General features: G+C 46.5%; 3 protein-coding genes across 4 annotated transcripts; 2 read left to right on the top strand and 1 right to left on the bottom strand.

Moving 5' to 3' along the window:
• The first annotated feature begins 67,184 nt into the window (after positions 1–67,184).
• Positions 67,185–107,690, top strand: SOX10 (SRY-box transcription factor 10). The gene is made up of 4 exons (XM_085601321.1): positions 67,185–67,820; positions 93,613–94,077; positions 97,392–97,636; positions 105,094–107,690. The coding sequence occupies exons 2-4, from the start codon at positions 93,674–93,676 to the stop codon at positions 105,789–105,791; spliced, it is 1,347 nt and encodes a 448-aa protein (XP_085457447.1). The 5' UTR covers positions 67,185–67,820; positions 93,613–93,673; the 3' UTR covers positions 105,792–107,690.
• A 12,358-nt stretch (positions 107,691–120,048) lies between these two features.
• Positions 120,049–173,386, bottom strand: POLR2F (RNA polymerase II, I and III subunit F). Its single transcript, XM_085601325.1, has 5 exons — positions 173,231–173,386; positions 138,817–138,886; positions 137,682–137,812; positions 130,031–130,102; positions 120,049–120,567 (listed from the first exon to the last, which is right to left on the bottom strand). The coding sequence occupies exons 1-5, from the start codon at positions 173,248–173,250 to the stop codon at positions 120,477–120,479; spliced, it is 384 nt and encodes a 127-aa protein (XP_085457451.1). The 5' UTR covers positions 173,251–173,386; the 3' UTR covers positions 120,049–120,476.
• Positions 173,387–173,418: 32 nt separating this feature from the next.
• Positions 173,419–242,045, top strand: C4_2H22orf23 (chromosome 4_2 C22orf23 homolog). 2 transcript variants are annotated; one of them, XM_085601322.1, is made up of 7 exons: positions 173,419–173,545; positions 203,588–203,742; positions 209,805–209,867; positions 209,965–210,144; positions 211,297–211,434; positions 227,712–227,812; positions 238,229–242,045. In XM_085601322.1, exons 2-7 carry the CDS (start codon positions 203,649–203,651, stop codon positions 238,322–238,324), a joined length of 672 nt encoding a protein of 223 aa, XP_085457448.1. In that variant the 5' UTR covers positions 173,419–173,545; positions 203,588–203,648; the 3' UTR covers positions 238,325–242,045. The 2 variants fall into 2 exon arrangements, with proteins under 2 accessions (XP_085457448.1, XP_085457449.1); XM_085601323.1 differs by lacking the exon at positions 203,588–203,742 and having other exon boundaries at positions 173,476–173,545.
• The last annotated feature ends 1,748 nt before the right edge of the window (positions 242,046–243,793 follow it).

The raw sequence follows: 243,793 nt of genomic DNA on the forward strand, positions 1-243,793 counted from the left end.
GCTGAATTCACCGAAAACAATTCTTCTATGAAAAAATTCTAAACAGATACGACTACATTCAACTCAGTCCACAACAGTTCAGACAGATCCTTTCTCGTTTTGGTATCACCACCTCTGTAAGATTCATCCATCCAAAGCTAGAACACTGTATTATTATTATTATTATTATTTTTCTCTTAATGTCTGGCCTGGTGAGAACAGTTCTGTTTATGGGCAGAGTCTCTCTGATGTTTTCCACCTTGTATTGTAAGAAATGTTGTGTTTGTGCAGTGAGACCCCTCAGTGCTTTGATCTATGGTGTGCAGCAGTATATCAAGGAATGGAACTGTGAATAAAATAGGCAGCAGTCAATCATGGCTGATAAAGAACTGTCTCTATAGGTTTATGCTATGGCGGGAATGGATACCTATGTGTGTGGACTTTTTCAAGATTTCAAGGGAAGGCGGGAGCCACTGGGCTCAGATTGTGCCAAGGGCAGGCAGCCACTGGGCTCAGATTGCCAAGGGCAAGCAGCCACTGGGCTCAGATTGTGCCAAGGGCAGGCAGCCACTGGGCTCAGATTGTGCCAAGGGCAGGCAGCCACTGGGCTCAGATTGTACCAATCAGAGATGGTTACCACTAGTGCCTGGGGCATAACTTTACCACTGGACCGAAAACTGAGCACCAAGTACATGCCTTAGCATTTAACTCGCCGGGCAGCGAAGTCAAGTAGTCCAATGCTTAGTCTGTGAGCTGGTGTGGGGTTAGAAACTCAGAACTCAACCGACCATCTGACAACAATCAATAAACCAACGTCCAGCCAGTGCTTTTGCTTACAATAAAGGAAAGGTACTTTACTTTTACAATACTGTGTATAAAATTCAGAGGGCGCTTCCCGTTACACCGTTACCTTCTATTTTACAGTGTAAAGTGGGGACAGCATCTAATAGTCCATTAAGACAGAGTTTAATTAAAAATTTACAACTAGACCTTTAGCCCTCTTGCGGGAAATGAGGGGAACTGTTCTTGTGGTATCGCTTCTCTTGCGATCTGGCTGACCCGCTGCTCAGGAGGTCGATAGGTTTCAGCTCAATGGCTTCCCTTCTTCCGGAATCGCAGGTGCACAATACCTTTTCATGTCCATGGTGATGTTTGTGATATGCAGGCTAGGCCTATATTTCTCAGTGACTGACAGGGCAGTGCTGTTCCTGGTGGTCTGCTCCTTGCACTGCCCACCGAGCGGGGCCAGGTGCTCTCTACTCTGGCAGAGCCAAATGGCATCACAGGGCGTGACGGGTGTCCTGAGCAGGCCCAATTAGGCGAGAGTCTGCAAAGTCAGCAGCATTAGTGAGGTGGCTGTGGTGACCTCACAGTCCATGGGTCTTGGATGCTGGATTTCCTTTGACCCTTCCCAAGAAAAGGTACTGCACCACTCAGGACTACAGTGGTGATAATTCGACACTGACTTATGTCCTGTCAGATGATAAGGGACACCAACCTTCTTGGCACTAAAAGAAGCTAGAGCCAGTGAGCACAGGTTCTACCTGCTTTTTGTGGGTTAGCCCGCAAAGCATGCTGGTAACCTTCAGGAAGGCCCCATGCTCTAAGGCATGTCCACGGTACACCATGCGCTGGAGGGTCACTCGGGTAGATTAGATTCAAATGATCCCAAAAGGCATCTCTCTTTCATGAGGCCAACCAGTGATTTTGAGCCCTACCATATATTTATACAATGTTCAGCCACCAGTGAAGTATGTGGGTGGATTACATTTTAACAACAACAACTTCAACCAGTGAACATTTGTTCCTTAGTTAAGTAATGGTTGAAAATGTAGGCATTCGGATAATTCAACAACATATACACTGGCAACTGTTGATGGAAGATAGAGGCATTTGAAGACATACTGGAAGGTGGGAATTCTGCAAGCCTACATGTAGCCTTTTTTGGCTACCTCTCAATATCCCAGAGTTTTGTACCTCCAGGAGCTAATGGGGGCAGAAGCTACACCTGCGAATGCGTGTTTGGCCCTCAAATTCCCCTATATATGCCTGGGTTGGCTACGCTAAATCTTCAGCTCGTCTTTGAGAGAGTAAAAAGGCCCCGGTGCAAACTACCCCAAATATCAACCTGGGAAGTTTACAGCTGCAGTGGACTCCTCCATAAGTCACAGACACAAGCACTGATTAAGCTCCACGGAAACATTACGTTTTCCTTGCACAAGCACAGTAGCACCCACTTCATCTGTGACTCCTGCTTTCCTCTAAATTACAAGAGTGCATGATAGCACGATGTGAATGGTAGCATGACTGAGGAAATCAGGTGCTGCCTTTTTTAGGATGTGCCTTTACATAGCACATGCTGGGGAGTCTGCATGAAGTTCTCTGCTAGTTTTGCCTTAGACGAAACGCGCTCTCTTCCTTTACTTTACCTCCAGGTGCCACAAGTATCTGTGAACTCTGCTACCTGGAATGGAAAGGCAGCTGCTCATTGTTGCCCACTAGATGAGAAGAATTTCTGATCCTTTGGAACAATGTCCCCTGGGAGCTGCAGAAACCTTACTGTGGGGTCCCAAGTGTGTTCTTATAGCCAGGTAAGAGCTTTGCAGAAACTGGATGGGCAGCCAACATTGAGTACCACCTGCAGACATTATGCCATCAATCACATGCATTTAGATCCTCCAAACAGTGGCGTAGGAAGGGGGGGTGCGGGCCGCCCTGGGTGTCATCACTGAGGGATGTGACAAAATGGCAAAAATATGTGTTTTTAAAAGAAAAAAAATTGGGGGGAGGGGCTCACAACACTTTAAAAAAATGATATTATTTAAAACAAGTTTAATAACTTCCTCTGACAATTAACCTCAACAAGTCAACATAATACGTATTGAAACTTTTTAATTCAGTCAACAAATGCAACGAAACGTGGCTGATCTCAACGCTGTGTAGTGGAGAGCGTATGGATAAGGAAGGGGAGTGGGTGTTTTGTTCCGCCAAAGTCTGTCTCTGCAGTTTGTACTCGAGCGAGACGTAAACAACCGGTGACTCATCATTACTCAACCCGCAACCAATCCTATCCGCTGCCGGTCAGTCACCCCACGTCATTCTGTTGAGTTAGTTGTACATTATTATTGAAGCTTATAAGTGCCGTGCTGAATTTATTATTGTTACATGTTTTAGTTCATTGATTCATTGTGATCATTCTCTCCTCTATGATATTTATTTTGGTAAGTATAGTAAAAGTTATGATGCATGCTATTTGTTTGTATTTGTACGTTAAGCCAGGGGTGACGAGAAATTTTCCGCACCGGATACAACCTGACCTTGCTATGCCACTGCCTCCGAATTAAGGAGATGTCCATAGGCAACCGTTGTTCCTGGCGTTTGCACCCATGAGAAGTAAACCGCAAGTAGCCGTGTTGTCCATTGTAAACCACATGTATTCCCCTGCCTTAAGCCAGACCGGAAATATCAGTGCGGTGAGGCTCCTTGAAGAAGTAGTGTTTCCAAAAATGGACCGTTTTAGTGTCATCCCCAGTCGGTCTCAGACCAGAGGTCAAAGGCTGGTGATCACCATGAAATGGAGTATATGCAGGGAGTGCTTTAAGCGCTTACACCAGCAAGGTCATGTGAAAGATTCTTGACCACCTGCACCATCTGGCAATGGCCAGAACTGACCACATCCCACAAAAGCTAGGTGGCCAGGAATGTCCAACTGTGATAAGGTTGCTCACAGGGAATGGATGTATTCAAGTTGACATCAGTAATAAACATGAGGATATGGGAACACCCGACGTATTGAGAAGGGACTTGGCTCACCGACATCATCAAAGATTTATCATTGTTCCTTTGATAAGCTAGAAGAGTAAATGAATAAATACATGACCGCTCACTGTGCCCCAGAGAAGCTGCTGGCCCATCTCTGTTTGGATTTGGCCATCAGCTACAATCTTCAATAACTTTTTCAAGTTGGATCCACTATGAATCAGATCCTTTGTACTGGCATGGTTGACTCTCTCATAACCCCTGTATCACAGTATAACATGCTGGTTGGTGAAGAGAAAGAGTGAAGTAAGATATTGTGCCACCATGACCCAAAACATGGCTACGCAGGCTACTGTTTGCAGTAGCCTCTTGTAATTCCTGACGCCTACTGAGATTTCCAAGGGGCTCTGTGTTGATTTGTGTGCAGGGCCAGGATCATCCTTCTTTCTATAGTTACCTACCCTAAAGTGCTCCTGACCCTAAAACAGGCATTACCACTTTTCCAGGAGGAAAACAAAAAGGCAAGCTGTGTAAAGGTTTAATTAATTTCAGCCACTTGTGATTGCTCAGGACCACATTTCAATCCTTCATTTCCTGCCTTCTATTCTAGCCAGAACTACCAAGTTAGTCTCCCTTCAGATGGGAACACAAGCAACTCCACACTGGTTTCAATCTATCAAGGCCTAATCCGTGATGGAAACCTTGATTTCTATGGCACAGGAAACACGTCTGAGCATACAAGTCATACTTACAATATTGCACTAAGAAAAGCAAACATGTGATGGGTGGAAAGTTTCTATTACTAGTAATTACTTTGGGCTGCATTCCAGCCCATCTTTGTTTTTGCCTGCTATTCTACTCTACACAGAGATCAGCCATATGCAAGTAGCCCTGAGCCTGCTACTGTAGGAACAGTCCAGCTCAAACAGTAAAGCCGAGAATGGAACACAACAGATTGGTTTCTGCCTATTTAGGCCTGTTAGAGCTTGAGTTCCATGGCACAGTGAACACAGGACACACTTCTGGTTATACCTGCTACACGTCTGCCATGTCCTACAACAAGCCAAAAGCAACAAAGCGATGTAGGGGATGCTTGAATTAATCTTCGTGATACCCACATATGATACCCTGAATAGCAGGACAAATTTATGTGGCATGGGAGGATAACACTGAAAGAGCGCGGGAGAGGAATGGATTAAGGGAGGAGGGAGAGAGCCTGGAATAGGATATCGAGGGGAGAAAAGGCACTGGTGACCAGAATGGACTGGATAAAATAAGCAGTGAAAGTGTTTTTTTTTTAAATAATAATCTTTTTATTAAGTTCAATAATTAAATCACATACATGTTTCATAAAGTACCTTAAATTCGTCTCTGATCTCATTACATTTGTCTTGGAGGAAAGTGTTACAATCATGATGTTACCATATCTCTTTCTCTATTACGCTGCATTTCCAGTCCCACCGATGGGGAGATACATAGGTCGCCAAGGTATTCATTCCATTTACCCCATTTCCTATCCCATTTCCTTGGACACCCTCGTGACTTAAAAACTTCAGTCTCTGCAACCTTGCACCTATCAAATCCTTTCATCCACACTTGGGGAGAGGGCATGTCCGTCACCCCCACCCTCTCGCAATCTTTTGCTTGACAAGGTTGTAACCCAACATGGTCATTTGCTGCTTCACCTCTGTAAGGTCAGTTGGGGCCCAGATATTAAGGAGTCCCAACCGCGGATTAAGGTGTTACTCCTTCCCCAGGGCATTCTGGATGTGCGCTGTGGCTCTCTCCCACAGTTGCCTGAGTAAGGGGCACTCCCAGATCATGTGATAGAAGGCAGCCGGTTGTAAGCAGCCCTTAAGACAAAGCGCTTCTGGTCTCGCCCCTATCTTTACCAAAGTAGTGCATGTCATGTATGATCTATGTAAGATTCGGAGTTGTATCAATCTGAATCTAGAGTTAATTGCTGCTTCTTTGGGGGACATTAGTGCCGATTGCCAGTCTTCATCTTCAATTGGCCCCACATCTCCCTGCCACTGTTCTCTCAGCCTGTGAAACGGGTCTGGTAGATTGTTGCAAAGCTTTCTATATGTTAGCGATATTGCTTTTGAGTCGAGTGGCCCATCTAACAGTCTATCTTCTAGCGGTGACGATTCTGGTATGGTTGTGAGATCTGGTAAAGCCGAGGGGAGTGCATGTCTAACCTGTAAATATCTGAAGATTTCCCTTTGGTTCATATTGTATTTTTCCCGCAGCTCGGTGAATCCGATGATCGACCCTTTTCTAATTAAATCCCGACTGTGGATAGCCCCATAATGTCCCACTTGTCAAAACCAGGTTGGTGACATAACATTCCCAGTTTCTGGGTATACCATAGGGGCGTGGCTTTCGTTATTTTAGTAGCCCAACCCAGTCGGGAGTTCGCCTGATGCCATATTTTGACCGTATGCGAGGTGGGCCCAAAATAACTTTTCCTACTGACTTTAGAGTATAGTGCCCCCATATATCCCGATCGTCCCATCTGATATTTGTCCAGTAAATACGCCGGGTCTACCTGGGAATGATACATCCAGTGGTTTATTGTTACTAGTTGTGATGCCCAATAATACAATTTAAGGTCTGGGAGGGCAATACCTCCATAATACCACCCCTTTGTCAATTTTTTCATTGCCATACGAGGAGCTCCCCCGTCCCATAACAGCATCCGGATTTCGCTCTCCACTCCAGAGAAATAGATGTCCGGGACCCTCTGTGGGCAGTTTTGCAGGACGTACAGAAATCGTGGAAGAGCTAACATTTTAAAAAGAGCCGCTCGACCAACTAAGGAAAGAGGCAGAGATCTCTAGTGTTTTACGTCAGCTCGCAATCTAGTCAGTGGTGGTGCCAGGTTCCGTTCATAGAAAAGGTTGGGATCTGAGGTAACATAGATTCCCAGATATCGGAATCCGTCCGTGGCTATCTCCACATTGCACCCTCTGGGAAGCCTCTGGACTGGTCCTCCGAGTACAAACAACACTGACTTACTCCAACTAATGGCGTATCCGGAATATTTTCCGAAATTTGTAAAGATGTTTAACACCCCATGGATAGACTTGTATGGAGAGGCAAGGAAAAGCAGGATATCATCCGCATAAAGCGGTACGCGGTCTTCGTGGTATTCAGCCCATTTTAGGCCCCTTATCATCCCGTCTCTCCACACCCACGTGGCCAGCGGTTCCAGCATAAGTGCAAATATCAGCGGCGATAGGGGGCATTCCTGTCGAGTGCCCCTTCTAAGTGTGAATATTCGCGATGTACAGTTATTCACTCTCACTTGGCCCTTTATGTCATTATAAAGCAATTGTACCCACCCCCTAAATTTCGGGCCAAAGCCCATCCTTTTTAGGACTTCAAACAGGTATGGTCACTCAATTGAATCAAACGCCATTGTAGTGTCAAAGGACACTACTACTGCATCTTCCTCCATGTAATCTCGCCTTGCCAGAACGTTGTGGAGACATCTAATGCTAAGTGCCGTATTCCTCCCTGGCATGAAGCCAGACTGGTCTGGGTGTACCAGGGAGGAGATAACCCCCACTAATTGCTAGGCCAATACTTTTGCTAAAACCTTGGCCTCAATGTTTACTAACGATATTGGTCTATAATATGAACTGCAGGCCTCGGCGGGTTTCCCTGGCTTTCAGAGTACAACAATGGACGCCAGTCTTTGGTCCTCAGGCAGGACCCCCTGCTCATAGCTTTCATTATACATCGCTCGTAGATGTGGTGCTACCTGGGTGGCCACCAAGTGCAGAAACTCAACAGGCATCCCATTGGGTCCCATGGCCTTCCCGGATTGGATGCTGCTAATGGCCATTTGGATCTACTCATCCGACAGGTCTTCCTCCAGGACGTCTCTGTCCGTCCTAGAGAGCGACGGGGTGTCACTATCAGAGAGGAGCTGGCGAGAGTCCGCTGCCGTGTACGTAGAGGAGGAGGAGTACATTTGTTCTAAATGATTGCAAAGGCTTCTGCTACATCATGAGGGTGTGTGATGTGAGTACCATCGTTCAAAATATTTCTAGGCACCCACCGCTCACTTTGGTCGCGTTTCTCTAGCCACGCTAGTGTCTTTCCTGCCCTGTCACCCAGTTCGTATACTCTGTGGCGGGTACGCTGAATTTTAGCCATCGTCTGTTCCCTTGATTTTATTTTGTATTCCTCGCTTTTATGGGCGAGGCGGTGGAAGACCGCATCAGTGGGTATGGTGACACTATCGTGTTCCAATTGCTGGAGCTCACTTTCTAACTGTATTATGAGTTGGTTTTTATTTTTAGAGTATCCAGCCTGCAGCGATCGAGCATGTCCTTTCAGAACTACCTTGAATGCCTCCCATAAAGTCACTTGCGAATCCACCGAGCCTTCATTCTCTTTAAAGTATTTGACTCTCTGGGTGTGAATGTCTTTTTTTTATATCCGGGATTTTTAAAATCCATGGATTGATGGTGAGTGTGGTTCGAGGCTGATGCTCCCCATGGGTAAAGTCAATGCAAACTGGGGAGTGGTTAGAGATGTCCCTCGGAAGGGCATGGGGATTACGAAACTTGCCAACATGAGTTGTGTAAGTTAGAAAGTAGTCAATCCGGGATGAACTTTTGTGTGCATTGGAGAAATATGTGTATTGAACTCCATCCGGTTGCAATGTGCGCCATACGTCCGTCAAACCCATTGCTAAAGTGAAGTCAGCCATATTCGGTCTAGCCCCTTCACGTCTTGGGTGTTTGTCTGTCAGGTCATTCATTATCATGTTGTAATCTCCTCCCAGAATCAGTGGGCCCAACAGTAGGTCTATTAGTATCTTGCCCAGGTCTGCTAGAGCTTCCCTGCCCAACGCTGGTGGTAGGTAAGCCAAAATAACATTGAGTCTGCCCCTCCCGTTGTGCCTCCAGGACTGAAAACCTACCTCCCAGATCTGCCCACTTACTCTTCACTACGAGTGCTAGGTTCTTTCTTACAAGGACACACGTTCCCTTAGAACCGGAAGTGTAATCTGCATGTACCAGGAGTTTATATCCCCACCTTGTTGGGCCTTGCTCTTATTTCCCACCATGTGCGTCTCCTGTAATACCACCACATCTGGAGCATGGCGTTTCAGATATTGTTGGACTATGCCACGTTTGATTTGGTCTCCCATCCCATTTACATTCCAGGTTAGCACTGAGAGCGATTTTTCTCTTCTATCCCCCATCATCGGTATGTAGGACTGGCATGTAACCACTTGTCAGGATGACTACGTAGTCTGTGTCAACAACCCGCAGAACTAGCTGACTATGAGCCTGTATCGTCCGGCTCACCATCACCCTCCGCACACTCCTAGGTACTCGTGACTCATCCATAGCACTGCTATCAACTATTGAACATGCATGCAACTGCATGTGTTTAGTGTTTTGAAAATACAACCAACTGTGACTCTCCCAACTCCCCCTCCCCACCTGATCTCCCACCCTGCCTCCCTGCCCGGCGGACCCCAAACTACCCGCCTCCCCAACTGAGCAGAGTGCTTTATCCCCATTACTCGTACTTGTGTGAGGGGTGAGAGTTCAACCGCGTTCTCCGGATAAATATAACATCAGTATCAGCAACTAACCCCACTGGGGGCACAATTTGCTCGGTCAAAACAGGTCCCTCTGTCCCGTTTGTTGTATTCTGTATGGCCCCTGCATCCCCGGTCAGATCGTGCCCAGGGAACTTCCTCAGCTGTTCCAATCAAAGTTTACACGATCGTGAAGTGTTAGTAGAGCATGGGGCCTTCCTGAAGGTTACCAGCATGCTTTGCGGGCTAACCCACGAAAAACAGGTAGAACCTGTGCTCACAGGCTCTAGCTTCTTTTAGTGCCAAGAAGGTTGGTGTCCCTTATCATCTGACAGGACATCAGTCAGTGTCGAATTATCACCACTGTAGTCCTGAGTGGCGCAGTACCTTTGCTTGGGAAGGGTCAAAGGAAATCCAGCATCCAAGACCCATGGACTGTGAGGTCACCACAGCCACCTCACTGATGCTGCTGACTTTGCAGACTCTCGCCTAATTGGGCCCGCTCAGGATACCCGTCACGCCCTGTGATGCCATTGGCTCTGCTAGAGTAGAGAGCACCTGGCCCCGCTCGGTGGGCAGTGCAAGGAGCAGACAACCAGGAACAGCACTGCCCTGTCAGTCACTGAGAAATATAGGCCTAGCCTGCATATCACAAACATCACCATGGACATGAAAAGGGATTGTGCACCTGCGATTCCGGAAGAAGGGAAGCCATTATTCCACTGAGTTGAAACCTATCAACCTCCTGAGCAGCGGGTCAGCCAGAACGCAAGAGAAGCGATACCACAAGAACAGTTCCCCTCATTTCCCGCAAGAGAGCTAAAGGTCTAGTTGTACATTTTTAATTAAACTCTGTCTTAATGGAATATTAGATGCTGTCCCCACTTTACACAGTAAAATAGAAGGTAACGGTGTAACGTGAAGCGTCCTCTGAATTTTATACACAGTATTGTAAAAGTAAAGTACCTTTCCTTTATTGTAAGCAAAAGCACTGGCTGGACGTTGGTTTATTGATTGTTGTCAGATGGTCTGTTGAGTTCTAACCCCACACCAGCTCACAGACTAAGCTTTGGACTACTTGACTTCGCTGCCCGGCGAGTTAAATGCTAAGGCATGTACTTGGTGCTCAGTTTTCGGTCCAGTGGTAAAGTTATGCCCCAGGCACTAGTGGTAACCATCTCTGATTGGTACAATCTGAGCCCAGTGGCTGCCTGCCCTTGGCACAATCTGAGCCCAGTGGCTGCCAGCCCTTGGCACAATCTGAGCCCAGTGGCTGTTTGCCCTTGGCACAATCTGAGCCCAGTGACTGCCTGCCCTTGGCACAATCTGAGCCCAGTGGCTGCCTGCCCTTGGCACAATCAGAGCCCAGTGGCTCCTGCCTTCCCTTGAAATCTTGAAAAAGTCCACACACACAGGTATCCATTCCCGCCATAGCATAAACCACAGTTAGTTTGTGTCTAATCAGTCCCCATTTTTGCTGGGATCAGGTGATCGTAGCGTGTGCTTATCTTGCAGTCGGTGTTGTTGCTGGGTTCTCGGTTTGCCTGACCTTGCTGCAGGTTGGCCTCCCTCCAATCATGCACTTCCTCCGATGTAGTAAAGAACCAGGTCTTGCCTTCCGCTTCTACTCTAAGTTCTCTGGCCCATAGCTCTTTTTTGACTTCTAAGAAGCTGCGTCTCTGTTTAGTAATTGCCGCCGTATAGTCTGGATATAGTGTAAATGTCTAGTTGTCTTGAGGGATCGGTGGGGCTATTCTGGCTGCCTGCAAAATGGCGTCTCGATCTCTGAAATTGAAGAGGCGGGCCAGGATCGGTCTGTGGGGAGCTCCCGGTCTTGGCCTCCCCCCCGTACACGGTGAGCTTGTTCTACAGAGAACAAGCTAGATAGCCCACGTGGTTGTAGTTCGTTCTTTATAAGGTCCTCCAAATTGAGCTCGAGAGCAGGCCCCCCTACCTTTTCTGGTACACCAATGATACGGATGTTATTGCGATTTGAGCGTCCTTCCTGATCGTCCAGTTTGGCCAGAATGAGCTTATTGTCCGCTTCCAGTCTTCGTACTTGGCTTTGTAGAGTTGTCGTATCTGCGGACAGTGTCTTTGTTCTGGATTCCACTTCTGTTATTCTCTGCGACAGTTCTGAGAAATCTGCTCGAATGAGGGATATGTCCGTGGAGATCGAGCCAATTGTGGACTGGACGTGTTGCAGGGTGGCCATAACGTCCAGTAGCGTGACTGTGTCGGAGTCCTGGGGTGGGGGACCTTCCGCCTGGGCCCCTTTTGTTTTTGCAGAGTTTTATATAGCGTGAACTTGACCCAAATCCAATCAGGTATCAGAGCGCTTTACATAGAATCAGTTACGTTACATGAGGACACACATTCATTTTTTGTTAGGCACGAGGAGATTAAGTGATTTGCCAAGCATCACAGGATGTTCAGCGTCATTACCGAGACTCGAACCCAGTTCCCCAGGTCCGAGGCCGAGCGCCCTAGCCGTTAGGCCAACTCCACTCCCTCATTTGTTTGTGGTTTGTCCACTGTCTCCTTTGTGTATGCGTATTTATCCAGTTTGCCAGATAGTCCGCCCCTCTGGCCTCTTCCTCCCATCATGGATTGTTGGTGCACAGTTCCGTTAGTCTCACGGGGGTGGGGGGAGGGTAGTAGACGCGTTTTACTGTGTCACGTGCGGCCTTTCGGTTTTCTCACCCTCACCCAGTTTGTCGCAGGGCCAATGCGGCTGTGATGTATCACGGGGGTCAGACTAGGCGCTCAGTATTTCCAGGGCATCAGGTACTCCCTCCACTTCACAGCACTATGTAATATTTATGTTGATCAGCTTACCGACAAGGTATGTGCTGATGCGTCCCGACACGTGTCTCAGGACCTTCCAATACAGGTGCCGCGGCCGACCTCAGAGTTGTGTTACTTAAGAGGCACTGGTTAGGCACATGCCATTGATGGAGCCGTTTATTACTGTGTGAGATTGCGCAATTTACTTCCCCTTGCTGCAAGCCAAAGGGAGTATTTCCCTTGTTTCCCCTACTGGCATCTCTACTCAGTGTTCCGCCGGCCCTCCTTCAGGCACTGTTTCAGGCCTTCGGTGCCCCCGTCCTCCGCTGTGGGGATCCCGGGTATGGCGCCGGAGGGCTACCAGCACTCCCGCCTTGAGGCGCTGGGCTTCTCATCCTGTTGATTCCCTGTTTAGTCTGTGCGCTAGTTGGCTGCCCCTTGGCGTATTGCAGTTGCTGTGAGGTGTTATGTCCCCGGTGCGCTAGCACAGCTGGTTCTCTTGCCGCCGATCTCCCCGTGCCCGGTGCTGAGGCACCAGGTCCTGGCCCTTGGATTCCTCAATATTTCCTCGATCTTTGCCCGGCATACATCTTAAGAGATATTTTCTCCCGTTGTCCGGCCCCTCCTATTACCCTTCTTAATACCTCCATCACTCTCGGTATTGTACCTGATTCGTTCAAATCTGCCACTGTTATTCCCATCCTCAAAAAGCCCGGTGCCGATCCTGCTGTACCTTCAAACTTCAGACCCATCTCACTGTTGCCACTCTTAAGCAAAATTTTGGAGAGCCACATCACCACTTCACTCTCCAACCACATTGAAGTTCATCACCTCCTAGCAACTAATCAGGCTGGCTTACGGCCGGCTCATTCTACGGAATCTGTTGTCCTCTCTGTAGTAGATGAGCTCAGGCGCAGCGCCGATACCAACTCCCCCCAGGCCCTAGTCCTCCTCGATCTCTCTGCCGCCTTCGACACGGTCGATCATACCATCCTTCTCGACCGTGTCGGGGGCGCCGGCCTGCGGGGTGCGGCCCTGGCCTGGCTCGCCTCTTTCTTAACCGACCGCACTCAGGCTGTTCGCCTGGAGGGCTTTCTTGCTCCCATCAACTCCGTCATCTGCGGAGTACCCCAGGGCTCTTCACTATCTCTCCTTTTGTTTAATCTCTACATTCACCCCCTCATTGTTGCTTTACAGGATATGGAGGTCACGGCGTTTGATTACGCCGATGACCTCCAGCTCATTTTCAATCTTTCTCCCTCCCCTGATTCCATCTTTAAGGTGCACTCCACTCTTACGTTCATATTCAACTGGATGAATTTCAACCAATTGAAATTGAACCCCGATAAGACCGAGTTGGTCCTTTTCGGTGGTCCCTCCAACCCCTGGTTTTCTGCTTTCTGGCCCCCCATCCTTGGTTCTCCTCCATTACCCTCAGCCTCTGTGAAAACCCTGGGCATTAAAGTCAGTCAAGACCTCTCCATGCGCCCTCAGATTAGCTCCGTAGTCTCCTCGTGTTTCTTGGACCTTAGAACCATTCGCAAAATCTCACGTTACTTCTCCGTTGAAGCTCTTAAACTCATCATTTTAGCACTCATCTCGTCCCGCCTGGATTACGGCAATGCCCTTTACGTCGGCATTCCCGCATATGAATGTCGTCGTCTGCAGCTCATCCAGAACCAAGCGGCCCGCCTTATCTACAGGCTTCCTAAATCTAGTCACATTACTCCTGTATTACGGACTCTACACTGGCTTCCCATCAGGGAACGCTCACTCTTCAAGATAGGCTGCTTGACATTCATGTCCCTTACTGGCTCTGCCCCTGCTTTTGTTAGATCTAAAATAATTGCATATGTCCCCTGCAGAGACCTTCGTTCTTCCACTCAGTCTCTTCTGAAGGTCCCCTGTTTTCGCAAGAAGAAATCTGGCGGCACCAGATTTTCTACTCTTGCCCCTCTCTTTTGGAACTCGCTCCCTCTCGTGATCCGATCCACCCCCTCTTACTTGGACTTTCGAGCCAAACTCAAAACTCACTTGTTCTCCCTGGCCTACCCCTCCTAAATTTTTCTCTTCCCTTCCTATCTCAGGTTCAGTCTCCTGCCTACAGTGCCAGAAACCGTTTGGTGATAGAGCGCTAAATAAATTCTTTTCAACTTCAACTTCCTCACGCCTCACTTTGTTGGATGTGGCTGACTTTCGGCCCGTAAGCTGGTCTGTCCAGTGGGGCGCCTCTGGTTTTTGGGCCCAGCTTCCTCCCACGTGTCCTCGCGCTCGGCACCGCCTATATCTCCGTGGCCGCCGGCTGGGAGTGTACCCAACTCCCCGGCTTCAATCAGAGGCGTAGGCCTACGTGCGCAGTCTCGCACTGCGTGGATATCGACGGTCGCACGGATGTCCGGAGCGCTGCAATTCACTCCTCCGGCGTTTCGGTTACTGCTCAGCCTTTTTTTACGTTGGTTGTTGCAGGATTTTTGAACGGATTTGCGAGGATGGCTCCCTCAGTCACGGAGCTCTCCTAGGCTGCGGCCATCTTGTTTGGCTGCTAGCCACGCCTCCCTCGAAAGTGTTTTTTAAAGTGCAGTATCTTTACGTATTTCTTAACCTGTTGGAGTTCAGATGTCAGTTTCATCTCAAGTGGTTAAGTCTCCAGAAGGACCCGGACTCTCTAGCAAACTGCACCACCCTCATAGAACTAGGCATAGGTGAATCTCCCTGGAACGACGTATGCATATTCCCTCACCTTCCTCAGGAGATTTGAGGTGTCTTATAAATACTCCTAGATCACTTAAAAACGGTCAGAAAAAAATCAAACAAGTTGTCCAAACAGAACAGAGAAAAGAAATAATAAGAACCAGGGCTATTCATGGAAAACAATTTACCTAAATTTAATTATGTTAAACTTTAGGGAGCTCCTGAACAAGAAGCAGGAAGTATCCCGAAACAGCTGGAGTTCTGTTTCTCAGAAAGCATGTGCCACCCTAGAGCACCTGCCTAGGGCACAGAGAGTCACAAAAGAGAGACCCACTGGGCCCTGTAAAGCTGATTGAAAAGAAAGGCTCCTGCAGAGTGAAGATAAAGACCTTCACTCTGCAGCAACAAGTTCTGCAGGGCCTCTATTCAACTGAGTAACATAGCACAGGAGCTGTCCTCTAGACCTCTATGAAAATGGGTCTACATATATTAATATTCACAGAAAAACCAAAGACTACGGGAACGTTATAGTTAGACTCAGCTAACTATATCTTACGCCCTCACAGTGCACTGCTTATGACCTCATGTATTACATCACTCATGACATTGTCAGTGACATCACTGATCACATCTCAAATGACATCGCTGATGACATAATCCAGTTAGTGTAAGTGTTTTTCTAAGAGTTCATGAGTGTTAAAGATATATACTAATCTACTACAAAAGTTAGATTTGTATACTAGGTGCACTATTAATGAGTGAAACTACTCTAATATATTGAGTGGCTGTGTGACTATGTGAATATGTGCATGAGTGGGTGTCTGAGTGGCTGTATGGGTGTGTGTGAGTGGGTGAGTGTATGAGTGGCTGTATGGGTGTATACGTGGGTGTGTGAGTGGTTGTGTGGGTGTATATGTGGGTGTTTAAGTGGCTATGTGGGTGTGTGAATGGCTTTGTGGGTGAGTGAGTGGCTGTGTGAGGGGCTGTATTGATGAGTGAATGGGTGTGCGAGTGGTTGTATTGATGAGTGAGTGGCTGTATGGGTGGGTAAGTGGATAAGTAAGTGGCTGTATGGGTGAGTTAGTGACTTTTTGAGTGGGTGTTTGGTTAAGTGAGTTGGTGTGTGAGTGGCTGTATTTGATAGTGTATTTGATAGTGAGTGTCTGTGTGAATGGCTGTACCGGAGAGTGAGCGGATGTGAGTGCTTGTATGGATCCGTGAAGGGGTATGGAAGTGGTTGTGTGACTGCTTGTATGGGTGAGTGAGTGGCTGTGTTGAGACTGTATGGGTGAGTGAGTGGCTGTGTGAGAGGCTGTATGGGTGAATAAGTGGGTGTGTGAGAAGCTGTATGGGTGAGTTTGTGGTTGTGTGAGTGGCTGTATGAGTAAGTGACTGGTTGTGTGAGTAGCCATATGAGTGAATTAGTGGTTGTGTGAATGGCTGTATGAGTGAATGTGTGTGTGAGTGGCTCCATGGATAAGTGAGTGGTTGTGCGGGCATTTAAGTATGAGAGGTCATATAGGGGTGTGAGTGGGTATGTGCATGCTTCTGTGGATGATGTAATCAGTTAGTCATCAGTGATGTCATTTGAGATGTTATCAGCGATGTCACTGACCATGTCCAGATTGAAGTAATATGGGAGGTCATAGGCAGTGGATTGCAGGGGCATAAGTCATAGTTAGGTCAGCTAACTATAACTGCTGAATTCCACTGTTTTTGTACAAGTGAAATCTGAGCCTAACTATAACATACCTGTAACCTTTGGGTTTTCCAGTGAATGTTTACATTTGTTTTAATTCTATTCCCTACTATAACGTCCCTGCAACATTTATTTTTTTCAGCGAATTTCTAAGTTTTCTTTAATGTTGTTTCTGAACTATAAGGTCCCTGTAACCTTTGTTTTTTTAAGTGAATTTTTAAGTTTTTTAAAATTGTATTTCCTAAATGTAATCACTAACCTTTGATAATGAGTGATTGCATGAGTGTCTTAGTGAGTCTGAGAGTAGATATTAGAGTGCTTATGTGAGTCGGTCAGTGGGTGTGTGAATGTCTGAGTAGGTCTGTGAGTGGGTGCATGAGTGTCTAAGTGAGTCTGTGAGTGGGTGCGTGAGGGGGTCTGTGAGTGAGTACATGGCTCTGTGAATGAGTGCATAAGTCTCTGAGTGGGTCCGTGAGTGGGTGTCTGAGTGGTCTGTGAGTTGGTGCATGAGTCTCTGATTGGGTTTGTGATTGGGTGAATGTGTGTTTTTAAAGGTCAGTGAGTGTGTATTTGAGTCTCTGAGTGGGTGAGTAAGCGGGTGCATGAAGGTCTGAGTGTGTCTGTGAGTGGTTGGGTGAGAGTCTGAGCGGGTCTGTGAATGGGTGGATGAGTGTCTTAGTGTGTCTGTGAGAGCATGTGAGGGTCTTTTTGAGTGGGTCTGTGAGTGGGTGCCTGAGTCTCTGAGTAGGTCTGTGAGTGGGATGCATGAGCGTGTGAGTGGGTCTGTGTGTGCGAGTCTCTCTGTGGATCTGTGAGGGGGTGAATGAGTGCCTGAATAGATCTGCGAGTGGGAGCATGAGTGCCAGAGCATGTCTGTCAGTGGGTGTGTGATTCTCTGTGTGGGTCTGTGAGAGGTACATGAGTGTATGAGTGGGTCTGTCAATGGGTGCGCAGTAAAAAAGTAGGGGGGCACACAGGAGCAGGTCCTCATGCCAGCTCCCCCTGTGACAGTCCTCCTGTCCAGCTTGCTTGCAATTCGCTACCTTCTGACCTATTTTGCCTCTTTCTGCTCGTTTCTCACCTTTATTTTGCCTCTTTCTGCTCTTTTCTCACTTTTATTTTTGCATTGCTTGATGCGGACCTTTATTTTGACTCTTTCTGCTTATTTCTCACCTTCATTTTGCCTCTTTCTGCTCATTGGTGATCATTATCTTGCCTCTTTCTGATCTTTTCTCACCTTTATCTTGCCTCTTTCCGCTCGCTGCCGACCTTCATTCTGCCTCTTTCTGCTTGTTTCTCACCTTTATTTTGCCTCTTTCTGCTCGTTGCAGATCTTTATTCTGCCTCTTACTGCTAGTTTCTGACCTTTATTCTGGCTCTTTCTGCTAGTTTCTGACCTTTATTTTGCCTCTTTCTGCTCTTTTCCCCGGTATCGCAGGGGGAGCCCTAAGGCCCTTGTGGACTCATCCAGCTCCCTGCCTCCTATGGGAGCTGGCATTGCTGCTGCATGGATGGAGCTGCTGGAAACGCATCTCACTCAGTACAGGAGCAATCGTTTTATCTCTTTCCCTACCCGCAAGAGTTGAAACCTCCGCTTCTAGCAGGCAGGAGCACTTTGGACAGCTCCTGTCCGCTGTAACCCGAATGTTTGCTTTTGCTTGGCAGGAGCTGTCCAAGTTCCCGCAAGCAAAAGCAAACAGCTATCTTGCCCTGGGGGTGGCGGTACCCAGGTCCATGTATGGCTTAAGGCAGGGGACCGCGCAGCCCCCCTTCTTACGTTTACACGGGTTGCCCTCGTGAGGTGGTGGTCCCCAGGGCCAAGAACAGCCTGGGGGGGGGGGGGGTGCCATGTAGCCCCCTCCTTTAAAAAGAAAATGCCCTGGGTGGTGGTAGTCCCCAGGGTTTGGGGGGTCCATGCAGCCCCCCATGTCAATTTATTTATAGCCCTGGGAGGTAGTGGTTCCCAGGGCTCCGGGTGGTCCGCAAGGCCCCCCATTTCTCTGCATTTAGTCCCAGGGAGGTGGTGGTCCACGGGGCTTGAGGGGGGTCCGTGTGGGCCCCCAGTCAATTTATTATTAACCCTGGGGAGGTAGTGCTCCCCGGGGCTCAGGGGTCTGAGCGCCCCCTCCCCCCACCGGCATTATTAAAATTAAGCCCCGGGGAGGTGTAGGTCCCTGGGGCAAAATTAAGCCCAAAGAGGAGGGCCCCATGCGTCGTCCTCCTTTTTTGTTATTAAAGAGCCCACATGCCCCTTGAACCTGGCCCACCCGGGGGCTATTATGTAAATAAGTGTTTTCTTTTTTCATTTCACCATGGATTTGCCGCTCCAACTGCAATTTTTCTTAAAGAGTGCTTTTGGGCCTATGGGGGGTCTGAGGGGGATCCCAGGACCACAGTTAGGTGGTTAGGGTATTCCTACCCTGCCGTCTTTTTTTATTTTTTACTTTTTTGAGGGACTCAGCTGAAGCAGAGTCCCAAGATGGCTGGCAACACTTCCTCTGTGAAGTGTTGGCAGCCAATCAGATTTCAGCATTGGGACTGTCAGATCCTCAGAGAATCCGCTTCCCTATATATAAACATAAAAAATTCTCCAAATCTACTGAATGGATTTACACCAAATAACAAAAAAAATTGTTCTTTCTGGACCAAGAGCTACCTTTCTGTCGAATTTTGGTGTAGGTCCATCTATCGATTCAGGCTGTAGTCGTGTCTAAAAATCTCTCTGGAAATTAACTTTTTTTGACCCCCTCCACTTTTTCTCGGCCCTCGCTTGACGGATCGGCCCGTAACTTTCCATGCACAACAAGAGTTGCTGGCACACTTTTTGGGGTAAATTTTGTGCCGATTTGTGAAACGGCGCCTAAGATATAGGGTAGTCAAAAGACGCTTTTCCTATGGGAATATGGTCCTAACTATAACTATCTACCGGCGACCACCAGTTGGTAATCAACGGTGTTTCAAAGGGGAATTTGCTTGTATGAAGACTTTCAATTGCGACAATTTTGGTCTAGTTAGTCGACCTTTAAATCACTTACTGAACAGAAAACGAATACATGGCACTGAGAATATGTATGTATGTTTGTATGTATATATTCACTTAAAAAATCAAAGGTTACAGGGACGTTATAGTTAGGAACTGGAATAAAAAGTTTCTTATGGAAAAAGGCCAAAGGTTACAGAGACGTTATGGTTATGCTAAGATTTCACTCATACAAAACCAGTGGCATTCAGCTGTTATAGTTACCTGAGCTAACTATAATATATGCCCCCGCAATGCATGACTTATGACCTCAGGCATTACATCAGTCATGACATGGTGACTTCATCCCCCAACCAGCAGTGCGTCAGGAGGTGTCTTTGCAGAGTGGTGGAGAAAGGGGGCGGGCACCGATCACCTCTCAGCAAACCCCCTATGCAGGACTTACTGGGGATAACATGAGGGGTTATTGGCCCTCAAAGACCCCATGCAGACATGGGGGACTTCATCCGCCAACCAGTTGTGTGCTAGGAGGGCTCATTCAGGGGCTGATATGTAACCAAGCGTGGGAGCCATGCTTATTTTTAAAAAAACATTTCTGGTGGATCCCCGAATCCTGCTGAAATTGAAACAAATTGTTTTTTTTGCCCCTGTGGGACCCCGACCGCCCCCTAGAGGCCTAGGGGGTTAGGGTATTTATACCCTACTGAGTCCCAAGATGGCTACCAACACATAATGGTTTGTGGCAGCCAATCAGACCTCAGCACGAGACCTGGACCTACAACTACCTTTCTGCCAAATTTGGTGTATTTCCGTTCAGCAGTTCGGGCTGTAGTAGTGTCTAAAGTTTCCTATGGAAATTAATACAGGGAAAACACGTTTTGGGAAACCCTTTTTTTTTCGGGGCCCTGCTTGACAGATCACCACAAAACAAGACAGCAGCTGAAGCGAGTGGCAAACTAGTTTTGAAATTTTCACGGGGATTCATCAAACAACGTCAAAGTTATAGGCAAATGAAAAAAAACACTCCTCCTATGAAAACTACATCCTAACTATAACTACCTACTGGCAACCTCTGAAAAAACGAAGTTTTAAGGGATGTTATAAGTCAGGGCACCGTGAATTATGTGATTGTGCAGCTGTGGCGATTTTAGTTATAGATTTGCTGCATTTGCCACAATCTATTATCTGCGGCTTAATGTGCAGATTTTAACAAAAAAAATGTAGTTCAAAAGTTACTCAAAATATAGCAACAAGTGGAAGGCCCTTTGCAAAACCAAACTGGTCACCTTTCTGTTGCTTATTGCTATATTTGAGCGTTAAACTGGTACTAATGAGGTGCAACCAATGCCCAGACAGTGTTACCAAGTTTAAAAAAGTTTAAGTAATACTATTACAGAATATGCCGCATTATGCTGCATAATTTGCCTTTTCTTGCTGCATAATTTATTCAACCCTGCTGCATAATTTGGTCCTCTCCTTCATAATCCCATTGGCCTTGGTTTTATTTAGGTGAAAATGTCAGTTAAAGCATACCTTTTCAAACAAACAAAACCTCTGAAATTCACCATTTACAGTTATCTCAAGTAATGTTAACTCAAGCCCTAAAGTGACTATATCTTATGCCCCTGTCATGCACAGTCTTGTCATCAATGATGTTATTCCAGATGTTGCATTCATGTTATCAATGATGTCATAGAATATATCATGGGTGATGAAATATGGGAATTAATTTGTAGCGCACGGTGTGGACGCAAGTTCAGGATATCAACATACATAAAGTACATGTAATTTCTTTCTTAAAAATGTCCAATAAATACAATTAAATGTATATTTCAACAATTCACACAGTGCAATGTTTAATTAAAGTGGTTGTCATAAAAAGTGGAATATAGTTCAATTAAAAAAAAAAAACACCAACATCTCTTCGAGTCTTTTTAAACATTTTTGAAGCTGCAAAATGCAGCCAAATAACCCACCAGAAGTGGGTTCTGCGCTCCAGCTAGGAGGGTTTTAAAATACAAATGGCAAGTTCTCCCTGGGTAATGGATTTATTGACCTAGGAGACTTCCTGTTTTTATTTATTTATTTGTTTATTATTAATGTTGCTGTGGGGTACTGCACTCCCTGCAGCATACCACAACATAATAAAAGATGCTTGGTTGTGACCCTGCCCCTTCTAGGGACATCACCAAGCTCCAAAAGAAATAAAAAGTTTAAAGAGCCTCGCAGGGCATTATGGGGTGCTCCTTCAACAAGCAGTGAATAATAAATGTGCGGTTCCTGCTGCTCATTTATTATTCATATTTTTTTATTTTGGGTGTTTCTGGTGCCCACCCAGAACACCTATGTCTGTATGTTTTGTTGGGGGCTGCCCCAAGGCAGGCACGAGCCGTCAATTCTTAATTTCTTTGCTTAAATTATTGGGAAGGAGGCCATGTGGCCACCTCCATGAGCCTTTACAGGCCTCGGGACCACATCCTTCTGGGATAGTATTATTTTTCAAGGGGTGGGTGCTTCCCCACACCCTGAGCCAATACTCTCCCTGGCAACCCCATCCCCTGGGGCCTTAGATGGATGCCCCTGTGCCCTCCTGGGGCACCCACATAACAGAACGTTGGCTCCCTGTATGCACCAATTCTAGGTGCAGTGGGAAACGGCTTTGGGCCTACCCGACGGGAGCAGGTTTGCATCTCCCACTGGATGGGAACATGGTTTTATCCCTGCCCACGCTCTTGTGAGCAGGGAAACTGTATCCCAGTGGTAAGCTCCTAGGGATAAAACAATGGAGCTGGCCCCGGAGATGAGGTTCCCGGGGCCTTTCAAGGCTTGGGGAGGGGGGAGCTGTATGCCTTTTTCCCCTTTTTAAAACAGCAGTCACAGGGGAGGAGGTCCCTAGGGGCTTACTTGACTTGGGCAGGGGGGCCATGCTCCACTCTTTTAAATAAGTTTGGCCCTGAATGATGGGGTCCCGAGGTCTTTGGAGGCTCGGGGAGAAGATCTGCGTGCTCCCCTTTAATCTTTAATCTGCCTCAGGGGATGAGGTCCTTGGGCCTTCTAGTGTCTCGGAGACAGGGGCCAGAGTGCCCCCTCCCCAAAATGTGCCCCCTCCCCAAAATATGCACCAACCCCTGGGCCCTGGCTCACACCAGAAGTGCTGCTTTTAAAGCGCAAGAGCCTGCGCTTTAAAAAAAAATGCTGCAGATTTGCAGATCTAGCATGAATTTGCTGCCATTTGTTTTTTTTATATTTTTGGCCCAGGAGAGGAGGACTGAGCAGAGGGACCCCCGTCCACAAGGATTAGGGGGGCAGGGTATCCCCGCCCTGCCCCATTATATCTTTTTTAAAATGTTTTTCTTGGACTGGAGACTGAGTCAAGAGCCCTAAGATGGCATTCTCCACATCTTCGTTGATGCAGACGCAGCCAATAAGATCTCATCTTGAGATCTGTCAGTTCCGCAAATCCGCCAGGCTGTGATGTATATAAAGTTTTTGAGACTTAATTTCTCAAACACTATCAAACAGATTTTTACCAGATCACAAAACGCATGCTTTCTGGACCAAGATCTAGCTTTCTTCTAAATTTGGTGAAAATTGGTTCAGCTATTTGGGCTGTAGCTGTGTCTAAATTCCCAATGGAAAAATTGATAGGGAAAGGGCATTTTAAGCTGCCCTCTCCCTTTCTCAGCCACCACTGGACGGATCACACTGAAACTTTACAGGATGGAGCGGAGGTGGATGAGACTTTTATTTTTGGGAACGTTCTATGGAGATTTGTCAAACTTATAAGGAAACCCAAAAATGCTTTTCGTATGGATACGTGGTCCTAACTACAACTACCCAGCGACTGCCACAGGGTAATAATAAATAAAAAAAAATAAAAAAAAAAAATTTATATATATATATATATATATATATATATATATATATATATATATAATCTACTGGCGGTCGCCAGTAGATAGTTATAGTTACAACCTAGTTTCCATAGGAAATCTCAAAATTCTATTTTGAATAACTTTGGCGCCGGTTGACGAATCCTCGCGAAATTTTCAAAACAAATGGGGCGCTCCGTTCAGCTCCTACCTAAAAAATCTCGGGGTGATTGGTCAAGCGGGGGCAGAGAAAAAGGGGGGGTCCCAAAACGCGTTTTCCCCATGTATTTTTCCATAGGACCTTTAGTCGAAGCTACAGCCCGAACGGCTGAACAGAATTACGTGAAAATTGGCAGAGAGGTAGCCATAAGGTCAAGGAAGTGCCTTTTGCAGGTCTGGTGTAAATCTGTTCAGTATTTCCTGAGAAAATAGCATTTAAAAGCATATCAATATCTATACGCATGCACCGTGCGCGTACTGTGCGCGCACCCTGCCATGCGCGAGCGCAGTTCTGATTGGTTGTTAGATGTCGGTAAACATTAGAATCGGTCGAAACCAGGAAGTGTCGGCCGTCATTTTGTCTCTCGCAGTCTGAGGGGGTGAAAAAAAAAGGTGGAGAATGTGAAAAGGGGGCAGAGTGGACAGTTCCTGACCCCCTAGCCTTGGTCAGGGGGTCACAGAAGGACCCCCAAGGGAGAAAAAAACAATTTTTTATTTTTTTTAAATCGCGAGGTGCGCGCACTGCGCGCGCACGGCACGCACTGCGAACCGTGAGTGCTCGGTGCGCGAAGCGCACCGAGCGCCCATAGCGCGCGCACGGGGTGCGAAGCGCACCGTGCGCGCACGGTGAAAAACCTGAAAAAATAAAAAATTTATAAATACATAACTTAGCATTTAAAAAAACCTACAAATTCACTGAAAAAACCATAGGATTCACACACGTTATAGTTACGAATTAGCATTTAAAAAACCTTGCAAATTCACTTAAAAAAACCATAGGTTTCACACATGTTATAGTTAGCTGGACTTTTCACTCGTAAAAAACCAATAAAATTCCCCCGTTATAGTTAGTGCAGGCAACTATAACTCACGCGACCGCAATCCTCTGCTGATGACGTCAGATATTACATCACTGATGACATATGTGTCTTTATGAAAAATAAATATTTGTAATATATGTATAGCTAAAGATTAATGGAAGAAGACATGGGTAAATAAGTGTATAAATACAGTGATGTAATATCTGACGTCATCAGCAGAGGATTGCGGTCGCGTGAGTTATAGTTGCCTGCACTAACTATAACGGGGGAATTTCATTGGTTTTTTACGAGTGAAATGTCCAGCTAACTATAACATGTGTGAAACCTATGGTTTTTTAAGTGAATTTGCAAGGTTTTTTAAATGCTAATTCGTAACTATAACGTGTGTGAAACCTATGGTTTTTTCAGTGAATATATATATATATATATATATATATATATATATATATATATATATATATATATATATATATATATATCTCATTTGTATTGGCCTTATTATGAAAGTGATGTATTCAAGCCACAGGAAAAAAACAAAGGAATCATCAAACAACAAATACGGAAAAGGTGCTTACTGTTTTTTGTGAACACACATGTATCAGATCAAGGAACAATGGAGTTACAGTTCTTTGTGTGTCAAGAATCCTGCATCAGTATTTACAGATTTTTAGAGAGTGTTGAAGCAATATTAAAGGGGAAGGAAAGAGTGACAATGTTGAACAGCAGGAAGTTATTTGGAAGGACAGAAGAACATGACATACCGAGAGAGAGTGGCGAGGGAATGTTTAGCTATTGCCTGGGCTCTAAAAACATGTAAGACATTTAGGGCCTGATTATGATGGCGGTGGGACTGCCACCATCAGCCGCGGTCCCACCGCCATTGGACCGTGGAGGACCACCCACCACATTACAGTGGCGGGCGGATGGTTGGCATCCGACGGGCTCAAGGATCTGTCGGTGTGTCGGAAGGGCTTGAATCCCTACAACAGGGGCGGTGCAAGGTCAGGCACCGCCGTAGGGATTACAATGTCTCTTTCCACCTGCCGTTTCAAAGCGGTTAAACCGCCATGAAAAGGCAGGTGGAAAGGCACTTTGGGGGCCCCTAGTGGGCCCACATATCCCCCTTGCTCTCAGGCTTATCCCTGCACCATGAGGTAAGCACTGCATGGTGCCTGCCACATAGTGCAGGGATATGCAAAATGTGTATTTTTTGTACTTCGGTATGTGCTTGCAGCCCGCCTCACATGCTGCAATACAAAACATACATATTGCGACCTCCTTGAAGGCGGTTGCATTGTAATCCCTATGGCGGGACCACCGACAGCTAGTCGGGCGGTCCCATTCCCGACAGGATGGCGGTCCGACGAAAGTCCGACTGCCATCATAATCAGGCCCTTAGTTCTGGATTGGCCATGGTATATTCTATTTGTGGGTACACTCAAAGTGACAATACTCTCTAGACTGCCTCAGACTCATAACGGTCCCAAGCATGAGAAGGAACATGGGGTTTTAGACAGGATGATAGTAGCTGATCTGCATTTGACCTAATCCGATTTCACGCTGTCATCCTGGACTGAGTGATTGAGGGTTTACTTAGACACCATTAGTGCACATGTCCGAAAGGGTCCTACTATATGTCCGCATGTTGAATGGTTGACGTACTAATACCTGAAGGACTATAGGACTAGGAAGTACCATACTGTTGGCGAATGAGCAATATTTTGTGGAATCAGATGGGGGAGTCAACTTTAAGGCTCAATTAAGATGAGAGGAGAGAACAAATGGATACTAAGAGTACCTAAATATATCACTTTTGTGCTATGAAGAAACTCTTTTTTGATTTCAACCAATTTTATTGAAATTTTAGGCAAGTACACATAGAATGTAAAATGCACGGTAACAATATGGGGCGATAGCACTGTACCAAGGTAGACCACAATAATGGCAATGCTACTGAATGACAGGCTCAGATAAAGGGTTAAATACTCATCTTAAATACTCATCATCCTAAGAGAATGCACAGTGATGCAGAGCAGTCTCAACCTCTAAGGATACAGCTATTGAGCACCCCAGATGAATAGTGATCATAATGTTCCCAGGAGTGGGCACTGTGCAAGTAGGAAATAAAGAAATGGAGGAAAGGTCGCTTAGTGCGAAAACGATGGATAGAAAGAAAGACGAAAAGGGAGGAGGATGGAATCAGTGCAAGCTACAAGCCAGGCAGGTCCATTAGACATATAATTGCGATGTACACTTATCCGAGTGAGGAGACATGAATCAGTCCAAAAAGTTCAGTGACTGTGTACTATCATGGTGGATCGACTTTTTGCAGGTGTTCGTCAAGTGCCTTCCAGAGGCTACGTGTGTTGGATATGTTATATAATTTCCTAAACATTATGTTATCTGCACTTCTGATAGACATAGTATATTCTACTGTTCACCGAAGGGTATCTCTGTAGAGGACTTGCAATCTGACAGAATCGTTTCATCACTCAGACCCAACATCAGGTCTAACAGTAGTAGATAGTTTGCTGAAAGATCAATGGTGTGTGGGACTGCTGCAAAAGGATGGCGTGAACGGAATCCTGAAGATATCTTTCATCGTCTGTTGCATTTTGGACCAGAGGGGCTGAACCATTTTGCAGGAAAGAGCCAAAATGCATTGGCTGCAAGCTATCATATCAACGCAAGCAAATGCACACAAAATTAATAATGGATGGTTTATAATAATAGATTTGGACTGGACTTGTGTGTATTGCCTCCTATTAAATGGACTGCATCTATGGACTAATAAATCACTATGAAGTGTGATAGATAGATAGATAGATAGATAGATAGATAGATAGATAGATAGATAGATAGATAGATAGATAGATAGATAGATAGATAGATAGATAGATAGATAGATAGATAGATAGATAGATAGATAGATAGATAGATAGATAGATAGATAGATAGATAGATAGATAGATAGATAGATAGATAGATTTATTAGACATGATGATAGTAGCTAATTTGCAACCAGGCTAAGCCAATTTCACATTGTCATCCTAGACTGAGTAATTTAGTGCTTTTTGGTAGGATACTACAACAAAAGTGAATTTAACAAAAATGATCTTTGTAGGTAAATGCTGGTTTGCTGCAACAGGCATATATAGTTGTTGTTGTCAATGCGCTGGAATGACTTAGCAGGGCCAACTGCATGGCGTTTAAAACAGCATACAGTCAGGGTCAGTTATCTCATTTTCAGAAAACAGCACCAGAGTCTCCATCTAACTCAGATATGAAAATGTAAATGCGAACCGGAAGTTATTTAACGAAAGACATTCATAGAGGTTATTCCTATCCCTCACTTCCACTCCACTGACAATTAAATGATAGGCCTTGTTAACTGGAAAATTATTTTATTTCAGAAGGATTTTTGTATTAAAAATGTTGACAATATTTTCATTTGTTAAAATTAATCACATGAAAATGAATGTAACATGCTGAAGCAATAAAGTAGATGAAAGCCAACAGAACCACACAATCTACTTCCAGATTAGCGGTTATGGTATAAGATGTTTTTTAATGTATTACATTTATAGAAATAATATAGTATTTCTACAAAAATGCTGAACAAATGCTAGAAAACACAGTACAATCACTTACATGTAAAGCACTGAAACACAACTGACAGATGATTGTGAAATATAAGGACATTGAGATCAACAAGTGATCTTTGAGAATTTTGCTGAAAGAATTGTCTGAAAAGAGTAAACATGGATGGATCAAATCGACACAGTGAAAATAAAGGGAAAGAAACAGACCCAGGATGGAGCATAAGGAGGCAAAGAAATAGTCAAAGGAAAATGAGACTTTAAGGGATTGCCCATCATCCATCTGCACAGGAAGTGACCTCACTGGTTTCCAGCCAAAACTGTCTTTAAAAGAAGAAGCCAAGCAAGAGGAGACTTTTTCCATCATCCACGGAATTGACATCACTGCATTTCCGATCATTCAGCTACAAAGGAAGTTACATCACTCCTTTCTCCTCCCAGGACTTATTTAATAGCTGCCACAGCGTGGACATGGTCAGCGGACTGCGGGCTAAAGACAAGCCTGTCTGCGCCTGGACAGCGCTCAACGACAGGAACCCTGCCCTGCCGCCGCTAACATGCTGTGACCCTCGCACCCATACCCCAGCCACTGTTATACTCACTGCTGCCTTGCCGCAACACACTTCACAGAGAAATAATTCTTCTGCGTTTCCTGAAAGTTTTCATGCATTTATCCACACCCAACACTCACTGCACCAACAGCACCCAACACCGACACTCACAAAGTCCTGTAATCACCCCCACAACACAACACAACAAAGCCCCGGACCTACTTTTTCTCACGGAAACCTTACTGAACACTGCATTGCCACCTGACATTGCCACAGCCATCCCGTCTGGCTACAAGATTGACAGGCAAGACTGACTTCACAGCCCATAGGTGGATCACGATCATCCACAACAACAACGGTAGCTGCACCGCATCCACGAACACGTCGTCCTCCAATGAAGAACACCTGTCATTCAAGTTCCATGTCACAGCCAACTTCACCCTAAGCGACACTCTCATGTACAGACCACAGAGGGCTGTGCATCAACTTCACCTACACCATAGTGGACTTCGTCGCACCACTCGCCGTCAATGCTAGCAATTACATCCTACTTGGAGATCTGAACATCCACTTGGAAGACTATGCTGACCCAAACTCCAGGACACTCATTGAGGACCTTGGAAGCAAGGGCCTCACCCACCGACTACAGGGACCTACCGCATTGCCTGTTTTCACCAACTTCGGAAACATCTGAGTCAACAGTCCCACACCAGATCCTTGGACAGACTACTCTCTTGTCAAGTTCCGCATCCTAGTGCTGGTCCAACACACACACACCACCAGACCAGCCCTTCGAAACAGGAACAGCTTCACTGACAACGGCTGGAACATCGCTCTCAACACCCGCTGACCTGATCACAGCAACAGCCTCCCCAAAGCCATCAATAAATTCAACAATTGGATCACCTCCTGTCCCAACTCCCTGGCCCTCCTCAAACACAACAATACAACAAGATCCAGACACCTGGCCAGTTAGTACATTGAGGAACTCCGACTGATGAAACATCACTGCAAACAACTGGAGCACAAATAGAAAAGGCCAGGACAATGTAGACAGGAGCACATTTTAATCTGCCCTGAGACGCAACCACCAAATGATCCGGACCACCAAAAGTGCTGCTCTGGTGGACTGCATCAATGCTAGCACCAGCAGAAGGCGAGAAATCTTTGCCTTTATGAAAGATTTCACCTCACCATTGGCTGCCTCCTACTCAATCACTCCCTCGCAGGACATCTGCAACAATCCCTCTCAATTCCTTAGTTACAAAATCACCGCCATTAACAGCGACTTTAGCCCACTACTGGACCAGACACATCTCGCCAAATGCCTCCAATTTTATCCTAAAAAACAATACTAACCACATGGCCCGTCATCCCCAGAAAAAACACCCACCATCATGAACTCCATGCACTCAGTGGCCCATCGTACACCTGCCCCCATCATGCCTTCTGCAGAGAAATGCAACCCATCAGTGCCATGCTCACACCCATTTTGAATGCCTCCATCTCTTCTGTGATATTCCCAGATTCTTGGAAACATGCAATAATCCTCCCATTGCTGAAGAAACCCTCAGCGGACCCTTCAATGGTCGCCAATTACAGACCGATCTTCCTGCTACCATTCCCCGCCAAGGACTTTGAGAAAATCATCAACAGGCACCTCACTGAATACCTTAATGACTACGAACTCCTCGAAACCACTCAGTCTGGTTTCAGACCCCACTCAGTCTGGTTTCAGGCCCCACTCAGTCTGGTTTCAGGCCCCACTCAGTCTGGTTGCAGTACTAACTATAGCATGGAAATTGCTGCATTGCTGCCATAGATGACATCCGCATGACTGGACAGAGGAGACACAGATGCCCTCATCCTCCTGGACCTCTCCGCAGCATTTGATACAGTCTCTCACCCAAGCCTCATCCAACGCCTACTTGACATCGGAACCCAAGAGCACGCAGTCCAATGGATCTGCTGCTTCCTGACTGGAAGGACCCAGTCAGTCAGCCTGGCACCGTATACCTCAGATGCCCGTGACCTCATCTGTGGAGTTTCGCAAAGATCCTCCCTGAGCTCGACCCTCTTCAATGCTCATGTGATCCCTCTAGCCAGCATCATCCACTCTCACAATATAAATGTCCTCTCCTATGCCGACGACATGCAACTCATTCTCTCCCTCATGGACAAGACGCTAAGTACACAGAACACGTTCAATGCCTGCATGACTGAAATCACCCCCTGGATGAAGACAAACTGTCTAAAGCTGAACACCGAAAAGCCTGAAATCGTGATCTTCTGTAAGAGCACATCACCTTGGGACTCACCTGGTGGCTAACAGAGCTAGGACTGGCACCTACCCATACCTCCGACCCTCAGAACCTCAGGATCATAACTGACTGCAAACTCAACATGACAGCCCTAATCAATGCTGTCACCGCCTCATTATTCCATACCATAAGGATGCTGAGGAATTCTTTTTAATGGCTCCCAATCAATACCCAGAAACTGACACGCACGCCCTGGTCACAAGCAGGCTGAACTGGGTGGAATCAACAAAAATCACTCTCAACCTCCCACACTGTACTCGCATCACACCACACTTGAAGGAGCTGCGCTCCACAGACTCCCTATTCACAAACAAGCATAATTCAAACTCTTCACCCACACTTTCAAGGCACTACATAACACTGGCCCAGCATAGCTCAACAATCGCACCTTCTTCCACTAAACTTCCAGATACAACTACTCATACGGACTCTTGCACGAATCCCATGCATATGGAAAACCAGATCCAGCGGTCGAGTCTTCTCCTACATCGCTCCTAAAGCATGGAATGACCTGCACCTACACATAAGAGCCTCCTCCTCACTTCTTGAATTCCACAAGAAGCTGAAGTTTTGGCCTTTTCGAGCAGTCCCACTAGGCCCTAGGTGTGCCTAGACTCAAACCTGCTCGGCATCAGGATACCCTCTCGGGTGAAAGTGCGCTCTACAAATCTGCATAAGATAACAAATATCTTTTCGTGCCTTCCTGTTGTACTAACGTTATGTCTATATCCACATCCAGCTGTTTGTGCTGTCACTGACCCCTGTAAAACACGGTCTCCTTTGTGGGGTTCAGCTGCACTGAATCAAATAATATTAAATACAATTACGAATACATAGAAATGCAGGAGACATTGAATGATGAAAGAAAGGAGGACAGTGTAAACAGAAAACAAGGGCATAAACTTGAGGGACTGCAAACGAAAGAGGGAAGAGAAAGAAAGAGTGTATGCGGTGGATGCAATGTGGAAAAAACCCTGTAAAAGCAGTAGCCAAAACACGAGGAAAGAAAAACAAGCCAGACTGATTGACCATTCTGTAAGAGACAGAAAGATAACAGCGGACAAGATAAAAGGATTTAGTGTCAGGAAGATGAGAGAGAATCTGTGGCAGAAAGAAGGACGTTTTCAGGAGACAGCGTAGCACAAAAGTCAGAGCGGGAAAATGACAGAAATGTAAACAAGTGAGGAAAACAGAAAAAGTGATGGGGGATTGCTTGAATTAATCTCAGCAGCTGGTAACTACTCTGGGCTGCAATCGAGGCCTTCCTTTTTTTTTCCCATCGTGCCACTTTTGACAGGAACCAACCATATGCAAATTGGCCTTGGTCCTGGTCCAATAAGAACAGTCCAGTTGAATCTGCCAGGCCAGGTCTCTGGGAACAGGAATACAAGCAACCCAAAACTGGTTTTGGCTTATTTCTCCCTCATCAAAAGAATGCAGTTTGAATCCTATGGCACAGTGAGCACATGACGCTTATCAGGGCATATATGCTGCAATGAGGAAATAAAATAATTATGGGTGGATTCTTTGAATCTCAGCTACTGGCATTTATACTGTGTCGCAATCCAGTCCATCGTTATGTGACCACCCTGCCACCTCAGACAGGAACCCGTCGTGGAAGAAGACACAATCAAAATTAGTAGGGGAGGAAGGATTGAGAAAAAATTATCTGTGCATAGGAAGAGCGGCAGTGGGCATAAAATAATGTTTTTTAAAAACAGTAAAGGGTATAATGAAAACTGCCTTGAGCTAGAGCGCTAATCAGGAACATACTAAAGGCATGAGTCAGGAAGGAAGGAAATCAGTTGGAGGACCTACAATGTTGGCACGATGGAGGTAATGGTGAAGTTTAGAGTCAGGAACAAGATTAAATCCATCAAATGAAGATGGGGAATAAGGACGGAAAGAATCAAATTATATAAACTTTGCTCTTTTTTTATATATTATAGAAAAGGCAAACTCTGTAACTGTAAAGTAGAGGACCAGAAACCCATGGGGAAAATGATGATTGAGTGAGAACTATGAGGGTTGAGTAGAAAGAAGTTATGAGACTGTGACAGTTTTGCTGTATTAGACTTAACACTATCAACAGGAGAGAAGAACTTGGATAGACACTTATCTCCTATACTAACACATGTATAACAAGTGTCAGTCTGGGAAGCTATGTACTTCATTTAGTCAGCACTACATTTCTTGCTCAGATGTACATCATATACTGTGTGCTAAAAGTCACACATAGCTTAGTAATCTCACCCACTTAGGTCCCACTTACACGTTGGTTGCAATTCCATGTAGAATTACTGTTACCGGCCAGTATCTCCACATGGAACTCCACCTAATAGGAGTTCGAGTCTTTACTCCCCCGAATGGGTAATTACTGCATGGGCACAGAATGACCATGTATGGCATTAATTATTCTGAGGGGTTTAGCAGCTCCCATTTACCACTTGGTTAGAGCAGGTGGTCCATGGGAGCAGGGGCTTTGCGGGGATGGAGGGAGGAGGATTAGGATGGTAGAGGAGGGACGGTGGAAAGGTACCCTGGTTTGGGGGAGGATTTTATGCTCCCCCTCGCTGTAGAAAGGGGTCAGAGCAGGAATGAGTACAGAGGCTTGGCTGCTGTGCAGCTAAAGTCTCGAGCGTTTACAGCTGGTAAAACCACTCGGTACCCAGAAAAACTGCATGCGAAAACGCCGGCTCTTTTATGAGTGGGTAAGGCAGAACTCCACACAGGAATTCCACCGCACACTTAACTTGTATTCAGGCCCATAGTGAGGGGGGGGGGGCTTCAACACAGGGTTCATCCAGCTAACACTAGGGTGCAACCTGTGTTTTATTCTGCTACCCTAATAGTCCAGTTGTCCATAAGCTTTGCCTACTGGGGAAGTATGCCAGTAGTTTCATTCCCCTAGTGTCCCTGAAGGAGGCTATCCAGGAAGCTACTTTCCTCCTTTGTACCCCTGAAAGACCTGCACATAAACCTGTGTGTAAAGGATGAGGGGACTCAGCAAACACCCTGGCCACAAGATTTAAAACATGAGCGTCTCCTCATAAATATGATCAACAAAAAGGGGAGAAAAGGCGATGCAGAGGAGGGCTCGCACTCCAATACTGAAACTGTAATAAGACTGAAGAGCCCTACCCTATCAAGTGGACTAACCAGAATTTGTTGCTGGAAAAGCAACAATGCTTGCAAGAAAAACTCACACTTTTCAGGGTTACCGCTTGGTGGCATGCTTCATGACTGGGTTCTTCCCGCTCTGCTACGGACAGGGTGTGCTGCTATCTGTGAATAGAAAACAGTCAGAGCAACACGGGCAGAGCCACGCGTGTTCCAACTAGGCAAGCCCTACCATGCTTACCTTAACCACGCATATGCATGGTAGTCTCTATGGGTTGTGGGGTTGTTTTCAGGGCTGCGGGGTTGGGGTCATTTTCAGGGCTGGGGAGGGGGGTACTTTTCAGGGCTGAGGAGGGGGGCCAGGGGTCGTTTTCAGGACTGGGGAGTGGGGTCGGGTAGTTTTCAAGGCTGGAGAGGGTCAGGGTAGTTTTTTAAATTTGGGATTAAAGTATTAGGCTTAAGGGCAGTGGAAGGGGATGGGGTAGTTTTAGGGACAGCATGGGGGTGGGAGGGGGTCATGGGACAGGATTTTTGGCCTCAGGGCAGGGTGAGGGGAATGGGTTGTGGGGTCGTTTTTATGGCTTAGGGGAGGGTGGGGTCGTTTTTTTAGGACTTAGGATGGGGGTCGTGTAGATTTTTAAAATAGGGGTTAGGGTTTTAGGCCTAAGTGGAGTGGAAGGGGTTGGGGTAGTTTTAGGGACAGTGTGGGGGTGTGAGGGGGCCGTGCGGGATAGTGTATATTAAGGGTTAGGGACAACATGTGGGGGTGGGAGGGGGTCGGGGTAGTTGGACCACGGGGCAGGTAGTTTGGGGAGGGGGGTCGTGACTTTAGCCACATATACCCCTTTACCATTTATGCCTTTACTACGAAATCTCGGGGTAAAGGCATGAGTGGTAAAGGAATGTGTGGTTAAGATGCATTCTTAGTTCGGGCTGCATGGTAGGGGCACGTGTGGCTTAGCCATGCGTGCCTCTATCATACAGATACAACCCCTGTAAATTACACCGGTGCACTGAATGGTACCCAACCGATGTTACAAGTGAATAAGCGATGGAGAGGTTTTGTTTGTGAGTTAAAAATACCTCTCTGGTGGCCTGTTATTACTTTAATATGTGCCCCAGTCAGTATGGTTAAAATCTGGGAAATAAAATGGGAAGTCTGTAAGGAATTCAATGGTTTTTCCTTCCTTCCTGTATCTGGTCTACATGTTTCTGCCACGCTTCCCTGTGGCGTTGTCAGGACCATCAATCTCACTCCCTGGGACCACTCCTTGCATAAGTGCAAAGTGCAAACCAATCACATAATCTGTATGCCAAATTAAGTTTATACACCTACTTGGTGTTAGTTCCACAGCATCTGTAAAGACGTGGAGATTTAGCCTGGCAAGTCCTGGGACACTGAAACATTTGTGCCCATTTGTTGTGTAAATAGAAATGCCGCATTCAGAATCTTAAGCTTAATTGTGAGCCTTATTATCATGCTGTGAAGGCACCCTAACAGTCTAGTAGTCAATGGTGGAAAAACTGTCCAGGAAGTGTAATATCTAGTCAAAAGAGTGAACACTTCTAATACATATATAGAATGTTTTCCTTAGTGCACAGTTGCTCTCACACATCACACTCCACACATATAATGCTTAATACATACATATAGGAACACTCGATAGTGCCCCATAGGTCCACAGATGTGAGGCAAGCCTGGAGTCATACACTGTATAAGTGTAAATGAGGGTAGCATATTAGGCACGATAATTGCTCTTTTAGCTGCCCTTTAATAAGGACTCAAAACAGCTATGCCATACTTGCATCGACCAGATCCCCGCATTGCCCATTCACCTATTATCCGTCATCCGTGCCGGATTGTTATAGAAGACTCGATTCCCCAAGCTTTAAACCCCTGCCTCAGGGATTCTTGAAGGGCGTGCTCAACGTGCATAGCACAATATATGCTGAGTATTGGTCAACTAGACCGTTTACCCTATTCAAAATAGCGGAAGCACATGGAGCCATTTTCTGGTTCCATTGGCATACTGAACTTCTGCAGAAAGGTAGTGTGTTCAACAGCGAAGGGCAAAGTAGAAAAGTGGCTATGTATATTCAAAGGATAAGCATTAAGCCAGATCTAAAGAATGGATACCAGAGATAATGAAAAGGTCATTATGTAAATGCAACAATGGCAATCGTGGCAATGGTAATTAGAGAATTTAAAACCAGGGAATGGTAGATATTGTGTCAGGTATGCAGGTCAATTACCAAAGATAATAGTAAACAATGAAAGACTAAAAAAAAAACACATCTAACCAAAGCAAAAAGAAAATTGGTTCCCAGATAGTTGGTCATGAACTCTGCAATGCAAAAATGAAAGGGGAGGATCATATGATCCAACCTGTGATGGCGCCTAGCTAAGTTTTGAACTGTCCCCACGGGATATTGACATTCAGGCCAACCTCAAGTGTTTAGTTTGAAAACCCAACACTGTTCTCTTTAGAGATGTTTTTGCTCGCAACAAGAGGTTTCTGGTATTTGTTCATGGACCAATTACTGGTATATAAATAACACTTATAGAAACCAAGGCACCGTTAGGAATCACCAAGTAAAACTCCAGCGCGCTCCAGCAAGGAGCCCATGCCATTTCATGGCTTATAACTTAACCCACAGCTGATGATTAGAGTGACGCTACCTCATGTCATGCTCTGGTGATTATTTAACTAAGAAACATCATTTTATTTTCAAAAGCCCCTTAGTTAGGTACCAAGTAGAATTTTTCAAAAACATAGGTAAGTAGAACAAATGCAAAAGAATGGTCACTGAGTGTAAGCGCTGGTATTTTTTTTTATTTGCACCAACTCCCTGCATGGTTTTATTACTTTTACAGACACCGTTTTGTCTACAACGCTCATGGGTAAATTGCATGCATTTTTAGCATCTTTTCGGTATTGCAAAACACGCTCCCTGTATGGGAAAATAATATTTTGACAAAGAAGAGATTTTAATTAAGTAACTTGCTTTTATTATGAGAATTAATTGAAATAAATATGTTTATTTCTGAAATAAGAGACAGGCACCTTTGGTGAGATATAAGACAGTTGTATACTAAATACAATGAGCACTGAGCATGCATACACTGCTATATGCAAGTACTTTCTTCCCTCTGATGTTGCTGGCACTGGCTTGTTACTCTTAATGCTTTATTGAATCAAAATTGTGTCTCTTCGTTAGCCCTGCCTATTTGCCCTGAAGATGACCCCACCACATTCCAGACACAGGGGGTCGAAACATCATTAAATTAATACCAGCGGATTGTAGAGACAACATTGCTAAACTATTTGTTACTCAACTGCTGGTCATATGTTTGATGAAACATCTGAGTTAATTTACCACCAAAAATGCTGCACTATCCATATTAAAAACCGACCTTTGTGCCGCCTGTACCATTTTGTTCTATTCATTCTAAGTCACCAGCCTTTTACATATCTATTGCTATTCTATATTTTCAAACAACTGGGCTTGGCTCAGAACGAATACACTTTTGAAAATAAAGGGGCAGTGTCTCACATTAATAGGCCATCTCTGTTCTCAATAAAAGGATCATTATTGATGGCAACGCATGGTAATAGCAAATCACAAACAAATGTATTGAAATGTTCCCAGTAGGAATGTTATCTTTATCCAACACATATCCAGTTCCGTCTTGGAATACATGTTGCCCGTCACGTACCGGGGGTTAGAAGGGAGTTCATTTAGTTGCGTTACTTACGTACGGACTTGATGCTTCTATTCAATTCACTGCATCGGGAAACCTACAATTTAGGATCTACCAAGTGATCCAGTCTGATAAGACCCGAAATGAAAGTAGGCACCTAGAAGGCCTGCCATCCCAGACCTTCAGTTCATGGTCTGACCCTAAGGGTGACACGTGGAGAGCCCAGCTCCTTTCTATATGGGGTGGTCCCGTTGCAGTCTTGGTTTGAGGAAAATAACTCCTTAAAATGTAATTCTTCAGAGAATTTGCAAGACATCAGAGTGTTTGGATTCCTCAACTGTCCAAGGCATTTCGGCTGTGAGTTCCCTGCAGGTTAATTGTTGTGCCCCTTAAGTTTGACCTTTGAAGCCAATTTTGTAATCAGTCTCACTGAGCTAAATCTCTGGCAGGACTGTACATAGGAACCATGGTTTTGGGCCCATCTTGTCCCTGCAAAGTCTTTGTGCATTGTGGTCACTGCTTTAAAGCAATTCCTAGTGCTGCGGAAGTCCAAACTGAGGATTTCCAGCCTTGGAGTGTTGAGAACAGCTTTGTAAACCCCCAAATGCCTCTCCTAATGGAGTCAAGAGTCTGAATGATGGGAGGAGGTATGCCATTCAGCCATGGTTCAGACACAGGTAGGACATCCATGTCATTGACAAAAACTGGATCATGACTAAAGGAGGAGTTCTTAATGACTCTATTAACAACTTTAATGGGCAGAGCATTACCACCAGAGGGAAACCACTAACAGGAAATTTTCATTTCAGGGAGTTCTTTCGACTACGCCCTGTTCAGAGGGTGAGAGATAGTAATGCGGAACAGTCTTGGAGAACCACTATAAATTCCAAGGAGAAAGTCAGCAGAGGTCGAGTGGCTGCCCGAAGCCCAGGGTGGCATGTTTGGTTGACACATGGGAGAAATTTAGAAATGTTGTTAATGTGACTACCTTGACCAATGATAGTAGACTAAAGAATATGTCCTATATTGTAAGAGATAATAAAAACAATTACAAATTAAAAATACAAACATTGAGAAAGAGAGTAAAATAAAGCTATTGACAAGAAGATTTCCAGAAAAAGATGGTGCCAAGGCTATGGCTTCCTTTGCCAGGTACAGTAGAGCAACATAGCCAAACAGTGCTGATGTTTGCTTGAAACAGAAACATATGAGTGATACTTTGCCATTACACAAATGGTCTGTTACAGATGAACGCGATCGTATGGATGCTGAAACCAGCATCATACTTATGTCTACTTCACCCAAACTTTCATAGCCTATACTAAATGCAATCCTTCTTCTGACTCAGTTGCAAGCAAGACAATAAGGCAAGCAAGCCATTAAGGCTTGCGAAGTACTGCAGAGTGGCGGGCCATCCATTGTAGACTTCTTTGATGCATCATAGGTACGGAAGCCACAGCTCAGGGCAGGGCAATGTTGTTGGTCAGACTGAGGATGTAATATCTGATATTGAGGCGTTGAATCTCAGTTGAAAACTCCACCTTTGAGGTACAAAGTGTTCTCTCTGACCTTGTCAGCTGCCAAGGCCTACCTTTGTAAGTGAACCAGTCGCAATTCTATAATATTTTAATGTAATGGTGAAGTCCTTATAACTGTGGGGCTTGCTTTAACTTTCTAAATAAACCAACATGGATGAAGCAGCCATCTTTGTCAATACGCACTCTGACCACATCTCCCAGCAGCACACCGCGTGCCCTTCGCTTCCCCTTGGTGGTTCCCTTCCCCCATCCTCCTCATCGGTGGCATCTCAAAACTCCTCCGCCTTATCAGTAAATTGCAGCAAAATATGTTGTCTTCCTCTTACTTTCCCTCATATTATGGCGGCGCAGCCCAGAGGCAGTATCTGTTCACAATGCACCATTGTTGCCCGCCAGTGCATGCCAACACATTTCCCAACCCCGCCTCGCGATAGTCCGGAACAGCTGCCAACTCAAGCCCTCTCTCTGCAAACAAGAGGAACCAGACGAACCGGAGGGTGGTTGGTTGAGAGTGGGAGGAGGAGTGGAAGAGATGACTTGGGGAAGGAGGGCCTATGAACATAATAGCGTTATTTATCAGATTCTGTGGTGGGAACAATGTCAACGTCAAATGCAGCTGAGGCCAGCAACTCCCCCCCCCATTCACCCCACCCACTCGTCAAATGATTTATGAAAGGTTGGAGGTCAGGGGTAGGGACAGCACCTAACTCCTTGCGTCACTTTCGTCAAGTCCGAACAATGGTTCCATTATTCCACTGCTCTATTGATCACATGGTGGGCTGCATAGTGATGCCACTGCAATGCATGGGATGGAGAAGCAACCAACTGAGAGGGAAAATATCCACTGCTGTGACTTTGTCCATCTATAATTTAGACATTTAAGAGGCAAAGCCTTGTAGCTTCAGGTCCCTGGAGACAGACCAAGGAGACAGTAGTCTAAGTCAATACAGATGAACGGTTCCACTGTTCTAATATAAAAATTAACAGAGTGCTAACCAAACAGTTCCAGAGGGAAACCTCAAGCAAGGCCAGAAATAACACCTCTCATACCTGCCGACTCCTGCATGACATCCAAAAGTAACCCCATTTTAGACTCGTTAACACACAACCATGCACGTAAGGCAAATAAAACGGACCAAGAACTAATCATTTCATGGCAGAGGCCCATCAACCTTGAAATCAACCTTGAAACCTAATCCAAAGCCCATATTCCAAAATGAAGAACAACTCAGTTCCAAAACCATTCACTTCAGTGTAATTCCATACAAAATCAGAATTAAATCCAATCACAGCATGATCATACGAAACTTGACTTGTGCAAAATAACTCAAACCCAACACACAGCCCTACATAAACTTGTGAAAAACAATTTTCAACAACCCAGATTAGTTCTTTGAGCACCACACAGACAGAACTTGATAACCCTAGCTAATCATATTTTACTCCATTTAATCTAAATGCGTACTATTCTCATCCACAGGTTTGAAACATATAAACTCAATCAAAACATTCTCATATATCCCACTCTAAAGCAATGCCATTATACTCAAATTTAAAGAACTCCATTTTAATCATCTCGATACAAAACCACCCTCGCCAAATATACACAATTAATTCGAATTGACCCAACATAATCTCATTCAACTCCATGACAACAAATGCATATTTAACTCAACCTGGCACAGTTGCAACCAAATGAACCAGAAACAATTTAATTCAGCGTGACTTTACATAATGTAATTCAATTTACCTCCAAAACATGCCCTCCAGCGTATACATCTAATTTAACCAAACACAATCACATCCAACACAACCCCTCCCAACTCCCAACAAAAGGATCCCAATACACACCAATAAAATTCAGCCCCAACACAGCCAATCAAACTAAGCAAACGCCAATCGCATCTAATGCAGTCAGACACAATCACGTCCACATCAACCAGACACAGCTGCATGAAAATTAGCCCTAACTCCAACACAATCCTATTCACCCTAACACAGTCCCATCCACCTCAGCCAAACACAACCACATCCAATTCAAACCAACGCAATCTCATCTATCATAACTCCCCAACATGCACATACAACTCAAACAGACACAAATGCATGCAACATAATGGCATCCTACTTAATAAGGCTCAGTCCTATCCAGAATAACCCCAAGACATGCCATCCAAGTTAACCCAACATAATCCAACTCAAAACGACATGATTACATTTCAATCAACCAAACACAAAAATACCCCAACTCAAACACCGACAATCCTATTTTATCCAGTGCTGTCTAACTCAAGCGTATGTAATACCATTAAACTCCACCCAACAGTTATATCTAAATAAACACAACAAAATCCCTTTTATTATTGCCAAGCACAAGTCACATGTAACACAATCCACCATACCCCTATCTTTTGCAATTAAATATAAAACCATTTTATTCAGCACAACATAGCCCTTCCCAACTCAACACAATTTAACCCAACGAATATCACTGACCCAAATCACCTATGCAACTTCACTCAGTACAGTCGCATTCAACGTTGTTGTACACAATTTCTCTTTGGTTTCCCACAACACAATTTTATCAGAGCTGCAACCAGTCTCAATACGCACCAATGCAACAAAAACATACACACTTTCAGTCCAACTCAGACCTACACAATGCCCTGGCACCGACTTTTACCCATGTAATTCTGTCAATTACATTTTTTCACAAGGTAATTCTAGACAGTACCAATAACTCAAAGTTACACAATCTGAACCAAACAAATTAATAATCTCAAATTTAAATCACACATAAACAATTTAACAAAGCCACTAAACTTAATGCAGTTGCATTCAAATCAATGTGACACAATAGTACTAAAGCCACCAAAATCACATCCAATTTAGCAAGTGCGGCAAAACCATCCGTTCACAATACTATTTAACTCAGTTTGACACAACCCCCCTCACGTCGGGACAATACAATTAAATATAACTGAACACAACTCCTTCCAATTAAACCAAATGAATCTTCATTCAACGAAAACAACAAAGAAATAAAAATCAGAACAAAGAAATTTAGCTTAACTCAACCCATCAAAGTCAATCCCATCCAACTCTACCTAAGATTATGTCATCCACCTCAATCCAGTCAACAAAATTGCATTCAGGTATGTAGCGTAAATATTTACAAACCAACACAACCTCATCCAAGTCAGTCCAACCAATTCAGACTAACAATACCATCCACCTCATACATACACTATGCCATCCAACTTGATTTGACACTGTGCAATTCAACTCAACATGACACGAAACATTTCAACTCATCTGCACAAAAACACAATATCCATATATGCCATTGACCTCATCCTGACATAATAACATCCATATCTATCCTGCACAACTAAACTTCCTCTGGTACTTTATTCATCCAGTTCACCAAGGTATAAAGCCGTCCACTGAAACAAATACACCTTTTATCAATGTCACTGCTGACCCAGTGGGAGAAGTCCTGAAAATGTAAACTTTTTACATTAAATGGACTGGGATATAATTTGCCATTTTGATCACAGGCCAGTGCTATAAAAATCAACAAAACAAAAGTAAAATACATAACGTTTATGCAAAATTAGAGGCACTTAAATACATGTTTAAATGATATATAAATAGCCCATAGAAAGTCTCCAATAAACAATTTATGGTCGTAGATGAATTGTTATTGTATTTTTTCTCTACAAAACTTCCATTCAGTTGATTTAACTTCTTCAGTAAGACTTGCTTCAGTCCAAACCTTAATCTGCTTACTCACAAGCATAACTCAAAAATCAATCAGCTGGTATTCACATATAAATGTCCATCACCATTATTCATTCTTCTAATCTTTAAGATTATTTTTTAAGCGTCTTCATTTTTGTTTAACGATTGCACCACTATAGTAACATATGTGGAGAGCATTCAGGGCCTGGCTATTTTTCTTCCTATACCTTGAATGAATAATAAATAAAGTAACCTGACAAAATGCCATCCAATTTACTTTGAAACTATTATATTCAACTAAATATGATAGTAACATACAACTCAACCAGACATAACTCAACCAACCGCACCCTCGCCAATTGTTGTCCTACAACACCAAACACACACTATGCTATCCAGTTACACCCAGCACAAAGCTCATCCAATTAAACCAAAAGGAATCACACACAAATCTACCAAATGCAACATCATCTGATTCAACCGAACACAAACACAATCACAACTCAGCCTGGCACAATACTTTGAGTCCACCATGATCTTCTGCAACTAAACCATCCAGCATAATCTCCTCCACCTTTAACCAAATGAGTGCTATAGCAGTCAACCAAATCCAGTGCCTTCTAACTCATTGTGACACAATGTGTGAAATATAATTAAATATATTTAAGCCAACATAACTAAGCCTGGGCAGAGTTTGCAGAGTGACAAAAAACTCCGACAAGCTACGTGGAGTTTCACGAGCGCCATAGTAGGTTACCTCTTGCCGTTCACACTGATTTTTAGCGCTGGATGTTTGCCCCGTGCTGTAAAATCAGCATGAACAGCATTCTGCACAGTGCAAGAGGGCGCTGCTTCTTTGTGCCGCTCAAGTAGAAGTTCTACATGAGCAGCAGCTTCATCAATGTGAACGGAAGGTTTCTCAACGCGTGCGGTAGCGACCATACACGACCGCCGGTGTTGAGAAATCTCGCTGGGGGGTGATCTAGTGTCGGATTTTCCTTGCTCGCGCTTGCCAACGTACCATTGGTGACTGAGGAAAAAACTCTGCCCCGCGTAGGTGTGAAAAACTCTGCAAACTCTGCGAACGAAGCGGAGTTCACCGCCCAGGACCACACATAGCCCCATCTAATGAAAAGGAAACTCGACTACTGTGTGGATAGTAGTATGCTTACTTTGTATTTGACTGGCTAGTATACTACGAGGAAAAGGTCACCTCATAGTTATACTTGCTGGTTCTTATGTTTATTTTTGTACTTGCAGGTACAGCTGGTGGTGTTGTGATACAGCTGCCAATGACTGAAAGTACCAAAGGCGGAGGTCTGAAAAAGCAAGTTTGAGAAAGTTGTAAGTTGATGAGTTGATGCAGCAGACTTCTTCAGAGGCACTAGGTACATTAGCGGAATAGCACACAGCTAGGAAGAATGAATGCTGGTGTGCAGTGGCGTATATAGCATAAAAAGGTTGCCAATATCTGGAAGGCTGGATATGGGTGGGAAATGGTATTTTGAGTGAAATTCTGCTAAACAGGTGACTTGAGAGCCTGAAGTCCTGGAGGGAAAGGTAAGTAGTAACTTCCTGAATGCGCAGAGGGAGGCAGTCACAAAGATGGGACAGGGAATTTGTGGCAGATTCCCTGAACTGAGGACCACCGGAACAGCCATGGCTCTCTGTAGAACTGGCCAGTATTGTTGGTGTGTTAGTTTTGGTTGGTCGAGAGGTGTAGGGTTGTTTTATAGAATGCTGTTTTGAATGTGTGGTATCCCTACACTGTGCAGCATAAAACAGCACAAGTACATCAGATAAATATGCTTTTCAGCTTTTGCACAGTGTGAACTGAATCACTTGTATGCACATAGGTTGCAAAGCATTTAAAAGCTGAATGGGTAAAGGTTTCCGGGGCCTAAGTCCTTCATATCAGCAGTGCTTAATTTGAACCAGTGGTTTCTGGTGCTCGGCACCAGCACCTGATTGCCAACACAGGCTTATGAGTGTCTGCCACTTGGTGGCACTGTCTGTCTAATTTAGAGATGAGCACAACAAGCCATTCTTATAGCTTTAGCAGTGTGGAATGGTCTAAATTGTCATACTTGCAGGAGCGTGCTTGTCAGTAGGTGTGGTGGTGCTGTTACTGGCAGCACTGGCAGGGGCAATGGCGTGGTGCAGGCTGCAGTGGCCTCTTAACAAGAGCCCTGGCATTACATTTTTTACAAATTAAGTACTGCATAACAGTGTCTATCCGGCTGACACAAACTCCTTATGCTGTTTTTTCATGTGCCTCATGTGCCTCAAACTCCTCACACTCCTGCCACGTGTCCCAAACTCCTCTGTTCGACAACTCCACTGGCTCCCAGTCAACAAGAGAATCACTTTCAAGCTCCTCACTCATGCCTACAAAGCTCTACACGATGAAGGACCAGCATACCTTAACCACTGCCTCACATTCTACGTACCCGCCAGACAACTCCGATCCTCCCAACTCGCCCTTGCCTCGGTCCTCAGGATCCACAAGACCAGACCCGGAGAAAGGTCATTCTCCCACCGCGCTGCCAAGACCTGGAACACCATGGCCCTTCACCTCAGGCAATCCGCGTCGCTGACCCAATTCAGGAAGGAGCTCATGACCTGGCTCTTCGAATAATCCTCCACCCAGTCCGACCAGCAGCCCCCCTCCCCGAGTGACTTGGGACCCTCTCTGGTGAATAGTCGCGCTATATGATTGATTGATCCATCTATGTGACCCAAGTTGCACGAACAGTCTCTCCAGATGTGCCTGCTCCTCACACCGTTCACGTCATAAAAGTTTGTTTCTATCCATGTGCCGAGGGCACCTCATACCAGGAATGTGCATCACGTGTCCCGTGATCATCACATTGTCTGCCCATGTGTCTCCAAATGAGCCATAAATATTTCACAGTTCCTATTTGTGCCCCAAGCTGCTCACATTAAGCGCCCCAAGCTGCTTGTGCAATTTCTCACACTGCATACCTGCGCGCGTTTAGCTAGCCAGGGCTTGAGTGGCCGCTTCGGGATGTGTTGGCGGACCTGAAGGCTGAGCCAATATTCTAAGCAGTATCTGAGTGTGACTGTAGTAATCATTTTTTATTAAAATTCACGTCAAGAAAAAAAATTAAACATGCTCTTGAAGATAGAAATAAAAAATCTTAACAAAGGAGAAAGAAGTAATAAATCAAAAGTTATACGGTTAGCCTGAAATGCTCAATACTGTAAGCAGCCTACTTCAACTTTTTGTGAGCAGTTGAGTGCAAATAGCATGCATTCAAACAACAAACATATAATTTCTCAAGTATGCAATGAAATATGAAATTAAATTTGACCTAATTTGCAATGCTTCCAATTTGGATAAACGGGGCAAACGGTTCTTATTGAGATTTTCTACATTTCATATTGAAAAGGAAGTTGGAGGCTGAAGAAAGGATGAAAGTGATTAACCACATTACAAGGAGCGAGTTAAAAAACAAAAAGGAGGAACTAGAATTACACAGTATTTAGGAACCGTGCATAGAAATGGGCACTGTAAGAATTTGGTAGCTGATGGAATTTACCCTGAACTTCTGTGGAACTATGTGGAGAAATCAAAATGGAGATAAGGCGTTAAATGACCTCTCCTTTTCAAGAGGCCAACTTTTCTTCAAGACAGCTAGCTCTATTCACTACCCACCCCAGAGGTCTAATGGATGCATTTGGCCTTGTTGCTAGTGACAAACATAGGCATCAGAGAGTCTGCAGGCTCTGGTTAGCTATCTATGGTGTGTGAGCTCCCATTAAATTGGGCCATGGAGAAGCCTGCGCGAGACTCGTTGTTCCGACTTGTGGAGTAATGGTACGCGTTGTTACAACGCGGTCGTTGTAACGACCACGTTGTAATTCCCTGCGGGGAAAGGGATTCATGGTAAACAATGTTTACCATGCAGCCTCCATGTTCCTTTCTTGAGCAAGATGGAGGTGCTGTGTTTTAATGCCTGCTAGGTAATCTATGAGGCAATAAGGCAAAAAAGTTGGGTGCAAGTTTTTTTTTTTATTCCTAGAGCAGAATATGGTTGCAGTGGTGTCCATAAATTGCACAGACCACTTTCCCCATGAAGCTGGTGACTAAGGATTTTAATGCATGAGAAACAACCTTCAGATTGAGAAGGCAGGTGTGCAATTCCTTGACATTCTCCGCCCAAATTCAGAATACTACGAGGGTGATGCTAACCCCCCTCCCTTTAGTCTTTTTGTGTGGCAGAGGAAACACCCTTCTACAACAACACTGGATAGATCACACAAAGCAGAGCTTACTCCTCTACACTCATCGCAATAGGGCTCTGGCTTGCATGGGAGGGGGCATTCAGCTTGGGAAAAATGTCCTGGTGGAATGTCCTCCAACCTAGACAAACTAACTAACCTAGGAAAGCACACAGGAACTACTGTCACAATTATGTGTTCTGAAAATGTACCACCAAAACAAGCATACAATTCCTCTAGCTTTATTTAAAATGCGGCAGACAAGTGAGGATTTCCCTTGCGTGGTTGTCACAATATTTTGAGATAATAAAATCCATGGTATAAAGCGAAGATTTGCACAAGGTCGTAACTGCAGACCAGCCACTTTAAATTAGGTAGCCAAGTCAACACCATTTCCAAAAGCAACAAAGCCGCCCGATGCTCCTCCGGATGGCATTCACGGCTTTTCCCCCATGCAGGAGAATGCAGAGAAGGGGCGGGGGGAGGCATCCGCCATTTTTAGTGGATAGACAATTAGCATCTACCTCTAAATGAGGCAATCATTTCTTTTGCCACAGAGTGGAGAGTTGGACCAGGACCTCTGTCATTCTCATCCTGGTTTACGTTCCACACATGATCATATACCAGACATAGGACTCCATGAAACCGTCACACCAAATATAGTTCTCATGATGGAAAATGGGCTACTGCATCTTTGATGGAATGGACCTCTTCAGCTGGAAGCGAAGCCCATGCCCGTGGGGTTAACCAATACTTGACTGGCACAGCAATCTTTGTGTAAGGCACAGTGGTGACTCCCAGTGCTGGTTAACATATAAGCTTGAAGAAAGAACAGCTACTGAAGGCTACATGTGGCCAAAACTGAGGCTATAGCTCCAGTAAACTGATCGTACCCTTACAAGCATGGCTGGCGTTTTGTGGTTAAGATGGGCTGCTACTGAAGCCAGGACCTTGGCAAACGTTCACGCTAAAATGGGGATTCTTTTACTGGCAGCGTAGCACACCTGTTCCAAATCTGAGGTACTCCTGAGGGTATACCGTGCCTTCTAGTGCGTTCCTCACAGATTAAAACAGTTTACCGGTCACATCTCCTGCACAGTCACTATTGTGAAGCTTTTGAACGTGGATGACCTTGTTGAGTTAGTGTAAATTTAGAATGGGCTGCGGCCTCAAGTCTTTTCATCTACTCTAATATAAGAGGATTAAACATTTTGGAGCTTCACAGGTACCACCTCTAGCACCAAGGTGAAGGAATCTTAGAAATGTTGCCAAACTATATAAATAGCCCCTTTTATGCTAGCCTAAGGATAACACTCCTGCTTATAAGTCCATTTCTCATCAGTGACTTCACCAAGAGGAAGGGTGAGCCACCATCAATGTCAAGAAGTCCACTTGACCCATTGGTATCATGGCAGGAGACCTGGGGCTCCAGCAAGTGATATTGTGTTCATGGTGGGCTTCCGCCACGCATCAGAAAAATCTCCTCTACACCTCTCTTCAAAAAGGAAGCAAAATCATTCTTGATGAGCAAATTCGTACCTTAAATCTGCACAATCACGACCCCAGCTATACAACCTCCTAAATACCTCTACTTTCGAGTCAATGAGACTGCGAAGCTAAGACCTACACGAACTCGAACTTGTTTTTATTGCTCCGAACAATGCTCAATGCTGCTATCCACCCGCACCCTTTTACTATATGCTGTTACTTTTATGCTTTGTTTTGGTATACGTGTTTTCACTAATTGTTTTCACCTTGCTCTGTATGTAAAGCACTCTGATACCCTACCCTGTGTCTGGTTCGCGCTATAGAAAACTCTAAAAATAAAATATTAAAAATAAATAACCGGAAGCTGAGATGAGTACTAAACTGTTACAACTATCTTCAGAACTGAATAATGACGGGCTGCGCAGGCAGATAGTATTCCTGTTAATGGGAGCGAGTCCTCCACAGTACTCAAAGCTCTTGTGGTTGCCACTAGGGACAGCAGAGATTTCCTGAGGTTGACAGTTGAGGAGTAAAATGTGACAGTAGAGAAGGGAAGTCAATGGACTTAACTCCCCTGGTTGTGGCTTTAGGAGAGGTTTGGTATCAAGCTCAGACCTGGATTAGGAAGCATAATCTTCTGTCAAAACCCTTCCCCTTCTTTCATGTGCTAGGAATGCTATGGCCTCACAGGGAGGGAGACATTTTTAGGGATTTGCAAGTAGTCTGATCAAGCTCACAAATAATGGATGTTGGTTTAGAAGGACTCGGATAACAGAGAAGCCACCATTGTAATCTGGCCAGACACGTATCACCCCCCCTTGGGGGAGATCCAGATCAATTTGTGTGGATGGCTATGCCAAAGAGTGATTAACCTCAATGTGGAATTTGTCAGAATCTTCAACAACCTCTTAGAATGATTGGGCTGAATCACCCTTCAGATTGAGTGGGTTTGGCTGGATCAAAATCAGTTTCTGCAGAGTATTCATCCTCCTCCCAACTCTACCGCCGTTGGGGACTTGGCCAAAGGCTGACCAGCATACTTGGGTGATTAGGCAAAATCACTGCCAACCTTAGCGGGGGATTTGGCTGATACCCAGTCAGTTTCTATGAGGAATTCAAGTACCTCCTAAATACTCATCAGTCTCTTTGGGTAAAAAATGATCACCTTATATGGGGGTATACGGCCAAACCCCAGTCGAATTCTGTGGCAAATTTAGTTAACTCCAAACTTGTTGGATGAGTTGCCTAACTCTCAATCAGTCACTATGTGGAGTTAGGCCACTTTCCAACCAACCTCCATGAGAGATTTGGCTACAATCTTACTAACATCTGCTGAGAATTAGGGTGAAAACTGAACAACGCTGTAAGCAAGCTAGAAGACGACTAATCAACTTGCACAGGCAAGTCAGCTGAATCCCAATCAACACTAGCACTGGGGCTTTGGACGAATCCTGCTCATCCTCCATAGGAGATTCACCAGAATATTGATCAATCAAGTAGGAGATCTGGCTGGATTCTGAATGCCTCCAGGCTGGCCAAAAATGCACTTTTGTGGATTCATTCTTGTGACAAAATTGTTTAGACCCCACAGGATGCACTTTCACCCTTATAGGCCTGGCTGAAGGACCACTTAAGCAGTCAGAGGAGGACCCACAAATGTGGGAGTTTACCTTTTGCATCAGTATGGATGTCCAATGTCAACAAACAAAGTCTACCAAAGACTGGCCACCTAATATAAATCAACAATTTAGCACTTTATGATACAGTATGACATGACTGGTCATGTGCTTCCCCCTAATCAGGTAATATAGACCCTTCTGGACTACTACTGAAAACTGTCTACCACAAATGACAACTAGAGAGAGACGTCAAATGGCAGAGGGATGCAGAGCCTGCCACCTTTAGGACTGACTAGGGTAAATAAAGTGCTATAGCAATGGACATTTAATCTCCTCTAGGACTCTGTGGGATCAGAGAATTGGTACACTCATGAACATCCGGTCCTCTCTAGGGTGGGATGGACTAGGGTTAATGCAACAGAGCCTGTCCCTTGGAATGTTACAGGGGATCTGAGCCGTCACCACTAAGGCTGGACATCTAAGGGGATAGGCAGCTGTAGGTCTGCTCGGCTCAGTGAATTGGCCCAGGTAGCAAGAGTTCTATCACCTTTAAGGAGGGTGGGAACAGTGGTACAGAGACTATCCGATCCATACTCTGTCACTTCTAAGGCCAGATGTGTCAGGGAGGCTCCGGGGTTAGCTCGCTGAAGTGATTGGCATTTGAATGCATACAGAGCCATCACCTCTAGCGCTGAATTTTCTCAGTGTATGGATACAGAGCTTGCCACCTTCATGGCTGGACTAGCATAGGGACGCAGACACTGAACTCTAGAGATGAGCAGATCGAGAGAATAGCACAATGATGCATAGAGCTGAATGGCTGACGGGATAAGCGCCGGATGGAAGTAAGCTATCAACTTTATGGCTTGACATTGGCAGAGTACAAAGCCTGTCACCCCTACAGCTAGATGGGTCAGGGCATTGGCTCAGGGAGACCGCATGTCACCTTTCCAACTGGACAGGCTTGGGTCAATGGCAAAGGGATTCCGAATAGGTCACCTCTAGAGCTGATCCTTCAAGCCACAGTCTGTTGCCTGTATGGCTCAAGAGGTTGGAACTGGCACATTAAGCCTGTTCCTTTTAGGGTTGCGTGGGCTCAGTGGATTGGTACAAAGGTACAGAGTCTTTCACTTCTGGGAGCACATAGTTCAGGGATACAATACCTGTCACCTCTAGGACTAACTTTGTTCAAGGAACTGGAAGCGGTGTACACAAAATGCCACCACAAGGACTAGGATAAGACACGCTGGTACAGAGCCTGCCATCTAGGACTCAGAGGGTTTGCGACACTGGAGCACAGTTACAGGGTGTGCCATATCTAGGGGTTGATGGGTTCTTTCACTACCGCGAATGCCACGGAGATCCACAGCTGGCGATCTCTGTGACTAGGCAAATCTCTGGGGATTAGCCCAGGCAAATGAAGTTGGTTACTTCGCCCTCTGACTTCACCCTCTGAGTAGGTTTATGTGATTAACAATTGGATACAGAGCCAGTCACTTTTAGGTCTGGAAGGACTACAGCGAATGGCAAAGCGGTATGGATTTCCTCCCCTCCAGGCCTGAGGTAGTTCAAAGATACAGAGCATGAAAAGACTGAATGGGTGAGGGGTTTAATACAAGGACGGAGATCCGTTCAGGTTTAGAGTGGGTTTGATTAGGGAACTGGCACCACTATACAGTGCCTGTCGCCTTAGAGGCTTGAATGGTTTGAGGTGTGAGAGGCTCAGGTACTCATAAACAGTCTCTTATGTTTGAAAACACTTAGGCAATCGGTGCTGGATACAAAGCCTGTTTTCCACCAGCTCTGGTAAATTCAGGGGACCAGCAGAAGGTTTAGAGCCTGGCATATCAAGTGCCAGATGGCACAGGGCATGGGCTTGAGGATTCAGGGCCTATTGCTTTTAGGATTGGATAGTCAAGGGGTTTGGCACAGAGGGTAACAGCCAGTCACCAATGTGGTTGGATGCTGAGGAGACCGACACCAAGATTTAGAGCTCGTGTCTCTCGGGCTGCATAGCTCAGGGAATTGGGGACTGGCCATGATGGAGGACCTGTTGATCGTAGGTGTTATTGGCATAGAAGATTGGCACAGGGATACAGAACCTATTATCTTTAGGGCCTGTTGGCTGAGAGAACTGGCACAGAGATATAAAACTGGCACGAAAAGGTTCAATTGGCACCAAAAAAAGATTGTCTGTCCCCCTCAAGAGTGATTTGCTTGGTTGATTGGCAGTGGCACGCACAACCTATCATCGCTAGGAATGGATGGCTGTGGAGAGTGGCACCTCAATGGATAGATGGGGCTTTGAGTATTTGCATAGATGTGCAATGCCCGTCTCTGCCAGGGCGCAACAGCTCAGCGGATTGTCAGAGGGATACAGAGCATGCCACCCTCAGGGGAGACTGTTCCTGGTATTGAGCCACATTTTTTAGCACTGACTGTACCTGGCTTGTATACACTGTGCCCTGAGGAATGGCAGGAATTAGGCCTGCCGTCTCTCGCTGTGGGACGGATGGAGTGGGTTTCATGACGATAATATGTCTGGTAAAGTGCATGTGCCTCTTGCAAGCTGTTTTCCTCCTTGGGGTTAGCCCTTCTCTCGACAGTCTTGTGTTAGAAGTTGTTCCCTTGCTGATTGGTCCCAGTTTTTAAATGACACTTTACTTAATGGATTCTTGTCTGGAATTCAGAATTCACTCGGTCGTTTCGAAGTTTACTCTGCCCCCATGACTGCCGGTTTCGGACTGCCCTCATGCCTGGTGACTGCCAGTTTAGAGTTGCCACCACGCCTGGTTTAGAGTTGCCCCCTTGCCCAGTCTCCACTATGGAGTTACCACCTTGTCTGGTTCGTAGTTGGGAATTGCCACATTGTTTGGTCTCCAGTTTGGAGTTGCCATGTTGCATGATCTCTGATTTGGACCTCATGCTTGGCCTCCAGGTTGGAGTTTGTAACTTTCTTGGTGGCTCTAGTTTGGAGTTGCTCCCTTGGTAGTTACTGCGATATCCAGTTATTCAGTAAGTTCCAGTTCGAGGTTGCTGTTCTGCTTGAAGGTCATCAGTTTTGGGTTTGTCCCTTCGCTCACTCTACCGTTTGGAGTAGGCCTTATGTTCAGTGGTTTTTAGTCTGGAGTTGCCCCCTTGATGGTCAATGCTAATCGCCAATTTTGTATTGTTCCTTGCTCAGTACTTTCAGTTTGGTGTGTGCAAGCTGGCTAGGTGGTTTCCTGTCCAGTTTTACAGACTGTCACTCCTTTCATGTCTCCAATTTGGATTTGTGCCTTTTCTCAGATGTTTCACGACATGGAGTTGCTCTCTCGCTTGGTAAACTCTATTTTGGAGTTACTTGCTCCACTTGTCATTTCCAGTTTAGATCTGCCTTGTAATAAGAAGGCTCCAGCATAGAATTCCACCCTCACTCTTTGACCTGCAATCTGCAGTAAAACCTCTTGTTCGGAGGTTCTTTGGTGGGTGTGGTTCACTTTGCACATTGGTCTTCAAAGTGGAATTGCTCAAGTTTGGAGTTAGCCTCGTGGTCGTGGTCTCCATTTGGAGTGGCCTCTTTATTTACTCGGTGGTTTCAAGTTTGGATTTGCCTTCTTGCTTGGTGGTTTTCAGTTTGAAATTGCTCACTTATGTGATTTCAGTTTGGAACTGCACTGTTTGAAGTTGCCGTCCTGCTCGCTAGTCTCCAGTGTGGAACTGGTGCCTTTGTGCGGTGCTCTCCAGTTTATACTTAGACTCTTGCCCAGTGTGGAGTTGGCACCTTTGCTTGGTGGTCTCCAGCCTATTTCATGGTTTCCAATTTGGAGCAAGTTCTGAGTTGCCCTTCTGCACATGGGATCCTGTTAGGAGATGTTTTTCAACCTTTGTCGATGTTTCGCTGTTATGAGTTGCCACCCTTTCCTTAGTTTCCAGTTTTGAATTTGTATCCCTGCCTAATTATCTTCAGTGTGCCCAGCTGCTGATGGTCTCCAATTTGAATGGCTTCCCTGTTTGGTGGTCTCCAGTTTGGAATTATTCTTTTGCTCTGCAGTCTCCAGGTTGAAGTTGCTTACTTATTATTTGATCTTCAGTGTGTAGCTCAACACCTGTTCTTTGTTTTCCAATGTTAAGTTATGCGCTTGACTCAGGATCTCAGTTTGAGCTTCCTCTTGCTCAGTGGTCTCCAGTTTGGATGTGTCCCCTTGCTTGTGGTCTTTAAAGTTACCCTCTCGCTTGGTGATCTCACACTTGGGAGTTTCACTGCTCAGTGTTGGAGCCTAGGACTTAACCTTTTTGCTAAACTATCTCAAGTCTGGAGAAGTCCCCTTACATTTCGGTTGTAGAAAAGGGCTTTCCCTTGCTTGGCGGCCTCAGGCTTAGAGTTGCCCCCATGTACCTTGCTCTAGAATTTGGAGTGGGACTCTTATTCAGTGATCTTCAATCAGGGTTCCCTCCTAGCTTAACAACCTTCATTTTGTAGTTCTCGTTCTTTTGATGGTCTTGCGTTTGAAGTTTTCTTCTCGTTTGATGTCTAGTTTAGAAATGTCTTAAATTTGCACTCTAACTTGCTGATCTCCACATTGGAGCGGTCACTTTGCTCAGATGTTCCCAGATTGGTGATGTTTCCTTGATCAGTGGTTTCCAGTGTATAACTGCCCAATGGCTCAGTGGCCTATAGTTTATTCTTGGTGTCTTGTTCGATAGACCCAAATTCTGTGTTTCCCTTTGCTTGGGGGTCTCTAAAGCAGAGTCAACCCCCCACTGAGTGGTTTCCAATTTGAAGTCGCTCCCTTGAACTGTGACTCCAAGTTCAGATTCACTCACTTGATCTGTGATCTTCCGTTCAGCGCCGCCCCTTTGCCCGGCTGCCTCCTTCGCCCTCCTTGCCTCGAGCATTCCTGGGACAGAGGATCAGGAGTTGAACGACACACAGTGATGACTCTGCCATGAATTCTGCTGGACAGAAAGGGCTCCTTGTTCTCACTTCCTACACTGAAGTCGCAATTACAAGGCCCTGCGGCGGCTGAGGCCAGAAGACTTTTTCTGGTTAACCCATCCTTACCCGTCTCGCGCCAGCGGCTCAGGCACATGGAACCAGGCGAAGAGTGTCTCCAGGACTCGTGGGGGTGCCAGACACCCCACCTCTGGGACCACCATTCAATAGCTTAACTGGGGATCAAACAGGCCAAACCCCTACATAGGAGTGACCACGCTGGTGTCTCCATTACTGAGACCAACAATACTACCAGATTGGCAAGTCGTACAGTTTACAACACGGAAAGAAGGGGTACAACACCCTACTTCACAGTCAAGCGGCCACCAAGATTGACGACAGCAGCTTGAACAGAGAAGACACCCCGAGACTGCAAAATAAAACGCATGGAGAAGGTTTCAGGCAGAGTCCTACAGTAATTTAAAACCATATCCTGCAGTCGGGGGGCCACAGTCAGCAAATCCATCTGATGGGACAAGTCAAGAGAGACACAGAAGAGGTTTAACAGACAGGGTCCCTACGACTCTCTGAAACCCTACCCAATAGTCAACAGCTTAACTGGGTATCCGACAGATGAACACGTGTTTGCCGCGACCAGTAGCTTCAACCGACCAGCACATGAGAACTTTACAAGACACAAAGAAGGGGTTTACACCCTGCGAACACCCAAGGCCCTGCTACACAGCAGTACCGACCTGCAGTGAATCCACGCCAGTATCGAAGTCAGCAGCTCCCACAGATGGAACACCCCAAGACATCAACGAATTGCACAGAAGGGGCTTCACACACAGCCAGCATCACAAAACTCTAAGGCTAAACCCAACAGTCAAGGTGCCACTACTGCTGAAGCCAACTCAACGGATGGGACCCTACGAGGTCTCAGTGACACTGAACATGGGCTGTGTCATGATGGGCTTTGCAGGAGCAGCAGTGAGCTCACGGAGCACGGCCCCTCTTTCCAGCGCCTGCATGGCGTCATGTGTATTCAGTAAACGGATACTTCTTGGACTTAGTGTTTTATTTCCAGATCAGCTACCTGGTTAGATTAATTCACTTTTCACCCTGTAGGGGCAAGGAACAGGTGCTCGGCTTTGCGTTGCGTCACAAAAGCCCATCAAGCTACGGGTCATGAGGGGATTTCACACACAGAGCCCAACAGTCAACAGCTTAATTGGGGTTCCCCATCCTGAGTGCCCAACGACCCCACATGACCCTACCCCACAGTCATGGCACCACTGTGGAAGTCAGCAACGCCAACATAGGGAACACGCACCCGAGCCTTCAACGGCACTGCATGGTAGGGGTTCAACTGACTTATGACACCCTGTGATCATACCAAAGAGTACCCTTCTAGGGGGGAGGCAGGCTGCTCCCCCAGACGGGACAGAGAACAACTGTACAACACGCCACACAGGTGCACACCCAAGAGCAGTTCAATCTTTCCTTAAGCCATTTTAACTGTCCCATGTCAAACTAGCCTCCCTCTTCTTTTTTGGGGGCGCGGGGGTATTATGTCAGTGATCTTTGGTGTGAGCTAAGAAATAAATGCGCCAAGAGGTAAAATAGTCCCTCTACAGAAACAGGTCAGTCAGCAATGTTCAACAGGGGCGACTGCCGCCCCCCCCCCCCCCAGTTGCCGTCCGTGATATAGATGTGTGGGTGTCCTGTGTCACCCTGAGAGCTGGGGGCGAGGGGTTGTCGTGTAAGAAGGAGAGAGGAATGCGGAAAAGTGAGGCGGAGAAGGTGAAGGAAAGACCCGTCAGGTGTTTGTGAGAGAGTGAGAGGGGAAGAAAGAAAGTGAGGAAGGGGGGGGAAGAAAGAAAGTGAGGAAGGAGGAAAAACAAAATACAGAGGGCACAGAAGAACTGGAAGGAAACGTAGTTGCGTAGTTACGGTCACCGAGAGTGCGATGGGCGCGAGAAATGTGGCGAGAAGAAGTCATGTGCGTGAGACTGTGTAATTGGTAAACGCAATTGGTAAACAGGGGGCGAAAGGAGGCCAGGACAGAGGGTTTGGTGTGTGAGGTGTAATAGAGGATCAAAAATGCAATCTAGTAGCCAGGTCTAAAAAAAAACCAGTGTTACAAATAAAACCAGGTACTGAGCGCAGCGTGCGTGGGGGAGGGAGGGGATGAGAGGAAGCAAGGGGCCTGGAATCCTAAACCACAGCAATGCATTCCATGGTGAATGTCACCCCGCCAGAACTCTCCCTCCTGGCCAGGTGACATTGAGAATGGAGCACCCCCCCCCCTCCCCCTCCCCCCCCACCACCACACACAAGCTCTAAATGTTGGCAGCTTGACCAGGGATCTACTTTCCATACATAGACCCCCAGGACGCGGTAATGGGGATGCCTAAGAGAGGACTGGTGGGGTGACCCCATCCTCGTTCTGAACACACATATCTGTGATGCGGCTGCTTCATAAAGAGCTCTCCGACAGGCGCTTGAACCCGCCGAGCTGTCCCCTGGGCACTGCGACCCACGGATCCCACACAGACCTCTTTGACACGACTTCCATTGTCCTGCCGAACTTTAGCACAAACCGAGTTTGCAGCGTCTCAAGACAAAATAAAGCCGCCACAGCTGGATTAATCATATCCACTCACTCTCACCCCAAAAATAATTTTAAAAATATTACCGCCTACATTACAACAATCATGTAGAGCAAAGTGTGGGGCGTTGTTGAGGCCAGGGGCTGGCTACGTTGTGCCTCCTTCTCGTTTGACCAGGAATAGGGGCTCTATGTTAAATCCACCCTAAACATTCAGGGCGCCAGGTGCGCGCCGTGGGCAACGAGCCAGGTTCCACCCATGAGTCTGTGGGTACCCGAAGTGTCCGTTCCGCCAGCTGGATTAAATGAAGTTCCTGTTTTTACACACGTGTGCAATGTTTTTAACTTTCTGGCCAATTGCGCCTCGATATTTCTTCTCGCAAAATCTTTTGCGTAAATATTCTTTAGCAAAAAGTAGATTTGCTAGCCTTACTTCTTTCCTAGAAAATAGGTTTTAATAAAACATCCGCCGCTGTGGCTGAAAGACTCGAAAAATGGTCATTCGTTGTGCTTTTTGTTCTGCTTTAGATTACGTCTGTGTTTTTTCTTGAAATGTTGTTTAAAATAATAGTATTCCTCAGTATGGTTCGCAAAGAGCGCGGAAGCGAAGTTCCGAACTAAAAACTCCCGCGAAAGTTCCTCTTGGGTGCGGTGTAAAATGCCTAGATATCCGGTCCGAAGGGGTTGCCCTCCGCGCCCCTAAAAGAGGCGTTCGGGGACTTTGACGACCTCGACGACACATCTGGTTATATCACGAGACCCTCCCTACCCCAGGCATCAATGTATGGGGGGCCGACAGCGAGAGGGTCTGCTGCTTGGTACCCCAAATCTACTCGGATACTGCCCCCAAAAATATAAGGAGCCGAACCCACTTTACCTCCCCAGCCAACCTCAAAACTTTGCCCACATCATGTAATCCTCGGTCTATCGGGATCAAATGGTCAGGGTGTGGGCACTACACTTGCATCACTGTGGGGGGAAACTGACCCCATTAATAGAGCCCCGACACCCCGGATCTAGCAAACGCCTTTTCAGGGTAAATACCCTGGCACACGGGCTGCACCTCGTGCCACTGGGGGCTGGGGCTAAGTCAGGCAGATAGTCACGTGCCAAGCCTCTTCGCTCCTGTGACGGCCGGCAAGGGTCACGTGGGTGTTAGGCCCCCGGCCTGCCATGCCACGGTGCCAAGAAGGCGGCAATGCATTGAAGCAAATGCCATCTCTCATAAATGCAATTACAGTCTGTTGGGTGGTGTGGGTATCCGACCAGGCTGCAAGTACGACCAGGATTACGCACTCACCAATCGCAGAATAAACACCCACCCTGCTACAAAAGACGCGTTCTGCAAAAAGATATGGTCTCAGACCAGAAAGAATCACTTTCCAATGAACGCGCAGCCCTGAACCATAAATAATTCAGCTCCCACAGATTGGGGACGGTACCCTACAAACACTTGCTTTTTACAGACTACATCGACTCCATTCCACAAATAACATGGTCTCCGGTCCCACATGACAGTCCTAGGCCATTCAGGACTCATCCGCGGATTGCATGGTGTCCTGCTAAGATAACGATGGACACTTACCCAAAAGATTAGAACAAGGTGCTAGGGAACGTTATTCTGCTGCACATTACAGGATTTCCTGCGATAAAGGACTCATCTTCCTCGGATGACATGCTTTTCTTTCACACATGACAGTCTGAATCCATAAGGGCTCATCCCCCCTCCCCCCTGCTTTCATGGACTACTGCTTCAAATAACTCTTGACTAACTTAGTACAAAGCGTTATCTCACCGAAGATGCCATCGTTTCTGCAATAAAGGACTCATCTTCCTCAGACAAGATGCTTTTCTTTCATACATGACAGTCTGAAGCCATTAGGGCTCATCCCCAGCTGCTTACCTAGTCTCCTGCTTCAAATGAATCTTGCCTAACTAATTAGTACACAGAGTTATTTATATTCCCGAAGCTGACATGGTTTCTGCTATATAGGACTCATCTTCCTCAGATAAAATGCTTTTCTTTCACACATGCCAGTCTGAACCATTGAGCTCCCCCCCACCCCCCGCAGTTTAGATAGTCTCTTGCTTCAAATGACTCTTGCCTAACTAATTAGTACAAAGAGTTATCTCCCCGAAGATAAAACATGGTTTCTGCAATATAGGACTCATCTTCCTCAGATAAAATGCTTTTCTTTCACACATGCCAGTCTGAACCATAGGGCTCCGCCTCCCCCGTTCCCCCCGCAGCTTAGATAGTCTCTTGCTTCAAATGACTCTTGCCTAACTAATTAGTACACAGAGTTATCTCCCCGAAGATGACATGGTTTCTACAATTAAGGACTCATCTTCCTCAGATAAAACTTTTCCTTTCTTTCACACATGACAGTCTGAAGCCATTAGGGCTCATCCGCAGCTGCTTACCTAGTCTACAGCTTCATATGACTCTTGCCTAACTAATTAGTACAAAGTTATCTCCCCGAAGATGAAATGGTTTTTGCAATAAAGGACCCATCTTCCACAAAAACATGGTCTGTTTACCAGACAACACGATCTAAAACAAGAGCGAACCAATCACAGGTCCCTTGCCTCATACCACCCCACCCCATCTCCCACAGGACGGGATGTCCCATTTCTCCCAGACTGCACCCGCTCATCGTGCAAAGGACACACCTCACACAGATGACTTCTCTCGCATAAAGGATGAATATACCAAAGGTGACATGGGGCCCACAGTAAAGGCCTGCATACTACGTCACATAGCGCTAACCAATAAAGGACTCATCCCCCGCCGACAGTAAGGTCACGGCGATAAATGGCTCACCTCCAAATGCGTAAAAGAATCAAAAACTATTTCCCCCCAGGTTACTTGACACCCCTCGCCGCCCACAGATAACATGGCCTCCTATTAATGCTCTTCCAACGACGACCGCCTGCCCTCAAAGCACAAAGGACTCATTTACCCTGGGTGACACGAATTCCATCCTACAAAGGACGAAGCTTTCGTGGGATATTTCCCCCCCATAGAATACTCAACTCTCACAGAATGCAAGGCCACGGACCCTAAAAGAAACCTCTCCCATAAATTAAAAGATTTCAGATCCTAACAGAATCAAACCTCGTACCACATGGCACTGCGCCAAAAGGGCCCCATAGCCCCCAGACGGATTGGTGGTCCCCTATTAATAGTTAATGCACGGCAAATCACGCCGTCCCCTGTCGAAAAAGGATCCATCATCCATAGAGTAAAGGGTCTCGTGCAAAAAAGGACCCACTTTCAGGGATTTGGCATCTCATTCCAATAAAATAAAAATAACATAAAAACATATCTCCCAGAAATTAAATCACAAACTATCCATCTGCCCACACATGAGCGGGCCTTCATGGCATTGTGGATACATTTCCCCACATATTCCATATCTTCATGGCTCCTGCCATTAAACCTTCACTGGCCAATCAGGTCTGTGGTGTAAAGGACTCACTCCACTCGGATTAGTCCTCAGCTCTAAAGGACCCATCTTCCGCGTCAAAAAGGATTCATGTACCACAGATTACATCATCCCATCTCCCACTGACTACACTTTGGCCCACAAAGCATCACCATAGAACAGTTACCATGTGAACCGATATCTGGGGGGTGTGTGCCAAATGGAATGACCTCCCCATTATAAGGGACTCATCTTCCACTGGTAACACGGGTTCTTTCTAAAAAGGGAGTCAAATGATTCACATCCCAGAGGTTTCATTATCTCCAGTCTTAAGGACTCATCTCCAACAGCTACCACGGTTCCTTTCTAAAATGAGCCCTCCCGCGGATTGTATGGTAACAGCGCCAAGACACCCTCGGGAATACGAGGCTCTATATAAAAAATGTTAACATAACATATAGCTTCACCTCAACAGGCTACAAAGTCCAGCATTCCAGCGGATTCATTATCTCCAGTCTTAAGGACTCATCTCCCACAGCTACCACGGTTCCTTTCTAAAATGAGCCCTCCCGCGGATTGTATGGTAACAGCGCCAAGGCACCCTCGGGAATACGCGGCTCTATATACATTTTTTTAACATAACATATAGCTTCACCTCAACAGGCTACAAAGTCCAGCATTCCAGCGGATTCATTATCTCCAGCTTTAAGGACTCATCTCCCACAGCTATCGCGATTTCTTTCTAAAACGGGCTATTGCACGGGTTGTTGTATGCGCCCCCCTCCCCTTACCCTACAAAGTTCCTTCTACAAGGTCCCGCATTCCAGAGGTTTCACGGTCTCCAGCCCTCGAGGACTCATCTACCCTAGGCCGCACGTCCTCTCACCGAACCCCAAATATAATGCCATAAATAACTCATGTTGCCAATAACAGTCTCCGGCTGCAACGGACTCATCTCCTCCAGATCCCGTGTTCTCCTCCATAAACAACTCACATACCAGAGCTCACATGGTCCCATGACACAAGGAGCTCATATACCCGGGATAACACAGCCCCCTCCCCTCCCCCATCTCACACGGGCTCCATCTCTTAATGACTCTAGACATACAGTACACATCCTACATTCACCACGTGCTTCCCACAGAATGAATGGTTTCCTACAGAGGGGTTCATCTCCCATACATTAGATCCTCTGGAGTCACGAGGACTCATCGAAAACAGGCGACGCCGTCTTCTGCTTAAAATAAAGTGTTTACTTCCCACAACTGACACTGTACCCTGCAATAAGGGAACGGCTTCCCAGATCTGACATGGCGCTCTACGATAAAGGATAAAATCTGCTAATAAGTACAGTTATAAAGGACTCATCTTCCATATAAAGCATGCAGTCCTACTATGTGACAAATGACACGGTGACATTTAATGCTTACATAGTCCACGGCCTCCCGCAATAAAGGTACCCCCCCCCCCCCCGGACTCCCCTCTCACAAACAACATGGCGTGCATTCATGCAGGACATGGGTATGACGGGCCACGTGGCCACAAATAGCTTAATTTACCCGAACTGATACCACAATGGATTCATCTTCTCGGAATACCTGGCCGCGTGACTCGAGGAACTCCAATACCAGAGCCTGTGTGCTTTTGTGTTTAAATAAAAAGACTCAACTTCTTCGGAGTACAGATTCATACTATAAATGGCACATCCCTCAGCTTAGAATCACCCACTTCAAACCACTCCCTACACATGGCACTATTTTCTTTTGGAAAGGACTCATCTTCCATGGATTATTGTCCCAGTATAAGAAAGACTAGTCTCCTACAGACTCTACTGCCATAAGGGACTCATCTTCCATGGATTATTGTTCCAGTATATGAAAGACTAATCTCCTACAGACTCTACTGCCATTAGGGACTAATCTTCCATGGCGTATTGTCCCAGTATATGAAAGACTAGTCTCCTACAGACTCAACTGCCATACAGGACTCGTCTTCCATAAATGGTGCATCTCCCACACACCATCAACTCAGCTGCCATGAAGGAATCATTTACCAAAAGACAACATGGTATTCTGCTATAAACGACTCCGAAGACAAACTCTCCAGCTAAAAGGACTCATCTTCCACACATTAAACGGTGGCGCTTAAAAAATAAATAAAAGCTTTATGGGTTTTGCAGGGATAAAAGGACTCATCTCCCACGAGGTTAAACAGAGCATACAGAAATACAAGACGATTCGCCTCACAAAATCAAGGACTGCATTGACAGTGCAATAAAGGATGAATCTGTAGGGAATCTGTAGGGAATATGTCCTGTTTCCACAAGTAAAGGACTCATCTTCCAGATCCCGGAAGAAAATAAAGTGTATGTTGATGGCAGGAAGAGCTCGTCACCCGTCCGATCGCCCACTTTTAGGGTCTGGGCTCCTCGACAACCACTTGTGGGGGGGTGCACTCTCCGCTCATCACCTGTGTAGGTCCGCACCCTTCTAGCAATGGTTATGGGGGACGACTTTGGAGCGGAACGCGGATGGTCACCTCGAGGGGGCTGAGGGGGGCAAGTGGGGTCCTCGGAGCAGCAGGTGTGCAGTCCACGCCACCTAATCCCTGCATGTTTGTGGGAGGCTCGCTTTCCTCTGGGGGTTCTGTAAACTCTGATCTGATCATTGGAGGGTCCTCACTGTGGGGGTCCAGGGCCTCCGACTCTTACACGTAGGGGTCAGCGTCATGCGTCAGCTCCTGTGATGGTTCGCGATCTCCGATCAAATCCTGTGAGCGGCCTCGCCCTCTGACCGGCTCCTGTCCTGTGTGTACCTGTGCGCTCTGCTCGGCGTCTATAAGGGCCGCGCCCTCCGGTCGGATCTTCTGGGGTCTGTGCCTTGCCGAGCTCCTGTGAGAGGTGGTCCTCCAGTCCGACGCTGTGGGGTCCGTGCCCTGGGATGAGCACCTGCGAGGAACAGTCTCTGGGGTTGTCCTGTGGGGCGGCCCAGGCTCTCTGGTCAGCTCCTTCTCCAGGGGTTCGCGCGCCCTGGGTGGACGGCGCCCTCCCAATGCACAGTATGAGGGTACGTGCAAGGGTGGAGACCCCTCAGTAAGAGGCACCCCCAGGACAAGGGAGCCCTCGCCCCGTCCGGACTCTTCTGCACTCTGAGCGAAGACAAGAGCCTTATTGCTGCTTTTTATAAAGATTTTTCCCCTTTTGGGTCACATGATGGATTCACCTGGACTCGGAACAAAGAGGGCACAGAGGAGGCCCAAAAACAAGAAAGAGAAGAGGGAGAGGCCGCAGGGGGGGGGACAGCGGGGGGGCCGCACTTATCAAACTCCCGATTCATAACTCCTTTCCCTTAATACACAAGGCGTATTGTGGCTCGGTGCGGCGGGCCGGGCCCGGGCGAGGCCCTCATGTGAGGGCCCATTGTGGGCACCACAGTCGTGCCCGGACAATGGTGGATCTATGCGATGTGCGGACCAGGCCAAGGCACTCTGTCAAGGGGGGGCCAGGTGTGTGGGGGAATAGGTGCCCGAGCTGTGTGAGGGGGGCGGCCTGAGGGGCACAGGGCTCAAGCGAGGCCCACATGTAAGGAGGGCCCCCTAGGTGTGCCCTGCCCATCAATGAAGGGTTTACAAGGGAGCCAGGCCGAAGGACTCTGACAGGGGCCCAGGTATGTGAGGGTCGGGCCTGGAAGGGTAAATGGTTTGGCCTGGGGGAATGTAGGGACGAGCTAGGGAAAGGCCTGTATGTGAGGGGCCCCTGTAGTTAGCAGAGCCAGACCTAGGCATGTGCATCCTTGTGAGGGGCTCAGGTGTGTGAGAATCTAGGCTGCAGGAAGGGCTAGACCCAGATTTCAGAGTGCAGGGCCCAGGCGAGGTGTGCATGTAAGGGCACAACTTGGGCACGAAATTCAGGCCCGGGCAACGGCCGCTGAATGTGAAGGTCAGGTCTACTTGCTCTTTTCGAGGGGGGTGGGGTCTCAGGTGTCAGGTGTGTGAGGGGCACGGATTGGACCCATGGCTGAGCGGGGCAAAGAACAGCACGAGTCGCACCCAGAGCTGGGAGTTCTGGGGTGAAGGGTCCAGGCGAAGTGTACATGTTAGGGTCTGGTGTGGGTACCAGAGCCTGGTCCGGGAAATGTATGTCAGGTTCAGTCGAAACCAATCTGGGGGGGGGGGGGGAGGAAGGGGCTCAAGGCTGCGGATTTAGAGAGCCTGCATATGGCTTATTTATGTGGGGTCATGACAGCCATACAGTGGTGTTCCTAAGCCAATGACAGGACTCAGGGATACGGGTTCTGATTTGTGTCCCTGGGGGGGAGGAGGTGGTGGTGGGCTGTGAGTCTGGGCTGACACTCGCTGCCCTCTCCTTTCTCCAGCAGGTAGAAGGACAAGCTCCCCCCCTCCCCCCAATCTCTCTCCCTCCTAGCGCTGTGCAGGTTACCCCGCTCTCTGCTCCCTGTAGGCCTGCTTCGGCAGGAGACCGTCTGCCATCCCACCGTGACAGTCAGAGACCCACCCAGGCAGCCTTCCATCCAAAGGAAATTTGTTGTTTAGCTTTCCCACCGTGCCAGAGAGACTCCGCCCGAGCAAGAGACGGTCGCAGGTAGACTTTACTACCTGCCAAAGACACAGCCTCCGTGGCGCACAGACCCCACAATGCCAGAGAGACCCCACCCTGCCGGGGAAGACCTCCTCCCCTTTAATGATATCACCTCAAAGAGTTTGCTGTCAGAAGGCCATCTTTTCCAATGACGCTGCGGGCCGGGACTGGCGCGCACAGGCAGAGCTGTATATGGGCCCCACTAAAGGAATGCAAGAGTGCTGCAGGTCAGGATTGGGGTGCACTGCCGAAGCTTCCGGTACCCCTTTCTACACTGTTCTTCCTCATGCCCTCGGCCTAGTACAGGGAGAGAGGTGCGCGCTGCGGGTCAGGGCTGAGAAGAGCGGTTCGCGCTGCGGGTCAAGGCTGAGACGAGCGGTGCGCGCTGCGGGTCAGGCTGAGACTAGCGGTGCGCGCTGCGGGTCAGGCTGAGACTAGCGGTGCGCGCTGCGGGTCAGGGCTGAGACGAGCGGTGCGCGCTGCGGGTCAGGGCTGAGACGAGCGGTGCGCGCTGCGGGTCAGGGCTGAGACGCACGAGCGGCGCTGCAGATCCGTGGCCGGTTCCATTCCGGAAACAACAGGGGGCTCCTGCAGGTAAGACATGAGGTGCGTTGACCGAACGGTGTGGGGGCGTTTCTGCAATAGCAGCGGTGCTTAGGTGACAGCAGAGGTGCGTCGGTGGAGTAGCACATGCAAGGGCGTAAATCAGGTACCTGCGCCCCGGGGTGGTGGGGACTCTTCATGGGGCCCCCAATACTTCAGGGGGTCCCAATTCAGCCCAAGACCAATGCACATCTGTGAGGTATGAGAGACCTGGTAGCCCCTCATCCCAGTACGCGGGAGGGACCCATTTTGTGATGCGTCACTGAGCGCCTGGGATTCAGTTTGGAATAGAAGGGGAGATGTGAGTCAGAACTGAGGTGCATTGGCAGAGTAGAGTTTGGTTTGCAGAGCTTTGTGTGGACCTCAATGCTGGAACAGCTGGGGTTGCAAGTTAAGACTGTGGTGCAGTGGGACAGCAGTGCATGGGCCGGGGCACTGGAATAGCAGGCGTCTTGCACGTTAGGAATGGGGTGCACAGCTCGAGCCGCGCGTGCGCAGAGACGAGGCGCATCGACGGAGCATCTACTTGTAGGTGACCTTTAAAACTTCACAGCCATAATTCAACGCATAGGACAGATAGTTCCAAGACTCGCCACTCCTCTCAGCCCCTCCCAGCGCGCAGCCCGTGAGGGTCCCTTGCTCCGCCCACGAGCTCCGGAACCAGCCAATGGCAGCGGGGGGAGCCAGGCGGAGAGGGTTTAGCAGGGAAGCTGGTTAAAGTCTGGCACTTGGGAAAGGGACGTCAGAGGTCCAACACCAGTGCCCAACCACAGGAAGAGTCTATGAGGCTGCTGGGGGCTAACCGAGCCAGGCCTAGCTAAAGGGGCGCTGTGCCACCCTGGGTAAATCCCAGAAACCCACCCACGGGCCCTGTGCCAACGCAAGGATTATCTGATTTAGACAGGTTAACTGTCTGCCAACCCCATCAGAACCACCGAGCGACATCTGACAAAAAACGACCCAGTGCCACATCAAAGAAAACTGGGGCCACTGTGCCAACCCTCCGTTGATCGCTGCCTAAAGAGAACTGGCGGTTTCCATGGACCAATGACGGAGACCTCGGAAGAGAACTGAGCGGAGAGGCCCCAGTGCAAAACACCAGCATTATCTGAGGAGGGCCAACACAAGGGGTCCCTGTGCCAACACCAGCGATATCTCACGACTGCCAATAAAGGAGTGGACCCCGTGCCAACGCCAGAGCGACCTGACGAGTGCCAAGACCGGAGGGTACCCTGTGCCAACACCAGAGCCTTCTATCGGCTGCTGGCGTAGGAGCCCCCTCCCCCTGCCAGACCGAGGGCTGTCCGACACCTTCCAGCCAGGAGGCGCCCGAGTGCCAGCACTAGCCGCCGGGATCTGCAGGTACGCCCTGAACCCAGCTAACAGACCCTTTCCCCGTGCCACTGAACCCAGCTAACAGACCCTTTCCCCGTGCCACTGAACCCAGCTAACAGACCCTTTTCCCGTGCCACTGAACCCAGCTAACAGACCCTTGGCATTGGAGGTCCTTCAACTTCTGTTGCCTCAACACCTCACCCTGCCCTTCAGTTCTTTGATGCAGGCTCGGTTCCCTACAGTCCTTCGGTCACCCCGCCTCACCTTGATTTGTTTCTCCTAGTTCTGTTTTCTAACTCGTTTCCTTCCGTGAGCTCTTGTTTTTGTTCATCCCCTTTTTTTTTCTTTTTCAGCATTAAGCCCTCCGCTCTTTTCTTCCGGCGCTTCCTTTCCTGTGTCCCTTGCCTCTCCTTTCGATTATATCAAGCTGTCTGTTTCAGTTGTAAATAGTTCAAGCCCATTTCCGGGCATCAAGGCACTAGACACCCCGCCCCCACCCCAGCACTATAAGCTTAACTGCATCGATTCAATTTTGCTATTGGTTCCGTAACTGGTTCTGATTCACTTCCATCACTCAACTCTGCTTTCATTCACATTCTCATCCCCCTTTCCCTCATTCTTCCTCGTCGTTTCCACAGTTGTACCTCCCCAATCTACCCTCATCTCCTCGAATTCCATTGAGCTCCTCTTTCCCGTATTCTCTCCTTCTACGAAGGTCTCCTTTCTCTCACCTTCTTTCATTCCTCAATTTCTTTTTCTCTGAAAACTTCCTTCCACCACCCTCTGTTCTCCGCGCCCTTCATTAATCTCTTAACCCCCCCTCGCTTTCTCGCTGACCTTTCACCCGTCCTTATTGCCCTTCTCCCCACTCTACTCAACCCCCTTCCTTCTCTCATGCTTGGGTTGTTTCCTTATTTCTAGATTATTCTCTCACTCGTTGTCTTGTCGCCTCGTTCTCTTTTCTCACCTCCCTAGGTTGACTCCGCCTTTCGCCGTTTCCTTCCCTACCTGTGCATTTCCTCACCTCCTTCCGTCTCTGTCGTTCACCTTTTATCCAAAGTCCTCGAGGTTTTTTTCCCTTCCCTCCTACATGTACTCTTTCGCTCTCCTTGCTTCCTTCCCCTTTGTTACTTTTTTCATCTCCCCCTTGCATTTTCTTTTCCCTTCTACTTTTCCTCCTTTCCCACAAACCTGTTTTTCAAGTTCCGTGTTATTATTGGGCGCAACAGTCGGGCTCTGTCCGTTATCTTGCCTCTCTCCTCTCAGGTTGTCTCCTGCCCCCGCCCCCCCTCCTCCAAATAACTCCCTTGCTCAGAACATATCACCACGGCTCGGCCTAAACTGGTTATTGAATGTATGCACCGCATCACTACAAACAGTATTAGAACTATTCATGTGAATATTGTGAGTGACCGCGTTATTCCTGTTGTCACTGTTACTATCAAAGTTACAATTGTGTTATATGTTGAGATGTGTACAGCGCCGTGCCGCCATTAGTGTATCGCAGAACTGTGGTGTGTACTGATTTATTATTGTCATTATTCGTATTACTAATTCCATTACTGTTCCCCTGTTCATGTGGTATTACCATTATAATTAGTATTCTATAATATACGGAGTATTCCTTAAATATATCTGTTATGTTTTTGTTGCCAGCACGAGTCCTAGAATATTTCTGGGGAATTATGTGTCCCAAAGTCCGCTGAACTTGCCCTAATGATACATGTGGGCTAAAAGCAAGGCTACTGGAATTATCCGATTGTGCGGTCGCGTGATTTTGGCATGATTTGCCGCATTTGCCACATAAACCATTTTTTGCAGCATTATCTGCAGATTTTAACAAAAATATTTTTGTTTCGAGTTTAAACGGTTCCAACAACACTAAGGGTGCAACAGGTGGTGGAAGGCCCTTTCAAAATTTGACTGGTCCGTTTTCTGTTGCTTATTGCTATATTTGGGTGATGAATGGATATTAATGAGGAGCAACCAGAGTTAACAAGTTTAAAAATGACGAAATAATGAACTAATAAAATGTCAAAATGTGCTGCATTATACCACATAATTTGCCATTTCTTGCCCCATAATCAGTGGCGTAATATAAGGCCCCCACGGTTGAGGTGGGGGCTCAGCACTGTACCTTGGCCGGAGAGCTCCTGATTGATTCTGGAGGGGGGGGGGGGGGGGGCTCAACTTGTTTTACGTCACTGCGCATAATTTGGCCTTCTCCTGCCGCATAATTCCAATGGCCCTGCTTAAAAGATGTCATCAGTCGCTTCTTTCGACAAACCCGGTTTACCCGGTGCTATAATCACAGTGATCCGCGCACAGGTGTTGCTGCTCGAAGGTCTTTTTAAGTTTATCTAAAATAGGTAAAAGACGCGGCACGCAGGCGGATGCAGCAGGACGGGGAGGGCGCGTCGGCGACTGAGGCCCGTTCAGCCAGGAATTAGCGGGTTCACGGCTCAAGACGGGGCTTTACTTCTATCAGGGGCTAATTCAGCGCAAAACACTACCTGGGCTCAACTGTACCGTGAGCCGAACCCTCCTCTCACACACACTCCTTCACTGTCTCACTCTTTCCTTCTTTTACGGACTCCTTCCTCCTCTAACTCATTACTTCTTTTACAGATTCATTCCTTCTAGCATGGATCCCTCTGTTATTGATTCCATCTTCCTCTCGCTCATTCCTTCTTTTTCTGATTCCTTCCTCTTATCACGGATGTCTTTTTCATTTCACTGATTCCTTCCTCTTCTCACACGTTCCGTCTATTGCTCATGTATTATTCCTCTCGCTCCTTCCTCCTTCTACTTGTGTACTCCTCTCGCTAATTCCTTTCATAAATTTCTCCGTTCTCACGGATTCCTTTCCCCTGACAAATTCCTTCAGTCTCTCACTCATTCCTATACCGAGACATTCCTTCTTCCAATGATCCGTTCTCGCTCTCTCGCCGATTTGTACCTTCAAGCTCATTCCTTATTTTACCCATTCAGTCCTCTCCTCTCACCAATGCCTTCCTTCTCACACTCATTCCTTTTACCGATGCATTCCTTATTGCTCATGCTTCCTTTTACCAATCCATTCTTTCATTGATTCATACCTTGATTCTGAGTTTCTTCCCGTCTCCAGCAGATGTTCTTTCTCTCGTTCCTTTCCTTCTCTCACTCACTCACTCCTTTCTTCTCTTTTTATTTGAGTTTCCTTTTCGCTCCTTTTCTTCTGCATCTGTCCTTTTCCCCCTCGGTCGCATTCCACCGTTCTTCTCTCCTCCTCCTTCACTATTTCAATTTCTTATTTCAATGTTTCATCACCTCCCTCCTTCTCGGACTGGTCCCGCCTCCTTTCACCGCTTCTATGTACCTGCTCCTTTCACTCTTTCCTTGGTGCCCCCTTTTCTCATGGTCTCTTGCCTTCATACCTCTTTCACTTGTTTGCGGTTTCCATCTTTCTTTCACCCTTACATTGTTTCCTTTTCTCTAGTCTCTGTCTTTAATCTCATATGTCCTCCCGCCTTCGAAGCTCACTCTATTATCTCTCATCGTCTCAGTTTTATCTTTTCTCCCACCATTGAACTCCCTCGTCTTGCCAAATTTTATGTTTTCTTCTTTCCTTCCTCGCTTCACTGCTTCCTCCCTAGTATATTTATTTTCTTGTTTCACTGACTTCTCTTTTTTCTTCCGTTCGATCCTCGCATCACTGCTTCCTTCTTTCGCGCTCCTCCCTCCACTGCTTCCTCTTCTCTCCCCTCCCGTTACTATTTCATTCCTTATTTTACCGACTCAATGTTTTATTCCTTTTTTCTCTTCCTTTCACGGCTTCCTCCCATTTTCTAGTTTTTTTCCCACATTTCCTTCCCTCACTTCTTTTTATCTGTTCCCTTTCTCCAAATCTCAAACGTCCTTTCTGCTTTCAGAGGTCACTCGCCTCGTTGTCTAACTTTCACAGTTCTTCTCCCCCTTCAAAGCTTACTTCTTCTCTCCCTGTTCTCCACAGTTTCCTTTTCTCAATGCTTCATTCTTTTTCTTTCTTCCCTCCACTGTGGCCTTTCTTTATTATTTCGCCCTGTGTTACTGCTTCCTTCCTTTCCATTTCTTTTCACAGTTTTTCATTCTCCTATCTCTCACTTTTTAATTATTGCTCTGTTTACTTCGTTCTCTTTCCTTATTTTAATATTTCCCTTTAAATGTCATTTATTCTCTCAGCTCCTCATTGTAAACTCCATTCGCTCTGTGTCGTCCATTTCTCTTATCTTTTTCTTTCTCTCACTTTTTTTCCCTTCTACCCACACTGTTTCCTTTCTTCTCCATGTTATGTCTTGCCCTCCCTTATCACACACCGTCCTTCGTCAGCATCTTTCTTTCACTATTTGATTCCTTCACTTTCCCCTCTCTCTTTAAAGTCCACACACCCATCTTCCTATCTGACATTCGTTTTTTTACCATTTCCTTCAATCGCTGCAAACAACAGAACTCACTCCTGAGGAAGCGTCGAGTCTCTGACACAATGCACAAGAAACAGTCGCACGTCCAACTTCACTGCAAGAAGTCTTCAATCCGATTCTAAAAAAAAAACACGAAAGACCCAAAACAGTAGCAAATGCGGACCTACGGAATCCGTGTGCTAAACTCACCAACAAACAACGCCATGCGTATAAGATAATACAATACAACACTCAAGGATTAAAGCAGAAATGTAATCCACACTAACAATAACTCCGAGAACTGGAATAATGATAACTAAATGCGAGATAGGGGCTATAGCAGTGTATATTGAACTAAATGCAGAAAAACTGTCTACGCTTTAAGCGTAAATACAATACCAAGGACACAGCCTCATTCGCTTTACATATGCGCTTAAACTGAGCTGCTACTAACGTGCTCCTCATTTTATTGACCACAGAAACATGAAAGGATGAGTCGGCCCTAAGGGGCTCTAGCGTGCCAACTGCATATCACAGGTAGATCGGCCGTCAGCACGTTAACCCCCTGAGCTATCTACTAGTAAAACACAAAGGCTGGCACGCGATCCAGGGTGTAACTTCACATTACTGTAAACTCGTGTAAGTGATGTTTGAAGACGGGTGTTACACGAAAGAAAGAGAAACTATTTACAGAGTAAACAGACGGGCCTGGACGCGGCATTACAGGTGTAGGAGCAGATCCATCCATGCACGTCTAGCGCGCGCTGAGCGGATACAACCGAGGACCGGAGGCCGCTGCGGCCCGGGATAGACCCCTCATTGTTCCATCCGAGAGGGCGGGGGAGTGGGAAAGGTGGGAAGAGGAAGCGCGGCTTTCCTGAGTCTGAGGGGGCGCGGAGGTGGGCTCTGCCAACCACTCCGGGCGATGAACCTGCCCCAACGGCAGGAAGGAGAGCCGAGGACACAGCAGAGGTGGGCGCTGCTGCTGTGCCCTGTGGGCACGGTCTGCACCCACCCCCCTCCCCAAGTCTGGCAGCTAGGGCATCCCTGTATCCGCGGAAGAGATGTGCGACCGGCTCCACCCCGGTACCTGCAGAGTGTGAGGAGCATTCAAACCACGGGTTCTACTATCTGCGAGACAGCTTGCGGGGTGACTGTACCTGCTGTAGGCAGGGATCTGTGCGTGACATGCAGGTCACGAACTCCACACCTCAGGAGAGAGCTGACGGGGTCACTGTACCTGCTGTAGGGATCTGTTGTGCGTGATATGCAGGTCATGAACTCCACACCACACGAGACAGCTGACGGGGCTGCTGTACCTGCTGCAGAGATCTGTGCCTGACATGCAGGTCATGAACTCCACAGCCCATGAGATAGCGTACGAGGTTGTTGCGCCGGCTGCAGAGATGTATGTAACACGCAGATAATGGACTCCCCATGAGACAGCTCACAGGGTTACCGTACCTGGTGCAGAGATCAGTGTGTATGTGTAACGTGATCACACACTCCACTCCCCATGAGACAGCTTGCACCCAGGGTTACTGGAGCCGCTGCGTAGATCTGAGCAGACCACGGGCTGCACCCCACACCAGCCATCTGACGGGTAACCGTTATTGTACCTGCTGCACAGGTACCTCTGTGCAAAATGCGGCCCGAGGCTTCACGGACTCCTCGCGAGACAGTTTAAGGGTTACTGCACACGAAACAGCGATGCTACAAACGACGGACTGCGCCCTCCAAGCACAGCAGATCAGGGTGAACAAATCTGTGTTCAACGCAACAGGGAGATTAAAGGCTTCATTCCCCGTGAGGCAGCTTAAGGGGTTACTGTAAACGCTGCAGAGGGGCGTTAGCAACCTGCGGGCAGCCGGCGGAGGCACCAAGAAGGCCACACCGGCATCGCACATACATCTGGATGTAACACGCAGATCGCCTGTTCGCATTCGACTAAAAAAAAGCTCTTGCGTGCGTGCACCCTACAGGCCCCGCACAGCACGCAAACGCACCTGCCAAATGGATGTGTGTGTAACCGGCAGGTCACACCTCGCTAAGATAGCTCAGCGGGTTAACACGGCTGGTTCAGAGGCACGAGCCCGCCCTGAAAGCTCACCGCCCTTGGCCTTTGCCTTGAAAGGATACGAAGGAATTTATATCCGTTTCCTATCCGATTATTTCAAGCCCGCACAGGACTTAACCCGAGACCGTAACAGGCACAAAAACACGGGTAACAAGAATGTCTCAGGCGGGCAGGAGTGATGGTGGGGTGGGTGAGGTGGTGAATGTTACCATGGGTGAGAGCGAATACTACTTCGGGTGAAAAAGATAGTGTGAGATGAAGCATGTTATTACAGGTAATCTGCCAACCAGCAACTGTTGTAAAGCCAGTAGGGTTTGCACGAGGGCATTTTAGCGTTATCCATATGTCGTCTGTTGCCCGCCCTTTAATGACCCCCCGAAACAGTGCCGGAGTCTTTCCTCATACACGAAACATCTGAGACATGCATGAGAGCGCCCACAGCACGACCGAGCCCACTCCTGGTGCAACAATGCCACCTGACTAAGGAGGGCCCCAGGGTGAAGCATGCCACCGGTGGGTGGGTGAGGGCCCAGCGCCTTAAACTGAAACTAGTGGGTGATCTGGTGGGAATTATCTGGACAGTACACGTCAGCAGAATGGACTCATGAGAGCAATGGTTGTCTGTTGTCCCTAACGTACGCTTACTCAGTACAGTTAAGAAGGTGGGGGGGGGGGGGGGGGGGGTCTGTAGATGCCGTTCACTCTTGCCTCCCCAAAGAAAGAATATGTTACTTCAGGTGGGAATGAATATCACAGTGGGTGAGGCGGAAAATGTTACAGAATGTGAGATGGCAACTGACTGGTTGGGCCGCAACTGTCACAGGGAGTGAGAGCGTGACTGTCGGAGTGAGAGTGACTGTTGTAGTGGGTGAGACGGTGACTGTCACAGGAAGGGAGTGTGACTGTCGCAGTGGGAGAGACGGTGACTGTCACAGGGAGTGAGAGTGTGACTGTTGTAGTGGGTGAGACGGTGACTGTCACAGGGAGTGAGTGTGGCTGTCGGAGTGAGAGTGACTGCTGTGGTGGGTGAGACGGTGACTGTTACAGGACGTGAGTGTGACTGTTGTAGTGGGTGAGACGGTGACTGTCACAGGGAGTGAGTGTGACTGTCGTAGAGGGTGAGACGGTGACTGTCACAGGGAGTGAGTGTGGCTGTCGTAGTGGGTGAGACGGTGACTGTCACAGGGAGTGAGTGTGACTGTCGTAGAGGGTGAGACGGTGACTGTCACAGGGAGTGAGTGTGGCTGTCGTAGTGGGTGAGACGGTGACTGTCACAGGGTGTGAGAGTGTGAGTGCTGTAGTGGGCGAGACGGTGACTGTCGTGGTGGGTGAGACGGTGACTGTCACAGGGAGTGAGAGTGTGACTGTTGTAGTGGGTGAGACGGTGACTGTCACAGGGAGTGAGTGTGACTGTCGTAGAGGGTGAGACGGTGACTGTCACAGGACGTGAGTGTGACTGTTGTAGTGGGTGAGACGGTGACTGTCACAGGGAGTGAGAGTGTGACTGTCGGAGTGAGTGTGACTGCTGTAGTGCGTGAGACGGTGACTGTCACAGGGAGTGAGTGTGGCTGTCGTAGTGGGTGAGACGGTGACTGTCACAGGGTGTGAGAGTGTGAGTGCTGTAGTGGGCGAGACGGTGACTGTCGTGGTGGGTGAGACGGTGACTGTCACAGGGAGTGAGAGTGTGACTGTCGGAGTGAGTGTGACTGCTGTAGTGCGTGAGACGGTGACTGTCACAGGGTGGGAGTGTAGCTGTCGTAGTGGGTGAGACGGTGACTGTCACAGGGAGTGAGAGGGTGACTGTCGGGGTGAGAGTGACTGCTGTAGTGGGCGAGGCGGTGACTGTCACAGGGAGTGAGTGTGACTGTCGTAGTGGATGAGACAGTGACTGTCACACCGGGTCAGATGGCAACTGTCGCTGCTTGTGACGTGGTGACTGTCACAGTAGATGAGGTGCTTTTACAGCGAGTCAGATGGAGACTGTCACCGATGGGATGATGGCAACTGTCAGAGTGGGTGAGGTGTTGGCAGCGACTGAGAGTGACAGGACTGTCACAATGGGTGATTTGGTGACTGTCACAGCTGATATGATGGTGACTGTCCTATGGGATAGGCGGGGGCTGTTGTGGCAGGTGAACGTTGGATGTTACAACAAGAGAGACAGTGACTGCCACAGCGGGTGAGACTGAATCCTAGAGAAGAAATATTTTGGTGAGAGGGCAGCTCAGCGGTCTCGGATGCAGTTGGAAATGGATAGCCCTCGCTGTGGCAGGAATCAACTACTCTCTCCCATGTATATATCTGCCACCAGGAAGACAACAGAAACCATGGGTACTTCCTAGTGAAATGTCCCCTCCTGCGACAACGGGGTTCAGCTCTTTCAGGGATTAGGGCCCATGGGGTGCTTCCTCCACAGAAGGGGCTGAAGCTCTCTTAAAAAACTTTATTCGAGGCTGGAGTGTGAACTTTTAAATGTCCAGCAGTGACACCGACTTAAAATTAGGCTGAAATCGACTTTACGTGATTTATAACTCCTGGAAATGTACTGAAAACACAGATACAAGGGAAAGATAACAAGTACTTTTCTGGCTCGGCCTGTAGACTGGTTGCATCCTACTTCACCAGCCATATGTAAAAGAAATAAAAAAAAAAAAAGAAGAAATGCACAGAGGTGCTATCGGTCAGCTCTCTTCTTCCATTGCAAACACAAGGAGATGATGGACGGAGCACTGAAACTTTGACACTCACCCCCAGTCACAGATTTAGGTGGAATCCATCATCGCCACCCCAGTTCAAACACAGCTATATGCAAATCAGTCTTGACCCTGTGCCTCATGGGAAAAGTGCAGCCCGAACTGCCAAGCCATGTCTTAGCTGGACCGGAAACAAGCATCCTGGGACCGGTTTTGGGTTCATAACCCTCATCAGCCAAGCTATCTTGAATCCAGTGGCAAAGTGAGCAAGGGACCCACGTCTGGGCATACCCTGCCAACTTAGGGCAAAGAAAGCAAAAACAAGGAGATGATGGACGGAGCGCTGAACTTTTCAGACACTCACCCCCAGTCACAGATCTAGGTGGAATCCATCATCGCCACCCCAGGTCAAACACAGCTATATGCAAATCAGTCTTGACCCTGTGGCTCATGGGTACAGTGCAGCCCGAACTGCCAAGCCATGTCTTCGCTGGACCGGAAACAAGCATCATGGGACCGGTTTTTTTTTTTTGGACCGCTTTCAGGCTCAGCCAGGCTAGCTAGAATCCAGTGGCAAAGTGAGCAAGGGACCCAAGTCTGGGCATACCCTACCAACTTAGGGCGAACAAAGCAAACACAAGGAGATGATGGACGGAGCGCTGAAACTTTTCAGACACTCGCCCCCAGTCACAGACCTGGGTTTAATCTATCATCGTTCATTAGCTCACTTCGCCACCCCAGTTCAGATACCGCTATATGCAAATCAGTCTTGACCCTGTGCCTCGTGGGAACAGTCCAGCCTGAACTGCCAAGCCATGTCTTAGCTGGACCTGAAACAAGCATCCTGGGACCGGTTTCAGGCTAAAAGCCCTCATCAGCTAGGCTAGCTTGAATCCAGTTGCAAAGTGAGCAAGGGACCCATGTCTGGGCATACCCTGCCAACCGGTCCTAGGATGCTTGTTTCCAGTCCAGGGAGGACCTGGCCTGGCAGTTCGGGCTGGACTGTTCCCAATGGGCGCAGGGTCAAGACTGATTTGCATATGGTTGGGTCCAAACTGGAATGGCATGGTAAGCAAAAAACACGATGGATTTAGGCCCAGATCTCTACACTGGGGTGAATGTATGCCATTGTTCTGCATTCTGTCCATCAAATGTTCTTTTTGCACTCTTTTTCCATTGGTCTGTTCAAATGTCATTCACAGTTTGCTTCCACCCACCACGTTTGGGTCAGTCTGATCACAGGTTTACACCACCCTAAAAAGAGGTGCACTTTAGTGCCAAGGCTGGTGTGTCAATACGTTACTTTGACAGTGATCTTTTCTTTGCATTTTTTTTTTAAAGTCATTCTTAGCGTTTAAACTATATCTTCAGATTACAGTAATTCAAACCCAACAATAGCTTTACTTTGCATCTGTAAGAGTGACCTTTCCTTGTGAAGAGTATTAAAACTAAAACTGGTTACATTACCTGTTCTAAGTGCACTCGCCTGATAAGAAGTGATGATATTTATTTTTAAAATGCAATAAATAACTATTGTACCAGCTTGCAACAGCAAATGCTATTAGCTTTATCAATGCTGGTTTGTTTTATTAGTGGGGAAAGCATGCACCTAGGTCCACCACCTTACTGCCCAGAGCCACCTGGAGTCCTTGCCAGTCACACATATGAGTGGGCACGAGACATAACAGGCCTATATGTACAGTGCAACATTCACCCTTAGGAGGGCCCTTAGCGCTATTGACAGAAAACAGTTGCTTATTGTTACCCATATCAATGGTACTCGTTTTATCGATCTTGGAAGGATGAAGGACTGAGTGGAGCAGCTAGGATTCAAATTTGTGACAATGGGATCCAGCACTGAACCCAAGAGTGGATGCCGCCTGATCTGGGCCCCCGGGAATGTCTTATTCAATCGTACAAGGACAAACAGGGTATCTAGCAAAATGTGAAAACCACAAGTTCCAGAATTCTGTGCAAACTTGGCTTGGGTCCAGTTTGCCACTAATAGCCCAATGGAAATAATTAAACCCAGAATCCCTTCAGGAACGCACACTTGCCCTGCCGCTTTTTGAGTGGGGAACTGGACATCTAATGGAAACTGCATTTCCCATGGCCCCCGTGATTTAGACAGAGGACGAGGACACAACATCAAAGGGAACAACAGTCACACCAAGGTCCCATTAGGACTCCTGGAGACCCTTCCAGGTGGACACCCTCTCACCACTGGAGGCAGAGCAGTTACATGGGGAGTAGAGGGAACACTAGGCCCCAGGCCATGCTCTCTTCCAGCAACATTTATTTATAGACTCTTAATTGCAAGCGAACTTTCCCTTTTCAATAATAGTGAGGCAGCCTATGTGGCTCTACCACTAAAAGATGCTGGACGCCACATTTTCTCTTCCTCTTGAGTACTTTATTTCTTATCACTTAGAAACAGGCGCTTATGGCACCGGTCAAAAATGGAAAATTCAGCCAGAGGGCCCTGCAATAGGGTTTTGCCCCAAGCTTCGTAAAATTTCAGACAAGCCTGACTGGACACAACACCACCATCGTTCCGGTTGGCCAAGGGAGGCTTCCAGCCCCTGTTCCATGGATTCCATATCTTTCTGGTGAATAATGGGATAGTTCCATGAAATAGCCTGGGATGAAATTAAAGTGTTCATCCAATATAGAGGGAAAACCGGTTCTCTCTCAAGTCCTGCCTCTGGGAAAATCACCAATAGGCATCTTAGGATGTTTGTTTGATGACGTTAGGCTCGGCGTTTGAGCTCCAGATATTTTCTTTCCATAGTGACAGAGAAGGGAAGGGCGCTCTACAGAGCTAAAGGAGTCTGCAGGCACTGGTGTAGGAAACTGCCTGTACAAACACATGCCCAATCAGTGAAGGACATAACCAGAAAGTGCAAGTGGCTCACCGCAAGACATGCTAGGGACCAGACATACAAAGTCTTTTAGCATTTCTTAACCGGCCGAATCGCAATTTCGGCCAGTTAAGAAATGCTAAATGGCCTTTTCATGTGTTCCAAAGACCGAAATCAGTTGCAATTTGCGATTTTTAACAGGTAGAAATCACAAATTGTGACCGCGATTTAGCAATTGCACATAGGGATTACCCATTTGCGGATTCCTAAAGCACATGTACTAAAAATTTCCTAAATGCGAATTGGGCATTTAGGAAATGCTATTACAATCGACTTGAAGTCGATGGTAACCATGTGCCAAATTAAAAAATGCATGTGCACTATTAATTTGGTTTGGATTTCCTAGATTGCAATTTCCTATTACCAAATCACAATTTAGGAAATGCAAAACCATTCGTACCTATGGGCCATTCCATAGTCTAGGTGATTTTTTAGTTCCCAATGCCAAATACTATTTTAGCAGGGCTTCATTGGGTCGTTTTAGGCCCCTGATGTCTGCACTGATGGAGTTAATGTATATAGCCACCACCATCAAAACACTGTTCAACACTAAAGGCACTGGCTCAGGCTGCCTGGGAGACTCTGCCGAGTTCGTGAACTTATCCAATCACCAACCCCAAGTACCTCCCATTGGGCTTCCAGGTGGGAAATATGGCAACACACATCTTTGATATCTGTGAGAGCAAGAGCCCCGACTGACGAGCTGATGGCATCTGAGCGGAGGCTGAGGAGGAGGCAGGTAAACACCGAGGATGTACCCTGATCCCCTTATGTAAAACCAGTATTGAGGAATACAACCTGCTTTTTGAGCTCAGCTAAAAGAACATTTTATTTAGCCCGAAACTCCAGTAGCAACTGGATCTCTACCAGCAAATAGGACTTTGAATAGGCAGAAGGAGCACTAGAATCTGAACCACAGTCCAACACCAGAGGCATTCTGTGGTTCCGGGGTCATCTGCCTCGAAGCCTTGAGGCGACAGTAGACACTGCATTTTGAGGATGAGAAGTTAGTTGTGCTTCGCTTGTTCTGGCAATGGGGCCGATGCATTGTGGCTTTCTTATGCCTTTATTTCAGGTCACTGACTTTCTCACCTGCCAGGTTGTGGGTGTTTTAAAAATATCCCATAATTGTAGCTGGCTCTTGTTCTGCCTCCTTCAAATCAAATCAAATCAGGTGATTGTTGAGCGAGACTACTCACCCGTAAGGGTCTCAAGGCGCGCGGGGAGGGAGGGGTTGGTGGGGGTTCACAGGTTCCAGTCCATCAAGGAGGGGGTCTGTCGAAGAGCCAGGTTTTGAGGTTTCTTGCGAAGATGGGGAGCAATGGTATCTGTCTGAGGTGGAGCGGAAGGTCGTTCCAGGCACTGGCCGCGTGGAAGGAGAAGGAGCGGCCTCCCGATCTGGTCTTTCTGGTGCGGGGGACCATAGCGTAGGAGAGCTGAGCTGATCGTGGGGTCCTTTGGGGTGTGTGGAATTTGAGTTGGCTATTCAGGTATGCTGGTCCGGTGTCGTGGAGGGCCTTGTGAGCGTGGGTTAGCATCTTGAAGGTGACTCTAGCTTCGATGGAGCTTCGATGGGGAGCCAGTGGAGTGTGCGCAGGTGCTGGGAGATGTGGCAGTGTCTTGGCAGGTTGAGGACCAGTCTTGCGGCGGTGTTTTGGATGTTCTGTAGCTTGCGGGTGAGGTTTTTGTTTATTCCAGCATAGAGTGCATTGCCGTATTCAAGCCTGCTGGTGACCAGGGCGTGAGTGACAGTCTTTCTGTGTTCGAGGGGGATCCATTTGAAGGTCTTACGTAGGAGGCGGAGGGTGTGGAAGCAGGAGGACGAGATGGAGTTGATCTGGCGGTCCATTTTGAGCCCTGAGTCCAGGAGGATTCCCAGATCTTCTCTGAAGATTGCAATGTCTTGCGGGAGGTGGTGAATCAATAATCACCAAGGATCTCAGCTAATGTCCAGCTTTATGCTTGGTATGCTGGTCATCATTCTTGGACACTATAACAAAGTCCTCCACAATGAATGGCAGATCCAGACTTAAACATGTGCCTTAGTGGACGACCTAAATAGAGGGTTAGTGGAGTCTGAAGGAGACTTTTTGTGAATACGTTCTTGAATTTGTGTTTCATTAAGAAAACATCTGAAAAGTCACAAATCTCAAAAACTGAGCCTATACCTTGGGCTGCCCCGGCCCACGGGTGTCTGAAACCATTGTCTCTGGATGGGCAGAGGGTCAAAGAGACCTTAAACAAGAGCCTGAGTAAAACTGGAGCAATCATGAGTGTTTTTTCAGAATTAAGGCTGGATTTGGGCAGTGGGTCCTGCTACCATCATGTAGGAGTACCCTACAATCACAAATGGGCACCGGGGCAGGCCACTGTGAAGCAAGGTATCCCTCACGACATCCTTGATACGGCTAGCTGAGGTTGTGTGTAGGGCAACTGTGCCATAGATATTCTGATCCCTTTAAACTGGAAGGTATTAGAAGCTTGTCCTTTCTGCGACCTCCCGCAATGGAGGCTCGGGCATGGCCGAAATGGGGTCTTGAAAGACTTCTCTTAGGGAGGTGGATCTTAACCTGTGGTCCGGAGCCCCCTGGGAGTCCACAAAGCCTATCAGGGGGTCCGTGACTGCTTAGAAAATTAAATTATATTAACAGATTAATAAGTACATATAAATAAAGAAGCAAAATGTTCACATTTAAAACATTCTGTAAGTATTAAGGAATTTGAATTTGGAAGCTATAAATTAACTTAGTATAACTCAGATTGATTAATGGGAGCAGTGCATGAGAATCAAACAGAAAACAGTATGAATGATGAGTGTCCTCAATTGAATTTAGAAAAGCTCTAACCTTACCATTATTTTTATTTTTTTATACATTTGTGAATTAAATAAAATATGAATCATTTGTTTGATGAATGCTTCTTTCTGTATTTTTTTTGCATTGTTTTGTAGTTCAAATCATTGAAAATGCTTAGGCAGATGACCCTGGCTCCCAATATGACTCAATGGGGGTCCCAGGATTCCAATAATGATTAAGTGGGGGTCCCCGGGCTCCAATACGGATTAAATGGGGTTCCACAGAAGTCAAAAGGTTAAGAACCACTGTCTTAGGGAACTGAAAGGAAAAGATTCAGAGGCCCGAAGAGTCCCTCGGTTCTGTCTGCCGAGGATGGCAATCAGAATTGCTGCAGCAAGTGTTCCGCAGCTAGATCTGCCTAGGATTGCAAGAAAGGCTGCGGCATCACAGGGCTGCCAGCGATTGTGTGCAGTCTGCACAGGGTGAAATGACTGAACCAGGTTGCTTCCCTTGTGCTCTTTATCCTACCTGAAGGTGCAAGCATTTTAACAATCTGCCTCCACAGAGGAGGAGTTGTATGTGTCTCTTGTACCAGCGATCTGTGCCTTTGCACCCAGTACTGCTGTACTTGGTGACATATGTGACTTCTTTGTCAGTCCTAATGGGAATCAGTGCCAGATCCAGTGTTGTTGTTAAGCTTTAGAAGTTATCTACTTAGAATTGAAAAAACGTTGAGAGGCGCGGAAAGAGTGTTCTGGACACTTGGCTGATAGTTTTATCTATGTCTGATAGGTTTTCCCAAAGTGAGACATGGGGAGAATTATTTATATCTGATTGGTTTTCCCAAGGGGAGAATTGTTTTACTACATATATGCCGCTCTTTCTCTTTGGTTGTGGAGCCCCTCTCTTCTGTCTAGTAGTTAAGCTTTAGAACAGTGATACTCAAAGTACGGCCTGGGGGCCACTTGCGGCCCTCTTGACCTTCACATACAGCTCCCCTGGTGAACAGCAGCAGGACCTGCTGTTTAGTTGCTGAGCACTAATATTCAGAAAGAAATATCAAATAAACGAGCAAGCAATTATTGACCTGTAAATAAATGCTTGCCCATTTATTTAACATTTGTTTAGACCTCTTTACACAATCCCTGACCCACCTAGACCCCCTACCAACACCCTGCCAGCATCAGTGCGGCCCTCGGTCACACCACAGACCGTACTTTGCGGCAATTGGGCAAATGCTTGCGAGTACCCATGCTTTAGAACTACAGAGAATGTCCTGGTGTTCTGTCCTGGGACACGAACAGAAAGGCAAAACGTGGGCACCTTGTAGCAAAGCGGGGTGTTGGGTCTCTTCGACAACTTGGTAGAGACTCCATTTTAAGGAAGCAGAAGCACCTTTTGTTTTTTTTTCTTAACAGAGTTTTATATAGTGCAAACTTGATCCTGTATCAGGTATCAGAGCGCTTTACATAGCACTAAGTGGCATTACATGGGGACACACATTCGTTTTTGTTAGGCACGGGGAGATTAAGTGATTTGCCCAGAATCACAGGATGTTCAGCTTCATTGCCGAAACTTGAACCCGGTTCCCCAGATTCGAGGTCGACTGCCCTAGCCTCTAGGCCAACTCTTCTCATCTAACTCCCCCAACTCCTCTCCTCTAACTCCTCTACTTTACACAGTCCCTGGTGTTGGGCTTAGGTTTCTCAACACCTGATCGCATTAGGCAGCACGAGTAGCTAAGTCTTATGCCCCTCATGCATGCCCTACTGTGAGTCAAAGTGGGCATCACAGAACTGCCCTGGAGTTGGGCCTTGTAAACACATCAGTCAGCAGACCCTGATCCCTGGCCCTAGGCTTTGTTGACAGAAGAGGGTTCTACTGTCGATCATGGGGGAGAACCTCACATGTGCCCTGGCATTGGGTCTCATAAGCAGCTAGCAAGAAACTCTGGCACTTGGCAGCATCTCAGTGTCAGGCACTGCGGGCGCCTCAGACAAGGCCTTGTGGCTTAGTGGACTAATGCCTCCACTTTAGGGGGCAAGTGTTTGACCTCATGGTCAGAGGTTCAAATCCCGGCGTGTCCACTCAGCCTTTCATCCTTCGGAGGTTGATAAAATGAGTACCATTGAGTTGAGTAACCATCTGTTACTCAGTGCCAAGATATCAATCTGGGTGAAGGTGCGCTTTACAAATACATGTGTTATGTTATGCTGGGACTCGAAAACATCTTGAAGACAGCTGTGGCGCTACCACTTGAGCACCTCAGGGCCCGTCAGTGTAGAGCCTCCACAGTTCTGCGGGGACTTCTTGAGCAACATGTAAAAATAAAACAAGCATTGGCATAGCCAATAGGTCTCGCTTTTGGGACCTTAATAAATATTTCGTTTTGCAGCGCAATATCCTTGGTGCAACAACATCACCTTTTGCGTGGCTAAACCTTGTACCTTATAAGTGTTTAGCCATGCAACAGTTGATGTTGTTGCACCAAGGATATTGTGCTGAAGTTATCCAGCACAATATCGTTGGTGCAACAACATCAAGTATTGCATGACTAAACACATAAGGTCCCAAAGGCGAGACCTATTGGCTATGCCAATGCTTGTTAAAAATGTTATCTTTTAAACAGGTTTTACTCATTTTCCACCTACTTTCCACTCCTTTGTCTGCAAAACGATTAAATATTTTACTATCTTCACACCACTCGAAGTGTGACAACAGTCGTGAGAAAAAAAGTGTAGCTCACGCTGTAAATTGTGGGATACATTTATTGCATAAATGTGGACATTAGCAAACTGATACATCCTTGTCCACATAAATCAAGTACCAGAAGAAGAGAGTACGCAGAGTAAAGTACACAATACAAGGTAAACGCAGAGCACGTGCTACACGTACAACACCGAAGACACAGAATGGGTGAAGGAATGAGTGGGCGTGGAGTTTGTTAGTATGATGGGGGGAAAAGGGATGAGTGGATCTCAGTGAGAGAGAAATGGGGAAGAAAGAGGGCAAGAAGCAGGTGTGGTCGATGGCTGGCGGAACAAGGAATGAAGAGTAAAGGGGGTGAAGGTGAGTGAAGGAAGGAATGTGAGGTGGTAAAGGAGGAGACGAGGAATGAGGGAGGCGAAGTATCACGTTAGGATGGGGCGGGTAGTAAAAGGAGGGCATGAATGCACGAGGGACGGAGCGCATGAGGGGTGTGGAAGTGAGATGGGAACCCACTGAGGGCTGTGGAGGCAAGCTAGGACTCAAAGAATTTGGTGTCTGAGACAAATGAGTACGGGAGGGCAGCAAAAGGGGGTGTGGGAGGGAAGATATGAAAGAGGGTTAGAATACATTTTCAGGGTGAGGGATAAACGGGTAGTGCGGATAATCTATGGCTGTGGGGGTGAGAGAGACCTTAGGGGTTGTAGGGAAGCCGAGATGGGTCAAGAGAGGAAAGGCAGGGCCGAGGTAGGAATTTGTGGGTGGAAGTAAAGACTGTTTTAACATGAGTGGGCAGGAGGAGTGAGGGTGAGGGGGAAGGCGTATGGGGGTATTAATTGAAGATGTAAAGGGAAATCAAACTGAGAAAAGAGGTGGAAGTGAGAGAATACAGATGTGAAACTGCTGGAGAAGGTTTGCGAGAAAGGAGGAAAGAGAATGCAAGCAAAGGAGGGAGTGCGACAAGAGGAAACTGGACAGGTGTAGGCTGTAAAAGAAGGGGGAGCATGATGGGGCGTAAAGGGTGTTGGTGTAAAGAGCAGGGCACACAGGCAAAGAAGGCTAGAGAGCGAGAAATAAATAAAGTGGGATAAACACAGAGGAGGTGGTAACAGAATGGGTGGTAGAGGGAGAGCCACAGAGAGCTAAAGAAGAGAGGGGGGTATAGAGGAGGGTACAGAGATATAGAAAAGAGCTGAGAAGCGGAGTGAGGAGGCAAAAGAGTGTGGGTGGGGAGATTCAAGGATAGACGCAAATAAAGGCAAAGATTGAGGAGGGAATGGTACAAAACGTGGAGGAGTGAGAGGGGAAGGTACAACGGGACATGAAGGAAGTGGGGACAGTAAGGGGTCAGGAGGAGTGCGTTAAGAGACAATGGAGACATTATTGAAAGAGGGGAGGAATGGTAAAAATCAAGGAGAGAAGAAAAGTGAGAGGAGCAAAGAGACAGAGATAACAAAAGACAGGTGCCTGTAAAAAAATCAGGAGGGAGCTAAATTGGTGAAGGGGACAGATGGGAGGGAGAGAAAAGAGAAATAATGAAAATAAAATGTTCGGCGGAATTCACCCCTGAATGCGAGTGTCCAAAAAGGAGGGGGTTAAGAAATGGAGTGGAGGAGGGCACGACAGGTGTCAAAGAGGCTAGGGGTAAATAGGGCCACAAGGGTCTGGTGGAGGAGACCAGGGGAGAGACTACTGGTAAAACGATGAAAATGAACACCTGGTTATAGAGTGAAGGGGCGTGAAGGTGAGGGCGTGTTGAGGTGGGCGGAGTTAGCAAATAGATGGTTCTACCACAGGGAACGTGACGGAGGCAAGGGGAAGGGGGGCACATGAGAGAGCAGGTGGAGGGCAGGAGGTCCTAACGAAGTTTGTGAGGGACAGCGGTTTGAGCGAGAGATAAAGATGGGTACTGACACGGTCTGGTCAGGAGAGTTGCTAGGGGGAGCCACAAAGGGGAGAGTGCACAAGAGGCGGGGTGGAGGTTAAAGTTGACGGCTGGGGAGGGGGAGATACGGGGAAGTCTGGGTTGGTGCCAATGGAGGGATCCGGGAAAAGGCTACTGAAGAACACCAGTGGATGAGGCAAATGGAAAAAGAGCAGCTAGTGAGGGAGAGCAGTGGGAGGAAAGAGTAAGACATGGGAGAGGATGGTGAGAGCGGGGGGTTGCATAGGAGGAGGCTAGCGAGGCGAAGGGGGGAGTGCTGGTGAAAGGAGGTGGCTGGTAGAGAGGACACTGCGGGGGGGCAAAGGCTTGTGACAGAGCATGGGGAAGGAGAGGAGGCATTTCAAGCAGCTCGAGCGAGAGGGTGGGGTAGAGGGCACGGGAGGAGGCAGGTGATGGAGAGCTCATGATGGCAGAGGAAGACGCACGCGGAGGCTGGCGAGAGAAGAAAGGGGCAAACAAGGAGGCTTTGGGGAGAGAACGGAGATCAACGCACAAGAGGGGGCTGGCGAGGTGAGTGGGTGGTGTGGAAGAGCAACGTGGGAGGGTGCAAACGAGGTGACTGAGGGACAGCAAGAAGATTAAGGTACAGGAGTGAGCTTGCGACGGAGGGCAGAGAGGAGAGCACGTGAGGTGGCTGGTGTGAAAGAGCAGCAGGGAAGGAGGCGGAGAGGAGGCTCTGAGGGAGAGCGACGGCTAAAGGCCGAGAGGAAAGCCAGACGCGCGCAAAAAGGAAATAAAAAAAAGCACGCGAGTGGTGCGCGCGACAGTGAAAGTGATTGCGTGCTGTAAGGGTGCCGCGAGCGCTTAATGAACCATGGCGGAAAGCCAGATGGCGCCTGTGCACGTCACCGCACGCATAACCGCAAGCTTTAGGCCACAAGCAAAAGCGTGTGTTCGGATTTCTAAAGCCCACTTACTAAAAGTCTCGCCAGACCAGCACATGCGCTGGCTCAGGCGAGACCTGAACAAGTTTTTATGTGGATAAAAGCAGTTTTCAAAGCTCTCCATTCTTTGCTTCAGCGCAATTAAGCTCTGTGTTTTCCAAAATGTCTGTTCTTAAGCAACAAGAAACTAAAAGAGAATCACAGAGGGAGCAAGAGTACACCAACTAATGGACCCGTAGCACTTTAGGCACAGTTTGTGCAGGTAAACACATGAGAACTGGGAGGAGCAGCCTTTCGATTCTGTGACCCTGATTACCTGCAACATAAGTGGGAGCCCAGCACATTATGCAAGAAAGATGGCTTCTGTTGGGAATATCTAATAGGGAATATGGTTATACTGTACCCAAAATATCAAGGACAAAAATATTTACCGGTAAGTGCCTATACCATAGTATGAATTCATTATTCAGAACTTCATGTCTATGTACCCTGAACATGTGTGTGTGTGTCGGCATATATATGTGTGTATATCTGTGTGTGTATGTATATGTGTGTATATCTGCGTGTGTATGTATATATATTATATATTACCTACTGGCGGTCGCCAGTAGGTAGTTATAGTTAGGACCTATTTTCCATAGGAAATCTGCAACATTCTATTCCCAATAACTTTGGCGCCGATTGACGAATCTTCGCAAAATTTTCCAAACTTTTGGCCAGCTCCGGTCCGCTCCTATCCTGAAAGTCTCAGGATGATTCATTTAGCGGGGGCCGAGAAAAAAGGGGGGTTCCAAAACATGTTTTCCCCATGCAATTTCCCATACGACCTTTAGTCGCAGCTAAAGCCCGAACTGCTGAACCGAATTACACGAAATTTGGCAAAGAGGTAGTCCTCAGTTCAGACTCGTGCCTTTTGCTTAAATAGTGTCAATCTGTTCAGTAGTTCCTGAGAAAATTACAGTTAAAAGTACATATCTATCTATGGCCGCGCTGGATCTGCGCACCCTGACCGCACCCTCCCGATCACGCGCTGAATGCTAATTGGCTCTCAAGTGGTTGTCAACATTCTAAACCAGGAACTGTTGGCAGCCATTTTGTGCCTCGGTAGAAGGGAGGCTGAAGAAGTCTGTGGAATAAGTGTGCAAAACATATAAAGGGGGCAGAGTATTTCTACCCTGACGCTCTAGACCTGCTTAGGGGGTCCCAGAAGGACTCCTAGGGCCCTCCCAAATTATTATTTTTTTTTTTAAAAGGAAAGTGCGCGCAGGGTGCGCGGATCCTGCCGTAAAAAATAAAAAAATAAAACAGTTTTTTTATAATTAGCCCCCGGGGGGGCCAAATTCAGGGGGCAAAATTATTAAATTTAAAGGGGACCCAGAGGGCCCACCCCAGCCCCGGGGACCACCACCACCCCGGGGGCTACAAAATAAATTGGGAGGGGCTCAAAAGCCCCTCCCAGTATAATTTGTGGGGGGGGGCTCAATGGCCCCCCATGCCCAGGGACCACCACCCCCCGGTGCTTTATGTATGGAGGGTGGGGGCTGAGTGGCCCCCCTCCTGGAGCCCTCAAGGGCCCTGGGGATCGCCACCCCCCAGGGCCGGCTCCTGCAGTGTCCTGGGGTGCCCACCCCCAGGACACTGTTTGCTATGAGAGGGCGGGAGTCTCCCGCCCTCCCATAGCAAACTTAGTTTGGATTTTGAAAGAGAGAACAGGGAAACCTCCTCTCTCTTTCAAAATCCAAACCATATTGCTTTTCCACACGGGGAGCTGCATGTCAGCAGCTCCCTATGTGTAAAAGCAATGCCGGCTCCCGAAGGACGCGGGAAGCCCTCTGGGACAGTGGGGCTCCACCCACGGTCCCCAACGTTTTTTATAAGCCCCGGGGGATGGGGTCCCCGGGGATAATAAAAATTAGTGATGGGGCAATTTTTTTTTTTTACGGTAAAATTAGGAGTCGTGCATCCAGCGGCCCTCTGGTGTGCACGCGCTGGATGCACGACTACTAACCTGTAGGGTGCGCGACTCCAGCGCGTTTGGTGCACGACTTCTACGCGTCGGATGCACGATTCTAAAGCGTTGGGTGCGCGACTCCAAAAAAAAAAAAAAGAAACAAATAATAATATAAGTATATTTAAAAGAATATAAAATTATAAAAAATATATATATATATTTTTTTAAAATAGGTGTAGTGTAATTAAAAAAATATATAAAAATAAGTAGGTTATAAAAATGTAATTAAAGAATATAAAAAAAAAATTAGAACAAGAAATACATTTAAAAAATATAATTTAAAAAACCTTTGAAATTCACTGAAAAAACCATAAGTCTCAGACATGTTATACTTAAGAATTAGCATTTAAAAAACCTTTGAAATTCACTGAAAAAACAATAGGTTTCAGACATGTTATAGTTAGGAATTAGCATTTAAAAAACCTTAGAAATTCACTGAATAAACCATAGGTTTCAGGGGTGTTATAGTTAGCTGGACATTTCACTCGTACAAAACCATAGACATTCCCCTGTTATAGGTAGTTCAGCTAACTATTACTCGCTCCCCCGCAATGCACTGCTTATGACGTCACATATTACATCACTCATGACATGGTCAGTGACATCACTGATGACATCACTGACGACATCATCCCTGTGATAATTTGATGCATCTTCTCACACCCTAATATAAGCTTTGATACACCCACTCTAAATTACAGACTGCCATTCTAAAAACCATAGACACTCCAACACCAATAACTACATACCCACTTACTGATTCTTAGGTCTACACACCCATCCACTCACTCACCCATACAGTCACTCATACTTATGGTCACTCAGTACAGGACTATCATATGCACTCATACACCTATATAGACACTCACACACCACCACTCATCCACAGAGGTACTCACACACCTACTCAGTCATACAAATAATGAATCACACTGCCATGTACTCACCTATACAGTTATACACACACCAGCTCAATTACTCATACAAATACTAGCACATTCTTACTCTTATACAATCAATGATACAAGCACACACTCATCCATAGAGCCACTCTCACTCTCAATCACACACTCTCACTTATAGCCATTTATGTACTCCAACACACATATATACTGCCTTTCACATATGTAGCTACTCACACATGTACCAATGAAATATACATTCACTCACTAACACAACCATACACACACTCACCCACCCATACAGCCCATCACAGATACACTCTTGAAACCATGCACCCAGTGAATCACCCACTCACACATCTATGCACAGAGTCACACACACCCACCCACACAAACACTCAGGCACCCATACAGATACTCAGACAACCAATCTATAACCCATATAGACACTCATGTAGCTATATGCAAACCCATGCAGCCGCTTACACACCAACAGACAGACGGATACAGACATTCACACAGTTTAGTCACTAACCCATGCATTCAGTAAGATAAGTTTAATCACTCACTTCTAGTCAGTCACGCACCAACAAAATTATCCATTCACACACTTATACACCCACTCATTCTTCAATATGCCTTTCCCTATATATAATAAACATATTTAAACTATACAGAAACACACAGACACTGGATGATGTCATCAGTGATGTCATTTGAGATGTCATCAGTAATGTCACTGACCATGTCATGAGTGATGTAATATGGGACGTCATCAGCAGTACATTGCGGGGGCGTGAGTTATAGTTAGCTGAACTACCTATAGCGGGGGAATTTCTATGGTTTTGTACGAGTGAAATGTCCAGCTAACTATAACACACCTGAAACCTATGTTTTTTTCAGTGAATTTCTAAGGTTTTTTAAATGCTAATTCCTAACTATAACACCCCTGAAACCTATGGTTTTTCAGTGAATTTCAAAGGTTTTTAAAATGCTAATTCCTAACTATAACATGTCTGAAACCTATGGTTTTTTCAGTGAATATATATATATATATATATATATATATATATATATATATATATATATATATATATAAATAAATACATAAATAAAAAAATAAAAAGGGACATATATTGTGAAATTAGTTATACAATATCAATATATACTTATTTGTCAATATTTTTAACCTCTATATTTTGGCTACGATATTAAGAGTACCAAACTGCCTGGTGAAAAAGGTTTCCATGACCATCAGACACGTACCGAGCTAAAGCAAAACGTGCACCATCGAGCAAGGAGACAAGCTAGGCTACGGAAGCCTGTCGGGTATTAGGAAAAAGAACATGGTAAGGTAGTTTGTGTACGTGTTCTTATGGTTTTAGATCATTTTTATGCTGAGTAATAATGTGACCCAGAGTCTCCTTCGGTCTTGAAGTGATTGGTGCCGGATGGAGAAGCAGTATGTAAAGTCTAAGGACACACAAACCATACAAAGCCGTTGGGACAGTAAAAGAAAGCGTGGGGTAGGGGGTGTTCCACTGTCCTACGCAGTTACCACACCTCTGGAGGCAAGTTGGGATGTGCAGGTCGAAAAGGTACATGCTAGAGGTGAACAGGAAGGGAAATGGGCTCAAAATCCACAAAGGCTTCAAATGGGCAGTACATCAACTCTGAGGGGTGTTATAAAGGTTGGTGGAATTCCCCGGGCCTGAGAAGGTACAGTCCGCCAAGGTAAACAAGTTCATGCTTAGTTGGCTCAAGATAAGACGTCTGTGGTAAACAGCCCCCAAGCAGACATATCTTCACCTCTTCTTCGAAGTTCAGCTATACTACAATTCGATTTTAATTCTGAGCGTTCTTTTACATAACGCTCATCCAGTCTTGGGCTTTCACTAACTGGTAATGGGGCTGGTCTGTGAAAGCCTTAGAGGGTCCCTGGATAGGAGAGGAGAGGGGTTATTTTCTGCGGGAAAAACAGACTGCGACCCGACTTTCGTCTTCTTTTCCTTCTTACGCAGTATACTCAGAGCCAATTCCTGCTTTCAGACTATCATCTGTCCACCTTCTCCCTTACATTGTAGGTGAGACAGACGATTTATCTGTGCAAAACTGTAGTGAAGTTCTCTCTTACAAGAAAACCATTGGGAACTAAATTTAACTTGATTTTTTCATTTCTGCAAACAGTCAGTAACCCCCTTGCTTTTCAGAAAGATAGGTCTGTTCTCTTTATCCCTGACAAATCAATAGTTTTAAAATTATATTATTTACTCGGATTTGGTGGTAGAAAAAAGAAACAAGCCACCTGGGACAGCACCCATGCTTCATTAATCAACAAAAGAGGTTACATTTTAGGATAGGTCATGCAAGCAAAAAAAAAATCAATGCATACATTTGTAGAAGACACGAGGCTTATGCAATATCATATCTAAACATAGTCTGCATTCTTCTCTCCCTATTCCTACAGGAAGTACTTCCAGAAACTGAAGACCAGACAAAAACCCCTATTGAACAGGCAGTAAGACAAAATGGCGGATGATCAGAGCCTGTCAGAAGTGGAGATGAGCCCGACGGGGTCCGAAGAGGAGCATTGTCTGTCGCCAGGCGCCTCCACAGCTTCCGACGGCCTGCGACCTGGCAGCCCCAGCGACGGCGACATGAGCAAGGTGAAAAAGGAGCTGGACTCGGAGACGGAGGACGAGAAGTTCCCCATCTGCATTCGGGAGGCCGTGAGCCAGGTGCTGAGTGGGTACGACTGGACGCTGGTGCCCATGCCGGTGCGTGTCAACGGCAGCAGCAAGTCCAAGCCCCACGTCAAGAGGCCCATGAATGCCTTCATGGTTTGGGCCCAGGCGGCCCGTCGCAAGCTGGCCGATCAGTACCCGCACCTGCACAACGCCGAGCTCAGCAAGACCCTGGGGAAGCTATGGAGGTATGGCCTCTCTTGTCCCACGCCAGCCACCATAGCACTTTGTTAATGGCAGTGTTTGAGTGAAGGGGTGCACGCAGGGTGGTAAAGACTAAGGTATCCCTACACACCCAAACACAGACAGCGGCCTACATGGAAACTCCTCAAAACAAGGAGGGTAAATGTGAGGCACTCTCTACAAAGGAGGTGGCAAGATATGCGAGGAACCAGTAGGCACACACTAAAATAGAAGAACTTGTGGTGGGCACGTCCAAATCAGGCAAGCCAAGTTGAGTTGACATCCAGTACCACAGAATGGAGGGTACATGTGTGGGGACACCCCAAAACTGATGAGTGTTCCTGAGGGTTCTAGATTAAAAGACAAATCTAGGGAATGGGAGTTGGTGGGCTACTAACAAATACAGGTTGGCCCATTGGGAGGCACATCTCTAAAATGGGAAGGGGAACCTGAGAACCCTTCAAAAATACTAGGGAGGAACCAAGGAACCACCCTGCAAAACAGCGCAATACTGTTGGGTTCACTGTGAAAGAGGCTGGTAGATATAGAGGCAATCCATTAAAATAGGCGGGAAGCACCAAAGAGCTGTCTTGGAGACATAGTCCTAAACAAGTGAAGTTTTTGTGTGGACCCCACCCCAATACAGATGTGAATTAAGTGAGAAAAACAGGAGGGGAACTACGAGCTGTTCTGTAAACCATTTGGGGGAGTAGGGGGCATAAAAATGCTACGTCTTACAACATATGGGGGGGGGGGGGTGCAGGAGTCAAAGCTCAAAACAAATGAGGGTGCCTCAAAACTAATATCTTGTTTTCTGCCACGTTAATTTACGGCATAAGTCTCTCACATCCACGACTCAGCTCCAAGTGGAGCACCCCATTCTCTGCAGCAGCCCAACACAAGGCTCAAGTTCTCAACATTCCAGGGTCCCAGAGGGCCCAACTTGGACGTTTCAAATAAAACGCACTGTAAGGGAGTGGTGGTTGGCAGGGCGCAAGAAGAAAGGTGGGGCTCACAAGTCGGGCATGCCCTTTAAATGAGCACTTTAAGGAGCAGTACTCTCACTGTAACCCCCGCAAGGACCCGGGGCTCTCCCTAAAACCATCTTGGCACACCTGCAAAACCGAGGAGCCATAAGCTGATGAGTCCTAGAAAGCCAATCCCTTAAGAGGGGCAAGCTGGCCTCGGGGACATTCCCCCCCCCCCCCCCCCCCACGATCCCCACAAACAGCTGGTAGCGGAACGCCACAGCTTCTAGGCAACCCATCACAGATCCCCCAGAAAGTGGCCCCAACCAACTACCCTACCTATGGTACGTGGCCGGGCACACCCTGTTTTTAGTGACAGAGTCCCTTTCTGCCATCTTCGTTTCCCAGCGCATGTATTGCATGTTGTTAGTCCTATCTAAAACACAAATAAGGAGAAAAAAACATACTGTGCGTGGAACTAGTGACGCCCACCCTCAAACCTGGAGGTGAGAAAAAAAAGAGGCACATCTGAATAAGACAGGGTTTACCCAGCAGTGCCTATAATTCTGGGGGCGATACACGGATGCACTTTACGCTGCGCCTGTGATCGTGTGCCAGGCCCTAAAATCCTGGCCAAATTAACACATTTGCCATTGCACCGTCTAGCTAAAAAGAAGGACTGGGGTGGGGTTAGGAAGCTTGAGGGAAGCACGCAGCTCCTCTTCCTTTCATGGGGTGAGGGTGTATTGCTTCAGGGGATTCGCGTTATATTCAGACAGTGAGTGAATAGAGAGTGGAGGGGCTCACCTGCCCAGGTGTGCACTGCAGAACCACCCTTGTTTCCAAGAGCCAAGAGCATAATAAGACTGCCTGCGCCCCCGTCTGTTGGGAGATAGAAATAGAATACATGGGAATCTTCATTCCCTGTATAAAAATCGGTCTCCAATTTCTTTGTAAAAGGCGACTTCTGACGCACTCAGATACCTATTATAAAGAAATGACTTCCGAACTCAACTGTAAAAACTTATTACAGTTGAGTTCTGATGTCACGGTGCCTACTGCCAGAGCCAGCAGCCAGGGAAAAGGCAGGGCAGGTCACGGAGCATGATTATAGCCAGGGCCGGACTGGCCGTAGCGGGCACCGGGTAATCCCCCGGTGGGCCACCAGGTTGGGGGCCAGTTTTGGGCCCCTGGGGGCCGTTTTTGTTACAGGGCCGTTTTTGCAGCATAGCTGTAAAACCAGGCCTGTAACAAAATCGGCCGAAAACCGGCCCTGGCAAAGAGCTCGGCGGCACCCCCAACCCCCCTGAGTGGCCGGCCGAGCACTTTGCCAGGGCCGGTTTTGGTTCCCAGTCCGGCCCTGATTATAGCACTGTCTTCTGCTCTGTTTTTCTAGCTGTATAGAGACAAACAGAATCGAGTTATTTATGGCAACATGTATTTGCACTCCTTGGGTAATTATAGAAAAGTTAGAATATTTCTGTACGTTTCTAGACATTCCAAGCTACTGCACCATTTTATAAAAATGTGGCTTGCATTCAACTGATTCAAATATCTTTTGTCAACAAATATCAAACCATTTTTGATGTTTTGAATTTTGCACTAGAGATTCTATTTTTATTCTTCACGTTTGCAAACATGCTTTCACTTTCATATGAGAGAGCTACAGAACGAAGATTTAAGTGGTGTGTGGGAAAGGTGATGGTGTGGCCATGTACTAAAAGGAATATATGCCCCCCCTGCCATACATGATAAGAATACTTACTGCAAGTCACCTAGCAGTTCCATAACCTTAAAAAGGAACTTTGCCATCGGCCTGGTGTCTCTATACAGTCATGGAACTCTTTGGAGCCTTGTAGTATCCTTGTAATGTAAGGCATGGGATACCTTATCCCATATTATAATAGCAGAAAGAGAGAGATTTCAAGGCACACGGTGTTAACAGAATGGCTTCTAGGCACATGGGAAACACTGCCCCTCCCAAAGAAAGCCCGAAGCACACCGTGAACGCTCACAGGCCCAACCTGCCCAGACTGCCTATTCCGGCGAGAAAGCAAAGTCAGTTGAGCAAGTGTTGCAGATATGCATGTAACCTACAGGCCAATACTACATCCTATTCTCAATAAGGTGTCTCAGCAGGTAAATGTGCCTGCTGTTGAGATGTATGTGTAACCTGTAGGTCACAAGTCTGAATCCTGACTGGCACTGTTCTGCGATCCACTCTATCCAAGTTTATAAAGTAAATTACTTTCACCCTGATAACAATAGCATTTCCACTTGCAGTGAGGCGAGCCAGATGGTTGCTAGTAGGAACACTGTGACTGACATTGCCCCCCTACTTATCCTGACAGGTTACTGAATGAGAACGACAAACGCCCCTTCATCGAGGAGGCAGAGCGCCTCCGCATGCAGCACAAAAAGGACCATCCTGACTATAAGTACCAGCCTCGGAGGCGCAAAAACGGCAAGGCTGCACCAGGCGAAGGCGAGGGACCAGGCGATGGCGAACAGGGCCACTACAAAAACGCACACCTGGACCTGCGACGTGCCGGCGACAGGTCGCCCATGTCCGATGGAGCGTCTGATCATGGAGCAGGTAAGGGGTGGGCATGAGAACACTGGACTCCTCCAGAAGAGGTACAGCTCATTATCAGTACAGAGGGCTCCCCGGGTCTGAGATTACAGGGCTAGGTGACCAGATGGCTCCATGTCACCAGAACCCCACTTTTCCATATCTGGACTTTGCTTTTACATATCTGGGCTTTATGGGAGATGTAGTCTTGGTTCATTTTCATTGAGCCAATTGGACTGACACACCTGATAATAATATGTAAAGCAAAGTCCAGAAATAGGAAGGTGGCCCCTCCAAATGACATGGGACCATCGGGTCACCCCAATTACAGAGACACACTTAAGGGAAAAGCAGCAGCACTTGAGGCTTGGGAAAGATGAAGCGGATAGGGACAGGTAAATGCAGAACAAGTCAGTTCTCACATTTGAGTTTTACATGGACAAACAAGAGTACTGAACTGATTCATAACGTTATCTTGATTTTAATCTTCCCTGTGCAACATGGGTATGCTGGGCCTAGAGACTTGGACAACATATCACAGACTAGGCTGAAGCATGTCTAGCTTTATTCGTCTTTAGCAGATGGGACATGGCCTGCTTGGCTGATTTGGTCCTACATAATAATGGTGCAGATACACTAAAGTATTGGTAGTGCTGTTCGAAGTATTCCCAAAGGTTTAGAAGTTTTCAAAAACGTGATAGGTGGAGAGCTCGAATTCATCTTAGCCACTGGTAATTACTCGGGCCCACATCCCTGTCAACAGTTCTTTTGCTTCCAATGCCCCTGCAATTAGACACAGCCATATGGAAATCAGTCTTGACCCTACTCCAATAGGAACAATCCAGCACAAACTCCTGTGCCAGGTCCTCTCTGCACCGGAACAAATGCAACCCAAGACTGGTTTTGACCTAGTTGGGGCTCATCGGTCGATTTCAGCTTGATACCACTGGCAACGTGGGCATGGGACCCACGCCTGGGAATACCCGTTGCACTAGCCTTAGCTCACATGTTTTAATCACACGTGTTCTCCTAGAGGTAAGGGCAAAGCACCAACACAGAGCGGCACCACTAGGGCCGAGTTTTAAGAGTTGGGCAAATGGAGCGCATGATCGCTTGAGCACTCATCCAGGACACAGTTTACCTAAACACAGAACCAGCGCACCAGCACCCAGTGGCTGGTCCAGAAACTTCTTTAAAGGGATATCTGGAACCGACATTATAGGACAGGTAATGGTGGGGCACCATTTAGAGGGCACTTCACTAGTTACCGGTGTGCAAACAGAGGTATGTAAATTGTTGGGCCTTACTCATAAGGCACTCTTCTCTGTTAGCCCGCCATTTATGGGGGGAAAAACTTTGTCTGCAGACCACCTCTGGGCTTCAAGATCTCCAAACAAAATAGAATATCTGCTCTGTTGAATAGAAGGCAGGTACGCCAAACAAGGATGGGCTTGCACTCTTCTTTCCTACTGCTGAAACTTTCTTCCACAAAATATTTGATTAACCCTCCATTTCAGCACATTAAAAAACACCTTAAAACATGGGTGTTTTGGTGCCATATTTTCTCCTTAGCCTTCCATATCTCTTCCTGCCAGATAACTGCACAAGGATACCCCTTCGAGGGTGATTTTGGCACAATACAAAGCCCAATAACGTAACATTACTATGGGTGTTACCTGGGACATTTAAAGGCAGAGCAAGAGCACAGGGACCAAGGTAGGGGAAAAGCCATCAGCGCATGGAAGCATAGCGGACAGAAACTTCTAGCCACAGATTCGTTACCTTAGAGTAGTCCCCAGGCGTACGGCTGGATAAAGAAACGTTTGGTGAGCAGGACCCCTGCACGTCGGTAGGTGGTGTTGATTGGCTCCGCGTGTTGTCATTGGCATCGTCCACGCCAGAAGTGATGTGCGCGGTGTCTATATAGGCGCCATCCTAGCGCTCTGATGTCAGTTCTTTTCTTTCTGCACCAGTCAGCGCAGATCCAGAGAGAGCTACTCCCCCCAGTCACTTTATGACTGACTTTTTTCGAAGAACTTTTAAGACAGACGTTGAACACCTTTGCGACGCCCCAGATCTCGGTCTCGAGGAAGGTCCCGAGATTGTTCGTGAAGCCATACCCACCAATCACCATCCCATTCCAAGTCTTTGGGGAAGTTAGCTGAGTACCTCAAGAAAAAGTCAAAGAGGTCTTTGACTTCGCCGCGCAAGTCTTTGGATGAATGAATGAATGAATGAATGAATGAAGATGTGCTTATATAGCGCTTGGCTACCCGGAGGCATCCCAGCGCTGCGGAGTGCGACTCAAGGAGGAGGTGGAATTATGGATATAGCCAGGTTTTAAGTTGTTTCCTAAATGACAGATGGTTGGCTTCCCTACGAAGGGAGAGGGGAAGAGTGTTCCAGAGTTTCGGGGCATTGTAGGAAAGGAGGCGGCCTCCTGCTCGAGCCCTTCTGATTCTGGGGACCACCGCTAGATGAAGTTGGTCTGAGCGGAGATTTCTTGTGGTTTTATAGGGTTTGAGTAGGTTTTTGATGGCGGGAGGGACTTTGTTGTGAAGGGTTTTATGCACGATACAGAGGGTCTTGAAATGAATTCTCTCTTGTATTGGCAGCCAGTGTAGTGCGTCCAGGGCAGGCTTGGCTGAGCTGCGGCTATTGGTGTCAGTGAGAAGTCTAGCGGCTGAGTTTTGGGCGATCGGGGCAGTCGTGACTTGAGGCCTAGCTCCGTGGTGGAGCTGGAACCTGAGCCTGTGGCTGGGTTGTCTCCACTCCTTCCTGAGTTTCCCAAAGTCGGAGCGCCCTCCACCCAACAAAAATAATTTTATGAAGTCATGCACCTCATCTTCAGGTGGCCTGACCCCTCTGGGGCATCTTCGGGTCCCAGGGGTCCAGGAGGAGCCCCTACTGGTCTTCTGCTGGCAGGCACCCCCTCTGCACCAGTCGGGCCCCAGGGATTCATTGATTGATCCGGAGAGGCGCCGGTCGAGCAACCTCGAACTTCCCGCGGTGCCCACTTCAGTGCCTATGTCCAGCAGTGGTGGTACCCCATCATCATTCCCAACTATGGAGTCATCTGACGCCGGCTCCGGTGGCAGACTCCCTATTTATAAGCCAGGACCTTATTACTATAACAGGCCTGGATTCGGTGATGAGTGGGAGGGGTCTGCGGACCCATATGGCAATCAAACATAAGATCCTGAGGACACCTGGTATGAGGATCCGGCAGATGCTAGTGGCCTGCACACCTCCCCAGACACTGGCCTGGTCTCTTCTACTGTGGCTATGAAGGAGGGTGCCTCATTTGCTATGGTGGTGTGGCCTGGCTGAGAACTATTGGCTTTTCGGGGACGTTCAAGCTTTGCCGATATACATGGTCGTTGATGGCTCCCATATGTTAAGTGAGAAGGAGGACTCTACGCTGGAGAGCTTAACGAAGAACAGTAGGGCTACAGTCAGGTCAATGGGCATTCTATGGCCCATCGTTAATACCACACCATTGCATTCCACCTCTTTCGTGGCCACAGAAAGGGTTCCAACCAAGTCTCTTCCCTCTCAGCCACTACGGTCAGCAAGTTTTGAAATCTTTTCGTGGCTGAGGATGCGGTTCCCACACACCACGTGGGACAGGCAGCCAGAAGTCAGGTCGGTCCACCCGCCTCCCCTCCCATCAGCTGCAGCCTCCAAAACCCTTTAGTTTGCCCTCCAGCCATCATGGACATCCGGGGGGGGGGGGGGGGGGGGAATATGTCATCACCTGCACTACTGGAAGGCATTAACATCCGACCGTTGGGTTTTGCAGCTTGTCCAAAGGGGCTACTCCCTCGCTTTTGTGTCCATGCCCCCTCCCATGCCTCCCACTTACAACAAGCTGACTGAGGACCACCTCTCCTTGCTCTATCAGGAAGTGCTAGCTCTCTTGGCCATGTGAGCTATAGCTAGGATGCCCGTATCAGATGTAGGTCATGGTTGCCCTTCCCGCTATTACCTGGTGCCTATGAAGGACGGAGTCCTTTGTCCTAGCCTAGACCTGCACCGTCTCAACCTCTTCCTGAGAAAGAAGAAATTAAATATGCTCACGCTCGCACAAGTCCTGTCTGCCCTAAATCCGGGAGGCTGAATGGTAGCGCGGAACTAGCAGGACGCCTATTTCCACATCCCCGTCCTGCCTCCCGCAGATGTTACCCGTCGTTCATGGTGGGCCTAGAGCACTTTCAGTTTGCCATGCTCCCCTTCGGCCTAACCTGCGCCCCTCGGGTGATCACGAAAGTGATTGCGGTGGTTGCAGCTCATCTGCAGAGGTCAGGGTTTCCAGACTTTCCCTACCTCGATGATTGGCTGTTGAAGGCGGGCTAGCCTTCAACAGAAGTAATCTCCCACCTCCAGACTAAGGCAAACCTTCTGCACTCGCTGGGGTTCACTATTAACGAGCCAAAGTCACACATGACTCCCTCTCAGAGGTTCCTTTTCACCGGAGGAATTCTGGACGCTGTGCAGTTTATGGCTTATCTTCCCAATTGGAGAGTCCAGGATATTCAGGCGATGATATCAATGTTTCAGCCTCTACCTTGGATTTTGGTAAGAATGACTCTGAGGTTGTTGGGCTCTTGCATCATGCTTGTAGCACATGCTTGCTGGCATATTCAGGCTCTTCAGTGGGACCTGAAGTCCCAGTGGGTTCAGCATCAGGTGAATCTCTACAACATGGTCCGGATCTCTGAGGAGAATGCAAAGGATCTGAAGTGGTGGGTAATGAACAGCGATTGGTTCAGTTGCCTATCCCTTCCCCAACCAGAGCTGACTGTAGTGACACATGCGTCACTACTGGTCCGGAGGGGGCATCCAGGAGAAGTGTAGGTCTGAGGACTCTGGTCACCGGCAGATTCCGGACTCAACATCAATCTACTGGAGCTTCAGGTGATCCGATTGGCATTGAAAGATTTTCTTCCTTCAATCAGGGATTCACGGAAAACACCACCGTCATTTGGTACTGCAACAAGCAAGGCAGAGTGGGGTAGCAGACCCTTTGTTAAGAGGCTTTTCGCCTCTGGCCTTGGTTGGATCACCATGGCATTTCCCTAGTGGTTCAACATCAGACGGGCTCTCTGACAGCCAGAGCAGCCAAACTCAGCCGTCGGTGCCTAGAGGATCATGAATGGCGCCTCTACCTGGAGGTGACTCAAGATCTCCATCAAGAGTGGGGAGAGCATTGGTTAGATCGGTTTCACTCCGCTGAGAAGGCGCAAGGTCCGCAGTATTGTGCGCTGGAGTTTCTAAGGCTGCTCTTGCTCGGAGACTCTATTCTTCTCAAGTGGAGCTCTGGCCTCCTGTATGCTTTTCTGCCAGTACCACTCCTGCAGAGTTCTGAAGAAGATCAAAAACGAACGGGCCCAAGTCATTCTTGTGGCTTCGGGTTGGGCACAGAGTCTGGTATTCAGAGCTGTTGAGCATAAGCATTGGTCCTCCGATCTGGCTGCCTCTTTGGGAGGAGCATGTCGCAGCAACAGGGTAGGTCTGAACCTGGAAACGCTTTGCCTTCATGCACGGAGATTGAGCGGCGACGGTTGGCAGCTTTCAACCGTCTGACCAAGTCTGCAAGGTTATCCTGGCAACCAGGCATTCCTCCACCAAGACGGGTTACGCCTGTCTTTGGAGTAAATTTGGCGTGCACATAGGCATGTGGATCCTCTATCCGCGCCCCTTTCCCAGGTTCTCTTGTTTATTCTTTCCATGGCCCAGCAGGGCTCTGCTCTGGACATGTTAAAAGGTTACCTTTCTGCAGTTGCCAGATCAACCATTCCTTCTCAAATACCCTATTGTTCCTAGGTTCCTAAAAGGTCTTCATCACATGTTCCCACAAGCACCTTTTATTACGGCCCACTCGAGCTTCTCACCATCAAAATGGCCTTCCTAGTGGCGTTAACATCAGCCCGTAGAGTTAGTGAGCCACAGGCGCTCTCTGTGCATCCTCCATACCTTACTTTCTACCCTACCTACTGCACTGGTCCTTCGAACTAGGGCATCTTTCTTACTGAAAGTTGTCACCTCTTCCATGTAAGACAATCCATCACTCTGCCTACCTTTCACACTGCGCCTAATCCCTCTAAAGAAGAGTAGAGACTCCACTGACTGGACCCATAAAGAGCATTGTTGTTCTACCTTGATCTCACTTGTGTGTTTCAGGTGGACATTCAACTCTTCATAGGGTATATCGAAGCCAAGATAGGGAAGGCAGAGCAGAAGCAGACCATCTGCAATGGATAGTGCTCTGCACCAAGATGTGCTATGCAGTGGCCAGAAGGCAATCCCCTGAGGGTTTGTGCATTCATTCTACCAGAGCCAAAGCTACGTCGGCTGTTTTAGCACATGGACTTCCTGTCCTAGGTATCCGTCAGGCAGCAACGTGGTCTTCTTTACCCACGTTTACAAAGCACTACTGCCTAGACAGTCCGATCCAGGTGGGATGGTCATTTTTCCCTTTCGTTCTTTCAGGACTTCTTAGTATATTCCCTATGTGGCCCACCTCCGGGGTGGAATTGCTTGGGTATCTATTTTAAGGTAAGGAATCTGCGACTCGAAGTTTCTAGCAGATGAACAAGATACCTTCGGTAACGCCTTATCTGGTAGAGACTATCTAACCACAGATTCCTTACCAACCTACCTATACTCCCCACTCTGTGACCAGATTATAGCGTCAAGTATTTATCCCTCGGAGGGTCATAGATTTTCACATGGGTGGTCAGTGTTCCTTGTGGCTCGACACTTGTGGAGTGGAAAGTTGCAAAAGAAACGGACGTCAGTGCACTAGGGTGGCTCCTATATAGCCACCGAACAGGTCACTTTCGGCACCGATTATGCCAAGCACAGCCAAACGACGCCACCTACTGGTGCACAGGGGTACTGCCCATCAAAAGTTTCCGGATCCAGTCTGACGTCTGGGGAATGTTCGAAGGTAAGGAATCTATGGCTAGATAGAGCCTCTATCAGATAAGGCATTACAGAAGGTAAGTAACTTCATTTTCAGGGATATAGTGGATAGAGAGAACTGAGAGAAAGTCCCTGTTACGCTGGGATATCCTGGGATTAGGCGTACAAGCACATGTGAGGACACCCACAGGAGGGTCAAACGAACTAACAGACGGGAATCAGGACATCTGGGCTCACCTGGGATTGGGGTAATAGGGGCATGCAGTAGCGTACACCGGGAAGGGGGGGGGGGAGCAGAAGGGAAGGATTAATGATAAGCAAATAATAGGCCTTGGAGGAGGCACAAATATTGCTCTTTCATTGAAGATCACAATGCTGCTGTGGGTACACTGCCACTGGAGCATGGAGGGCTCACAGTGCTATCACAGATACCTCTTCCGTCTTGGTCTGGTAGTATGTGTCCAAGTGGGATTAAAGTGCACTCCCAGAGCATTGAACGTCTAAGAAATGGGGATACTGAAGTTTCACCTGTCTCTGTTTTCCTTCAATTGCAGGTCAGGGTCATGGGCCACCCACTCCACCCACCACACCAAAGACAGAACTGCAGCCAGGCAAGGATCCCAAGCGTGAGGGTCGTCCACTAGGGGAGACCAGCAAACCCCCCATCGACTTCGGCAATGTGGACATTGGAGAGATCAGCCATGAAGTGATGTCTAACATGGAACCCTTCGATGTCAACGAGTTCGACCAATATTTGCCGCCCAACGGTCATGGAAGCCATGCCAGTCACGCCAGTCATGTGGCCGGAGGCTATGCCACCAGCTATGGTCTGGGGAGTGCCCTGGCAGCTGCCGCCAGTAGCGGGGGCCACTCTGCCTGGATCTCAAAGCCACATGGAGCTACAGCTTTATCAGATTCGAAGGCCCAGGTGAAGACTGAGAGCTCTGGCACTAGTCACTATCCTGAGCAGTCATCAGCGTCTCAGATTACCTATGCCTCACTGGGCCTCCCGCATTACGGCTCCGCCTTCCCTGCTATTCCAAGGGCCCAGTTTGACTACTCGGACCACCAGCCCTCTGGCTCCTACTACAGCCATGGTGGCCAGGCTTCCAGCCTCTATTCTGCTTTCTCTTACATGGGATCTTCCCAGCGACCACTCTACACAACCCTCACTGAGTCCAGCAGCGTGGCCCAATCCCACAGCCCCACCCACTGGGAACAGCCCGTCTATACTACATTGTCCAGGCCATGACAGTGATGGGGAACTCAGGGAAAGAGAGAAAGCACGGGCTGTCCGAGATGTCACACTGCATCTTTGTGGGCAGACAAAAGACATTGTGCATTCTATCTTGAACCAACCATCTCTTTATATATGAATGGGACTTTTCCGTGTGCGCTTCTCCTTGAGGAGAGGGAAGCAAGGCTATAATGTGGGAAGACAGACAGCCGATGAGCAGCATTCCTGCTGATCACGAGAAGAATGTCTAAGTTTGAAGAAGTTTTTGGACACCAGCCTTGACCAAATAAACACTTATTGCGGGTTGTAAAGCTAAGGTGAAGCTGGACCTTCTGGAGACTTTTAGGGGTGCTAGCTGTCTCCGTAGCCAGAAGACACCATCCATCAATCTGAGTGTACCTTTGTCCCCCAAATGTGGTACCTCAAACAATCACTAGCCCGTGTGAGGTCTCCTTTGATATGTGCTTCATAAAAGCCCAAAGATGTTGTTCTGCACTGGCCGTCCAATCTTTCTGACTGAAGGACCTATCCTTTGCTTTCTATTTGTAACATAAGCTACACTTACCTACCATGCTGCCCCACAATGCTTTCGGGGCTAAAAGACTGACAACAGAGATTAGCTGCAACTGCTTGCTCCCAGCGCTACTCTACTACTTGACTGGACCTACGACGTTGACAAGACTGAAGAGGGGGCATGTGTCCATCCCGGAATGAGCCTGCCTTGCATCTCTGCATGCCTGAAAAGTATGTTAGGCTCGATGGGGATGCAAAGTGGAAAAAAAGTGTTGGGCACAAGATGGTTTATGCATGGAATGGAGGGCCAGCAGGATTGGAATAGAGCCAGCAAGTAGCAAACCCCCCCCTCCCAGCAGATGGAATCTGCAGCTCCCCATAACCAATAAAACAGACACACTGTTCTTCATGTGCCACTACTGCATTGTCTCAAACAATAGCAAACATATATATGTATTATGACATTACTGTATCAGTACTACTATGTTGAAAAATGGAATTCCCTTTTTTATGGGTCAATTCGCCCAAGACTCTCGTCCCTTCTCACTTGAATCCAAAAACAAACAATTTTCTGTGCGTGCGCCAGTGAGGGATGTATAAAAGAGGCACACCTTTTACTCTACTGTCTAAATGTCTTCATCAGTGGGTAGTTTTCAGAACAAGAAAGGGAACTGCACTGCTTTACTAATGGGTACTGGTCTTGCCTGCTTTGTCTCTGCGTGTCTTCATCCTAGAAAAGCTGACAATGCTGCGACACTGGACACAGTGTCCCTCTTGGGAGCCAGGACACAACCTGCTCAGCACCCTCTGGCCACCTCACACAACAAGTCCAGTCTCCTAGACATACTTTGACTCGTCATCGTCCCACAAATGTAATCACAGGAGGTAGTCATATGTCTACTTTGGCACTCTCAAGATGCCTAATGTTATGTTCCTTTGTGGCAATCGGGGAGAAAAGGTGAGTTATTCTTCCCACTAGGTAAGGGTGAATCCTTTCTGCTCCTTCTTTTTATGTGAGAAAGGGGACATCTTGTGGACAGTCCCAGAAACTGTCCCTAAAGTAGAGCCAGTTCAGCCAAAAGCACATGCGTATTCCCACTAGCACATGGTTGTAAATCTGCGAACAAGGAGATTCCTTTATAAAATCTGTTTTGTCTCGCTCTGAAACAACCAAACTACCCACTGATAAGGTCACCAAATGCCAAGAGTTTCAGATTTTGGGGGAAAGAAAAGACAAGCCTATTTCCACTGTAAATAAGCCAACTGTCTATACTGCTGAAAGTGCCTTTTATAATGCCTCTGGCATAGTTTCGGTAAATAACCTTGTATTGTAAGCTGCTGATTACTAAGCAGTTCCTTTGACTGTACATGTATCGAACAATAAAGTTAACTTTTTTTCAAGTTACTGTTGGCCTGGTTGGGGGTTGTGGAAGATGCCTTCACAGATGTTGGGCTTAACTGGGACTTTGCAGCTCTGCATAAAGTGCTGTGGGCAAAGCAAGGATACACGCAGAATTACTGAGTACTCACACAGGGAGTGAGAATACAAGAAGGATACCAAGAGGAAAACAGTAGGGTTGAAGGCAGAGAAAGCATAAACTGCAAGACTAAGGAAGCAGTATGGAGACACACAGAGGGGCTGAATGCACAGTACATACAGCAAGCCAATGGTAATTTCACAACACACTCACACACATAGGAGTCAACAAGCAGGATAACAGGGCAATGAGACACACAGGGGCCAAAGAGAGCAAAGAGAAACATGGGATCCAATGGCACATAATAGAGACACATACAGAGGATGGAGGTAAGGTGGGGGGCAACTGGCTGAAGGCATAGTAGGTAAACAAAATAGGGGAAGAGAGTCTACTTGCCTGTAGTGACCAGGAAAAGCTCAGAGAACCAAGCTTTGCTCTCCTCAAGTTACCTGATACTCCAGCACACACAGCTACTAATAATCCAAAGACAGGGCTAAACAGCCACCTTGGTTCTCCTATGTAACATAGCAGTGGTCAATCAAGGCCAAACTCTCCAGGAGGCAATTAAGGTAGTAGCAGACACATTACGAAAGCAGTAAAAAATAAAAACATACTTTGCTTACACTGTTTGCAGTGAAAGAACACACAGGATAGAGAGACAAGCTGAGGGCACAGAATGATGACATCTGGGGGTTTATGCTCAGGATGCGACCTAGAAGAGCACACAATGAACAGAATCAGAGCACATGTATACCAGAGAAGGAGCACGGCACCTTCTTCAGCCCCCTTAAAGAGAGATGATTTGCAAATTCACAAGTTGATTACTTTTATTTGTTTTTATTCAAAGGTTGCCCATTGAGTAAGGAAAGTTCACCAACCATCTTAAAATCCCCTCATGCTGAGAACCTCTAAAGAGGACTAGCCTACGTTACTATAGCCAACAGGACATGCAATTATTTACATTAAAATTATGCATATTGTGGCGACATTCCTGGAAGCTCCTAGACACAAGCCCTCGCTTTAAGACAGTAGACTGATTTACACAGTGGGCATCTGTGGCAGTAGGGTAGAGTTTTTACTCAAAAGTCAAAAGGAGCTATCCACTTGCATACGCCAAGGTGCATTTATTCAGAGTAAAGGTATGTAACATTGTCCATGTCCCTAGCTTCTCACCCACGATAAATGTTGTACTGGGGGCTCTAATGCAAAGAGACAAATCAGCTACAGGAGCATCTGAAGGAATACAAAAAAAATGTATGCCTATACCCACTGTTCTCCCGCACTGGCATGCTTTATAGTTTCGCATACTTATTCATTCTTAAATTTACCCCAAAGATGGATTCAGTGTCTGGTGGAATATTTCAGAAGACAAAACTCTAGGAATAATTGATAAGAAAAATGACATGCCTGTGTCTACTTCCCAAGCACTGGTACCCATCATAGATTCACAAAATACTGAAATATTACAAGTTGCCTCAACAGGAATTTACAGTGACAATACACGGATGAAGGGAATATTTTAAAAGCATGTAAACGTATGAAAGATACCAGCACTGACAGGTGAGTAACCTTTTCTTCCACATGATTGAATCTTTAATTGAGTAACATGTTTCTGTGATATTTACATTTACCAGATTTGTAATCTACTTACTGAGGATATTTCAAAATCATGTGAATCTATGTAAAATACACTGCTTAAGAAGTGAAGTAACAGACATATTCTCTCTTTATCTGCACACAACTGCTTCCTTGGCTTGGCATAAAAACAATAAAACAGTCAACCAAAGCACTGCTCACCAGTTTCACAAATTACTGAGTTAACAGCACACAGTGGGTCTGCAAGATGTAGGGCAGTTTGTAAGTGAAAAGTCTTCCCCTTACGGTATGTGATGACCAACCTGTTGCCTATGGAGGATACTTGTAAAGCATTGTGGTGTTTAATACCACACAAACGGATTACTGGGCCATACCCATAACGGAGGGCTTAAAATAGGTGCTTTTAAACCTTTTAAAGAGGCAGACGATTACATGCCTTCACTGCTGCCACTGCAAAGGCCATATATGCATGTATGAGCTCTAGCAATCTGGAACGTTTTTGCTGAGCCTAGTGCTTTTGTAAGAGAATAAAAAGTACATTTTATTTGGTAAGAATTCCAATGACTGTTGCTACGCTGCCCTGTGGACAGTAGTCCTGGCTTTAAAAAGAATCCTACTTCTCACTGGAGGCCAGATGGGTGATCTATGTTTTCTGGAAGAGTTAGTTAAAAACCTTGCTGCTGCATTCTTCACCAGTCGAAGATGATACAGCCAAGTCTCTGGGACGTCTACGTAAATAGAATTTCCTTAGTCTAATCTTAATTGGATAGGCCTGATCAGTTGGTGACAGCAGAGATCTGAACAGCTTCAGTAGCCAAAAATGATGAGTTGATTTCAATCAAGGAAATGTGTTATTTGGGTGCTCCTTCGCAGGCGGTTTAAGGGCCCAAGATGAAAAACCCAAACATTGGAAACCAGTCTGAGAACACCAAGCTTGGTGAATTATACTGGTTAACAGGGAACAGAATCAGGGGCAAAGTAAAATATGCTGAAATTCAGTCTAGGTAGTAAAGCCCTTTGGTGGCGGAGAGGTATCTGGATATAGAGGTCGTTTACAGAGACTTGGTAGAAAGAGAGAAACAGTTCAGGGCACAGACATACTATATTAAGCCTTATTCATAAGCTGCAGGTTGCGACCCGCACTAGTGAGAAAAGTGACACGTACATGGCAGTAAGCTGACAGATAGGAAGCAAATTTGTGCAGGGGCGGTTCCTCTGTTGGAGTGGAATGAGCCTTCCCCACTTAAATGCCCCCGAGATAAAAATTATGATGGTAATTCATTACCATTTTATTTTTCATCCCCTGTCCCGAACAGTGTCAGAACGGGGGCGGGGCTGCTGCTGAGTGACAGCAGAAGGGAGGAGGGTGGGCAGTCAATGCACTGTTTAAAGTGTGCATGTCTTTTTTGGCCGGCAGTCTTGGGACGGCCAGCCAGCTATCTTAATACAGCTAGGTTAGAGCAAGTGCATGCTCCCAGAGCACTCTGGAGCGCCAAGTGAGGCTGCTCTCTCCAATCAGGGAGCTGCTCTCATACTGGTGAGAGCAGCGCCCTGATCGGTCAAGGGAGTTTCCGGGCTGCAGTAGCGCCTAAGATGTCTGGAGCGAGGAGGTCCTGTAGAGTAAGGTGTTTTTAAAATTTGTATATAATTTTATATGGTCAGCCAGCCCCCACACCCATTTCCCCGTAGATGCCAACCGCCACTGAATTTGTGCCCGTGTGAGACAGGTAAGAAAAAAAACGATATGATATCTCACAAAGGTAAAGCGACTGAACCTCAGGTGCGAACTTCACACAGAAGGATATTTTCTTGAAGAAAGCACTACTAGAAAGGGGGAGACTTGATGGTGAAGGAGAAGTGTGTACAAATTACAGGCTAATAACCTTTTTTTATTGACACAGAGTGACCTGCAAGGTCCATGAAATCTTGGAGCAAGGCAGTCAGCACGACTGTCAACCCACACAGACTTCTTTTCAGGATGCCTTTCTGAATTGGTCTGGGTCCTTGGGCCTGCTGTGGTATCTGATCCCTCCGCTCTCTCCAAGCATAGATGGAGATTGGGGTTTCAGGGGTTGAGGCATGCTACAGTACATGATAAAAGAACCATGGCCACAACATTACCACTTTCTCCCTAGGGCAGAGGCCTTCAAACTGCGGGAGCTGACTTTATCTCGGAGGAGGGCACCAAGCGATTACAGCTCATGATGCTCCAAAAGTCAGGATTTTGAATCTTGAATGGCTGCAGCTTGTCCGCACCCTGCAAACAGCTCACCCCTTCTAATTCACCAGACATAGAGCTCCTTCCTCCCTTCAGGTCATGAGAACACTGTGCTTCCAGCTGCGGTGTTTCCTTTGTCAACATATTGTGTTCTGGAAGTTGTAGAGTTTGGTTGCTACCATTTAAACAATTGGGTTGGTAAAACTTAAAACAATTATTTGTAACAGAAAAGGCCAGAACCAGAAAGCTGGTGATCGAACGATATGGAGGAAGGGAACAACCAGATTTGTTGGTTTCCCAGTTGTGTGCACCTTTGTGACAGCGACCCCCTTATCAGACAAGAGGTTTCTGTCTTTTAGCCCATGCCATTCTATCCATGCCCATGGTCAACACACAATTATGTAAACAAGATGCAATTTGGAGTCTATCACTAGATGAATTTTACACTGGATGCACAACTAAACTAGTTTCAATTAGCAAAAGAACTGTTACAGGTAAGAAACTTTTTTTTTTTTTAAATTAATTACATTTTTGGAATTCAACACTTAAGCCTGTATTTAAGCTTGCCCTTCAGGAGGATAAATGCCAAAATCTGCATAACTCGCAAGCTCAAGGGAGAATGGAGTATCAAATCACTTAGGAACCAATTTTAGGCGTAGACGATGTGTCTGACTTACTTTGTCCACTTCTCCGATCCGTGGGAAATCGTTAGGAAAAAAACCCCGATTTTGCTGACCAAGCAACAGCGATAGCCCATATGTGAGCTGCTAAAGAATGGCTTTACAAAAGGTATCAGATGCTAGTCCTGTCGAGGTGTACAAGGCAAGTCGCGCTCCTTTTCTGGAAATGCTCCAAGCATATGGAACTCCCTACCGTGTGACCTTCGATGCAACCCATCCATCCCTTGCTTCAAGAGAAACCTGAAACTCCTCCTCCTCCTCCTCAACAAATACTTTAACTCCTAGTTTACGGATTATCGTAAAGTATCGCTTGATCGGACCTAAACCCTCTGTCTGAAGCGGCGGTTCTTTTTTTTTGCTTCTCTGACTTTTATATCCTCTCGAATTGTCTCTCTAGTGATGGTCACTCTACTAGCCCCTTTGATGGGTCCCATTTGTCTATTGAACTCTCGCCTCATATGTTCATTGCATGACTGCGTTACTGTATTCTATCACGATCATGTAAAGCGCTCTGACACCTACGGGTCTAGCTAGCGCTATATAAAACGTATAATATTAATAAAAAGGCATTAAGACAAGGAATGCAAAAGTTCCAAACAGAATACAACCTGGGAGTTTGAAAAGGCTCAAGAACGTAGGACAGCGCAATTAATAATCCTGTTTGTGTGCATGCAAGAGACATGAAATGGGGCAGGGTTTTAAGGATGTAGCATGCAATCCTGTCCCAGAAATAGGTTAAGGGAGGAACGGCTAGCTACAGGGCAGCTGGGCTAACATCGGTAGCAGGCACATCCATGATGATGATGATGCGGATATAGATGGTTAAAGTGCGACATACCCTATGGCGTCTAGGAGCTGCCCTCAGAAAGTACGGATCTGACTGGAGTGAATTAAAATGTGTGCCTTAACGAGCCATGTTTTTAAACCCTTTCTAAATTTTAGCAGGGTAGTCTCTTTTTTAAGCGAGGTTGGCAGAGAGTTACAGTTTGGCTGCTGTTGTAGTGAAACTCCTGCCACCCCACCTGGCTCTACTTACTCTAGGGACAGCAAGATTTCCAAGCACAGCTGACTTCTGGGTCCTTGCTGGGATATAGGACTTAAGATAGTTTTCCAACTGCGTTGGCGCCAGATTGCTCAAAGATTTAAAAGCAATGCAGAGCGGTTTAAATTGTATCCATTTTGCTACCGGCAACCAGTGCAGATGGGATAGGGCTTTGGAAGCAGAATCGAATTTAGAGATTGCTAGGAGTGCTCTAGCTGCTGCATTTTGAGCAACCTGCAGCTTTTGGATACGGAGTTTAGAGGCACTGGTAAAAAGAGCATTGCAGTAATCCAGTCTAGATTAAATAAGTACAGATACCATAGTTTTCCTGAGAACCAAAGAGATTGAGGGGAGTACTTTTCTCATCCATGTTTTCACTTATGATGGGACTGCTAGCCAAACTCTGGAAATCAACAGGAGTCACATAAGCACACCTTACAGCGAGGCAGTGACTCCAGATACACCACTTTCTGTTCTCTGCCTGGGTGACCAGAGAACGGCTCAAGGCAGAGTGGCAAGGGTGATATATTTGGCAAACTGGTCAATGATGTTTCAGAGAGAAGACTAGAACATCTAGAATATGAACAAAACTGCCATGGGTGGGAGGCAGGTAGATAAACAGGGCCAGGAAGTGATGGTTCAAAGAGTACTGGAGAAAAGAGAGCATTAAATGGGTTTTCCCCATGGGCAGGTGCGGTCCAAGTGTTCATAGGGGGCAATGCAGATAATCTGGTGGGTAAACTAGGACCATTTGTAAATAAAACAGATCTGGCAGAGAAAATGGAAATTGTTGTAAAAATTAAAGAAGCAGTTAAAATCTTATGTGCTGTGCCAACGTAAGGCGAATAGAGGAGAGGGCAAAGACATGCACACGAGTGGGGGAGAGTAGGGGGTTTCATGTGAAAACAGACTATGAACATATACCAAAATCTAGTGTATCAATATATCAAACGTGCATACATATCTTGCTACCAGAACTTCCATCTGACTTTATTTCCTAAATCCAGTCAAAATCACTTCCCTGTACTGCATATAAGAACTGGATGGCATAACCCCCAACTGCATCCCATGTCAAAAATGTCGTATGTACTACATCAACCAAGTCACTACATCACAAGGGAAGTCTCGATAAGCAGATGTGGAGTAAGAAAAGTAATTACATGCTTATCTTAACAATGTAGCGGTAAGCGATGTAATGGACGCAATAGTAGGTTGGCATTATCAATTTCAACATCTTGTCATACAGCCAAACTAGGTTAATTGACTATTTTAACCCTGGTTCAAACATTCATAGGGTAAGTATTTGATAGAAGGCGTAGGTCGACATTTTTGTCAATACTTATTTTAGGTCATGTTTTTTGCAGTATATGTTTTGGAATGTTTTATCAGAAATTGTATTGCAGTCTAAGTTGTCGCACGCTAACCACTTGTGGGCACCAAAATTCAGACCTGTGTAGGATGGGAGGTGAGATATTAAAGTCAATATAAGAGGAGCGATGGCACCATACTGGAAAGCTTCACATTGGGTAAACAGAGGAAATGCCAAGGAGAGAGCCAGAGGGACGTCACTGGCAAGGACTTCTCTTCCAGTGGCCTACCAGGAGAGAACTGAACACTGAACTGAGAACTGGACCCAGTTCAGGTTACTCACCTCCGGTATGGTGTTCAGTGAAGGTCACATTTAGAGTGTAGTATCCAATTATGGAAGGCATAGATGGAGTACTGTGTCGAGTTATAAGGAGCCCCATCTGAAGTCTGGTTCAAGAACTTTCACCTGGAATATTGTATCCGGTCCTAGAAGCCACATGGAGGCTTTTGACAAGTTTATGTGGAATATTGTGTTCAGTTTACGAAGCTGTATCTGGCATATTGTGGCCAGGTCTGGATACCTCACCTGGAGTATTAGGCCTAGTTCTGGGGGATTAGGACCATTGCTGCAGCCCCAAATTTGGAGAACTCTTTAGAAACTTTGAATCAGAAATATCCATATGGGCAAAAAGATAAACCCTCTACCCTGGAGATTCTCCAATGTATTGGAGGAGATAATGTGGATGTGTGTTTCCGTGGGCTGTTAGAAGTTTTAAGGATCCCATACACCACAAGGCCCCTCCAAGCATTATAGAGGGTTTACTTGGGCATCCTTCAGTCAGTGGAAGGTAAAATGTTTGGCTCTTTCACCAGGACATAATCAGCCTGGCACATCCAGAGGACGGTTATCAATCCCTTGTTTCTACTTCCCCCTGCAGGGAAGGGCTGAATGTGGCCCTTGTCTGGATTGGCACAGTGGGGGTTCATTAGGGTCAACCACTGGCCGCCTACCAAAAATGATAATCCCCTCCTTAGCCACTAGTTAATCACCTCTGGTGACTGACCAGTCCCAAGTAGAGGGTTAACTAGCCTTTTTCCTAAGTGTAGCTTGAATCGACACTGGTGTCTGGCCAACACAAAGTGGCTTCTAAAAGCTGGGGTCATCGCCCAGTACAGGGTTAATCGAATAGGATTCCCGACTGCCCCAAATTTAGTCTAAACCACATATGGTCGCTGGACACCTGCAATGTAGGTTTCACAAGCCCAAGTTACTGATTTAGGCTTCATCAGCTCTGGTCCCTGCCAACTCCCAGATGTCAGATTATTCAGCTCTCATCCCTATCCAACCTGAAGAGTAAGGTTCAACAGCCCTGGTCAGTAGCCATCCCAAGTGTTCATTCAACAAGCTGTGGTCAATCCCTGGTGTTGGGTTAATCAGCTACTGTTAATTGCCATCCAAGTCTAGCTTTACCCATCTGTGGGCTCTTACAATGTACACTTCAGTGTATTTATTTTTTTGTTTTTATATATCGCGTGGTAAAAGACAGTGGCAGGAGGTAGAGTGCTCTAAGAGTGGATAATCATAGTGTTCAAAAATACAATACATGGAAAAGTATATATTTAACAACAGTTTGAAAGGCCTGGCATAAAAAAAAAATAATAATACTAAATAACAGTGTGTCTCGGCACAGGGAGCCAGAAAAAACACAAAACAGGGTATGTGGTTCACTGGTGAACAGCAAGGCAATGCCATGCAAATAATGATTGGAATTCTGCTGATCAGGAAATAGAGGGGAATTAGAGAAGCTAGGATCGAGTGTGGAGGTTGTCGAGGGCATTTTATGATGTATTTGTGCTCAGGTATTTTGCAAAAAGGCATTCTTTCAGTAAATGCTTGGATTGCAGGGAAGGGCTTGTCAGGGTAGGGTCTCAAGCCACCCCTTGTGAATGGTAACTGGAGCAAGTCCCTGGATACATTCCTGGGCAGGTTTCACCAGTCCGGACGCTTAGCACCGCACAGTATTGGTTTAACAAGCTCTGGTATATGGCCTCACTCCAGTGTAGGGTTAATCAGCGCTGGTCCCTGGTCAACCTTCTTGGAATCTCTTAATCCCATTTGCGGATGAAACTTCAGATATAAAGGTTTCTTTGTGCTGCGCTATGCCATGAATATTTCCTTTGTCTGGGACTCAGTATCAAATAGGATTAAGGGAATGGGAATCCACGGTGACCCTGGACCCGGAAGTTCACTGGGCACAGGGATTCATCACCTTGGGGAGACGCGAAACAGGAACTACAAGTGAAAATTACTTTAAACAAAATTATTATGGTGCTGCCAGCCGCAATTGTTTTCAGTCCTACTCAATTTTTAAAGGTTTTTCATGTTTGGTGCCCACAATAGAGAGCCAAAAGGTACGGTTATGAAGTCTTTCACCATCTACCGAGGTATTTCCCCTGGGGGGGTGCAGCAGAAAGTCTAATGGGACAGTTCATATTACACCACCTATCAAGGTATTTATCTGGGTGGCCACAGTAATGGGTATAAAGGGGTGGATGTCAGGTCTTACCTTTTAAGGTTTTTTACCCTAGTGCCCGCAGTAGAGCATAATCTGACATTTCTGTAGTTTGAGCCTTGAATTGAGGTATTTACTCTTGCTGGGCAAAACAGACCGCACATGAATGTTTTCCAGTCTTGCCCCATCTCTTGAGGTATTTACTCCAGGGGGCAGGGTCTAAATGAGTCTCTCTCATCTACAGAAGTACTTACCCAACTGTACAGCAGCAGAGTCTAATGGGGCAACTGTACCCCATATTTTGAGAAATGTATCCTGTTGTTGACATCAAGGAGCCCAAATAGGCAGTTCTCCATCATGACCCATCTACAAAAAAATTACCCCTGTATCAAAGGGTAAGCGCAAAGAAAGCAGTTCTCTAGTCTCACCTCTAAGCGTGGACAATTGAAATTCTCATCCCATATCACGGAATAATGTCCCCTTATCATAAAGGCAGAGCTGGGGTGACTATTCTTTAGTATTAGCCTATTTCTCTGAATATTCCAGTCACACAGAAGGGCTTGAAGAGATATGTAGAAGTCTTATTCTATCGCTCTAATTATAATAAGAATCCACATTTGTAAAGCGCGAACAATTACCCGTAAGGGTCTCTAGGCGCTGGGGGTTGTCGGGAAGATTAAGCAAGCTATTGCCCAGAGTCACATGGTGCTAGGCTAATCTGCCGCCGGCGCCGAGGATCGAACCTTGATCCCCGGATTCCGGAGTCAGTCGCCCTGGCCGCTGCGCCACACCTCTTCCTCAATTATGACACTGCTGGTAAGGGGCTAGTGGTCAGTTCTGCAGTCTAACACCATCTCTGTTGTTTTACCCATGGTAAATTTCCTATGGGTGTCAGGGAGACATAAAAGCAAAGTTCATTCTAACCACATCGCACCGAATATTACTTGCAGTAGTCTTACCAATTTCTCTAGGCACTTACTCGCTGGTACTAAAAAGGGAGAGCGGGCAGTTCTTTGGTTAATCCTTTACGTATTCAGTATCGCGTCACATCTTCCCTAGGGGTGGACAAAATGGGGCAGTTCCTCTTTCTCAGCATCTGTGGATGTGCACTCACAGTCCCGTGCATGCCTTCACCTCATACAGAACATTAAGGTGAGGGTGGAGCGTGGCCTAAGACAACATATTTCTCCCAATATCTTCAGTGGTGAGAAAATTCCGGAAGGCGGCAGGTTCCGGGATACGACTGGGCATGACGGGGGGGGAGGGGGGGGGGGGGGGGGGGGGACAGGGAGAGACAGAACAAAAGCAGGTCTCATTCACCCCCCCCCCCCCCTCCTGGAACTTTGATACTCCTGAGAAGTGGCTATTCCCAATGAAAAGTCAAGGTTTCCAGGACAACCAGTAGACTGCAGTTGAACACAATGGGGTGTGTGTGTGTGCAGGACTGGGAGGGGTCATGTGCATCTGAAACTGCGCACCTGCACCTGACGGATAGAAGGGATAGGCTGAGATCAAAGCCACCCGTCACTTTGGTATCAGAGCCAGGACGGGGGTCAAGTGGGACGAAGCATCCTGTCCAGTTAACTCTATCAGATCAAAGTCTCACATAGGGTTTTCATGGGCATCAACCCCTCCGACCCGATACCCACACAAAAAAAAGTGCAATGAGACCGCCTCATGAAAAGAATGCTTTGATTGAAGCAGGTACAATATAGTCAGAGTCTTATTCCCCTCAGTATCCAACTATCTAAAAATGAAGGACAAGTTACTGATCTACAACATTAATGCCCTTTCATGGGAATAATGTAATATAGAGCACTTTTACATGAGAGAATCTGTTCTCAAAATGTCCTTAATGTGTCCATCTGCAAGCCACCATGGCAGAATTAATTTATCTTTTCATGTAAAAGGAAGCAACTGAAAATCATAATATGGCCTAATGAAACACTAGAGGTCTCAAATCACAGTTCATGAAGCCTTTTTAAAAGGTGGAGGCAAGGAAGCGGAGGCAACAGCTTCATGAAGCTACAAATACACAATGCACCATTAAGGTAGCCACTATTCCATGGTCTCAAAAAGCCCCATATTTGACGTTAACTCATATCATTTAGACAGACTTGAAGGATCTTGATCTAACCTATATTACTATCCCGAAAAAATATAAAGGCAAGAACGAACATTTGGGGCCTCCAGACACGGCGAAAATATGTTTTCTACATATATGGGGGACGACCCACCGCCAAGATATAACAAGTTGTGGCTTTAGCTGGGTCTTGGGTTTTCTCCCAAGAGTTGGCGCACATAAATGTCACGTGATGTACTGCTGCTGCACAATTTGTTGTTTGAAAATGCAATAAAAAGATTTCTTTTTTACATTTTTTTAAAAAAAATAACTAACATTCATTTTGGTTAAAATTTCTTGGATGCCCCCCAAGTCCCTTCTACTATTTGGCTCATTTGCTAACACTACATATTTTAATTTCTCATGGAATTTTTAAGAAAAAAAGTAACACAGAACATTGCTTTTGGACCTTTTTTAAAATGTCCCTATACCCACGATTTCATATGAAATGTTTGGCTTGCTTACTTTGTTTTAAGAGACATGTTTATTGTAGTAAACTGAAAAGCACTACCACATCTGCAATACAAAATAACTTTCATTAGGCCTGGAGTTTGAACGCCCATCTTAAATAATGGATGCCTGGAAAAAGTTGTCAATGAACTGGTTCATATTAATTTGTTAAGCTGCTAAATGTAGTTACTGATCCAAAAATTCAAACTGCAAGTTCTAGAAGGGTAGAGTGGGCTCTACATTACTCCGTAATAACCATCCAATACAAATAATATTGGAGGACTCCAATACACCACAGAACAAGAACATATTTTACAGCTTGTTGACTTCTGAAAGAGAAGAGTACAGAATAGTATTTCCCAAAATAAATTTTAATCATGAAAAATCTGTGTTAAATCTGTACATGAAAGGGCATGGGCATCATCGGCACAGCAGACAAAAGTGTCTCAAGATGAGTAGGTGTGATAAAGACGTCAGCCAGTGAACAGTGGTAGGTTTTCTGGAGGCGAGGAAAAGCAACGATTTTAGGGCAATGGATGCTCGGTTGAAAAAGGCTTCCGAAGTTGAGATGATGCTCTGAGGAAGATAGCCGCAAGGTAGAGTAAGACTTCAGAAGGAAAGGACACGACTTGAAGAAAATGGCCACATGTTGGGAAAAGGACACAACTTGAGGAAAATGGCCGCAGGCTGCAGTAAAACTTCTGAATAGGAGATAAGCAGCAGAGCAGAAGATGGCTTCTGAAAGTAAAGAAAGAAGGGTTGCCTTAAGTGATTAGGGCTTCAGTCTGTGATGATGAGCTCGTCCACACCCCAGTCCTCGTAGCTCCCATCAGGCAGGTACCGTCGGATGATAATTGGGATCTTCCGGGCTCTGAGGGGGAAAAAGTAAAGACTGGAAGTCAGACTCACATGCAGTGTTCATCAGGCACACCTTCGATATTGGCCTAAAAAAAACACCCAAGTGCAGTACCGCACAAAGCATCAGGCGACTCGATCACACTGACACTGGCTACGGAGAAACAAGGAGTCAAGTCCATGAATATGGCAAAGGAAAATTAGGAGCATATTAGAAGAAAACTTGATAAGAAAGCTTTCGTTTTAATGCAGGCAAGTGGAGAGTTAAGCACACGGAACTGAGAAACATAGAAAATCTGAATAGAATGGAGTTTTAAATGCCATTAAACAGGAGAGGGATCTAGGGGTTACATCGGACACAATGCCCCGTCTCTCTTTAGGCTGAACCTCCATATTTGGGTTGATCCTACCATGAGACAAGTCCTGCCTCTCCTTTTTGATTCAGCAACCAGGTTCCAATTGAAGGAAGATCTGTCCCCATCACAAAGCCACAAATTAACACTCTACGAATGAGTAAACTTGAAAGGTTTAGTAGTGAGACAACTGCAGAGCTGCAATTGTTGGACATATTCCTCAAACTAGAAAATAGTTTACCCTCTATAGACATGCACCAGCCTCACTACACAGAAGCAGGTAGTCTTCTCAGCCACACAGAGCATAAATAAAATCTTCCCACAAATCTCTGCAGATCCACTCATGAAGCACCTTTCAGCTACATTCTAGCATCCTGCCTCACGCCGTTCAAATCTGCCTAGCAAAACATGATCACTGTTCACCAGCCATCCTGTGCCTCTAAAGTTTGTCCTTCAAAATCCTTGGACCTTGCGTCTCATGCTTGGTTAAACTGTACTCTGAAAACTCATCTACTAAGCCTTTAAAACACAGCCAGGCGACTCTCCCAGGGTTCCCCCTTAACACTCCATGGAAACCCATATCTCTAAAACTCACCTAAGGCCCGCTTCCGCAAATACGTATATTGTGCAAACATGTTCCTAATGCATATTTGCCCTGCATAAAATTCACTATTAACGATGCTGTGCTGTGACCTTTCTTTCATGCTACTACCCTTCTTCTTATGTACAGTTTTAACTCTCCCTTAAGCACATCTTTTATAAAGGGTTCCTAGTTACAATAAATGCACAATTCTGGGAGCTAAAAGTTTGATAGAACAGCTAGACAGAGCAAATGCAGTGGTAGGGTGCAAAGGAAGAGATTTAGACAGTAGGAAGGGAGAGGTGGTGTAGAACTCTTACAACTCAAACAAAAAGCGTACAGTTAAAAGGGAAAGGTAGCAAGACAGAGTTGCAGCGAGCCAGCGCCACAATTTGAAAACTAAACAGAAAGCAGGTGCAGCACGTAAAGACAGATAAAAGGGATGGGGTAAATTGCAGAACGAGAAATTAAAACAAGGCGCAATCTTACACAAAGGCTAACTTGAAATCTATATCTTTTCAAAGCACGGGTTTCACAAACAAAAAGTGAAGACCAGGGGGACAACTCCGTAGTACAAATACACAATACCCGAAGGGAGCAGGGTGAATATCACCCAGGAAGTCACACATCACATTCTGTGTGTGTCTGGTGGTACTATAGAAGAAGTGGAGATGTGGGATATAACCTTGCGTAGGCCATTCCAATTATGAGAACCATTTCATCCGATGGTAAAAAGGACCTCATGAACCTTAGGGAAGTTCAGAGAAACCAGGACATTTACCAGAACTAGAATAACAGTTGGGAATGCCAGCTAGGAAAAGAGAGAGGCATGGGCACAGGAAATGCAATGGATGCCTTATGACCTCATATTTTAGTGTGTATTGTGAAGCTCTCAGCACTCACAGGATTCATGTGGTTCACTCATCCAGTACCCCTAGGTATTCGGGCTGCAGAGCAATCTTTGAACATAGGAGACTGTAGTCCTCTCAGGGACAGAAAGGAAAACAGAGGTGGCGTCAGCATGAAGAGAAACTGATCCTTCTTGGGAATAGGACACTTTCCAAAAGACACTGAAACAGGATGCTGCACTTCAGGCCTGCTATATCAGCATGCCACTGGGTTCTCCCTGACGAGCAGTCGCACTAACTCCCCCATGAACGGTGATCCCCTCTCAGCCAACCTTCGTCCGTATGATCTTCAATGGAGGACCAGGTATTGGCTGCGATTATCCCTGGCTGCAAAGGGTCAAGCAGTAGCATCAGACGGAAGGACTTCCCAAGGAGCAGCCAACAAAGGGTGAGCCAAACAATGTTACCGCTCCTGCAGAGTTTTGACTGGGACTCCATTAGTGCCAATGTGAAAGTCAGATGCCAGGCTGGGTACCAGTTAACTGCCAAGAGAGACAAACACTACCCTGTTGCCATATCAGTGCTTCATATTGGTTCTCGTATGGTGTGTGGCCACTCATAAGACGTTTTCAGTCAACTATCACAAAACTGCTGATGCAATGTCTACTCTTTGGGGGAGCACTTACTTTTGAGGCTTTGTCTGATCACAGCTACCAGTTCCTCAGGGCACCTTTGACAAACTTGAACCTGCAGGTAAAGTAGTGCCAGCTTCCACTCCCTCACCAACGAATTGGTGCACAGAGGAGTCTGATCCTCATCAATATGTAGAAAGTGGGCAGAGGGTGTTGCTCCTTCAAGCTCCGATTCAGCCGATGCGAAAGATGGCTTCTGGATTTAAATGCTGGGTCCGATTGCAATTGGACCAATCAACGTAGAGAATACATGACCCCCACCACCCCGCCTTAAGGTGTACGGAGCTTCAAGTAATGTAAATGCACTCTGTTGAGGAGAGCCAGAAACAACATGAATGAAACAGGACCCAGCAAGACTAACTTGTAGGTACCACTGTGTGAGGAAGTTGAAGGAGATGAACTTAGAGAGTAGGAATTACTGCAATTTGTTCCTTTGTGCAAGGGGAGGGAGGGAGCAAGGGAGTGATTTAATATATATTTTTTTAAACTCCAAACATTAGACCATTATTATTTCCTATGTTAATAATAGCAGCCAGGGAGCCATTCAACCAGTTACTAACACCCTGGCTGTTATTTTGGCTAAACTTTGCTAAACACAATGTCAATTAACTGCTCTCATCCATTATAATCTCTTACTCCATTCTACTCCAATGGCAGTGTCAAGTCTTAAATCCAGAGCAAGCACCTTCCAATTAGCCCCAGAGCAAATGCCCTTTTTAGAGACAATTGTCGTCTATTAACCAATCTCCTTCAACAGCCAGTAAAGAACAGGGTATGAGGCGCCTTCTCAGAGTGGGCATCCAATCAGAGGAGATCCATCTACATGAACCTGGAAGCGAGTCATAAGGCAAAGTGTAGGAAAGTGGCCCTTTTTGACATGGTCACCCCCACTTTCCGCCAAGTATTTGATGTGATTTCGATTAGAAATGCTCTGGGTTCCTGCTAACCAGGACCCCAATGCCAGATCTCTTTCCCAAAACTGTACAATTGTCTCTCCCAATTGGCAATACCATTAGAACTGTGTAAGTTCCTAGTAAATGGTACCCCTGGTACCTAGGGCCTGAGGTACTAAAGAGGGTTTCTAAGGCTGCAGCACAAATTGTGCCAACCTACGGGACCTCTCACCAAACAAATGCCAGACTGCCATTGCAGGCTGTGTGTTTTGGTGCAGACAAAAGTGAAAACACAAAATGACATCCCTGTGAACAATGCCCCCCAACTCTGCATGTGATATTTGTAAGTCACCCCTACAGCAGGCCTGAAAGCCCTATGGCAGGGTGCTTAATATTACACGTGCTAACCCGTTCTATTACTACCAGTGCAAGTGACCAGGGAAGCCATTTTATGACATGTGCTGGACACTGGAAAAAAGGAGTTCCCTCGCGACATGATAACATCACTGAAAATATGGATGTTCGGTATCAAACATCTCGTATTAATATAACCACACTGACTCCTGTGATGGATTTATTAATACATGCACCCAGAGAGCAACTTAGAGGTGCCCCTTGAAAACCAACCAGCCTCTGGTGTGTTGGCAGCCTGGTTTCTGGCAGTCTTCCTCCAGAGACAAGTGTCAGACCCACAAGGTGAGAGCCTTCACTCCCAGGAGGTCAGAAACAAAGCCTTCTCGGGAAAGGTAGTTTACATCCCCTCCCAAAGGAGGACCTGCTGATTGATTAGCCTTCCTAGGCGGGCAAGCTTCTAAAGATACTGCCTTTGAAATGCGAATCTGGCTCCCCTCACAGGGAAGTAAGTAGACCCCTTTCGTACAGAGCCCTTTGGCATCTGGTCAGGTGGGAAAATGAGCTATTATGTAGGCGTGCCCACCCGCAGTCTAGTACCAACCTTAAGGTGGCCTAACATGATGTGGGTACGACTTTTCAGAAGTGGCCATCTTGGTGACGGCAAACTTAAGAACTCTGGGAAAGGGTTAAGCCCACTTCCCACAGGAAGTGGTCATATAAGGGGCATAGCAACCCCCAGGGGTCTGTAGGCCATTGGCTACTACCCTATTTTTCCCTAATGCCCAGTGGCGGCTGGTGACATTTGAAGGAGGTAGGCGTAAAATTTGCAGTGGAGGGGGTTGTCCCCTGTGAACATTTTCAAAAAAAAGAGTGGGCAAATGGTGCATTTTCAAGCAAATTTGAGAAAGCAAGAAGGTTAATAAAGCAATTGGGAGTGCAGTTATCACATAAATAAGCCGGGCCACCGCACTGATGCCAGCATGAGCATCCAGCCTCTAGGGCACCTTCATGCATTCCAGAGAGTGCCCACTTTAATATTCTTTCAGTCGCACACAGGGCTTTAAGTGGGATGAAAACACTAAGGGGGGGGGGGGGTCTCATAGGGGCGTGGCCACTGTAATTAAGGACGGGGCTTAAAACACTTAAGTTAAAAATCTGTGCATAGCATAGTGTGCACCCCACTGGTATTTTGCTGCTGCACATACATCCAGATATATACCACAAGTAACATTACACCTACAGCAAGCCAGGACTATTGATTGGATTTGTCAATGGTTGTAAATTGCATAAGATAAATAAGCAACAACTATGACTTTGTTGTATATACTATTGAAAATGCTTCCGTTCTTCTGGGTGAGGTTATGGCCCAAGGCTAGAGCTGCTGACTTTCAAGCTGAGAAAGCAGGTTCGAGCCTCACGTGGGTCAACACCCTGTGATTCTAAACAATGAACATGTCAAAAACCTTAACTCTGCAATAGTACAACCCGTCACTGCGTTTGATGTAACTTCAAAAAAGACTTGTTTTTCAGTTTTATATAGCACAAACTTGGAGCGCTTTACATGAGCACCAGTTACCAGGACATATAATGTGTCCTAGTAACTTGTGCTCATGTAAAGCGCTCCAAGTTTACGCTATAAAAAACTGAGAAACGAGTATCTCTACTCACTATTCGTCGGTCTCAGACTCTGTCTGAATCCTGATGAGGCCTCGCATCGGCTCAGGGAAGCTCTCCTCTCGACTATCTCTCCGCGCTCCCTATTGTGTAATGGCGTATACCTACACACAAAGTGGGGGGGGGGGGTGGGGGGGGGGGGAGAGGGGAGGAGGGGGAAGAGGGGGAAGAGGGGGGAGAGGGAGGGAGGGAGAGGGGGTGAGAGGGAGAGGGAGCAGATTGACCAATCACTGCATGCCTTCACAATAAAGCAGTGCAGTGATGGGTGAATATGCTCCCTTGACATGCCCAGTCACAGGCTCTGCATTCTCTGCCTAGAGACGCTAAAGCAGCCAATTCAGGCGCTGCTAAGCAGCGCCTGGATTGGCCAGGGCAAATTGCCGCCCATCAGGAGACCGGGGGACAGCAGCCAGGAGCCAAACATGTGCATTTAGCGCAGGCTCCTGGCTGCCTGAGCTGAACTTTGCTGGGCTGCGGAAGTCACACCTCCTGTGGGCGTGACATCTGCAGCTTAGCAAAGGTCCCTAAATGCCCTCCCCCCAGTGATGAGGGGTAGCGTCACTGATTGCCTCGCATCTGGGCGCTTCAGTTTTAAGCCCTGCAGCGCCCAGGGTCGAGTGTCAATCAGTGACACTTCACAACAGAGTGGGGTGGGGCCAGCAGTTTCACTGACCCCATCCCACTCTGTGATGACGTTGGGACTGCTGCCTTCCCTCATTGGCTGACCTTAGGTCAGCCAATGAGGGAAGGCAGCAGTCCCAAGCCTTCTGAAACCTCCAAGGCAGAGCTGGCTGCAGGTAAGTGTTTGTTTTTCTTTTAAACTGTTTGGTGCATGCGTGCGTACGTGTATGTGTGAATGTTTGGTGAAGTGTTGTGAATGGATTTGTTTGTGTGTCTTTATGTATGAATAAAGGTTTGTTGAAGATTGTTGTGAATGGATGCGTGTGTGCGAATATATTGCTTTGAGTGTTGTGTATGTGCTAGAGTGTGTCCCCTCCGCCCCCCTCCCTACAAAACTTACCGGCCGCCACTGCCGACTAACCCGACATGCGCAGTGGTTGTTGACTGCACTCGCACTCATTGAGAGCTCCTAACCCCTCCCCACCCACCTAAGCCAGGCAGAGTAATGAAGTGTGTCATCACATGTGACGTGATGATTGACTGGAAAGAAACCAGCCCGCGGCTGAGACTGCTGAATGTTGCGGTGGACTGAGTGAAGTACAAGTAAACACTACACTTATTAAAGATATAGATATATATATATATATATATATATATATATATATATATATATATATATATATATATATATATATATATATATATATATATATTGATCAAACCCCCTTCAGGTAAGCAAGGAGAAGAGGCCACTTCGGGGAAGTCAGGGAGTCCTTTATTAAAACAGCATGTGCATAATGCATTTCGGCAAAAATGGCCTTCCTCAGATGCGGCTGTTTCTTGGATGTTGCTCCGCCCCCACCTTTGAATGTCCTGCAACAACCTCATTGGAGGAAAATTAATGACCCCAAATCACCTGGTCACACTGCCACTGCAGTCCATGGTGGACTCCATTACCCAGAAATCACTGTTTCTGGCTCAATGTTGCGAGGGGAAAGGCAGCAGGAAAAAGGTGCATTATGAAAGGACGGGACATCCAGCGCCGATGTTGTCAGGCTCCCTTGGGTCCCCTTGACGTTCCAGCCTTGGGTGCAGGAATTTTGCCGGGCTCCGAGACGAGATGAAGAAACGCTCGAATCCTCGTGAAATCACGAACCACCATAGGTAGAAGCCTTTGCTCAGCCGGACCCCAGGGCGGACAGGAGTTGATCCGATACCTCGGAAAAGCAGTTCAAGCTGAAACAGCTGGTGCCAGCACTACTCCCGCCACATTCAGGAACGGTGCCTCTTAAAGCGCCACTGGCAGACGCGCAGAATTCATGATCAAACCCCCTTCAGGTAAGCAAGGAGAAGAGGCCACTTCGGGGAAATCAGGGAGTCCTATGTATATATATTGATATCACAAACATTTTTTTCCACCTGGGGCAAAATACAAGGGGGGGGGGGGCGCCTAAACGCCGTCGGAGAGGAACCGCCCCTGACAAAGTCCCCAAATTCAGTATTTAAGGGAGCACCTGGCACCAGAAAATCTGATCCTGCTGACCTGAAAGAAGACGACAAATGTGAAGACATGCTACTGCAAGAACAGAAGACCCAGCAACTGACTTGACGCCAACCCTGCCTGCCTGCTGACTTTGACAATTGGGCAAAAAGACAACCTGTCCTGCAGCTGCTGGGTGCCCAAAGACGGGAAGATCTGCCAGCACTTCTACCAGGAACCAACACCTCCTGATAAGTAGCGGACATGCTTCCCTGCATCCTACAGGCATCCAAAGTCTCCTGAGAGGACTTTGTGGCCACAGAACCCAGATGCCTGAACACATTAATGCACCCATCACTCAAAGCTCGAGTTGAAGCGGGCCAACGGCATCATTGTGGTCCCCAAGCCCTTCTGAGACCAAGTTTACTGTGGTTTTGCCCCCAGTGAACTACCCGAAATCGCCTGCACTCTGCACGCAGGCCCCCTCTACTACGACTGCTCCCAGTAAGAAAACTCAACTCCTAAGCACACCTCTGCATCTGCTGCGCCTGGGCCAAGGTGAAGAGGACCAAAAGTGTTCCTACGCCCGAGGATTGTGAAGTCAGAGCCCCCTGTTGGTTCAGCCCAACTGGCCTCCCAGCCAAAGCCTGCAACCTCTTTTCGCAAAGACCGATCCCCATTGAGTCACACTGGGCATCTGTGCACCCAGCCTCCCTAGTGCCGCTGGTGGTGTTCTGCTGGTGCTGCCTTGGACCTTGCTCACCACTCGCCTTAACTCCTAGAGATTGGTCCCGTAAGTCGCTGTACGGTACCTGAATGCCACACTTGCTTTTTGTCCCTTAGGATACCATTGCAGCTTCTGAAAACTGCATTGTTGACTTTTTAAATACAGAAGTATTTCTTTTGAAAAACGTACTTACCTGAACAAAGTGATTCTGCTTTCTAAGCATATATAAAGATACCTTTTATTTTTATAAATTGGTGTAGATCTCCTTATTGAGTCATGTTTATTATTTATTGACTAATGTGTGTATTTGCTGATGTCTTGCACTCCTCTCTGATGAGCCTAAGCCTGCTCGACCACTTTACCCCCTAAAAGAGCACCTTTAGATTGCTAGAGCAAACCGCTGTTCACTCATAAAGGAACCCCTGGACTCTTTGCACGATATTTCTCATTTTGATATATCATATATAGAGCCAGCTTCCTACACAAATTGTACGGATGCATCAGAAACTATATACTGTTGGTTCATACAAGATGTTAATGCTGAGAAACATGGTGGAACCTTCAGCAGATAGTTCTGCAACACACTTTCTAAAACACAAAGTGATCAAGCGATTATCTTTTCCTGACATTTTGTTCATTATATTATATTTTGGTGGGATGGAATGTAGCTGGCACACTGCACTCCTTTTGTCAACAGACGTACCTGGGTGTAACTAATCGAGTGCTTACTTTCAAAATAACCTCATGCTTAAAGAAATGATGCGTTCGATTAGTCTTTATTCTCCTCACAAATACCAACCCTTTAGGAGGTTTGATACTATATTTCAGGTGGGGTTGTGAATGACCAGGAGCCACAATGAATACTACAATTCTGCGTCACATGTGACAAAACACTGCACAGTTGTTACTAAAAGACCCTAAGGATAGATTTGATCTAAACCTAAGCACTCAAATAGAACAGTGATGGGAAATGGCAATGACATGAATGTTAAACAAGCACTGGCAATGCCAATAGGTCTCGCTTTAAAGGAACCCTGTATGGTAATGGGAAGAAATATAAGTAAACAGCATGGGAATAGATATCAATTTGCGTGAAAACAAAGAACTGTATAATAATATTGGTGTAGGTTAAAAGGTCAGGTGACAGCTGCACTATTAAGCCAGACCTAAAAATCCAGGCAGGTTAACGACATCTCCTTCTAATCTGCTTTAGGCACAGTGCTTTTTCACAGGTTGACATCTCCTTCCCACACTTACTTCAGCTCCTTCATGGCGATGAGCAGTGGGTCCGTCTCTCCTTCCAATTCCACCATCACAGGAGCGCACATCCTATGGCAGAATGAACAGAAATATTAAAGGAAATCGTTTAAAGCAATATGTATACCTTTTTGTGCATGCTCAAAGCTGCAAAGTGCCTCCAAGACCTCATTGAGCAGGAATTCATGTTTTATCACAGTGTCTGCAGTTAATTTCCATAACACCAGGCATAATTTCAGGAGCCCAGATTAAGACAAGAAAATAAGACGTATACTAGATGTGTTGATATAGATGGACAGTTGGAAATGAATAACGAGCTATATTTTGTTTAGCTTATATCTACTTAAAAACATAAAAGGCAAAAAACCTGGCACGATCTTGCCCTGGCTTAATTACTGCAATGCTGTCTACCCATCTTTGACATTGAAGCTGCAGAACATGGTGGTTCATCTTCCAAACACCCTACACAAGTACAATCTTCAGTGGCTGCCACTAAAGCAGCTTCCTTTTACATGAAAGTGCTGATCTGGCCCAGCTTCCATTGCTGGTAACATAAAACCCACGCGTTCTCAAGAGACCCCAGAGATCGAGCTCCCTCACTTCAAGGAGCACTCTGTTGAGATAGAGTTTACAGGGTCTATGACACACAACTCTTTAATGCCCTTCAGCTTCAACTGTGCCACATCGCTCATTGCTTGCTATTCTGCAGAGCTCTGATAAAAGGAATATGCTACTTACCAGTATGCATCTGTTCTTGGCATGTAGAGCTGCAGATCTATACACTGTGCATAGATCGCCATCTGGTGTTGGGCCCGGATGTTTGCAGTTTGTTTTTCTTCTTGGACAGTGTTTGGAAGTCACAAGTTCGGTGACTCCTCCTTCGGTCCGTACTGCGCATGGGCTTCGGCTCCATCCTCAGATTATTTTTCGCCAGCAGGGAAAAGATGGAGCGTAGTGATAATAGTAAAGAAACCCATGTGTGTTGTATCTAAATAAGATAGACTGGAACGGATACAGGTAGCCGGGGAGGCGGGTGGGCGTGTATAGATCTGCAGCTCTACATGCCAAGAACAGATGCATACTGGTAAGTAGAATATTCCGTTCGAGGCATATGAGCTGCAGATTATACACTGTGCATAGATTATATAGCAGTACCCAACCCTAGCGGCGACCACCGGTATCCGTTGCAGTGGTTTGAAACAGTGTCTTTAATACAGCCTGGCCCACACTAGCTTGTTGTTTGGTGTGCACATCTACACAGTAATGTTTTGTGAAGGTGTGCGGTGTTGACCATGTGGCTGCTTTGCAGATGTCATCTAAGGGTATGTTCCCTAGAAACGCCATAGGAGCCCCTATCTTTCTTGTAGAGTGGGCTTTAGGTGGAACAGATAATGTGCTTTTTGCTTTGTGATAGCAAATTTGTATGCATTTTACAATCCACCTAGCTATCCCTGATTTTGAGATGGGGTTGCCTTTATGTGGTGGAGAGAACGAGACAAACAGCGGTTTAGTCTTTCTAAAAGATTGCGTTCTTTGTATATAGTAAAGCAAAGCCCTTTTAACATCAAGTGTATGTAGAGCCCTTTCTGCAACAGATTGAGGTTGCTAGAAAAAAAACGGTAATTCCACCGATTGATTGAGGTGGAAGGGGGAAATGACCTTGGGCAAAAATTTTGGATTTGTGCGAAGTATCACCTTGTTGTGATGTATCTGTAGAAAGGGTTCTTGTGTAGTGAACGCTTGTATTTCACTAACCCTTCTAAGGGAAGTGATAGCTACGAGAAAAGCTGTTTTCCAAGTAAGGAACTGTAGCTCACATTTATACATTGGTTCGAAAGGCGGTCCCATCAGCCTTGTAAGAACTACGTTTAGATTCCACACAGGTGAGGGTGGTGCTCTGGGTGGAATTACTCTTTTAAGGCCTTCTATGAAAGCTTTAATAGCAGGCACTCTGAAAAGTGATAAATGCTGTCTGTTTTGCAGGTAAGCAGCAATTGCTGCTATGTGTAAACGGATGGATGTGTATGCCAGGTTACACCTTTGTAGATGGAGCAGGTAACATATGATGTGCTGTATGGATACATCTAAAGGGTTGATTGTATTGTTACGGCAGTAAATAACAAATCTTTTCCACTTTGCAGCATAGCATGCCCGAGTGGTAGGACGTCTGGCTTCCCTGATAATGTTCATGCAATCAGGGGGAAGGTAAAGGTATCCAAATTCTAAGATTTCAGGAGCCAGATCGCAAGGTTGAGCTGAGCTGGGTCCGGGTGCCTGATCTCTCCATGGTTCTGGGTTAGGAGGCATGGGGACAGGTGTAATTTTTGGTGTGGTACCACTGAGAGCTGTAGTAGTGTGGTGTATCACGGCTGCCTGGCCCATGTTGGAGCTACCAGAATGAGTGTGAGGGAGTGCTGTTGTAGCTTCCTTACCACTAATGGAATTAGTGGGAGAGGCGGAAAGGCGTATGCAAATTTGCCTGACCAGTTCATCCATATCGCATTGCCTTTGGACAATGGGTGTGGGTATCTGGCGGCGAAGCTTGGGCATTTTTTGTTTTTGTGGGTGGCGAAGAGGTCTATCTGAGGATGCCCCCACTTGTGAAAGAATGGGTGAAGAACTTGTGGATGCAGTTCCCATTCATGCATTTGCTGCGTTTATCTGCTGAGCAGATCTGCCATGGTGATTTGTATCCCTGGGACGTGTTGTGCGAGGAGAAAGACTTTTTGCGGGATTGCCCATCTCCATATGCTCTGTGCTAACCGGGAGAGCTGTGGAGAGTGTGTCCCCCCCTGTTTTTGAATGTAGTACATTGCAGTCATATTGTCTGTGCGAATGAGGACTGCCTTGGCTGAGACTTGCTCCTGAAATGACTTCAGGGCTAGAAAGATCGCCAATAACTCCAGATGGTTTATGTGGAGTAACTTTTGTTGTGGCGTCCATATACCTTGCACTGTGAGGTGTAATAGATGCGCTCCCCAAACCGGAGAGCGATGCGTCCGTTGTTAGAATTACCTGAGGAACCGGGTCCAGGAACGGTCGCCCTTTGGAAAGATTTGTGGTGTTCCACCACTGCAGAGAGCGATGGGTGCGACCGTCCACCAACACCAGATCCGTCAGCTGCCCCTGGGCCTGGTTCCACTGGCGTGCTAGGCACTCTTGGAGTGGACGCATGTGGAGTCTTGCATGAGGCACTATGAAGATGCAAGATGCCATCATCCCTATTCGCTTCATAAACACTCTTGCTGGGAGAGAGTGCCGAGGAATGAATCTTTGACGCAAGGCTTGTATGCTTGCGATTCTGGCTGAATTGGGATAGGCTATAGCTTTTGAGGTGTCTATAGTGGCACCGAGGTATTGCTTTGTGTGAGACGGTATCAGCTGGGACTTTTGGTGGTTCACCGTGAAACCTAGCTGGTGAAGTAGTTGGATGGTAGTGTTTGTATGTTGCACACATTGGTTGTAGGACGTGGCTTTTATTAGCCAGTCGTCCAAGTAAGGGAAGACGTGAATGTGTTGTCTTCTGAGGTGTGCCGCCACTACTGCGAGGCATTTGGTGAACACTCTTGGACTAATAATGTTGGCCGTCCACTACAAATCTGAGGTACTTTCTGTGAGAAGGGTGTATTGGAATATGAAAGTATGTGTTTTTCAAGTCCAGTGTGGTGAGAAGATCGTTCTGGCAGAGGAGTGGGAGAACTTGTTGGAGAGTTACCATGTGAAAATGGTCTGAATGTATGTATGCATTTAGAGGCCGGAGGTCTAGAATGGGTCGTAGAGTCTCGTCTCTCTTTGGTATCAGAAAGTACAGAGAGTAGACCCCTACATTTTGTTGATTGATGGGGACCTGCTCTATAGCCTGTTTTTGCAGGAGGGAGATTACCTCTTGTTTGAGCAATGTGGTATGTTCTTGCAACCTTGTACGGTGCCTGGGTGGAATATTTGGGGGGGGGGGGGGGGGGGGGGGGGGGGTGGATGTTAATTCGAGACAGTACCCTGACCGAATAATTTGGGTCACCCATTTGTCTGATGTTATGGTCTCCCAGGTTTGAAAGAAGTTGTGTAGTCTGCCCCCGACTGGAGTGGAATGGTCTGGGGGGAGTGGGGGAAAGTCATTGTGTGGGCAGTGTGGCAGAACGGGCGGTGCTGGTTTTGCCCCGGTCTTTATTATTGTTTCCTCTATATCCACCTCTTTGATAGCCCTTTGTGAAGGTAGTCTGAGGAGGGGACTTGTAGGATGTGGAGGCGTTATCGGCAGAGTAGCCCCTGCCAGTGCCTCGAAAGGAGGCCCATAGACTTCGCCGTATCTGTATCTTTTTTCATTTTTTCCAGAGCTTCGTCTACTTTTGGGACAAATAAGTGTTGCTGGTCAAAAGGGTGGTTTAGTATAGATGCTTGTACCTCTGGCTTAAAGCCTGAGATTCTGAGCCAGGCGTGGCGGCGAAGCAGAACACTGGTGTTTATAGCCCTGGAAGCGGTGTCTGCTGCGTCAAGTGCACATTTAATAGAGGTGTTGGTAATGGTCTTTCCCTCTTGTATTAGTTCATGAGCCCTATATTTATATTTTTCTGGAAGATGTTGCATGATAGTCTCCAGCTCATCATAGTGCGCTCTGTCGTACCTTGCCAACAGCGCTTGCGTGTTGGCGATACGCCACATATTGGCAGCTTGCGAGGCAGTGCGTTTGCCTGACGCGTCTAGGAGCTTGGATTCCTTATCGGGTGGTGGAGCCTCACCCGATGACTGAGAATTGGACCGCTTCCTAGCTGTGGATACCACTAATGAGTCTAAGGGTGCAGGTCCTTTAATATAGGCAGGATCTGTGGGGGCGGCCTTATATTTTTTCTCTATTCTGGGGTTTAAGACCCTAGCCCTGACTGGGTCTTTGAAAACCTCTGCCGCATGTTTGGTCACCCCTTTAAGCATGGGTAGTATGGCAGTAGATTTATCTGCGATGTCAAAGGTATCGAGTAGGAAGTCTTCCTCAACTGGATCAGTGTGTAACTCCACCCCATGATAATGGGCCACCCGTTGTAACAAGTGGTGGAACCCCAAGGAGTCCTCTGGTGGAGATGGCCTGGATGGATAAAGATCATCCTGAGGTACATCTGGGACATCTGGATTATGATAATCCTCCCATGGGTCTGGTGTTCCCGGAGGGGTGGGGTCTTGTGGGGCATCTGTTGGATCATAGTATGGATCCCCTTGGTCATCAGGGTCTGGAGACGGGGTTGGAGAGCGATGAGGCAAGGGTGGAGAAGGTGGAGGGGGCGGAGATGGGGGAGGTGGAGGAGTAGGAGGTGGAGGCGGTGGGGAGGGTACTCTGAAAGGGGATGTGGCAGAGTCCTTCCGTTTTGGCGGTGGAGGAGGAGCTGGTTTGTCTAAATGTCTTTTCTTTGAAGACAAAGTCAAATGTCCAGTCTTTGGATCTTTTGTTAAAGTCTTTTGTCGAGGATCTGGCGTGAATAGTTCCTCCGGCACCGATTGATCTGTTGGCGCTGATGTTTTCGGGGCCGACGGCTTCTTTGGTTTATCTGTGCCATGCTTTTTCGGGGCCTCCGATTTTTTGTTTGGTGCCGAGGCAGGTTTCAGCATGGGAGTTTCGGCGCCGAGGGATTTATGTTGGGTCGGCACCGAGAGGCCAGGTTTCGACACCGATGGCTTCGGAACGGAGCTCGGTGTGGTTTTCTTCGTGCCGAAGGGTGTTTTTCGGCACCGCTAGTAGGCTGGCTCGAGCCCGAGCCGCCGGGAGACTTATGATGCCTCTTCACCGGGCCCGAAGGTGGGGTGATGGAAGTGGTATGTTTGGTTTTGCCTAGGCCCGGAGGCGAAGGTGTAACCGGAGTCTCTTTCGGTGTGGGCGCGGGAGTGGGAGGGGATAGAGTACTCACGACCCTCTGCGCAGGTGTGATCTCCTCCACGTCAGAGTCGTCGGCCTCGGAAGCGCTGACGAGGTCGTCTTCCTGTTCGGTGTGCAGCTGTCCCGAAGCTCCGATGTCTTCTCTGAAGATGCCGAGGTCGAGGAGTGCGCCATGGTGCGTCTAGCTCTTCGATACCGAATAGTCTTTTTCGATCGAAAAGAATTGCAGGCGGGGCAGTCTCGGGCCTCGTGTTCGGGAGAGAGGCAGAGGTTGCACACCTGATGTAAATCGGTGTGGGGAAATTTAGACCCACATTTAGGGCACTTCTTAAAGGGAGTCCTTTCCATCGGCCGAGACCGGAGTCGAGATAGGCCCGAAGGCCGCCGCTGATGCCTGGAATCGAGGAAGTGCCGAAGAGAGAGATAAAGAAGATGATTTTGTCTGAAGAATCTCGATGGACGAGGATTTTTCGTCGAAGGTCGAACTGGTAAGGTTCGAAGCCGGAGCACGAAGTATTACATCCGAGCCCGATGGCGGAAAAAAACAATCTGAGGATGGAGACGAAGCCCATGCGCAGTACGGCCCGAAGGAGGAGTCACCGAACTCGTAACTTCCAAACACTGTCCAAGAAGAAAAACAAACTGCAAACATCCGGGCCCAACACCAGATGGCGATCTATGCACAGTGTATAATCTGCAGCTCATATGCCTCGAACTATATATTTTGCTAGCGGCATATTTTTGATGCCAGTTTCATTTTGCATTCACGTTTTCCTGTTTTTCATTGCCATTTCAGTGAGTTGTGATGAGTAAGCTCATAAATAAAGAGGAGCAGAGGTCATTTCATGTAGCATGGAGAGTATAGTTATGCATAGATCTCAGACCATTAAGCGTACAAAGGCAGAGAGGACTTTTTTCTTCTCCAGTATAAGAGTCGCTCAGACATATCACAGGTACAGCATTAGCAGTCACAGTGCACAAGAAAAAATATACCACATGCAGTGCATCTGCTTACACACAAACACACATACAGACTGCAAATCGCGCAAAAGCAGCACATGATTTATCCGGAAGCACTAGGACAGCTCAGTCCTGCAGCACAACAAAGGAGATAATAGTGTTGTGGGCAACACATTTGTCGCAACGCTGCGCTATGACCTGGACTGGGCACATTGCAGACAATGTGCCACAAAACAAATAGAGTTGCTTCTTTACTTCCATCCTCCCCCTTCTGTATGCTCAACAGTTCCTTAACCAGCACAACCACCTAGCCAAAGGATAAATGTCACACAGAGTAAATAAAGACCCTCTCACGAGCCCCATAGTTGCATCCACTATAGGCTCGGACACCTAACCAATCAACCACCAAGATCTCGAATAATAGAAGCCCTTCTGCTCATGGAAACATGTGGCATTACTTTGCATTCAACAGGATCTGATCCAATGGCTTGCCCCACTATGCTCTGTGGCAATATGCATTTGTAAACAGCAATGAAGGCACTCTTTGCAAAGAGTCAAATTATGTGAATCTTTGTTTAACCCCATCTCTGAAAGTTCAACCACTAGTTCTCCCCCAAACCCAGCAGAAGGCCTGTGCGAGTGGAATAAACAGACAAGACGTTTCCTTAATAACCAGAGCAGGTTGTATATTGGTTTCAGAGCAGATATACAACCTGCACTGAACAACCTGCAAAGCACAAGTGCTCATGACGTGGATACATTCAATATGGGCATCTAGAAGCAAAAAACGTAAGCAAACTGTAGGAGACACGGTCCAGTAAAATTACTTACGCGATCTGAAGGGCGCGTGTTCCCAGAACCCGGGCACGCTCATACTTGGTCATGTAGTTGGTTGTGATTCGCTTTTGGTTGGCTTGCTGCCCTTCTCCAGAGGGTAAGATTTCCACACGCTCATGGTCTTCCTGGGTACAGGAAAGAAGGAAGATATTGGGGATTTTGAGCCACATGGAAAGTCTAGCCCCATATCATGGACATCTTTTATTTCTTCAGACAGGGGAGGTAGAAGCTGCTGAGGGGAGACTGACGTAACGAGGAGTAAAGCATGGTGTATAGACAACTGAGGAGGGCAGCAGCAAAGAGGAGAGGAGCGGCTCCAGAAATGGGAAAACAAGGGAGCACAAGAAGAACTGCAGAGCAGACCAATACACGAAAGGCGGACTAAATATTACAAAGGAGAGATGGGGGCATGAAGGAGGTGGGGTAACATCTGACAAAGGTCGACAGAGTGGAGAAAAGGGGTGGGGGTACCAAGAAGTGCAAGGGAGAGTTTGGGGGAGGAGGTGGGGTTAAGACACAATCAGAGAGTGCAGACGCTTCACAGAGAGAAGCTGTGGGCAAGGAGTAGAAACTGCACAATAGGGCAAGGGCAGAAAAGTGAACAAGAACAGAAAAAATACTGTTTAAGGGAGACTACTGAACACAGAGGGAAAGAAGGGAGGCCAGGAAATGCTGTAACATGGATTTACCGACTAGGCCGAGCAAGGATAAAGAGGGGAAGGCAAAAGAGTAGGGAAGTAGAACACTAGACAGCAATAAGAGGACAAGCGTGTCGTGCAGAGCAGGAAAAAGTAGCAACAGCAAATATGTTAGGAGACAGAGGGGTGACGGTAAGACAAGCAGAAACCACTGAAGCAAACATTCTACTGAATCTAACTAAAGGCAATTCATGTTATCTGCATGAATTTTCACTACAAAGAAAGTTTGTTGCAAAGCTATTTGCAGCATTAAAATCACATTTTCCAAACAGTGACGGGCTTATTTGGATTTCTAGTGGCTAAAAGAGAAATGAAAACTTGAACGAAACGGTATTGTTATTTTGAGTGCCTCTGACCTGTTGCCCATGTATGATCTATAGTGCAAGTACAATGCTTTCAGTGTGGTCCAAAGTCTGATGCATCTAACATACCTCCTCTGCATTGTCCAAGTCATCGAGCCCTTCATCCTCCTCAACATCATCAAAATCATCTCCATCAAAGCTGCAAGAGAAGGAAAATAATTTAACCACACGAGTCAGAGTGAAAGTTTATGAGGAACAAAGAATGACAAAATGACCAGCCCTCAAAGGTATCTCCCTCCACCCTATGATCCTGCCCATTATTGCATTGTCTCTCTATACTTTGCCATTATTCCTTATCCCCATATTGCTACCTTAATTCTTATTTATGCCTTCGTACTGGCTCCCCTCTCTCAAGAGCAATAACTTTAGAGCAACATACTTGCCACTTCCATTCTCCACAACAATAGAACACACACACACATACCGGTTCTCTTCATTTAGCTTGTCAAAGTGTTGAGCTCTGGCATAAAAACAAGTCCTCCAAGGACTGGCAAAGTTAATAGGTCTGGCATGGGCTGCTGACCGTTTGAGTTGCGAATGCTTAGTTTGTGCATGGCTTTTGTATGAAGGCAAGCCATATATGAAAGCAAAACGATACCAAAGGGGATGATGGACAGAGCGCTTGAGCAAATCAAACACTCACCCCCAGTCAACTGATCTGGGTTTAATCCATCATCATTCTTTAGCTCACTCCACCACCCCAGTTCAGACATGGCCATATGCAAATCAGTCTGACCCTGTACCTCATGGGAACAGTCCAGCCCGAACTGCCAAGCCATGTCTTCCCTGGACTGGAAACAAGCAACCTGGGACCGGTTTTGGGTTCATAACCCTCATCAGCCAGGCTATCTTGAATCCAGTGGCAAAGTGAGCAAGGGACCCACGTCTGGGCATACCTTGCCAAATTTGCATATGGCCATGTCTGAACTGGGGTGGTGGAGTGAGCTAAAGAATGATGATGGATTAAACCCAGATCAGTTGACTGGGGGTGAGTGTTTGATTTGCTCAAACGCTCCGTCCATCATCCCCTTTGGTATCGCTTAGTTCGCCCCAAGTTGGCAGGGTATGCCCAGACGTGGGTCCCTTGCTCACTTTGCCACTGGATTCAAGATAGCCTGGCTGATGAGGGTTATGAACCTGAAACCGATCCCAGGATGCTTGTTTCCGGTCCAGGGAAGATATGGCTTGACAGGTCGGGCTGGACTGTTCCCATGAGGCAGAGGGTCAGACTGATTTTCATATGGCCATGTCTGAACTGGGGTGGTGGAGTAAGCTAAAGAATGATGATGGATTAAACCCAGAACAGTGGACTGGGTGTAAGTGTTTCATTTGCTCATCATCCCCTTTGGTATCGATATATGAAAGCAAGCAGTGTCAAAAAGGCAAAATATATAGATATTTTGATATAAAAGCACATTTTGCACCATATAGAAAAGAATCAGTCTTGTTATCCCCCCGACCTTAAACGTTAGTACATGAATTGAACGTGGCTTCACTGCAATGTCATGAAGGACACAAGCACCAAACGTATAAAGTTTAGCAAACCTAAACGCTGAAGCATACTGTAGCAAGTCCCCAAGCATGCTACCAGAAGGCTTTTATATCGGATAATGAAAACCCTCGCTAATCACTCAGGTCTTCAAAAGGAACAGGGCCCTACTAAGGGCAGTCTGATGTTTGCCAAGGCAAAAAGCTGACACACATCAAGAGAGCCCCGAACTGCCTACTGTGCATCTTCAACTGCCGAGAGGAGGTTGGCAATAGCAAGAGCGGTTACTCCATGGCCATGAGTGCTGGTATATAGCGTTCTGTCAAGCTGATGCACCCCCCCAAAAAATTATATATTTAAAATTTATAAACAAATAAACAACCAAAAATTACACACATGCGTAAATCAGTAGGGTATTTTGCACTGCACTGTCTACAACGAATCACAGACATGGTTGCAATGGGAAAGCAGCTCCATCAGGAGTGGGGAGGAATGTTACTTGACAATGTCTAGTAAGGATGCAATAGACTGTTGAATACAATTTCCTCTTCACTTTCTGCAAAATGCGTGCCATAAAGCCACTGGGCAAGAAGCAGTCAAAATTCCTGTTGGAAGTTTGCAACACCACCAAAAACCTAATGACTGCACTACCGGCCTAACAGAGGAGCAAATGACTCATGCACCAGGTCCTACATTTTACACCCGATGTATCGGAAAGGCAGCCAAATATAACACATCAGCACGTAGGACACCATATCTTTGAATGGTAATCTCATTAAATCTTCAGAAGCTATTTAAACATAAGCAAAGAACTAAAAAAACAAGGCACAACTTTCAATTAACAAGACAAAACCCTTCTCTGTGGCTAACGAAGGAAAAACCATCTTCACCGGATAACATAGGATCATTTCTTCCCTTCAAAATGTGAATGCTGTACACCAGTGTCGACCCAAACCTATTAAGTCTGCTGGGATATTTCAGACTAAAAAGAAGAATGGAAAAGGGTCAAGACATGCGAGCCTTGCAACAGACAACAGTATCTTTTTCAGCTTAGTGCTAATAAACAAAAACTGACACTTGACATGTTGGATTGCCTTATTAAGTGGTGAAGAATGCGTTTTTGTACCTTGCCTGACATGAACTTTTCATGAGACTATAAAAACGGGTCGTAAATGGAGGTTCCGGCAGAGAAACAGTAATTGGTATGACTGACAAGCCATAGTACTCTTTGCAGCACCCCTTCACTGCCCCACAAACCTTCACTTGAGTACTGTTAGTTATAAGTGGTCAGCTAAGATGCTGCTTAATGTGCACTGCAAATATATCCTTCTTACAATCTGGTACTTAGCGTTTGAGCAACACAAGAGCCAGGAAATCGCACTTTGATGCGCTTTTTGTCAAAGCCACTGCCCAATTTTGGCAGTACTTTAAATCCCGAGGGTCAGAGTATTGCTTGTAAACATCAAATAATGTTAAACCATGGTTGGGTGTAGCAAATCATGCACACAAACTTAATTAAGATGGCGAGAGAGACAACATATACTATGCTGCTGACTAGTTGCAATAGATTCCCTCTGGGGCGAAGGCCTTGGGAGGTACCACAATGCTTTGAGAAAGACTAAAAACACACAACATGGGATTCATGGTCAGGCCGCAAGAAAGAGGGAGAACACAGACCTAAGTTCAAGAAAAATCAGGCTATGTGAAGCTAAGAGAATCTTGAAAAAGATCCCTATTGAAGATAACGAGTAGGTACAATTAAATAAGTTATATAGTTAAACGGTACAAGAGAAAAAAAAAACATGGTTAAGTAAATTAAAGATTTTTTTAAGGAATGGACAATGGTAAACATTGCAAACCTTTCAGTAAAACCCAATCACCTCATAAGTAGGACACCATGTAGTTTTAAGAATGTTACGCAGGAAAAAGACAGTACATGATGGACCAGCAGACAAAAGCAAAGGAGGTAGGTTCAATTCAAAAGCAGGAGAAAATGGGAGGGGGTGGAGGCTGAAGATCAGTCCCACTAGGAGTATCTACTCAGTAGAGGCGAAACAAAAAGAGCAGCTCAATTAACGTGTTTCCTTCTCCAGAAAACATACAGTTTCAACCTGGGACAGGACTACAAGCCTGAATAAATTACACAGAGTGCACCTGCACACTTAGCTGGCTCCAAATTCCAAGTATTACATTATTTGCTCCTTGTCTGCCAGTGTTTGGCAGGAACTGGATGTTGCTGAGCTTCCCCCCCAAAAAACCAATTTTTTGTGCTTAAGTTAGCAGCTCCATTAAGTTTTCGCCATAATAACCACATGCTTGCAGAAATCTCTCTACGCAAGTATCTTCTTCTAGCAGGTGTGTATGTAACCTTCAGTTGCCCAATCCCAACCAAAGTGGAGATGGGGAGGTCAAGTACTTAAAGTCGACAATAAAGACTATAGCGCCTAACTCTGACAAGTACAGACAATAAAACTAAAACCAATCTCAATACAAATTCTAAGTTAATGAGGAAGAGTGCACTCACTGCCTCAAGACTGGCAAGAGCCCCCATGACTCGGAATACAACGCCAGAGGCAGGGTGGATTATGAGCAGAACGTGAGCTGTGCAGGGTAGGTAAAAGAGGCAGGCAAGTCCCTAGTCCAGGTAGATCAAACACAATCCAGGTAATCCTCAATACGTTGTGTAGACGGTACACAAAGCTGAGACAGGACACACAGGAAAATTTAGCTTTACCTCATTTATTTTTATGCAGCAGTATGAGGCCACTTGTAATTTTTCTATGAACACGCAGGACTTCTTGGGCACACTGATAACAAAAACTAAAATTCCAACTTGCTTAGTGCTTTTGGCAGTAAGGTCAGGACTCACTGGAAGAACCTAGTCCCTGTACTTCCGGGAATATGCAGGTCACCTCCAGTACACTGTGAAGACGATGTGGACTAACTTCAAGCCACGAGGATAGCTTTAAGCAGGCCTCTTATATTCAGGCAACAAAAAGAATCATGCTGGGTTCTGGAGATTCATGATTTAGTGAGTATGCAAGGACCATTATACAATACCTATACTGGAAAACATTAACCTACAATTTCCAGCATGCTTAATGCTGTTTACTGGAAGTCACCCCCTCACTGCAAGAGAGCAGTAGACATCTATGGGTTTCAAGGAAAAGTCACCTTGAACTGATATCCTCTTCTGATCCTCTGTGTGGTGCCTTAAGCTGTACTTTCATGTACCTAGGCCTCGTGACTGCAGCGTTCCATGAAACTCCATGGGGAACCACCATCTCTGATAGTTGCTCCTGGCAGCCAGAGGGAGCTGCCGTGTTAGACTAATAATACATTTCTTCTACCCTTCATTCCTGTGTCAGGAAATCTATAGGACAAGATGCTAGTGAAAAAGGATTTAAGTAAATATGGGAGAGGGCACAGAGTTTGGGAAAGATAAGTAGGCAAACAAATGGTCTCAATTACACTCTATCCATGTTCGCAGCCAGAAACCATGCCTGACCTATGAAGCAGGTGAAAAGGTGGGCGGCAGCAGAGTGTGGCTGGGCAGAAGGAATCGTGAAAGAAGTTGGGTGTATGAACTGCAGAGGGTGGGGTAGTTAGAAGTAATGGGCAAATTGTGGAAGCATTTGCTCGCTATTACTACTCCCTATATAGCTCACATATCACACGGTCCCATGCAGATATTAACAAATACTTGGAGGGGGAGGTGGCGGGGGGGGGGGAGAAAATCGACGTTCGAAAACTCACCGAGGAGGCGGGACAGGGGATGGAGGCAGACATTAATGATGAAGATAGTTTTGGCAATTGGGGCCATCCAGACAGGGAAAGGACAGGGCCCGAATGGCCTGCCATCAGAACTGTATAGGAAATTGGTGAGTGAACGGACCCTGCAACTGTTCAACATGTTTCGGGAAGCGAGGCGTCACGATTTTTCTCCAAAGGGACCAGAGACTAGTCACTATCATCATAATCCACAAGGAAGGCAATCTGTATACAGACTGTGCCTCCTAACAGCCAATATCGCTTCCAAATTTAGAAGAGAAAGTCCTGGCCAGACTCCTGGCCACCCACATGAGAACTATAGAGAGGCTAATACACCTTGACCAGTCAGGCTTTATGGCGCACAGAGGGACATGGCTGAACCTCATACGACTATATGCAGGTATTGAGAACACTGAAGAAGGGTCAGAGCCGGCGGTAATCCTATCGCTCAATGAGATCAAGGACTTAAATATGATTGAGTAGGAATACCTGTGGGTGGTACTGGAGAGGATGGACTTTGGACCTAACTATATAAGGTGGGAAAAAATGCTTTACAATAAACTGGTACCTACTCGTGGTACACAATTAATTGGGGGTGGGTGTTCCCTTCTTTATCCCATATGCGCATGGACCGTGCAGCGAAATCTCCCAATGGGCCACACATTGGCAACAGAGGGTTTCAAATATATCAGGGCCTTTATGTGACTAGACAACCTAAGCTTTTCCGCAAGATCAATCTTTACTCCATGCTGGACCAATTTAGAGCGTATGTATAGCATTGGAGAGTGTTCCTTTTGCTGCTCCTTGGCAGAGCATTATTGTTTTACCAAAATTACTTTAGGTGCTGCAAAACATGCCATATCGGGTACCACCCGAGTTCTTCCGACGAGTAAATCAGGCAGTTAGATAGCTCTTGTAGGATTGGTGAGACCAGCCACACTAGCGATGACCAATCTCACGAGGAGTTGTTATCATGGGGGTATTGCCCTCCCTGACTTGGAAAAGTACTATTGGGCATCACAACTGATGCTGGTCATCGAGTGGGTTTTCGCTCCTCTAGCGGAGCCCTCGATAAGGACGAACCGCAAGGCCCTAGGACCCAGGGGCTTCCTGAGGACACTATACTCTAAGAGGGTTTGCACGTCTCTCCCACCTTTCACAAGGGTTGTGGCTTCAGTATGGTGGAGGTCAAATAGATTCTTGGGATAGCAGGATCGGTCCACTGAGAGGACCCTTCTTTGGGGTAGCAACATTCTGGCGGAGGTGTGGACACTCGAAGGATTTGTGGGATGGAACCTGATCGGTATCTCGACGTGGAAGATGTGTGGTGGAGGGGGGGGGGGGGGGGGGGGGGGGAACTTGGTTACATAGGAAGTGTTACAAACAGAATACAATATGGCTCCCAAGAAATTTTTTAGATACCATCAGCTGAGACACGCATTGTGGGCACATGTTGAGATAGGCCAAACGCTGGAGGAATCCTCGCCACTGGAAGACAGTCTTTTGATAGAACCTCTCCTCACAAGAGAGATCTCCCTTATTTTTAGCTAAAATAATGCAGAACACCCCTAATCCCTTAATAAGGGTCAAAGAGGCCTGGGAGGCAGAAGTTGGGGAACTAGAAGTGGAGGAATGGGAGGAGGCACTCCGGTCACCCAGGAAGGGGCAGTTAGAGCCAGATTCAGGAGGATCCAAATTCGTATACTTTATAGGTACTACTACAAAAGAATACCCCTATGTGGTCAGTGGGTATGCCCAGAAGTGGGTCTCTTGTTCTCTGTGCCATAGGAGCTAATCTATACCACACAAGTCCGAAAATGGCCTAGGGTTGCTTATGTTCCCTGTAATGACAGCCACTGTGGACCTAAGATTCAAGGTTTCCTTTGCACAGTTGCGAACACACTATTTTTCAAATGCACCAATGAATTAAACATTATACGTTCTCTTCTGGTTTGTAAATGTGTTGCATTTCCAATTTTATTTATTCGCCACTGCTGTTCATACAGTCTCATACTACATGTACGGATTGTTGTGCCTTAAGAATTTCAAATAGCAATTCTAAATGGCTATTTGTCAGTTTTCCTGTTTCACAAATCATTTTTGTTTGTGTTGAACCACTCCTCTTCAACATGGCCTCAACATTTCACATGTTATTCAGACACGTTTCCATGTGTTTTTTCCATTGAGTGGGCTGCCAATCGTCTGTATTATTAGAAGTGGACCGACAAAGATGTGAGTATTATACTCCGTTTAGTTGCCAAAGGGGACCGCATGTCTTTCATACACACTTTTTTTAAGCATCCTGCCCTGCTGTTCCTGGCGTAGATGATTATGGACGGTTACCTGAGCTCAGCTTTGTGTTTTGTCTGCATACACTCCACTGAAAGGAGACTGTCACCCTTTTTGACTCTATCACATATGGCTACTCCCTCACTAGTTACGAAATTCTTTTTTCCCCCTTAGTATATAATCTACAAATTCATGTAAAAAAAAAAAAAGTGAAACCTATTAAGTACAAACATTGGTGAGTTGCAAGTACCTTTTTTGTTGTTTGCCTTTCAATTACTTTCCGATATTAAAAAAATCTGCATTCATCAACCTTAAAAAAATTGATCATTTTTTACTTATTCAGATGCCTGCTTGATCAACTTTATTAGGCACTTTATCTCCATATATGAAAACACATAAATCTCTCTTGTAAGCATGTAAACGCCTTTTTTCTCTCTTCTTAATGTGCAGAAATTGATCATTTTTCTCATGTAGTTGCCGGCTCAATCAACTTTATTAGCCAGTCTTCATATCCGTATGAGAATGGTTTCATTTTTTACCTCTACAAAGTTCTTATTCATCATGTGTACACTGCACCATCTGTTTGCCCTATACATGCGTGCTGTTCCCGTTTACAGTGTGGATTCACTCTATATGCAATAGTATCCTATAAATGATAGATGAAAATGTAATTGATCTCTTATTTGGAAAGCACAGGGTCAGCAGTATTTACCCTATGCATTCTGTCAGGAAGGTAGTCTCAATTATTAACCCAGAGACCGAAGATGATTGGGCCAATCATTTGAGTACTCTATATGATAGCAAGAGGTTGGACGAGAATCTGGAAAAAACGATTACGACTGGAGAAGAACTAGAGCTGTATTACTCTTTCCCCAAAAAAAAGGAATTCATCCAAACTTAACAAAACAACAACAAGCTATTCAATGCGCAAAAAGCTCTAGCTATTCAGTGCGCAAAAAGCGTTAGCTATTCCCCGTGCCGTGGTACTCACGCTTGCAGCGTATGCAGAGACCTGCGCATCTCCAGCTCGGCTTATCATTCTTCCGAGGCCCACTAAAGGAGTGATTTTACGCGGAGAGAAACACCCACTAGTGACAGCGCTGCAGAGTTACGAGCCTATTGCAGCATTCACACTGTACTGTAGACGAGCGTGGAACATTCTGGATATAATCGGGTCGCACGTTGTCCCAAAGTATTCCTACAGGTTTCACCCCCTCTGAGCCAACCTATGGTTTACAGTGGGGCTGAGGGGGCGGGCGGAGTTAGGGGGGGGGGGGGGGTCATCAGAGGCAGTTGATGGGGATTTGAAAGCCCCCCTCCTTTATTCGTATGTTAATGCTGCCTGAATGGGCTTCTGAGGGAGTGGGAAGTGAGGGTAGGGGGCTGGAGGGAGGCAGCCCATGGAAGAAGAAAAGCCAGGCAGGCAGGCAGGGGGTAACGAGCCGAGGGGGCCGATTATTCATCGCTGGTAATCCCCCCCCCCACCCCAGCTCCCCATCCTCGCCCTCTCTCTCTGAGGCAGGAGGGTGGAAGGGGGTGCAAGGAAAAGGCGAGAGGTGGCACGCAGATGGCGAGAGACTGAAGAGAAAAAGCAGGGACGAGGACGAGAGAACAACGGAGGAAGTTCGAGAGAGGAGGCGGGAGAGCAGGAAAAGGAGCAAGCGAGAAGTGTTTTGGGAGAGCAGAGAAAGAGGGGGGCCACTTCGACACAAAGCCCCGCCCCCTCCTTACACAGTGAGATTGTTCTTCAAGTTGGCATGTATGGGGCTGGGAGATTCATCCCACTCGCACCAGGACTTTAGCCCCGGAATATCTACCCCCCCCCCCCCCTATCGATGGTCAACCACAGAGTTTACCGGTTGCGTGCAGATTTAGATTCCATATATAGGTTTCCCGATTTATGCCCTTATGTAGGTACAATTCACATTGCCCTTATTTGGACATAGAAATCCAGCCATTATTTAGACATTGTCCGTACAAACCAAATACAGGCATGGCCAACTACATCCGTCCATCCACGTCACAACAAATTCTTGGAAAACCAGACCCATAAGCCTTTAGGAATTTCCCTCAGTTTGAATATTGATTTCTCCAAGAACTCATTAAGTATGCATGAACATCTATTCATTAGGGGTTCATTCAGGACGTTCCTCTGCCCGACTTTTACGTCAATACTGGCATTCCTAGACACCTTCAAGGTACAAATATACCAGCACTTGCCCTGGCAAATTGCGGTTCCCGGAGGATTCGATCCAACCCAGACTACGCGGTCCGCCATGGCAAGTTCGAAAGGAGATCGAGTTCCAGCCTGATGCACTGACCCGACACTGCCATCCTCCTCACAGAGAATCCAGCTCCGGTGCTCTCCGACTTCCCTTACTGGGGGTAAGACTATCGAGTCCAGAAAAGAGATTCCAACCTCTCTCATTCTAAGGTATGGAGCGGACTAGAACTTAGAGAAACTTTTGGCAAATCTTGGCTAAACTAAAATATAGCTAGCTATACTTTAGAAATGGCACCTACTTCAAACCTCGTACTGCACTTAGGTTAGGTACACTGGGGTAGAACAATTTAGAAGCATCAGGTGAGTATCACATTTTAGCTTATGTTATTTATGTATTTTGATTAATATATGTCATAGCTACAAAGCATGCTATTGCAGTATTATTTTATCTTACTGGTAACCTCGTACATATTGTACTTTGCAGTCTGTCTTACGATTGTAGCAATTCATATCTCTTGCATGAGAAATAAGATTGTTCAATAAACCCTTTTATTGAAACGCCAGTCTCTCTATTTCTGTGCAACTCTAAAAACAAAGCATGCACGATTGACTGAGTGAAACTTATCTATTGTTTCCACGATTCTGAGACTGTTCCGATTCTAAAAGCAAACAAAGTGGTCATGTTTATGCGGTTGACAGAGACTAATCCCTTCTTGTATATTCGAGAAGTTTCTAGTGACCTCTGAGTTAGCTGGCACACACAAGTAATCAAGTTTAATATACTCGATAGAGACATACTGGACTTAGTCCTATGACAAATCTATAGTGTATGTTATTCCAATGCGCAGAGCCTATCAGGGATATAGGAACTACACTACATCCCAACTCTGGAGGCGCAAAAACTCCCACCCACCGATATCCACACCCCGCCCTGGAGTTTTCAAGCGCACAACCCGGAGGGTCCAAACAACACTTCCCATCCTACAGTAGGGGAAGGGAAGTCTCCTCTCGACGTGTGCAGTGTCTTCTCTTGTATGCCACATGATCCGCCTTCCACTTAAAATAGAGCAGAGGAAATGGGTTTTGTAAAAGTAACAAAAATAAATAGATAAACTACAGCCCGCTGCTGCTGCGAAACTCGGCGCTTATAAACATACATTCTAGGCGAAGGCAGTCAATATATAGGGGAGACTTAGTACAGCCCAAAAACTTAGGGGGCGCTCAGCATGGGTTGTCTTCAGCCCAGACAGTAGCAAGGCCAGGCCCAGCTATCTGGCACACTGTGATCTTGGGCAAACAGTTTCTCCACTTATGTCTGTCTAGACAACAACCTGGCGCACAGTGATCTTGGGCAAACCGTTTCTCCTTGTATGTCTGTCTAGTCAACAACCTGGCGCACAGTGTGACCTTGAGCAAATCACCTCATTGCCCCGTTCACTATTTGCACATCACGCAGGATGACAATTGTAGAGTTGGCGTGTAACACAAACAAATTTTAATATAATATTATCAAAAGGCACGGATTTCTTGCACGTTCTCACCACCCACAGTCACTGGACAAGCCGCTAAGGGCAGGCGACGGAGGTCACGAACTGTGACCCGCTGACCTCACTGAGGTGAGTTCTTGCTGCAGGCATATGTGTGACTCAAGCCACAGGCTCGTGCAGGAGGAAGGGAGAGTTGGCAGAGATTAGAGCGAGCCGTGGAGGGGCAGCGAAGGGGCGAGGCAGAAGGGGAGAGAGAGGAGGTAAGACGGAGAAACAAGACCGTGTGTGGTGCACGAGCACTGCAAGGAATGTAAGGTATGCAGCTGGCACCCGGCCGCGCTGCTGCTCACTCCAGAGACCCCTAGGCCATGGGAGGGGACATTTAAAGATAAGGCAGGACATACCCGAGCCTTTGGCCATTTACGTACTTTCTTTTGTGGAAGCCTTACGCAATGGCAGATGAAATGCATGGCAGTAAAAAAAAAAAAAACAAGAGCAACGCTCTGGGATTTGGAAGTCCTTACAAAAGCCTCGCAGAGCAGCGCACGCGCAGTGGCTCAGGCGAGTCCTAAAAAGGAAGATGCCATACACAGAACTATGGCCTTATAAGTTTGCTGGATGTGGGGGAGAAAATATTCTCTAAGATATTGCTAGGTGTAATGAAGGCCTGGATAGAGCAGAATAACTTGATCCCGATAGAGCAGGGTGGTTTAAAGAGTTGCCACTCAACAAAAGATCACGGTCCTAGCTTATGGGCAATGGCAAAAAAGGCAATCTAATTAAGAGGCAGATTTTTCTGCTGTTTTGTTGATTTCTGAGCTCCCTTTGATTTGGTTGATCGTGAGCTATTGTGGAATATGTTGAGGCAGCATGGAATCAATACAGTGGTACTCTCACTAATACAGTAAAGGCACTAGCAGAACTGGGCCAGGGTAATCATAGACACCCAAGGGACGCTATCAAAGAAAATACAGATTAAAGAATTGATTACGCCAGAGCTGCGTTCTGGCCCCATTACTTTTCTCTTTGTTCCTGTTGATCTACCTAATATATTAAGGAATGCTGGTGGATTAAGCCCTAAATTGGGGCGAGGTGGCCCACATGCCATGTCTGCTATACGCTAACGATCCAGCGAAAGGGGACATGACAGAATTGGGGTTGCAAAAAAAGCTGGATATTTTTTATGATTACTATTTAAAGAAATGTCTCATGAACAATTTAGAACAAGCATTTGCAATGCAATAGGTCTCGCATTTCTGAAAGTTTCAGCTAGTGGCGTTGCTTTATTACTTGCAACACCAATAGCTCAAACTTTCAGCAATGCGAGACCTATTGCATTGCAAATGCTTGTTTAGTGTAGGTGGCTGTGCACTCAGCCAACTAATCGCCACCCGCCTCTTTGACAACACTAATCCCAGCTGCAGGAAATGTCTTGAAAGCTTCCTGCCTTTGGGCCGTGATACAAGTCCCAGGAGCACCTGCATACTGGAGAGCTGAATCGACCACCCTGTAACCTGCTTCAACTGATCCAAGACTGCCCCCCAAAAGGGGGACACTGTAGGGCATTCCCATGTCATGTGTAGGAACCAAGCATCATCATAACCACACTTGGGGCATATAGATGAGTGGTATGCAGTGGCGTGGAGTTTAGTGGTGTGGCGTGGAATTGAATGATGCAGAGTGATGTAGAGTGGCGTGGAGTTCAGTGGTGGAGCATGCAGACTTGCAGAGTAGATTGTCTTAGTGTGCAGTGGCATACAGAGCAGTGGTGCAGAGTATAGTGGTACAGAGAGTAGTGGCCTAGAGTACAGTGGAGTAAAGTAGAGCGCAATGGTGTAGAGCTGCGTAGCATGCAGTGGTGTAGCATGTTGTAGAATATAGTGGCATAGAGTACAGAGGTACAGAGTAGCTGATATAAAATGCATTGGTTTGGAGTAAAGTGGTGTGGCGTTCATTGCCATAGAGTGCAGTGGTTTAGACTAGAGTGGCGTGGAGCGCCGTGGCATAGAGTGCAATGATGCAGTGTAGAGTGGCGTAGTGTGGGGCGGCGCAGAGTAGAGTGGAGTGGGGTAAAGTGAAGTATGCATCATGTGGTAGCGTACTGCCATTACAGACAACGCATATTCACTTGGAATGACCATTACATTTAGACAAACATCTAGTTTTACTGATAAAGCCCATGTCTTCCAGGGAGCTTGGTATTTGCTTTTCTTTCTCTGACTTCAAGGTGAGAGGATTTCGTAACCGTCATGCTGGTTCCAGGGGAGTGCTTGACGAAGGCTGTCCGAAGTTATTTAAATTTTGTTGTGTGCTAGAAATAAAATTTCCATAAATTAACTGTGCAGATATTTCAGAATTAGAAAAGCCCAAATGAAGCATATTTTTGGGTAATTCTGAAGGGTGGTGGAAACAAATTTTTTAAAACACCTCAATACACTAGTTGATGACGTTTCTACACTATCGTTTGTGCTCTGTATACTTTTATCAGTAAAACCGGATGTCTGTGCAACTGTAATGGGAATTTCCTTTGAAGATGTGTTGCCTGTAATGGACGTGTGCTACCACGCCATGCATATTCCACTGTATGCCACTCCACTTTACTCTGCACCACTCCACGCTACTGCACTCTACTCTGCACTACTTCACTCTACATCCCTCTACTATATACCAATGCACTCTACCCCACACTAATCTGCTATGCACCACTGCAGTCTTTACCACTGTACTCTACACTCTGTGCCACTCCATTCTGCCACTTCACTCTGCTACTCCACTCTATCACACTCTACTCTGCAACACTGCACCTGATGCCACTGCAGTTTACATCAACGCACTCTACTCTGTACCATTCCACTCTATGCCAGCGCACTCCATGCCAATCCACTGTACGCCACTCTAATCTACTCTGCACTCTAGACCACTGTACTCTACCGTGCACCAACCACTCTGAAACAATCTATTCTACACCATTCCACTCAGCAACACTCCACTCCGATCAGCGCCACTCCAATCTGCACTGCTTCACTGCCCTCTATGCCAATGCACTGTTCACTACTTTACTCAAAACCACTGCATTCTGCTCCACAGCACTCTACTCCAATGCAATCTATGACACTACTCTACCCTGCAGCACCACGCCACTCTACTCTGCAACATTGCAATCTCTGCCAGTGTACTTACGCCTCTTATCTGCACCACTGCACTCTACTCTACGCTGCTGCACTCTACTCTGAATCTACTCTACGCTACTGCATTCTGTGCCACTCCATTGCACTTTGTCCCATTCCGGTCTGCATCACTCCACGCCTCTGCAATCTACCCTGCACCACTCCACTCTATTCTGCGCTGCTGTCCTTTACCCCACCGTACTCCATGCCAATGCAGTCTACACCACTTTACTTAAAACCAATACACTCTACCCAACTGCACTCTATTCCAGTCTGCACCACTGTACTCTGCGCCTCTATACTCTGCAAGACTCTACTCTATGCCACTCTAATCTACACCATGGCAGTCTTATCACTTTACTGTTTCCCACTCTACTCCATTGCACTATACGCCACAACTCTACACCACTGAACTCTAAAATAATCTACTCTGCAACACTGCACTCTCTGCCACTGAGCTCTACACCACTCTACTCTGCTCCACTCTATGCCAATGCACTCTACTCTACTAAAACTCTACACCACAACACTCTATGCCACTCTAATCTACTGTGCACCACTACACCCTATAAGACAGCACTCTAAGTCACATCACTCTATGCCTCCCTACTCTGCACCACTCTAGTCTATGCCAGTGTACACTATCTCACTCTTCTATGCACCTCTGTACTCTCCACCACTCCAGTCTAGGCCACTCCACTCCATTATGCACTACTCTACGCCATTGCACCTTACGCCAATGGAATCTACGCCACTACTCTATGCCACTGCACTTTACCTTGCTTCACTTTACTCTATCCCGCACCACCGCACTCTGTCACTTCACCCTACATTGAAACAATCTACTCTAAACAACTGCACTCTGTGCCAATGCACTCAACACTACCTTACTTAAAATTAATGCACTCTATGCCACTGTACTCTACGCCAGCTACTCTGCACCACTGCAGAGTATGCCTCTATATAACAGCATCACTCTACATAACTCTTCTCTGCACTACTCTACTCTGTCACTGCGCTCTAGGTCACTCAGCTGTAAACCACTACACTATGCCAGTGCACTCCAAACCACTTTACTCATAACAAATGCACTCTGTGCCACTGCATACTATGCCACTCTACACTATTGCGCTCTGCATCACTGCTTTCTACACTACTCTTTTCTACTCTGCAATAATGTACTCTCTGCCACTGCACTATACGTTACTATGCACCACTTAAATCTACACCACCCTACTCTCTAGACATGCTATATTCAGTCTGTAGACTTACATTCCCGCCCATAGGCTCGCTGTTTGCCGGCGTCATTGTCACTCTTCTATTCTGGCGTTCTTATTGGTTTATGGCATGCATTTGTCATGCCTCTGGCAGTGTTTATCCATCCCCAAGAGCAGCGACCAAGTTCAATCTCACTCCACCAGTTCTAATTATCCCAAGTGTTTTCCGAACTACTTTTTTTTTTTTGCAGCGCAATTTATACGATTGCATTTCCCCAGGTCATCCCCTCACCACAGCCTCCCACCTATCGCTGCTTGTTATTTTCATTGCTTCAGCTAAGCAGAACAGATGGATAATGTGCAGTGCAGACTTTGCCTGCAAGAAAAAGAATATCTTTTAAGGTTTCAGGTCAAACGCCGCTCTTCGTCATAAATCAGCACCCACGTAGGCGCCTCCGCCCGATTCTTTGTCATTCCCGCTGAGGTCTTAATCTAGGAAAAAGAGGACAGCCTCTTCTGTGATATGAAGGCGTGTAAGCAAGGTGTAGCGCTTCCGAAGTTCAGACTGTCACACTGTGTCAGCACCTTCATCAGTGCCCCATGTTGCTTGCTCTCTTAGTTGAAGGGACGGCGGCTCTGTTATACCTGCTGCTCAGCCTGTGGAGTGGAATGTTGGTGTGAGAGCTGGTTATGGAATGTTAGATGAGAGAGAGTGTCAGTTGGAGTAAGGGCTGAGCAGCAGGGAGGCTGCTCCTGATGGGGCTCTGCTGTATAACATCTTAACTTGGAATAAATCTTCATATAGAAACTACATGGAATGTGCTTATCTATTTACAACATATTTTGGCGACGATTAAAGAAGGAAGAACCTACGTGTGCCACTTTATTGGACTGAAACCTGTCACGCTTGAAGTAAGTGGTTTGAAATTAAAGAAATTGAAAAAGAGCTTGATGAATCCGGCACCCAGAGCCTTACCAGTGACCACCCCATTGGTCGCCCAATACCCAAAAGGCTCCATCCATCATCCCCTTTGGTATCGCTTTGTTCGCCCTAAGTTGGCAGGGAATGCCCAGACGTGGGTCCCTTGCTCACTTTGCCACTGGATTCAAGATAGCCTGGCTGATAAGGGTTATGAATCCGAAACCGGTCCCAGGATGCTGGTTTCCAGTCCAGGAAAGACATGGCTTGGCAGTTTGTTCTGGACTGTTCCCATGAGGCACATGGTCAGACTGATTTGCATATGGCCATGTCTGAATTGGGGTGGTGGAGTGAGCTAAAGAATGATGATGGATTAAACCCAAAGCAGCATCACACAGACCTGCCATCTGGTACTTGCATCACCCAAATCACCAGCATCACCCTAGACGTTGTGTCTGCCAGCAGCATCAGCATAGACCTGCCCTGTGCAGGGAGACTCGGCATCAAATTTCCCAAAGGCAATAGCATCCCTTCTAGACCAACCTTCTGCCAGCAGCACCAGCATCAAACCAGACTTGGTATCTACCTAGGCACCGGCACTGCTCCTGTACCTGCCCTGTGTCAGCAGCATCTTCACCAACAGACCTACCCTCTTTCAGCAGGCACACAACACCGGACCTACCCTTTGTCAGACAAACCACCCTGAGGAGCACCCAAACGTGCCTTCTGCTGGCAGAACCTGGAGAGCGACCCGGTGCACTTATGAGATCTGCCCCGGCCAGCACCCTGTGCCTGCATCAGCACCCGTACCTGCCTTGTGCCCTCCACAGCCAGCCGTTCCACCCTCCCCCTGTACCCTCAAGCTGCCCTGTGTCCTGGGAGCTGCGTGACTGCAGAGCCAGGACCTGCCGGATGGCACCGCTGACCCCGTGCCGCTCCTCAGAGTCCCCGCAAACCTGAGCCAGGGATGTGGCCCCAACGGTCAGCACGGCTGCTGCTGGCAGCGATGTTCCTGCAGTGCGAGGCCAAGTTCGGAGAGAGGAGCGAGTCCCGAGGGAGGAGACAGTGTCTGAACGGAGGACCGCCCCGGAGGACCAGGCACAGGGAGCATGCGGGCACAGAGGGCTGCCGCGGGCTCTACCCCCGGCTCTCCTGCATCGACAGCCGCCAGGGGCTGCTGCTGCACGGGGAGCCCAAGGTAGGCCCCGCCCGGGGAGGCAGGGCACAGTGCCACCTGTGCCGGGAGGGACCATGATGGGGCCAGTGGGTACTGCATGCCAGGGAGGGTGGATGGGAGAGTGGATGACCTGTAGAGGCTTACTGAATGTCTATGAAGAAGTTCTGCAGGCTAGTTTGAATATAAAGAACCAGAAATAACTAGTATTAAACTATGAATAAATATAAAGAAATTATTATCAGCGTGTATAGAAACGCCAAGGAGTGCGGACAGGGACACAACTAAATCAAGGGATAGAGGAAAGGAAACAAATACATCAAGCAATAGTGACGATGGACAAATTGGGATTACAGATCACATGGATACTGATGGCGAAGAAAGAATAGACAGGGAACGAAAGAAATAATGACTAATGAATGATGGGATGGCTACCGTGGAGGAAGAATTGCCACCATATGAAGGAATGGCGAACACAAGGACATGATAACCACTGAATGAAGGGACGGTGAAAATGAAGAACTAGTGACTATAACAAAGGAATTGGTTGAACGAAGAAGGGATGCTCACAGAATAAGCAGATGGTGAAAGTGAAGAAATAGTGGACACCTGATGAATACAAATGTGAAACTACTACGGGATGAAGGGACGGTGAAATTGGGGCAACAGTGACCACTGGAAGAAGGGCAAGAGAACAAGGAGCAAACACTGGGTGCTGTAAACCCTACCATGAAGGAAGAATGACCACAAGCAGAGGAGCTGCGAACGCATACATAATGGACTCTGACTGGAGCAATGGCAAACAAAGAAAACGGGGATCACTTGATATGAAATGGTCCCAATGAAGAAATAATGAAGACTTGATGAAGGATTGTGGACATTGGTCCTTCTTTCTCTGGATGCAGGGAGGCGAAAATGAAGAAATTATGACCACTGTGCAAAGGGATGGTGAACACGAAGAAAGGTTTCTCCCGGGATGAAGGAACTAGGGAAATGACGAAATAATAATGACTGAACGGTGTTGTAAATGGATAGAAGGTGGAATTGGACATTAAACGGAAGTTGGTGAATATGGGGCTTGCAGCAGGTGTGTGTGTACTGTGCCTTGGGTTCCTTTGACTGTAAATGCCTGGTTTAGTTCTCACCTCGAAGACCGTGTGTTCTTCATAGGAGGGATAGAGAAGCCCTGGTGGCCGCTTCATACACTCGCAGCAGGGCAGACCCTTATTCCAGTTGTGAATTTCATATGCAGTCACTGGACACATTCAATATGTGATGGAGGAAACCTGTTGGCATGCAGGAACAGTGTTCTTATATGCAAACGTGATGGGCAATAAGTGCACGGAGAATACGTATCTCACACAGTCATCGTGTGCATTTCGGTGCAGACAGGGAGAATTGTGCATGCAGAAAGTGTGTTTAGGGTGCAGGACGGTGTTGAGTAACTGCAAGCTTGATGGCCATTGGGCGCACGGATGTCCATCCTGGCTGCATTCGTTGGGGTTACCAAGGTGCCTGGGTGTTTCATTGCGAATATCAGAGGCAGGAGGTTGTGTTTACAAAGTGGACATTGGATGTTCAGGGGAGAAGGTGGTCTGCTATTGGCGGAATGTTATGTTCAGTTCGAAAGAGGGTGTCGGGGGAAACCATGCATCTTTCGGACCACTGTGCTTTACTACAAGTGCGGGAGGGTGCATAGGATAATGTTAGCAATGAGTTTTCCATAACGTTTCATTCCTCAGAATGCCAACTTCACGGCGCTGTAAAGAGCCGGGACCCTTGTTGCACGGTGTGGGCTCTGGAGTTCTGGCGTCAGCAGGGGCGAACGCGTTGTCAGGATGGGTCCCTAGGTGGTATCCCTAGGTGGCACAAGGGATGGGTTCAGTACAGCCAGCGGGCGTACCCACTGGAAGTCAGTGCATGACACCTGGAAGGACTGCCAAGGCAGAGAGCTGGTGGGTGTCAGACTAGTCTGGCACAACAGAGCGCACAAAGAATCCCCTCTTCATACCCTCGCGTGCTCCAGCCTACAACGGTGCCCTCACCCACAAAACCACCAGACAACTCTAGGACAAAAGATAACATGTACCAGGACCCCTCTCCTGCCCACTCCCCGGGCACGAGCTCCGCCTCTTTCTTACCTCCCCCTGCACGCACAGCCCCGTCGAGCAGATCCTCACGAGTTCTATCGATCCCATGGCCACCTCTCGATCTCCAAATGTGTCAAATCAAGGTCTCACTTCCCATCGACGCTGGCATAGCAGGGGGTTGGGATGGCAGTATAGCACAACACGTCAAGCACTGGCAGAGGATACGAGGCTTATAAACGTAAATAGATACACCCAGGATCTCACAGTGCTGTCCAATCGAGGAGACAGGATTAGAGCCCTGTCCTTCGGCGGTATGCTAATAGCGAGCAGCACACCTCCCGCCATATCCAAAGTGCAGCTGGTGCAGTTAAAACAAAAACAAAATCCACAAAAATAAATAAACAGTGATCAGGTGTCTTTCCTTCTGCTTCCCTCCCAGCCCTGGCACGGGACTCAGATTTAATTAACAATTCTTCACTCACAGCGCTGCAATTGTCAGGCCATGACCTATTCCTGGAAAAACAAGCGGCAGTGAAATGTTAAAAAATAAAAAAAAAATTAAAAATCACGCCCGCGCGTGCACCACAGCGAGCCATAGGTTTTCAATTGTCGCACCCGTGTCTGGGCACGAGCATCGAAACCAAATGGGCTTTGGTGCGTGTAACAGACACCAACAGGCCATGGGCGGAGCAATGCGCCTTTGGCCTATTGCGTGCTCCGTTTTAAAAAAAAACACACAATCAAAGCCCAATAGCGGAAGCCAAAAGGAAAAGCACACGCACGAGCGTGTGCGATTCCAGGCTCCGTTTTGAAACCCCGGTCAAAAGGACTCGCGCTGCGTGAGCAGTGCTACGCACTGCATCACTAGGCGCGAGACCTAAAAAAACTAAGATAATGGAGCTGGAGAAAGGAAAGGGATTATTTAACTGGAAATTGGGAGAGGTCAAAGTGGAGGTGGTGGACAATTATAAATACTGGGCATGTGGTTTGATACCAAACTAAACTGGAGGGACCATATAGATTCACTTAAAGCAAAGGCTCTCTCTTCAGTATGGGGACTAAAGCAGTTCAAGCAGAAATATGGAGGCACGTTTCTGTGACCAATTTTATCAGCTTTCAATGCAATGGTCCGTTCGCAATTACAATATGGAGTGGAGGTTCTAGCTTTAGGCGGTAAATTGCAGGAAGGTAAATGTGTGAAGCAGCTCCTCGCTCTTCTGGCATCAACTATGATCGAGGCTGTGAGAGTAGAATGTCAACTTACAGCCTGGAATTATCAGGGATTGCAAGCAGCAGTCAACTTCTGGCAGAGACTGAGAAGAGAAGGGACCCCCAAAATATCACACCTTTGTAAATGAGAAATAGAGGAAAGTGACCTGAACTGGGCATCCCAGTTAGATATACGCTAGGTAAGATTTGTGCTAAACTATCACTAGAACCAGATCAATGGAAACTAGGGCAGCAGATTCCCAAACAGGAGCTACGGGCCACCATAGCCAAAAAGGCTCAAACAGAAGAACTATTTTATCTGGAGAGCAAATCATCCACCCAGTTCCTGGTAAAAGGATGGATCAATGATCATATGTTCCCCTACATTGAGGCCTTGCCCAGTCATAAGTTTAGAAATTAGATACTTAAAATTTGAGTTGGCTTGAAGCCATGTAATGTAGGTAGGAAAATAAAAACTGCTATGGGAAATTAACTGGGTTTGTGTACATGTGGGCTAAATGTAAAATGCAGTGGTCCACACTTCTTGCCGGACTTTTTGTGGTTCCTAGAAGAACTGAAGAAGTTTTTAAAATCCCTAATTATGTATAAGATTATTAATAGGGTTCAAGCTCTTAATTCGTTGATAATTATGAGATTTTAAATATTTTATGTGCAACAGGAAGATTTTTAATGCAATACAGGAGTCTATGAAAGAATTGTTAATATAATATACAATGGGGGAGGGGGTAGGAACGAGATTCTCCGTAATCGACGACGCTCTGGAGTTCCTGTATGTATTAGATATGTGATTATTCCCATAATTGGTTATGAATTTAGAGCTGCTGTTATAGAGTAGCACCACTACTATTGTAAGTTATCATCAGGCTTTTTATCGGGCTGTATGGTTTTATAATCGCACTTTTTGTATTACTCGTATTCATAATTGTATGTTTTTATTGTGGTACCTTGTATGGCAACATTTGAAGAATAAAGTAATACAGAAGAATAGAAAGGAGAAAAAAACCTAGAGACCGAAACATAGATGTGTGTTCCACTTCTTGCCGTTGGGCAAGCAAGCTTTCAATCACCTACAACTATGCAAGTTAACGAATGGATGACTGATACAATAAACTTTTCTTACAAGAGTAAGTCAGCACATATTGGTCTTAATCCAATAGACATTTTAAAACTTTGCTCCGATACTGGACATATAAGTGATATATGTTAAAAATAGTATGTATGTATGTATGTATGTATGTATGTATGCCCCTACTCTGAAAAAACCTCCTAAATATTTAAAACAGATTGTTCTAAAATAATGTGTTGTATTTATATCTGCTTAAGTGTTTGAATTAAATGTTCTATATATTTACCCCTGCTTTTGGATAATTATTTGTTAATGTATTCTTCATTATTTGATTAATTTGGTTTTGTAGTTGACACATTTCATGTGTCTATTGCAAGTAGAAGTAATTTTTAAAGTTTTGGTTAAATGCTACCCTTGGCTGCATTTAAATTTTCTTTATATGAATCCATAGCAGCTCTCAAGATAGTGAAGAACTTCATTATAGCCCGAGATCACACAATTATTCACAATCTAACAAGAATTGCTAGACCTTTGGACTGGGAGCAGTCATTTTTTTAAGCCATGCCCGATTGCTTCTCAATGTGTCCTGTCCCAATCCGGGACAAAGATCTGAGAAGAAGCATGCACTGCTACTTTTTTGGAGAGGAATTGAGAGAACTCTTCGTTTTGGTTGCTAAGAGCGTAACAGAGGCATAACTTTGGTATTAATTTTAAAAGGTATGGAACTTGTGGATACAGTGTTGGAGCTGGCTAGGTTTAGATAGGGGCCATATCCTTTGAATACTCTAGTGGCAGACCACAAAGTCTGGTTCTTTAAAACGAAGTACAAAATGGGAAAGTTTGATGAAGCATAATAAGTGCTCTGAGGAAAAAAGAAGACTTAAAATTTCGGGACATGACAGAAGAGAACAGAAACCTATTACTTTAACAGGGACCAGTGGTGTGATTGAGTAACAGGGTCTAGTTAAGAAGCACAGAGAGGTGTGGGAGAACAAGTACAATAGACAAGATTGGGTTTCAGTTCTTATTCTAATCAAACCGTCCTATACACAGAGCAAAACACATAAGACATGTACCCACACATCCAGAAAGAACATGGTTGAAGGCTAGTGGGAGAGAACGTAAGATACAAAAGAGGTTAAGTTAGTGCACAAGAAACTAGTTGCTTTAACAGAGATATCCACTGTGACAAAATAAATGATAAAATATCCATTAACTCTGGTAATGGTCTTTTTGTTGGCACTATCATCAGATATTGACATACCACTAAGCAGCACAGAAAGAAATGCACTAGTTGATTTTTACCTGATGTAATAGCTGACAAATTCTCCAATGAACAATGTATGCTTCTCTTTTCATTCCCCTTGCTCCTGAGTGAACAATGTGTGTCCCTTTCCATTCCTCCTTACCCACAGTTCCTTTCTTTGCAGTATTATCTGTTTGTTAGTCCTCGCACAGCTAGGCTCCAAGGGGAGAGGCTACACCGACAGCATGATTAAAACACTGCTGCAATGGAATACCACCTACACTCCTAATCCGCTGCATGCTCGGTCATACAGATGGGTGACATGGGATAGTTTAATGGTTTATAGGAGCACTTGTGTGAAGGAATTGCCAACATAACCAACTCAAAGAGGATTCAAACAGAAGTAGCAATTCTTAAATGGCTTCCCTGCACTCTGCACCTCCATGCCAACCGGGTCCACTTTCATCCCTTCTCCCTCTCACAGAGAACCATCTCCTCCACCCTCTCCCAGAGAACTAACCCATGCGCTCACACCTGTATTTGTTAATCACTATACCCCCATTATCCTTTGCACGGTCTCCACCCCTACCCACCAGATGCCTGAATGCCTTGGTTCCGTTACCAGAATTACTTTACCCCTCTCCTTGGCGAACCTCCACAACCCAGCCTGAGCTATCTATCGCACACACATCCTCTCAGTCCATTAACCTCAGCAGGCTGGATTTGACCGTAGCCTCCACCCCAAGCTCTCAGACCATCCACTAAGCAGGGTGGATTCTACTTTAGCCTCGACCCCAGACTCCAGCGAGCTCCCCTCCCCACCACAAACCCACCGGTCTCACAACTGATCCCTATAATAGCCCGGCTAGTACACAAAATAAATACTATTCTGGAAAATATTTTGTCACTATGTAGGGGCGCAAAGGAGTAGCCACATACTGCCCCAACCCCATGCTTCTATGCTGAACACAGTTCCTGTCACACTCCCTTTGATTCCCCCATTCCCAACCCCCAGTCAAATTGCCCCCCAAATTCATCACCACTTCAAACCCATACACACCATGCTTGGAATATCAAAGCGGGAAGCTGTAACGCTGAGGAACACCTAGAACAAAGCCTCCAGCCAACACTACCACTGCAAGATCCCAGTCATCCGTGGCACGAATAGGACCCAGAACACCATCCAACCTAGTCAGCCGGATAGGAGATCTTTACCTATGCCTTTTACTGCATGCTTCTAAGACTGTCAATCAGCAGTCTAGCATGCCACTGACATAGCTGAAACTATCTTACAATACAATAGGGACATTTACTTTTTAACTGAAACCTGGCTAAATGACCAGTCATCCCCCTATGTCGACCTCCTCAACCCACCGGGCTTCTCAATCATTCGCAGCGAATGCATGGATCGCAGGGGCGGTGGAGTAGCCATCATACACATAGACAATCTTTGCCTAACTCCGTTCCGCACTACTAAACATCCCACCTTTGAATATTTAGGAGTTCAGCTCTCCCCTAAAGGCCCCAACTCCATCAAACTTCATGTCCTCTATTTCCCTCCAGGCAACAACCTGCAATTCCGCGACGTCTTAACAGATAGAATATCGCAAAACTCTCTAACAGGAAGCACCCACATTATACTGGGAGACCTAAAGCTCCACCTGAAGAATACTGAAGATACAAGCCCTATCCGCCCTCTTGGAAATGAGCGATCTTACCAAACACTGCAATAAACAAACGTACAATAAGGAGTCGACCCGTGACGCAATCATCTCTAAACACAACACCATATCCCTCCACTCTATCCTACCATCCTACTGGACTGATCACTATCCAATCCTTTTCCAGCTCAGTGCCGACTGACCTAAGGGCCTCCCCAATCTAGTCATCCCAAACACTGGGTGAGGAACATACATTGTGTTCCCTAAGTAGAGCTAGAAGCACTAGTCAGTTCCCAAATTCTATTCCCACATGAACCCTCCTCCGCTAATGACCTTACCGACCACTACTACACAAAAATGACAGAACTAGTTGAATCCGTCGCTCATCTGAAACTCAAGAAGCATGCCCTCCAGATCTTGGTTCAATAAAGACTTAAACAATGAGAGCCGTCAACTCCGTCAAGCCAAAAGAAAGTGGAGACAGCGACCCTCGTTAACCAATCTCTTGATCCTCTGTGCTGAAGGACTGACATACAAAAAAACACATCTTCAGAAAAAAAGCCTAGTTTTTCAGAGACCAACTTGACCAGTCCAGGAACAGACCCAAATACCTCTTCAACATCAAACAGCAAACCTACTCCTTCCCCTAACATTGAATTAATGACTCTACTAAGTGTTTGCAAGATCAAACTCTATCTCAAACTACTAACCCCCTGTCCCAACAATGCCCCCCCTGGCAAAAAGTAGGACTGTCTCCCCCTCTCAGCAACACAGGTGTCTAACCCAAATCCCTTGCAACCTAGACTGAATTCGCCCATATCGCTGAAGAAGTCTGCAAACTACTCACTAGCATGAAGACGACATTGCACATCTCTGACCCCTACCTGCGGTGCTTGTCAAAAACATCAGTCACATCATCACTCCTTTATGGACACAAATCATTAACTGCACCCTAGGGAGCAGCTCTATGCCGGCTCCCCTCAAATGTGGTCAAGCCACCCCCCACATTAAAAAAAACCAGACACTGCACCTGAACGACCTTAACAACTACAGTAACCCTGGGCATAGTTTGCGGAGTTCTGCCACGCCTCTGGCAATGCACTGCTAATGACGTCGCAAATTACATCACTCATGACATTGTCAGTGACATCACTGATGACATCTCAAATGACATATACACACACATATACATACACTGCATCTACCTCAAATGGCGTCCTATATATGGACCGTATCCACCTCAAATATCGTCCACCTATACCGGTGGTACTCATAGGACTGCCCACGGGCCGCCAGCGGCCCGGCAGGCCTTCATTGGCAGCCCGTGGACCTTGCCATCATCACATTGCCAGTGAGGTCGACAGTAAACACAGAAGATGACCACAGCAGCATACGTATTAAATACGTATTCACTACGTATGCTCCGGCAACCATCTTCTGTGTTTACTGCCGGCCTCTGCGACCTCACACATGGCACAGTCAGTAAGATTCCTGAAAGGCCCTTTAAAAGTCAGCTGTACGCGTTTTCACAGCTGACTTTTAAAGGGCATTTAAGGAAGCTTTGCGTTTCGTGTTGCCAATGATGTCCTCTTCTCCCGCAGCCTTTACTCCACCTACAGACACACAAACACACACAAAAACACACAGAGGCACACAGAGACACAGACAGAGAGACACACACAGAGACAGAGAGACACAGACAGACACACACACACACCCAGACAGACACACAGAGACATACACACACAGAGACGCACACACACAGAGACGCACACACACAGAGACGCACACACACAGAGACGCGCGCGCACACACAGAGACAGAGACGCGCGCACACAGACGCACACACACAGAGACGCACACACACAGAGACGCGCGCACACACAGACGCGCGCACACAGAGACGCGCGCACACAGAGACGCGCGCACACAGAGACAGAGACGCGCGCACACAGAGACAGAGACAGAGACGCGCGCACACACAGAGACAGAGACGCGCGCACACACAGACACGCACAGAGAGAGAGAGAGAGAGACACACAGAGACAGACACAGAGAGAGAGAGACAGACACACAGACAGAGACACACAGACAGAGACACGCAGACAGAGACACAGGCAGAAAGACAGATACACAGACAGAAAGAGACCGACACACACACAGAGAGAAAGACCTGTGTGTATGTTGTGTCTGGTGGCTCAGTAGACAAATTCATCCGCTGCAGGGGCCTGTGTTCAACCTCATGGTCACAGTTTTTTTTACTCTAGCCCCGCCCCATTGAACCCGCCCCCACAGGGGCAGCCCTCGGCCACAAACCACACTCTAAATTTGGCCCCAGAGAGAAAGTTTGTGAGTACCCATGACCCATACTGTCTGTCATACATTATTCCTTATAAATCGTTACGTATTTTTATTTACTCCACATGTAACTCATGCACTTGCTGCTGTGCTAACTCCGTAAAGCAATATATATATGCATTTATACTGTATCCTCTGTAAAAAATAAAATCAACAAAGTATCCTCGGAGTAACCCTGGATAAACACCTGAATATGAAAAATCATATTAGCAATGTGTGTAAGGGAGCAAATCTCTTGATGAGGCCACTCAGAAACATCAAGCCATTCCTTCCACAAAAGGACTTCAAGCAGGTGGTACAAGCACTGGTCCTGCCTAGGCTGGACTATGGCAGCGCTGCGCTCTGTGATCTTCCCAAATACACTCTAGCTCCCCTAAGGGCTGAACGCTGCGGCCAGACTGGTCACTGGTACCAAACGAACTGAGCACATATCCCCAATCCTAAAATCTCTTAAATGGTTGCCCTATGAAGCTCGAATTCAGTTAAAGATTGCCATTCTGGCGCACAAAGCCCTGCATTTCAAAACTGCCAGGTACCTACCGCAAAGGCTTGAATCACCCTGCGGTGGGAGAGCCTCAAGAAGCGCTATCACTCTCCTCCTGAAACCACCCATCCTTAGCAAAAAGAGAACTGGTCTCCGAGCCTTCTCCGGCGCTGCTCAAAGGATTTGGAACTCTCTTCCACCGGAAGTACGCAGAATCTCCTCAACGACTGCCTTCAAACTGGAAGCCAAAAGATTCTTAATCAACACATTTTCACCTTAACTTGGGCCAGGATCACTTGCTCGAAATCATTGTTCCTACAAACATTGTACCCTCATGTAATGCTGCTCTTCTTTACAGCATTGTGTGTCCCGCTTCGTAGCCCGTTATATTCATGCTTATCCTATTACTCTCCTTGTTTATCTTGTTTGGGAAACAAACGAATATTCCTGTTGTGTATTCCTACTGAATGTCGATATTGGATCTATGCTCTTCTTTTCCACATTGTGTACCCCACTCGTAGTCTGCTACATATCCGTTTATGGTACTACTCTCCTTGATTTATATGTTTGGGAATTTTTGCGATTATTTGTCTGGGACTTATGCGATTATTCGTGTAATCTTTTCCTGTTAGCGATATTGGATTTATGTCCTTGCTTCCTTCCTTTATAAAGAGCTATGATATCCTTCGGGATCTTGTTCGCGCTATACAAAACTTTATAAACAAATAAATAAAATCCTGATATCTTCTGTATAACTTGTTTGCATTTTGTCACTATGTATTTATATTTACCCTGTGTGTAACTCATGTAATTGCCGATACGTAAACGCTGTGTAGTGCTCTGATATTTTTGGGTCAAGTTCATGCTGTACAAAAATCAATAAATAGGAAATTTGATGAGTGGATGTAGCTGCATAGCGACCACCAACTTCCACTATTTAGATTGAAGAGGCAGCACTTAATAGACACAGTCTTCACAGTCCAGAGTGCAACATTATTGGAAAAATACGAGTATACACAAAATAAACTCCACCGTTTTAACCCCTTCGACGCTTGTGACGGAGCGGTTCCGTCACGTGCGTCGGTTGCGCTGTGCGCATGACGGAACCGCTCCGTCATGGCCCCGCCCGCGCACGGAATCTTCAGCGCGGCGCGGAAATCCGCGCCGCGCTGAAGGGGTTAAGACGATGGGGCTTATTTACAAGGCCCTTATGCGTCTCTTTTTGTGACGCACTAGCGGCCCAACCTGCTGCCTCATATTTACAAGGACACATAAAGCCACCTTGCATGGCTTTTTGGGTCCTTGTAAATATGGCCCCTTAACACGCAACACTTTGCATGAAAGGGGCGTGCCATGGGTGTTGCTGTGGGTGTTCTCACGCAACATCCATGGCTTAAGCCGCATTTCCAGATTTACAAGCACTCGTAAACCTGGAAATGGGCCAGAATGTTACGCCTCCCCAGGGGAGGCATATGGAGGCGCAACAAAGAGAAATGTTTTCATTTCTCCTCGTTTTTTTCTCTTTCTATGCGTGCTGCATTCTGCAGCACACATAGGAAGAGGAAATCAACTCCTGGGATTATTTTTGTGCAGGAAGGTGTCCCATCCAGCACAAAAAAAAATCATCCCAGAGATGCAGGCACGCTGACACCATGGTGCAAGGGTGCCTGTGTCGGTACATGGCAGCTAATTGTATGCCAGCGCAGGGGATAGCAAAGGGATCAGTCATATCATCGCAAGAATGATGCCTTCCTTTGCTTCGGATATGATGCGGAGCAACTAAATGGTGTGCAGCACCAAGAAAAGAATTAAGGTAGTCGTTTCCCTAAAATTAGGGAAGAACGGCACGCCAAACTAAATACAAATAATATCTGAAATACATAAGGTCAAGGCGTCAAAATGTGAGGAGATCAATGATTATAAGAAGGTGCTCAAAGCTTCAATTGATGTCCACTACCTAATGACATCATCCATATGTGCAAGACATACATACATTGATAATTACAAACTAGAAGACTTAAATGGCACTCCCACACAGTATATGGGTTAAATACCCCACTGATATAGATTGTCAGCTCTATTCAAGTCACATATGCTTGTTAATAACAGAGATGATGGGATCAGTTCCATTGATTAGTTGTATTGTCTGATAACAAATCAGAAACCCCTTAGGTATAAGTTGCTTGTCATCTTTATTTATTACAGCAGGATTGCAAGTTCCAATACACGGACCAGCCGACACGTGTTTCGTCTTACAAAGACTTTTTCAAGGCACAAATTGTAAGCTGAACTAAGGTTGTTCATAATATTCCGGAACACGTAGTTCATATACATGAAGTCCAAAGTCAATATGTCATGTGATAAATCACACCATCATTAAAAGTAAGCAGTTGTCCCTTCCAATTTGGACAAGTAGAAGCTTTTCAATAAAATTCTTAGTGTTAGTGATGTGCTATCTCCTTGATACGAGTGCACTCACTGCCTGTCTCCACCGAAAAAAGAATATAACCGCTATCTCCTTGATACGAGTGCACTCACTGCCTGTCTCCACCGAAAAAAGAATATAACCGCTATCTCCTTGATACGAGTGCACTCACGGCCTGTCTCCACCGAAAAAAGAATATAACCGCAACCCGCACCGTCCAGCTGACAAGTGAAATGTTTTCATTTCTCCTCGTTTTTTTCTCTTTCTATGCATGCTGCATTCTGCAGCACACATAGGAAGAGGAAATCAACTCCTGGGATTATTTTTGTGCAGGAAGGTGTTCCATCCTGCACAAAAAAAATCATCCCAGAGATACAGGCACGCTGACACCATGGTGCAAGGGTGCCTGCGTCGGTACATGGCAGCTAATTGTATGTCAGCGCAGGGGATAGCAAAGGTATCAGTCATATCATCGCAAGAATGATGCATTCCTTTGCTTCGGATATGATGCGGAGCAACTAAATCGTGTGCAGCACCACGCTGCATTAATTCCTTGTAAATAAGGCCCAAAGTGTAGAAGGAAATTAACTGATCGGCATGTGCCAGACAACACATGCATCAACCTGTTTTGCACAGGACAAGTTGTATTATTTTTTAGACATTACAAGTTCATTCTAGTATTCTTCAAAGATGCTACTATACTCTCATAGTCTCAATTTTCCTACAGTCACAAGGGCTGCCACATATCTCCCAGAAGGAGAGCAGGAAAATGGTTTATAATAATCGGATGGCACTGATTTCAGAACTGGCAGAAAAGGAACACTTTTAATGACTACATTTAGAGGCTATTCAAGTTACACAAAAAGGGGTGAACAAGAGAGGCGCCTGATGAAGTAATACAAAGGCAAGAACAACACTGTGAAATTAAAATCACTTTTGTTATTGTCAGACACAAATCGTTCATGGTCCCGGAGGAAAAGCAAGAATATTGATGAGCATGAAACTATTTTGAAGGAACGTGCAGCTATAAGTTAGAGGCAATGACTAATGAACTAGTCAATGGTCAAATAAAAGTGAAATGCTGTTTAAACCGATACAACTGCATTTAAGGCTTAGTAGCAACACTACTCTACAGTGTGTAATTTACAACTGTCAGAATGCAAAGAAAGTCAATACTATAAATAAAACACTTAGATACCAAAGAAGAAAATGTAAAACCCAGGGTTAATATAAAATAGGTTCCTAAGTTAATATAGATAGTAAAAGTGAGAGAGGAAAAAGCATGTCAAGAGTTAGGAAAGAATAAGAAATAACATTGTGTGAGGACCAAAAACAGTGCTACTGATGTGGACGCACAAATCATCCATCACACAGCGGTATGTTTACGGCATTCGACAAAAGGTGCAACAAATGTGACAGAAAACGACAATTTTTAGAGGTCTGCAGGACAGAAGGGGAGAACTCAATGCTGTGACAGACATAAATTCTAGACAAGAAACGCTGACGCACAATTAGAACAGATAAGGAGAATAACCAAATTGGTGAAACTTCAGGTTCGCTAAGAACCGGCTAAACTATGTCTCAACTTGTGAAAAAGTGACCTGGTCAAATCAGCCTTTAAAGCTCTTCACAAATTCAAGATACTCCGCACCTTTTACAAGGCTTGCTGGAAGAAAGGACAAGCTTAGCTCCAAAATCTGACCACCCCACTATATCCTTGCCAGGAACCTACCATCACCAAGCAAACAAGCTGTTCAACCATACTCACACCTTACAACGAAAAACTCAGCAGCAGTTCACTGGAATCCAAGACCTCCAACTCAAGAATACGTTAAATCTTACCCCGAGAGCAGAACTCAATTAGCTCTGATTCCCAAAATGTTTGACAACTATGTCTTAAAGATAGCATTTGATTGCCAACATGGCTTTGTTAGTGTTTGATTCCACCTTCTACACTTGGGGGAAGCCAGTGTGTAAAGTCGCACAAGAGCAATGCTCCACTTTCCGTTGAACTTCTGCTTCTCCAAAAACGTATCTTACATTTTAATGATACAGTACAACGAAAGAGACGCAAGACAACATTTTATGGCATCTAAAATGCCAAAAAATATATACTACCATTCAAAGAAATGTTTGAGAAAAACGCTAGAATGATACTGTTTTGAAACAGGAGTAATTTACGTTTTGAAAGATACAGTGAGGTGTCAATTGACAAAGGTATTCGGGAAAGCAACAATGCAAAAGTTGTAGGATCGGCTAAAGGCAGCAGATAACAGCCCCGTGACCCTAGGGAATGGTGCCACCATGATGATCTTTCAATAACCACAATGTCACTATTGAGCAATTAAAATGATGCTGGCGCATGAAAAAACAGGAAACATTTTAGAGGAAAAAAAACGATATTCTCAGACAAGATTGGAGTTCAAGGATAAGAACACAGAACACATTGAAGAGGAAGCAATGCTAGCCAATGTGTCATCATTTTAGGAAAGTACCATTACTGGCGAGAGGAGAAGTCAGAAAAATGCTTGCAGAAAGTGATGAGGCAGGGATAATGGAACAGGTAGAAGTTACAGGTTGGTTGTCCTAGTAGTGATTTCTAAGAAACATGAAAGTAAGTACAGATTCTATATTGATTTACACAGTGTAAATGTATTTTACAGGGCAGATAACTACTGTCCTTATTTAACAGGATGCGGTCGATTGTGACGGATGCCAAATAAGAAACTGGATGTCAAAGCAACCTACTGCTTGGGTAAGCTGTACCCCCAAATCAAAGGTCTTTACTGTGCTCATCATAAAGAAAAGAAAGGATCTTCCAATCCGCTAGACCTATATTTCTGTAGTCACAGCAGCTTCCGCCTTTCAAAAGGTCGCGGGTAATGTGTATGATTAAAAGCTAGGACAACATCCTGGTCTTTCAAGATGGCATCTTAGTAAAAGGAGAGCCCAAAAAGCTGCAAAACGAATAACTGGAAATTGACTAAGACACAGTGGCTATATCAGGTCTAATATTGCAAAGAGGAAAATATCTATTCATGAAGAAAAAAACGTGAATATCTGGGTCACAAAATGTTTCACAAGGGGGTGAGTTTTAAGTATGGTTTACTACTGGCTATAAACGATACACCCGCACCCATAAAGACTAAAATTGCTCATGCATGGGTTTCTTTAAGTGCTTACTCAATGGATATTTCAGTACGTTGACAGAGCCACTAAGAGTTCTGCCAATTTCTTTTAACCAGTCTGTATGCGGTAGAACAGCAGGGACTGGTATTTTATTTAGTTAACGTGTGCTTTAATAAACATATGCCTTTCTAAATTATCATTGGCCCGTCCAGCAGAGCAGCTCTAGGATTACCAATTGCTTAGGTGATATCCCATCTTGGCAAGTCACTGAGCATAATAAGAAAGAAAAGAGCCCAGATACTAAAAGAAGTCACATGGTTAATGTTACAGACAAGGTCGAAAAGCAGGCTTTGAGCCGTGTTTGACTCCCCATATACACCTTTAACAGCCATCCATCTCAAGTCACCCCCATTTGACGGAAGTCACACCTTCAAAACAAGTAAAACGCCACTTATAAACTTCAAAGGGATCACCCGTGTGGTGTTCGCTTGTATGTGTGTTGTATCTTTATGTCTATTATGTGGAGCGTGGGGTGGAATGTGCATTGTTCCTATCTGACATTCCAGCCAGGACGTTAGTTCCTACTGGAGTCCTGAGCTGGAGGTTGTACTGCCTGGCGCTCACCTGTTTCTATGCAATAAACCTTTCCTGTTACAACGTTTCCCTCATCATTACAATTGGCGACGAGTTGGCGGAAAGAAGCAGCGGTGGATCTGAGCAGCGTGCAACGATTAAAGAAGAACTGCCATATTTATTGTCCTGAGCTGGAGGTTGTACTGCCTGGCGCTCACCTGTTTCTATGCAATAAACCTTTTCCTGTTACAACGTTTCCCTCATCATTACAACCCGCCTATGAACACCTCCAACAACATATCGTAACTCGATCCTCTCGGATACTCTTTAATAGCGGGAGATAAAACCAGGTCTTGTCATTATCCCTCAGTCAAGATCTGCCCTTCAACCAATAACCTATCTATAATCGTGTCCACTGCATAAACCCAGGAACGTCCTCCTCCCCAAAAATATTTCTAAAGGTCCTTTACAGGTTGATACTCACTTATCTTCGTTATCGGACATCTCTCCGTTTCTCTGATCCCTGACGCACGCCGAACAGTGTGTCTGAATCACACTTCGGCGCGTACGACTGACGTCAGGCAGCGTACAACAACATTTGCAATTTGGACTCCCATTCAAACATGGCCGCTACAACTCTGTCATTGGCCTGGCAGCAGGCAGATTTTGTACGTCAGACGCCGCCCCGGACGGAATGACGTCCACAGGACCATGAAGAAGTTTATTGTTGCCATGGTGATGCTTTGAGGTTGAGTGCGGGGAACCGTTCATTGCAAATGTAGAATAACTAGAACACGCGGTAAGAACGTTTTTTTTAAAGAGTTTATCTAGACAACTCTGTTCTGTCTTTCCGGTTGTTATGATAATAATTATTTTTTTGTGTGCGTTTTGTTTCTCCGTATTTGGCTTATATAAGCATTGTAAATATAAGGTCTTAGTGTTATCCGCTTAAATCTACCTACCTTCGGAAGGATGAAATTCTTAGCTGATGCTGCAGGACACAACATAGGCCACAAGTGCGTGTTTAGCTCTCAGGGTACCCATTTGTCGTTCTAAGGCCTTGTTAATTTATTTTCTACGGAAGTAACTCTCCAAGATTCAATTTTCTCGTCCCAAATTCCATATCATGGGTGTCCAATGTAGGGAAAGGAAGGCTGGGATCATGACACATATTAAACAGTTGTATATGAAAAGAGGAGGCAGACGAATATGAGGTTTGTCCTCAGCAACTGTGACACATATCCCCAACATCAGAACACTTTCTTACTGATGAAAATAAATTAAATAAACCACGTTTACGCAAAAGAAGGTCAGTGTAATGTAAGATAAGGTAGAATATTGCCTTGATAGTATTTACGCAATTTGGAAATGGTTCTCTGTAAACAACTCCGCTCTAAACAAAACAGAGTCTAAACTCAAACGCACGTTGTCCAGGGAACACGTGGTTAGATAAACAAGTTTAAGTAGTAATATCTGCATTATGTTTATAGTTCGCTGGGTACATGTATTTATTGGAAACGATGGCTCAGTGAGCGAATGCTACCTCTGAAATCTCTTGCGAAGAGCAGGTTACAGGTTCCAATCCTGGCATGGCCAACTGAGCCCTGTAGTGTCGCGCTAGCTTAGGTCTACGCTGTGACAAACGCCTGCAACACAGTTGGTTTAGTTGGTGGCTAGCTTGGTAACTAAAACCAAGCCCAGCGCCCTGGGCTTTTAATTAACGTCCCACACGTGGTCTCGACCTCCGTCGAGCCCACCTTACACTTAAACTTTATAAGGGTGTTTCACTACGGCACTGCCCCTACTATTGCGAGGGCCATGGACTATCCCATGGTCTCTCGCGATATTACATTCCTCCTTTACCAGGAGATGTCAATGGGATAAACAGAACTTCAAAAATATAAACATAAAACTCTTAGTCCAGACCGTTCAAAACCGGTCGTCAACATCATAGAAACGGAACAGTCTTACTTGGACGTTCTTGAAGGCTGCTCACCTGGGCTGCGACTCGACCCATGGTCACCGACTAGCAGTTGGTCACATAGTCTCTGTACTTCTGCGATGGCTGAGGACAGGGATGGTACCTGTTCTGACTGCTCCGCAGCTGCGACCCTGGAGGCTGTTCAGTTGGACTACTGAGGGAGTCGGGGCTTTGATCATCCGATTCCTGGCCTTGGATTGGCGGGAGTGGCTGGCCGGTGGGAGAGTCCACGGTGTCTGGTCACCGGGGTTCTGCCACTCCTCGGCTAGGGGTTCCAGGTTCACTTGGGGGGCTTCCGTTTCGTCCTGACTGTTCTGAGGTTTCCCCCTCCTCCGGGGGCGGGACTTTCTTAAAGAACGATACATTTTGGGTGACTGTCTCTAGTCCTCGCTGGGCCGTCATCATGGTGCCTTTTATCGAGATGACCTTCCACGGGTGGAGCTCGAAAGGTGTGCGAAATTTCCCGCCCGGGTACCGGTCTTGTACAAGCACTAGATCACCCACAGTGATGGGGCTTTCCTTGGCATGTCTTTTCTGGGACGCCGCTGCGTTGGTCTTCCCTCGCTGGTGGTCCGACAGGTTTGGGGGAAATCGCTGTTTCCGCCCAAACCGGATGGTGGGGAATGGTGTCTGTAACCACCCGGCCGAAACACAGCCGACTCGGGGAGATGCCGGTGGTGCAGTGGGGGGTGAGCCGGTACTCTCGGAGGAACTGGTATACTGCCCGTTCTAGGTTGAGTCCTTCGGCCAGTGCAATCTGAATGGTTTTGGTCAATGTTCGCATTATCCGTTCAACCTCCCCATTGGCTTGGGGCCACCTCGGCGTTATTTTCCAGTGCTTTATATTGTGGGAGACTAGATAATCAGCCACTTCGGCACTGGTGAACGGTGGCCCATTGTCAGTGCGGAGCTCATCGAAGAGTCCGTGGGCGGCTATCACTTTTTCCAGTTTGGGGATAACTTCTGCGGTGGATGTGGAGGTTACTATTTCAATTTCTGGGTATCTGGAAAAATCGTCCACCAACATACGCATGTGTTTTCCCCCTGGCAAGCTGCCGAAGTCGGCACTCACTCTTTCCCATGGGCTGCTCGGGCCTTCTTCCGTGATGACTGGTGCCGGTTTGTTTGGTAGGCTCGTGGCGAGGCACACGTGACAGCGTTGTATTAGCGATTCTATTTGGTGGTCCAGACCTGGGAACCAAACCTTGCTGCGAAGACGGTTCTTTGACTTGATGACCCCTTGGCAATGGGCAAGAAGGGCGGCTTGTCTGGTGAGGCTAGCCGGTAGGACAAGGCGTGGGCCTCGCAGGAGGCATCCATCGGCCAACACTGACAGTTCGTGGCGGACTTGGTGCAAAGACTTCAGCGTTGCTTGGGCTACTGCTGTCCGCACAGGTAATGGACTTTGTAGCGGTCGCCAGTCCCCGAAGGAGACTGCTTGTATGGCCATTTGGAGGCAGTCATCGTCACGTGTGGCAGCTATGACCTCTTGTAGTGAGATCGGGAGCGGCCGGGACCGCTCTATCACCATTCGCACGTAGTCTTGCGTGGCGGCGGCTTCAGCAGCTTCCGGAGCCGTGGCTGGCCGTGCGTGCCGTGACAAGAAATCGGCGGGGTTTCTGGTGCCAGGTCTGTACTCCACCGTTAGCTGGAACTCCTGTAGCTGCAGGATCCACTTTTCAATTCGCGGGGGAGGTCGAGACGAGGAGCCTTGGAAGAGCGGGACCAGGGGCTTGTGGTCGGTAATGACCGTGAACAGATGGCTGTATAGATAGATGTCAAAGTGGCAACAACCCCAGAAAACAGCTATGGCTTCTCGCTCAATCTGCGAATACCGCTGCTTCGTGGGCGTGAGGGTTCGGCTCGCATAGGCAACCGGTGCCCATTCTCCACAGTCTTGACGCTGCGCCAGGATAGCGCCGAGGCCTGTGGGGCTGGCATCGACTACTATCTGTGAGTCGTGGCGCGGGTCAAAATAGGCGAGCGTGGTGTCCACGGACAGAGCGGCCTTCGTCTGCTGGAATGCTTGCTCTTGTTCTGGGCCCCAGGTCCAATGGGTGGTGGTTTTCGTGAGCTCACGCAGTAGGCCTGTCAGGTCCGATAGGTTCTTGATGAACCGGCCACAATAAGTGACCATGCCCAGGAAGCTGCGGACTCCGGTCACTGATGTGGGGGCCGGCGCCTCCTGGACATCTTTTACTTTGGATGTGTCGGGTCCAATGCCTTTATCTGAGAACCGATCACTGAAGAAACTGATGTCCCGGCGCAGGAACTCACACTTTTCCCTGTGCAGGGTCAATCCGCAGTCCCTGAGGCGTGTGAATACAGCATTAAGGCGAAGGAGGTGATCTCCTAGAGAGGGGGCGTGTACCAGAAGATCATCGCTTGCGTTGAGCACTCCCTCCAGCCCCTGTAAAACGGTCTTAATGATGTTCTGGAACACTTCAGCCGCACTGGAGATTCCGAAGTTGAGGCGTTTGTAGCCCCAGAGACCGGCATGGGTGGAGAAAGTCGTGATCGGGCGAGAGTCCGGGTGGAGAGGGACTTGATGGTACCCTGACCGGAGGTCCATTTTTGAGAACCACTTCGACCCTGCAAGCTCGCCTATGATGTCGTCAACAGTGGGCGTCAGGTGCCGCTCCCGCTTGATAGCAAGGTTCGGGATCCGCATGTCGATGCAGATGCAAACTGCATCCGGCTGCTTCGGCTTCTTTGTGACCACGATGGGGGAAACCCACGGGGTAGGGCCTCGCACCCGTTCAATAATTCCAGCTGCTTCTAAGAGACGGAGCTCTATCTCGACTTTTGGACGGAGGTGGAAGGCAATTCTCCTGTGCCGGAGGGCGACTGGGGCTACCGACTTGTCGATGTGCAGGCGGACAGCCGGGCCTTTGAGACATCCAATCCCATCGAAGAGGGGTGCAAACTCAGCTATTAGGCGGTCTAGATCATGTGCCCGCACCGTGAAGGCAAACTGGATGAGGCCCAGTTCTTGTGCAGTGCGGCAGCCGAGCAAGCAACCTGACCCTTCTTGGGACACATAGATTTTGGATGGCTGGTGAACGCCGTTGTGCGAGAGGTTAGCTTGGAATACCCCACACATCCAAAGTGGGGTGGGGGTCCCAAAAGCCTACACCTGGACGTTGGTGCTGCGGAGGGCCGGTGGATTAGGTAGGAGTCTGTAGGCACCGACGGCCATAAGGCTGATTGTTGCTCCTGTGTTGATGAGTGTTGCCACTGGATGACCTTGTGCCTTGATGGTGCACATGGGCGCTGCTGTCGGGGAGGCAGATAAGGCATGTAGCATGTGCACTACGTGCACGGTTGCAGCATCATCTTCGTCCATATCACCGCTCGACGAGTCATCCGGGATCGGTTCAAGCGTCCGCACTTGTCGAGATGGCCCCTGCGACTGTTTCGGAGGCTTCGAGCGACAGACTTTCGAGAAATGGTTGACCTTTCCGCACACGCTGCAACTCTTCCCTTGAGCCGGACAGGCGCCGTCATGTGGGAGTGGGCCTCCACACCATCCGCAGAGGCGGACTTTGGGGTTCTGTCTAGAGCTTTGGGCTGAGGGTTTCTTGGGCCTCTGACGTGGACCTCGTGTGTCGGCGCGAACAGCACAGACGGGCTCTTCTTTTACGACTGCCGTGGCCTTGAGTTCCATATGGGCCGCTCTGGCCTTGGACAGTTCCTTAGAGCGCCCTAAGGTCAGGATGTCCTTCATTGGCTTGTTGTGTTCTTCGAGGACGCGTTCGCGTAGTTTTGACGAAGCGTAGCCTTGGATGAATTGCGCCCTGACTTCGTCATCCTCATCAGGTAGGGTGCACGTGCTCGCTAGTTCCTTGAGGCGGGCGTAGAACACGTAGACGGATTCGTCCGGAAGCTGTTTCACCTGACGGAGTAGGAATCGCTCGTAGTCCGGGTTGGCATATGGCTCGAAGTGCTCCGTGATAGCGTCGCGCATCATGGCATAGGTTTTCGGGAGTCCAGCTTCATGGACCGTCTTCACGATTTTGTGAATGTCCGCCCCGTCCAGGTGGAGGAGCATGGACCGTTGCCGTGGGGCCTGGATTTCTGCTGCCTCGAAGAACGTCTCCAACCGTTCTACCCACTCCTTCCATCGCGCAGCTTGGGAAGGCGGCGGGCCAGTAATGGTGTAGGGTTCCAGCGGTGGGACAGTGGTCATGGTGAAGCAGCGAAGGTCACCGGGGTACGGACCGTGAGGGACCACGCGTGGGCGCTACCAGGTGCTGGTTGGCAGAAGTGGAGCAGGCGACAGCGACTAGGGCCCAGCCAAAGGCACGCGAACGGTGCACGTGTTGCGCACTCTTGGGCCACTCTCCGCACGTGTGGCGCAGCTGCGGCCTATGTGTGTCCTGGGGCCAGTGCCCTGAGAGCACACAGGGCGCGGCCGGCCACCCTGGGATGCAGAGTGTGTGAAAGAAAGAGTTCCTCAAAAGGCGAGGTCGTCTTTGCTTTTGCTTTTGTGTCCCTTGACAGGATGGCTGGCTCCTACCGGGCGAAGATAATGTCCACTGCGGGCCCCTTGGTGAGAGCAGGATGACACCAAACCCTGGAGGCAGCATGTGGAGCGCAGGGCAGGGCCGCCTGAAGTTGATGATTTGCACACGTTCTCTCAATGAAGCTGGCGGTGCAATACTGCCTCTGGCCAGAGGGGGACAGCAGAGGGGCGGCAAAGGCTTACCGCGTTGACGCTCCGTGGAGGCGGCACTCGCTGTTGCAGGCATTCTTCGGGCAGGCTGTGGTGCGCGCCCACGCACTCGGTTGACGAGCGTGCTCCCGGGAACACCGACGGACATGCGGGGAGCCTTGCAAGCCGTGAACACCGGCGGGGACACGCGGCGAACACCAGCGCTTCACCGGGGCACGCGAAGATGCCGCCGAAGGCTCCACAGCGGAGGCAGGTCCAAAGAGGCAGCAAGGAGTGGCACAGTGGATAACGGGTAGGTCAGCGACGTGCCGACACCACCTCGTCGCCAGTGTAGTGTCGTGCTAGCTTAGGCCCACGCTGTGACAAACGTCTGCAACACAGTTGGTTTAGTTGGTGGTTAGCTTGGTAACTAAAACCACGCCCTGGGCTTTTTATTAACGTCCCACACGTGGTCTCAACCTCCGTCGAGCCCACCTTACACTTAAACTTTATAGGGGTGTTTCACCACGGCACCACCCCTACTATTGCGAGGGCCATGGACTATCCCATGGTCTCTCGCGATATTACAAGCCCTTCCTCCTTCTCGGGTCAGTAAATTAAACGCTTTTAAAAATCAGGCAATTGTTATTTATAGCACTTAGAAACAGCACATGTGTGTTACGAAGCGCTTCGTAACAACAAAGTATTAATAGCCCTTTAAACGGAGGGACAGTACATTGCAACAATGCAATGCAGAAGAACATGTATTTATTTTCAGTGGTTACCTAGAGGAACATGGTGATACCTGCCGATTTGAGTAGATTAGGAGTTTTATTTATTTATCATGCATGACTAATTAAAACCATGTATGTAATGAAAATGCATATGGACAGGAATACAAAGTTGGACGAATTCGGTTAATATCAATTCATATTTTAAAAACCGCTGCCACTGATCTAAAAGCATATGTAAATGCTATACGAGCATAAAAACCAATGCAAATATGTGTAAAAAAAGAACTCTTAGCGAGATAAATCGAACCATAGTTACATTGCCCAATGTCGCTACTACAGAACTAAAAAAGAAACGTGAAAAGTGCTATGAGCATAAACAACAATGTGAACACTTATGAGAGGAGAGCCTGGAGAAATTAGTCAAAGGATGGTTGGACAGTCCTAAACCCAACATTTTTGTGCCGAACATTGAAACCATCAGCTTCTCATCAAACTCACAGACAGAAAGACGGACAAGATAAGTCATTTCCAAATGTAATGTAAAAACATTATTGTTTTGTCAATAAAACAATAACCATACAGACGAGCAATAAGATACATTTATAATAATACAATTGCACTGTCAAGGAAACAGAGTTCGCTATACCTTTAAAAAGCACTGCTGGTGTATGTTTTCAGGTGCAGTGATTAAATCATTACAATGCTTAGCCTCCATTCCACTGATACTCAGATAGAAAACAACGACAGTTTTGTGACATATGACACACTTAGACCTCTCAATAATAAAGTGCAATGGTGCTAACAGGAACCCTTGCAAAAACCTGAAATTGATTTTCTCTCTTAGAAGTACTGATGAAAAGGTGTCATCAAAGTGAGTTAATAAAATACAGGGTGTTGCGAAAAGCCTTAAGTAAAGTATTAAAGTATGAATCAACAATTATGCCATTTTAAAAACCAATAGTCCTATTTGAGTAAGGGTATTTGAAAACTAATGTTTTGCTGAACTAAAGATGGATTTCTATTAGCTACAGGCCTTAAGTAAGGTGGGATAGCGATGATGCTATGCCAGGGGTCTCCAACGCGTAGCTCGGGAGCTACTGGTAGCTCGCCAGTACCTTCAAAGTAGCTCTCTGAGGTGAAGTCAAGCCCAGTATCAATTTCAGAGTAGGTGCCTAATAAAGAAGGCAGCACTGATCATCTCAAGACCATAAGAGTGACAGTCAGCCAAAGTCATCACAGTAACTCATACTAACACTCAAACACACACTGTGCCAGCTTATAGGACCTGCTACATGACAGTCTGTATCCAATCTCAATATAATTAAGCCACAAGGAGATTGACCATGTTTATCAGTCACAACATTTGTGTGAACAGTGCACCATCAAAAAAGTATGGCAGCAGTAGCCTGAGCTGTATTCAGTGCTGACCCACCAAAGTGCGGGACTGCAGGAATCAGAGTGAAAATGTGTCAGTTAGATGTGTGATCAGTTCAAGACCTGAGGAGAACAGGGTATGATCCAGACCAGAGAAAATTAAGAGATTCATTAACATTTATGTGTGTGCCCATTATAAACACTATTGCTTCCTGAAACTATGCCTGGTGCCAAGAACCGCCAAATATCTATGCTAGCCCCATCATAAGAGTGCTATATTTGGCATAATTGTGCCCATTCCTGACATAATAGTGCCAATGGCATAATTATGGTCATCCTTGACTATTTTAGTATTTTTGGTCTAGTTGTGGTAAGCTGGCAGCCATCATAGACCTACTCTGAGCATGACTGGCCTATATGTACCTGTTCCTGGCATATTAATGGTCATGACTGATATGTGGTCTTATCCCTGAATTTTCTGGTTTCCAGCCGGGGCACAACTGTGGCCCTAGTATGATGGTGGGCATTACTGGCATAATCCAGGTATCTGTGGTGCTATCCATCCATCCATCCATCCATTATGATATAATGGGGTAACCCACAATTGTCCACAGACCTGGGCATTGAATATGGTGATCTGTTATAAAAGTAACTAAATAATAAACAGTCACTATTGGAGCGATATTTTGTGCCTTTGTGTCTTTGAGGATATACTTGTTTGCATTGTAAAGAAAATGGTGGTACATTAATGATACAATGCTAATTGTTGGAAACAGCCCACTCCCACTCCGCAGGGTGGTGGTGGACTCCCCGAACACACTGTGGTAGCTTGGCTCGAGTGGTCAGGAAACAGGCACCGTGCTAAGCATACAATATACCCATACAATAACCATGCGTGCATCCGTTCCAAAAACGACTCTACACCGTAAAAATTATGAAAATATCTTTCTTTATCTTTTTCTCTTAGTTGCTGATTGGGAAAATAAATAAGTCAATCACAATATACAAATTTTAAATAGTGCAGGTCAAATAAATACTGTCTGGAGATTCAATAAATAGGGGTGATCATAAATATAAAGGACATAAATAACAGTGCAGGTAATACAGGCAATTAAATATTCTGAGGCAATAAATACTGTCACCAATAAATATTGTACACCAACAAGTCCTGTGGACCAATAAATATAGTGAAGCAATAAATAGGTTAACCACAATAAATACAGGGCCCCCCAATAAATAATTAAGAGTATACAGCAACACTCATGTAATCAGATCACTTTTCAATTCCTAAGGGCTGATTTGGCCCAGGCACAGCTTGTAGGGTTGTGGAAGGCTTGAGGGGTTCTACTCCCTGGCTGGGACAAGGCTGAGGCCTAAACTGAGGTAGATCAAGGGGGGAATACCAGTGCCCTGGCTTTCTCTCTCCACACAACCTCTCTAGGTTAGTCCCAATTCACCCCTGGCACAGTCAGGTTGGTTCCAGCACCTCCCTAGCCCCTTAGAGCAGTCTCTCAGGTCTCCACAGGGCCTTAGGCGCCCTCTACTCCACTTACTGCCCTTTTTCTGATGTTCCGACGCCGCTGGAGTCGTGTCGATGCCGTGAGGCGGTTCCGGTTCGGTCTCGGCGGCCTCGGCACAATGTCAGTTCTAGACGACGCCGGTAGGCGGTTCCGGTCCGATGTCGGCGGCCTCGGTTCGATCTCGACCTCCGATTCGACGGCGTCGGGCAGTCTCTACTCGATGTCGACTTCGGGCGGCTCCGGTCCGATGGCGCTCTCGGCTTCGATGACGTCGGCCGGCCTGGCCTCGATGTCGACTTCCGGCGACTCCGGGGTGCGATCCTCACCCCCGACCTCCGGTGCTCCTCCTCTCAGGTTCCGGGCGACTCCGGAGTGCGATCCTCACTCCCGACCTCCGGTACACTTCACCTCGGTCTCCGACGACTCCGGAGGGCGGACTTCACTCCTCCGATGACGCCGCTCACTCGACCTCGGTTAACTTCCTCCTCGACCTTTGGTATTCCTCACGACCTCCGTCGGCGCCCTCTCACGACCTCAGGCGGCTCCGGGTACGACGTCTGCTTCTTCAGTCAGCGCCGCGTCTCCACCTCGGGCTCCAGGTCTTAGGCTACTCGACGCCGGACTCCAGGGAAACCAGTTTCCAGGTCAGGATCTTGCTGCTTTCTGCTTTTAAGGCCTGTTCCTGCTGTCCAGGTCCTTAGGATGAGTTTTTCTGGCTTCTTCCCACACAGGGCTACAGGCTGGGATCCATCAGTAGGGACTAGTATCAAGGGTGGGTTTATGGACCCCACTCCAGGCACAAGTTTCCACCCCTGCTGCTTCACTCCTTCCTCCTTCACTGTTGTGCTGCTCTCTCTTCACCAGTCAGGTGCCAACTGCCAGCTCCAACTGCCAACTCTCTCTCTTAACTCCCCAACATTCCAAACCGCCTCCAACTGTCACAGAGTTCTGGAATGTTCTGGAAGGTGCTGGTAGGTTCCAGTGGATGCTGGTGATGTCACAGGTGGCCACCATTTTGTGCTCCAGGCCCTCAGACAGAAGTTTCAGGGGTAGATAAAATGGCTCCCTGAATCTGCAGCAACACTAAAAAGTCTGGTGGTTCCCAAAAAGGAAAAATTCAAACAGGGTTTGAGGCAAAAGTGGGACAAAATAAATAATGATGAGGAGGGACCACCCAAAGGGCTGACAGGTCTAACACTAATTATATATGTACTGGATGCCCTTTGACTAATGAATGTTTTTCATAGCTGAATCGTAGCTTTAACCCCTTGGCTGCGGCAGGAATTCCGCCGCAGCGCTGGGGGGGAGGGGTTTGGGGGCACTACGTGCTCATGACGGAACCACACCGTCATGAGTCACGGGTGAGCTGTGCTCATGACGGTGTGGTTCCGTCATGACTCCGCCCACGGCGCTAATCGCCCGCACAGGCGGGGAATTAGCGCCGCGTGGGCGGAGCGGCCGCCAACGGCCGCAGCATGACGGAACCACTCCATCATGAGCACACGGCACCCATGGCTCATGACGGAGTGGTTCCGTCATGAGCAGGGAAGGGGTTAAAGTAGTCTAGGACCATTGTTTCCTATACCAATGGTGAGCATCATGGCATATGACTGTAATACCTGGGAATTCAAAGTAGTCTGTCCATATGAAGCATTTGTACATGGGAGTACATGATGCTAATGACAAGCTGATGTTTTGAGACTGTGCATTTCTCAAAAACTGAAAACTGATATTTTAAAGGCAGTTTTAGTTTTCAAAAATGGGGTTTCTTCTGGAAAATTGAGTTTGTTTTTCCACAGTGGAAAGAGGTATTAGATAGAAAAATGTGCATTTTCAGAAACTGGTGAATGATAATTCAAGCTGACCTGGGGAGACGTACTGCTGTGCTCATGTCCTTTGTGCCACTGGGCATGTCAAGATTTGAACATTACTTCATAAGTCAAGGGGAGGCATTTAATATTGAAGAACTTTTTCCCGGCATTTTTGCTGGTAACTACACTTGGTATACTTGGGTGGTAACTACTGAAAATCTTCCTTTGGGTGGTCATAGTGTAGCCACTATTTTACAGGTATAAAATTTGCTAGTAGCTCGGGAAGACTTTCCTTGAGTAGAGGTAGCTCTCACTACAGAAAAGGTTGGAGACCCCTGTGCTATGCTTTCTGTTCTCATCACTGCTAGCAGCTGCACCAGTGCTTACTTATTTAAGTGATCTGTTCCTTAATCATTACTCGATTAGTTATACTCTTTGTGGCCAAACAGCCCCACCAATCAGACCAGGCTAAAAGTTGTCCACTTCTGCTCAGTATGCAAAACAAAATTATGTAACTGTGGATGCAGCCTTTTACAGTTTACTTTTCTCCATCAGCTCTGGTGCCATTAATCAGTCCCATATAAGTGAAGTAATGAGTTATCATCTTTTGCGGACCAAGTCGGGGCCTGACTTCATCCACATATTTTCCAGATCTCCACAGGACCGATGGAGCAAAATGTGTAAAGCAGAGCGTGGATGCTCTCTAACACGTGCGTACCCCTTGAGCCAGAAAAATCGGCTTCAACAGTAGCCTGCTAAATGTGTCTGATTTGGGACAGCAGCACAGTAGGTACAACCATGATTCATCTCTGTAGCTGCACAGCCTACATTCCCCAGACCCTCCTTGTCAGGGTTAAAGTCTCCCACTGGAAATCCTAAAAGCCGCATGTGCAGGATCTTCCTACTAGCCTGGCTGTTTACAGCTTGTAGAAGGAATGGTTGTGGCGACTTTACCAAATAAGAGCTGTTCAAGAGATATATGTATGCAGAGTTACTTATTCACCTCAAATCCTGGTCCCTTGAGAAGACCCTCAATTGTCTATATTACTTTTTTCCAGGCTGTGTAGGATGCGTCCACGTTCTTTCAAGCCATTTCCTCTATTTGGAGAGACACAATGTCACCCAGCAGATAATGATGCCTTGTATTATCCGGGGTCTTGAAGATATATTTCAATATGCCTTTAGTGAATTAGCTGGGGCATTCATGATCCTGATATAATCTTTTAGTAAGGCAGTATTGCAGGCTAGGGACTGATTAACCAGGCCAAATTACAATCTTAATCTTGACCGTCGAATACAACGTGGCAGCTGGAATATTTTCCTATAGTACAATGAATGTGCTCTAAAACAAAGCAATGGCTCCTGGATAGGCTTGGTGCCCTTGCCCTTGCTGAAGAGCTGGGAGAAGTGTTGCATTCATGACCCTGGGTATGGGGGCAGCTGAAGGACAACTGGGTATCGAGTTCAGTTGGATGATATCATAGGCTATTGCTGCTCCTTTCTTTTTCAAAGTTTTCACATGTGTGGTGGATATAGTATTTCCTGCAAACCAAACTCCCAAATAGTTATATTTCCTGGTGGTATTAATAGTCACATCACCCAAATGCCAGGTAACATACTTCTTATTTCGCTATCTTCCGAAAATGAGGACCTTTGTCTTGTCTTGGTTACCCTTAAGGTGATTTTTCTTATGGAAGGTGTTTAGGGCATTCAGCACTCATTGGAGCCTTGCCTTGGTGTGGTCCATTATCACAATGCCATCCACACATTGGATGATGTGGAGTTGAGTAGACCTAGGTTTCGGGGGTACTAGGCAACTGGCCTCTATAGACTTCCCCAAATCAGCACTATATAGATTGAAAAGGAGATGTGCAAGAACGCACCCCTGCTTTAAGTTGCAGGAGGTATTTATTTTGGGTGTAACAGTGTTGACTGCTGTTTTCACTTGGACCCATGTTCCCATATACAATGACATTATAGCCCTTAACAACTTTGGAGGGACACCCCAAGCTTCAAGTTTCCTCCATAGGGTTGCCCGGTCAACCCTGTCGAATGCTGCACTATATTGAATGAAGCAGCAAGAAAGTGGTAGCTGATTTCTTTGTGTTGCTCAATGTCTCAGAAAGGATAGTGCCGTAATGTTATCCACTGTAGATGCAGCCGTCCAGAAACCTGACAAAAAAAAGCAGGATTTCATGCTCTATAACACATGCCTTCAGTTGTTTAAGACGAGCATGTGCATAGGCTTTAGTCCCCAGATCCAGTTATGTTGTGTTAAAATCATTTGTGGACTGCACAGACACCGATTGGTTTCTTGGCACTGAAGCGCTAGATGATAGTTTGAAGCTTTAGTCTGGTCCCCTTTCTTATACATGGGTCACAAGATAGACCCCTGCCATGCATCAGATACCACTGCTATTAAGAAGGCATGATTGAAGAGAGGGGTTAACAACCTGGACCATGCTTCCTGAACGCATTTAATTATACTGGCTGGAAGGCCATTTGGGCCAGGTGCTCCATTTTTTCATGTGCCTTAAAATCTTCATCAACATGTCACCAGTTGTACGGTCCAGCGTTGAAACTTGATTTGGATCTGCTGCTGCTGCTGACAATACAGTATGGTGGGGCTCAAAGGATTGGTCTGTATATAATTCCTTCACATGCCTTACCCAGGACCACTTCGAGACTTCGTCTTCTCATGTGATTTTGCTGTTTTTTAGATTGTTATGTTCCCATGTCATACCATTCCTTTTGATCCTTGGTGTTCTTTTGCTCCCATACTGTTTGTTTGTGCAGCATTCATATATGCTTAACCACAGAGGTGGACCTGGCAGTGGGATTTTGTTTATGTGCTTGCTGACCCTTATGTAAAGCTATACTGGTGGAAACAATGGTTTTGTTATGGTGAATTCATGGCCACCCTTAGTCTGCCTTTTTCTTGAATAAACAGATGTCGTGGCCTGGCAAGTAGGCTATTAAATCGTCTATAAGGCTGCCCCTTCTCTGATGTACTGACTGTGTGTGCTTATACATTTCCTCAGCGTCCCGCTTTTCTAGTCATCTGGTTACCATTAAGTTGTATTCATACCTTCACTTTATCCTCCTCACAAGGTTCACTGATTCTCCCCCGGTCGAAGAACCCACATTATTACTTCTTTCTGGATGATGTTAGTCCAAATTAGACCTCAGTGGGTTATGCTCACTTTCCTGTCTGATATCTATCTCAAGATTTACAAGCTGCCCCCCTAAAAGCTCTCACATAAAGACATAGTCAATTGTCGAGATTCCTTTGCAGGTAGTGGGAACCGACTGATAAATAAATACCTTGTGCCTCAAGTTGTAGTAGCGTCAAAATCAGTTTGTAGGTGGTCAGGAAATCTTGCATCTTTTCCCCATCTTTGGACTGGGTGGAGGATTTACTTGTGTTTCCAAACCGCGAACATTGACGTCACCCAAAAGATATTTGTGCTAGCACCCCCACTCGCTGCACCCACCAGATGTTCTATCACAATGCACCTTCCTCTGGTTTTGTGAGCATGATTTCACTTAAGCCAGACTGTGACTGGCCTCTGTAGTGCCCTTCAGTATGCTTATTGTTGTTTGGTTTGGGACCTGTGGTAGAAAAACATATGGGTATTTCAATGTTTGGGGCTTTAAGAGTTCAATCTGCAAATAAACTTTTTCTGCCAGGACCGCGTCTCTATGGGCCTCCCTCCTCCAGACTGTTATGGTGGCTTCTGTGCTTGAGGTCAGGGAATCGAACCTCACCCTTGCTATGTCTTCTGAGGTGAGATGCTTCAGAGAAGGAATATGTCTAAAAAACCGTAGGAGATTTCCTCTGTTAAGTGTGTCATGAGGGCCTTTAGGGCAATAATGGGGTATAAAAGCCAAGTCTAAGCCCTCGAAAATTGCCTCCTTATTGGCTCTGCCTGATGAGGTCGGTATGGACTCCAGCTCAATTAAGTTGTAGAGATCTGAGGACCTGTGGAGGGCTAGCACATGCCCCCTGCAGTTAGATGGATAGGCAGCAGTGACTAAATTCAGTAGCGTCCCCCTATTTTCTTGTCTATTTTGGTGCTTATTTACTGGGTCGGCAATGTCCATATGACTGCTGTGTCAACAGCATATCTCCCAGAGACTGATAGAGGCACTAGGCTGTCCGCTGAAGCTCCTATAGTGGCTGGATTCAATAGCAACCCCCTTATGTCTTCCCCATTTTGTTTCCAGTTTACTGGAATTGGATCTGATGTTCTCTATATGGCCAACTGCATGCCCATTCTTGTGGTACGCTTCTATGTAAAACCAGTAAGTAGAGCTATTTGGCACGTTCCTTCGATTTAGGCAGTTTCCAATGTAGCCAGATTATTTGACTGTGAATGTGGAGCCAATATGGGAAAGACATTTGCTGGGCTTGGTCCCAAGTAAGCCATTGATGTATTGGGTGCCACTAAAATCAGAGATCTCCTTTTTGATATATGTTGTTTCTTTGTCTGCTTCTTCAGTCTCTATTTTACTCTTCTTGATAGAATGGTGACTTTCGGAGGGGAAGGGGGGTTACTTATCAGTAGCATCATGTGGTTTAACATTTCCATATAGATCGAGGTTGGCCAAACTCGGGATAGGCTCTTTCTCAACAAGATGATCAGAGGTTGTCAGAGAATTATTATTCGCACCACCAGAACTGGTGTTTCAGCTATGCCTGTTGGACATCTAAGCGGGGTAAGTGACCCTTAAATATTGGAGTTAGCTTCCAGTTGTATGATTCATCCTTTGGTGCCCTGATATATGCATTTTCCACTATGGTACTTACCATTTCTGGCAGGGTGCTTAATTTATCCATATGGGGGAACAAGTCATTGTTTTTCCTTCCACATTGCCCCAAATTTTCCCCTCCACGTTGCTTAGTTTGATCCCCAAGTCATCAAATGAGTTGCCAGTGATTGTATTAGGTCAATATGGAGCTCCATCTTATTCGATTGGCAGAGCAACACCCTGGCGATCTGTTGGAAATACTCCACTCCCACACCGGAAAGGGTGGTGCTAACGGGGTCTTTCCAGGACACACTGTGGTAGCTTGGCTCGAGTGGTCAGGAATCAGGCACTGTGCTAAGCATACGACATACCCATACAATAACCATGCGTGCATCCGTTCCAAAAACGACTCTACACCGTAAAAATTATGAAAATATCTCTGTTTATCTTCTTTTTCTCTTAGTTGCTGATTAAATAAATAATAACACAATCACAATATACAAGGCTTTCTAAATAGTGCAGGTCAAATAAATACTGTCTTAATGATTCAATAGATAGGGGTGATCATAAATAATAAAGGCATAAATATAAGTGCATTACATACAGGCAATTAAATATTCTGAGGCAATAAATACTGCAAACCAATAAATATTGTGCGACAATAAATACTGTGGAACAATAAATACAGTGAAGCAATAAATAGGTTAAATACAATAAATACAGTGCTCTCAATAAATAATTAAAAGCTGACAGTGACACTTATAGAATCAGATCACATTTGAAATTACAATGGGCTGATTTGGCCCAGGCACAGCTTGTGGTTAGGTGGATGGCTTGAGGGTGTCTACTCCCTGGCTTGGACAAGGCTGAGGCCTAAACTGAGGTAGATCAAGGGGGGAATACTAGAGACCTGGCTCTCTCACTCTACACAACCCCTCTGAATTAGTCTCAGCTCACCCCTGGCACAGTCAAGCTGGTTCCAGCACCTCTCTAACCCCTAGGGTAGTCTCTTAGGATTCCACAGGGCCTTAGGCGCCCTCTATTCCACTTACTGCCCTTTTTCTGAAGCTCCGACGCCGCTGGAGTCGTGTCGACGCCGTGAGGCGGTTCCGGTTCGATGTCGGCGGCCTTGGCACAATGTCAGTTCTTGACGACGCCGGTAGGCGGTTCCGGTTCGATGTCAGCGGCCTCGGCTCGATCTCGACCTCCGATTCGATGGCGTCGGGCAGTCTTGGCTTGATGTCGACTTCGGGCGGCTCCGGTCCGATGGCGACCTCAGTTTCGATGACGTCGGCCGGCCTTGGCTCGATGTCGACTTCCGGCGGCTCCGGAGTGCGATCCTCACTCCCGACCTCCGGTGCTCCTCTCCTCAGGTTCCGGCGACTCCGGAGTGCAACCTCCACTCCCGACCTCCGGCACGATTCTCTCAGGTTCCGGCGACTCCGGAGTGCGATCTCCACTCCCGACCTCCGGCACGCTTCACCTCGGTCTCCGGCGACTCCGGAGGGCGGACTTCACTCCCCCGTCGACGCCGCTCACTCGACCTCGGGTGACTTCCTCCTCGACCTCTGGTACTCTCCACGACCTCCGTCGGCGCCCTCTCTCGACCTCTGGCGGCTCCGGGTACGACGTCTGCTTTTCCAGTCAGCGCCGCTTCTCCACCTCGGGCTCCAGGTCTCAGGCTTCTCGACGTCGGACTCCAGGGAAACCAGTATCCAGGTCAGGATCTTGCTGTTCTTGGATTCTAAGGCCTGTTCCTGCTGTCCAGGTCCTTAAGATGGTTTTTCTTGCTTCTTCCCACACAGGGCTCCAGGCTGGACTCAGTCAGTAGGGACTAGTATCAAGGGTGGGTTTATGGACCCCACTCCAGGCACAAGTTTCCACCCCTGCTGCCTCACTCCTTCCTCCTTCAGGTTTCTGCTGCTCTCTCTTCACCAGTCAGGTGCCAACTGCCAGCTCCAACTGCCAACTCTCTGTCTTAGCTTCCCAACATTCTAAACCGCCTCCAACTGTCACAGGGCTCCAGAATGTTGCAGAAGGTTCTAGTAGGTTCCAGTGGGTGCTGGTGATGTCACAGGTGGCCACCATTTTGTGCTCCAGGCCCTCAGACAGAAGTTCCTGGGGTAGATAAAATGGCTCCCTGAATCTGCAGCAACACTAAAAAGTCTGGTGGTTCCCAAAAAGGAAAAATTACAACAGGGTTTGAGGCTGAAAGGGGGACAAAATAAATAATGATGAGGAGGGACCACCCAAAGGGCTGACAGGTCTAACACGCGTCCCCCCCCGCTGAAAGTGGGGAGAGCTACCCAACCCCTTGGGAGTTCTCATCACTAAGGCGGAAATACCTTGAGAGGCCGTCTGCATTGGCGTGGTCCACTCCAGGCCGATGTTCCACCTGAAAGTCCATTCCCTGTAGGGAAATAGACCACCTCAACAACTTGGGATTCTCCCCCTTCATCTGCATCAGCCAACGAAGGGGTCTGTGGTCGGTCTGAACCAGGAAGTGCGAGCCAAACAAGTATGGCCGCAACTTCTTCAGAGCCCATACCACTGCAAAGGCTTCACGCTCTATTGCACTCCACTTCTGTTCCCTGGGAAGTAGTCTCCGGGATAGGAAGACCACGGGTTGATCCAGACCCTCTTCATTGAGTTGCGATAACACTGCCCCAATGCCATGTTCCGATGCATCCGTCTGGACAATGAACTCCTTGGAAAAGTCTGGGGCCCTTAAGACCGGGGCCTCGCACATGGCTTTCTTCAGTCTCACAAAGGCCTGCTGACAAGCCTCCGTCCAGACTACCCGTCGAGGTTGTTTCTTGGACGTGAGCTCCGTGAGGGGGGCTACGATGGTACCGTACCCCTTCACGAAGCGGCGGTAATATCCCGTGAGGCCCAGAAAAGCTCGGACCTCAGTCTGTGTCTTGGGGGGTTCCCAGGCCATGATGGCCTCGATCTTCGCCTGGAGGGGTTGCACCGCTCCCCTACCCACCAAGTGTCCAAGGTACACTACCGACCCCTGCCCGATCTGGCACTTGCTGGCCTTGATCGTCAATCCAGCTTGTCTCAGGGCCTGGAGAACAGCTTGCAGGTGACGCAAGTGATCCTCCCAGCTGTTACTGAAGACGGCTATGTCATCCAGATAAGCAGCAGAGAAACTCTCCATTCCGGTGAGGATCTGGTTTACCAGGCGCTGAAACGTGGCAGGTGCGTTCTTGAGCCCAAAGGGCATCACACAGAACTGGTAGTGGCCATTGGGCGTGGAGAAGGCTGACCTTTCCCTTGCTCCATCAGTCAAAGAGATCTGCCAGTACCCAGAAGTAAGGTCAAAGGTACTTAGATATTGGGCAGCTCCCAGCCGGTCAATCAATTCATCCGCCCTAGGGATCGGATGAGCATCAGTTTTGGTCACTGAATTCAGTCCCCGGTAGTCCACACAGAACCTCAGTTCCGGTTGGGCACCCGGTGGTGCAGCTTTTGGTACTAGTACCACCGGACTGGACCAGGGGCTGCTAGAAGGTTCGATCACTCCCAGCTCCAGCATCTTAGTGACTTCACTGTTAATGCTGGCCTTCACCTTGTCTGACATCCGGTAGATCTTGGACTTCACAGGTGGGCTGTCTCCTGTGTCCACGTCATGGACGCACAGGTGAGTCCTACCCGGGACAAGGGAGAACAACGAAGAGTACTGCCCCAGGACCTGGCGACAGTCCTCCTGCTGTTCAGGAGTTAGAGATGGGGAGAGAATCACTCCCTCCACCGACCACTGGATAGTGGCCTGTTCTGCCGTCAGCCATCGCGGCTGGGTGGAGTACATCGGGAATTACCTGCTCTGGAGACACCAGTTGGCTACGCACCATAGTCATACTGGCTCCTGTGTCTCTCAGAGCCTCCCCTCTTTGGCCGTTGATGGTGACCCACTGCCCATACTTTACAGTATTTGCGGGCACCTGGATCTTAGGAACCATCTCCCGTTCTCCCAGGGACACTAAAGTGACACCCGCCCACTCCCTTCCCTTAGTTAAGGGCATCTCCTCCCCGAGCACTACACTAGCTACTCCGGGGGTCTTTCCTCCAATGGGAGGGGGTGGTCGTTTCGGGCACTTTGCGTCTCCCTTGTAGTGTCCAACGCCACCGCACTCGTAGCAATGGACAACCCTTGGCTGCTGACTCTGGCCAGGATTAGGGTTTCTGGGTGGGTTAGCCCTAGGGGTGAATCCTGTTCCCTTTCCTTGGAAGTTATTTTGGGGGCCTTTGGAGAACTCCTTTTTCTTTTCCCCTCCCTCTTTCTTCTGGGGGACGCCCTGTCCGGCCTTTTGAGTATCCCCTCCAGTCCCCCTTGTGGACACCCGGGTACTAGCCCAAATGTCCGCCTCCTCAGCAAGCTTCCGGGGACTGGTCGGCTTGCTATCCACCAGGTGTTGACGCAGTTCAGGGAAACATTTCTCGAGCAGGTGTTCCTTCAGTACTAGGTCAAACAACCCCTCGTAGTTCCTCACTTCACTGCCCTGAATCCAACCCTCTAGTGCCTTCTTTGCATAGTCCAGGAAGTCCACCCAATTCTGTGTGCCCAGTTTGTGACTACCCCTGAACTTCTGTCTGTACTTTTCGGGTGTTAGTCCAAACTTTCTTATGAGCGCCAGTTTCATGGTGGGGTAGTGGGTCTGCTCATCCTCCTCTAAGGCCAATAAAGCATCCCTACCAGCTGGAGGCATGTACTTGTACAATCCCGCTCCCCAGTACTTCTCTGGAACCCCATGGGCCCTTAACGAGACCTCATAGGCCGCTAGCCACTTGGCAATATCGTCGCCCACTCCATAGCTAGCTACTATGTCCTTTGGCAGGTAGGGTTTGGGTTCCCTGGTGTACTCTCGTTCTTCGCTGCCACCGTTAGGTACAGGGTGTGCCCCGATTCTCAGGATCTGAAGATCTATCTCTTTCAGCCTTATCTCATGAGCCATCCTCTGTTCCTCCTTCTCTTTCTCCAGCCTTGCTAAGTCCCATGTGAGCTGTCTTTTCTCCCTCCGGTCTGTTAACTCCACTTCAGACAAGCCACCGCTAGAGGCACTGCTGCCCTTCCTGGAAAGTGTCCTGGGCCCCGCTAACAGGTTCCCCACCTCAGGTTGGTACAAACCAGCTCCCTCACTGTCGGGCTCTCTATCCCTGTCCTCCTCCTCAGCCTTGCTTTCTCGGCGTGCCTCCCCCCAGGCCCTTAAGCTGGTTTGGAGTGCACCCTTCTTTGCTCCTGGGGGACAATACACCCCCTCCCGCTGACAAAACTCCCTGAGTTGGGCCACAGTGTACGTTTCTAAATTCTCCAGTACAAACTCCATCTTGCCCACTCAGGTCAGAGGACAGTTATTTGCAGTAACTATGCAGGGGGGTACCTTATATAATACCTCCTCCCACCACCAGAGTAAATTTGGAAAAACAAAAACTCACAATTAGGAAGGCCGCTTTGAGAAAACTCCCGGTGTAGGCCTATGGACTACCCACAGTTATTGTTGAGTATACGTAGGCACAGCTCTATCCCACCACTGAACACCAATTATGTTGGAAATACTCCACTCCCACACCGGAAAGGGTGGTGGTAACGGGGTCTTTCCAGGACACACTGTGGTAGCTTGGCTCGAGTGGTCAGGAATCAGGCACCGTGCTAAGCATACGACATACCCATACAATAACCATGCGTGCATCCGTTCCAAAAACGACTCTACACCGTAAAAATTATGAAAATATCTCTGTTTATCTTCTTTTTCTCTTAGTTGCTGATTAAATAAATAATAACACAATCACAATATACAAGGCTTTCTAAATAGTGCAGGTCAAATAAATACTGTCTTAATGATTCAATAGATAGGGGTGATCATAAATAATAAAGGCATAAATATAAGTGCATTACATACAGGCAATTAAATATTCTGAGGCAATAAATACTGCAAACCAATAAATATTGTGCGACAATAAATACTGTGGAACAATAAATACAGTGAAGCAATAAATAGGTTAAATACAATAAATACAGTGCTCTCAATAAATAATTAAAAGCTGACAGTGACACTTATAGAATCAGATCACATTTGAAATTACAATGGGCTGATTTGGCCCAGGCACAGCTTGTGGTTAGGTGGATGGCTTTAGGGTGTCTACTCCCTGGCTTGGACAAGGCTGAGGCCTAAACTGAGGTAGATCAAGGGGGTAATACTAGAGACCTGGCTCTCTCACTCTACACAACCCCTCTGAATTAGTCTCAGCTCAGCCCTGGCACAGTCAAGCTGGTTCCAGCACCTCTCTAACCCCTAGGGTAGTCTCTTAGGATTCCACAGGGCCTTAGGCGCCCTCTATTCCACTTACTGCCCTTTTTCTGAAGCTCCGACGCCGCTGGAGTCGTGTCGACGCCTTGAGGCGGTTCCGGTTCGATGTCGGCGGCCTCGGCACAATGTCAGTTCTTGACGACGCCGGTAGGCGGTTCCGGTTCGATGTCGGCGGCCTCGGCTCGATCTCGACCTCCGATTCGATGGCGTCGGGCAGTCTTGGCTTGATGTCGACTTCGGGCGGCTCCGGTTCGATGGCGACCTCAGTTTCGATGACGTCGGACGGCCTTGGCTCGATGTCGACTTCTGGCGGCTCCGGAGTGCGATCCTCACTCCCGACCTCCGGTGCTCCTCTCCTCAGGTTCCGGCGACTCAAGAGTGCGACCTCCACTCCCGACCTCCGGCACGATTCTCTCAGGTTCCGGCGACTCCGGAGTGCGATCTCCACTCCCGACCTCCGGCACGCTTCACCTCGGTCTCCGGCGACTCCGGAGGGCGGACTTCACTCCCCCGTCGACGCCGCTCACTCGACCTCGGGTGACTTCCTCCTCGACCTCTGGTACTCTCCACGACCTCCGTCGGCGCCCTCTCTCGACCTCTGGCGGCTCTGGGTACGACGTCTGCTTTTCCAGTCAGCGCCGCTTCTCCACCTCGGGCTCCAGGTCTCAGGCTTCTCGACGTCGGACTCCAGGGAAACCAGTATCCAGGTCAGGATCTTGCTGTTCTTGGGTTCTAAGGCCTGTTCCTGCTGTCCAGGTCCTTAAGATGGTTTTTCTTGCTTCTTCCCACACAGGGCTCCAGGCTGGGCTCAGTCAGTAGGGACTAGTATCAAGGGTGGGTTTATGGACCCCACTCCAGGCACAAGTTTCCACCCCTGCTGCCTCACTCCTTCCTCCTTCAGGTTTCTGCTGCTCTCTCTTCACCAGTCAGGTGCCAACTGCCAGCTCCAACTGCCAACTCTCTGTTTTAGCTTCCCAACATTCTAAACCGCCTCCAACTGTCACAGGGCTCCAGAATGTTGCAGAAGGTTCTAGTAGGTTCTAGTGGGTGCTGGTGATGTCACAGGTGGCCACCATTTTGTGCTCCAGGCCCTCAGACAGAAGTTCCAGGGGTAGATAAAATGGCTGCCTGAATCTGCAGCAACACTAAAAAGTCTGGTGGTTCCCAAAAAGGAAAAATTACAACAGGGTTTGAGGCTGAAAGGGGGACAAAATAAATAATGATGAGGAGGGACCACCCAAAGGGCTGACAGGTCTAACACGATCGTATCCTGCGAGGCGCTGATGATGGCCAGTGAGGGGCTAGGGGCAAAAGGCAGAGTATCCTGGATTCCGATGGCTCGGTTCATTTGTCCCCTTGCCAATATAGTAGTTAGAGTGAGTGTCGCATCTGTTTGAGCCTCAATTGTGGAGAGGAAATGGTCTGAAAGTTTGTCTAGTTCTTGGTCCGTTATACTTTCCCTCCTGGTGGGCGTTGGCATTATCGTTGCGGGGGACAATATATCTCCACTCTCCTGTGTTTGTATCCATCTCGGGTTTGAATGAACTTGGCCTACTATCGTCAGCATGTTTTCCGTAGCAGCTGCTGCAGGTGCAATACTAAAAGCCAAAGTGGTGGCTGGTGTGGCGTGCTGGGTGTTGGCCCATAGTTGCTTCTCTTTTACAATTTTCCTCTTGTGAGTCCCATCTATTTTGGAGTGTAAGTGTGGTTGGGACAATGTCCCGATTGTAGACTGCTCTAGGATCAGCCTCGGGCATGATTGTGACCTACGAGCACTTGGTCAAATAGTTGGAGAGACCACTTGGTTAGTGGTATGAGGGCTGGTAGGAGGTGTTTTCAGTGTAACAGAGTCTGTGATATTGCAAAAGAACTACCTTATTGAACTGTTTGAGGCAGATGATTTAGCCCATGGGGTGCTGCTTGAGCACCTTCTTTTCGCAACCAATCGGTTAGTCTCTGATGTTGGGGATGTCAGAGAAGGCAGAGCATCTGCGAAGTCTTTTTAATGAGATGGCTGCTTCCTCCTGGGCATTCTCACCAACCTTCTCGTGGATTAGGTAAAGCACGCTTATAGAGGAGACTCTCCGGCACCAGGACCGGGCACCAGATGTGCCACTTGCGACACCACTCATTAACGCCACTCACCAACACAGCCAAATCACTGCAGAGACAGTAAAAGACCTACCTCCCCTCAGTTTAGCGGGCCCTCTACTGTGGTCCGATGGAGGCAGGAGGTTGGGGTAGCAGAGCTGAAGGTGCGCATGGCAGAGGAAATGGAGACCAGGTCCAAATGGCGCTGGGCAGTAAAAAGTAGAACAGCAAGGAAGGTGAAGTTGAGCGGGAGCTCACTGGAAGCACCTGCAAGCTGCACCCAGTCCTGAAGGAACTGGGTTCACACTTACGGTGGCTGAGTACAGCCACCTGGCTCACCCCCTCCCCCACGATGTGTCCCTGGACGCTCCTGCATCTCAATCCCTGCTTAGTCCTCAACTCTGTGCACCTTGTACATTTTTCCTAGCGGATTGTCCAACATGAAGAGTCCCTACCAAGTAGTATTTTGCTCCTGTAGTTGATTTTTGGGATCAGTTTAGCTCATTACTGAAGTACAGAATCTAGCATGTGGCCCCATAACAACTTTGAGGTCTTAAGGAAAGCTGACAACAGGGTGAGGGCTTTCACCTTTATTGACTCCTTTTATAGGGTATATGTGCCTCAAGTGCTTCGGACACCCATATTTTTTATAGTCCTGTTCCTTGGTTATAGTTTCACCACCTATATGCCATGTGTAGGAGAGTAGGGTCTGCTTTCTATGTTCACCCCCACTTTTTGCTTTTGCTTCACTGGTTTTCGACTTAGATGTGGCGGTGGGCCTGCCAATCAGACCCACAGCCCTGCTGTTCTCTCTCTAAATTTATACTATGTACTTTAGGTGCCTAACCCAATTGGTTAGGGTCACCTTATTGGCCCCTGTACAGTGTACCTTTGGTACCCAGGGCATAGGTGTACCCTAGGCCTACCAGGGGCTGCAGCATGTATTATGCCACCCCTGGCCTGGCCTTCCATTATGACACAACTGGCTGATCACTCAGCTGGGGCAAGGTCGTGTAATCACTCCTTGCTTAGGTGTAGTATTCCTTTACCTACCTTATATATAGACACATGTGTACCTATCAGCCACTCCTATGGCAGGCCTTAACAATCCTGGAGGCAGAGTGCTTGGTAACATGTGGGATGATGCTCTAGCATGAGCTGAGTCTGTCTGCAGCTTTCGGAACCATGTCCTTATAGCGGTTCTATGATATAGCCTACCATATACTCTTAAAGTGCCTTATAATCTTAAACGGTTATGGTAACTATGGTTTGGCTTTATCAAAACATGTCGTGTAAGGTGTCTAACACTTTGGAATAATACCCCCATACCATTTCTGGCCATGAGGATATTATTCCTCCCTTCTAGAGGGAGAAGACATGTTGTAACCTACTTTCCCGGTTAAAGTTAACCAGAGCCCCAGCATCACAAAATGGATGCTGCTGCCACAGACACAAGTCTGACCTCCTGCTGCTGGGAGTCCTTCCAGCGAGGGAGGCTTGGACAATAGGTTTCCTGCCTTGGGAGGTACAAGCACCACCCTAGACAGGATTTAGTGTATTGGGGCAGGGAGTTGAATGAAACTAGACACTGCCTGGGGCAAACAAGGTGTCCCATGCATAGTCCAGTTCAAACCAGCGCTGGGGCACTCCAGCCCCAGCTCTGGCGCGAAACTGGACAAAGGAAAGGGGGTGTAACCACTCCCCTTCCTGGTCCCACTCATAGGAGGGACCTTGCAGGTAGCCCAGCCCACTAGCCCAGTATATCAGTAGGTAGCTGAGCCCTGCTAAATTAGATTAACCTGAATCTGCAACTTGTACAGAAACTCTGGACCTTCGACATTCGACCTCAGGAAGAAGACTGAAGAAATCTCCCTTGAGGCCAAGGAGTGACCACCCTGGGCAACCAGGCACCATCTAGCGACCGCTGCTTTGCTTTGCGACAGATCCTATGAGGAACGACTGCAGAGACTGATCAGCGCCGAGACTTCCAGACACCTCTGACCCAGATCCACATCTCCAGCGAAGCTGAGACCCGTGGAGGCGACGAGGGACGTGGGACCGGCGACTTGGGAAAAGTGGCTAGTACCTGACTAGCGCGACTTCCGAGGCTCCCTCGAGGCTGTGCTTGGGGAATTGAGAAGCCCCCATCCCGAGCACCATCTGCAACGAAGATCAGCTCCCCACACTTCACGTGTTCTGCGTGGGGCCCTTCTGCACCTGAGTTGCTCGACGTGTTGTCCGGTTGCTGGCCCGTTGGCTAGTGACTTCTGCGACGACGAACCTTTGTTTCCAACTTGCTGGTCCGGCTCCTCCAGACTGGCACCCACTCCTCTGTAAAAGAGAAGCACCCCAGACCTTCCTGGTCTGCACCAGAAGCAAGTCCTCCATCCTGCGTGGGTTCCGCTTGCCAAGGCTTGTTGGGTCCTGACTCACCTTCGACGCCACCGACAGCAAGAGCCTTCGTGGGACAGCTCACCTCCTGGTCCTGGTCGTCCTCGTCGCCTCCTGGTACCCGTGACTGCTGCGACAAGCTTCACCTCTTCACCTGCATCTTCACGACATCGCCTGGTTCCTTCCTGGTTCCTTCCCGGCTCCTGGCTGGTGACCTAGACTGTCCCTTCTGCTTGCAGGTTCCTTCCTTCTTGATCCCCACCTTGGGATCCACCGGACACTCTTCACTGACTACCTGTCAGCAACTTTCCTTCAGGCATCCATAGGAGTCAACGACGAAACCCGACGCAAGTTCACACCTATGCACCCGCAAACCGGTGCTCACTAGGGTATTGACTATCCAAGGGCCTAGTTTCCGAGTCTCGACTTCCTAGCTATACCAGAAGTGTCCTAAAACTGCTAATTTCTAATAACTTGCATTTCTATCGACTTTTACACATTACGCGTGAGTGTTTCCACTCTGCAGCTGAATCCCGTGGGCCTCCCACTTCCTAACCTTTGGTATTATAATGTAGACCCAGCGATTCCCTAGGCCTAGGCCTATCCTGTGTTCGTGACAGTGGTTCTTATACCACTTACTTAGTATATGGTTTGCGTGGCCCCTAGGGCCTAACTGTATTACTTACCTGTGTGACTTAATGTATGCTTAAATAAGACTGTGTTGTACTTACCTCGAATCTCATAAAGAGTGCTGAGGGTTTGACTAGAATAAATACATTCTATTTTTATATATATCTGTTGTGGTGTCCTTTCATTTGGTATTCAAGGGATTACATATGGTATAACAGCTGGCTTCACATGCCATTCAGAGTTTAGCCTAAGACTGCTCTTGTCCATGCTACCACAAGGATAGCTGGTCTATAAGGTTGACTTTACAACCAATCACCATAAGGGTTGTTTGAACTGATACAGGGTGTACACTAGAATTAGTGACATCATATATCAGGCCAACTTCTCACACCATGATCCAGACTTATTGACATTCATGACAAATATTACTATTTTAGACTTACTTAGATTGATATCCATGTTGTTTTGCCTGGTATAGTCATGTAATTTATTAATTAGTCTTTGTAACACCCCTTTTTTTGCTAAATAGCACTAGGTCATTAGTGTAGAGTAAGTTCGATAGTAAGAAGCCCTCTAACTTTTGAGGAATGTACATTGATGTTGTCTAGCTCTTGCAACAGGTCAGTAATATATAGGTTAAATAAAATAGGTGCTAGCACGCACCCCTGCTTCATCCCAGTGAGAGTAATGATCTTTCTGGAGAGATGTATCCCATCACTGAGCGTGACTTTTATCCAGGTGTTTGTATATAATAATGGGATCCCCCTCAAGAGTTTAGGTGGGAAACCCTAGAGTTGCAGCTTAATCCAGAGATTTGCTATGAGGACCCGATCAAAGGCGGCCTTGAAATCAACAAAGTAGGTACTTCTTTGTTTAGAAGTCTTTTCAGCAACCTCACTTTTTTGGGAGCCTCCTTGAGAAATGACTGTCAAGAGAGTTGGCTTTAAAGCAGATTTACCTGGATATCCCTTTAGTACTGCTTCCTCAAAGTTTTCCTGGGTCTCACTGTTACAACCTTTGCCCCCCAATGTTAGGTTTAAAAGAGAGAAGCCTTTTTAAAGTATTTCAGTGATGGTTGTGTCCCTCCATTTCAACCGTTTTATGTTATCTGAGAGGGGTCCTGCCCTTACGATATTAGCTGGTTCATGACTGGAGACATGGTCAGCCATCTTGATCACTTGGGGACAGTGACTGCTCGCCGAGCTGGGCTCTGTTTTGTAGAGCGATATATATTTAAACAGTTTCACGCTGCCCAAGGTGTAGTCGAAATAAGAGGTGTTCTTTTCCACGATTCGGGTCCATGAAGGTGAACTGACATCTGGAAATCGACCATTTAGTACCTTCAGTACGATGGCTTTACATTGGGCTACCAGGATTTCATTTAACTTGTCCTGCCTCATGGCTGTGGGCGTGGTTTGTTCTGGTAGCGCAGAATGTGTGAATCATTTCCAGACCAGCCTTTCAGCTTTACCATCATAATCCATGCTTCCCTGGCAGGGATTTGCTCAATTCTTATGTTTAAATGGGCACTGATGTTAACAGATAGCTTCCCCCTTGAAGCGACCCAGACACCCTTCCTTTATTGTAGGTTTAAGGCTCTTTATGTACCCTATTAGTGGGACTGATGTTAATGCCCAATCTCCTGCAAGGCTATTATTTCAAATCGCTGCCAGTATGAAGTGATCTCATGGTCACCGGTCTTATGACACAGAGCCCCAATGTTTCAAGCGCAAATTTTCAGTTTGTGCAAGTTTGATACATTGGTGAAGAGACAAGTCAAATTCAGTCCTGCAGAATATCTGCAAGTGTCGCTGGCATGAGGATTTGAGTAGCAGGACGTGGCCTAAGCACTAAAACGAACAATTACCATTTTTGTTGACATAGTTAGGTTTATGAAACAGCACGTGTCCAAATACAGATATAGGTTTATCTGCAGCAAGGACTTACATAAAGGTTTGTTTAGAGAGCAGAGTGCCAGAATGAAGAACAGTTTTTATATCTCTTAAACTCACACAAACATGAAGTGGAATGTATGTTAGATTGGAAGGAGGGGGTGGGGACGGTGGAAGTGACCGAAGAGTATGAAGGATGTGCAAGTGAACAACCAGAAAGTACTTTTGTTAAAAAAGTGCATATTGTTGTTAATGGTTAAAATAAGCCAGAAGAAACAAAACCATTGAATCCATGTATATTAAGTCTTGTGTGGGTGTGCACCACCTATCTTAATGCACCCTGCTTACCTGGATGAGCTCCACCTGCAATATGTGTCCCGCTAGCACAAAAGCACACCACTTGCCACAGCACAGAGGTCGGTGCTTCCTTAAGGTGAAGTAAGACAAAATCCTTATAGAACGACATAATGGCAGCACCAAACTACTGCAAAACATCCCACAATTGCCTTTAAGTGTATGATTAGCACTCTTATCGGCACATTTTTGTTACATGTGGAATGCTGAAAATCCTTGACTATTCCTACTGGGTGCATCACACCTGCCTGGTATCACTCAGTCTGCCTACATGATTACAGCCATAGTGTGTGCTGTCTGGGTGCATTCCACCTTTACTTGTCTCAACCTGCTTCTTTCTCCCCAGGGACACAGTGGATTGCTGAGACATTTCAGGCAAAAGTTTCATCAGACTTGCAACCTCCAATATGGACAAGAAAGGGGGTGTCCCTATGGGCAGTGGATTCTGGAAGGGGCCCAACCCTGCTCAGTTTAGCAAAGAGACACAAGAACTGTTGAAAGGTGAGTCTGAGAGGTTCAGATGTCTCATCCTCACAAAGACAGCTTCAAAGTTTTCTTATTACAAAGTGAGGACAAACATGTTTTCTTCATAGAAGAATCTCTTGAGTCGCACCCAGCCATATTTGTTTTGATCAGTCTTGTACCCCTCTAAACTTTGTAATAAGTCATATTATCCTTTGCGATTCAGCTAAACAGCTGAAATGTTTCTCAAGGAACTAAATGTCACCTTCCCTTACTAAGATTCACCTCCTCTGCCTCGCTTCATCCATCAGTCTGTCATGTTCTCCCACTGTCTGCTCAACATTTCTGTTCTCAGTGCCTCTCATTTCTCTCTCCCCCCTTATTCTCTTGCTTCACTCTAGCATTTGTTTTATTCTTATACCATTGGTGTTCCCCAGATTCTTGTTGTACCTGCGGGTAGCACCTACTCATTCTCACCTTGTTCTTCTAAGCCCTCCTATGTCTTTGTCATTTGCTTCTCCAAGTTTATCCTTATTAGGGTACTTTGTCCAATGTAGGAGAGAGCGATCTCAACTGTTTGGTTAGCTGTAAAGCACACTGACACCACTTTCTTTGTGCTACGCTATAAAAAGATGTAAATAATATAAATATGTCTCAATCATGCATCATGTTTGGATTGAACAATGACACATTTTTGGATTGATCAGTAACAGTTCCTTTGATGAATTGTACAGTAGCATCTGCCTCCTTGTATCGATTAGTCTGGATTCCCTCTTTTCTTAGTATTGATGAACCATGTATACCTTTTCTGTTGATCAGTAATGTCTCCCTCTTCTCTGTGTTAATTATTATTGTTTCCCCTTTTTAGGTCTCGGCTAGCGAAGGCTGCGCTTGCGCAGTCTCGCTCGTGAGAATTAATGACTTGGAGAAGAGGGGCTTGCACCCGCCCCTCTTCTCCCCTGTTCTCCATTGGCTGGCCTCTTGAATGCTGGCCAGCCATTGGAGAAGAGGTCAGTCATTCCAAACAGGCCCCGTCCTTTTCGGATCGGGGGGCGTGTTTTTTGCAAGAAGTCTCAAGGAGGAGACAACAGCAAAACACGCCCCCGAATCCGAAAACGACGCTGCCTTTCTCCGAGGCATTTCTGCTCTGCCTCGAAGAAAGGCGGTGGTGTGCTTGTTCCCTCTTGTCTTGGTTTCCTCCTCAAACCCCCCAGAAGTTGGCCGCCTCGGTGTTTAGAAGCTGCCTGCGGGGTCCAGGTGGGGAATTGATCCCGCTCGTCGCCATTTGTTAAGGAGAGTTCTAACGTTATTCAATTTTGGCCTTCCCAACCTAAAATGTCCGCTGTGTGTGACATCGTGACGCGCTACATCCTGTTTCTGAAAATGTGTGACGAGTAGGCAGAATACTCCAACAATCACGAACGGCGTGTAAGGTAAGCCGATCGCGAGCAGTGACTACAAGGCGCGTTGCTAGGCAGCTTTCGTTTGAAATCAGAGAGTTCTAACGTTGAACGGTAAGGCCTAGATGAAGTAAGCTTAAAATAAAGTTTAAAAGCATTATAATTTGCTGCGCTGCTCACTGGTAATGCTGCGTTGTTGTTTTCATCGTGTTGTTTCTTCAACGCTCAATACAAATGAGCTCCTGTAGAGTATGTATCACTCTGCCGTCCCGCCGACTCTGCCTGTCTCTTTTAGAAAATTATGTCCTCCTTCATTGGTCCTTGATTATCCCGCTCGTCGCCATTTGTTAAGGAGAGTTCTAACGTTATTCAATTTTGGCCTTCCCAACCTAAAATGTCTGCTGTGTGTGACATCGTGACGCGCTACATCCTGTTTCTGAAAATGTGTGACGAGTAGGCAGAATACTCCAACAATCACGAACGGCGTGTAAGGTAAGCCGATCGCGAGCAGTGACCCTGCCATCTAATGGCTGAAGTCATGTATTGCTCTTTCTTACACAGGACATCCCGTACATTAAATGTTCTTGCACGTTTCACCAGAGCTAAGGTGCCATTGGTGGTGGGTGGTGTGGGGTGGGGGAAGGGGCCTTCCCTCATGTTCATGTCAGAGAGAGATGCGGTGTAGTGTAGTGACCTGGGTCCACATGCATTCTGGAAACATCACGCTCCAGGTACTTCATCCCAGGACGATGCGCAGACCAGCCATAGTCTTGAGACATCTTTTTGCTGAGATTTATTCGCCGATACAGCGTCTCTTCTTTTCTTTAGTTCTCTCCCGGTGACATCTAGCGACAGCATAGGAATAAGAAAGAGCCAGGGCGTGGGACTGCTGTTCTGGGATCTGTGTTAAAAACCTGCACGACAGGCTCTCAATTTCAGCAGTCGAGGCAGGGCAGACACAGACAGGTGCTTGACTTCGGCAGGCTATTTAGGTCTCGGCTCGAAGGCTGCCCCTTTTTACAGCCACTCTGCCTATGGCTGGAAGACGTAGCCCCCCCCCCCCCCCCCCCGAAATCTTTTTCAGCCCCCCCCACCCGAAATTTGGCTCTAGTTGCCCGCATGCATAGATCTTATGTGGGGTCTACTTTGCATCTGTCAGTGTTCGCTGTCAGGGCTTAACAACAAGCATTACAATGCAATGGTCTCGGCATTGGTAAAGTTAGAGCTATTGCCATTGCTCATGACAATGCCGTTTCTTTAAATGTTTTAAAAACAAAAACATAAACAAAAATAATGTCATGAGCAATGCCAATAGCTCTAACTTTATCAATGCCGAGACCATTGCATTGTAAATGCTTGTTCTCTGTACTGATCAGTTAGGCTTCTCCTGTTTTTGTACTGACCAGTCACATCCTTTTTTCCTTTTCTTTATCTGACTACCGACCAGTCAGATCTCCTTCTCTCTGTATTGATCATTAACATCTCCCTCTTCTCACTAAGAGTTGATCAGTTGTCTATACATCTTCATCACTGTGTATCGATCAGCATTGTCTCTCTTCTTGCCTGTATTCATATGCTGCCACTTCCTCTCCTCTTTGCCTAAATCAGTAACATCCTGTTTTGTATTGATCAGAATCGGTTCACTCTTTTCTCCATATTAATTCATTATGTCACTTTCTTCTTTTGCATTGATCAGTCACGCCTCCATTGAGTCCCTGCTTCAAGCTAATTCATGCCCCTCTTCTCTCTGGTATCAATTACCTATGCCTTCCCTTAGGTTTTTCCTTTAATCAGCCCTGCATCCCTGGCATATCTATCTACTAATTAGGACCAGCATCTTCATCTCTACTTCGATGAAACACCCCGCTCTCTATTTATCATCCATATATCCCCACTTATCAGTAACATATCCCTCATTTTGTGTAAATTAGCTTCACATGTAAATGTAAACATCTTTGTAAGATACAGATATAAGTAGAAAGATTATATCAGTTGTCTCTAGCTCATGTAAAGGAGTCCTGCCCTGCAACCAGTCCCCCTAAATCAACCTTATCCAGTGCTTAGTTTTTTTAATCATTATGCACCAGGTCTCTTCTCGGGAGTCCACTGCAGCCTGCACTGACTTTCCTGCCAGCACTGCCAATGACAGTACCAACACAACTACTAAACATCGCACTCCTACACAATGTGACAATTCAGACTATTCCAGACTACTAAAAGCTATATTAATGGCGTGAGCTGCAGTTTTTAAAAATGTTTTATGTATACTGATGTATTAAACATTGTTATTGTGCTCATCTCAAAATTAGACAGACAGCGCCACCATGTGGTGGAGTGTCATTAGAGAAGGTGCTGACGCCAAGCACCGGAAACCACTGGCTCAAAAGAAGCATTGAATATTCTAACTTTGCCTGCTATCAATTCCTAATGCACATGTTATTAATGAGGTCTTGGACTAGGGGCTTCAATCAAAATCTGGAGGCCATCTTTAGGTTTACTAAAAAACTAGGCTCACGTCCAATAAAAGTAATTATTGAAATCTATACGGCACGCACGTGCGCTGCTCCCTTGTATGGTGCCGGAGTCTGGGGTTGTTGTAACACTGCAGGCTTACAGAGAGCTGAGAATACGTTTTTGAAACGCTTGTTGACTGTTTCAATAAGTACTGCCACCACTATTTGTCACAGCGAACTTGGCGTGATCCCCCTATCCTTTCGCATACAACTAGCTTCTCTATTATTGTGGCATAACATTTGGGTAAAGGAAGAAGCAGTCCTGAACCGTGCTGTTATCACAGACTGTTGGAGTGGGTGAATAAAATCCCCTGGATTTCTTATGTTAAAGCTCAGCTGAAGAATTTGGGATTGTCAGATTGTTTTGACAATCCAGGAAATATTGCTAAAATATCAAGGGCAAAGTTGAAGAGAGAATTTTTGGCTTACTCCTATTCGACAAGAGGTACTCGGGAGATGGCAAAAAAAAAAGGGTAATTAAACACTCACTTCTAGTTTGCTCTCCAGGCATTGAGCCTTATCTCTCCTTTTATTTTAGCCATGCTAAACTGCATTATCTTATTAGGTTTAGGTTTGGCATCTCTCATCTCATAACGTATACTCTGATGCCAAATTGGAAGCATGTCCATGCGATTCAGAATCAGTCCAGAGAACGTTGCACTTCATGTTTTTTTGTAAACTTTATATCAAGCCAAGACGTGCTTTTTTAATAACACTTTTAAAATTCCTAAATATAAGAAAATGTCAGGCTGCTTTGCACTATCTTCAGCTTTTAAAAGATTAATTTATTTGCCTAATGGTTTATAATTATATCTCTTCTGCAGTTCGGCTTCGGAATATTGTTGGAAAATGATTTCCATGTACTTTACTATAATTTGTGCCTAGGATTTAAGATCCCTTAGCATGGGATTGCTTCCCACAGTGACCTATGATGATATTTGAAACTAGCTGATAAGTATTAGCTACGTACACGCTCCCTTTTTGTCCATTTACCATCTCTAGTTTAAACATCGTTGTGCTTATATGCCTTTGTAGTATTCATATTAAGAGACTGATATCTGGACATTTATAAATTGTTCCTTTTTACTTACGGAATTTCTATTTGATGTTTGTAACTCTATTATTCCATTGTGTTTTTAACTAGAAATGCTTTTTTTCTTTTATGATGCACTCTTTTATGGCTGGTTACAGCCGACTAAAGATATTTTGATTGACTGACTGACTAATGAGGTCTTTTTAATTATATTATCAACTTATTGTGTGCTGTACAGTGACAGTGAGCCCGCAACCTTTGAATCTATATCACAAATATTAAATAACACAACAGACGTATCCCACTGTTCTTTATCTGTATCATTACTTCCCTCTCTATTCTTTCCTTGTTTTGATAATTTTTATCTCCCCTTTTCTCCTTTTATATGTCATTCACATCTCCCTCCTCGATTCACCAGTGTTTCTCTGCATATTTAGCATTAATGCCTCGCTCAACATTTTAGCAGAACAGTCAGTTCTCACTTGTCTTTTTGTGTCTCAGTGTTGTCTCCCTCCACTCTCTAATTGTGTATATCGTCCACTCAACCTTACTCTTTAATGGTTGTTTAGATGTGTGCCCCTCCTCTCTGTATGCATCGGTTTTGCATTTTTCTGGCTTGGTGTGGATGGCACTGTACTAATCCAATGCTGAAAGACTTTGACCAAATACAGGCAGTTAAGCGGGCAGTAAAAACAATATTGCTGCCACTGATAGATTAATGTGATTTCCTACTCCTAAAATGGGAGTCTCCCAGAACTCCTGTTGGAATCTTCTGGTTTGCATATTTTAAACAATGCCATCATAAGCTTCTGTGCAGTATGACTCTTCCATGTTTGTACTGCTCAGTCACGTGTCCCTCGTGTCTGTGTTAATCTGTAACGTCTCCTTCTTCTCCTTGTATTGATCAGTAATGTCTTCTTCCTACCTCTGTTTTGATTAATAATGTTAATATTGATTATTCTGAGGAGTTGTCTTTCTCTTCCCTCTGTAATAACCAATGAGTATCTGTTCCATATCCCCTTTCTCTCTGAACTTTCCAGAAATGTTTCTCTCTGTTGATAAGTTGTCCCCCACTTCTCTTTGTATTAATCAGTATGATCTTCCTCCTCCATCTGTATTGATGAGTATTGTCTCATTTGTCTCTTTCCCCCTCAGTGATGATGCAGGAATCCAAATTGACGAACTTCCAGCAGCGTCAGCTCCGTACCCACCTCCAGCGTAAGTCCCCCAATAATTGATCACCGTCTGGAGCCCTGTACAGCCTTGCAAAGTGAGAATTAACCCAGCTCTCCTTTTATTTTGAATTTGCTCCTAGGAGGGGATGCTTTGCCAACCAGTTGCCACCCGACCTCCAGCCCAGCCCCTCGACACCCCTCACCTCCAGCTGAGGAGAACCACCTTCTTGTTCTCCCTTCTCGGCCATGCTTGAGGCCAGCTGAGAGCTGTCGCGCTGGGGGTGCATACAACAGGGACCAGTACAGGCCGCAGGCAACCAGTAAGTATAGGGTGGGACATGTCAGGAAACATGCCTCCTCATTCTGAAGAGGTCAGTGACTGACAGGCAGAATAATAAGTCTCAAATGAACTCCATGATTGGAGGAGGAAAGGGAAAGTAGATTGATTTCACAGACAGGCAGCCAGAATTGAGATGGGGTGTTCTATAAACCTGTTGAGTGGCAACCTGAGTCTGAAAACTTGATTCTGAAGGAGGATGGGGGGGTTGATTTTAGATGCGGGTTGCCAAGACATTGCAGCGAACTTACAGTATATACTCAACAAGGGTCTAAATAAGGATCAAAATGTGTAGACAGTGAAGGAGGTTGCCAAGCTAAATAAGGAGGCTGGTTATCACAAAGTTGCAGGTTCTGCACTGTAGACTTTGCAAGTAATCACTTATACATCAAAACATGTCAACACTAAATGGTAGAAGGGAGCATAGCAAATTCTAGAGATACTGCACCTTAAGTTGCAGGGTCTACACAATAAATACTCAGCGATTGAGATCTACATACCGAAACATGTCACTAATGGACAGGAGAAGGGGAAACTCATAAGACAGAATCCAGAGTCAGTGCACAAAGAATTAACACATTATGAGAGGAAACTTAAGGATCGAAACATGTTGCCACTGCATAAGAGAAGGAAGAATGGGCAAATTTCAGAGGTGTACACCTTGAGGATGCAAGGCCTACACTATAAACTCTCCAAGTGGACCAAAACATGTTGATGTTGGTGGAGAGAAGAGGAAACAGACTAAAACCAGAGCCAGTCCACTCAGATAATACAGAGTTTACATTGTTAACTTTTATCAGTAGAGCAATAAGGAACTAAAAATGTCAAAGCTGGAAGAGAGGATTAAGACATATGATCAAAACATGCCAGTGCCTCCATAAAATGAATATTTTAATGGGTAAATGGTGGCAAACAGGTACCCGAAAATATGCAGACTGTTGTAATGTGTCAGGAATTATCTGGTTACAGAAAGGCTGGCGGATAAATGTAATAGTCCCAGTTGTAAGGGAAGACATTAAGATCTATTTTTTTACAGAACAAGATGATGCAAGCATAGCACGTGCCTTCTAACCGGACATGAGATCCCGCATTGCATGAGTTATAGCTATTTATGAGTATATCTTGTTGATTTTAGGAGACCTCGAGAAGGAGAAACGGAGACTCCAGAATATCCTAGCAACTGGAAAGGATATTCCGGAGGTGAAGCGGAACCGTCGGCCAGCGCCTCAAGAGAAAGAGGTGGCAGAGATTGAGCTCGACCGGTTTGATGAATGTATGTACATGTGTGGGAGCTCTTTTTACACCAGGGAGAGTCCTTGTCCAGCTCCCATTGCCCCTGGAATGTAATTTGGCATATACCTGTGCAGGAAGAAATTGGTATTTATGTGTAGGCCTGACTCTGCATTATTTGTGTTGTTATTTTATGGGTATTTCTAAAGCACACTATCAGTCGCGAGAGTATCCTGACGCTGAGCAGAAGTGTGTGCCTAGCCCTGCCTAGTGTAAGTTGGTTAACTGAAAATTCAGGTTTTTAGCTTCTTGTGAGATTCAAGAACAGAGGAGGAGGCTCGGATGTGGAGTGGAAGGTCGTTCCATGCTTTGGTAGTGATGTAAGAGAGCGTCTGTCCTCTTGTTCTGGTTCTGTGTAAGTGGGGGATGTGTGTGAGTAGGAGTCCTGCGGAGCTGAGGTGTCTGGGTGGTTGGTGGAAGGAGATCAGACTTTTCATGCCTTGCATGTGTGTGTGAGGAGTCTGAAATGAGCGTGTTTGTAAAGCAGGAGCCAGTGGAGCTCCCTAAGGTGTGATGTGGTGTGAGTTCTGTTCAGGATGTGTATGGCTGTTGAGTTCTAGATGGTTGTAGTCTTCTGGTGAGTTGTTTGGTGATACCAGCATAGAGGGTGTTCCTGTAGTCCAACATGCCGATAACTATGGTGTGAGTGACAGTTTTTCTGGTCTAGCTTAGGAGCTATTTGAAAAGCTTCCTCAGCATCTTCTGGGTGTGGAAGCAGGATGTAGGGATGGCGCTGACTTGTCCAGTTTGCTATTGATGATTCTGAGGTTTCTGGCATGGGTGTTGGGTGTGGATATGGGTCAGAGTTCAGCTGGCCACCAGTTGGAGTCCCATGACGTGGGTGTTTTTTCTGAAAATCACTACTTATGTCTGGTCTGTGTTGAGCTTGAGACAGTTGACTTTCATCCATTTAGCGACTTCAGTCATGCAGGTAGTGAACTTGTTTCTTGTATTGGGGGTCTTATCCAAGATGGTAAGTATGAATTATGTGTCATCGGCTTAGGAAAGGATGTTGATGTCATGTGCACAGATGATCATGTATGCATTGAAGAAGGCGGGGCTGACCGATGAACCATGAGGCACTTTACAAATGAGTTTGTGGGCTTTCAAGGAGTAAGTGCCAGGCTGATAGCTTGTGCTCTATCCATTAAGAAGGAGCAGATACAACAGAGAGCGAGTCCTTGGATGCCAATCTTGTGCAGGCGCCTGATAAGGGTTGGGTGTGAGACCATATTATATGCTGCAGAGAGGTCGTAGGTATCTTCATTTGTGTTGTTAATGTTAGAATAATTCCCCGCTGCATGCGAAGACCTGTGAATACTTAATCCACAAATTTATACAAAAAAGGTCCAGAATTCAGAAAGTACAATGTCCTAGTGCACCCTTCAAAGCCTACATTATTCCTAACATTTTAACAAATCCATAATAACCCTTACTCATGACTACATTCCAGCATCTTTAGGTTTAAACACTGCTCCCTAAATCAGTAATGGTGAAAAGGCCTGATAGCCTCAGATTCTAAGAGTTAAAAAGCCCTCAGTGCCTTTATGAGGTCTAGGGGCATCCAAACCCATGATGCCTTGTACTGGCAGTCGACTAGCAAAGTCAGTTATTTTTAACAGAGTTATAGTGTTTTACAGAAACCAAGCCTCTTGGCTTTATCACACATGGTTGAGAAATAGTGAGGAAGGCACATGGATCCTCTATGACTTTAAGGAATATCACTAGGATGCAGAAGCAGGTACTAGTAGGTAATAATTTCTTTTGAAACATAGAATCTTCACAAATGTTCATACATGTTAGATGAGAGTAATAAGCAAATTCTCATGCACTATGAAACTCAGCGAATGGGAGAGAGGACTGTAAGCTTTAGAAGCTTTTATGCTGCTCTTTATAGAGCACCATGAGAAGAGGTTCTTAAGTGTGGCTTAACCTATGCTAGAGTCAGCTATTGTGTAAAAATCTGGACAATAGTGTCTAGTAAACGTGTGGACAGATTTCCTACCGGCTACCCTACAATAATCAGCTAATTGACTATGCTTTAACCAGGATGTTGTAGCCACTTTTCAGTAAAGGTTTATTCGCCCATTGTTAACAGATAACATGAAAAATATGCAATTAACAATCCAGTGAGAAATGTATTGTTTTGAGATAACTAATTATATATGCAGTAGACCAAAGGTAATGAAAAGCTAGTAAGAATTCCTTAATTATTTAGGTTTTTCAAGCCAGAAATGTAAAACTCTCCTAACATCGAAAGAATGGCGAGAGCGACCAGCCGGTATGGTCTGGTTACTAAAAAAAATTGGAAGGGTAATCGTTTGATTACTATGCAAATTCTAAAATCAATTTTGGTAAAAACAAAGTCCTCATTACTACCCTACTAATGTAAAATAAAAAACTAAATAGGGGTTGAAAGCTGAGAGAGCCTGCTACTCGCTTACATGATATGCAGAAGTGATAGAGGCCAAAAAAGCTGCCTTCCAGGTTAGAGTCTACAATGAAGCTTTGTGAATGGGTTAAAAAAGAGGTACCTTTAGATTGGAAAGTATTAAATTAAAATCCCTTAATCATCTAGCTAAATTAGCAGACTGAGCTTGGCTGGCAGTTTTGGACCTAGAACCTCACCTTTGATGGCAAGAGTATCTCTGTTGCTGTTGATGGTGACATGGCTAATGAGAGGATTAAGCCCTCTATCTTTGATAATACTGGCAATCCTTATGATAATAGTGGGTTTAAAAAAACCTTTTATGCTCCTCTACCCCTACTGCTCTGGGAGTCTCTCCTTCAGTTTTCACTAGAAAAATATTTTCCTTAGTATAATGTCAAGAGTATTGTCAAGAGTGTGGCACCTGAGAATGGCAAGGATGAGATTTTTAGCTGAGTGTCATGCTTCGGTGTTGTGAGACAGAGCCAAGAAGACTATCTCAGAATAATGCAGTGGGAGAATTCAGATAGTGCAAATTCTGCCAAGTCTGTATATGCACTTATTACCTGGTTGGACAACAGAAAATATTAGTAAATCTGCCTTTTCTGCAATGTCACCCCAGATTTTTTTCTTTTTTCTGGGCCCTGTTTTTGCTGGACATAGAATTCTGTGCTCTTTTATCCCTGTTAAACAAAAAAGTGCCCATGCTTTCACTTTATACATGTATAAATTTACTTATCCCTGACTTTCATATTTAAATTGTCTACAGGTCCCTAGTATATGGTGTAGAAAATGCACCCTGGGCCTGGATGTTGAATGCCACATGTGGACTGCAGCACATATTACGTCATCTACAGAGTGGGCCTGTAAAACATGGCTTCAGGCCTACCTTGTGTTGTCTGACTGCAGTAGTCTGCTGTCAACCCTGTTTAAATAACCCTTTTTGGATGAGGGGAGAACCCTGCTTTCAAATATTAATTTGTCACCCCTAAGTACACCTTGTTGCCCACAAGGTGTATAAAGTTAAACGTGCAATATTAGTCATAGTCATAAGCTTTTATTCGATATGCAAGATATCTTGTAAGCACAATAAAAAATACAATCATTACAGTGTACACAAAGAAACAAATGCTACAAGAAGCCAGTATAAAATTCATAAAAAAGTAAAAGGACATGAAATGCCCGTTAATAAATTAGCTAAAAAAGAATTAAACAGCTACTGACAATCTCTTGCAACGAATAAGCCAAAACAACTTTAAAAATTTTGCTATTCCACACACTATAGGGGGGGAAGTGTCCGTGGTTAGGATACGTAAGGCTTCTAGGTGGCTACGTGTGCCCATATTTCGACAGAGGGGTTTCAACCAGGAACTCCTAGGCCTTGCATAATCCGGGCATTCAAATAAGACATGCGCAATGGACTCAACCCTACTTGGGCAACATGCACAGTTGGGAGAAATACGGGCCGCTGGTGACCAACTCGATACCACTGCACCTAGGGGGAGGGATCCAACTCTAAATTTAAAATAAAGGGCTCGGTCAAAGGGGAGAGTGATCAAGTCCAGGTAGGGTTCAAAAGCCACAATGTCTTTAATTTGTAAAAAGGCGACAGTGGACTTGCAGTGGTTAGAGTTTGTAATTAGACGCTCCGCACACCATTTCCAATAAAGCGCCTTAACAACTTCTTTTGGAGGGGCTGAACGTGATGACCAACAGCCTCCTAGACCGATCTTCTCCAGAAGCTTTTTAGTTTCTCTTAGCCACTTTATCTTAGCCCAGCCCCCCAGACTCATTATTTCCCCCAGGGCATCAGCATAGGAATTTAGTTCTTCACCCCTCCAGATTCGTGTCCATAACAGGAGCGGGCGAAGCTGGGCCTGGTCTTTAATGTTTTTACAGCCCGTGTCCAACCGCACTGGTACAGATGGTGTGCTCAGTGGCACGGAGATAAAGGATTTCAATAGCTTGCTCTCCGCTGTCTCTAGGGCGTCCAAACGGCAGTGGCCCCACAGTTCTGCCCCGTACAAGGCTGATGACACTACTTTGGCCTTGTAGATATCAATTACTGGGGTAAGTGATCTTCTAGGAGAGGCCCTGAACTCCCTCATGAGAGCACCTCCCACTCTCCTATGGTTGAGGACCATTTTATCAATATGATTAGCCCAAGACATCCTATCCGTAATCCGAATACCGAGGTAGTCGAATTCGGCTACTTTCTCTAAGGGGATCGAGTTAAGTGTGGGTGGACGGCCCAATTTCTTAGGAGGATTTAGGACTAGATATTTTGTTTTGTCCACATTTATTGTTAATCCTTTTGCAGCACAGAACTCCTGAAAACGCGTTAGTAATTTCTGGAGGCCTTGAGGGGTCTTCGAGATCAGGAGCGTGTCATCCGCAAAAAGCAGGGTGGGGATACGGACTCCTCCGAGACAGGGGGCGTCGGCTGGTTCTTGTTGTAGATGTTTTACCACCCCATTCACATATAGTGAAAATAGGGTGGGTGCCAAGACACAGCCCTGTCTTACGCCCCTGGACACTGGAATCTTCTCAGTGAGTTCTCCGTTTTTACCCCAACGGACCTGAGCAAAGGTATGGGCATGAAGGCTAATGAGAAGGGACAAGATGTAAGGGGGTAATCCCAACTCATAAAGTACCCTCCATAGATCTTCCTGGGGGACTAGGTCAAAGGCAGTCTTCAGGTCTATAAAGGCCAAGTAAAGACTACCCTTGCCCAGTTCCACCACCTTCCACCCCAGTAGTGCCAGCCTGAACACCTGCTCTATTGTCCCCATTCCAGCCCGAAAACCTGCCTGAAAGTCTGATAGGATTTTGTTCTCCTCCACCCAGTGGAGAATCCTTCCAAGGATAGCTTTACCAGCTATCTTTTGGGTGGAGTCAATCAGACTTATAGGGCGGTAGTTCCCCGGTGTTTCCCTACACCCTTTTTTATAAATCGGGACCACCACCGCCCCTTTGTGCAATATTAAAATTGGTATGCTCCTCCAGTGACTAGCCTTCAAAAGCTATTTTCACTAGCAAGGCTGTAGCTGAATAGATTATATACTTTAATCTTTAACTTTTGACAGGAAATGGCAATAAAAGTCATTCAAAGACTATTTTAATAGTTATTAAAAACATGTAATGGTAAAGTCGGATTGATATTATACTAAGAAAATATTTAGGACAAGTACTGTTTAAAATGTTACCTTTAACCTGCCTGAACCTTCAATGGACTAGTTAGCATTAGCATCCTGATAGCTGGTCTCCCAGTGTTTGACCTTAATGAGGTGTGAAAACTGCTCAGAGAGCAGAAAAAATGGCTTAGGTGTGTGGAGGTGTTTTTCTTCCCCTTGCAGGAAGACCAGTTAGGATGGACCCAGGGGCTTCATTAACTTGTAAAGGGCCTAAACCTTCATAAGTAAATATAAGGTGATACCTGGGGAAGTCAAACCTTTGTTCGCCCAGCAAGGCTGGCTCCAACCCCAATGGGGGGGACGCTACCCCAGACCCAGTTTGAGTCACCACAAAGAAGGAAAGCTACTTATTTCCCAGGGAACACGGTCTCCACAAGGAAGAAATGTTTTACCCGTCTTGGACATTAGGAGTAAGGTGCACTGTGGCATTGTTTGCATTAGAGAAAACTGAAGCTGTTCAAAAATTGGGTAGGGTTGCCCCAAGGAACTTTTAGCCGCTTGGTTATGGAGGAGTCAGAAGTCACCTCCATTGAATAGCTATTCCCAACCATAAATTTAGCACACCAATGCACCCTTCTCAGAACACATTCTGGACCTGTTGAAGATCAGAAGAGGACTGAACTCTGCTTGATGTAACCTAAAAGGAATTCTGAAGGCCTGGGCTTGCTCACTCCTGTACCCAGGACAATGAAGTGAACTCCAAGGGTCAGCGGGCTGACCTAATTTGGGGCTAGAGGGGCACAACAAGCTGAAGAAACACATTTTCCTGGATGACAAGTTGGCAGCGACAACTGGATCTGAACCAGACCCTTGCACAAAGCCTTTGCTGAACCAAGCCTGGAAGTCCTAAGATTCCCCCCCTGAAGTCTGGAAGCCTTAGGTGAAGAGCTAAGGGAAAATTGGGCTTACCACTGCAGTTTTGAGACGTAGAAAAATTCAGACTTACAGCTGCTGGAGGGCCAGGACTAACCCTCAAACCTGATCTGGTGGAGATGCAACCCCAGCAGGCTGAAGAAATAGGTTGATCCCACTTGGAGGTTCTCCTCAGTAGCAAAACCGTTTCAGCAGGCCCTCGGAGAGAAGGTATGCAACCCCATGGAGCCCTCTTCAGATAAAGTATGCCGTCATGTCCTGCTGGAGAAAGAAGAGCTCCATTTCAGAGACTAAGTTCCGCGGTAGGAAGCTTGAACTGGCGAAAGCACCAAAAGTATTCAACTGACATGACGGTCCTAAGTGCAAAATGTAACGATTCCCACTTTGAGCTTTTCCTACCAGAATCAATGGCTTCCTTCGGGACCTCGCTCAGTACCTATGCGACTTCGTAGAGATGTTCCCGGATTCAGCGAGCTGCCTTGCCCGGAGAGATTCTGACTTCCATTTTGCAGACTAAGTCCAAAGTTAAAGTCCTTGACCGGTCCATCCTGCGTGGTGTGTCTAACTTCAGGATCCATCGTGGTCAGCCTCAAAGTACGCCTAGGTCCCAGTTTACTGCAACCATAAACTACCATTTACGCTTTGTGCCTTTTGACAGTATTTTCACTTAAAACTTTAAAAACTCAAATTTCAGGTTCCAGTTATTGGATTTTTATTATTTTGGTGTCATTTTTGTTATTAAAATCTACATTGTTTTTTAGGTCTCGCCTGATCCAGCGCATTCGCTGGTCTGGCCGAGACATTTAGTGTACGGGCTTTCAAAGTGCTGCCTGTGGTCTAAAACTTGCGTGCACATGAGCGTGCACGCGCGCAGCCGCCATGTGTTTTACCTATGCCGTGCTTGATTGTGATCGCGATCCCTTTCGCGGGCCGCTATGCAATGAAGAACCCTCCCACCAAAATGCTTTAAAATCTTATCAGCCATTTTAGGCTTACAGCTTTGGTCGGCAAATAATTAATGGCCTGCCCTTTTTTTTTTTAGCAACCCCTCAATCCGTCAAATGCATCGCTGCGATCCCTCAACTTTCGCTCAAATCAATTCAATCCCACTTTTCCTCATTCTTTGTATTTGACCTTTTCCCTAGATCTCCGTTGTTGCCGACCAAACCACTTTCAAGAAAAGTCTTTAAAACACACAATGTAAAAGATGGGCACACCAGCACAACTAAAGGACGTCATCCTGACCTCCCTTCCCCCCCTCATAGTTTCTGATACCACGTAAACATATGTAAAACTCTGGCCTGACTATCTATTCACCCTCCCACAAAGCTATCCACAGGCCACATGTCATTCACCTACACACCGTTCGGTGTATGAGAACCGCAACTGTTTACAATGCATATGCAAATTGTTCACATCCGCTCCGAACTATTTCCTCATTTCCTCTTAGCTTCCATCTGCGTGCATCTGTGCTACAGATGGTGTCACCGTTTAGAGGCAAACTGGAACCCTTCCCGACTGTCTCCTTTCCCCACTGCAACACCGGCACGCTTCCGTCCTCTGAAAATAGTGCAACGCATCTGACAAAAATAATGAGTTTCTCCCGGCCCCATATTACCACAGTTTTGAAATAACGGCATAGAAAAGTAAATTGGAGGTTACGTGCACACGCCACAAAACTTTTTAATTCATTGTCCGAAATTCCTACCTACGTTGAGCCCTATCTATGCACCCAAGCACGAGCTAGATCGAAAACCCTACCCAGCCCGCCAAGCACACCTCCTCTGTCATAAGAAGTTCAAATGAAGCACTACCCTATATGGTAACCCAGGTCCTAACCTCAGCCATATACATACATATTTCGACGTAATGTATTCCGCCCTAAGGCACCAGTTACTCCATTACTTCTACGCATAATCTACGTTCACTCCCAGCCATGACACAACTAACACTCAAGCTGAGCACACCCTCCCCTTCAGGAAAGAGAGGCGAGTCAAGAAAGCATATTCAGGCTGCCCTGGACTAAATGGGATTAGCTACTCAGCCACGCACCCGCCTTTTACTGTGGGTTTGTAGCCTCACATTGTATCTATGTCCTCAAAAATAAGGGAAGTGTTTCCTCCTCGAACCCTGAGCATCCCAGTCTGAAGCATCCTGGGTTTTTCAGAGGCTTCTGCACCATGGTTTAGCGTGCGTCCATGCCCGATGCAATTATAACAAGCATTGGCATAGCCAATAGGTCTCGCATTTGGGACCTTATAAGTGTTTAGCCATGCAACAGTTGGTGTTGTTGCACCAAGGATATTCTGCTGCATAACTAAATACTTATAAGGTCCCAAAAGTGAAACCCATTGGCTATGCCAATGCTTGTCTAATTTGGTTTGAGATTTGTATTGTTTTGACTTTATTACTGTTTTGAAGCTCCATAAATACTTTTCACATTGCCCTAAGTTCAGCCTGTGTGCTGTGTGATATAGCTACCAGGGGACTGAGGTCAGCTATCCCTGATGGGATTGCATTATTGATCCTTGAGGTCGGTGTCCGTCCACTATGAATAGTAGTCCAGTTTCTTACAAAGACCTTTCTGCACAACCTCATAAAAATTCAGCTTTTGATACTTGGTGAGCTCATCCACAAACTTCTGCACTGAATTCCAATTGGACTGATCAAAGCTCCCTAAAAGCGTGAAGCACTAACAGTTTTGAGAGCTTTGGAGGCAAACTGCAAATTGTTTTTCCTGCTGCGTCCATCTTTTTGCTTTCCCTCCAACATCTCCGTTGCTGACACATGCCTCTTCTGAACAGTGGAAACAATACCAGAATCCGGATTCAATACCAGACTCAAGAACGCTGTGTCCTGTTCAGTAGAGCTGTAATTATTTAGTAGACATGACATAGTTGCTTTTACCATGGCAGGAGTGAGGAACTTTTCTTCTGCTTTTTTCAAGTCCTGGCATTAGCTGAAGTAGAGATCTAGGAGTTGCCATGGGCTGCAGGTCCCATGATAACTGTTACTGCCATATGAGGTGCTTCCAAATGGATGTTGAGTTTGGATTTCCCTTTTGCCAAAACCTCTTCAAAGGTGATGTCAGCCACCAGTGAAATCCCTGATGGTGATTGATGTGGATGTGTAGAAAGAGCTGTTCCAACAATCCAAAGAGCCGGCAGGAAATGGAGATGTTCTCATGCAACTGTGCTTCCATGGTGGTTGATCTTCATCTAAATCTTGCCGCAGCTTATGAGAAGGGTAGGGTATCTCTCTTAGCCTAGAACATTTTTAGAAAGAGACATTGATGTTGACCAAAAAAACATGCTTTGGTGTTGGAAGATTAAGAGGTCTCAGTGGAGACAAAATAGGATCATCTGTATGTTTTGTAAAATACATCGGGGCTCATTTGAATGTTGGCGTTCCCTCACCACCAACACAGTGGTCCGCTCAGCCAATTCAAAGTCAGACGGACCATAGGTTTAGCTACGGCATGATTACTCCATCACCGTTGTAGCCAAAGTTCTCTAATGGCCCATAGGAGTAATAGCCATTGGGGAACTGGCTAAATATCCATCCACCCATTTAGGATTGACAGACATGTAGCTGTTTTTTTACTGTCCGTCACCTCCAGGCAGTAAGGGACAGTAAAAAACACAAGCATTTGCAATGCAATAGGTCTCGCATTCACTCGAGTTTGAGCTATTGACATTGCAAATGACAATGCCTTTTATTTTTGTTTTCGTTTTTAAAACATAAATAAAAGGCATTGTCATTTGCAATGTCAATAGCTCAAACTCGCATAAATGCGAGACCTATTGCATTGCAAATGCTTTTTTTAAAACTCAGTGCATGCCAGGGGCATGGTTGTGTTTACTTTTCAAAGAAAGGGTTCTTAGGTAGTAGAGAGAAGGATACAATAAAGAATAAAAAGAAATAGGATGAAAGAAAAGGCGGCGGTGAACAGGGAGGATGGCAGGAAAAGAGAACAAAATGGGAGAAGGAATAAGGTTGAGCGAGAAAGAAAAAGGAGATAAGAATGAGCAAAGTGGGCAAGAGAAAAGAAAGTAAGGACAAAAGGTGGAAGAAGATGAGGGACGGAAGAGAGTGGAAGGGAGAGAGACTGAGGAGAGGAGTAGAAAGAAGAGCATTAAATGGATGAAAGATGAGAGGAGAGCGAGGTGGAGATAGGAAGGCGAGAAAGAAAGACCTGTTTATATACAAATCAGTTTTAATGATTTGTGTTTAGATCTCCGATACATTGCTATGTATTTTACTGCGTGTTATGTATATTTAACATTATAATGCACACACAGAAAATGTAAATTAAAAAAAAGTGATCTACATAAGAAAACAAAATCCTTTGTTTGTTGCGCCAGATGAGAGCTAGAATGTTGATTTAAAACGGTCTTTAAGTTCTGCTTTCATACTAAATAAAAACATTTGTCATAAAAACTCTTTATTAGAGAGGTAGCAGTAGTATCCCTATATGAGGGTTAGGTTAGAGTACCCACGCCAAAGGCATTCTTTTTTTGCTAATAGCTTTGGCACCCTTCCACAAATCTGCACGAAACTTTAAAAAAATTGTCAGCTGAACTGAGTATGGCAGGGCAATTTTTATGCGAAGCCGTTAAACAGGAGGCAAAAAAGTGACTTCTCCCGATTTTATTCCCACAGGAAGCTGTTGACAGAGCTGCAGAAAAATGGCTCAACAGGATTACTTTGCATGAAAAAAGAAATAACTTTACCTTAAAAAATCACTTTGCCTAATTTGTAGTTTTCGATAAATTACTATTGGATAACTGTTTTTGTAGGCCTTGGGTGGAGCTGACCCGGGTTAATAGACAATCCATGAACCCAAAATGAAACAAAAAAAAATCTAATTGAAGCTTTTCTCCCGTAGCTCTTTTTGGGACAGCAAAATCTAAAGTTGAATCTACAGAGCCGAATCTCCCTGACTGGCTGTTTTACTGTTGAAAAAAAAGTTGAAAGAGCCATAAGGAGTAAGGGTAGCATCCCCTAACCTCCTAGCTCATGTGGGATATTCAAAAGATGCGCACCAGTGTTAAAATGAAAAATATTGCTGTGCTTGCATTTAGAGTTCATGCATCCACAGCTAATCGCGGCACCGGTGCTTTACTTTTAACATTAAAAGTAAAGCGCGGGTGCCGCGATTATAGCAAAAGTAAAGAAATAGATGTTTGTTTCTATTTCTGTACTTTTGCTATAATCGCGGCACAACAAAGCGCCGGTGCCGCAATTAGCAAGCTAAAAATGCTACCGCCGGCCACAGCTTGCAGTGCATGTGCGCGAGTGGTGCGCGCGCAGCAGGAATCACGCCATATTGCGTCTCTGCTGAAGCGCGCGCCCACGTGCACTGCAAGCTGTAGCAGGCGGTAGCATTTTTTAAAGCCCTTACATGCGTGCTGACTCAGCGAGACCTAACAAAAGGCCTCCCTCGCCATGGCAGATTACTCCTATGGTGAGGGGGCATTATCTTTCTTATTTTCAAAAGGAAAATCCTGCTCTGGGATTTTCCTTTTGAAAATAAAAAAGAAACCAGTTTTGTTTAAGGCTCCTTCTTGTTGATGAAGCCCTGCATAAAACTCCAAAAAGCAATGACAGGAACTGCCGTGATGGTGGTTCCTGCCAATGCTTAAGAAATGCCTGTCAGCATGGCGGTCATTTCTAAATTTGGTGGGCGGCATCTCCGTCAGGGCAACGGAGCAATTTACTCCGTCGCCCTGGTGGAGAAACGGGCTGCTTGCCGATATTGAAATTGGGCCCATGGGCTCTAATGGTGCTGCCTTGCCTACTGGGGTAGGTTGAAAGCACAACCTTACTGCACCAAAATCTGCATGCACAGTCAGTACTAGGCAGTTTTACTCCAATAAATACTGGCAATTTTGACCCGCTGATATTCATCACTAGACTCATAATTGTGATATGTACAGTAAAAGCATGTACTGCACATGCCGTAATTAACCAGGCCGCTCATAATGAGGGCCTCAGCCTAGTTTCCTATCTGTCTATGAAGGTCCCCTTAGACATTTTGGAGCAAACCTCTCATTCCTTGATTGAAGGCGAGGCTGGGAGGTATACCACATAGACTCGGTGAAGGTCAGTTGGAGCCGTTTTCCTTCCATGCGAAGGATATTCGACAAAGAGAGAAGGCACATGGCTGCAAAAATATAATTAGAAAACTATAAAAGCCTTAGATTGCTTTGTAACAGTCAGAAAAGTTGATTGAAATTATTCCTTGAAAAATTCTGACAGAAAAAACTACAAAAAGTGGGTCAAAACACCCACAGTGTTACAAGGTTCAATTCTCACGATTCAGACAAAACTGAATCTGAGAGGCAAATACCAGTGCGAGGCATCATGGGATTAGATCCCGCTAGACATCTTAAAGGCACAGGGCGCTTTTGTAACTCTTCAAATGTAAGCCTGCTTTTCCCACCATAACATTTAGATTTAGGCTACAGTTTAGACCTAAAAGTGCTGCAATGTAGTTTTGAGAGAACGTTTTTATTTTGGAATAGTTAAAGTTTCAGGAAAAAATGGGGCCTACAATAAGCTTTGGAGAGTGCTACACAGCACTGGGTATGCTAGATTCTGTACATTGTTATGTAAATAAGCACATGGGTTCAATGTTTTAGGGTCCCCACATGCAGCAGGGATATCTTCTAACATATATGCCTAGCTATGATCCTATTATGAGGCAGAAGAGTGTGGCGACAGCATGCCTAAGGAGGGGGATCTAAGAGAACCCAGGAATGGCAAAGCATAACCCAGGGGAGTTTTCTCAGTTCACAGGGCAAGGATTCTGGTATTTAAGAGTGTAGACGCATTGTCTGCACTGGATTTAATGTATATTACTCTATGTGGTGTGCCATTGCACTGGCACCTGGCTTGTGCCAGTGTATGGGTATGAGCATAGGAGCTCTCTAAGATTTAACTGCTCATGCAACATTTTTCTTTTTTCTGTAAAACACAAACTTCACTTGACATAGGTAATTTGTTGTTGTTGAATAGAAAACATGACTTAGAAGTGAGCAGATTGCTTTGGGAGGTTTTTGCATTTCAAAGACTAACCAGGCTTTTGTTTATTTCTATGGCCACAATGGCATATTCTTTCTCCCTACAGGTGTTGCATACTTTATTCTTCATAAGGTCAATCAGTTACTGTACTTACCACACCACTTACCTGGCCCTTTTCTGCTGCTGCTTACCGTGCACCTTACTCCATGAGCTCTCGCCCCAGCTTGTGCCACCTTTGGATTGTTTTTCTCCATACTAATCCTTGCCTGCACCCTCTTAACTGCTCCACTCAGGGCATCCAGCACGGGAAATAAGATTAAAAGGTGGAGCAGTTAAGGTCATTCTCTGTGTTGTCTTACTTGTATGGGACTGGAAGGGCTGAAGGTCAGAACTGCTGCCATTATTTACCCTGCTTCTTAGTCTTTCCCTTAAGCATGCCCCTTCTTCTCCCTCTCTTGTTCTATAAACAAATGCATTTTGTCCTCAGAATCACTCATTGACACCCTCTCATTTTGATTCCTCAATATCACTCACATCTGTGGGTTGTCCAAGATGCCCATGCATATGTGGTATCTGTTTATTCTACGGGCAGCTCCCCTGCCACTCCTGGGAAATCTCCTCTGCCCATATAGTATTGCCATTCCTAGGGGTAGCTGCCTGCCACTGCGAGGGGAGGGGGAGGGTGTCTGGCATGGGGCTGTAGCTTATAATGCTATCTAATAAAATTTCTAGAGCACGTAGCTGCCCCAGCAACGGCGATTCCCAGTGCGAGTCCAATGAAAACTGCAGAGAAATGACGAAGGCCATATTAAAATAAATACCCCTAAGTAGAGAAGAACCAGTAAAAAGCATGGTTCATAGTATAAAGTTCATTTTAAGATGCCCGCTGCCACTTGTTTGGTTGGGGGGGGGGAGGGGGGTACCCCAGAGCCCAGGTCCTAAAGCATGGCTGGTTGAATAATGCTTATTCCCATGGGTTTCTTCTCTGCCATCTCTGGATGGACTTTTCAGACCATTTAGTAGGGCTGTCTGCATAATGCCCATTCCTGTGGGTTGCTTCTATGCCTCGTCTTGGGGAGCGAGACTCCTCTCATCATACAGTGTGGCGGACTGTAAAATGACCATTCCTCTGAGTTGCTCCTCTGCTGCTTCTTGGGGGTGTCCTCAGACAACCCAGCAAGGCTTATTTTATAATACCTATTGTTATGAGCATCTCTGCTGCTGCTCCTGGACCGACCTCACTGATCGTATAGCAAGGCTGGTTAGAGTGACTAGTCCCAAGTGCTGCTCCCTCGCCACTCCTGGGTAGCCTCATCAGATCAGATATAGCTGGTTGTATGGTGTCCGTTCATATTGCTCCTCTCCCTGTCTTCTGTGTACTGCAAAATATATAGTTGATGCAAGATTGCGCCTTCCATGAGTAACATCCTTTCCGTCTGGGCACTTCTTATGCCCACTCAATGTGGTTTAAACTGTGTGATACAAAGCAGTCTAAAACAGGTAGGTATCTGCATACATGCCTGCCTACTTTTTTCACACTTTTCGCTAACATCCATGTGTAGGCACTGCTACACGCCTGCTGCGACAGGTTTGAGCAGTATCTGCCATTTATGCATGCCACCAAAACCCTTCCCTATAGAACACAATACAATCACACACTTTCTGTCCATCTATGCACTAACATGTAATGCCAAAGATTCTACGTTAGCGCATAGATGGACAGAAAGAAGGGTCCTGATTCTTGCTATATTTTGCTTCAAAACAGACAAGAGTGCAACAACAAAACATAACAGTGCAGCTCCGGTCTTCAAACACGACATCCAACACTTCCCAACTAGGTGAAATGATAGACAGGCACTTTTATCCATTGCACTCAGTTTTGTGCTATTCATCCACAAATGCACATGTTACAATACGCAGATCTCCGAGTCTGATTTCTACTTTTCCTTCAGATTTTGTTACTTTTCTGCTCCAAGCCTGTTTCTCCCATTAACTTATGGTTCCTCTGTACCCCTCTAAGCCTGTGCCTTCTCTTTCTGCCTGGTTCCTCTCTTTCTTCGAGGTCTGGTTTCTCCTTTCCCTGCAGGCACGATTACTCTTTCCTTCTTCGCTGGTACTTCTTTTTTTATTCTGGAATATTTTTTCACCCGTCCTTTCTTCTCTTCCCTCCTGGTTACTCCTTTCCTTCCAGTTCTAGTTCCTTTCTTCACCTTTAGGCTGTGTGCGTTTCTTCCCTCCTGGCTCCTCCCTAGATTCCAGGCCTGGGTACCCCTAATGACCTGTCCAGGTTCCCTCAAGCATGGTATTCTAATCCCACCTTGCTTCTCTCTTCCTTCCAGGCCTATTTATTCCTTCCCTTTTAGTCCAGCCCAAATTCTCTGTAGGTCTGGTTATTTTGTTCTCCTATGGGTCTTCTCTTTCCTTCTAGGTCTCATTCTTTTTTCTTCTGGTGTCTCTTTTCCCACTTGAAGTGGCTCTCGCTTTCTGCATGCCGATTCCTCTCTTATAACTTACAAGTCTATTGCTTCCTTCCCTCCAGTCCTGATTTTAAGCCTGCCTCCAGACCTGGCTGTAAGCATGCATCCAGACTTGGTTCTAAACCTGCCTCCAGACCTGGTTCTAATCCTACTTTAGTGCTTGGTACCAGGCTTGCACTGCTCAGCTCTGTCAGGGTTACATGTACATGACAATAATGCCCTTGTTTCTGATGCTAATACGTTTTTTTCTCTTTTGTTCCAGTGGTGAATGAGATTCAAGAGAGGCGGCAATTCCTGGATGAGATGGAAGCCCTGGGGCAGGGCAAGAAATTCCGCAGCATTGTGGAGACCGAGATCTCACAGGTAATTCCCAGTTTCATAGTAGAGAATAGGATAACCTAGAAGCAGAGCGTGTGGAGGAGGGGCAGCTGTCAGACAGGAGCCCTTTGCAGAGAGAGAGAGACATGGAGTAGTATGACAGAGAGAGGCTAGAGACATCATGATTGCCTATGGCAAAGAGAAGAAGGGACCAGGAGGAAGATTTTGGGTGACCTATAGAGGAGAGGGATAGGGGGCATGAGAAGGAGAAGATACACAAGGAGAGGGCACTGGGTTCAGTGAGGGGGCAAAGAGAGAAAATGACAGACAGGGGATCCTTTAGGCATTTATATTAGTATATAATAATATAGTCCAATATTGCCATCGAAGGGCTCTGGTGACATCATAAATAACGAGGCTGATGGCTGAGTGGTTTCTAAAATGTCGCCAGAACATCAAGAATGCAATTTAGGGCCATATTATGTTACCATTTATGTATTTTTTTATATTTCATGATATTTTAGGGTAGTTATCTTTAAAAAATTGTTTTATTTTTAAATTACGGCTAACAAAGGGCACTGATTTTAATTAGAATAATTAGATTTACCTTTAATGAATGAATTGTTGATAAAACAAATGGCCAGGATCTGCGGGCAATATCATAGTGCATGGCTTAAGTCCTTGTTTGGCGTGGGTAGTGTGCCAGCAGGGGGTTGGTATGTTAATACAATCTTACTTCAAGTTAAAAAAAACTCTGAAATTCACCGAGGTTAAGGTGGCGGTATGCCATGTACCCTAGTAGAGATGAGATATGTTGTTCGCTACATTTGAAGCAATTGGTGACACTTCTGAAAAATGGAATACACTCTCTCCTCCAAAGAATACAGTTCTCCTTTTATAGCATCCAGAGTGGCTCCTAGATAATGGAAAAGTTGGAGAGGTGAAGAGATCGACTTCTTGTGATTGATCTACAAACCCAGCCTTGCAGCCGCGGCCCGTGCGGGTTAGAGTGGTGGGGCTGGGTTGAGGGGGGTGGGGGGGGGGGGGGGGGGTTCTACGGACGATGACGAGGGAAAAATAATTATTTATTTTATTGTTCCTCGTCTCCCTTCATCTAAATTCCCCACCACCCGGCCCCACCTCTCTTGCCTGCATGGGCAGCGGCTGCAGCCTTGTCAAGAGTTTGGTTGTTATGTTGAAATCCAACTGTGCTTGACGATAAGAGTGTGCCTTCATCAGCCAACCGTTTAGATAAGAGTACATGTAAATCTTCTTTCTCCGGAGGAGAGCTGCAACTACCAAGTAAACCGAATGGAAGGACGGTGCATTGATAATGGGATTTTCCCACTACAAATGTTAAGCATGTCTGTGTTTTTTCGCTATGGGTATGTGGAAATATGCGTCTCGGAATGCCACTGAACACATCCAGTCTCCTTTCATCAATTGTGGATAGATCCGATGCCGGACTAGCACCCTGAATTTTTGTCTCTTGATATATTTGTTTGCCTGTCTTAGGTTGAGTATAGGCCTGAAGTCAATTTGTGTACTTTCTTGGGTACCAAAACATTTCTTGAACGGATACCTTTTCCCTTTTGAGATAAAGGAAGTGGTCTTTAGCTCATTTTTGGAGTAGAGACTGTACCTCCTTTTTTAATTGCAATAATTGATGGTTTGGTGCTGATTTTGGAGGTATTTAAGGTGGAGGATGTTTGAAATAGATGGTGTAACTGTTCTGGATGATCAGCAGGATCCATTTGTCGGTGGTTATCAATCTCCACTCTGTTAAGTGATGTGAAACACTGTCTTCCACCTGAGTAGGAAACAGAACATGGTGAGTGTGTTTCTCACTGTTTTGAGGTTGGTCATAAATCGGAAGAGTACTGGTAGTGTGTCTGCACTTGTTGCTGCTCACCTCTTCTTTGATTAGTCCTAGGGTGGAACTGTTTTTGTTGGTGTTGCTGTTGATGACCTTTGGACTAACAATAGTAGGACAACTGAGGGGATAAAACCCTCTGTCTGGACTGAAATCTTGAGTCCTTGCGATTGGTATTGGGAACGATAAACCTTTTTTCTTTTCCTCTAGAGTAGACCCCACTGCTTTGATGACTTCTGCTTCTTTCTTCATTCTTTCTATTTCTTAATTGGTGTAGGGTCCAAAAGGAACTGGTCCAGTGAAAGGGAGGTTCATGATTTTCAACTGAGCATCCGGTTTCAGGGAAGTCAGTCTAAGCCAAGACAACCTGTGAAGAGATATACCACTGCAGAATTGTGTTGTGGCTAGATCTGCTTCATCAGTGGATGCACTGATAGATTGATTCAAGACAGGTTGACCCTCTTGAACTATATTCCTAAAATCTTGTCTTCTGTCTTTAGGAAGACCATCTGCAAACACAGCAAGGGGTTCCCATAGTACTCAATCATATCTGGCTAATAAAGCAAATGCACTACCATTTTTAAAAGTCCCAGCTGCACAGTTACATCTTTTTCTTACTACTGCATCCAGTCTATTACTTTCCTTTTGAGGCGGGACTGATCCCTCTGGATCTGAAGGATGCTTCTTTCTTACGGCAGAGGCTAATACTGAGTCTGGCTTTGGATCTTGTCTTAAAGGCAAAAGCAAAAGGCCGGCCAACCTACCCTCTTCTCCCGATCCCGGTAGAAGAGGGTAGGTAGGTCGGCCGGCCTTTTGCGGACTTTGCAAAACCACACAAGGAAATTATTTGTGAGATACCTGCTGGGTATCGATGAAGTAGATAGAGAAACCCAACTAGGGTTGGTCATATGCTATCAGGTACTACACATAGCAAGTGTTAGGTTGGTTTAAAAGGGTAGATCACACCATACAATCACCCACGTGTAGATAGATTTGATTTTATTAGGTCCTGACGAAACGCCACCAGATTGTTAAACTACCAGGCGAGAAACAGGTTGACTGCACAATAGAGTGCCCTACCTGAGACATAATCTCAGACATGCGCCTTTGTTTCTTTTAATCAGGGTGGGAGACCCATTGATTAAAATAGTCTTCTCTGGTACTCCCTTACCTGTTTTAACATTTATTTCAGGTTATACACCTCCACACTTTCATCTACACTAATTAGGCCCCTCACCCCCAAACAGCATTTGGAATAAAAGATCTCCGCCAAAGAGCCCCTCATAGGGAGCCCGTCAGGTATTGCAGCGCCGACCTGACAAGGAGAAGCTCATATGATGAAGCATGACACCTTGCCGGGTGAGGGCCCTATATTCCAAGAGGAGAAATCCTCATCCTCCTACACTTCATGACCACATAAAACAGTTTTCCCTTGTTTCGACATTGAGAACAGCATACCTTTTGTATCTTCATTATTTTTTTTTTATAAATTTTTTATTAGAAACCGTTGGTACACAGTAAAATACAGACAAGGGCCTACAACCACCAGGGCCGGCCGCTATAGAGCCCGAGGGCCCGCAGTGCAACGCCACATCTTCAAATGGACCAGAAGCTAGGCTCCCTGCAGTCCGTGAGCCCATGCAACAGGCCGTGGCCATAGGCCAATAGCAAGCGGAATAAACAGTTTCATTTTTTATCAAATATAAAACACACTCAAGGCAATGAGAGTCCGAAATAACAGCGTGCTCTTCCCAGGACGGGGGACAACGTACAGTGTCCAAAGCAGTTCGTGTCTGGAAGCGGTACAGGGGGGCAACGGGAGAACAAAGCATGGAACACACTTCACACCATCCCGCAGAATGCGCGGTCAGGGGGACAAAGCAATATCGATCTCTAAGGGCAGAGGCGGGGTGCAGATACGTCCTCGATATAAATTCCATGGACCCCATACCTTAGTCCACTTCCCTGGTTTGCCTCTCGCCACATACACCGTCTTTTCCCTGAACATACACCAGTCCATATTCTCCTTCCATACCTCGATCGTGGGCGGCCTCGGGGAGCCCCACAGCTGTGCAATGTTACGCTTAGCCACCATGTACCCCAAGGTCACCCACTGCGTCTGTGCCGCATTGCAATCATTCGGTTCCCAGACATTCAATAGACACCTCCTAGCCTCTGGCAACAGAGCAACGTGCGTGACCTCCTCCATTACGGTGTGGATACCGTTCCAAAATCGCACCACCTCCGAACACTCCCATAAGATATGGAGAAAGGTACCCGACAGACCACATCCACGCTTACACAATCCATCCATCGAGTAACCAATGCGCAGCAAACCGGGCCCTGTGACATACACTCTATGACATACACTCTATGAAGGATATTCAGCTGTACGAATCGTAAGCGGGCCGGGATCGCCACCTCTTTCGGGGAGGCCACCGCCGATACCCAGTCCTCATCGTCCAGTTCCAAGCCATCGCCCGTCCAGCAGCAAGTCCGCGCGATCATTAATGAGTTTCTTATAAATCAGAGAAATAGTGCTGTCGGGCACGTAGCCATCCAACACTCTATCCTCCAGTGGGGAGTACTCGGGGATAGCAGCGACGTCCGGAAAAGCCGAACTCAGCGCATGGTAGACTTGAGCATACCGGAAGTACTCTCTATCGTTTAATTTATATTCAGTTTTAAGCATTTCAAACGTTTTGAAAGACCCCTTCGCCCAAAGATCACCCACCTTACATATACCAATCATATCCCATTTCTCAAAGCCTTTCGATCTCCACAAACAGCCCAACCGCGCAGAGGCATACAACGGCGTCGCCCGAGTCAAGCGATCCCTCCACCCCATCGCAGCATTCGCCGCATGCCACACATGCACCGCAACCTGCGTGGGTCCTGTCAACCGTGAGTCCGGGGTCACCGAGTACAGCGCTCTATTATAGTCCCCACCCGGGAGCAAAAATTTATCCATCTCGAAGGCCGGATTCAAAGCAGGACCGTATATTCCGTGGTTTACCGACGCCAACTGGGACGCCCAATAGTATTGTTTAATATCGGGGAGGGCGACCCCCCCATCGTACCAAGGGAGCGTCAACTTGGCGAGAGCAATCCGCGGCCGCCCGTCCCAAAACAATTGGCGCTGAAGACCCTCCACCTCCCGGAAATAACGGGCTGGCACGACATCCAGCGTGTTTTGCAAAGCGTACAAGAAGCGAGGTAGCGACATCATTTTGAACAATGCCGCACGTCCGAGTGGCGAGAGCGGGAGTCGTCGCCACCTCGCGACGTCGGCCTTCAATCGCTGGAGGGGAGGGAGAAGGTTTCGTTCATAGCGGACCGCGGGATCCAGTGAAATAAAGATTCCCAAATATTTAAACCCCAGGGTAGCAATCTGGATAGGGCAATCCTGTGGCAGGAGGGGGGCCTCGCCCGAGAGGACGTAAACACATGACTTGGCCCAGTTAATGACCAGGCCAGAGTTGCGACCAAAAGAATTCAGCACGTCCACCAATACAATTAGCGACTGTCGAGGAGAGGTGAGATACAGGAGGATGTCGTCCGCGTAGAGAGAGACACGATCTTCAAACTCCGGCGCCCATCTAATGCCTCGCAACGACGGCTCCCAACGCAACCAGGCGGCGAGAGGCTTCAAAGAAAGTGCAAAGAGAAGGGGTGATAATGGACATCCCTGCCGCGTATTTCTCCCCAGTGCGAAGGGAGCCAATACCCTCCCATTCACCACCACCTGAGCCAGAGGGTCCGCATATAATAATTTTACCCAACCAATAAACTCAGGGCCAAACCCAAATTTCGCCAACACGGCCCAAATATATGGCCACTCCAAAGTGTCGAATGCCATAGTAGCATCTAAAGATGCCAAGATGGCCGGCTCACGTATAAATTCCGCTCTAGCAAGCACGCCGTGCAACCGCCTCAGATTTAGAGCGGTATTCCGATGAGGTATGAAACCGGACTGATTCTGATGAATCAAGTCGCCCACGACCCGAACCAGTCGATTAGCCAATACCTTGGCCAGAATTTTGGGTTCTGCGTTCAACAGCGAAATGGGCCTATAGGAAGCGCAGCGATCTCGCGGTTTTCCCTCTTTGTGTATCACAACTATGGTGGCGAGGCGCTGGTCGGGGGGGAGGAAGCCCGCCGTACGTGCCGCGAAAAACATGTCCCGAAGATGCGGCGCTATCTTATCGGGACGCAACTTATATAGCTTTATGGGAAGACCATTAGGACCCACAGCTTTACCCGATGCGATCGAGCGAATGGCCAGAGCAATCTCATCCGACGACAACTTCGCCTCCATCAATACTGCATCCGCCTCCGACAGGGTCGGCAATGCTATGTCTCTAAGCAACAGATGAGAATCCTCCTCCGAACGCACAGAAACCGGAGAGTATATCCCACGGAAATGAGCCACGAAGCAGTCAACGATTTCGACCGGGTCAGTCACACGCACTCCATCAAGTCTCTCCACAACGGGCACCACCCTGCTCGCTCTCTCCTTCTTATCCAACCAAGCAATCAGCTTTCCGGCCTTATCCCCCACATCATACAGTCGTCCTTGCTGCTCTCTACTCATCCCTCTAGCGGCTTCCGTGACCAGTGCTCTATAATCTGATTGTTTGAGGCTGAGAACATGCACTTTCTCATCAGTAACTCCCCGCTCCAAGTCCTCCTCAATTTCAGCTATTTCAGTTTCCAGGCGAACCACCTCTGCTCTCTCGCACCTCTTAGCATGGGAGATAAGGGAAAAGGCCTGCCCCCTGACCACCACCTTATAAGCCTCCCATAGGGAGACGGCCGACGGCACCGACCCCACATTATCATTGAAGTAGTGATCAGTTGACTTGACCAGTTCCGCGCGGATCTTAGGGTTACGTAGGTACCAGGGGCTAATGGGTGCCACTCTCCCCTCCGCCTCAGGGACAACCTTCAGTTGCAACCATATAGGGGAATGATCAGAAATACCTCGGGCTAAATGACGCACCTCCCCAATCATTCCGGCTTGGATCGCCGGCATAAGCATGTAATCAAGTCTCGAGAGACTCCCATGGGCCCCTGAGTGAAAGGTATATTGCGCCTGACCCGGGTGCATCAATCTCCAGCAGTCTACAAGTCCCAAAGTGTCCAAGAAGCCACCCAACCAGGCCTGAGCCCTAGGGAGATCCCTGGGGGGTTGACGGTCCTCCAACCCGGAGACAACGGCATTAAAGTCACCCCCCAACACCAGAACCCCCCCAGGGAGTCCCAGGACCAAACGCCCCAAATCAGCAAATGTAGACGTCTGTAAACCCGGTGGCACATACACAGCGACGAGCGAGATAGTCCTACCCTCCCATCGCCCCACCAGTGCCACATAGCGCCCCCTATCATCGTGAAGCACCTCATCAACCTCCAATGGGAGAGAGGCCCTAACCAAAATGCCCACTCCCCTAGAGCCAGAAGTGAAACCAGAGTGAGCGGCAAGGCGATAGCCCCTCCTATTTAAGGCATGGAAGGAGTTCCCAATCACGTGTGTCTCCTGCAGAAAAACAATGTCAGGCGAAATCCGCTTCAAAAACTGCAGCACCACCCCGCGCTTGATCCTGTCCCCAAGTCCATTCACATTCCACGAAAGGATTCTCAATCCCCTACCCCCCATCCCACTCCCCTGCATGATACCCACATCCCAGAAAGCACAACCCGGATAAGTCAGCAAAGAACTTCACATTGCCTTGCGAAACAAACAAACAATCCCCAACAACCCCCCTCCCCCACAATCCCAAAACAACAACTCCCCCCGCCCTGCACCCCTGCTTGAGCCCGAACAGCCCCCCCAACTCGCAGTGTGCCTGTCGCCCTAACGTATACCACAAAAAGAACCCCAGAAGGAGGAAAGGACCCCAATAAGCTCCCCACAACCCCCGGGCATTTGAAGGGCATATTGTGCAAATCTAGGATCCAATTGCGCCAAGGTACAAAACGTCACCAGTTCAGTCCATCACCAGGAACCAAGTTCTAGTCCTGCTTCATCAAATCCCGTCCGCTCTCCTCCATCCGACTGTCTCGATCTTGTCCCCGAGGCAGGGCATCCAACCAGTCTCCAGCCGCCTCCGGCCGGTCGAAGAAGTGGGAACGACCCTGGAACTCAACCCGCAGCCTCGCCGGGAACAACATCGCATATTTCAGCTCCATGTCCCTCAAGCGCCGTTTGACACCCAAAAATCCCATCCGTTGTTTCTGGACCGCTTGCGTGAAGTCCGGATAAAAGCTGACATTGGAGTTTTCAAACTTCAGCGGCCCGGCAACCCTCGACGCCTGAAGGATAGCATCCCTATCCCGAAAGTTAAAGAGTCGGGCGATTATAGGCCGCGGGGGAGCACCCACCTTGGGCGCACCACCCGGAATCCTGTGGGCCCGCTCCACCGCAAAGAACTTGCTCAGTCCCTTGGGCGCGAGATGATTGGTCACCAGATCCTCAACAAACAGATCCGCAGCAGATTCCTCTGATCTTTCCGGCACTCCGATGATACGGACATTGTTCCGTCTAGCCCTGCTTTCAGAGTCCTCAAGCCGACGGTCCGTCAGATCACTGGCTAGCCGCAGCCTACGGACCTCTGTCTGCAGGGCGGCTACGTCCACAGTTAGACTCGACGCCGCTTGACTCAAGGAGTCGACCCGCTCGTTAGTTTTGGACAGGTCTGCCCTGACCAAGTTCACATCAATCAGGACCGCGTCCAGTTTTTGAGCCAGGGTATCAAACTGCTGACCCACAGCGGTCTTCATCTCCTCAATGGCGCCCATGACGTCCTGCAGGGTCAATTCCGACGATGGGCCGGAGACCTCCTTAGACCTCTCAGGCGATTTATGCGAGCCACCAGGGGATCCCTTTGCCTGCGCATATCGATCCATGTTATTGACCTGAGTATAGGCACCCCTCCGGGTTGACTTGGGTTTCGACTTGTCTCCGTGTAGTCTCCCCGTCATCGTCCGGAGGCCACCAAGGCCGGCACCCGCCCGCACCCGGAAAAAGGGGGACAAGTGGCTAATCCAATTGAGCACAGCCGTCGCCGACAGTCGGTCCACGTATAATCCGAGAGTCAGGCCAGACACTTCGCCGTCCTCGCCCCTCTGAGACACCAGAGTCTCTCGGCCGATATCAGAGAGCAATCTTGAAAACGAAAGTGAAAGTGCGGGGTCCGTGGCAGGTCAAGCCCTGCCAGCCGCTGTTGTTCACTTCGTACCCGGGCACTTCACCAGCTCGAGATCGGGACCAAGGCAAGAGCAGGCCGCAAACTTCGGAGTACAGCCATTCCGGGTCCCGGTGTCCGATCTGAATTTGGAAAACGGGTGGCACCTCAGCGCTAGTTCATCTGCAATAGCCCGTGGAGTAAACCAGGATTAAGTCAGGATAGACGTGGGAGGTTGCGGAGGCCCTCGGGAGCCGTAAGCCTACGCGGCCATCTTGGTTGCGCGCTAGGCTCCCCCCCAGTATCTTCATTATTAATAGGGCATGTATGCTGGACCTGTCTAAAAAGCCCTCAGTCCCTCCTTTGGAATTGGGTACTTAATAGCTTGGCCATATGATTTTCTAGTGTTTCAGCAACTGTAGCAAGAAGCATATGAGGAGGAAAATGTTCATTATGTTGGAATTCACACGACGTTTTTTTAAAATAGGATTAAACGTTGCCACTATAGAAGAGACAGGCACTAAGAGGCATTAAGGACTACTTCCAGGGGTTGTAGAGTCATGTTGCAGAGCTGCTTAGTTAATGCCTTTCAGAGCTCCTCTGAGGATAATAGGCTGAAAAGATTAGAGATAGGAAGAAACTGAGCAGGTTTCCAGAGTGTCTGAGGAAAATGTTGAGTTTTGATATTCTGTATTATTGGTTGCATTTTATTAATGACATAGCTATTGAGCTTATAACTGTTCCTAAGAGAGAATCACAGCAAGCTTGGCCCATGAGTTCTCTGACAGTTCTTTAATTATTTAGAAAACCATTTTATGTGGATTCTGATAGGTTGTAATCTTCTCAGAATAGAACTTCTGTTTAGCTATTCCTATAGTACCTTTATATTTTGCCATTTTATATTCATACTTACATATACCGACCTAATAGGTAATACCCCTTGCGATGTAGCAACTCCATCGCAATATCAGTGATGTAGTGACACCCGATGTGCTCTGGAAGTAGTGGGGGTACCCTCTATGGGGTCCAAGGATAAGCAAGGCTGGTCCCAAGAGTCCAGGGGGGAGTGAGGACTATTCTTTGGGGTCCAATGTTAAGCCAAAACTGATATCAAGGATCCAGGGGGAAGTGATGGTTCCTCCAGGGATCCAGGGGCAATTAAAGACTGGTTTCAAGGTTCCAGAAGAAATTGAGGGTTGGTCCTAAGACTTCGGATGTATGCCGGGCTGGTCTAAAGGGTCCAAGGATAGGTACATGCTAATCTTTGGGGTAATAATCAGATGAAGGTTGATCGTTGGGGTCTTAGAGCAGAGCAAGAGGTACTGGGATCTATGGAATGGGTGGGAACATATCTGGGGTGACAGCGCAGACCAGGTGACCATGTCTTTTCTCTGCCCTCTGCAGAAACTGCGGGAGATGGAAATAATTGATCAGCAGAGGAGCCGGGACCTGAAGGACAAGCTGAAACCATCAAGGCAGCAAAACACTGAGCCTCAGTAGCAGAGCCCCTGAATCAGGTGTGGCTTTAAACGTTGGACCACAGAGCCTGGATCAAGGTCAAGGGGCTCAGGGTAGATCATGTCATACTAAGATGCTGGTGCAAAAGAGACGCTACGACAGGACACATCAGGCCACAGAGGAGGGCCTTCGGGGGCCTTGTGAAAGAACATCAGGCGATGGACCCATAGCCATACCATGGAGTAAAGGCAGACATTGAATACCCCCACATTTCTTGGGAGCCAGGGGGGCATCATTGACCTGTTAAGGGCAGACATTGATGAGCCACTTGCCAGGACATTCAAGACCATGGAGAAACGGGCATCAGGGTCTTGTGACAGGACACATCAGGCTACCAGTTACACACATCAAACAACATGGGATATAGCATTTCGTACCACAGACAAGAGCTTCTGTTGATGGAATCCTGACCGGCCACGTTGAGCAATGGCAAAAGAGGAGGCATATGGTATCCTGTGATGTAGCATATCTTAACACAAAGGTCTGGTAGAGATGGCTTGGCTTAACACAGAAAACATTTTATCACACAGACTTGATGGATAGTGGTGGTTCTGTGACACCGAATATCAGATTCCACTGGAGAAAATGTGACCAAGACGCCTGGAGCTACTGCACTACCTAGGCCCAAGATGAGCACTTGTATCCCAGAAGTGTTCAATTGGTATTAAGCATGTACCAGGTTATGGGTGTCTTTCTGGTAGTCTAGAGGTAATTTGCAGCAGAAAGAAATATTGCTCCTACATGAACATCTTCATAGATATTTGGACTTTGGGGCAGCAGTTCACTAAAACCTGAAAATAAAGAAAAGCATTTCAAATACAAAACTGTTGTTTATTTAAATAATATACACAATAAGATATGGTTTATAGCTAAAACATATTTACTACTTTTAAGCTTAAATGTCTCATTCATTAGTTCTTAGTTTCCACTTCTTCCTGGATGATTCTTGAGGATCTGGATTGTATTACAGAATATGCGGTCTTGAGATCCGGGGCCCATGTTATGTCATTTGCAATTTTCCTATTCACAATACACCACCCCCACGTGCCCTTTGTTTCGCAGACTTTGTTAATTGACTTTCAGTGCCAATACTGAAATATGGGACTTTTAGTGATGCCCAATGCTAGTGCAAAAATAAGGTGTTCCCAGGTCGCGACAATAAGGGATCAGTAATGGATTTAGCTAGCATCGCTTTCTGCCCGATTGCACAGAAAACCATACCAGAGCACTCAGCACTACAGGAAGTTCTCAGGTGGGCCATGTATTAGGTCTGATTCGCAATACGTAACCCTTATGATCAGGCTGCAGTGGCCAGCTTACTAGAATGTCTCTTTAGTTTCCCCTGCACTATTGTGTAGAATTGATGATCCTGGTGACATAGCTACTTCTGACCTTTTAGGTATTATGAACTCAATGGAATTCAGTCACTTTATACATGGCACTTTGCATGTTCACAGACAAACTGTAGGCCTGGCCTTTGCCAGAGGGGAAATCCGCTAGATATATTATGTCGTATTCTGCCTGTGCTATCAGAAAACACATTAGTTCCACCAGGAATATTTCTAGGTATGTATACACATAATTTATCACCACATTGATTGATTGACACCGAATGATTAAAAAGACTTGGATTTGGGTGACAATATGTCAATTTATTCTGAAAAAAATCATCAATGTAAAATTATAATGAATTTCTACCATCAGATCTTCCATGTGCTTAACATCAAAAAACACTATTAATTACCATCAATTGTTTTACTTTTGTTTTACTTTTTGTGCTTAAAACACTGTCAGGAATGCAAAAGCATGCTATATATAAAAAATACAAAGCATGCTTTTGTATACACACATTATTTGGGAATAAATATTCATTATCCACCTAAAGAAGACCCCAACTCAATTGGTGCCCCCTTGCAACCTAGTAAACTACCAACAATAAGTTTAGATTTCTCCTAAATTACAGGACCTTCATCAGGACATAACCTGTGCGTACATGTTTCATTATGCATTGCTTGTTTTTAAATTGCAATTTGCGAAGCAGGCTTGCCTCTGCTATTGATCTTTGTCTCCTACACAGAGGTGCCCATCCAAATACTGACCAATTGAGGGAAACAATGGTACTCCCTCAAGATTATGGTGCCTTAGGACATTTCAATCTGTACGGGTAGAATTCAATAGGAAGCTATTAATATTCAAATGATCAACGCTGGTTATACGCCTTTAACTTACAAATGGACATTGACTTTTGAAGGTGTGCCATTGGACAAACCAAATAAAATTCGACCAATAGTAGAAAGGTTTAGGGCATATAATAAACTCGTCGACAAACGGTATCGTCTTTACGTCGACGCGACTTTCTAAACCCAGACGAAATGAAGATGACGATGACCTGGTGAGTGTGGGTTGAATATGTTCCTAAGCTAGTATAGGGATACCTCTCTTTTGAACTTGCGGTTGTGGCAGGCAGTTATAATGATGCGTGCTTTCTTTTAGATGGCGGTACTGCATCTTTAAGAAAACGAGCGGTTCACTCATACGCTTTGATTCTGGTGGGATAACCTAATCGCTGAATGCTCGTAATACGCTAACACTTTCCAGTAAGTATTCTATAAAAACATCAAGTCCATGACAATAGTGAGTGATATCCTCATGACAAGACGTTAATTCAAATAAATATTGATAATGCACGTTTTTCTAGATGGCGTGGTAGCATAATCCGAAAAGTGAGCATTTATCGACACGCCTTTAGTTTGGCAGGAACGGTTAACCAGCAAACATTGGACTTACATGAACATCCGTAAGTAAGTCAGCAAGTGTTATATCTATTTGGGTATTCAGTGCAGGCCCGGAGCATATAGAAGGTGCCACCCTTAAAACATTTGTGCCGTTTCTGTTTTTATTTGTTCCAGAATCGGTGACATTAGCGCGGCCCACAGGTCTCTGAAATAAAAAGGTATCGCCAAATAAGGAGGGAGGACTCTTTAAACCCATCCCCATCGGAAATCTGTAAATTGATATACATACAAAAACCAAGGTAAAAAGGATAATACACTAATGCGATTATATGGACATAGCGAGGGAATAGAAATTGAATCAACCCGCTTTTTGTGGATAGCTACTTGGTTAGAACCAAAATTAGGTTCTCAGAAACATAATGATTTTGCATTATAGTGAACAGTATGTTAGAGAGCTTTAGTTAAGACCTACGCCTCCAGATTATAAGAATACAAGATTAACAAGATAAATGGTAGATAGGATATAAGTCCATTCCTGTGAATTAACCTTATGGGCCTAAGCCACCTAGATGTAAACTATGGCATTTCGAGAATTTTTTGAATAGTCTCCGTTTTGGGCCCTTTAGGATTTTGTAGACCTGTCAGTGTAAATTGGAAATGGATGATATTGATTGTTTGATTTGTTGTAAATAATATGTACAGGAACATATATAAGATTAGGCTGTATATATGTTTGTAGATAGATGTATATAAAGAAAGCCTTTTTAGAATTATAAATGTACACTTGATTGAGCTGATATGTACAAGCAATTATAGTTTATGTTTCTCTTATTATAGGAGGTATCAAAAAACTATGGCCACCTGAGGAAGGCTGAACGCCGAAACGCGCGTAGACCTAATATTAGCCATAATTGATGATTACCCTCTGTCCTTTTTTGTCTCTTTTCTTTTGTATCTAAATGTGGAATATAAACGCAATCGTCTGAATGGATATGAAATGATATAATGTTGACGATAGTAAACATTTATAAAGAAGGGTCATAAAGAAATAAGAAAGATGAAATGACCTTCTATTGTTAAAAAGAAGATAAAATAACAAGAAATAAAGAGATTTAATGAAAGAAAGGTCTATTATTAGTCATATTTGATCAATGGGGGTACATATAAGAAGTGTTTAATTGTCTGTACATTATCTTGCTCTTTTATAGATTGTTTCCTATATAATTTTGTTCATAAATATTTGCTTTAAAACCCTGAGATAGGAAACTAAATTAGGGGTACCCTTGTTATGTTATAATATATTAACTTAGTGAAGCGTCATACTGCCGCTTTATGATAATGGGTAGACTTCTGCCACCAACATGTGTCAGACTGAACAGGAAAGCAGTGACTTTTACTGGTTCTCTGTGAATCAGGTTGATCGCCTCCATGCTGCCGTCAGCTAATAGATGAACTCATACCAGGACTTGACTGTCTTGTGCCTCTTGTGGTGGACGTGTTAGATATGGGCTCTTTGAGATGACTTGACCACCTGTGACTCTGATCTCTTCCACTCATGAAACCTTCAGTAATTAAGGTTCAGTGATTGTGTGCACGCAGAAGAAGAAAGGAAGTCTCCATGCTGATGTCCTTGGTACCTGCTGCCCAATCTCCAAAGTACCGCTGCTGTGTAAGATGTTGGGAGACGTGGCTGGTATCCTCAGGAGCAGACTTTTATTTTTCGGATGTTGCACATTGTGGGTCATCACGCATGGGAGTGTGAACATGGTATGTATGATGGATGATCTGCTCATGGTCAGAAGCCATGTTCAACCTTTTTTGTGTGAAACCTGATGGGTAATCGTGGCGGTACCTTTGACATAGCCCTGCAGGGCATAACAGGTGGCAATGGCATCTCATATATTGCCAGTTGGTCCAGGTGTTGGTAAGGAGCCTGTGATGTCACCGCTGTTGTTTAGCATATATGGGAGGTTGTTAGGTGACGCCATCCCGACAGGTGGTCGGCAGAGTATTTTTTTCCAACTTATTTAACTCAACCACGAACCCCACCTCCCATTGCATTTTCAGCAAACAAGGTAACAAACAGCCAACAAAGCAGCATGCAAATGAAACTTATAGAAAAATATAGCACATCAAAAGAACAATAGTCCAGCACAATGACCCTAGATAGTTACCCAAGTCTTTTAGACCACAAAACAAAGTAGTCTGCAAGGACTGCATAAACACCCACAAAGATTTCAACTTTTGCTTGTGTGGCGAAAGCTTGATGCCACCAGGTAGAAGTATTGCGCAGTCATCATCTAAAACCTTAATCACATGGATTTGTAACAGATTCAGTTTCACACAGCGAGCTCATATCTGTTGTTAATGAATAATCTCAATGATTTAGCCTAAATAATGTGTGGCCGCAAGGCAAAGTATTAAACAATGAGGCTGTATCTATACACTTAACCCAGGTATATGTCTGAATGTGACAAAGGGCTGGGGCTTTCTTAGCCCCGCAAAAAAACTGCCTGTTGCATTTGGCACATGCTGTATCGTAAACTGGTAGATTGAAAGGGCCCCTTATAGGTCTTGCTCACGGTGGAAAAACTTCAGATCAGGCTACAACGGCATGACCTTCCTTAGGGATAAGTCAAAGATGCTATGGTTCTTTAGTTGTTATAAAAAGTGACTCAAACTGAGTCCATCAAGGTACATTCCATATTGCCACAAC

This window comes from Triturus cristatus, chromosome 4_2 (assembly GCF_964204655.1).
Source record: "Triturus cristatus chromosome 4_2, aTriCri1.1, whole genome shotgun sequence".
NCBI classification, from domain to species: domain Eukaryota; kingdom Metazoa; phylum Chordata; class Amphibia; order Caudata; family Salamandridae; genus Triturus; species Triturus cristatus.

Bases quoted from the DNA above. Each gene is read 5' to 3' on its own strand.
- C4_2H22orf23 (XM_085601322.1), top strand. From the start codon at position 203,649: ATGGACAAGAAAGGGGGTGTCCCTATGGGCAGTGGATTCTGGAAGGGG. The intron at 211,435-227,711 runs GTATGTACATGT...CTTTTGTTCCAG, and splicing joins GCTCGACCGGTTTGATGAAT to TGGTGAATGAGATTCAAGAG. The intron at 227,813-238,228 runs GTAATTCCCAGT...TGCCCTCTGCAG, and splicing joins TGGAGACCGAGATCTCACAG to AAACTGCGGGAGATGGAAAT.
- POLR2F (XM_085601325.1), bottom strand. From the start codon at position 173,250: ATGTCCGATAACGAAGATAA. The intron at 137,813-138,816 runs GTATGTTAGATG...TCCTGTACCCAG, and splicing joins ACTTGGACAATGCAGAGGAG to GAAGACCATGAGCGTGTGGA. The intron at 120,568-130,030 runs GTAAGTGTGGGA...TTTCCCCCTCAG, and splicing joins ATCGCCATGAAGGAGCTGAA to AGCCCGGAAGATCCCAATTA.
- SOX10 (XM_085601321.1), top strand. From the start codon at position 93,674: ATGGCGGATGATCAGAGCCTGTCAGAAGTGGAGATGAGCCCGACGGGG. The intron at 94,078-97,391 runs GTATGGCCTCTC...TTATCCTGACAG, and splicing joins ACCCTGGGGAAGCTATGGAG to GTTACTGAATGAGAACGACA. The intron at 97,637-105,093 runs GTAAGGGGTGGG...CTTCAATTGCAG, and splicing joins AGCGTCTGATCATGGAGCAG to GTCAGGGTCATGGGCCACCC.